Source organism: Falco punctatus (genome assembly GCF_963210335.1).
Source record: "Falco punctatus genome assembly, chromosome: 2".
Taxonomy (NCBI): domain Eukaryota; kingdom Metazoa; phylum Chordata; class Aves; order Falconiformes; family Falconidae; genus Falco; species Falco punctatus.
This window is the reverse complement of record NC_137581.1, coordinates 73,888,575-74,095,042: the sequence shown is the minus strand read 5'-3', so window position 1 is coordinate 74,095,042 and position 206,468 is coordinate 73,888,575. Positions and strand designations below refer to the sequence as shown.

Here is a 206,468-nt window from a genome sequence, read left to right as displayed (position 1 = left end):
TTTTTGCCTATTTAATGGCCCCTTTACACTGCCTGAGAAAATTCAGAGAGACCCACTCATGTGGGGTTCATACCCTGAAATAGAAATAACAGCAAGGGGAAGTCACTTTTAAAGTCTGACTGAGTATCGGGATTATCAAACTGAAATCTGCCTAGTAGGGGTTAGTCAGACCAGAAATCAGTCAGCAAACACGCAGTTTTCTAAACGATTTCAAAAGCAGTTATTAGTTTTCTCAAAGATGAGCCAATTCAACCTAAGGCTGTAGACACTTTGCGCTGTGCAGGTGGTTTCATTCAGAGTGAGCTTTGTACTGCTGCACTTCACTGCTGTCTGCAACAGAGGCAGTGATCAAAACTGCTATGACAGGGTGGTCAAAACCTTAAAACCCCTGTCATACTGAGGATTTGGGATAAAAATTTCAATGAATCGACTCATCAGTTAATCAAGAAATCTGTATGTTATTTTGTGCTGATGAGAAGTTTATTTTCAGCCCAAATACATCTTTTCATTTAGGATTTTTTTTTTCCCTACGAATGTCAGGGCTATATTCAGAAGGATGCTATGAGGTGGCAGCCACAGACCTGGAAGCAGAGCTCTGGTGCTTCACAAAGTGGGGCTGTAGTTTCAGCTGCAGGAAACTGAGGCACTTCTTGGTTCTTGATCCAAGCATCACCTCCCTTGCAGAAACAGTCACCAGTCCCCAGACAGCAGATTCGTTCAGAGTACTTCAATATTTTATACAACACAGAAGATGAAAGACAAATTCTTCATCTGGTCTTGCACTTTGATGCATGCCACAGCGCACCTGGCAAACCTGGCTATTCCTGATGCACCAGCTGTGCCCCCTGCCTACTCCTACCTAAGGGCTCTTTCCCCTTTTCCCTGCTCCCCCTGCTTCTCCCTCCTGCTTGTACATCACACAGTATTCACTCCCCTCTGCTATCTGTTGTCAATCTCCCTCTGCTTTTTTGCCAGACTTTCTCACATCTCTTGCTTGTAATAAGGTCTCACTCACCTGTTCCCCCTTTGCCTCCACACAGCACAGGAACCCTTGCTCAGACTACAAGAAAAGCACACATCAGAAGTCTCATTCAGTGAACGCCTCCAGTTTTGCACAGAAACCAAGGGGCATGGGTGAGTGCGTTTGGAGTGGGAGATGTTGTGAGTCTCAAAGTCTTGAGACAGTTTGGTTCTGAGGTGTAACCAGGACACTCACCTCAATGTAAAAAGTAGGAAGTTTCCCTGGATGTGAAAGAACAGATCTGGTTGGGGATATCCTGACCCCAAACTATGCTGCAGTCCAGTGACTGAGATGCTTCCCCAGGACATGGAAGGCCTGTTTCAAGCAAAGCCAAGATCCATATCATGTACGACTACCATTGCCATTGCATTAGACAGCACTCATTTCCTATGACAGAAATTCCCCATGCTGAAACGAAAATATGTCAGTGTGAAAACACTGACATGAATCTTTGGCTTTCAGTTTTTTCCCTTCATTTTCTCTTGTACAAAACTACACAAACCTGCAGGTTTGGGGATGACTATGAGTTGAAATGGCTCGACCCTATGAAGGCTGTGCTGTTGGACAAAGAAGCAGGTCACACATCCTTGAGCAAGAAAAAACTGGTAGGTAAGTTTTCTTTCTCACCATACCACCCCTTCATGGGCCTGAGACATCTGGATACTGAATCTAACTTTAGAAGTAATTGGCCAAGATCATCCACTTATTCCCTGGAGAGTCAAGAGGAATGTCTTCTTTCTGGAGAGATCCACAAGTGGTTGTGTATTAGCACTGAAATGGACAACCAGTCATAACTGAGGTCTGGAGTTTCATGAGATGTGTAATGGCATCACAGCACAGCCAGCTCAACAGCATGGGCAAAAATGAGCTTTGCCACCTAGTCAATGAGTGACAAAGTAATGTATTCTGTCTGTCCTTGTCATTCTTGACATCACAACTCAGTTCTGAGCTCTGAGGCCTGCCCAAGACCTCCTGATGCTGGTTGACAGAGAAGCAGAAGTCTCCCAGAATACTCTTCTCCTTTCCTTCCCCTCTGCTATGGTACAGGATGGACATCATCAGACCCTCTTTCATTCCCTCAGTCCTTCTTGCCCTCCTTCCACAGTTCTGGAACTTGTCCTCTCAGCCCTCCCTTGCTCCTACCACCTCCTCCAGCCCTCCCAGCTCCTCCTTCTTTCCATACAGATTTACCCTTCCATCTTCTCACTCCCAAAGCACAGGACTTCTTTCCTGAGGTTGCCCACCCTCCACCATGCTATTCACACGGCCTTATCACTGTACTTATGGAACTCTCCACCACAACCACCACCACCACCACCACCTGTGCAAGCTCTCTCTGCCTCCCAATGCACCTCAAGCTGAGATGAAGAAACCTTTAGGAAGACTGCAATGACAGCTTGCCTCTCTTGCTTGTTTTCATGTCACAGCACACACATGGTGCCATGCCCTCTGAAGCAGGCCCCGTATTTAGTCTGAAATTGTGCATAACCCCAGACCCTCCTCAGCTGCAGAAGACAAGCTAGTATTTGCTTCTCTGGGGATAATATTGCTGTTAAAAAATAACCACATTTAGTCGTACTGCAGCTCCCCAGGACCATTTATTTTTTCTCTATTTTTATGCAGGGGGTATGCCCTGAGGCTGGGGAGCCCTCAGTGCCTTGTGCAAATCAATCTCCACTTTGTATCTTCTTTCTCCGGGCACCAGAAACCAGAGCCACGTTCAGGTCACCCTGAAGATTGGTGCAGACTCACCCTAGAGGAAGTTCTGTGCTCTGGAGAAATACTGAGGAGCTTTCTGACATCACTGGGGGGGGGGGGGGGGGGGGGGCGGGGAAGCCTTAGTTATTACCAGAGTAGTCTAAAATGTCTTACAAAGAAGTCACACCCCAGGAGAACATAGTCAAAGTGCAGATTCTTACCAACAAAAGTGGGCACCCAAGTACTCACAGTGTGCTTGAGACAGCTCCAGGGAGGACTCGCAAGAGGAACTCCTGACCTTACTGCTCTCAGTGGTAAGCTGACTGTGGACTTATAGAAGGCTAGAACTTCACTCAAAGGAACCTGATCTATAAACATTCACAGCATTTCTCATATTCCTTCTGAAAGACGTAATTAGTCCAGAATGATGCTTTCTTAGCACCTAATTGCTTTCTGAGGAAATGTTAATGTGGCCAATTGAGTCCCATCAAATTGATTTCCTTGTAGTAATAAAAATAAGAATTCTTATTAAATAACTCATTATGTTATGTTACAATATACCATAGTATATTGCATAGCAGTATTAATTACTGCTTGTTCTAATTTTATCACGTGATACCATCAAATTTTTTTTTTTTAATACAAGTAAATGCTGATTTTTTTAGTTCTGCAACTTCCTTTCCCCAGGTTTAGAAGGGAAAATTTCTTTTAAAATGGTAGTGAATAAAAGTTGTAAAACTTTAAATGTTTATAGCCTTAAAGATCAAAAAGTGGAAAAAAGCTCTATTTCTATATTTGCTATATTTGAACTGAACAAAGTATGTTGCTAAAAAAATAACATCCTAGGAAGAAAACCAAATCTCATTAGTTTTTAGGAGGTCTGATTCAATATATTTTGCATGCTTTGAGGTTGTGAGACTGAAACTCCTTCCTGTTTACCTGTAGGCTCATGGTGAGAAGTGTCTGGCAGCTGACAAAGACTGACAGTTGATTCAGTTTTTGTATGTGAAAGTGAGCAAGTCAAGGGAAGAAGAACTCAAGCCTCTGTCCTGCAACCACATTTAATGTAAAAGTCTCTGATGCTTCTGCATATGAAGCCACATAATATATAGCCCTAGCTTGAGAAATCACCCATATGTTTTGGTTTCCATTCCAAAAAAGCAATTAAGCACCTGCTTACGCTGAGGTTTTAGAGTATCCCCGTTGTTTTTGTGGTAGACTGTGAAAGGATGAACATCAAGTACAGATCACGCTCCTCAGGAGCATGCCTGGGGAGTCATCGTTACTGGAAATAATCCGTAGTAAGTCAACTGAAGAACTTAACTTCAAGAGAATAAGGATTTTATTTGGTTTTTTTTTTTATATATAAAATCTTCATTGCATAAAAAAAATTATACAAGCAGATAGATAGATAGATAGATAGATAAAAGAACTCTTACTTGGCTGTTGAAACTCCCAGATGGAGAACCTTGCAAAGGTCTGTTTCTCTCCGTTGCCTATACGCAAGAGTGCCTTCAATGACTAGCTCTGGTGTAGACCACTGTAGTGCAAATGCCCAGACCTAGGTGAGACAACCATCACCCCTGTCTCAGATAACCCAAACACAAGGTCTGTCCACAGGCTCAGAAGGCCCACAGGCTGCAAGCTGAGGTACCAGATCTGCTGTCATCTGGGGGAGGAAGGAAGCACCCCATGGTGCCTGCCTGCCCAGAGGAGCCTGAACCCCTTCCAACACGGGTGCAGCAGCACACTCTGCAGAAGGCAGGGCGGCTGTGAGCTGTGCTGTGAAGGTGGTCCTGGCCGTCCTCGGTGCAGTAATCCAGAACACTGGCCCAGGCAGTGGAAAAGCCTTCAGTCTGGACAGGCTCAGGCTCCCTGTTCCCACTTTCTGGGATAATCTCCTAAGCACATGGCTGGGATGCACACCCTTTCCAGTCCTTTTTGTGAAGCTGGACCACGCTGCTGAGAGGAATACAAGATCTGAGTGACAAGGTCTTATAAGCAGCAATAATCAAAACATAAGCCTCTTCCAGAAACCTACCATCCACCAAGAGATGGACAATGCTGAGATGTGGTTCTTACTAAAGTAATTTATGTAGTTCATGCAAAGCCTCTCCCATGGAAAAGTTGGTGGAGCACAGACTTGCTGACACATCAAGTCCTGCTTTGTCAGCTGTGCTTTGCTGGGAAGAATGGACTAGATCCCTACATCCTCTAGCTTCTCTGGATTTTTGACATGCTTTATACCCAAAACACAGGTTTAGCTCTTCTGAAAGAGAACTAAACCCAAACCATCATAGCCAAGTGCTTGAGCTAAGAAACTGTTGTATGAAAGTGCATGTTGGTGACATTTCTATTCTCTCTTCCTCTACCAACATCCCAAATGCAGGGAGTGACACTTCCCTCCCAGCTAAGTTTTTTTAAATAAAACACACACATGCCTAGGCAAAGAGACTTCAGGGCTGTGGAAAGGACATACATACACATATGTCCAGGGTTTGTTTTCTAAATCATAAGAAAGGAGAAGGGTGCAAAACGCACATCTGTTTGCAGTGTTACAGTCCACATTGCTTGAAGCATTTTCTTTCTCAGCCTGCTGTTTTGGTGGGGAGAATCCACTTTGGGGTGCTGAACCCCTCAGCACCCACACACAGAGAGCCCAGTGCCACCTTAGGTTCAGTGTGGAGGTGCCTGCTCCCCAAAGGCAGCCTGTGCTCTTGCATGGAACTGGCCTTTACTAGCCTTCAGGCTAGTGGGTTTATATAGTGCTTAGGCTCAGAAATGCCTTTCAGTGAAACAGTATGTTCAGCCAAGGGAATCAGGGTTTTAGGGGCAGAAAGGTTTTTATGCACATAGGACCTAACTCCTGATGTTTCAGCATGCCTGACTTTCACCTAGAGACCCCCTGTGCATAAAAGTATCATACATCCATACATACATCAAATGCCTGTACAGAATGCAATGTACGCTGCCCCTTTAAATAACTTTTTTTTTCTCTGTTGGGCACCACAAGACTGAAGTAATGTTGAGAATATTGCTCTAAGCGTCTTCTAAAAATGAGAGTTAGGCACTCAAGCCATTGCCCAGTCATTTCTACACTTCATCACATAAGCTTCACTCAACAGTAAAATGTACTTGGTCACAGTTATGCAGAAGACACTGCAAATCCTCTTTTCAATGGAGGTGATCAGCGTCACCTCCTCTGGCCACCTGCATATTCTTAATGTGAAACAGAAATCATGTGCAGGGCATGGCATTAGTTCCCAGACTGCAGTGGAAGGGTAAGATGGATTTTTTTTACTGTACTTGAAAAAGTAAATTAGAAGTGAGGAAGGAGTTAATAGTTGCAAAATACACGGTCATTTCCTGAGCCCTGTGGTTGGATGGTACAAACTTTCAACTATTTCTAATTCTTCTCTGTCACTTAAGAGGCTTTCAAGGTGCATCCCAGACCAGGTAAGAAGTACAGCTTTTCACTTCTTGATTGTTTGTTCAGAATTGTTTTTCAGTGGAGTCAGGCTCAGTCAAGACTGATTTGTTCTCCCTCCTATTATTTACATCTGAAGGGAGAACAAAGTTCATTGCAATCCAAGAAGTGTGTGTCTTTGTGCCAGATGACTGTGAACTGTAGAAATAAAGAACAAACTGTATGGGTTAATAATAGAACGATGACAATGAAGAAGTTATGTTACAGATAGTCAGAAGTCAGAATTATTACAACAAATACTGCAGTAAAAGAGAAAGAAAATTCTTACCACCAGTTTTAAGGAGTTAACTCTGCACAAATCGCTATCAAAATAAAGGGCTCCTAGGTGTACAGTTTGCTTTAGCAAGGAGAGTAGTAAAAATTGTAGCATGTCTTCAAGCGTATTTTTAAAAGGAGGAAGAATGAGCTTCTACCTATTTGGAGAGAAAAAAACCAAAACCAACAGATCATTTTAGACCCGTTTTATTTGTAAATCTGGACCTGATATCTATCTTTAGCTATTGCAGAGTCACGTATTGTAGTCATCCTGAGACTCTTCCTGAGGTTTGCAGCAACGAAACATACACGCAGAAGTGACTGTGGAACCATATCATAAAATGATATAATTTCAGCGGGGTCTTTTGATGCATGAAAACTGAACTCAGACAGACAGGCACCAGAAGGAAGTCTCATAACACAGTGCACTCTTGCATACTGCATTTGTTGTCTCTTAATAGCCAGGGAGAGAGACTATTTGCGTGGAAGTTTTTTAAATAGTTCAGAAAAAACCATAAAAAAGCCATCTGTAGGGCAGTTATTATAATAATGTGCTGACACCAAGTTGCCCTACAGAAAGTGAAATTGTATGTGTTGTGCGGATTCCTGGGTGAAGTCGTACACTGGAGGTTCAGGTTTCTGGCATTTGGGTTTTTTAAGTCTTTGCTTGTATTCAGTTTTAATGTTTAGATGTTGGATGCTTGGCTCTGCTCAGTGTTTGGTATCCACTTTCTGGATTTTATACACAGTGGTTGGCAGAATCTAGCTGGGTTTTCGAAAGCGTTTGATTCAGACACTTACGTCCCATCAGTGTTTGGACTTAATTCCCAAATCACCTCCAGCCTACTTGTGAGATTACCACTACGGTTGCACTTGAACCTCTGTAATGAATTTCACCCTTAAAAGGCTGTGTGAGCCACGGAAGTTTTGTCACTGTCATCTACAGATGGGGAACTTGGATGAATCCCAGTTGATGCCAGACTTGTGCCCTGGTTTTCACAGCTCCCCAGTGCAGGTTATCTGATCAAGAATCCCATGTCTTCCCTTGCAAACAGCTGTATGTCCTTTGTCCATTTAGACACAGCCAGAGAGCACATCACCGTTCTGTTAGGGAAGTCTATGGCATGGGCAGAAGCATTTGCATCAGCCTTAATCTTCTCAGTTTGAGTATTGACACTAAGCAATATGCTGTTCCTTACATCTCTGTACGGCCTTAGCTGCAGCATGTGCTACAGCTTGCAAGATGAAAGCAGGCTGAGGTGTGCCTACCCATCCTGCAGTCACATTTCCCAGTTACTGCATAGGCACAGCTCAAGGGACAGTACTAAGCAGCTTTGTGTGGGAAGAGCAAACTGAACCTGGGCCTCCCCTGTCACCAGCCAGCTGCTTACCCACTGCTCCTGCCTTCACTTTTTAGCATCTCTTCAGGTGCCTTTATTTGAAGTGTTTGCTTGCCTTCTGCCTTTCAGGGCGGGTTTGGGTTCAACTCGGATACATCTGCCTGTGTAGACAATTTTGCTCTCACTGATGGCTGTAAGCACAAAAAAAGGCCAATTTAGGTGATTTAAAACGTTTGCTTTCAGTGCTTTTTCAGCATGAGTATCTTTGGTGTGGGAAAAGGGTGTACTCGGCTCTCTGTCAGGGGGAGGCGCACGTTATATGTAGTGGCATAACAGGACGGAAAAGAAACAAACCCTAGAAAATGTGGTCTCTCACAGTAGCTGCTCTGTTCTGGTCGAGTGGCTAGCGGGGAGAAACCCAGCAGGCCACAATCCAGCCTCAAGAAGTTATCCTGTGGTGGGCTCCCTCTGTCCTGCTCAAAAATGAAGAGACACCAGGACTGTTTCTCCATGTATTTAAAAGATGTGTTGGTGTTTTGCACACGTATTGCCGCCTAACAACTTTACTTCAAATGTGCATAGGTTCCAGATAAAAAGTTGTTTTGAAGCAGAAGTTCAGGGAGCTTCACCGCTGACAACTGATGTTTGTAAAGCCTCCAGATGGACAGAAGGCTGTTTTTCATTCAGGTGTATTTATTGACACCATTCTCATGTTTTTCACAGCATTCAAAAGGAGCTTGAAAGTGGAGCTTTCCTCCAAAAAATGACTTTGTAGAAATGGGAGCATTTGGCCCTTGACTGCTGCCTCAAAAATTCCTGGATGAAATGACCTCATTTTACAAGTAAATGTCTTTGGGACTGTTGTTTGGTCTTGTTTACTCTTACTGCCAGCTCTCAAATAGGAAGGTCAAGTTGGTGTTCCTCCTGGGTTTCCTATTTATCCACAGGAAACCTGAGAGGAGCTTTTAGCCTGAGAATTAGGTTTGATACTTTAAAAGAGGTTCAAAATGCGTAATATAATCCAATTTTTGTCTAAATTTAGGTGCTAAGCAATGAGAAATATCCCACAGGCCTTATTTTCTACATCCTTTTAATTTGGTAATGTCAGTTTGATCTGTCTCTTTTCCATATATTTTTGGTCAGAAGCCTTCCATTGTTACTGAAATTTTCCATTTATAGTCTTATTTTTCAGTGTTGTTGAGTATTTAACTAAAGTTAAATACACAGACAGACAAAGACAGAGAGAGATCTGTACATACATCATGCAACAGCTCAGGTTTTTTAAATGCTGGATTTTAGCTCTGGTTCAGTCATAGAGAGATTCTGCCTTTTTACACACAGACTGATGAGGGGCCAAGAGTTGCTCAGGCTGGGGCAAGGCATCTACAAGCTTGTTCATCAAGAGCTGCACATTTTTGTTGCATTTTCACACTAGTGCATGAGGAAATCAGGCTCAGCAGCTGGTGAATTTAAAATAATTTTACCCTTACATCTGTGTTCTCCCAACTGCTGATTAAGTCTTGAAATAACAACAGAAATTACACACCGGTATGGTCATGATGAGGCAGCTAGGGCTATTTACTACTAGATACACTGCACCTGATTCAGATCGGCAAAACTAAGAAGGGAAAATATCAAATCACCAAAAAGTATGTGCTCTTTTATCTTCTCTTCATCTTCAGATGTGGATATTATGCATCTTTAGTAATCCTGCACAGGTACATTTTACAGCTAGTGAATGGTGCTTTAAAGCTATGAAAGGCAGTGTTAGTGCTTGTCACTGTTCGGCATTATCTTTAGATGTACTCCTTTTAAGAATTATTTTTTTTTTTTAACAGCTGATTCTTAAAATATTTTTTTCTTTTTGGTCCTTTCTGCAGCTTTTACTCAGAGGAAATCTGATCTGCTGCAGCACAGAAACATCAGCAGTGACCACGGCGAGACAAATTCCTTGGGGAGCTGCCTGTAAGTCTGATCAACATTTAAGATGAAAAGTTTTGCATTTTCTTTGGCAGGATGTTACACGCAGAGTTTAGCTGTATGAGGCAGTTGCTGAGGCAATAAGAGAATATTCAGGAACACAAGCCTCTGCTTTGAGTAGGTGAGTAAGCACAAAGAAAGGAATCATCTTGTAAAGACTTTTTATTTGGATTATTTTTTCCGCACAACCCCTCATAAATATGATCGGTCTTCAAGACTCTCTAAATCATGCCCAATTGAAATCCTGTTCTCCCAGGATCCTGGGCAGACTAAGTAGACCCCACTTTTGGGCTACCATGGAAGGCAGGGAGCATAAGCCTTTTGTACTTGTGTTACTTCACTTTGTGACAGTCAAGCAATGCAGGGATCAAGGGGAAATCCTCCTGGAGCACAGATGGTGGCTGAGGGGATAGGAAACTGTGGATAAGCAGGAACAGAAATAATGAGGGACAGGGAGGAAAAAAAAAAAAAAGAGAGAAGAGGAAAACTGGTAGTACAAAATCGAGGTGGGTGAGGACAGAGGGCGGTGTCTGGGCAGCGGTTAACGGCAGAAGGGCAGCCTTTGGGTAACATGCTGCAGATGATGTAAGTGGGTTTGTCGAGGACAGCAAAGCATGACCCTATCAGCTCTTTTCCTCAAATGCTCTGGAGAAAAACCTGAAATATCCAGGTCCCAGTAACCCAAAAATAAATCCTCAAAGACAAAGCAAGTTTGTCTGCTCCCTCTAGTGGTCTAGACAGAAAAGACGTTTTTACCCAGCTAATTTTGCATTACAGGCATTTGCTGACCAGTCATGCCCTGGTCTTTAGCTTATTTGACACATCTGTAATAACTGTTCTCAGCCCCTGAAACATGGAGACTACATCTAAAATCCTTTTTGGGAATGGTCCCTGGTCTATGATAACTCCTAAACTACACAAGGTGGTTGTGTGGGGCCCAGACTTGCTTGTGGCAGCATTAGTTGGTGTGAAACTAAACTGTGCCAGAACAGTCACAGCCCAGGGAACTGACTTTCATAGCCTGAGCCCAGCTCTGACAGCACTTAATTTACTAATATTGACATACCCTTCTTGTAGTAACATCTGCCTTGTGCATGTGGTATAGTCCTCAGTCTCCTAAGTGTAAATATTGCAGAGGAACACTTTGGCACAAAACATCAATCAACAGTCCATTCAGAGGAACACCATTGCCTGTCTCCTTGATCAGCTCTCACCTACTTGCTGCTGGAGGACACATGCTGACTGAGAGGTAGGACAATAGGAAAAGGCAAAGTAGCCTTGTGAGTTTAGTGACTAAGCAATGTCCTGGAAAACAGGATTCTGCCACTGATTCTACCTGAAAAATCTTCTGTGATGCTGAGAAAAGGGCACCTCCATAAGAAAAGGATACGTGAGAAGTGCCTTAAATGGAGCTGGGGTGGAACTTCAGAGCTTCGGCTCCAAGGAGGAACAATTCTCATATACCCTCTGACTACTGGGGAATTATACCCTAGCAGTTGCTTCTCATAACGGAAGATAGCAATATTTAAGATAGCAGTACCTAAGATACTTAAGGACAAGTATAGAGCAGATATTCATTTGCAATTATAGAGCAACTGAATTTCGGCAGGACTGAGAGAACTTGCATAGTGCCATTCGAGAGCATGCTGAAAGCACATCAGTAAGACTATGCTGCTTCTTTAGAAATGCAAGTACTTTCTTTCCAAACACAGTCACAGAGTAGGAAATTGTTAACTCCTCCTCTACAGCACCCTCCTAGGAGAAAGAGCAAGCATGTTCAACACTCTCTTTGAAAAGTAAAGCCTTATCCTTCTCCTTCCTTGCTAGCTAGATGGTATGCTAGCTTCCACAGTCTGGGCCGATTAGCATCTGACCAGTTGAGGCTGGGAGAGCAGGCAGTGGTCATGGGACAAAAGAGGAGCAGGTGCCTGAAATATTGTTCAGCTCAAAGGCAAAAGACCTCATTTCTAGTCTTGTCTTCAAATACACTATTTCACATTAAGTAGCCACCGAATAACCCCAAAGGCCAATCTAAAGAGTAGGTACCAGGCCACGTCCACTCCCTTACAGTGGATGACTGCCCCTGTCACTAGGCTAGAGAATCTCTTGCCCTCTTGCATGGCATTTTCGTCTTTCCCTGGGCTGCCATACTGATAATAATTTTTTGTTGTGCATCTTTGATATGAAACATGAACAGTACCCAACAGCTTTGTGGTTAAAACAATCTTCTGCTGAGATAATAAGTCCCATGGTCAGACTTGGGAGGCAACTCAAGGCATCTATTTCCTGACCTTAACCGCTGCTCTATCATGTAGACGGGGAAGTGTTTCTCTTGTATCAACTGTCTTAAAAGATTGTAGCAAGTCATATTCAGTCTCCAGAAAGAAAAGGCAACAGGGGATTTTCATAAAAGGAACATTCACAAAGAGGTTCAAGGCTCAGGTCTCACACTAGTTTACTTGTGAGACAGAGGATGTTCTGTGAGACTCACGAAGATTTTTATTTCCAAGTTTTCATGTTTCCAAGGCTCATCCATAGTCTTCTCCAGATGACCCATGTGTGTGGCCTGTGAAGGCTGCAGACTTCACACTGTTCCTCACCATTTTACTGGCTATTTCATATCCCATTCTAAGACACCTAAATCTTCATTGGTGCCTTAATCTTTCCACCCACGTGATGCTCATCTTACAGAGTCTGAAATCTTGTTTCAGATCTGGCTTCAAGGGGTTAAGCTTTCAGAAACAGGCACCAAGTGAGTTCCTCATTTTCAAATGCTTACTGAAAGACACCTGGGTCTGACTTGCAGTCAGACCTGCAGAAGCATTGAGTACTCACAGATACAGATCCAGTCAATAGAAATGTGGCTTTGAAACAGTAACATTTTATGCGACATCAAATACCCTTAGAAATCATGTTCTCGGCAGCTCAGGGCCTCCATTCCTCTTTCCTGTTTGTAATATGGGGTTAAATAATCTTCACATTAGAAGAAGGCTGCAAAGAAGAAATGTGCAGGTCTTTTTGAAGCACTTTGATACTATAACAGTGGATGCCACAAAAAAGTCCGCAAAAAGTCATTTCTTTGGTACAGAGGACAAGAGTTTGAGCAGCGTACTGTACATAGGGCATAGTGTCACTCCTTCAACAATGAAAGGAAGAAAGTCTCAATCTTTCTCATGGGGTGTTTTGCATTTGCAAAATCGCTGGGAGGGCATTGGTTCCAACAAAGATCAAATGGAAATGGGCAGGCTTAAGTTTGTCCATTTTCCAGCCGCTGACTGATAAAGTTGCTTCTCATAACGGAAGATAGCAATATTTAAGATAGCAGTACTTAAGATACTTAAGGACAAGTATAGAGCAGATATTCATTTGCAATTATAGAGCAACTGAATTTCGGCAGGACTGAGAGAACTTGCATAGTGCCATTCGAGAGCATGCTGAAAGCACATCAGTAAGACTACGCTGCTTCTTTAGAAATGCAAGTACTTTCTTTCCAAACACAGTCACAGAGTAGGAAATTGTTAACTCCTCCTCTACAGCACCCTCCTAGGAGAAAGAGCAAGCATGTTCAACACATGGAAAACTTTGGAAAATTGCTGGGAGGGCATTGATTTTAACAAAGATCAAATGGAAATGGGCGGTGTTAAGCTTGTCCATTTTCCAGCCACTGACTGATAAAGTTTCTTGGTGGCTGGTTGCGTGGCTCTCTTCAGCTTGTTGGTTTCCAGCTTTTCACTAGTAGGATCATTAAACTGCAAAGCAGGAACCTGCTGATGAAATTCTGGCTGCCAGGGTTTTCAGCAGTTTATTTGTGCAGGCTGTTAGAGCAGAGGCCTTCCTGAGGTGTATGAGCATCGTGAGTATTTTGACAAGGAAGGAAAAGACATGACATTTTCATGAGGGACACTTTCTGCTCCCCTCAATCCCAGGTCTCTGCAAAGCTGATGATCTCAGTTGCACAGTGGTTAAATAATCAATGCACTAATCAAAGCTGTTGTGGTCATTAGAAATAATAATTAGGCAAAAAGTTTGCACCTTATCTATAATTGCAGCTAACAGATGTTGGCTGCTAGTACAAGAATGTGGGATTGACTTAAGCAGGAGCAAGACCAAGGCCTTAAGTTTAACGCAACACTGCTTTGTGTGCACATAGCATCTCTTTATGAGCCCAGTTTGTGACCTACATGTCATGCTTGTCAAAGAAAATATCTGGGACCCTCTCACACATTTCTCCTGTGGTGTGTAAAGATATCATTAACACCTCTAAAAGGCTGAAGAATGACGTTTCCTGCTGGGTGTCTGGTTTTCATGATCTCAGCAATTCTCTGTTGTATAGATACGTAACTTTAAAATCTGGTCTTGGTGGGTAAAATAGCCTCACAAACTCATCACGGAGACATTTCAAGTCCAGCATATGTTACATGTCTGAGATTTTAAATCATATATTCTTCTGAAATTATTTTTTACAGTTTTTAAATGAAAAGTTTTCCATCAACAACACTTCTCAGAGAAACTAACAGGACATGGCATAGTTTTACGTATTATAGTAGGCTGATAGGTTTACTCAACTCACATGTCTGTTCCTGTGAATGTTTGTGGGCTGTCTTACATGAGTACACGATTACCACTACACGAGAGGCAGAAATTGTAACTGATCTGGATATCAATAACATAGACAGCTGGTCTATGCTCAGCTTGAGAATGTTTACACTGAATGGTGTGGATTCTCAGCACTTCACAGTTTTTGCTGCTGCAGTACTGCAGAAAGGAACTTCGAACTCTCTCACAGCAGTGCCTAGGGATCAGTTTGTTATACAGGGAACACCAGCATGTGGAAGGATTATTCCTATGCCAGTTAGCAGTAGGAGGGCAGAGAGACAAGCTGTATTACAGAAATATCAGCTCCCTTGGTTATGCCTACTCTTCTAGCTGCTCTAACTTGTCTTTGGGACTAGCGTAGTCAGGAGTGTAGAAGGAAAAATAGGTGGTCAGAAACATCTTTGCCTGCTTCTAAAGAGCGGGGGGGCACCTGGCAATTTGACTTCCTCATGTTTGAAATAAAATATGTAGTGTTGCAGTCTGTCATTGCCGACAATTTCACGGTTCAGAGTAACATGCTACAGGAGCTGCAAATGCTCCTCTATGCCAACCTGCCTCAGCAAAGAAGAAGTTTTCACCTTCCATAGATCATCAACTTAAACTTTTCTAGTAAATCTGAAAACAGGACATTAATAAGTAGAGGTTTGTTCATAAATGACTGGCCACAATTTCAGAGTGTGCCAGGCATTAGAAATAAAGTCACGCTTCTATAATGAAGATAAGTTTATGTCCAGCTGTGGGCCAAAGAGAGACAAATGCTAAACACTCTTGCTTCCTGTTTCCTCCAATGGAAGACAGACGTATTCACTGGGTCTTGGCTCATTCATAAATTGGATCTGTCATGTGTTGAGTCAAGCAGGATTTCGTGTAGGATTTGCAGACTGGTTTTTATAACTACTTTAAATACTCTGCCACTTATTCCCAGCTACAATTTTACTGCTTCAAACCCAGGCTGAAAAATGGAAGGGTGAGAGGCGTTTTGAGTGGTTAACATGAGACTCACAGTGACACTCTCCCAAAAGGGAGAAGAACACCAACAAGCTCTCCAGTGGCTCTGTGGGCAGTAGAAAACACTAGCCTATTTACTTCCTACAATTCTGTGACTTATGGTGGATTACTACATAGTGAAAATTGTCATCATTGTCGTTGCACATGTCTACAACCTTCTCCAGAGTTATTATGACCATGACACATAGAAAACCATATGCAGTTGCAGAAATCAGGGAAAGGAACTAAAAAACATTAGGTGGAATTATAAATGTCTTAGTCCAAGGCTTTCATCCAATTGGCCATATATTTTAATGCAATGCACAGAAACTTGGTTAATCTTGGGACCTACACCCTCTATCAAATTTGGCTAGAATTAGCTAACACAGTCACATTTATTGTGGGAGAGACGGGAAATACAGACCTGTGAATATAGACCAAAGATCTTTTTCAAATGCAGCTGAACAGCAGCTGGGCTAAGTAGTTGTTTGGGGTTTGTTTATATTCTTGCTTCTAAATTAATGAAAAATGAACAAGTGGAAGTGCTTGATGCCTGCTCTGGCCGGCAGTGACCCAGGGCTCCCACATTCCCCTCTGGATTCTCCCACATCACATCCTTCCCCTATAGATAAGGCCACATGCCTACCCACAAACCTCATTTGTCAGGTAAGAAGATGTACTGAAAAGCCAGAGTCTTTCACTTTTAAGTCTAAGCAGCCTACGTTGTTTCTGTGAACAGTATTTATTGACTGGCTCATAGAAAGCATTGCCTGGCCCAGCCTGTTGGTGCACATTACCCACACTGTGATCAACAGAGTCCTGGTTCTCACCTTCCATTTCTGCAGTCCAGCACCATTCTGCCCTTTTACTTTCTTCTGGGAAGAAGAAAAACATCCAAGCCTCCCCTGAAATAGATTCGGTCTGCACTTTTTTGTGTCAACATTAATGCCTCAATGCTCTCCTCCTCCAGAGGAGGAGAAATGTATTGTAGTGACTGTCTGCTGGGTGCTTATTTCCTTTTTCAAGATCTGAGCCGAAGCTTCATTCTCTTGATGTGTAGCCATCAAAGGCAGTGAAGATAGATAACTCACAGTGCTGCTGGTAAATAAAAATCCTACACACTGTTATGTGCTGTCTTATTGCGTCATGCACCAGTGTTAAATGGGATTACACAGAAGCACAAAGTTAAACTCGCAGCAATTAAACTACTAAATAGTTCTAAGGTCAAAATGAAATATTTTCAATTTTATCTATTTATTTATTTTATAATAATTTTATTCACATTAATTTTACTTACAAAATAAATTAATCCTAATCCATCCCTAATCTAAGTCCTTTTACACGACCACTCACACTGCTGAAACACAGTGCCATAGATTTTGGCAATGCCCTACGTTCAGACAGTTGCAAATGACAGAACATTTTTGAACACACATCTGAAAGATACAGTGACTTTAGTGTTAGAACATTTTTTTTCTGCATTAGGGCTACAAAGATTGCACTGCTGCTGCTGAATCACTACTGTCAATGATGACAAAGGACAAGAGTATTCCCCTTGTGGAGAGAGAGGCAAATACAGCATAATGTTTTAAAAGCCAGCATAGCATTGGAATCACATCAGAATCGTAGAGTACATAGATGTTCTTTGCAAATCACTTTGCATTTGTTTTTTTGACACTGACAATCCGGCTGTCCTTAGTGGCAAACCCCAAGGTAAAGTACGTTACTGCACTTGCTCTGTTTTATATACCCTTGATCTAATAGATCTCAAATTAAATAACTGGGTAGAAAAAAATGGTGCTACCCCACACTGGAAGAGTTTGGAAAACAAACTCTCTTCTCATTATTAGAAATAGTACCTTCACTTCATGTTTCAGTCTGGGTGGGGGAGAAACCTTTGCTTGTTCTTTCGCTAAAAGTGCACAGTTTCCATTTCTGAAGTTCCTATTAGAATTTCCACTAGTTCCGAATGCCCTCACCCCCCAGGAAAAATAAACACCTCGTTTGGGGCTCTTCTGTGTTGTTTATACACTCTGTTTAAAAGGTTATCAAGTCTTTTTAAACTTTTTGTATGCTTAAAAGCAGGTTGTTTCAACCACTACTTCCTTATTTCTCCTCCCTTCCTCTTAACTCTTTAATATACAATCTCATAGATACTCGTGCTTTTCTTCTTTGTTTACAGTCTATGAATTATGCATCTTCCCAACCAACTGGGAGTATGAAAGCCAAGCATATTTTCAGATAGTTTCTCATCAGAAAAGCAGATGAAAACCGTTGCTGTAATATGGTAACCATTTACTTAGAAGATGTTCCATTCTTTTCTAGAATGCCTCAAGAAGTTAGATCTGTTCTGTATCCAGTTTTACAGCAAGTATTCATCCAATTAATTAGTATTAATTTACTGGAATCAGTGGTCTTGTTCTCATGGTTTATAACTATGTTTTTTCCAGACAAAGTCTCAAGATCTCTTACGCTGTAACCTCTGCAAACCTTTCAATGACTTCTTAAACAGTGCAGTACAATTGATGAAATCATTCAAAAGTTATGACAGAAAGCTCTTGAATAAGTGAGGTTTTGTGCCATCTTTTAGAATGTCCAGTTCCAGCCATATTCAGGGGACTGCATTTGTCAAAACCATGTTCAGATAATTTTCTTTTTAGATTGAGCCCTTCCTTGTACCTTAAAGTGTGATACCCAAATAATGAGACTTCCCAAATCAATTATCAACATAGAAAATTATTTCTTTAGTGGTGGTGGGGCTTTTCTGCCCAAATTATAATCATACAACAATATCCCAAGGGGAAGAATCTCCACAAACTGCAAGGTACTATATGATTTTCTGGTCCTCAGAAGACTGAATACCTCATATTACAAAAGACAGTGTAGGACTTTATACACTCGATATCTGATGTCTTGTTCATGTCACTAGTCAAGCTGAAGAAAGCCACAGTTCAGCTAAAAAACAGTTTTAAAAGTTCCTTTAGAAACTGGGTGTAAAAAAAGATTGTGGTTTGTTTTGCTCAATTGCAAAAAAAAAAAAAAAAAAAAAAAAAGACAGAGGCACAGGAAAGCAACAAGTACCTAGAGGCAGTGAATACACCGTGCAAATCCACAGAGAGAGCCTAGAGCGCCCACGATCCACACCTCCCCTACCCCAGGCTGTACATAAATAGCCAAAGGCAGCTGCCTGCCCAGGAGTCTCCATGGCCCAAGCTGAGACGTCCCGTGCCTCACTGGCTCACAAGTAGGCATTTTAGAGTGAGATCCAGAAAACCAGGACGCTGAACAGCAAGCAAGCTATACAACAAGAGATGCCTTGGTCCCCACGAAAACTGCAGCTTTTGGCATTTTGCTGAGGGATTCAAGGAGACCTCTACCTACAACATGTATTTCAACTGATATTTCTGCTGGAGATGCTTATCTCACAAAAAAATGGAAGGATCCAAACAGCAACAACAGTACTGCTTACGTTTCCTAAATATCATTCAATAGGGATGTGGCAGACAGGAATTCATTTCTCTCTTCAGAGTGATGAGATTTGAATCCACACCTCCCACCAAGCAATAAGAGTTTCTATTAGTCACTTCATATAAAACATACAAATTACATTGAAATGGTAACTGCAGTTTGGATGTCTTCTCCTCTCAGGTACTGAACGAAACACTATGGTCTTCTTTTCTCACCCATGGATTTTATATCCCAGTTGCACCATGCACACTGGAACAAATTCAGGTGCAAAAGTAAAAATAAGTTGTAGATTAATAACTTTAACTTGGTGGTTAATGTATTTCTGCAAGAATGGTTGGTTCCAATCAGATTAGGTAAACAGGATTAAAGAGCACATAGCATTGCCACCTTTCTTCTGGCTGTATCGCATGCAGGATCTACTCCAGTAAGTCTCAAATAAGTGCTCTGACTATTTATAGTATACTAGGTCCTCAAAACGATACAGCACAAGGAACAGTCTTTCCACACTCCTCAGCTGTGGATCATTTCAAGCCTTCAGTCTGAATTGTTTATTAGGATATACGTGCTTCTGAGCACTTAGTAACTGGGCTTCGTACTTCTGACATCAGGCACTCTTAGCAAAAGCTGAACAGTTGAAGACATCAGTCCTCAGTTTTAACACAGTGATGAGAGTATTTAGATACCTAAAGCCATTTTTCAATGCTAGCACTAAGGTCAAATATTGGAAGTTCCACCTGGGAAGAAATCTTTTCACTTGTAGTGTGAGTTTGGGGTGAATGCCAACAAATGGGTCAGGCTTATGAACATGATGTTGGGCCTGATGTTGGGTGTATAATGTGAGCCACAAACATACACTTGCCTTGCTCTGCCTTCTGGGATTGTGCCCCTTTTGCAGAAGAATCTCCTTGGTTCGTGCAGTCAAATCATCCCTTGGTGAGCACAGTCCCACCCAGGATGGATTGCCTGCACTGTCTATTGTAAGCCTCAGTGGCAGTCAAGTAAAAGTACTTGCCTTTCTGCTTTTGCAGCAGTCCCGATGGCCTTTCTCTCAGATCAAAAATCCTGGCAGATATTCCATACAGTACTGCCACTCAGTCAGCTAACCAGTCCTCCCAGATCATGGTATGCCCATAGACATTTGAACTTTTCCTCTGCCAGACTCTTTGAGAACAGATATCCTGCCCCAGCAGACTAGGAAAGGCATTCAGAAGAGAAAAGCTGCCTGGCTCAACTCTGTGTTTTTGTAGCATTCTCCCAGACAGATTGCTTCTTCAATGAAATAGAAGCAGGTGCTGTGCTGCCAATTTGAAAAGCCCCTTGTTCTCCTTGTAATACTTGGAGCATCTAATATTTCTTAAACCATCACCAGTGAGGTAACTGAGCAGTGCAAATATATTACTAGTATTAAAAAAAAATGATAAATTAAATCAGAGTAGAAAAATGATATTTTAAAAGGCACTGAGCACATGAAACAGCACTGGAACTGAAGGCAATCTGATTATCAACCCCAAGGACACACCTACAGTCTTGTCATCTCTCAGAAGCATCTCACTTCTTAATCATCTACTGCTTGTTATTGCAAGGAGGCATTTTTACAAAAAGATACAGAGAAGATGATAACATTTTCATCTCCTTATTGACATGGCTTTCTGCAGGAAATATAATGATGAAACTCGTTGTGGGTGTTGTCCTCAGCCTACTTCTTCCCAGCACTTTGGAAGTGCTTTTGGAGTGCCAGAGCCATCCTTTTACACAGGGATGTTCAATAAGGTAGATCCTTACTCTAATCTAGAAAGTCATAGTGTTTTCCTTATTGTGCCATTGCAGAGAGGTCACTGACATACTGATCTGGTCGAAGTATTGTTTCTACTTTTTCATGGACAGTTTTGGCAGCAGGAGACCAGCTTACTTTTGCTTTTGCTTTTGCAGAAAGGTGCATGGAAACCAATCAGGAATGCTGCTACTAAGGACTGACTCCTCCAAAATATTTGGATGTCTGATTCCTTTTGAGTACTTAGGCCAAAATTAGCATCTTCCCCAAATATTGTTTTGCTGCAGCTGCTTAAAGAAACAAGAAAAAATGGTCAGTAACTGCAGGGCAAACAAAAGCCAGACATTTAAGTAAATGTAAACTAGCTAGTTCTCGCTCTTTGCTTCTGTCAGATTATAAATTTGAGTATAGCAAGTAAGAACAAAGCAAGAATGAGGTATGATCCTATTATTCTTGAAGACTGTGAAAGTTATTATTTAATCTATAATTAAAATACAAATGGTAATGGCAAGGAGTTGGCATGTGATGTGACCTAAAAATAGGAGACTGGTATAAACACATGTTCAGCCTAAAAAGTAGTCTGTCTTGTGATTAGTGTGACCATTTCAAAATATTTCCTGTTGTGATTGTATAACCTTCAAAAAAAAAGGATAGGTTTTAGCTGATGAATTGCTAGGTGTCTTCTCTTTTTACTAGTCTTGGTAAAAAAAATGATAGATTCCTTTTACAGGAAAGCAACAGGTAAAGAAAACTAAATAACAAGTCTTGGAGTTTGTGTATGGTAGTTTATAACATGATGTGACAGAACGCTTTAAAAACTATCAGTCTATGCGGTGCAAACACAAGTAATTTTTATATGTAGTTTATAGCATGTCTTAGAGGTAACTTCTATTGAGATGGTGTGGGAGTGGTGAGAGTTTTGAACTGAGGAAACCGCTTTTGAATTTTTTTTTTTGTGTGTGTGTGTAGGTTTTTTTAAAGAGTTTCAGAGAATTGAAAGAGGAACCTACACTTAGCAGCTAGTCCTAACTTGTACAAAACTTTCCCCATATCATGTGATGAAATGTATTTTATCACTGCGCTCTTATCTTTGCTATCTAAGATCTTAGAGCTCTCCAGCTTTGCTCACCTGCATGGCTGGCTGGCTGGTTGTAGAAGGGGTGGTGAGAATCTATTTTGCTTTTCCAGGGTCTTTTATGAAAATATAATACACAACCTTTACTAAATTCCAATCCTCCAGAAAATGGATTTATTTTAAAGCTTAAAATTCTGCTTTCTTTTTCTTCCTCTCCCCTTCTCCATTTATGTGTATGGCAATGCAGCAGAGCAAGAGAAAGAAAAACACACGCAGAAAAGGAAAGGATACTAAAGCTGCTCTCTGGGAATTTGCATTGCCCGTATGTTTTTATAAAAGGCTTGCTGAGACCTTAAAATAAAAAGGACTTGGACCTGTTTCCTTCAGTTCTCTGAATGAGTTTCAAAACACTGGCCTTTTCCATCATTTGCTTGCCAAACCACATTAAACCCACTGTGGGCCGTAATGCTACGTGACTATCACAGGCATCGGCAACTCCATCTTGCAAGCCCCACCAAACCTCTCCAGTGCCGGGCTGGTGCCACACGGAAAGGCAGGCTGGCAGCTGCCTACATGTGCAGAAACTATGCCCCAGCCCCAGGTGACTTCAGCCAGCTGGGGAGATCGCAGGCTTGGCAGGTCTGTGGGAAAACCCTGAGATGGCCCCAAGCCCCTGAACTTCCCATGAGCAAGCACATACCATGGGTTCCAAAACAGAGATGGGAACTAAGCAGTAGCAAAAATTAAATAACCTCCACTATCCTCAGAAAGAGAAGTGAGAAAGTAGTTGGTGCTGATCCTTCATAGCGGGCAAGGGTGCATGTTGTGTTTCCAAAAGCACCGTCCCACCTCTGCTCCTGGGAAGCTGAGGGCATCCTTGGGGTTTCAGAAGAGAAGCTGGCTGCTGTGGGGGCTGCAATCACATTTCAGCCACTGCCAAAGCATCCGGTGCCTGCCAGTGAAGGAGCTACCAGCGGCAATTCTCCTTTGAAATCTATGGCACTAGAAGAGAGTGAAAAAGGGAACCAAAACCTTTTAATAGGGAAGCCGTCATGAGAGCCCCAGTTTCAAGCCTGTCATTTTCTATCAAGTCTCATTTCTCATCAAACATTTTCATGTATTATGCATTTCTTTGGGACCAACAGGTTATATTTTTACCTTACATCGATGCTAATAGATTAGTCAGCTTTAGGGAAGGTTTTTGGCTGCTGGAATGTGCTTCTTTGCACAGTTAGTTCACAAGAAGACCCCCTGATGCAGACTTGGTTTACGTTACCTGACTTCTCCCCACGGGTTCCCAGGAACGGTTCAGCAGCCAGGACCATTGCAGCAGGCAGGCTGCATGCCATCACCCTGCTGAGGAAGCCTGGTAGCGCGGGCAGAGGATGTCTCCAGCCAGCCGGCCTCCCCAGCAGAGAACAGGCACAAGAGCATGTGGGTTATTATTCCCAAGCAACGCTTGGAGTACCATCTGAGGGCCCTCTCTACCTTCAGCCAGAGCATCTGCTTTTCTGGGGATAAGAGAAGATGTTTTTAAGAAGAAAAGGGATTCTTTAGTGATATTAGAATTTCCTTTGGTATTTCTCCAAGACCTAATTCTGTACCTGTGTAGCAAAGGGCCAGGCTAATCAGTAGGCTCCCTTCTCTGCTGGGCTTTGCCGTTATCCACCACTGCTTGTTCCAATGGCCCAAAGCAATGGCCAGGACAACCTGGTGTGTATTTTCCAGCTGAGCATTTTAAGGATCCAGGAAAAAAAGCAAAGTAGAAGCTCTGTCTCCTTAAACATACCCACTAAACACAGGCAGGGTCAAACCTCACACACAGATGTAGACTATATTTGTTTAATTAAGTGGCAGAAATTATAGAAATTTATTTGCAATAGGCTACAGGCCAAAGCTCTTAGGTGCCCTGATGGGGGAGCAGGAGACCCCAGGTCGGTGCCTCTGCTGCTGCCGAGGCTCCGCATGACAAAGGCCTGAGTCAAGAGCTGCTGCTTGCGAGGAGCTCCCCTCTGCATTTTGGACAGGTGGTTTCCACGAGGAGTCACATGCGTCATGCCTGAGCACACATGTCACACCTCCGTGCATTTGCCCAGTTTGTTTAGGGTACTTGAAGAGTTTTGTTATTTCTGTATTGTTTGCTCTTACTGCTGGTTTTCTATCCCAAGCACATCGCTGCCACAGTTACCATCCTCATCATGTGATCGATGATACAGTCCTTCAGCTACAGCCTTCAGCCCGTGGAAATTGGGTCTCATTTGTTGATGAAGCCGAATTGTTTACTGGATGTAACACAAAGCTTCCTGTAATACAATAGTTCCGATCCTTCAGTGACACGGCCTGTTTTGGCAGGGCTGTATCAGCATGTGCCCTGGCCATATAATTTCCAGCAGTTACTTTCTTTCATCAGACTTCTCAGATGCCTAAATTAGGTCAGATTCCAAGCTGAAAACCAGTGCAATCAGCCTCAACATTTTTGCACTTTTTATGTATCTGTAGAGACACAAATATCTGTGGTGGTGGTTTGTTTTTTTTTCTGGCTGACTCGTTTACGGGATCTGCTTCATACACTTCACACATAGAAACTGTGTGTCTGGTTCCTTCCTGGACTTAATACCTTTTCTTGTCCTTTTTTCTAAGAATACAGAGGATTTAATAACATTCCCACCCCTAAGTATGCGTCATCCAGAACTATATGCTTTTCTGTGCCAGCTGGCTTTCTCTAGTCTTTATTTTAAAAACTATAACCTTAACATTTAGTAACAAAAGCCTTGCCCTGTTTTAGTTTAGGTCGAACTACATTTTCCTGAATACATGCCATCTGCACCAAACATGTATTATTAGTACATTTATATAATTTTCCTATGCATCTATTTTCAGGTTACATACTGAAGATGCAGAAGTGCCATAATATTTCAGACTACATCACTTAGATGTTGCTAGGGCTCCTAAGAACCCAAATTCTGCCACCAGAGAGCTGTCTCCTACTGCTCTATTGTTATTAGTGTCTTATCAGAGCATAATTCTTTACTGTGACAGTGATGAGACACTGCAACAAATTCCTCAGAGTAGCTGTGGATGCCCCATCCCTGGACATGTTCAAGGCGAGGCTGGATGGGGCTTTGAGCAACCTGGTCAAGTGGAAGGTGCCCCTGCCCATGGTGGGGTGTGTGTGTGGAATTAGATGATCTTTAAGGTCCCTTCCAACCCAACTCATTCTGTGGTTCTATGATAATCGTATCAGTCTTCAAAACTACCTCAGAGTCTGTCTTTAGGTATTCCATGACTTTCACAGTCTTTATCTACAACAAGCAGTTTTCAGACAGACCAAAATACCTGTAAAGCCCTTAACCAGCTCCCCGCGGGCTGGAATTTCTCTTTTTTACCAGGTGACATTTTAATCTGTGCCACTAAAGGACCACCGTCTGTAGGAGCTTGTTTTCCAGCTTGCCATTCTCTGTCAGTAAGTGTCTGTTCTCCTCAGAAAGTCAGGGACTACTCGTCCGTGGTGGGACTGCTTCTTTATGGTGTGCTTGCATTCTTATGTTCTTTAGCGTATTTCTTTCCTGCCAGATTATTGTATTCGTTTTACTGTGTTGGTAGGTTTTAGTGGAACAGGACGGTTTTAATTTCCTATTCCTTTTAAACTATTTGGGTGAAGGGAATAGTGTTTTGTGATTTTCAAGTGCCAGAGGGTAAGCACGTTGTGGGGGTTTTTCCCCACACCTGAATTTTTACCACAGTCAAGTTCGGATTTGTCCTGTAGACTCAGTTTGAGAGCTCAGTTTGAGAGCGACCCCCTCCTTTCTCTGACAGGGCCATATGTTTTGCTTGAGGTTAGACCCCCAGCCTCAGCTAGACCTCAGCTGAAACTCAATAGTTTGATCCACAGCTGGGAGAAGAGTAATTTAGGGCAATCAATCAGCTGCCACAGTGTGTGGCACCTCACTTGGAGACTGAGTCACACCAAACCTTGTGAATATAGCTATATTTGGAATCACCTAAAGCTTGCATTTAAATTATGTGGATTTGTTTTATGATAAAACTTTAAAAGTTCTAAGTTCTCCAGTCTTGGAGTTAAGCTAAGCAAATTTTTAAAAAACTAATGCATTTTTGTGTAATTGTCCTTGTCGCTGCATTTCACAGGCTTAGTCTATTTTTCCAGGTGGTTGAATTTTAGGTGTTAACCTTAAAAGGAAATTCTCTTTAAGACTGGATGAGCTCTGGAGCCCATGTTTTTTTTCTATAGTGTTTTGGGCCTAGTGAAACTCAAACTTTAAAGTTAGTCTGATCACTTTTTACATTAGGACTTGGAGGTCCTCTACTGTAGGATTCTTTCCTTTCATTTAAAGGTTTATCTTACTAACACTTAATAGCTAAACAGCTGAAATTTCACTTGTAGTCATGAAAAAAGTTTGAAACCAGAAGAATGTTATCAATTGTAGATATAATATGAAACAAGAAAATAATTTCATATATTACTATATATGATTATACAATATAATACTGTAAGATATATAATATTGTGCACATATATAGGCACACATACATATATATATATATATGATGAATCAGTAACACAGGCTGAAATATCATCTGATAAAAAAGAACAAAATTCTAGAACCTGGGGGGTTGATTATGGGGTTTATAGGTATTTCCTGAAGTGCTGCCTGCATCAGAATCACACTAAGGCCACTTTCACCCCATACTGGCCTGTGCTGCTTGCATGTGGTCACTATTTAAAATATCTCAGCTGTGTTTATTTACCTTAAGCATGTGGGCAAGCAGGCAATTCATGGCAGAGACAAAGTGGTTGGTAGTATATTGGCTGTAGTGTAGTATGTCCTGTGGTATGGTAATGAATGCACTTTTCCACATGGTAACTTGGAGCCGTTTTGCAAAACTTTATCCCAGAGGGGTAAACAGTGTCCTTCCACTGTATGGGTGAGATCAAATACATAAAGTGGCTAATGAAACACAGATTCACACCTTTGATTATGTTGCAAGAATGTGTTTGCTTGCCCATATGCTTAAAAATAGCAGAATACCTCTGTAGGTAGTAGAAGAGATTGTGAGATACAGACCGTTTACAAATGGAGCACCCAGAATTAGCTCTATTAAGTTGGAGCTAAATGCCAAGGTCATAAAAATTATAGTTAAACACTAATTTTAGTGTACAGGTCAATAAATAACATTCTTTAAAGCACAGATTTTTCATTAGTTTTTCTCAAGATAGCAAGATGCCAGTAATGATTTGCAGAGCAGTGGTGATCCAGGTATCTCAGGGCCTTCTGATAGCAATAAAGAGGAATTCAAGTAAAGCAAATAAGCTATTGCAATGCATTGTGGGCTCCTAAGAGCAGAGACTGGCTCCTCCAACAAAACCAGATGCAGAATATGTTTGATTTCTGCCTGTGATTATTTCACAGGTAGCATTCATATGAAAATATATCAACATATATCTTGACTATAATTAGGGCTCTTAAATACATCTCAATGCAGAAAGACTATGTTAGACATGGATAGAATCCCATTTTTGTCTTATTTATGCATTTAAGTTAACTAACCACAGTAAGGACTTGAAAGGAAGACCAGTGCCTGAACATGAGGGCATTTGCAGTGTGGTTCAGCTGGAGACCTGCTGCCTCACCTGCACTCAGGGACCTTCAGCCGAATGAAACAACAGCAGATGTGGTTTCAGGGTGCTATTCCTGTTGTATCTCTTTGTAGTAGTGTGATAGCTTAAGTAGTCACAAAGAAACTGAACAAGAGGTGAAACTTTTGTTAGAAACCTTTTTCTTTTTTTCCCATTTTAAAATCTTCATTTCTTGTATGTTACCAGTCATAGCTGTAGCTGGTATCAAATTGCCAAACTGAAGAGAAGTCAGGAAAAAACTTAACTGATAAGTTGGGGAAGGGGGGGGGGGGGGGAATTAATTGTTGCCTCTTTCTTTTTCCTTTGTGTGCATATATAACTCTGTTTTTAAAACTAGGTCATACAGTGTATCTGCTCCTGTAGTTAGCTACCGCAGCTGCAGTTATCAATGCCCAACATAAGCCATGAGCTTTTGCAGAGAAGCCAGCTTTCAGTTCTTTCAGCATGTGAACAAGTGAGTTTGCGTGAGCTTGGACTGGGTGAGCTGGCTTCTATCTCCTGAGAAAAGAGCTCTGAGGTGCTGTGGGCACAGTACACACCTGCCTCAGGCTTCACTGAGAGTTGCATGAACACCAGACCTGCAGGACTGATCCCAAGATAAGTGAATCCTGGTCATACCATCTGGGCCTCATGGTGGTACTGCATGTGCCCTAAGTTGCTCCTCTCAAGACATATGCAGGAGACACATGGCTGTCCTAGTGACACATGGCCTGATCATATTACTATAATTAAAAGGCAGAATCATCCAGGGTTCCCTGTGATTGTAGCTTTGAATACTATTGACTGCTGGTGACAATGTTGAAAACATGAAGAAACTTTCTCTAGCAGAGAATCACAACCACTTGTAAGACCATATACACAGGCAACTGAACATCACTCAGGAAAAATACAGTGATACACAGGTCAGTAGTACAGATACAATTCAGGGTTCGCACTCTGAGCTGTGACAATAAGCAGTAAGAGAAGCTGTGCAAAGGTAGGAGTTGTGACAGCGCAAGAATTCTCACGGAGGTCACCCAAGGTGAGCCCCAACCAGTCTTTCCTTCAGGCGAGGCTGGAAAGCATTGTCCATAGTGCTAGGGAACAAAGAGACAAGCACAGAGCTCACATGTTTCCCTCTGCCATGGATTGCATACATTGCTGCCTACTGGTCCTTTGGCAGCCCAGGCACAGAACTCCTGATGAAATACATGTTGTCACCTATTTTCAGCAAGTATTGACAAGGGGTCCAGGGGAATGAGTGGACACAACATCAGTTCCAGCCATACAAAAAAGCTTCCAGCAGCTCATTTGTTGTATCAAATACTTCCAGTAAGAGGCACGGTTTGACAGGAAGCAAGGCTCATCCTTTCTGTACATCTAGCTCTTCTTGCCCTTTCAGGAGTGGAGAATCAGATAGGCAAGAAAGCTGCCGAGTGCACATCAGTTTAGCTCCTACAGAGCCCCTGGGCTCATGTATTCTTCAGCCAAGACTGTTCACTAGTATTGATGTGGGAATCACTTCTATCTGATGCGTAAACCCGAGAATGCCCAGTCTGCCAGGAGTTTGCCACCAGTACATTGAAGGCATCTGGGGAGAAAGCAGAGCCGTTGGTCCTGTAGGTGGGCCATCAGTAAAGGCTAAATGATACACAAGCGCAGCGGCAGGACCAGCAGAAGGCAAAACCATTTTTATTCTGAATCCCAGCTGTGGCATCTTTGCTACACAGTTTTATGACCTGCAGTAAAACTGACTGTAGGTTTTGACAAACAGCTGGAAGAAGATGAGTACAGGTAAAATCATGCAATTGGTCCTATTCTGTGCCAATTCATTTTCATGTGGGAGCTGGTCATTTTAAAGGGGCAGCTGAGTGGTGCAAGTGTGAAAGGGGACAATGACGTTTTAGTGGACTAGTTCAGATTTTGACAGAATCCAAGCAATTACAGGCCTCCAGGAAACCAGGATCTGAATCAACAGGATGTTTAAATTGAGCTGGATTCATCTTCAAACACCTGCACTTACAATGGAAGTGACTACGTATGAGCTTGTTACAGTCACTGGAGATCTGCCCAGTACAGCCAGTGGCATCTACACTTTCCAGCTCACCCTAATATAGACAGATTTCTATGGATGCTGAATCCATGGCTGTAGCAAAAAACAGGCAAGAAAGGTGCCAGCTATACCCAAATCCTGCTGTTCAATGCTACTGCTCTGGAAGAAGTGTTGCATATTCATATAGATCTTACTTTACAAGAGGAACAATAATTCATCCTGTATTTACAAGTCACTAGTTATTACAGATCCAACACAGATGTTTTGGAATGTGTTTATTTCTCTAGGAGGTAGTAAGAGGGTTTGTACATACTGAGACCAGCTAGTGGAGGTTGTGGAAGAAGGCCTACATGCGCAGCCACGTTCTTTGATTCACCCCTAACAATACCGTTTCCAATTTCTGGCCCCAGTACATTACATGACTGTTAGAATTCCCCTACGCTTGTTGCTCAAAATATTTCCCAAATACCATGCCAAATTATCCTTTCAGCGACCTGCAGAACTTGGTGGACTGTCCTGTTTATGGACTCCACCATATGTTAAATCAATCAACAGCTACAGACTGTCATATTCATAGCACAAGTGCAAAAAAAAAAGCAATGTGTGAGATATTTTTTTTTCTTCTTCTTTTTAATCTCTAAAGATAATCTTCAAAAACATGCATGCAGCTCTACCTCAATTCCTTTGTGGACTGAACAGGAGAGGAAACATTCAAAAAGAGTTTCACAGATAAGAGAAATTAAAAGATAGAAAGTACAGATTTCAAATAGAATACATATATATACACACACATGCGTATGTTGTTTATGTGTGTGTGTGTATATATATATTTGCTGTAAAATGCCAGTCAGACCATACAGATTCAGTACAAGACCATCAAGTTTTCTGAAGATTGAGAGATTCTGTTTTGGGCATCTGTCATATTGCCTACCACAAAGACCTTGCGCCAACAAACTGCTACTTCTTTTCCTGGCATATGAGGTCAGAAGGGAAATGATGGACAACTCTTTTTCCTCTGACTTTCACAACAGCTATGTGAGGCAATTACTTGTAGCAGGAAGTAATTGTGTGCTGGGCACCATTGTCTGTCAATCCTGGACATAGGCAACATTAGAAAGATTTAAAGTTATAAAGGAAATCACTTTGTGTGTATTTAAATTTAGACTTGGTCTGGCACTTTCTGTGGTCAAAGTTCTGTAAAACCATAAATCTTCACCATCTTGCCATAACTCAAGGACAAGCCACCTGCAAGAGGGCCCCCTGGTGCAGGACAACTCCACACTACTCAGGATGTCTGCCAGAGTGGTTAAAAGGAGCTTTTGAAGTTGGTTGTCCATGGCCAGACACCATATGACAAAAACTGTGGTCTAATGAAATCAAGGTTCCCTGCCAGGCACGAGTAATATTTCAGTAATTGCTTGCATGCATGCTTTTATTTCACCAAGAGGTAAGTTACCTTATGCTGTTGGGAAATACAAACATTCACATGGGCAGTGACCACAGAGCAGCCTAGAGTCCTGTAGAGTGAATTCCTGACCTGTTATGTTGAATTTTTAAAAGGGGTTGCCTTAGCTTTGCTAATCCTTTTAAAAATATCAGGCTTGAAAAAATTAAACTTATAAACCCTGTGTATGTAGGAAAGACCAACATATATACTATATTCTAGCTACTAGCTCATAAACTGGAACCTCTTTAAATCCAGTTTAGGATGCTTACTCTGACTGAAATTTAAACCAGCCTAGAAAATCTATCATCGGAGTTACACAAGCTGGGCTTCCATTGACTTCAGGTTTTGCTCACAGAATTTTAAAAAGCTGACTGCCTTGCACACCAATAAAGAAAATGGCAGGCTGCTTCATTTTGTAGTGCAACTAGCACTTAAAGTCATAGAATCACACTTCAGATGCTGGGGGTTTTTTTTTCAATACTGGCCCACAGCCTTATTATTTCCATAGACCTGAATACTGCAGAAATTAACTTTTTAAAGACTACATTGACTAGTTTCACTCTGAACTGGGTTATTGACACAGATGATTGTGGCTGTGTTTATGCAAACCTTATCCAAATTAGGGTGAACATCGCTAACACCAGCACATAATCCTGACTTCGCTAATTTACGGTTAACAAAGGTGAAGGTTCAAGTGAACTACAATTCAACTGTCAGCAAAACTGCATAGTCTGGGACACACACAGGAAATGTAATGGTAGCTATGTAAAGTTAATTTTACTACTCAGTTAGTTCTGAAGAATTGGTATAGCACTTTCTTGCGATTTTTCTTTGCCTTTCACCTATATATTCAGATTTTACACTTAGTAAGGCTTCTTTGGTTGAATCTTGGCAACTGCAGTCCCTCAAGATGGAGAAGAGAAGCACTCTATTAGGCAGAAATTATAGGGTTAGTTTTCTTCACCTTTGAATACAGCTGCTTTCATCTAGGTTGATATAGCTAACTAGCTCAACAGTCATGTACCCCTCCGCTACACTACAGCTGGTAATGCTTCTATATTTTATTTATGAAAAAATAGAGGGTTTTTTTACCTTTCAATGTGAAATCCTTGTGGAGAAAAGTCACTCTTGTTTTACCTTACCCTAACTATTTGAGGTCAGAGCTATAACCACCATAGGGTTTACTTTGACTTGGTGTACTAAGATAAAGACTGAATTTCGTCTCCACAAGAGTTTTTCCCTAATATAGTGATTATAATGTAATTCTTTCATTGTAAGAAAAATATGCCACCTTTTGCAGTTTAGGCATACACATGGTTTACTTACATCCTTTATCTGAATAATCTTTGTTGAAAAATTAGAAATAAAGAACAGTTGGGTTTTTTTTCAAAAGCTAAATGACATAGAAGATCGGGAATATTGCAGCTAGTTAGATGTTTTCAGTTTTGTTCGTTTGCTCAGAAATACTTGTACACATGAGTGCACAGAGGGTAGAAGTCTCATTTCCCAAATATATTTAATCTAAAAAGAAGGTAAGCTAAAGCCTAGTGCAAAATAATGTCTTTGTGATAAGTTTCTGATCTTTGCAGTCATAGTACTCAAAACAAAACAGAAAGAGAAGGAAAAAAAAAAAAGAAATTAGCAGGAACAGGGAAGGCCCAATAACAAAGAAGTTTCTTAGAAGACTTAGGTTCAGATCTTGACTGAGTGAACCAAACCCTTGGCTTTTTGAGATGTAAGCCTAGAAGATAAAATTTGCATGAAAGTTTGTTGCGACGATGAGAAAGAACCATCCAGACAAAACCTGCACCCTCTTTCAGTAAAGCCCATGTTCGCTTTAAGGAACATGCAATCGGACATGCACTCATTTACATGCCTCAGTTTGGCGAACTTGAACATTTGCAGAAGTGTTTCTCTGAAACACTCAAATGATGCTTTAGGAACAATAACTGAGATGTGTTACAAAGGGCACTTTTTCTTCTTGTTCCTCATATTAAAACCCCTTACTCAACTTGAATATCAAAGTGTTTGCCACTTTTTCCACAACTCAAGATGACTGGTTCCCGGCTCCTTGCCCTCCTGGCTCCTTGTTCTCCTCATAGTCAGTTTACAATAGAGATTAAGTTTCTGTTTTCTGTGCTTGTCTGATATATTTTTATCTTACTAGCAATTCAGACAGTGCAGGAGGGATTGGGTCCCCAGCAGGAACACTGCACACTAAGGATCCCTAAGTTTTCACCAATTTTAGCTACATTTAGAGAGATAAACTATCCTGATCCTTTATCTCTGGTTATTACTTTGTAATAGTATTAAACTGAGCAAGTGAAAAACAAACAAATTTTCAAAAAATGCATCTTTTGAGAAAAAAACAAATCACATTCTTCAGTCACATTTGCGTTGATTCAAAACTGTTAATATTATTTTGCTAAGTGCTTACAATAAAATCTATATTTTCATTTTGCTTCATTCTCAGTATGTTTGCAATTGAGTTGAAATTGCATTTTAGTTTGTTTTTCCTGTAATCTGAAACACGCCATCCTACATTCTTCATCTGGAAGGGTGTCTTCCCAAAAGTGTAATACTATCAAAGAATTTATGAAATAAGACCTTTTTGTTCCACAAAATAGTGCATTGACAGGTAGTGAACCAAAAATTATGAAACAGAATAGGTTTTGTAAGGCTTTCTGCTGCATGATATGTTTTGAGATTTATTTTTCTATCTCAAATCACAAGTGACAAATCCTTTTATAAAAGGGTAATTCTGGGTTTCATTTGGCTTTTCAGTCTTTTTCACAGGTGCACTTGACATTGACAAGAGAAATAGAATAGATGCAAGAGAGGAAACACATCAGTTTTTACTTAGCAGTCCCCTAAAATGAAAGTAGACACATCTCTACTGCTATTTTTCCATGGCAAAGAAATAACACAGTTGTCTTCTGATGGCTTACTGTTTGTTTTTTACTATACCCTTTAATGTTTAATTTGTCATCTTCTGTCAATTGAAGGGACAGGAACCACCATTACTGTCAAAAAGACACTAAGCAGCTGTCACCTTTGTTTACAGTTACAGCTCGGATGAAAACCTGGTGTTACTGAGTTTCCAGGTGAGCTTTCCATACAGAGTGCCATGAGCCAGTGAGTACAAAGGGAAGCAAAAAATCCTACCCGGATTTAATGAAAGTTATTCCAGAGGCTGTAGGTGCTCTTACTTCCTAATATAAAACTAAAATACATCCATCCACTAAATGTTTTAAAAATGAGACAAGCAGATAAGTTTAACATTTTTCTTTCTATATCAGAATCGTGAGGACTGATGTAAAAGGCAATGAAACTGGATCTTCTCACTTGAAGCATCCTTACTGCATTTTTGTTTCAGTCTACCTGTATATCCATTTGTCTCTTGTAGTTTAAATACATCTCTCCCCAAAATAAAAGCAAAACAATGTCTTTCTAATGGGGATATTTATGTAACAGAACTGTATTTTTACAAATCATGCATATGAAACCTTAGCTGAGGGTTGACATTTTAAAATTATCCTGCAGCAAAGTTTCTCTTGCAGAGAATCCATGCAAGCCCCACTGATTTGAATTGTGTTGAAAACCTGAAAGGAAACAACTCATAAAATGTAAGTGTAATGTAATTTTAATCCTCATAAAGATTACTTTCTTACTTGAATTATGACCTTTTCAAGTTAAACCACAAATGACAGATGGAGACTGTGGTTGCAGTAGAGGAAGGACATAAAGTTACCCTGAACAAGATGAAAATATGAATAGACTGTTAACTAAACCCAAATAGATGCAATACAGGGAGAGGTAAAGTATGCTGAAAAGCTACATCGTGGTTCCAGCAGCTTAATCTGGGCATTAAAAGGCAAAGCTTCACAAGTAAGGGTGACTCAGAAGAAGGATTCAGGAAAAGAGACCCAGAAGGGTTTGTTAAAAGGAAAGTCAAAGCTAGAAGGAGGATTTTCTGTACTCCACATTTCTCCAAGAGGCTATTTCTCCTCAAAAATGACTTGCAACAACAGTGCTTTTCATGCCCCCTCCCTCCCCTGCAGAAGACACTAGGGAGCCACAGCCTCATTCTTCTTTTGCTTCTTGTGATGAACATCTTCCTTGCTGAAAACTGTGCCAAGGGGACCTGTCCTTTTTGGAGAGCTCTTGTAGGCATCTTAACCACGAAGTCTGGTGCCTTTCAACCCCTGTTCAGGAGTTGCCTATGTTTGGGAGGCATTTGTGTTTTACTGATGGTAGTGTTCCACAAGTGCATAAAACTGGCCTTTAGCCAGGCCATGAATCCTGACACTGCTTTGCGTACTGCAGCATCTATGTGTGCATTTTTTCATCTCCTTCTTATCAGGATGTGCTCTCAGGAAAAGCAAGTTTAGAAGAAGATATGTTTGTGATTAGCCCCAACACAAAACTGAATGTCAGAGGTACTCAACAGCTTTATGACCAGTGTGACAGATTTAATGGGAATTTTCACCTATACTCCTACCTCCCAAGTACATACAATTTCTGTAGGAATAGTGTCTAGGGCTAAGTTCCCTTACCCTGTGACAGCAAATAACTTCCACTTGCAAAGGCTCATTATTAGAGCTCTGTAGATACTTCCATATAAATAAAAAATTTATATTTGGGGAAGTTTAGGGTTATTGGGCACAAAGGGGTGCGTGTCACTTGAGCAGGCTTATTGAGGCAATAGAGTTCATGAATAGGTATTTACTATGGTAAGTCATAAATACATAGCATTAAGGTGTTTTTTTTCCAAGAGCTTTGTGTCAGTACGTGCTTTTTCAAATTCCCCTGAAAACTAAAAAGTGTGTTTCATTCTTGATATAGCTTCATTAACAAGAAAAGACATTTACCTGCAATAGATTTGCTTAAGGGTTTTTTTGCAGTTTTGATCATGCCATGTGCTCATTACTTGGAACACGTTTGCTCTGTGTCATGTGTGGGATAAGTTTATTAGGAACATATCTCTGACTTCTTTGCAATTCCTATTTTCTTGTGCCTTTTTCTGGGCTTCCAACAGCCCAGCTAGAAGCTCCTGAAAGACTGGCAACATCCGTTAACATTACTTGTTCAATACTGACTCTACCGATTTCTGAATATTTTAGCTGTTATTTGAAGCACTATGTCAAATCAATCAGATCAAGAAACAACAGAAACAAGCCTTCACTGAACTTCTTGCTGGTGTAGCTGTGCTTTTTCTGGATCTGCACTCAATTTATTTTCAGAGTTGAGTATCTATCTACTCCTTCAGTAAAGACTTCACTTTTGCCAGGTCTCAGGAACCACCGACAGTTATTTTTGTGAAGTTATTATATATAGCAAGTTATTCGGTAAGAGCCTCTGTCAGAAATCACATTTTTCATCATAATGGTTATTTTCAGCTAGAGTTATCCAGCACCAAGGGCTGACGTCTCTGAGGGATTCACCTGTTATATTGCTCATAGGCTATGACCACACAGTTAAATTAAAGGTCTTATTTAACTGGATCTGAGGTTAAGTGACACCAGCTGAATGGCACCTACGTTTTGTAATCTAACCTGCTACAGCAGATGTGTCTTTCAAAAAGATGCTTGGATTAAACAGTGCAGATGATCAGAGTCCACAAGTAGGAGTGGGCCTGAACTCCCTTTTATTAAACAGCATAGATGTGCCCACAGTATCGACTGCTTCACCTGGCGCCCTTTTCAAGCCTCTACTACCACTCTTCACAGAACTCAGCTGCTCTGTCCTCAGCCTTTCTTGTCATCCATTGCCATTTCTTCATTTTTACAACCCTGTACTTGCAGCTTAATGGAAGTAAGCACGCATGCATTGAGGCATGAGTTCTTGCTTGCAGCTGCTAGCTGCTGCTGCACTGTATAAAACATCAAGGTAAATCATAAGCTATTGTATCTGCATAGAAAGATCTCTATAGGCCAGACAGTGAAAGCATGGGTTTGCTTTGCAGACTGAAAAACTGAAACTAATTTTGCAGAATACAAGTGTCGTGGTTTAACCCCAGACAGCAATCAAAGCACCACACAGCTGCTTGCTCACTCCCCCTCACCCAGAGAGGTAGGGAGGAGAATTGGAAAGGAATGTAAAACTCAAGGGTTGAGATAAGAACAATTTAATAATTTAAACAGAATAAAAAGGTAAGAACAATAATAATGGCAATAATAATAATAATTATTATTATTATAATGGAAAGGTGGGGGGAAAGGATAAAATCCAAAGGAAAAGGAGAAAGAAAAACAAGTGGTGCACAGCACAGCTGCTCACCACCCGCTGACCGATGCCCAGCCAGTCCCAGAGCAACAACCCCCCTGCCCCAGCTAACCTGCCAGGTTTATATACCAAGCAGGACGTCCCATGGTGTGGGTATCTCTTTGGCTGGTTCAGGTCAGCTGTCCTGGCTGTGTCCCCTCCCAGTCTCTTGTGCCCCTCCAGCCCTCTGGCTGGCAGGGTCTGAGAAACCTAAAAATCCTTGAGTTAGTATAAACATTACTCAGCAACAACTAAAAACATCAGTGCCTTATCAATATTGTTCTCACATCAGAGCCAAAACACAGCACTGTACTAAGAAGAACGTTAACTCCATCCCAGCTGAAACCAGGACAACAAGTGATGCTAAAAAGACAGTTGCAAACAGAACTTTTTTTAATAACTTACATCTGGCAGAAATTGAAACTCAATATTTTTTATTTTTTGTTGTTGTTGTTGTTAGAAGAAGGCTTGCTACTTCTTTAGTCTGGTCTCTTCAGCCTGTAAACCAGTTCAAGCAACTGCAATCTGTCCCTGGTTGTCAATTACACATGGAGTTTTCCTTATATCCTGTTTATATCATGAATATACCAAGAACAATTGATTGTATGTTCTCATTTCCTCAGTTGAAAAAAAAAAAAAATTAAAAATTCGGCCCTTACTTGCAATGGATCACTGTATAGTTGGGAGAAGGCGGGGTGAGTCAGAAAAGACTGGATTACAAGAAGCAAGGTCATGGCATCTAGAGTAGACAGAATGGATTTAGCTTATGGGTGTCCTATGGAATAGTGTTTTCACACAGACAACAATTTAATTTCAATTTCTGATATGTGATTTTCTTTATGTTACAATAACATAGGAGGTGTGATAACATATAGACTGCAAAAAATACCAGAAAGCCATTCAGCAGGGAAAAAGTAGCTGTTCAAAGCTAGGAAGAAGTGACATCAGTAAAACGCTACCATGATTCGGAGGGAGGAGAAGAATTTTCAGGAGAATTTTAATGGATTCAGTTCATTCAGAGATAATCTATCAAACTACATAGGGTTTTTTCTTAGTTTGTTTAATAGAATTATATTCTTAATTTCTGTTTTGACATACTGCTTTTCTGTCTTGACATTTGTCTTCCAGGTTTTTAAGCCAAGTGTCCATGATATGATCCAGCTGGCTTGTAGGAATCAACAACCCCCTTGTGAATAATGGGTAAAAACGGATCCCACCTGGATGCTGAAACACTGGCAATGCTCCAGAATAAAGCTATCTCCATCACCCTCCCAGTTGTGTATACACTGGTGGCTATGATCAGTATCCCTGGCAACTTGTTCTCCCTTTGGGTGCTCTGCTGGCACATCAAGCCCAAAACACCTTCTGTTATCTTCATGATCAACCTGAGCATCACGGATCTCATGCTGGCCAGCTGCTTTCCCTTCCAGATTTCTTATCACATCCAAAGCAATCACTGGAGCTTTGGCAAGACTCTTTGCAGCCTTGTGACTGTGATGTTCTACTCCAACATGTATTCTTCCATACTGACCATGACCTGTATCAGCATTGAGCGGTACATGGGTGTGGTACATCCCATGAAATTGATCAAGTGGAGAAGAAAAAGGTATGCCCTGGCTGCCTGCCTAGGTATGTGGATTTTCTTGCTACTAGCTTTCTACCCGCTAGAAAGCACAGATCTGACCTACGAAGTGAAAGAATTGGGGATTATAACCTGTTTTGACGTCCTCAAATGGGAAATGCTGCCCAACTTCGCAGCCTGGGTAGCCTTTCTCCTCACGCTATTTGTTGTGCTCTTCCTGATCCCTTTTGTTTTAACAGTCGGATGCTATATTGGCACCATTCGGAAGCTTATTCAGACATCAAACAGATACGGTAACAGGCAGAAGACTAGATCCATATACCTGGCGATGATAGTCCTTCTGGTGTTCATCACTTGCTTTGCTCCCAATAACTTTATACTACTTGTGCATATGATCATCCGCCTCTTTTACGGCAGGAGTTTGTACCCTGCCTACAAGCTCACCTTGTGCCTCAGTTGCCTCAACAACTGCATAGATCCCTTCATTTATTATTTTGCATCCAAAGAATTTTACCAGAAATTCATGCAAGTGTTTCGCCCTAAGGTGCTGCTCAGTGACAGTTTGGAAACCAGAAGGGAAAGTTTATTCTCTGGCAGGACCATGTCAGCCAGGTCGATGTCAAGTGGACCGATGGATGGGTTAGAGGGAGTAAAGGTCTATTTGCAACGGCAGGAAAGCGTTTTTTAGCCTTTGATATCCCCAGAAGAAAGGCACCTCTGAGATCTGTGAGTAGACACAGAAAAAAATTATTTTTGAATGGCTTCCCTCAAAATACATTGCTCCAGTGACAGAACTTGAGCCATACTTATATTGTGCATCCTGCTTCAGTATTTTCTGGTAAGAAATGGAAGTATTAAAAGAAACGAGTTTACTCAAGAAGGCACTGAAGCAAACCCAACACTGAGAATCAGGGGATGGCCTGAAATTAGTCCTACTGTGTAAAACCAAGGGATAAATTTTAAACAAAAATTACTTTCCAGTTGTATGATCTCTGTGTTTAACCAAAGGCTTGTGATTCTCAGTGAATGTGAAATATTACTGCAGGTGAATTAGACCGTACACTGAAATTTGATGTGGGGTAGGGGAGTTATTTTTCTAAGCAATGTGCTGGGGTTTGTGTTTGCGGGTTTTTTTTAATGTATTGCTTTCTCTCTTGTATTTCTATAAAAGAATGCGTAAAAATAGCTTGTCCATTTACCATTAATGCATAAAGCGTAGCCACTGTGAATTCACCACAACACTTACCCGACTGTTTATCAGAACCAAACCACACTAACCTTTGAAAAGGTTAGGTTGACTCATGTTATTTATTTCAATTTTATACAGCAAAATATCTCATACAATGAAAGGAAAGACGGAACTAACAATGTTTGAGGCTACTTCAGCTGCTGAGTGGATTATGTTTTCATTTCTTGAAGTTATTAATTTCTCAGGAAAGGGGGGGAGCGGTTGATTTAAGGAAACAGGTTTTCTCATATTGACCTACTACAGTAACAATGCTGCTGCTTGTACATGGTTGGTATCAACAAGCTATTTCCACCAATTCACTATGGGCTATACGCAGAAGCACCATCCCTCTTAGAAGATAATTTAGCTTTATATAGTGCATGGACAGTGAGTTTATCTTCCTTACAGTGATGGTGTGGATTATTAATGAGATTTTCAGCTGGATAGATAAGAATTCAGCCACAGCCTGGAGTGCTTCTGTGCCAGCAGAAACCAGCTGAAAACACGTCCCTATGGCCAGATGTCAGAAACGTAACTTTTTTTCAAGAGGCAAACAGAAAGAAGAAGAAAAAAATGAAAGCAAAGCTTGAGAATGGAAGATGTACCAAATACCTTGGAAACAGGCAGGTCGAATGGGCAGTCCTGTGTTTGGGACTCATGTCTGAAATCTCCTTCTCCAGCTTGTTTGCGTATACTGGGGTCACATTTTAATTCTTCTCAGATCTCAACAACTGCTTGCATGCTTGGAAAGACAACTGCTACAGAATATGTGTTGGGGACAGACAAAGGCAAAGTTTTTCCTGTAGTTTTTATAGCTTTTTACCTACCTTTGGCCCTCATTGACAGCGAAGAGCCGAAACCCACCTGGCAGTGCCAGACAAGTTTCCCCTCACAAGCAAGACAAAGCTATAGGGGATCCTTTTGCTGGGCTGCAACTCCATCCAGCTCTGAGTAGGAGGCTGTCTTCAGCTGGTTCCGATTCCACCTGCTAGATTTATACTGATTTCTGAGCTCCTGTGCCTAAGGAAAAGGCAACATCCGGGGCCCTTAAAATCTGCCTTTTTTTCCCTGTGTATGACATGATTAAACCACAATTTTCCACCACTAATAACCACAAATTTCTTCACAACAGAGGCTGGATAACCACAAAATCAGCTGTGAGATATCCCTATGTCTTATCTTCTGCTAATGTATCGTCAGTTATTGGAGCAGGATAAACATCAGTGGACCTGGTACTACCTTTCAAAAGACATCTGAAGTGTCTTGTGGCATTTCACAGTGTTAGTGTTAATTGATCTGCACATTTCTTGCCCACAAGGCCAACCTCAGTGACAGATATATAACTGGTCCAAACCTTCCCAGCAATTTGCCTGGAAGCTTCCCAGCACTACCAGTCTGTGTGCTGGATGTATAAGGGCAGCGAGATGGGCCTCCTACTTTAAATCGCCTCATGTGTGCTGGAAGAGAGAAGCCCACTGAATATGTTCCTGTATGACTCCGAGGCTCTGAGCTCCTGCGTGAGCTCTAGCACATGCTCCAAAATGCCTGCTTGTGCCAGGACCTCCAAAGAAAGAGCAATGGCTCTTCCTAAACTGTCCCACATCTGTCAGGCAGCAATTGGGTTACTTATGTTTTGCAAACTTGTGTATTAATTTAGCAGTGCATGGTTTCACCTTGCTGTTCAAGTCCCTTCACCATCCACTTTCACAGAATGCCAGCCAGCTTTCTCACTGTCAAAACTGCTTGCAGCATCTTGCTGGGGCAGAAATTTTTTCAGAGGTTATACTGTAATCCCTTTCCTTTTAATATTTTTTTTTTTAAACATGCAAGTATTTTTATAATGAAGACCATTACTTCTCCCAGTTCTAATGCAGATTTTCCCTCTGCTTTATTTTGAACATGATCTTCAAGCACTTAGTGCCTCCAAAAAGGTGGTTGCAATATGTCTGAACTGTAACTGACACCAAATAGAGTCAAAAGGGCAGAAACCTTGCACTTTGGACATCAACTGTTCTGTTTTGAAAAATACTGATTTCCTCCTTTTGCAAGAGAGAAAAGATGCTCACAACTGACTGAAAATGTTCTTCTCTCCCACCTCACACAGCTCTTCATAGCCCTCCATCCCTCTTCTGACATTGTCGAAAGAGGAACAGGAAGGATACCTCATTCAGGTACCTCTTCATGCCATTTTACTCACTAGCCTCTAGTTAGCTCAGATTAGGCAAAATTCCCATTTGGGTCAGTGGGATTGTTCCCTGAGAAAGGAATATAAAAATGAACCCAAACCCAGCACTCTTCGGAGTGCAATGGTGTATACTGTTAAGTTTTGGAGGTTTATTTTAGAGAGGAGGAGAATAAATTATTTTTAAAAGTGGTCCAACATACTGTTCTTTGACACTGGAAATGTGTCCTTCTGGGGCATGGTAAGGTAGCAAGACTTCTACCCTCCTTGGTCAGTGGGTGTAAGTTGACATACATGTACATATGTATAAATATATACACATAAATATAGATTGCCATTTGAAAGATTTCTGAGTTCATACCTATATTGCCTTTGGTTCAGGAAATACGGGCTCTGGGCAACATGCTTACTTGATGGCCTCTGTTAATTCAATTTTACTGAGAAGACATGAATGTATAGGCTTCTTTTTGGTTTGGGGCTTTTGGTTTTTTTGTGTTTTGTGGGAGTTTTTTAATTATTTTTTAGCAATTTAATCTATAAATGTGCTTGGACTTCCTTGTATATATAATAATAATTAAAAAAACATAAAAAGGACATGATTTAAGATTCCTTTCTTTGTTTGCACCTGCCACATCTGAGAAACTTCCAAGCTTAGAAGACAGCAGGGAAAACAAGTAATGAAATAAAATGAATTAATTTCCCATGGTTATTGTGCTTTTTTATATTTCTGTAATGTTTTAAGTCTCTTATTTTTCCCATACATTCTGAAGATTGATTTTTTTTTGCTTTGCATACCTGTTCATTTTTCCTAGTTTTATATGTATCTTAGAAGCTGGTATTGGCATACCCCCATCGCACAAATTTTAGAAGCAGCAATACTTGAATGGGATGTTGGCTAACTTGGAACCCTTCTCCTTGCCCAATAGGTGCACCAAATACATATTTTTTTAAATTTCAATGCATTTCTGAAGGGGGCTGGCAATGAGGCCCCATGCCACCCCCAGCCAGGACCAGCCAGGGACATCAGGACAGCCCCAGCCCTGGGCATTGGGCACCTCCCTGGGGATGGGTCATGGGCATCACAGGTGGGCCCAGCTTGGCAGAGCCCACGGCAGCAGGGCTGTGGGGAGCTGGAGACCAGCCCTGCCGTGGCACTGCTGGGGCAGGGGCTGGCTAGCTCTGACATGAGGTCTTGGGCTGTGGGCAGGGGAGGGGAGCAGGGACAGTCTTCCTTGATAAACATTCCCCAGATGGACTGTGATCCGTTTGGGGTTCAGTGTCTGTTTGGCTACATCTGTGCTGATACATGAGAGGGAAAGAGATCATCCTGAAGCCACTCAACCATCTTTTGTCATTTTTTCCAGTTCAAAGAGTTTAAAATAACGTAAGGTCTACACTGATACTCATCAGAGTGGTGTCTCCTTAAGGAGATGTTGTTATATATAAGAATATGTCAGTATATAAGGGTATATACTACATATGCAAAGGTGTGCGGGAAAACATGAATGTTTGAGGGTGAAATTCAGCACTGGAAAGTGTGAGGTAATACACATGGGGAAATCCAGTCATAGCTTTGTGTACCAAATGATGTTGCTCAGCAGTGACCACTTTGAATCATAATACATAATGCCATGCATCATCTCGGTATTGTAGAAATCCATGGTTCACCCACACCTTGTTTACTTAGTGCACTTCTGGTCTCTTCATCACAGACAGGACCTACAAGAATTAGAAAAGGTCAAGAGAAGGGCATGTGGGATGAATTTAAAACTTTACAAGTTAAATAGTTTAGGAGTCTTCAGCTGAGGAGAGACAATGTAAGGTAGGTAGGAAAGAGGTCCACAAAACCCTCATTGAAGTGCAGAAGCTGGCTGGGATGAGTTTCACTGCCTTTGCCCGAGCAAGAACTAGGGAATAACATATTAAGAGAATGAAATCCGTGCTTAAAGTGAGGAAAAGTTAGTATCTCTTCTCATAACACATAGTATAACTGGGGAACACCTTGCCAAGGTTGTTGTGGATGTACATATAACGTGGGTCCACAGAGAGACTGGAAAAGCACCTGAAAAAGAAATCTGTTCTAGGTTACTAAATAGGCTATCACGACAGACTCAGGAAAACCCCCAAGATTAAAATGGTCAGAGGTTGGAGGAGGGGAAGTGACACTGCGATGGCCCTGTTCTTCCTTCTCTTGAAATGCCAGTGCTTGAGGCAGAACACCGTAAGGTAGGCAGCCCCTTGGCCCCGCTCTAGTCAGTCTCGCGCCCCTGTTTAAGTCCTGCCAGAGCTGCCTGGAGCATGGCCTCTCCTACCCTGCCCGCTGGGGTGCCGCCAGTGGGGGTTCAGCAGGGAGCTTTGCCTACTGCTCTCTTGGAAGAGCCTATCCCAGAGCCAGGGAGGGGGCTGGGAGCCCCTGTCACTGAGCGCTATTGACAAGTCACAGTATCACAGGATGGCTGAGGTTGGAAGAGACCTCTGGAGGTCACCTTGTCCAGCCACCCCTGATCAAGCAGTTCCTCATGTTCACTAAAGATGAACTTGGGTGTCACCCTTCAACAAACCCCTCCAGCTGCTGGTAACAGCTAACACATTTTGCTTCACAGTATAACATTATTAATTCAATCTCTAACATCTTTTCTCACCTCTGCTCTCATTTTTTCCATCACTCGACTCTCTTGAAAGCTGCTGCTGTTGGAGCTGACTAGCAGCAGACCTCGCTGTCCTCTTGGGGCAGGGCCATTTGCAGTTGCTGGCTTTCTTTCAACTTCTCAGGCAGCAGCCCAGTCTACTCTTAAAAGCTGTCATAGCTACATTAGTGAAGAATATGATTCCCTGGAGTGCATTGTCACAAATACACCAGCAAATACCCTCTAGCACCCCTTTGCTGAAAGAGTACGTAATAAAGTCTTTTTCAATAACCTGACAAGTTCCTCTAGAGAAGCCGATTTAAGATTCTGACAGGATCTTGTCCTGGCAATGCCATGAGGAGAATCTTTATATCGGCAAAATTTTTTAGACGTATCTAAAGCTGCAGTTCTTTTAAGTACCCAAAATGAAAATTCTAATATAAAACAACTCTCACAAGAACAATTAGAATATAAGCCATGGCTATTGTACTTAATAACTAAATCCATCCTGAAAAAAAAAGAGGAACTTGTTATTGGAATTAATCTTGTGCTGTCTTTCCTCATTTACGCTGCAGTTCATAGTATTAAAAGGATTTATTGAGAGCAAAATTTCAATCAGACTATTAGTCTTGATATATTTGGAGTAATTTCATTCTGGATTAAATTTCTGCAAGTAGGTGTTCCCTTGTCAAATCTATAAAACGTAATTATAGAGTGCATAACAAAATAGAACGTAATGCTTGGTTGAGATACTTTTTTTAAAGCTTGGGGGTTTTATTTGACAAAAAAACACTGCCTGCCTAAAGTCTGGACTCCTACTGAAGTCATGATCTTTCACTACTTCATTGTAAGTCTTACAACTTGTAGTATTTTTCCTTAAAAGTCTAAACAGCTGGAATATGTTATCAAATGAGGAGACTCTCAGGCGTCTTTATAAAACAAGAAGTTCAGAGCTGCCAGACAGAATACCTTTCTAGCTTTTAGCATAAATAAATACCTCACCCCCCTGTTTGACTGTCTTGACTCATGACGGTGTCTGCAGTCAGTCTTCTCCTTCTGCAGAAATTTTACGGCACTGGGACACTGAGCTTCTCCTCCTCCAGTTTCTGCGGCACTGCCCACATGACCTGGCTCTGGCATGTCACAGTTACTCACGTGCAGAAATTAAAACGTGCATGTTGTCCTGCTGGGAGCTACCAAGGCTAATAGTCCTTTGAAGCTTTTCCCAGCATGTTCCACACCCTTAACTGGTGTTGTTGGATACAGTGAGGTACCAGAAAAATAGGGAAGCATTTTGTCGACTGCCTTAAATCTGAGGAAAAGTAAAGGTTTGGCTCCTCTACTGTATACCTGAGCAGCCTTGTCAAAGGAGAAAGGACAACAGACTTAAGGGAGATATAAACAGATTCAAGCTAGATATGGGAGAGGGTTTGAAGAAGTAACCTCTGTGGCAGCTGTGGGGAGAAATACAGTGCAAGTTTCAGAAAAGATCCAGAAAGTTAATCTCTGCAGGAGGCCATCTGTGTTTAAGAGAATGTCTGTAAATAGTTTTCTTCATAAACAGACAGTTTCATTTTAGAAACATGGAGCCCTCTCAGCATGAAAGCTGGAAGCAGTCGCAAATCTGCAGATCTCTGCTGTAAGGAAAGGAATGTGATTAACAGACAAGTAAACCGCTACCTAGATACAGAGCAAACATCTCACAGAGGGACTCAGATCTCTGGAAATGGGGGCTCACCAGGCACAAAAGCTGCAACTTATCTGATCAAAAGTAGATCGCAAGTGTTGCTTTTATTGCTTGGCAGCATTCATGTTAAATGCCTTCACTGTTCCCAAACCCTATGTGATAGCTGCTTTGTCTATCGGTTGCATTCAGACATCCAGATGTTTGTAGACTTCCATGTTACTACGGACCCACACTACAAAAGCAATGCTGGTATCACAGGACTGTTACCACCTTCTTCTTAACAACTCTCATTAGATTTTGCCATCTTCATGCTTGTAACAGCAGTTCGTTCATCTGATGTAGGCTCATGACCTAGGAAACAATATCCCTGGGGACCTCAGCAAACATTTAAATAAGCTGCAGGTCTTTCTCACCTCCCCAAACCCATATGACTCCAGAAAATAAAGGAAAATATTTAAGTTGAATGACTGGAAGCCTCTTCCCATCATTTTCCTCTACGAAGAATCTCTCCACATTCCCAATTAGAAACTCTTTATGGAGGTGCAATGGCTTTTTCTCCTTCAAAAAGTTTCAGCACTCCAACACTGATGGTTCATTTTCCCTGGTTCCTCATTATTGTCCATAGGCTGACGTTTTTCTTTTCCCTATTTCACCTTGAAATCCATAGTATATGTAGAATTCATCAGTATCTCACCCCATTCTGATGACTAATGCAAACTACTCTGTATAGTCTCACCTAAAATATGCATATATTACAGCTTTTTTAACGAGGTAACTATTCCCACCTATTTCTGGTAAAAAGAAACCTTTAAAGGAGTACAAAAATAAGATAAAATACAACTGATAGATTTTCTTCAATTGATAAATCTGATCAGATTGAGAAGATAGAAGGCAAAAATAAAACCTTTAATCTGACAGTATTTCAGTTTTTATTTCGTATTCAGCAAAAGTTTTTTAGGTCACAGAGTGGAATTATTCCTGTTCTTACAACCATGCAGACTTACTGGATAGGCCTCAAGCTCTGTTACAAACATATGCTGTCACCTATTAACGTGCTTATGAAGTCTCTTTATAGCCTTAATCTCTATGCAACTCTTTCCAAATATTGCTAGGCCTATTGACATTAATATTGGCTCTGATTGCCCCACATGTACACACACGCATGCATATCCTGTTACACTAAGTAATCCTTATACTTAAAATCAGTACTTCGAGTGCTTGTGGTGAGTGTGGTCTTTAGTCCTTAAAAGTTGCAGCTCTCTACAGTTATTTGAGTCAGCGAGCGTTCAAGTAGAAAAATTATGGGATGCACTGCCCTCTTGTGGAGATTTCGATAATGAACATATTCTTAACAGCTCCACAAACGTTCTTGACCTTGGAGCATCGAGAGTCATTTTCTGGAAGAACTGGGATTCCAGCTGAGCCAATAAACCTTCCTTTCTCTGCATCTTATCTTCATTTTCCCTAATTTTATACCGTTGTCTTTGCAGTAATCATTATACTGTATCAGTAGAAGGAAGACTTGTTTTTCATATTTAGGCAAGTATGTATTTGTATCTTACACCATGTATGTGTACATGTGTTTTATATGAATATGCACACATATATAGCATATGCATGTTGTGTATGTAAGATATACATTATGTACACACACACATTTTCTGAAAATATTTTATGAACTTGCTCATGTGTTTTTCAAATACAAACAGTTCAGAAACAGTAGTCTTTATAGTCTGATACACTATTTTTCTCTAGAGGTTATGTAGGTGTTAGCAGGAGTGAGACAGGGGCAATGCTGACATGAGAGGTGGAACTACCCATGCAGCACAAACCAGCCGTGTGACTTCCAGAGAGGCTTGGAGACTTGATATAATCCACTGCCCCTCAAACACGCAGATAACTAGGGGTGTTGTCAGCAGACACTTAGCCTCTTGTCCCAGCGATTACAAGGTTGTTAGGCATTGCCCTGTCTTCTCCTCTGAGGATGGTCGTTGGCCTCAAGCTAACAGCACAGAGAAAGCGAACTGCAGAGCAGAAGTTGCTTTCAGTAACAGACACTGGGCTGTGGCAACAGCTGGGAAAGACATCGCTGGAAGCGTATGTTACTGTGATGCTGCTTCTGCATCATGTAAATTGGGTTGTGCTCGGAGCACACCACTTCATCCAGGAAAAGGCTATAGCACACATTTGATATCAGGTGGAAACTAGCAGGAAGGAAGCGTTCTTTTCTTTCCTCTGCCCTGTGCTGCTGCTGTGGACCTGGCAGCTCATCCTCTCAGACAACACAGGGACAAAACCTGGCACTCCATGCTCCTCTCACTAGGATTTAGTTCTCTTCACAGTGAGATCTTTTTTCAAGACTCTATGCTTCTCCATTTTGCAATACCTTCTGTGTGGCAGAGGCCAAAAGCAAAGCAGCTAGTCTGAACCCCTGACATCCTTTCTTTAATTGCTCTTGGAGGGAAGCTCTTTACACTATTTAAATATGCTGGCCAGAGATGCTTCACTGGGGCTTGGATAACGATCTCTGTTTTGCTAAAAGATGCTTTGTGAATGGCCACATTCTCCTCCTGGGCATTGCTACACCCCTGTTGGCTGTAGCTGCTGCTTCTTGTCCCATGAGATAGACATGGAGCTTCCTGAGAGACGGGCTGGCATTCCTCTGGTACTAGTTATACTGCACTCCCTCAGCAGTTGTGATGTTTCCTCCCAAGCAAGGCATAATGTCATTTGATAGCTGTGTGGGATAAACATATGCAAAAACATTTACAGGGATATTACACACCATACAGCTCATGTATTTAACTTAAAATCTTATTTATACTGACTTCCTGTGGTTTCCCCAAAATACTTCTGTAGGCTTGTAATACCACTCTACTTCAAATAGAAAGGAAATTCTGGGATGTGATCATGTAGACACACTGAGCTATTGCAGGCCTTCCAAGCTGGATAGAAGAGGAGGAGGGAGCATTTAGACCAGAGCTGAAGAAAACTGAATTGGTAAGGGTTCTTAAAAATGCATTATAGAACACAGAGCTAAACAATCAGAGGGGTGAAAGAAAACTAGGGTACCTGCTCTGAAAGCACTCCTCGAGTCTGTAAAAGTGGCTCTTGAAAGTCTTATGAGTTTCCAGTAAAACTTCAGCAGTACTCTGCAGGAAGCAATGACAAAATAATTTGAGGGTAAACAAGTACTTCTGTTTTATACACCTTGCAAGGATCTGAATTTACTAAAAAAATGTAGAATATCTCTTCATAACCCACAAATACAGAGAAACATGCAAAACAATCTTAAAAGATCAAGGAGATAGAGTGTAACATGAAGCAGGTAATTCTTTGCTCAGCAGACTGATAGCTAAATACCAGTTGTACATAGGAAGATAAAAATAAAACATAGCACAGGTGATGTTAAATGACACAATGACGTTTTTAAAGAGAGGAGAGCTCTTGATGATTAGCTGGTGAAATAGAATCCATCTGTAAACCACTAATATTCTTTTCCCTATAGTAAAAGAAACAAGAGATATTAATTACTACATGAACTGTGCAGACACATTGAACAATGGCAAGGATTTCAATGGCAGAAAAAGGCTCCTTGAAAAATGTTAAGTCTGAGCTCTTGGAGTTAATGTGGTTATCCTAGAAAAGCCCAGCTGCCTTGTGAAAGGTTAAACGTTCATCCTTTTCATAGCAGCATCCCTAGGATTCACTCCTCATAATGGAAACGCATTGCTCCTCAAACAAGCTGATCTTGTACTTGCACAGGTGAGTGCAAATAATACATCCAAGCTGAAACATGTACACTCATTGTGATATGCCTAAAAGTAGGTACAAGAATTTGATTAATCACAGGGTTCTTTACATGTTTGAAGGTATTACTGTGATGGCCATAGCGTAAATGCATAGTCAAAAAAGCAGAGAAGTCCAGAAAAAAGTATTGAGGAAAAATCTCTGCAGTTCAGAGATCTAACTGCTATTTTGCTTTTGTCCAAAACACCTCAGATATTTGAAAATGTCAACAGTTTCATAACTAACCTTGGACAAGCTAATCTTTGACTAGCACAGCCAGCCCAGACAGACACTTTTCTGATAACTGCTGGTGTCATTGATCTTCACCTCGGTCAGCTCGGTGCAGCCTCACACTTGTTCTGCCTGACTCCTGCAAGGCTGCTGTGGAGCAGTTAATAATGATTACTTGTCCAGCCTCTTCCAACTGTGGTAGCTTATGTGATGTGGTTTAGCTTTTCTCACAGGGTTCTTTAGTTTGACATTTTAGACCAGCACGGATAAGATAAATGTAAACGAAAGCAAGTATTTCAACAGCTTCATGGTTTTGTCTTTTAAATAAACTAAATCACTCTTGTCACCTTAGTTTATCAGAATAGCAAACTTAGTAATTACCACTCCTTAAAAAATAATAATCAAAAAGCCACATCACATTTTCTTCACATAAAAATATCCTTTTGTGATCTCCATTTTTGGACATTGTCTGAATTTTCATTGAAAAGAATCTATAGAGTTTCTATATATTTCTTTACTTATTTATTGTACCTTCAAAAAGTCTGTTGCACAAAGCAGAGGAGGACTATACAAGCAGTATTCAAAGGAGGCAAGTCATGCTTGTCTTACTCTTAATGGGATGCTGCATGTAAGAAAAATGAGTTATGTTGCACACATCTCTAGAGGATCTACAGATAACTAGAGACAGATCCGTGTTCCTTTATTGCCTATCAAAACAAGCTGGCAGGAACAGAAGGTGTTCTGCCTCATCAAGCCTGTTCTTATATGTACAGATGCATTGGGTTGGAGTCAACTTCATTGCTTTGTTTCTGTGCCAGTGGAACTATACTGTAAGACTGAATAAAATGAGAAAAAAGAAGAAAATTAGGCCCATTGGTTTGAGATGGAAGACTTTGCATTACCATCTTACTCCTCTGGAGTGTCTGAAACTAGTTTATCGGGCTTGCTTCTATCCCAGACAAAGCAAGGCATAGTATAGAAAGATTACTCTTAATCAGAAGATTAAGAAGCATCCATACAATTGCAATTTCCTTTTCTTTGGTTAGTATTGCAGTCACATCGATGATGTACACATATTAGGATTTACAATTATGCTAAATTTGCAGGCATCAGAGGTAGAGATGTAATATTTTTCCAAGTGGAGTAATTCCACACCTTTGTCCTATGTGTGCCAGGAAACATAGGCTGCTCTTTCTTGATGAGATCCTTGTCCTTTTATTCAGTTGAAAATTGTATTAGTACCGTATGAAAGATGCTCTGGTTTCCATCTCTGTAGTATCTTTCAAACCTCCTTGTTTGCCAGTAGAAGTGCCACAGCTCACAGCCCTGAAAAAAAGAGCAGTGAGTTTGTTCTGACAAGCTCTGTGACAAGCACAATTCTTCTCTTGGTTTTACACAGCCTCTTCTTTCCTAGTAGGCTCTCCAGCTATCTCAGAACTGTTTTCAGTGTTACGGATTTACAGAGGACAGCTGTCTACATTCACAGTTGTATTTAATCTAAGCATTCTAGTTCCATTTTCAATTCAGTATAATTTCTCTAGGTTCTTAGTATTTTTTAACTATTTGGGCAAAAATGAGCCTAAAGATAAATTTTCAGTTCTGCTCGCAACCTGCTGCCACACATAAAAAAATCTGATTTAAAAATATTAATGTGGATACTTTGGATGATGTATAACCAGTGAGGTTATGGTAACAAAAGGCTGATCTCCATGCACCATGACAGGAGCAGGAGGTTCAGCCCAAGCAGCCCCGCAGGGGCAACAGAGCCCCCTACCCCAGCCCCTCCCGGTGCCACAGGAGCCTCACCTAAGGTCTGCTACCGGAGGGGTCAACACTGCGTGTGTACCTATGGATGGATGGGTGGGTGGATGGATGGATGGATGGGTGGGTGGATGGATGGATGGATGTGTGTGTATTTCCCACTGACAGATTGTCACCCCAACCAGCCAGCAAGGGCAAAGGGAAGAGACCTTTGCTGCTGCTGTTTGTGTGAGCGCTGAGCGTGCCTGCCCGCATTGCTCTGTGCGGCTTGCCGTGCATCAACGTATATGCATGCGGCTGCCTTGCTCCCTTGGGCTGCCAGGTTCGGCAGCCCCTGACACCATCCATGAGACATATGGTCCTGGAGATGGATGACAAGAGACTCAGTTATTCAATGCATAGTACAATTTCAATGAATGAGTGATGTTTTTAATGGTAGAGTACATATTTTACTTTCTTACTAGCCAACTGAGAAAACACACGGCATCGTGCTATTTTCAAGTCATTGGGAATAAATCTTGAGGTTTTACACTGAACTTTTTCTGTTGGCTTAAAAGGCTAAATGGGGTACAGCTAGGATTTTCAAATGAAGGTAATAAAAATCAGATTATGTTAATAGTACCTCTGACGGAAAAAAAGGCACGATATCGCGCAACACTTCATTCAGCAATCCCGCGAGCGGGGCAGGCGGGTGCTACCCACGGCTCCCAGGGCTGACCCGCCCGGGCCGCCTCGCTGCCTTCGTCGCGGCCGGCCGCAGGTACCGCACAGCCCGGTAACCACCGCGGGGACCGCAGCTCCGAGCCGAGCCGAGCCACCCCACCCGCACGGCCGGCCGCGCCACCCTCCCGCCCGCCGGGCCCGCGGCCGCCGAGGCAGAGCCCCGGGGGCGGACGGACCGGCCGGCCCAACCCCGCTCTCCCCGCGGGGCCTGCGCAGCTCCCGGGGTGGGCCCGGGGTGGGCCCGCCCCGGCCCCGCCCCGGCCCCGCCCCGGCCCCGCCCCGCTGCCGTATAAGGCTGCCGCCGCCATTACCGGGCCTTGGTGTGCGCGGAGTGGGGTGGGGGGAGGCGGCGGCTGCCACCATGGTGTTGAACCCGGTGCTGGGGAAGCTGGTCAGCAAGCGGGTGGTGCTGGCCAGCGCCTCGCCGCGCCGGCAGGAGATCCTCACCAACGTGGTGAGTGCGGGCCGGCCGCCTCGCCGGGGCGGGCGGTGCTGCCCTCGGGCCCCCGCCGGGCCGGGCCTGCGGGGCACGCCGCCTGGCGGCCCCGGGACTGCGGGCACCAGCCCCGGCCGTGCCTCCCGCCGCGGCGGGGCTTGTTATGCTTGAGGCGATGGCGGCGGCGCGGCAGGGCTTCCCCACGGCCCTGCCCGCCTGGGCAGCGGCGTTCGGGGCCGCCGAGCGGCGGGGGCGGCGCTGCCCCCCGAGCTGCGCCCCGGCTCACGCCTCGGGGTTTCGGGCCCAGTTCTCGGTCCGGTGCCCTCCGTGAGCCAGTGCGTGTGCGCCGGCTCTGTGTGCGGTCAGGTTAGCGTGAGAGCGGCCCGAAGTGCTCTGCTGAGGGGCGGTGGTGTAAGCAAGCAAGTGAAAGACTTGGTTAGGCTGGAAAGTGCTGGCATAATTACTTCTGGCATGTAATAGAGAAGTTTGAAAGCCCTTACAATAGGCTGAAGTAATTAAAAATGTATTTCTGTTGCCTTTACTACTGATACTTACTACTGAAACCTCTGAAAATTTGGCTTGGGCTTCTGGAACTTAAGAAAACTTCCCGGGATCGGTATTATAAACAGGGGGGGAGGGAATGAAGCGGCTGTCCCCTTTCTGTAGGGCGCCTGGGGGGGGCAAGGGCGGCTGTAGCCCGTCACTCCCACCGCCCAGCCCTGGGAGCAACATGCCAATCTCACTGGGCTGGCAGCAGCAAGGCTGCTGAATGGCACTCCAGTATTATAATGCATCTAATTTGGGTTGCTTAGTATTATTCTTCATGGGAGAAGCTGAACTTAAGTGGGAAGAAGTATATTCCTTTCAAAATACTGGTATGTGGAGAAGAACCAATGTTCAAGCATGCACTAAGTTACTAGAAACATGGTGTTCCCACTGGGTGTAGTGAAGTTACGGGTATAACCTGGAGTCAAGAGGCAGGAAGAATAGGGGTTTTCTTGACAAAACTGTACAGGAACTGGCTTTTCTTGTGTGCTATTTATCACATGTATAATGACAAAGTGTGGGTAGTAAAGCTCCTGTAAGAATGTGTGGAAGAATCTGTGGTACTAGTGTGCAAGTAAAGTGCTGTGGATGGATTCAATAATAAAAAAAAAATCCAGTAGGGAATAGTCTGTTTATGAAGTGCGTTAATTTCATACTGTTAGATTCTTATAGAAGAATGGTGAAATTACTAATGCGATTAGGTTCTAATAAATAAGGGTAAAATCAAGGAAGCACACCAGTTTAAAAGTTATTTCTGACTGGGGTTTTTGTTTTGAACTGCTTGCAAATGATAGGTATGCACCAAACACTGTAATAGAAGCACTGTTGTTTTCCCCTATGTGTTTGGGGGGAGGGGTATAGAAGTGGAAAGAGCAAAAATCGTATTTGTCATTTCCTTGATATGTCTTGGGAGCCACCTTTAATAATGAGATCAGATTGGCTGCATTGTTTTCCTTTCTTACAGGGCTTGCGGTTTGAGGTGGTTCCATCCTGGTTTAAGGAGACACTTGAAAAGTCATCTTTTGCAGCCCCTTATGAGTATGCTGTGGAAACAGCAAAACAGAAAGCTCTTGAAGTAGCAAACAGAATGCATGTAGTAAGTTACCAGCTATTTCAGCAATGTGTCGTGTGAGTTACTGTGACTTAATTTGCATGTACTTCTTAGGTGGTCTCTGAGTGCATTTTCCCACTGAAGGCAAATGGATGTTTTTCTGCCATGTGTGAAAGAGCTTCCCAAAATTAACTCACCTAATCAAAAGAAGTTCATGTGCCTGCAGTTCAGGTTTTCCACAAATAGAAGTGCCCTGCATCTCTTGACAGAAGAATACCTGCTCTCACTTGGGATATATACTTGGTAGCTCCTTTTAGCAGTCGAGTGTGTGGCTGAACAGCTCTTTATTCCAGGTATTTGTTGGCTGTGGAGAGAGACTGTATGGAAGAACACATGATGTGCATCCAGTATTTTGCTATAGCTTTCACTGAACAGTTGTGACAAGAGAATAGTTCAGAATTTGTGAGTATAGGGGTGCAGGAGGAAAGGACAAAGAAGACAAAGTCTGTTTTAAAGCATTCTGGACAAAGAAACAGGCAATTTCATTTGAAGAAGGGAGAAGGTGATGTCAAGGCATCTGTTTTGTATCCCAGATATTATCAAAATCAGTGATACAACTTACACTCTGTGGCATATTTGACTTCTGCCTTTGGCTGCGATCACTGTGTTTGAGCATGTAAGGCTGTTCTCTACCAGAATCTATTTCGATGTCTAGCTGATTAGATCCCACAAAATGTACCATAATAATTCCTTAATAATATAGCTCTGAAAGAGAGGAGTGTGTTTGTTGAATCTGTACTGCTGACAAAAGGAATGTTGAACACTAAACGAGCAATGTTGCCAGATGTCACTGTTCTTCAAAGCAAATATTGCATGATCTCCAATGTAAATCGTTATCCAGGTTTCTGTCATCTTCTTTTCAGAGAGTGGTAGAACATTGGGAGAGTGGATTTTAAACGCAGCCTTGCTAACTGACTTAGATTAGGCTTTCCTTCCAAAACACTATACTGGCAATAATGCTACTTATGTGGATTTCAAAATGCTTCTTCATACAGGAATTTTTTTAATGATGTCTGGCATTAGTTTTACTATTTAAAGCACATCAGCAGCCTTTCTACAGAAGAATCACCTCCCTACAAACTTTTTATTATAATGATCACAGTTACAGACAAGTTTCCAGCCTTGCTGTGTTAAATAATAACTTATGTACCTTACAACATGCAAGTAAATCAAAACTCAGCTGTGAAGACAGATACTTAGTTTAAAGCTAAGAAAAGGCTACAAGGAATCTTTATATACCCATACTTCTCAATCCCCCAAAATGGGCTGTATGTGTTCCCTTTTGAGAGAGATAAGCAAAGTATAGGTAAAGAAAGGTGTGTGTTTTCAGCAAAACTTGGCTTGAAAAAATGATCCTAGAGGGCTGTGTTCCCTGGCTTTCATACACTGGGTGCTTCCTTTAAAGGAATTTTGTCTGCCACCTTGAAGACCGCGTTTACTTTTGAGAAATCAGTTCTTTCCTGGATGTATTTGTTAATCAGAAACATGGGAAAATTGTGACCTGAGAATGGTCTGCCCAGGCTTCCTGTTTTCTTTTTATGAGGATATAAATAATTACTATTTTGTACCCAGTGCAAAAGGAGCAGCACTGCCTTGTTTTCAGGTCCGTGTAGAAACCTGGCTGTAAACCAGTGAACTTACATTTTCTTACTTTAAGTTTTAAAAGGTTTTGTTCTTTCTACCTCTTTTGAGAAATACCTTTTTTTTGTTATGCCTTTACAGAAACACCTGCGAACACCTGATGTTGTCATAGGAGCAGACACTATTGTGGTAAGAAGGCTTCTCTGGTTTAGCATTGTTTTAGTTTATGGCAAGTGTAGAAAATACTTGAATCTTTAGGTTAAAGTTACAGTTTGAAAGCTGTCTTCACTGAGAAGTTATATCTGCAATATGATGTGCCTTTTGGGATTTATAGGTGTGGGTTGTAGGGGTTTTTTCCCCAACAAGGCAATTTTTGGTATCTTGAGTGCTAGAAGCCTTGCTGGTTTTGTGGAGATGCTAGTATTGAGTAAGTATTGCTTTGGATTCTCTAGTATGTAATGGAAATGCTGTTCTCGGGCAACTGTTGATTGGCAGGAACTCCATATCATGTGAACCACTCAATGTTGTGCCTTGTAGTCGGCGTAACTTTATACCTGTCGCCTCCGCAGAGACAGTGAACAGTTAAGGACAGAAGCAGAATTACACTTTTGTTTGAGAGTTGCAGCCACTGGAGGGTGGAGTGTTGCACTTGCGTGCTTTACACAAAATTACCTGTTCTACTAAAGTATCTGTGCTTCTTGTTCTACTCTGTAGACTCATGTTTGAAGCCCTGGCTGAAATCATGGGTTAAATGTCATGTCTGACCTCTGTTTCTGAAAAGTAACAGAAAGCAGCACACTCACTCTGTCTTTCTGCTTTAGACTGTGGATGAGCAGATCCTAGAGAAACCAGTTGATAAGCAAGATGCATATAGGATGCTGTCAAGGTCTGTATTTTTAAGTAAGATTCCAAATGTGTGTATTAAGCTGTTTTAAAAGGAGCCTAAAAACCAGATTCCTTTACATGTTGTGTCCACAGAGTTCTTCATACTTTTTCAATCCATTTTAAATAGTGTAAGCTAGTTCTGCCACTGAAGGAGTTAAACCTGCTTTTATGTTACCCACAGCTGCTTGCTCCTGCCCAGTCACCTTAGGAAGCTGATGAGGGACATAACGGACCATTTTGTTTTCACTTGGATTAGTTTTCAGAGTAATTTATCACAAGGCTGTATGTATGCTTCAGTGGGTACAGGATGGGGAGATACGGAGAGAAACCGTGATAGGAAAGAGGACAGAACCATCATAGAAGTGGTTTGAGGCTTGACATTTAATTGAAGAATATTGCATTTGCAAGAAAGTACACTGTGATATGTGTCCATGGACAATTGCTTTAAATTCCATAGTTTAACTGAGGAGGAAAAATCTACTTCCATCAGTGTTCTCCATGGATGGTAGGCTGGTGTTTTTTGAGGCATCTGGGTTTTTCCTAAAGGATAATTTTTCCTACAGTGTTATCTTGTGGCAATTTTTTTTTTAAGAAACACCAACTAAATAACTCTAGTCACCTCCTTTCTGAAGAATGAGCTGTGGTGAATCCTGTAGTCGCCCTTCTGTTTTATGGGCGGAATACAGAAAAGGTGCACTGCTTGTTTCACCAGTTTGTTGTAACTCAGGCATCTCCTAAAGAGAGAATACAAGTGGCTTGGTAGTTTTTGGAGTTTTGCTCTGTAAGTCTATTTTAGATAATTTAATTTTTTTAATTTATGACTTAGGCTGAATTTTTGATCCTTTGTGGCATGTTACTAACTTAAAATTAGTAGTCTTAAAAAATAAAAAGAAAAAAAGAATTGATAGCTGCCTATGTTAGTAGGAGATTCCCAAAGAAGTGAGCCTGGCAAGAGCTTTCTCATAACTGTTTACTTGAAATCATGCCAAGTTCAGGTAGTTCAAAAATAGTCCTATAAAAAAAGCTTAGTCTACTTCTCACACATGCAAATGTTTTGGGGTTTGTTTTTTGTTTAAGTTCAGTCTCTTAGTCATAGATATGAGATGCACTAAAAATTTAGTTTTAAGACTCCTCTTAATTTTGCTCTATATGAGCAGGAAAGAAATGCAGACAAGATATTTATTTGCCTATGTATCCAAGGTGTCAGATTAAAATTTTCATTCACTGTTTCATCTTACAATTAATTATGTGGAATCTTGTGGGGGATAGTAAGAGTGTGAGATGCTTCTGATCACATCAAATAATAGCCTGGCTAATCTTAAGGAGTCTAGTCCTTAATTAGTCTCTTCATACGTTCAAGTTTTCATATTATTTATTGCACTTTGTCATATACACGTTGAATTACTAACTTTAAAGCCCTCAAATTTAATCGGCCACAGTGTGGCGGTCTGGAGCCAGTAGACGAGGGAGCACATGGGTCTGGGGTAAGAGGATTAGAGGCGCTCTTCCTCTGTTCTGCATCTGTTACCTTACCCTGGCTTGCCGTGGGATCCCTGGGGGCCAGTCTGGATGAAATGAGTATGTAACCTTTAGCTGCCTATGACTCGTTTAGTTAACTCGTTAAGTTGCATCACTGAGCTATTTATTGCCAGCTTTCAGTGAAGATGCCTGTAATGGTAGCGTTTATGCCATTTGTTTTTTCCTTATGCATTTGAAACAGTCACTTCTCCCTATGTACAGTAAAGAAGCTGATACCATGGACTGCTTTTTCAGATTGTGGACACTGGTACAAATGGGACTTTTGGAGACTTGATTGAATTTCTTGATAATGTTTGTTTGTTTTGCCAATGTCTTTTCATCTATTTTGAAATAAAAAATTAAAATAAAATGTATTTATTTAGGATACGTGTCAGAGCCATCAAGTGATGTATTAATATAATGGTCTGTTTCTCAGGCTGTAGTAACATAATCACGTAGAACATTTTTGCACATCACAGATTTCATAAAACTGTAGCTTAATGCACCTTTTCCCTGACAGGTTGAATGGGAAAGAGCACAGCGTTTTCACAGGAGTGGCTATTATACATTGCAGCAGTAAAGGTATATGTATCTTTTTATTAAAACTCAGTGTTTGCATTTAAAATTGTGCTCAATAAGGACTAGTGCAAGTGAAGAAACAGGATGGAATTGTTTCATATACAGTCTCAGTTGGCTTCCTACTCAAGATGAGGATTACCTTGTCAATATATAAATTAAAAACTCCCCACAAAAGTCAACCTTCTTACTGTGTTCATTTGTCACACAGGAAGGAGGATGACAAAATACAACAGACTTTAGAAATACTGTCTCAAAGCTACAGGACTAATTAAAAGACCTGTGTAAAGTGTGGGAATAGTTTAAATGACATCCAAGTAAGGCACTGCAAACTGGGACTGAGCAGAATCTGATCCGTATTAACTTTATTTCTGTGTTCTTTTTACACTAGCTGATGAATATAATCAGTTACTTATCTGTAGTTGCTTTGTTTTTCAGTAAGTAAGGGAAGCTTTAGAGCCCATTTCTAGGGGGTGAGTAAAGTAATGGCTTAATGCCTCAGGCTGTTAACAAACTGTAGGGAGCAACACATCAATTTCTTTATTAGATAATTTATGTAGTAAACAAGTGATTTTTATGAGAACTGTACTAATGTAATTTGAAGAGTTTGGTTTGAGTGACTGCCTTTGATAATTATGCCAATATTCTTTTAGTGAAACTTTTGCAAGGATCATTTCTCTGAAATTTCACTGGACATAGTCTTTGTGTATTTACAGCTTTTAATCTTTGCTGGAATGATTGCTTGTAACAGAAATAGTCAAATGATCCAGTACCCTTACTCATATGCTACTACAGTAGAAAGACCTGCTGCAAAAGAAATAAAACATGTCATCAAGGGGTTCCTGTGAACAATATAGCAAGAATAATTATGTCTTTAACTGTTTAGGAAGAAAGTGAAAGTACACATAACTGTAGTACCGATGCTATGACAGCACATCTCACTTGAAGCTTACATATTTAAGCCACATCATATTCAGATGGACAAGAATACCATAAGCCTGCATATTCCCCAAGAGTTTTCTAGAATACATTTTTAGTTTTAGTTTATAATTATAATGCTGCTGCTAAGTACAGCATGTATGTTACAGATGGAATTTTCATCTTCAGTTGATTGGTTTTTTATCAATACTGAAAGACATAGAAATCTGTCTTTATTTTAATATTTTTTTTTTACATCTGGGATGTTAAATGTTTTTTCAATACTAACACCATTAACAATTGGTTAGTCTTCTTCCTTTGGTCTCTACTGTGGATCCTTCTTAGTCCTCCTCAAGAATTTCCACTGCTGTCAGAACAGCAGTAACAGGAGATGGATATTTATAGAAAAGAATAGAGAGAACAAATACTTAGCGATGTGCACACTCACTTTTGCAAGGCAGCTTCCTTTTGAATGTGTTTTGGAAAAGTCTCTGTATACAATGATACCAGATTCACAGCTGTCTACATGCAGCAGGGTCCAGGCAGTGTAGCACTACATTGCACCTCTGGCCTTCACTCAACCACTTCTAGATACGGAAGCCTGAAATCTTATTTCTTTAAAGATCTATGAAAATGACACTGATGATTACTGATAGGACTGCTGGATGCCTGAGTCTGCGGTGCAGATGCAGCTGTACATTCACAGTCAAGCATGTAATAGCTATGTGTTGTACTATGATGTATTAAGAGTTCTTTGACAACAGTTATAAAGTCAGAAGTATGTTTGTAGCTTTCTTTGTACTCAGTGCTGGATGTGTATGCTAACAGCCCATAAATAGGGGTGCATAAGCATCATTAATGTAAGAGTGCATCCCACACAGGGAGAGCAATCTGTTGGCCCCAAAAGAGGACTGCAGAGGTTGACAATGCAAGCTTTTACTTTTCTGGGGAAGTTCTGAGTCCACTATCCCTAAAGAGCTTTGTTAGTAGTTTCATACATCTGTGTAGTATCTTTAATTTTTTGTGCAAAAATGTCAATTGAGTATGAAATAAAACGATGTTATGCTCTCTAAACTACAACTTCTGTTTCTAATAAGTTTTCTTCCTTTCTGTAGATAATCAGCTAGAGACAGAAGTCACTGACTTCTATGAAGAGACTAAAGTAAAATTTTCTGACCTATCTGAAGAGCTCTTATGGGAGTACATCCATAGCGGGGAGCCAATGTGAGTAAGACCCTGAAGCATCACGCAGTATTTGAGAATAGGCCTTAGGGTATGTTATTAGCCACCAGCATAGGACATTTTGTCCTGTGTTCTGTGAAATTTTGCTGTGTATATATGATAAATGATAGCACGGGTGATGCAAGGTGAGTATTCTGTTCTTATTGTCTGGAGGTATCATTCCTCCAGGGAAAGTAAGTTACGGTTTTAGCATGCTTGCAGATTTGAAAAGTGAAGACTGTTGAAATACTCTGGATTAGAGCAAGCACTCATGCAATATACAATTACCTCTCTGTTAACAAAAGCATTCAGGGAGCTTGGATACCTGGACAATGGATAGTTCTCATTTTAAAACAGGTGAACAGAGCTAGTATTCGATAATAAGGGTGTTGGAGAACTTTATTGAAAGAAGCTAGAACTTGGTTTATTTAGTTTATCAAAATAGCACTGCTGTGATGCAGGAAACACCAACATATTCACTTATTCTTGTGGCCAGTTTATGTGTTCCCGTACCATAATTGCCTCTTAGCTTGTGTGTTTCTGCTGCCTTTGCAGTGTACTAGTTGCTTAGACAACATTGATTCCACAGAAGAAATAGGATGAGAACAGAATACCTAACTATTGCTGAGATAAAGCTGACTAGATTGTCTAAAAAAGGAAAAAAAAATTACTTATTTGGAGACCAGGGAATGTTTGTGACTGTACAGAATTTGCCTTTCCTTTGTGTTAGCTGAAGCTTGATGAGGGCAAATAAGGCCATAGTTAGCACTATGGACTGCCTGTCTGGTGATTTGAGGTGAACTTTTCTGTAACTTCAATTCAGGCTGTGTAAGAATATCAGTTGTGTTCTTTAAACTCATTTGTGCTATAAAACAATACAGTCATGTTTTACTGGGAAAAGAGGAATCAGAGTGGACTTTGTATTTAAGTGTTTATGTGTAAATGAGTCATACTTTCTGAATATGTAAGGTTCCCAGCCTATTGAAGAGATTGAAGCAAAATTGAATTTTGCAGGGAAGAATGTTTTGGCAAGACTATAGTTTGTAACAGAAATTCCTAGTTAGTTTTTTGGAAGGTGATCTTTAGTATGTAGCTGATCATAAAGTTGCATTTTGAAGGAGAAATGACCATGAGTTTTCAGGAAGAGTCACAGGCTGAAAAAATATTTTTAAATATTCTGATTATTTCCTCTGGAAGAAAATATGCTTTAGCAGTGCTGCAGCAAAATGGCTTATGAGCAGTGCTGAGTAATTCTGTTCATTTTGCTAAACAGTGTGTGACAGCAAGGGTGTCTCAGGGACTAAAGGTTCAGAGAATGTATTTCATTACTCTCTGGAGCAGAAATCAATCAACATTCATGTAATCAAGAGGGTAGGAAGCATTTGCACTAGCCTTGCAAAGGAACTACTAAATATGTTGTCCTATAAATTCTGCAAAACAGTAAGGAAAACTCTGATGGGTTTGGGTTTTGGTTGGTTGTTCATTTGTCCTCTCCTCCGTGGCCACTCATACTGGTTACACATTTTTGTGCATACAGATTTTTCTAAACACTACTGCAGTTCAAGTGACCATTTGGGGTTTTTTGATGGCAACTTAATTTTGTGAAATCATATGGGACTTAGTCATCACATGAAAAATTAACAAAAAATTGACTGTCTTGAGGATTGGATTGAGCTATTTTTATAGCAAGGACAAAATTGGCATATGGTATTTTAAAAGTCAGGCACTGGTGACACGGGGACTAATTCTAAAACTATATAGGTGACTTAAAGTATGAATGAGGGAAGAGGGAAAAGCACTATCTCAAGGTAGGCTGTGATAAGGTATTATAAAAACCCTCAAAAAATTCTGGCTGTGGAAAGATGGCCTTCTCCTTTCTGTTTTACTCTTGTCCCTTCTTCCAACCAGGGGTTTTCTGCCTGCTGGCAGGGTCTCTTTCTTCTTTTCTGGCCCTCTGTAGAAAGAGGGCTGGACCACAGCAATCTTAAGTGTTTGGGGCTTGCGTAATGAGTAGATGTAATTTCTGCAAGCCTCTTTGACCCAGCTTTTTATTTTGCAATCTCCCTTGTGAACAACTTCATCTGTCCCAGCTCACAACTTCCAGTCTGAAGATCCTCTGTGGTTTTTGTTTCATTGCCACCATTCAGAGCAAGGCTAACCAAAGGACCCTACTGCACTCTGGGAAAGAGGTGATTACAGAGGCTGGAGCTCTACAGTTTCAGACTTAACTATGAAGTAATAAAATGTAGAACGTAAACATCTGTCTTCCCTTGTATGATTTCTTTTAGGAGTTACTTACAGTTGCTATAGCTTTGAAGGCTCTTTCAGATTTTGTGAATAATTATTCTCACAGCACAAATTAGCTCAGGGATATGCTTGAGGTTATCAGCTCTTCAAGATTAAGAGCAAAAAATCTTGCAAATGCAAGATTACAAAAGTAAGGGGAGCTGTACTGTTCTTTTACTAGATTTAACTTTGAATCTTTTTTTTAATCTATCATGTTGCTACAGTTAACTCTTCTGTATGAAAAGATTGTTCTGCACTCTCCAGAACTTACTAGCAAATCTTTTTGTTGTACGTGCCTACCTCTGCTCCCTTGCAAATGGAAATGCATCTCTGACTGGTTCCATGATGTATGTAGGCTGACTGGGCATCTACTGTAGCCTCTCCCAGAGACAGGCAACCAGATTCTGCTTCTCCTTACCTCTGTCATGCCAGTGTCTCTGCCCTACAAAACCACTAACTTCATATTTAAAGGAACTAGAGGTGGGTTGTCTTTAATTTGTAGACATGTGAAGACAACTAAGTTTTGGTATCCAATCAACTAACTAATAATGCAATAAATTAGTGTACAACTTCTAATGTATTTTAAATATTTGCTTGAGTAAAGATGAATTTTGTCAGTGATGTACCTTTAACCTTCAGACTGTAAGTGAAGTCCAGTCACTAGCTCAGATGTATTCTGTCTAATGTGGCTGAAATTTCTTTGTATTTCTACTGTATGGGCCAAGACACAAGTTTCACTGTCATACATGCATTCTTGCCTTTGGAAACCCACCTAAAATCCAACCAAGTATCTCCTTTCATCTGTAGGAGCAGTAGTACCTGTTAGCACAGCGGGGATTTATTTGATCATTGGCTGTCTGTTAGACAATACAAATATCGTATACATGGATGTACTATTTTGTGGCATGACTAAAGTTAAAATCCTAAAGCTAATAAAGGAAATGTGCTTTGATGTTGCATTTTCAAGTTACCTCTAGTTTACCCCTTTCTTAACATTTTCCCCTGATTGTATCGTGTGTGGGTTTGTTGTTTGAGGGGAGGGGTGTGTTGGGGGGGGGGAGGGTGTTAGAAAAAAAATCAGTGGATGTTGCACACATTCCTGCTGAAATTGTTGTCCTCTGCAACAGTTGGTTACTGAAAAATGTTTTAGTTGCAGCAGTGATCTTGCTGCCTGTGAGAAGGTCTTTAAAGTGAGTTATATTTTTATTATAATGCAAATTAACTCGTGCTGTGCATAGTTTTATAAATGAAGCCTTAAAGTTAGTGCTATGCTAATAAAAGTATCCAGTTACAGAAGCCAGTCAGATTAACCAGAGCTAGTTATGAAAGCTGTATAAATACTGATACATTCTGGGTTTTAGCATGGAAGAGGCTTGCTGAAAAATCAATGGAACTGTTACTGACTCCATAGCCTCATGCTTTTGGACTAGAAGCTGTATCTGTAGTAGAGAATCCTACTCGGGATCCAATGCCAGCATATAAAGTTCTATATAAAGATTAACGAGATGTGGCCAATTGTGTTAACATCCTTGTTGTGGGTCTGGTACAACTGCTTGTGATGGTCACCATGTTTTTTTGCTGCCTTGTCAGCGTATACCAGAATGATTTCATCCTACTGGACTGCAACTTCATTTAAAAATGAAAAGACTTTTTAGTCATTAGAGTATTCTGAATTTAGATGATGTAAGTCTTAAGTATGGTGTAAAAGAAGGAATAATTTAAACAATGATGAAACTATTCAGTGATGCTTAAACACGAGATTAAAGGAAAAAACCCATTCCCTAGTTTATAGATTTAAAAAATCCCATTTGCAGGGGTACTGATTCCTCTCTTAGGGGGTTGTCGGAAAGGGGATCCAGAAATAATTTCTAGATGTTTTAAGAGCTGGTTCTGATAAAAACTAAGATGAAAAATCTACAGTCATCTTTGTGTAGTAATATTCTCTTACAAGTAGTTTGCATAATTCCATACTATTTTAAGTTAATAGAGCTGAGACTGACTGACATTTGGTTTCAAAGTTTGTTGACTTAGGCTTTCAGATTCTGCTGTTACCATGTGGTAAGCGTACTTCTTGCTGCTTTGTTCCTTAAATGTGAACCGTAAAACTGTTGGCTGTATTGCAGCCTATCTGCCTGTATGCATTTCCATTCCACACAGCGGAATTTGCACAATTGCACCTAAAGACAAATTGGATTTCCAAGGTTACTTTCTGTGAAAACACATTCCTGTGCCAAATTACAAGTACTACTGTGACATCTCAGAGCACGGTGTTGTAAAAGATACCTGAGGGTTACACAAGAATTGAGTAAGGCTGAATGGGACAGTAGTGGATTTTGTATTGGAATAGGCTGCTGGTTCCCAAAAAAAGTCCTGTCTTCCTGGTCTTCATTTTAAATATTCCTATGACAGATCAGCAAGACTCATAAAACAATCATTTCAGTTCTAAGATGTCTTCTTCAATGTGAGCTCCTTTTGGAGCTAATGTATTCCTAAAGGCCCTTCAGCCTCTTGTGGAATAGTGAGGGTCAGTATGCAGCTGGGTGACCTGGTGATGCTTGCAGTTACCCTTTTGGTAGCCAGGACTTGGAGAATGTTGGGTGACCTATGGCAACACAATCTGACTGCAGTCGGCAGATGTTCCTCCTGCTTAGGTGACTATGGAATTTGGACTGTGTGAAGTGTAAACACCTTAGGCTGTTCACCTCTAGTAAAAATACTGATCCTTATTTATCCTGTGATTTATAAATTGAAGTGTTGAGCCTAACTAGTAGATTTAATCTGTCTTTAACTTGAGTATGCTAGTCTTTCTTCCAGACTCAGCAGTACTGGTGGATTGTGTTCTGTACTACCTTTACTCTTAATGAGATACATGTAGATGTATGTTGGTTTTGCCTTCTTTTCCCCAGGGACAAGGCTGGTGGATATGGAATCCAGGCCCTTGGTGGAATGTTAGTCGAGTATGTCCATGGAGACTTCTTGAATGTGGTGGGATTTCCTCTGAATCACTTCTGCAAAAAGCTAGCAGAATTGTACTATCCGCCCCCTAAACATAATGTACAACATAAAAAGTATGACTCTATCCCTTCTGTGGACACTTTTGAGAATCTAAGTGATGGAGAAAGTGAATCTTCAGATTTCACAGAACATAAAGGTGCCAGTAAGTTGGACAGCAGTGGGATGTGTTCCTCAGGAGCTATTTGCAATTCAGAAAACAGTTCTAGCGTCAAAACTGGTTTTACGGTACCTTTGGAAAATCAGAATGGAGTGTCGGAAAGTGCAGCAAAACTTCCATCTAAAATTCTGGAGCTGATGGATGGTTTTAGAGCTTCAAAGGTAAGGGAAAAAGAAAACTGATCATTACATTGCTGACTGATACGATTGTTTCATTGGACTTTGGTATATAACAGGTAATGTTAAATACTTGAGCTGGGGTAAGAATGTATTAATAATTAGTAGCAAAGGACCATTGAGGTGCAAGAGAATCTAAGAGAGCTGAAACTTCTGGTGCAGTGCAAACATTGTTTTTTGGTATTTGCTTTTATGTGTTCTGTGACATTTCAGTTACCCATTTGATAAAAAAGTTCTCTCTTGAGAGGGGAAAAAAGTTCTAGTATGTGGGGGTTTTGTGGTGGTTTTTTTTTTTTTACTGATGATGAGCACAATTAAGCAGAAAGTTACCTTTATATACTCTGTGAAGAAACCATTTAATATGGTTAGCTTATCTGGCTTAAAACTGTGACAAGAGTTGTACATGTTATATTTTATTTCTAACTTTCAATGCTTAGCGTTAGAATTCTGTGGAAGATCTTAATTTTTTTTATTAATTGTTGAGGACGTTAGTTTTTTTTTATACCCTGTTCCATGTTCCAGGTATGTTTCCCTGGTAATACCCATGCAGTAGCTGATGGAGACGTACATGTAATAGCTTACAAACAGAAGCTCACATGTTCTGTGTAGCAGCCAAATGTGTGTGATGAGGAATCAGTAGCTGGACATTTTAATCACTGCCAGGTTTTCTACTCATAATTTCAGTGTAGCGAAGGACAGTGATGAAGGTGAATGAGAAATGAACACCAATCATTCTAACAGATCACCGATTTCCATCAAGTCATTCATGTTTTAGGAAGAGGTGAAAAAACTGCTAAAGTAGCAGGGAAATGACAAACCTGGAACTAAAGATGTAATAAATTTGAGGGGGAGTGGAAGGAAACATGCCAGACAGTGGACAATGGTTTTGCTGAAACAGCAGAAGGTTGTACTTGGATGTGAAGGAAAACTATATTGTGGTCACTGTCAATCTGCGGGCATGCTGATTGCAGGCATACAAAGCAATATCAAGAAATGTGGAATAAAGCAGCCTTGAGATTGCTGTTTGTGAACTTACTTGTCTATCTATAGGGAGTGAGTTTTGATGTATTTGAATGGGTGAGATGATGCTTAGCATTTCTTCAACTTAAGTAAAAAGAATATAGAGAATCATCACAATTTTGTTGTGCATTATGTATACTGTTCACAGTGATGTGATGCCAAATTTGGTTTTGTGCAGTGAAAGACTGGAGGCTGGAAGCAGAAGCTTTCCTTTCCTACTAGCCCAATGTAAAGTCATTGTATGAAGTGCTGAGTTTCATGTTGAACTAGTAGGAATTCTTTTTTCCTCAGGGCTTAGATCTTAGTAAAATTAATTATAAGTTGCAGTGAATGCTTCCTGTGATCTGACAAAACTCATCATCCCTCCACTTGTAGAAAAGGGATAAGAGCACAAAAGCTTTTAGTTTCACAAAAGCTCTTCTTGAGTTCAGTTTCATTTTGGTTCTTGAGTGTTGTTTCAAGGGCTTCATAAAGCAGAGTGAAATCCCCTGTAGCCAAAGATGTTGCTGCCTATTTTACTCTGAACAGCTGCTGTTGCAGAACAGGAGGGGATCAAGGTTAAATCGTACTTTCTCAAACTTAATATGTTCTGAATTTGCATAATTTGATCTGTACTCAGACCTTTTAGGGTTTTTTCTTCAATTTCCACCTCCCCCCTGCCCTGAAACTGAGAATTACAGAATGGTCAAAAGAGTGATTTGGATCAGTCAAGTTTTGGACCCTATCTTCTCACCTTCTTTTTCCTTTTCTTACAGTTTCTGAGTGGTATCAGTCTGAAGATTGGGTGGGTCTTGGAAGCCAAGTGGTTGCAGGCTAGATGCAATTGGCATGTGAAAGCCTGGGTTATAATAAAACCCAGTTATACGTTCTTACTAGAATAAGAGGAAACTGTAAAAAGAGGATGAAGATGATAAAATATATAGACACACAGTAGCAGACCTTCCTCACAAAGTTAAATCTTTTTCTCCACTTGATTTTTATTAAACAGAACGTCAATCCAATTTTTCCTTGACTTCATTTGATCTTTAAGTACATTATAATTGCCTGCAGTTGCAAAGAAATGGATTCTGTGATTGCTGTATGTGCTTCTGCTCTCGTGCTCTACATAAGTTCCTTGAGTTTAGCTTGTTTTAACTATTTCAGAATACTGAAATTGCAGAATTGCAAATTAATTTCAAATAGAGAGGTATATATTATCACATATCATTAACTTTCCTCTCTGGTTTGATTAGCATATCTCTACAAGTTCAGTTAAGTTTTTCAACTTAGGCAGCTGTATTGCCCATGGGTTTTTCTTCACCATTGGACACTAGCTGTTTTCTCTTCCCCATTCCATGTGTACATGTGCTTTTAAGGGGTGTGTGTGTGTAGTACAGTTGTGCCCTGATGTTTTATTCTCTTTTATTTTTTTCCTTAACATTTATTAAACTAAGACCAATATTACAGGAACTGAAGCTGCTACACTGCCTAAGTGGAGCTTTCCAGTTCCTTATGTCCTGAGTAAATAAAATTTTATCTTTTGGTATTGGTTCAGGTGCTTAAGAATGCTTGATCTTATGAAAGGATCTTATAGATCGGGATATGCTAAATATCTGAATAAAGAGGTGGTCTTCATACAAAATCTGTAGGCTGCGTTCCAGAACACTGAGTTCCTTTCTCTCCCAAACACCTCTGTTCAAAATTCTGTTACTTGGCTAAGATAGTGAAACTCTCTGAAAGGGATGGAAATGTATCGAGCCATTTTTAGGAGTTTTTTTAAACTGTGTTGTGCTTCTTAAAGATCAGTAGTTGTGTAGAATAATTCTAGTTCTTTTGTTTCTTGATTGCAGTCTTTTAAATACAACATGCTATTTATTTTTTTTTCCTCTATGGAGGCTATGTTTGTAGCATCTAAGTTGAAGATGTTTGATCATCTGAAAGATAAAGGCCCACTGAAGGCTGTGGATATTGCAAATGAGGTTGGAACCTCTGTGTGCGGAACAGAAAGACTCCTTGATGCGTGTGCTGCTCTTGGATTACTGGAGAAAACACCACAAGGTGAGTAGTTTCTCTTTCCCCCAACTGCATAGTACGTACTGAAAGCCATGCAGGACTGGAAGAGATGGTTTGAAGGTCACAGAATCTGACTTGATGTTGTGGGTAACTTGGATTTGAGGGAAAGGGGAATGGATTGTTGCTTCTTTGCTTCCATTATTAGTAGCTAGATTTTTTCATTTGGGGGCAAGCTTTATTTTATGAACACATTAAGGTGTTATTTGAGGAACCCTTAGATTGGTTTTGCTCTCTGGACATAGTACTGACCAAATCTCTTAAGAAAAAGTTGTGTGGGCAGTCCCAGGGAGCAGCATAATGACTCAGATGTGTAACCTGCACTTTGACCATAACATCCCCACGCAGCACTACAGGGCTGGGGAAGAGTGGCTGGAAAGCTGCCTGGCGGAAAGGTACCTGGGGGTGCTGGTTGATGGCCAGCTGAAGCAGAGCCAGCAGCATACCCAAGTCAGCAAGGCAGCCAACAGCGCCCTGGCTTGTATGAGAAATAATGTAGCCAGCAGGACTAGGGAAGTGATTGTCCCCCGTACTTGACACTGGTGAGGCTGCACCACAAGACACTGAGGTGCTGGAGCGTGTCCAGGGCAATGCAGCTGGTGAAGGGTCTGGAGCAGGAGTCTTGTGAGGAGCAGCGGAGGGAACTGGGGTTGTTTAACCTGAAGAATAGGAGACTTAGGAGGGACCTTATTGCTCTCTAGAAGTACCTGAAAGGAAGGTGTTAGTGAGGTGGGTGTGAGTCTCTTCTCCCAGTTAAGTGGTAAGATGAGAGGAAATGGCCTCAAGCTGCACTGAGATATTTAGATTAGATACTAGGAATTTTTTTTTCACTAAAAGGTTTGTCAGACATTGGAAAATGCTGCCCGAGGGAAGTGCTTGAGTCACCATCCCTGGAGGCATTTAAAAGAGGTAGATGTGGCACTTGGGATGTAGTTGACTGGTGGACTTGGCAGTGCTAGGTTAACAGTTGTACTCAATGATCTTAAAGGCCTTTTCCAACCTCAGTGATTCTTTTTCTATCTAAAATAAGGACAAAATTCCATTTGCTGCTGCAGCAATGCAGTGTCACAATCTTCAGCAGAGAAACAGGGTTCCACTGAGGAAAGCTCTGGAATATGGCCTCTCTTTATAGACAACAGCTTAAATTTTAGCACCCCTAACTGGAAAAGTGCTTGACTGTGTATGTAGGTGAGGGAGCCAGTGTTAGGACTAATTTTCAGTCCGCACTGTCGTTACAGGTTTCCATATGCATCACTTACTATGTAAGACCTGAAATGGTCAAGTGCCAATAAAAGGAAATAAAGGAGGCTTTCAACTCTATTAGAGGACAAGACCAAGGCGAAAGCCCTAAAGGCAAAACATACTGGAGAAAGTTGGAATTTAAGGGAAGGAGAAACCATAATCTAAAGAAAAATGTGGTCAAGAATGAGAAACTTCCAATACTCTGAATATTAGGTATCTAACTGAGGTACTTTGGCTTAAAAAAGTAATAATAAATTGGTGCCTATCTATATCTTCCATCATAAATTATTTTTGGAAACAAAGTACCTGCTCCTTAAGAATGAGAAGACTTAGAATTTTTTCGTGGAAGTCTTTGCAGAAGAAGATCAGGTTTTGCTAGCTATTTAACAGCTACGCCAGAAAATGCGCCTTCAGATTTTAAATGACAGTTTTAAAGTACTGAAACAAAGCTGGTTACAGTTGTTTTCTTCCCTTAAGGTTATAGTAATACAGATTCAGCAAACACCTACCTGACTTCAGATGGTGAATGCTCACTTCATGGCTACATTATCCACTCAAATGACCACATTTGGCCTCTCTTCACAAACTTGGAGTCTGCTGTCAAGGAAGGCAGCAGGCAGAATCATCGAGCCTTTGGAAAGAAAGCAGAGGATTTATTTAAGGTAATGTAAACTCTTACTGGTATCAAAACTAGCTGGGAGGCGCCCAGAACTGATCTAGTGGCAGATGGAGACTGAGCAGTCTAAGAAATTTGGTTAATATTAGGAATGGTAAAAACACAGTGCAACTCACTAGCCCCAGACTTCTGTTCCCTTCAACTTTAGGCTCAAGTGCTGGAGCAATCCCAGAGTGTACTGGGTAATTCAAGTGCTGATGAAAATTCTCTGGTTAAGGTGTTGCCTATCCAGCTAACACACTCTGAGAACAACCTCTGGGTCTGTTTAATTTAAATTTAATGTGTCCTTTCTTATAACACCAGATAGTACCTTATCACACGTGCACTCTCTCAGTATTGGGTGCCAATCACTTGATACTGATGTGCATCTACCTCAGTCTGTGCTGACTGTGATGGAAGCTGTTTTCAAAGTCACTTTGTGTTGATGTAGTGCAGGAGGGATCTCATCTCCTCAATGAAGGTTTGTAGCTTTGTATATGCTTCAAGCTGGTACATACTGCTGGTAAGAATTGTAATCCTTTCTTCCATGTGTTTCCATCTCTGTAGTACTTTTCCAGTGCTAGCCCAGGTGGATGTGTTCAGAATGGAGAATGACTTAGGGTTATAACTGGCCTAACTTGTCAGTTATCCACCTGGTGAAGCAAGTTGAGGGGCGTAAATTTGTGCCTGTTTAAGGAGAGGGCTAGCAGAGCGGGTAGGAGAATACATCGGGACATCATCTCTGACAACAGTGCTGGCTTAAAGGGTACTTCACCCCGCATCCCAAGGTTCTTAATTTATACTTAACTTCCAGATGCTGAAAAAGCTGTCTACATCCCTCATATACAGTTGATGGAAGGAAATAAGGACTTTGGAGACTTAAGAAGGTCCTGTTAGCCTAATGTTAGTACTAGATTACTGGTGGACAGAACCTCCTTTAGGAATCACAGAATGGATCACACAATCACAGAACGGTTGGGGTTGGAAGGACTTCTGGAGATCATAGAATGGTTTGGGTTGGAAAGGACCTTGAGGATCATCTAGTTCCAACCCCCCTGCCATGGGCAGGGGCACCTGCCACTAGACCAGGTTGCTCGAAGCCCCATCCAGCCTGGCCTTGAACGCTCCCAGAGATGGGGCATTCACAGCTTCTCTGGGCAATCCGTTCCAGTGCCTCACCACCCTTGCAGTAAAGAATTTCTTCCTAATACCTATTCTGCATTTGCCCTCTTTTAGTTGAAAACAATTACACCTTGTCCTGTCGCTATAGGCTCTACTAAAATGTCTTATCTCCATCTTGTAAGCCCCCTTTAAGTATTGAAGGGCTACTCTAAAGTCTGCCTGGAGCCTTCTCTTCTCCAGGCTGAACAGCTTCAACTCTTCCAGCCTGTCTTCACAGGAGAGATGCTCCAGCCCTCTGATCATCTTCATGGCCCTCCTCTGGATCCACTCCAACAGGTCTACATCCTTTGTGTGTTGGGGGCCCAGAACCAAATGCAGTACTCCAGGAGATCACCTAGTCCAACTTCCCTGCTAAAGCAGGAATCTAAATCCTTCAAAGGCTCTTTTAAAGGGAGTTTAGATACTTTGCTTTAGGATAGGTGCTGCAGTAGATGCTTAAATTCACATACAAATTAATTGTTTTAACATAGGCAAACTGGATCTCATCCTTTGTTAAACATTTGGATTACCAACTTGAGTATGCTTGGGTGATGCATGTGGCAGAAGTCACTGCCAGTTCAGGCATGGGCTCTATATGTTTACAGGATGGTATGTCTAAGCAGAATGTATGGGCTGCCTATGGCACTGTGCATATTCACATCCTGGAGATACTTCCACTTCATGGTAGCTGTGAAGCCAGGCATAACTGATGAAATCTGTATGAAAGTGAGACATAACGGGATTCATGCTTCTGTATCATTTCAAAGGTAAAGGCATGAGTTTCTGGTACTGAAGGCTTGCTTCTCCTGTAATCAAAAAATGCAGTATGAGCTGTAATGTTTCTCATTTAAGTTATGATCCAACCATCTGGTTATTTCCTCATCAAGGGAGAATAAATGTCAGATTTACATGGAAGCAATTTGTGACTATATCAAGAAGGAGGAACGCTTTAGGAGACTGGAAAAAATACCTCAATCATGTCCTTACAAACAGTCTGAAATCTGGAGACATTTTGCTGTGGACCAAGTATGTTAGAAATACTGGGCCTTTGATACACATTTACTTTAGAAAGCACTTTTCACTTCTTCCTACTATATTGCCTGAGCTTCAGTGGGCAGAAGTGTTGAATTTAACAGCCCTTGGGATGTCAGGAAGATCAAGTTCAAACCAGCCAAGTGTATGTCCTTTGAGATGTACTGCAGAAGATGCCTGTGTGATCAGAATTTTTGAGAGGATGCAGAGATCTGCTGATCACTACAGTAGATGAGCAACTAGTCAATGGCAATTTTAACTGACCTTTTAATTTTAGAATTCTAATGGTAATGGTGTGCACCACCTGCCTCGGTTGTACATAGTTTTAGTTAAGTAATGAAAATAAGCTTCTATTACTATGCTTTTTTTACCCCTTTTTAGGACTATTATCACAGCCAGGAGGTGAAGCAGCGTTTTATGGCTGCTATGCACAGCATTGCCCAACTGACAGCAAGAGACGTGGCTACAGCGTTTGATCTTTCACGGTTTAAATCTGCTTGTGATCTAGGAGGTATTGCCTGTAATTGAATTTGTATACAAATCAAAGGGAAAAGCTTGATTTCAGTTCCGTATTTTATTACTTAAGATCTATGTGTATTTTTTACTAGAACTGGAGTAATACTATCTACTGTTATTTTTCTGGCATTGTAATGTCAGATGAATGCAGTTAACTGAAAGCATTGTTACTGAAATGGTATTTGAATAGTTTAAAATAAGTGAATGTTTCTCACAATCTATTCGATACTGACACAGCTCAGCATAGAAAACAAGATGGTTTTTGGCTCAGCTGATAAAATACTGGGCTGTGAGCCCCATTGTCAGCTGTACTGTTGCTGTCCTTTAGCACATCCAAGATTTTCAAAAGTAGCGAAGGATTTATTTCTGAGTCCTTCTGTGTTGGGGTGTCAGACTTGAAACACAGCACTGCTAGAACAAAAAGTTGTGATTCTTTTAGAATTGGTTTGTTTTGTGTGTTGCTTTAATTCTTAATGACCTTAATGATTCTTAAAATGACCACAAAAATGTTTTAGACCAATGATACATCTGAAGAAACTCTTCTTGTTAGTGTCCTTTTTTGCCCTGTGCTTGGAGTTACACAGAGGGAGTGTTATTACACAGTATATTACACAGGGAAAGATCCACTGAGGAAAGAACACTTTACTTTGCCTGGGGAGGTGGACGGCATGTCAGAGGAATTAACACAATACTGGTGCAACCTTTGCCACCTGTGCAGAGACTTCAAGACTTTACCATCCCTATCTGTCACAATGCTGGAGAGTATTTACCAAACTTCATATATCAGTGCTTTGTAAATGGTAAATAGTTCTAGTGCTCTTAATCCACAAATTACAAGTCCTTGCCTTTCATTAATGTTCTTCTGCTCCCCAAACCACCCTGAGGTACTGGTATCAAAGGTCATATTAGCAATTCCATGACAGTAGAGATTCATGTCTGCATTCTCCAAGCTTTAATGCATTGCTGTATCCACCAGCAAGTGCTGTTGCCCATGCTCATTGTGGAGCTGACTGTCTACTTCAATTCTGATTTACTGCCTATTTTAATTTTATGTACAGCCTTGTCTTTAAAAATGTCTGCAAGTGCTGGGAGAAAAGACCTGATTTGACTTTTTTAAACTGTCAACAGGTTGCACAGGAGCTCTGGCTCATGAATTAGGACAAATATACCCAAATCTCAAGGTCACAGTATTTGACCTTCCAGAAGTCATTGCAAACACCTCTTACTTTCAGCCTCCAGGACAAAACACAGCTCCAGTGACATTCATATCAGGTAAGTGTAACACATGATCTTTTGTCTTATATCTGTTATCCTGGAGCACAGAGCAGGCTCTTCTGCTGTAGAGAGTGGTGTGCTACCCTGCTCCAACCCCGAATGTGTCTTAGTACAAAGCAATGTAGGCTCACCCATGCTAAATGAGGGTATTGCATTTCTCAAGCCTATGGGTATTAAAACAAACTGGCTATGGCTGAAGAATGTGGATAAACAAGGAAGTAAGAATTATTTGGGTTTGAGTACCACTGGGAGTAGAGGCTGCACATTCCTGTCTCAGACTTTCCCTTTCTAGGTGAGATCAACATGATGGCTACAAAGGACTTTGTCTCCTTCATTGCTTTAGGCTTTCTCTCCATTTTCACACATTACAGAATTCTTACCTGTGATCTGCTCTTCTATTAATGCTTTCCTTATGTGCAAATCAGTGCACACCTGTACCTGTTCATTCTTGTTTGTTTCTTTACTTCTGCTGAAGCTCCTGGTTCCTACACAATATCTTAATCTCATTTTGTAGTAATGTACTCTGTGATTTCTGTAGGAATGTACAAACTCTGCTTTCCAACAGGTGACTTCTTCAAGGATGATCTTCCAGAAGCAGACCTTTACATCCTTTCACGCATTCTTCATGACTGGCCTGATGAAAAGATACATGTGTTATTAAGCAAGATATCAGCTGTTTGCAAACCAGGTAAGTATTTTTAATCTTGTGGGCTTAAAGGTGCATGTTAATGCATAAACATAATGAGCAATCATAATGTCATATTTAAAAAGTATATTTTTCTGTCCAATCATAGTAGCCTTTGCTTGAGTGTCTGTGCTTGCATTATTTGTAATACTTATTAAGAAAAAAAGGAAACAAAACTGCTAATAAAACTATATGGAAATAAGCCCTTAGTATAGTTGTAGGCTTCACATGTAACTGTCATCTCCTCTCTCTCTGCCATGCCCAGTCTTTTGTAATAAGCCCTGTACCATCAAATGATGAAGCATGTGCTTGTATGTATAGAAATAAGTAGCCTAACTAAAGTTCCTTTTTAGTTATTCAGAAGCAGTTCGTTTTGCTATTCCAGAAGTAGTAGTTTGGTTTGCTGTGTTGGTAGTGCCTAGAATATGGTAAACCAGAGTTCAGCACTACTTTTGGCACAGGTATCATGAGAAATAACTAGGTGCTTCTGCTTTGTCCTACATTTGAATCATAGAATATCTCAGGTTGGAAGGGACCCATAAGGATCACAGAGTCCCAACTCTGTGTTCCTCAAAGTACTACCAAAACTAAACCGTGTGACTAAGAGTGTTGTCCAGATGCCCCTTGAACCATGAGAGGTTTGGTGCCCTGACCACTTCCCTGGAAAAGCCTGTTCCACTGACTGGCCATCCTGTCAGTGAAGAACCTTTTCCTAATGTCCAATCTGAACTTCCCCAGGTTTCTCTTCATTCAATTTCCTCATGTCCTATCACTGGTCACCAGAGAGGAGGTCAGCACATTCTCCTCTGCTACCCCTCTTGAGGAAGTTGTAGACTGCAGTGAGGGTATCCCTCAACCTTCTCTTCTCCAAGCTGAACAAACCAAGTGACCTCAGCCACTCCTCAGAAGTCTTGCCTTTAAGGCCTTTCACAATCTTGGTCACCCTCCTCTGGACAGACTGAGGTGTATCCTCCTCCTTCTGTTGAGGGGCCCAAAACCACACAGTGCTGGAGGTGGGGATGCGCCGGTGCAATGTAGATTGGGACAGTCACCTCCCTCAGCTGACTAGCTATGCTGTGCTTGGTGCACTCCAGGACATGGTTGGCCCTTTTGTCTGCCAGGGCACGCTAACTCATATTTGGACAGCATTAAAGATCAAAGGAGAAGACAAAAAACAGAAAAGCCTGACTGCCAAGATCAAGTGATTCCTTAATTCAACAGGATTAACTGTAGCTATGAAGTTTGTTTCATAGGAGAGTGCATTCAAAATTAGATCTAGGCCGTAATTCATAATACTGCTTATAAGTTATGAAAGAAAATCATGGGTGACTGTCTTAATCTTATGCAAGATTAGGGTATGAGCAACTTAGAGGAGTTGCTTGGCTCAAATGGAAATGAGTTTAAGAGCATAATCAGGAAGTGATCTGAACTTCATTGAAGTGGAGACAGTGCTGTAAACGCCCCCTTCCTTTTAACAGTTGAACAATTGCTTCCAGGAAGAGTGTACTGGAAGTAAAGTTCTGTCACAAATTTCCACTGAAAGCCATTAAAACATTAGTCTTAAGGACTTCAGTAACTGTCTCTGAACAAAATGCTAATAACTTGAAGCTAGAAATACTTTACTGAACCACTTTTGGTTGTTTTGGAAATGCAGGAAGTGCCTTGCTAGTGGCAGAAATTGTGCTTGACGAGCAGAAGACGCACCCTCCTAGAGCTGTACTACAGTCCCTCAGTATGACTGAAGGCAAGCAAAGAAGTGGCTCAGAATATAAACAGCTACTGGAGAAATATGGATTCACAAATGTACAAATTAAGATCACAGGAAACTTATTAGATGCTGTTTTATGCTTCAAGAAGAATCTGTCACCATAGTGTGCCCAGAAGCAAACTGGGATGCTGAGTTTTTACAACCCTTGTGCAACACATCCATCATCAAACAGCACATACTGTCAGTTCAGGATCATTTTGACCATTTATCTGAAGCATAGTTGTTGCAGGCCCCGAATAAAAGTTGGACTGCAGCTCTTGCAGGAGTGAGTTCTATGTGTTTAAGTGTCTGGGGCAGGCTGAAACTTCTATGTGTTAAATACCTCCATGTGCAGTTCTTTTGGCTAGTTTGCAGACCATATTAAGCTTAGACTTGACATAGCTGTATAGCATGGCAAGTTAAAACTGCAAGCTTTTATGAGCCACATTAATACTTCAGTTTTCTTGGACTTTAAAGACAGTTCTGCTTCTGCGGTGAACTTAGTGCTTACTGGTTATTTTTATCAGAAATGAAAAACTGAAAGTGAATACTCTAGCATCTGACTGAATTTGGGGATGCTGGTCCTCTTTTTCACTTTTCTGTGGGGCTTTACTCAAAAACATTTCAAAGATACCCTTTTTTAAGCACTTTTTCCACAGGCAAAAGTGAAAGTAGGACAAAGCACAAACACGTTCCTCCAGCAGCTATAAAGTCACAGAGTAACTTCAGCAGCCTGCAGCCACAGTATGTACCCACACAGGCTGCGGTTGAGGGCTGTTCCTATCAATGTCAGGTTTTTCTGAATATGGTTAAATGACCATATATGCTTTCCATCTCATTACTTGGTATGAGTGTTAGACTTTTGTATAAACTCTCTTACAAAATATAAAAATAGAAGTTTTTTCGTGTTCCAGTCTAATTGGAGAAGTATACTATATCCCATCTCAAGTAGTTTGTCACTAATGTCGCCTCTCCTAATGTCTATTTTTTCCTGATACTTCACTGATACTTATTTTTTTCTATTTAAAATGTACTTTGTAGTGGAAGCCTTCCTGGAGATTAAAACTGTACTTTCAAACTAGCTTTCTTTTATCAGTTGTGAGTTTCTTGCCTGTCACACTTGTACAGTGATAATCCCATAAACCAATATGAAGGAGGCTGTGCCTATGCTGAATCACCAACCTCAGCAAATTAAAGAGAGCTGATGAGCAAGGTCAAGAGTTGTATCTGCCTGGTAGACTCTGTCTTATGTTACTTAATCAGAAGTTGCTGTACTCCTTGAGCACCGAGTAAAGCAAAAGCACCACAGTGATTCAATTTACCATAAGAAATATGCTTACTACAGCGCATTTCAGTTGCACGAGATCAGGGAAATGTCAGACTTTTACCACTTTGGTGTCTTTAGTTTTCAGCAGGTTTTTATGAATGGAAATTTGACTGATCTCGTCTGTACTGATATTTAATAAGGCAAAAAATATTCAACAACTGAACACATTGAAAATGTTTCTTTTCCATGTTGACATGAAGCTTGCCATTATGCTTAATGGTTTTGTATTTTGAGAGACTCATTCCAGCAATCACATGTTTCTCACCACATAATTATTCATAAAGTTCATAATGCTGTTCTTTAAGCTGCTATAAGCTGTTTCAATCCTAAAGTTGGCAAACCTCTAACTGTCACAGACTTTAAAATTGTGCCTTTAAGTACTATGTATCAGACTGTAAAATTTTAATAGAATGTGCTTGGCTGCCACACAACCTCAGTGTACTCTGTGATTAAAGTACAGTGCTCTATACACACTAAGTGTTAGTCCCTTGGGCAAGGTGTCTGTGGTAACACACCACAGCTTTGTGCTCTCAGGATAATTAAGCATTGGAGCAGGTTGCCCAGAGAGGTGGTGGAATCTCTGTCCTTGGGGGTTTCAAGATCTGAGAACAAAGCCCTGAACGAGCTGAGCTGACTGTAGAGCTGCCCTGCTTCAAGCAGGCGGTTGGACTAGGCATCTCCTGTGGTCTCTTTCAGCCTGAGCTGTTCTGTGATTTGATGTAGCCCAGTAACCTGAGAAATTATAAACTTGTCTTTTTCTTGTTAATACCCAAGTAGAGTTAGTTCAGTTGCTCTGGAGGAGGGTGGTTATCTTTTGCTGACTGGTAAAAGGGGTGGATTTAATGGTGGTACACTGAAAAGACTTCCTAAGCAACGGGCATAACTGAGGAAAATTTGGGAGCTTGTTTACTGATAAAGGCATGAAGTAATGAGGGAGCTGAGTTTTAAAATCCGAATGAACTTCTGCCAATAAAACCTGTAGGTTTCATGTTGCTCCTTGGGAAGTGACACAGCTATGCCTTCTTGAAGATGCTTTTTCCCACATTCTGCCTTAACAGCAGTTTAGAGGAAACGTGATGCACAGAAAACAATTTTTTGAGGTAAAGCATTGTGAAGGTTAATAGAATGATAGGTGGATAATAGAAATAAGAACTTCAGCACTTGCTCGCTGGACACTGAGGTAAGAATCCCTTAGGAAGACAGAAGAGAAGTTTGTTAGAAAGGCAAGACACAACTTGGTTGGCTGTCCTACCTCAATCATTTTTGTATCAATTTTTGACCGTGTTACAACTATTAACAGTACTTGTGCCTGGAAAAGTAACAGGACAGAAAGGAAGAGTAGTATGTCATTTGAGCCACAAAAGCTTAGGAAGAACTACTTAATGGCTAAGCCTGTTAGAGAGTGAGCTCTCAGTTCAGTTTTGGATGTGTTAGCGTACTCCTGGGTAGTGTAAGTATTTGGTGTGGGGTTTGGTTTTGTTTTTAAAAAAATTTTTGAAGGGCCGGCACTTTACTTTCCCCTCCTCCATCTTTTTGCTGGAAATGATGCCCTTGCTAAAGAACGATAATCTGGATTAAATTATTTTCTAATACAGAAAAAGACTGTTACAACCATTCATTTTTATCTCCTATAAAACTTGCCAAAATTTCTTCATCATCAGAGTATGCTTCCTGAAAGGGTTGAAAGTTAGCTCTGTTTAAGTCCCTCTCATGAAGAAATTTCAATCGCATTTTACCTCTAGAGAGAAATTTTAATTTACTGTGACTTATTTTTGAAGGTGTTCTTCCCACATTGGTTGTACTTTCTTGGTACATTTTTCTACATTACTTTGATGTTGTCAACTTTCTGCGGGAAATTATAATGACCATTCTATTTGTGTCCTCCTTTCAGAGAGTACAAAATTTGGACATAATCTTCCAGAGCTGTAATATAATGGTGACTTAGAAATGATAGTCCTGCATTATTCTACCTGGCAATGCTTGCTGTGTAACCAGGAACGGCAGTTCCCAGGTCTTTCTGAAGGCACATGTGAAGGGGGGAACAGAATAGAAACCACTGAATCATAACAAATAAGCCTTGTCACCCTAACTTCAGATGCCTAAATATTAGGTATTCAAATCTAGTCACCTTGAGTTCTCCAATCAGTGGAAATCCAGGTATTTTCAGAGGATGATTCGTCTCGCCTATCGGTGAAAGGGACTTTCCTGTTTTTTCAAAGAAAAAAGATTATATATTTCATAGTGAATAGAGCGTATTTACGGGGCTAGCCAAACTACAGCTATCTAATCTATGGATGACTGAATTAGGGTGGAAGGGTCCCACTGGATAGGTTCAGGCTCACCTCAGACTTTGACATGCTTAGCTAATTCTTTGTCTTTGTGAAGCAAACCTGTGTCTTTACAGAGTAGGCTTGAACTTGGATTTAGTAAGGTAGCTGATGGTACAGGACAGAAACAGGGAATTGATTAATAAGCTGTCAGAAGGACTTTCATGACTCCTGATAGTTAACACCAAGGTCTCGGCCAGAAATTTTATGTGCAGATCTCAGTCTCTTCTCTAAGAAACTGCAGTGTTATGTTTAATTTACTTCTTAGCAATCGTTAAATGTCTGAGGTATACATGTAGGAATGGCTCTGAGGAGATTGTCTTAAAGGTCAGAAAGATACGAATGTTATGCAGCATTTAGTAGTACTAAAATCACTATAAAATGCTGCTATTTTGATCTGAATTGGTGGCGTCCTATCCCTACTGTGCCAAGAGAAACCACTACATAAGATGCAAAGCCAAAAGACAATGAGTAAAACTATGCTCATTTTGTCAGTAGCCCTCTCTTGTCTTCCCTTTCCCCTTATGGGTCTGAAGATGGAGGAAGAGGCTGTGTGTAAACAGGATCATTTAAGCTCTGCCCACATCCCTAGGTGAGTCCCACCACAAAGACCTCAGTTCCTACAGAAATAACGTACAACATTGACAACTTGACTGTTTTTTTTAATGGCTCACCATCCACTGTTTTGTCTGCTTGGCACTTTTAATATGGATGTGAAGTACCAATATATCCTGAAGACATGTAACTGCTATCCCTGTCTTACTGTGTTCTGTAACCTTCATGCCAAGTCTACAGAAGTCATCCCCTCTTCCCCTGAAAGCAGAGAGGTGACTTGGAATTGTGAGCATTTGAGCCCTCCGTAGCATGGAAGGGATTTTTTCTGGGTTTTGTGAGAGGAGTGGATCATACGTTTAATAGCAGAGAAAATCCATAAATGATAAATGAATCACCTGTGTCTTGTAGTTTGCACCCTTATATATGGTAGCATAAAGTTCTCTTGCCTGATAATGGATTAGTACTGTTGCATGCATTTGTTCTTAAATTAGGTTGTGAGATTTTGCTGGCTGAAATGGTATTGGATGATGAGAAGAAGAACAGGAGCACAGCTCTGCTGCAGTCCTTGAACATGCTTGTGCAGACAGAGGGAAAGGAAAGAAGTGGCTCTGAATATCGAGCATTACTGGAACAACATGGATTTGCAAATGTCAAAATCAGATTGACAGGAAATTTGTTAGATGTCATTCTCTGTGTTAAGGCCTAGGAAAAAAATGGATTTAGTAGTAAAATCTGGATGATTCTAGTCATGTTTGATGTTTTGTAATTATGCAAATACATTCTCAATTTCCCATCAGATCATAAAAAAGAGATGTTAAGTCAGCGTTCTGAAGTTACTTTAAAAAGGGGGACAGATAGATTGCATTTGTTTGGAACCTGAGTGAAACGATGCCAGAAGATTCTGGCATCATTTGATGGCAGTGATGCTGTGGCTGCACAACATCTGTAGTACCCTCAGAAACAAGTCTCCATCTACAAATGGTGTCAGCAGCCCTACGGCACTATTCACGTTGCTGAGGAATCAGTTTCTTCATACTTGGTACAGTTGGGATTGTCCAGTTTTTGAACTAGCACACATTGCTTTGTTTCTGTTTCAAGAGGTTAATGCAGGTACCATTTCAATAATCCATTACCATTCATTTTAATACCATTTTATGTTATGCTCTCTACTGCAAATAAAGAAACATTCTCTAATGGAGTCTGGGAATTGCTACTGCAGTGGTGTAGTCAAGATTGGAAACAAGAACTGGAGCAGCAGCTTCTTGAGAGAGTGAAGACAGCCTTCCCTGCCTTCTGTGAGGTTTCTGGAAAAGGCAGTTGTATGAAAGCACAACTTTCATCTGTGATTAAAATTGAAGATGAAATGTGGGGGCACTGCATTTGGTTCAAGAACATCCTCCTCCTCCTTTTTAGCCCTACTTAATTTGTGAGCTCTTATGAAACTGGGTAGCAGAATATGAGATTAGATAAAGAACTGAAGGGGGGGAGCAGGGGGAAAGGTGCAGAAACAAGAAAAAGCATGGTGCTAAAGAGAAGAGAATTTCCCCAGTCAGATGCACCTGAGCTCCCAGGGTGAACAGAACAGGACAACTACTGACTGAACAGTTTCCAATCACAAAAACATTATGTGTGTTTTACCTTCATTTTTCAAATGGACTATGATTCAGGGTTCCAGGTATGAAGGGTTTTTTTAATCAATAGAAAAATTTCATGGGGAAAAAAAATCCCAGCCTTGCACACAGTGTATCTTGTGAGTATTAACATGCTGTTCCAAACTTTTTTTAAAAAATACTATGCTAAGCTGTGTGTGCCTGCCTCAGAATACGCACCACAGCCTTTCATTAATTACATCAAAAATACGGTCCTGTAACACTGTGAGCACCTAACCCTGTGTGGGCACAGGAGTCTCTGCATTATATCTGTATTATGATTTAGAATATAAAATACCACACAATATACTTTGTATCTTTTGTTATGCTAAAAAAATGTATAGAAATGTATAAAACACAGTATATCATACTACAGCAGAGATGAAGGCCATGCCTGGCACGTCCTGTTCCCACAACATGCCCTCTTGAGCAAGACGCTCATTTTGAAATCCTGCGAAGTATGTACGCGTAAGCAGTGGTTTCAGACACCTCAGCTAGTACAACTTTGTGGTTCACCAGTCATCTATTAAAAAAAAAAAATGTTTGGCTTTACTTTTGTAGGAAACATCCATTAAAAGTGAAAGCAGTAATGAAAGGTGCGGGTGAACTAACACCTTCCGGCTACAACAATTTCAAGGCTTGCTTTTAGAAAGAAGAGGTATAATTTCAGACAGAAGTTTAGCCATGAGATGTAACATTTCATTTCGCAGCGTGCGATGAAATGAGCAGAGATGCCTGAGGGGAGGCCGGGCCCGCCGCGGCGGGGCAGGGACTCGGACCCGGGCCCTGAGCGCCCGCTCGGGCGGCCTGCGGAGCTGCTCACGGCATCGAACTCCGAGCACCACAACAAGGAGTCTGGACCCCGCGTCCCACCGCCCCTGGAGCACACCGCGGGGAAGTTCTTTGCTATTTCATTGTCTCGGCTCAGCTGAGTGACAGACGGCGACGCGACCTCCGCCCGCAGCGCTGAGGAGGCGCCGAGGGGAGCAGCACCTGCAAGCGGGGCGCTGCCTTGCGCCAGCATCGCCCGGAGCGGCCAGCGCGGGGCGAGCTCCGCGGGAGCCGGGGGGCCCAGCCCGCTGCCCCCACCTGACCGCCGGCTTCCCGCAGCCGCCGCCGAGGCCGCCCCGCTCGTTGCCCGCCCGGGCTGACGAACGCGGGCCCCAGGTGCGGTGCCGCCGCGTTCTGTGGGATGTGACCTGTCGGGTGGCACAGGCTCCCGCAAGCCCTGCCGGGAGCGGGACAACGCGGCCGGAGGCGGCGCTTCCGAAAGCGACTGTTGCGGGGGGGGGGGGGGGGGGAAGGGGGAGAGGCGAAATTTGTGTGAGTGACGGTGATACCCGCACTTCGCTGCTAGGGCGGCCCTGCCGCGCCGCGCCGCACCGTCCCGCACCGCGGGGGCCGGGCTCGGGCGCGGCCTCTCGCCCTTCACAGGTGGTGGTGGTGGCGGCGGCGGCACCACCCAGCAGGCCCGGCCGCGCTGTGCGACGCGGCGCTGCACCACTGGCGCCGCAGGGGCGGGGGGAGGCTGGAGCCGCGCCCCGCCGCCCGCTGTAACCACCGCCCTGAGGGCGACCCGGTCCCGTGCCTTTGGGCGGCGAGGCCACGCCCCCAGGGCGGTGCGGCCAATGGAGCGCCGGGGGGCGGGGCCGGCAGGGCCCGGCATTTAGCTCATGCGCGGCAACAACCCCGCCCTTTCGGCGTGAGCGGCAGCGGCGTCTCTTCCCCGGCGGCTCCGGTGCGAACATGGCGGACCAGGCCATCTCCTTCCTCAAGGACTTTCTGGCGGGCGGTGTCGCAGCAGCCATCAGCAAGACTGCGGTGGCGCCTATCGAGCGGGTCAAGCTCTTGCTTCAGGTTAGCGGCGCGGCCGAGCCTGGTGGGAGCGGGGAGTGGGGGCTGCCCGTCGCCCTCCGCCGCCGGGGCCCGCGCGGGCTGAGCCGGGCGGGGGGAAGGGCGGGGGGCAGGCACGCGGGCGCCGCCGCGGAACAAAGGGCGCGCGCGAAGCGGCGGCTGGCGGGGAGGTCACGTGGGTGGCGGGCCCCCGCGGCAGCGGCGGGGAAGCCGGTTCCGCTATGCGGGGCGCTGCGTTGCGGGGGGGGGGCGGGCCGCGGGGGGGTGGGTGGGAGGGAGGGGCGAGGGGGCGGCCCCCGGTGTCACTTCCTGCCGTCCCGCTCCTGGCGCCGAGCGCGCAGAGGGCGAGGGGGGGAGGGCGGCAGCGCGCCGCCATCTTGGTGACCTTCACGTGATGCCGCGGCCGGGCAGCGCATTGGCCCACCGGCGGGGCGGGGCCGGGGCCGCGACCGGCGCGCGGTGCCCTGTGTGACCCCTGCGCGCGGGCCATGGGGCGGCCCGGCGCCCCAAGGTGACTCGCGTGACCTTCGCGGCGGCCCCGGCCCCGCCCTGGGCGCGGCGGCAGGCGCCGGGCTGGCGGCCGTCTCGCGCCGCTCCCCCGCCGGTCCCCTGGGCGCGACGCGGCTCGGCCGCCCCCCCTCCACCCCGCCGCTGCCCGCAGGGGCCGCCGGCTCCGTGCGGCACCACAGCTGTGGTCGCCTTCGCTCCCCACGGCTGGCCCTTGCCCGTCCGGCGAGTCCTGCGTTCGGGGGAGGCCGGGACACAACTTGAAGCCTTTTTTGCCGTTCTAGTGTTGTACGAGACCTCCCGTGTCTATGGCTGCTTCACGTACACACGCTCTCAGTTTGTGGGCCTTTAGTTCTTCAGAGCTAACTCAATCCTCGCGTTCTTCAGTCCCCACTGAATACGAGTAAATGACTGTTTTTCCCAGTCTTAAGATCTAGGGTGACACCTGGGAGCTTTTCCTTGGAGGCTGGCTGTTGCAGCCCATTTATTGCAGTTAACAGAGGCTTGATCTCCATGCCTGACTGCCATCAGGCTTTCAGGCTGAACAGCTCTCTGCTTTACAGAAGTGGACTTGCAGTGCAGACCTGTCAAGGCATACGGCCAAAATGCGTGTTTTTATTTGCAGGTACAACATGCAAGTAAACAAATAGCTGCTGATAAGCAGTACAAGGGTATCATCGATTGTGTAGTGCGTATTCCAAAGGAACAAGGAGTGCTGTCTTTCTGGAGAGGAAACTTGGCAAATGTCATCAGATACTTCCCAACTCAAGCTCTCAACTTTGCCTTCAAGGATAAGTATAAGCAGGTGTTCTTGGGAGGTGTAGACAAGCACACTCAATTCTGGAGGTATTTTGCTGGTAACCTGGCTTCTGGTGGTGCAGCTGGAGCCACTTCCCTCTGCTTTGTCTACCCCTTGGATTTTGCAAGAACCCGTTTGGCTGCTGATGTCGGAAAAGCTGGCGCAGACAGAGAATTCTCAGGTCTAGGGGACTGTCTAGTCAAAATTACCAAGTCTGACGGTCTGCGTGGCTTATATCAAGGGTTCAATGTCTCTGTCCAAGGCATCATCATCTATCGAGCTGCCTACTTTGGGATCTATGATACAGCAAAAGGTAACATTTCAGAGGGGACCTTGTAAACCTGTTTCCTGAATTCTGTTTTGGTTTATGTTCATTCTTGGATTTTATGGTGTCTGTCTATAGCAAGTGGAGGTGGAGAGGGGATAACAATGCTGCGGTGATGCTGCAGTGTTCAAGGCAACACAGGCATGTGTTGATGGCAGGTGGCTACTTTCAAGTACTCCTGCTTTTGTACTTAAAGGAGCTTGCCCTAATGGCAGCAGAGCGTGTTGTATGCAATTCTAGTAAGTTCTTTTTTGTTCAGTGTGTTACTGGAGTTACATTGGACCAATTCAGGTGTGTTGCAGAGTGGTGCTTTTACAAAGCACTTTTTTAAGCTTGACATTTGGGCATAGAGATCATTAATACTAGCTTACAGTTTAATGTACTTCACAGGCACAATGACTTTAGTGACACTCTTTTCAAAAAGAGTAGGGAGTAGTTACATTGTTACAGCATGTCTGAAGTTTATCCTAAATCTTGTTGCGATTTCAAAGTATGGCTTTACAATGTTTTGTAATAGTTCATCTAGTAAAGTAGCTGTCACGCAGCAAGTGAAGTGGAAGAGGATGTACAAGATAAAAAGCTAATTACTTTCTTTATTGCAGGCATGCTCCCAGATCCCAGAAATACTCATATTGTTATCAGTTGGATGATTGCCCAGACGGTGACTGCTGTGGCTGGTGTGGTCTCCTATCCTTTTGATACAGTGCGGCGTAGGATGATGATGCAGTCAGGGCGCAAAGGAGGTAGGCTGTTAATTTGTGCAGTTCTTTAAGCAGCGTTAACAACATGGAGTTCTTTTTCCCTAATAGTTATCCCTCCCCACTTACTGTCCCTTGTTCCATAAATCTGATTTAAGTTATATTACATTTCAGTGATACAAGGAAATGCAGTAGGGCCCAATGTTTGTCACTAATTAATGCTGAGGACTTTATAGAATACGAAATGGACAGACTGCCTGTTGCAATGACAAATTAAATGAAGGCAATTGGGGAACAGTGTAATTGCCAGAAAGAAGGCTTGACATTTTTATTTTGTGATTTAGCCTTTAGTAACTCGGCAAGCAGATAAAATTTTCTATTGCCTGAACTACGTACTGTGTTGCAGTCTAAAAATGTGGTTTGGGACTTCACAAAAAGTAGCTAGAGGCAAATCAGGGCAGTTGTTAAAAACATCTTGGGTACAATTGTAGGAGTTAAAAATTGCTTTCTGCTTTTTCTACAGCTGATATCATGTACTCTGGAACAATTGACTGCTGGCGGAAGATTGCAAGGGATGAGGGAGGAAAGGCGTTCTTCAAGGGTGCATGGTCTAATGTTCTCAGAGGCATGGGGGGTGCTTTTGTGCTTGTGCTGTACGATGAATTCAAGAAAGTCATTTAAACAGCCTAACTAGAATTGGGAATCAAGTTGAGCAGATCATGTAGAATAACTACCATTATGGACCATTGACCTTCAAGAAATTCCTGTGAGTCTTATTTATCGGAGCCAGATGATATTTGTAGATGGGGCTCGAAACTGACATAGAGGACTGATCCATTTCTCTGTAACGTGCATGAAGACACTGAATCTGGCAATTCAGTGTGATTATTTTTTTTTCCCAACAATAAGGAGCAAGTGGCGTTTTGTGCTGGGTCCAAAGTGGCTGGGTCCAAAATTGTTTGCCTGTGGATCAGTCCCTGGTTTCAAGTCCTATCTTCTAGGACCATAAAATTGTATTTGAAAGTATTTGCTAACAAATCATGTTCTTTTCCACTTGTACTGAAGCACTATGTACCATTTTGCACAGCTGAACATCTAGCAATTTTGTTCTTAAATTGGGGCATTCTGCTGTAAAACAATAAACATACTTACTCTATCTGTGTTGAAATTATTACATAAAAGCTTTGGGGAAACCTTTTGTTTGAAAACTTGTTTCAGATAATAGTTCTCTGATACACTTACACTGCACTCTGTAACAGAATAAGCTTGATTATTATTTTTTTTTAAGAAAAAAATTACTGAATGTCAGAACTTTGGGGGGGGGGAAGCATGGGTTATACTAATAGAAACCACTCCCATTTTTTGTGCCTGGTAGTGTACGATGGGCTGCTGCAAGTGGCTTTTTGCATGATTCTTAGAAATGGATTGCAACTTTTCATATGATTTAAAATGGGGGGTGGGGTGTCTGTTATAGTGCTAGAAAAATCCAAAGTCCCAAGGACAGTCAAAAAGTAACACTCTTGCCCTTGGTAAAACAGCTTAAAATGAAATAATGCTTTTTAAAATCAATATAGAAAGCAACATGGCATTCATGCAAAAACCCAGGAACCTAGTAAATGCCTTCAAATTCTGAGTAACTGATGTATTGTTGCTGCTATTTGAAAATGCTGATTGTGCCATTCAGGATTCTGTTTGGCCTGATCTGTAGCAGTGGTCAGTACCTGTGTGGAAGTTGAATTTAATCTGAAATGAGGCTCATTTTAAGAGGTGAACTTGATGGGGTATGTGAGCAGGAGTATGTATGTGTGCTTCTGTATAGCTGTAAAATAATAGGTCAAAGTAGGTCAGCCTTCAATATTTACCTGATTGATGTCTAGTTGATGGGATTGTCAGGAGACCAAAACCAGACCAAATAATTTCTCATACTGCTATTTGAGATAATGTAATACCTATGTGCCATCCTATGTATGCAATCTTACTTCTGTACTTCGTAATCTGCAAAGACTTGGTCAAGAGAGAAGTAAAGGAAAACAAGGTGTTAATCTTCCAGTCATGTTTTTAACTTTCCTTGTATCTTGAGAAAGAAAAGGTATGTCATTGTGTGAGTCATTGAAGGCTGAGCTGTCTTGAGTTCTTTTGTGTGCCTTCTGAGGTTGCTATTCAAGAAGAAGTATTTAAATTAACTACTTGGCTTTGGCTGATTATTACCTTCCTTTCAAACATAATTACCTTTTTCCTTTCACTGTTGGACTAGCATTACACTCAACATCTGCTTGTGAATGTATGTTACACAGCTACTTTGTACACAGGCTAATTGCAAACTTAATGTAGCTACTGCAAGTGGAAGTGGTTAAGTTTTTATCCTGTTTGGTAATGGTAGCTCCCTTCTGGTGCAGGCAGGTCATTTACCAGGTCATTTGATGTTGATCTTGCCAATCAAATTGCTGTTTCGGTTGTAATTTTATTGACTGAGGCGGGGGTGTGGGGGGGTGTTAGTGCACACAGGGGAAGGGGTTTTGTCTATATAAATACATTGTTTAGATTTTATTTTCTGTATCGGTGATTTGAAAGCTAGTGGTGATGATGGGATGAGTAACCTCACTGTGAGTGTATGGTAGTCCATGCTTAGTGAGGAAAAATTAAACATGACAATTATTTGAGCAGCCGCTGAAAGGGTGAGGATATTTTTAAACCTCCCTCCCCTCCAGAACTAGGTTTTAACCAGAAGAAATGAGAAAATAAATCGATGCAAGTGTAGGTGGTTTAAGTGGAACTGCAATTTGCCTATGCTGTGCATTCAGCATGTACTACTTGGTGGTCTTTTGGGTTGGTTTTTTTGTTGGTTTGTTTTTTTTTTTTTTAGAATATGGCTTCTCTTAGTCATGCAGCAGCAGTTTTCAGTGTGTGATTATGCCGTGTGGGAACATAAGAGGCAAACAATAAATGAGACTTTTAAAAAAAGCATTTTGTTTTCTGCCTTATTGAAACACCTTGTGAAATTGTGTTTTATTTTGAAAACTATTTTTAACGGGAAAATACCTGGAATTTGTAAAAGAAAATACTGGCATTCAAAGTCTTTATTTTTAAAAGGCATTGGGAATAGGGCTTGCATGCTTTGAAGGGAATAAACAAATGCATTGGTTGGTGTTAGGAAATAATTACATTTAAAATGCAGCTATTACTGCAGATTTTACTCAGTTTTCACAACTGTTACACTGGGGTTTTTTTAAGAATTAAATACTATCTGTGAGTTAAGTCCATATTGATATTGCAGAGGTTCATATTTGCACTGTAAGTACTGAGCTCATGAAATGGCTGACTGGCAGCCCAGTATTAACAGCTAACTTTTGACGAGGCTAATTTTATTTCACCACTTACCTTGTCTTGCATGAAGTTTTAATATACCGTGATAGTTTGGTGTTGCCACTTGGAAGGCTGAAGGGCAATTCTAAACACATTTTGAACAGCTAGTTTCTGCCTCAGAAAATACTCTGTGTGTATAAAACTGACAAGCTGGTAAAACTAACTACTGTGGCGTTCTTAAGCAGTCCTGTCATTCTATAGCAGTTTGTATCCAGAGGAAAGAAGCATTGCAGCAATGAAGACAGTGACAGGTGGTGGAAGACAACGTGGATGAGAGGCCTTGTCTCTGCACCATGAAGGAAACGTCAGTAAGGTTTGAGCAGGTCTTCGTAGCAGGCATTCGCAGAAAAGCTTACCTCCTAGGCATTTTGTTTTTAAACAAAGGGAAAAGAACAAATTTTATTGATTTTTCTCCACTTTTTTCCCTGCTCTATTTGAGGTGGATTATTATGGGACAAATCGTTTTAGAGGTAATATTAATTTCTATTCTGGTTCAAAGTCCTCTATTGTCAGAAGGATCCATTATTTTCATTCAATGTGGAAATCCAAGTGTGTTTTCTTTTTGGAAAGTTAGATCAACTCTTCAACCACAGTTACTACCTCGGTACAACTGTTTGTTTTGTGGACTTGCATACTCTGTCTAAAGAGAAAGAAAATAAGTTACAGTCAATGTTGGTGATCAGAGAATGTTTCTGAGTGTTGGGTACATCAATACCGAAGGCACCTTCTTTTGCTATTTTAATACTTAAGAGATGCTTGCAAAGCAGGAGGAGACTGTTGGGGGTTGTTTGACTTTCAACATGTATGTTTGGCACTAGCTATTCGTCAGTGGTAGGAAGAAGAAGAAAAGTTGATTGAAATGCTGGACAACCTTAACTGAGACAACAGAAGACATTTATTTCAGTGAGTATTGCCTAATTCTTCTACATGTGGGCATGAACTAGACAGAGAAAATTCTATGGTTGCCATCATACAGTTTTACATTGGTTAACCTGGAGTTCTGCAAGAGAAGTTGCTAAGTGAGGTCATAATACCGATACAGAGCTTAAAATATTGAGGGGTGATAAATTTGATTTTTAAAAAAATAGAAGGGATAGTACTGGAATAAAAAAAAAAATAAGGGAAGCTTGCTGGAATACTGAGGATATATTAGAAAATATCAAACCAGGTTGTCCTGGGGGAATTTTTGTGGGAAATCTGGGGTTGAGAAGCACTGCTGGGCTTCATGGTCATTGCGTTTTGTGCTACTTGGCCATTCTTTGAGGAAAACAATGCATCGGCACACAGTGTCTCTCTCGCAAATTCTTGGACTATTTAATTTTTGAAAAGATGAAAACAAAAGTATTAACATATAGTTCTGAGTGAGGGTGAGGAAAGTATTTGGGGAAAGAATGACCAAAAAGCAAAGGAAGATGAGTAAAATAAAATGGATTAGAGGAATGCAAGGTGTCTGATGCACTGAGTGAATTGGTTGGGTCTTAACCACAGTAAATAGGTAAAAGTTCTTCTACATGAGTGTTAAGGATACAGGTGCAAGCTTGGTGCAGAAAGGTTAGGGTTGTAAATCATGAGGCTTTTCAGTGGTCTGAGGAAAAGTTGTATCGTGAAACAAGACAATGAGCAAATGTGAAAGGTCGTTGAGTAAGAAGGGACAAAATGAGGAAATGCAAGCTTTAAAAAGGTGTGTTTAGCAAAGGATGTTACAGGTTTCAAAATAACTCATAAATGTATTAGCACTAAATGCCAGGAAGAGAGAGTCCTTGTATTTGGTGAAAAGGAGAGCTCTTGGAGACAACCTATTTGTGCTTTATGATCTGCTTTGAAGAATTACAGCATTCAATCAGTGTTAAAGATACCAGAGTGTAGAGAGAAGAGGTAAAATGTAAGTAGAGTTCAAGACTAGATTAAAATAAGCAAAGAGGAGTCTGGAAACTGTTCAGACATGTCAGAGACTTAACGAATTATCTTCACGGTGCCTGTTGGCAGGTACGAGGCAACCTGAGCTGAGGGCTTCACTCGTGCTCCACAATTACTACTGATAAGTTGCTGCCTGCATAGAAGTGCCTGCACCACCATTTACGAAACCACATCCACAAAGGCTACTGGATTGTAGTGGGGTGTTCTGAATCATTCTGATAGTACCTGCACAGGAATTTGGAAGCCCCTCAAGTTTAATAAAAACAAGCGATCCAGGGAGTTGGCGATTTTTGAAGGACAGCTTGCTACTTTACTAGCAATTACTATTTAATAATATGATGGACTATGGATTGCTGCAGCTCTGTAGCCTTAGTGCTGGCAGCCTGATAGGAAGTGAGATATCAGGTGTTTATGACTTCAGGTGTGTGAGGAAACTCATCCAAGTTACATCGCTGCCTACCTTCTATTAAAGCCGAAGATGGCAGGGCCAAAGTCAAGTAAGTTAGGACAATGTGCTGGAATGTAGTTAGCAAAGCTAGGGAGTTTTAGTAGTAATAGCTTTGAGGATTCTTTGTAAAGGACTGAAGGAAAATTTCTGTGTCACTTCTGAAAGCCTCATTGGAAAGGGTGGTGGTGCCCACTGGAATGCTGTAGGCAATAAAGACCTAGCCTTATTTGTTGATTTAAAGTACATCTTCACTTTAGCCAGCTGGTAAATAGCATTACCCTCACTATTCAGACACCATAGAAACCACTGTTCAAATGGACAAATTAGAAGAAAATAATGAAAGTTTTGAAGCCTGGTTGTCATGATGAATGAAGAAGACTGGAAGAACCAGTTGCTTTTGATAGCGTGCAAGTGTGTAAGATACTGTAAACAGAAAGGGAATAAGGATAAATAATGGATTTTAAGTGCAGTATAAACAGGCTATTAAAAAAGCTCTTTAACGATAATTAAACATTATAATAGACTGTATAAGGATACTACAGAATATCGGTTGAATATATTTTGCACAGAACATTGGAACTGTCATAGCTAATCCTGTGCTGAAGCAGAGAGGAGGGCTAGTAAGCTGTTGAGACTTTCCAGCCCTGCTGATCTTCATGATTCGGTGTAATTGGATTTTTACATAGGTGTAGGTCAGGCTTATAAAATATGTATTCACACTGTATTATGATCATTGATATTTGAAAATTATAATGGAAAATGCTTTCTCACTTTAGGTTATTTTCAAAGTATGAACAACAACCTAGCAAAACTGGTGTGTGCAGAAATTATCAGTCTCAGTAAAAGTGGTAACTTCTGGTCTTAAAATACAGCTAGAAATGCATACAGGATTATCTCTAGTCTCAGCACTGGCATAGAGCATTTCTAGTTTCAAAACAGCATACTTTGCATGAGAGAAAATTAGTTTTTAATGGACCAAATTTAATGCTTATCTTTATATGCCAATTCTAGTCCTTGGCCTGTTGTGGTTTATAGTTTGCAAATTTGATTCAATTGAAAAGCAGGCGTACCTGGCTATTTTCATCAGTTGATATGTTAAATTTGTCTCTTGGTTGTGGTATGGGAGGAAATATGCTCTTGAAACTGCAGTACCTATGGGTAGAAAATGAGATTGTAAAGATTCTGGGGTTGTATGAGAGTGAACATTTATTGTAGTATCATAAGAATATTTTTTCTTTCAAGATTGAATAGATGCTGCTCTACAAATCACTAAATTAGAAGTAAAATATTTTGCATGTAAACTAGTGGGTAACTATTACTACGCTTATCACTTGGGTAACTAAATTCCATTTTGTGATGAGAGTCCCAGTAAGTACTTTATCAAACAATGACTTTCAATAACTCACATGACATAACTTTCTTCCACCCCTAAGTGAGAAGTTTTATCAAAATCATAACGTGTTCATTGGTTCTGATTCCCTCTTGTCTGGTAGTGTATGAAGCCAATGGCTTCAAAGTGATGTGGATACTAAATGCTTAGAAGAACAGAAATGTTTTTGCAGGGTCTGGTGGAGTCAATTGCTTGCTAACTTTGACATCCTTTCCCCCTTTTTCACTTGTAGTGATTTTGCATGACAAAGTGCCATCTGTAACAATACTGGTAATTACACTTTGTAACATTGATAAATAGATTATTTAAGATTGTAGGTAGGAAGGTAGGAGTGATAGGTAAGGTTGATTTACCTTTTGAAAAGACAATACTGGAGCAGTGTCACTGAGATTGTTCCAAGTGCTATCAGAAATAAAACCACAAAAATAAAGTAATCTTTCCCTTGACCTGAAACATCCAAGAGAGAGAAATACCTTAGCATGCCAAAAAGATACCTTCGTGACTGTCAGTGATGAATGCAAATTTCACCTATTTTTTTTTAATAATCTGAAGGACTTCAATTTGACTTCTCACAGAACCTTGTCAAAAAGTTCAGGTACACTTGATGCATTTGAAACCATTTCAAACATTTAAACTGTAGAGAAATAATTACGGGGCGGGGGGGGGGGGGGGGGGGGCGGGAATCCAAAGAAGAAACAGAGTCACAGAACGAATAACAGAACAAAAGTTGTCAAACTGTAAAAAAAGAATTGGAAAAGGGTGAGAAGGAAGATGTGGAAGGAAGGGAGTGATATTCATGGCAAAAATTTAGAGAACTAAAAGGTAGCCTCAGCTCTTCAGACCTAAGACAAGACTGGATCTCTCTCAGCCTCTTCCTGGAGCCCTAGCATCTAAGTAACTGCTGCCCTCACAATCCCAACTAATCAAAGGCTGGTGTCAGCCTCCATTGCCACAGTGCTGGAGCTTCTCCTCCACATTATAATTTCCACTTGGTTCCTTCCATGTCATTGGGTGAAAATTAAGATTTTATTCGTATCTGTGATTGTGAGGGAAAAGGGAAGGCAAACATGGTAATAGCGAAAAAAATTATATTAAAATAGTATTTCACAGTCTTACCAAACTCGATGGGTTCAGTCCATTCCCCCCAGTTTGAGCTTATGAGACAACTTCTTCCACGTGCTCTCATTTTCAGAATGTATTTTTTTTTCTCATTGTAATTTTGAAATTCGTATCTGTTGCTCCTTACCTAAAATCAAAGCAATCAGACTGTGCATTTCACCTGATAGGCAAATGTTAATAAAATTTGTGGTTTAATTTCCTTTTGCAGTTTCTATAAAAAAAACAATTTGTATGATTTTTTAGAGATGTACTAGTATAAATGTTCTTCTTCCCACCTTTAAAATTGTGATGAATGAATTCATCCTGCTACTGAATCTTTATGGGTTTTGAGCTTTAAAGTTGAACTTTGAAGTTTATTGGATCTTTAATCTATTTTATTGTGCTTTAAGGACATTTTTTTCTCTTGTCCTTGTTTGTGAATCCTAACAATACCAAGACAGAAAGCTGAAACTGGAGAAGTACTCTGTAAATTCACCTTGCAACCTTTACAGGAATTAATCATGCAAATATTCCCTGGATGGTGTCTGTCTTTGCTAAACAGACAGTATTTCTGAGGCAATCCAGTAACAGATATGCTACCATCTGGCCTCGTGATACTTTATACAAGGTCTGGAATCTGCCAAGCCTAAGATGCTTCCACAGCTGAGAAGACCACTCATTTGTCAGCGGAAGACTGACTGTGTGTTACCTTCCACCGGTTTTGAAGATTTCTGCATTCCCTCTGCCTCGCTGTCCTGAACTATGGTGGTATTTTTGCACCAACAGATATGAGAAAAAGAATATTTCCGATTTTTATTAAGCAAAATGTCACCTGTCTTGAGCAAAATCTATTTGTGCAATAAATGGAAAGTATGAAGTTTTGTGAAATGCATGGAAAATTCTATCTAGTGTAAGCTACCCCATCCAAAAGGGGTGTATTAAGTTTACATATGAAGATACCACAGGAACGTATTTTCCTGAATTTTCATTGCCATATTGATACAAAACCTATAGTTCTAGAAGTAAGTATATTTTATATAATGGTACTTATAAAAATTTGTGCCCACTTAAACATATATGAGAATGCTTACTCTTACAGGAGGATCCTTTTCCTCTTCTTTGGGCTCATCCTGCAAACCAAAGACAAATCTTCATTTTTATTATTTTCTTGTCAAATAGTCAAATATTTCTCCCTATTTTGTTCTTATTTTCTTGCTTCTAAAGATCATAAGTAGTTTTAAACTGAAAAATAAATTGGATATTCTGCTCCAGTAATACCCCAGTATGTAGCACTCGGAATTTTGGCTTCTTCCATTTCATTTTAGAGAAGAAAAGCCATATATTTTATTTATTCGTGGTTTGAGAAGCTGTATTTGCTTCTTAAGATCCTGTTTACATTGTGCGTTCTCATCCAGCAAATGTATATCCAGATTACGCAAGCAAATAATCCTCCAAATGCAGCAGATCTGGAAGCTGTGAATTCACAATAGTTTGATAACATGGGGCAGCAAATTAACGTGAAGAGCAAATTTACCTGCTTCCAGTCAAAGTCTCTGTTAGACATCTGAGTGATCCATACATGGGGGCTTTTCCCAAAATACTGCAACAAGCTACCTACACCTCCCATACAATCAATATTTAATTAAGTAGAATCAAACATTGACCTGGATCAAAGAATCTGTCTATTTTGAAGAAAGGATAGGTTCAAAAATGAGTGAATGAAATCAACAGCAGTGGTTTAAAAAAGCTGAGGTCCTTGAAACATCTATTGCATGTAATGTCAGAAGGATAGCTGGCATTATGGAAAAGTCAGACATCCCTGGAAGGAATGCCTTATTTCAGAAAACACACCCACCGTGTACGTTGTGTTATAAAGTTGACTAGTATTTCCCCATTACTCACTGTCAGCTGAGCTCTTTCAGCTTAGGACATGACGGAAGTCATCAGCCTGTGCTGTGAATGGGGAGGGTGCAAATAAGTTACTTAAATTTTAGGTGTTCGGTACCATTTTAGCTGCCTCACACCTGATGGCCCCTCCTGAATGGTGTGAGTGATATCTGCCATCTCCATGTAGGTACCTCTGGTACCTTCAGTACCTATAGCACTTTAAGAGGAATGAGGCACCTACTGCTCAGCTGCATGGGGCCTTAGACATGCATTGACTGTTATGGGATATCTGTGCTCCTTTGCAGACACCTGCATTAAGGTGTCTGTGAGGTGAATTTCACACTCAAATGTAGGAATCTCCTGAACACCACCCATTCTGACTGCAGCATGAGAAAGAAGAGGTAACATGTATTTGTTTGAAAGAAACGTTTTGATAATATTGCTTTAGTCATATGTTACAACCTATATCTTTATGTAAAACATTCTAAGTATTTCACAGAGGACCTTGCTGTCAAATTATACCAGCCAGCTGGAAAGCTACATGTGCTGCAATTGCTCCTTGAAATAGCTACCAAGGTAGATACTATTAATGCACGCAAGATACAAAATCCAGACAATCCAAACAGTTTGCAAGCTGCAGGCCTTGTTTTGAATGAACTACTGAGTTTTAAGGATTTATTGCAGTTGCATATTTATGTTTAACTCTTAGCTGATCTTTCCTGTAAGGGTTTTGAGTTATAAATGCTTGAGAAATTGCCACTACGGTAAGCTTCTGAGCTGTGGCTGGGAAATGGGGTAGGTAGAGAGTACTAATTTGTCAAGCACAGACATCATCCACATGTGGAAATCATCTAATGGTAAAAGAGGTATCCCAGGGACGGGGAGGAAAAGCGCCATTTCTTGCCTCCTTGTCAAACTCCTGGGCTCAAAGAATTTTTCTGCGCTTTGTCCTCCGGGGTGTTGAAATCGGGTCCTTTAGGCACTGAGATTTCTGAAGGAGGATTTGACACCCCAGCTTCTCTGCTCCATTGTATGTGGTGGAAACCAGACATACCATAGCTATGGTACAGTACACTCTGTGCTGTCCTGCACTTTTCCCATGGTCACTATGGTTAAGTTGGCAGTGCTCTACCTATAGCGTAGGAGAAATCCCAGCTCATTTCTGGTGCATACATGTTTACTCTAAGATAGCCATTTTAGGTTCCTCTCTTATAGCCAATGGAAAGAAAGAAGCGCTTTAGGGGCACAGTTTTTCTGTCATCTGCCTTGGAAGGAGAACGGTAATACCACACCTGACTACACAGAGAGTGGAGGGTAAGACACTGAAAAGCAAACTCATCTATTGTGGACGTCTACCCTGGGCCTGTGTGAACTTTCCCCTGTGTTGCTGGTATCTCATTTTTCAGAAGAGTGGCTTCTGAAAAATGTTTCCAAACGGAGGTTTTGGTGGACACTGTGTAGACAGACAGGCAGGGGCCAGGCTGGCTCAGCCAGGCTCCAGGGCAAGGATGGTGTCTGAGGGAAGGCTGCCAAAGGATGACGGACATTGGGAGAGGTGGTGGAGAAGAGAGATGGAGGCTGAGTGGGGCAAAACAGTCCCACGTGTTGAAATTGAGGGGCAGCTGTGAGCTTTCCAGCATCTGCAAAATGCAATCAGGGTGGCTGAAGCCCGGGGAAGCAGGGCAAGCATGAGGGGCCCGGCCCGGGCTGGAGGCTGCTACCAGGGCAGTGCCCTCATTGCAGATCCCGGGCTGTCATGGCATGATCATCTCCTGCGAGATTTGGTCATGCAGGAAAGCATCTCAGGTGCTCTCCCAGCCTTTGGACAGAGACCTCTCATAACATTCCCCTGCTCTCCTATGCTTTTCTGCTTTGCATCTCTGATGACTTTGAAATAAGGTCACAAGCGGTGGGATGTGAGATCAGCAGAGCTGGCACAGGAAAACACCACAGATTGTGAGGGAGAAGTTATTAAATAAAGGAAACAGAAGTTTGCACATTATGGATATGCATGTACGTAGGTATGGTGCCAAATACAAACCAGTAATTTTTTTTACCTTAGTTTGTATGTGAATTTCATACTGAAAACACTTTACATTTTCCACATGACTTGTAAGGGGTGGTTGCCATGTAATTATGCAACCCACTGAATCTGTAGTACAATTGGCAGTGACGTTTAATGGAGGAGTGAGTATTTCTGAAAAGAAATGAAATAAATAATGTAGACATGGTCATTAATCAGCTACAATTCATGCGTTCATAGCAAAATACATATGCAGTTGAGGCAACTGACATACAGCTGTGTGCTACTGATGTTAACAAATGTTATCTGGTAAATAGGAATAAAATACAGTAGCAAAACTTGGGAACATATCACTTCAGTTGTTAGACATCTGAAGTAACTGAAGTTCATGTAAAAAAAGCATGAAGGATTTGGTGTAACTCGGTAGGACCATCAGCACAGTGCCATTTTCTTCTATGACTAAATTTCACATTGACAGTGCAAGCCGCCGTAGGAAAACAGATGGAAGTTTTGTGCGTGTGGTGTTATTCATGTAGAAAATCGAGTCATCTGAATTTGAGTGCATACAGTATAGTTGACGAGGTGTGACCTAAGTGTCTAACAATTGTGGTCAGTGGAGACCTCATCAGTGGTGCCCATGATGTCTGCAAAGCTGTTTGGTGCACCATGGAGCAGGGGTGCTTGTCTGAATAGCTCTGGGCTTTACAGCCTGCATCAGGTGCAGGCAGAAGTCAGTCTCATGTTGTACATTTCAGGCCACACAGGACACCCAGGAGGACCCTGGCCTCTCACAGGTCCTGGGCCACATCTGCAAGCCTTGTGGACACCTCAAGTGTCTGAGGGTGTCTCAAATGGCACTAGAGGCATCTTTTTAGGCAACTGAATCTTGTTTCAGATCTCTACTGGAGCTTAAACACCTAGCTCACACATAGAGATCCACATATTTAATTAACACAGTCTTAATTTGCAAGTTGAACCCTCCCTCTGGTTTTAGGAGACGTAGCTATTGTGGCTCTCAGAGAGACAAGGAGTTAAGTGATGGCAAAATAAGCCCATCAGAAAGGTGGCCTTGGAAGTCTAACCATTGCATTTCATCACTTGGATTCCATGGAAATATTCACACCACTTCTCAGCAATTACTGCAGGCTGCCTCTGCCTTTGCTTGCTTTAGATAATTTTTGGAACTACATTGTGTCAGCTCTCAGGAGCAAAGTCGGTCCTGCAGTGCAGGATCCTGCAGTGGCTACAGACTTTGTTTTATTCTTCTTGTCTCTTCAGAGAATAATTCCACACTTCCTTGTTTTATAAAACCATGATAAAATAAGGAAGTGTTCACTTACCGATTTTATATAGTCGGATGTACTCATCATAGAACTGGATCAGGGAGTCCTTGCTAGACCCGTTCACCAGGAAATAAGCTTTATTAACATCTATCCTCACATTTTGGAATCTACATCCCGTGTTTCTGCCATTTTCATCTGTAATGTAAAGCTCACATTCCATTGCATCATCATACCTGTAGACAGCAAGGCATTTTAGTTAGACATGGGCAGCGTGACATGTTGAATGAGAACTCAGACTTCCCTAGCTCAAGCAGATCTACTTACCTCGAGTTCTGCCAGTAGAGGAAGTACTGAGTGTCTTCTGGAGCATCCCTGCCTGCCTGCCACGTGCAGTTCATGAGGGAAACGTTATAAATCACACAGGAGAAGTTTTCAATGGCTGACCCATTTATGCCTGCAAACACAGGAATGTCCGTGATGAGGAAAAATCATGTGACTCGATCCAGGCTGGAGGGTCTTGGTACATGCTTAGATATGTTAGACACCTGTGACTGCAGCTGGTTATTGCTTGGGTTAGTGTGGTGGTTTGACCCTGGCTGGATGCCAAGTGCCCACCAAAGCCACTCTATCGCTCCCCTCCTCAACCAGACAGGGGAGAGAATATATGATGAAAGGCTTGTGGGTCAAGATAAGGACAGGAAGATCACTCAGCAGTTACCATCACAGGAAAAACAGACTCAGCTTTGGAAAAATTGGTTTACATTATTACCATTCAAATCAGAAAATCACCTTCTCCCCACCCATCCCTTCTTCCAAGGCTTAATTCCTGATTTCTTTACCTTCTCCCCCTTGGCATTGCAGGGGGACAGGGGTGGCAGTCAGTTCATCACATGCTCTTTCTGCCGCTTCTCCCTCCTCACACTTTTCTCCTGCTCCAGCCTGGGGTCCCTCCCACAAGAGACAGGTTTCCATGAACTTCTCCAATGTAAGTCCTTCCTATTGGCTGCGGTTCTTCACAAACTGCTCTAGCGTGGGTCCCTTCCACAGGGGTCGCACGTGCTGCCAGCAAACCTGCTGCAACACAGGCTTCCCACGGGGTCACAGCTTCCTTCGGGGGCATCCCCGCATCCCCTTGCTCCAGCATGGGGTTCTCCATGGGCTACAGGTGGGTATTCGCTCCACCATTAACCTCCATGGGCTGCAGGGGAATCTCTGCTCCGGTGCCTGGAGTACCTCCCCCCTCCTTCACTGGCCTCGGTGTCTGCAGGGTTGTTGCTCTCACACAGCCTCACTCATCTTTTCTGCTGGTGCAGATTTTTCCCCCCTCCCTTTCTAATATGCTATCCCAGAGGTGCTACCACTGTCATTGATGGCTCAGCTTTGGCCAGCGGCAGGTCTCTCTTAGAGCCGGCTGGCATTGGCTCAGTTGGACACGAGGGAAGCTTCTGGCAGCTTCTTACAGAAGCCACCCCTGTAACCCCACCACTATCAAAACCTTGCCATGCAAACCCACTACAGTTAGGCATGACAGCTGAGGGAATGCTGGACTCTCACCCTTTTTTGACTGCTTCTGAACTGTGAAACCTGGGAGCAGAGCATTCGCACAGGTAAAGGGAGGCACACTGCCTTTTAACACCATCCTTGGTGCTACAGAGAAAAGTTTTTCTCATTTTGCAATTAATGCCCAGAAATCCACTCCTGAAGTGTTTACAAAAAGTATTTTAAAAGCGGGGACTTCTAAACTAAGGTTGGGCTTTTTTTCTCCCTCCAATCAAATAGCCTCCTAGCTAGATCTTTCCACCCTGATGTGGGCAACAGCAATTTGATCTCTTCCTTTTCTGGAGCACATTGAAACGGGAATCTTGTTTCTTTGGAAGCTCCTTCATGGCTGGGCTGTGCAGGCATGCTCAGCCTTCCTCTTTCTCCTTCAGCCAATTTTCTGCTTTTTTTCTGTGGTGTGAAGTGAAGGGGTGCAAACTTCCTCCAGCCCCCTCCAGCACCTGGTATAGAGGGCACACTTGTGGAAGCAGGGGGAATCTCGTGGGGAACCTGCATGCTTAGAAGCTAGGGCCAGTTGAGAGGAACACCAAAAGTTAGAGGTTTTAAGAGGCGGTGTGTCCTGGCTTACATTTTTGAGGGTCACCCTAAGAGTGTTTCCTCTGTCAGGTTCCCAGGAAGACATGAGTAGGAAGTATTTTCTCTGCTCAGATATGAGCAAGCTGCTAATCTCATCACCTCTGTCGAGCCTGAAGTACTCCAGTTAGACACAGCTGCAGGAGCACTGGTGACTGGGCAATTTTAGTGGAGAACTCTGAATTCAGAAGGAAGGGGAAAACAGGCTGTAAAATCTTCAGGTTTGGAATTACGAACGTAGGATCTACCTAAATTCCACTTTGTTTAACTCTTACATGGGGCAGGCTCAGAATATCTTTCTAAACAGTTGCTCAATGGGTGCACGGCAGCTGAGGGAACCCATGCGTGCGTGTGTCTGTGCATGTGCATGCCAGGACCAGATCAGGAGATTGCTACATTCACATTGCCCCAGCTGCTTATCACCAGCATTTCCTTTCCTCTCCTCCTCCCGTGTTATGGGTTTCACTGATCTCCAGACTCTGCCTTTAGCTAGCTCTGTGGTCTGGCTCCTGACAAACCCACCAACAGCCCAGCAGGAAAACATTTAATCAGGAAATGGGTGCTAATATCTTTATTTGTAACAGCCTGAACAGTTATTTGAATCCACACTTAAACCACTGTAATTTAGTGCCATTTAGGAGCCCTAATATGAAAGCGAATAACGCAATTACTGATGCATTTGTAGTAATGCATCTCTTGCAGAACTGTAGATATGTTCATTACCAAGCAAATAATTTTAGCAGACCTACCAAAAATCATTTTAATAGAAAATAAAGCAGTTACATGCTGTGTAAGGAATTGTTTTCTAAGGCAATATTTACCTTTAAAAGACTGCAAATGGAGAAAACCTTACCCAGACCTTAGGCATTACCTCCAGGGCTAAAGGTGCAGTGTTTTGAGATGTTTGTGTTTGGTACTTCAATGATTAAAAATACTCCTTCATGCAGAGGCATGTATAGTTCCCCTGGAAACCTGCATTTTGTACTGTTCACCTGAAAGAGAACATGTTGGTGTTTCAATTCTTTTGGTGATAGACGATGCCAACTGTAGAATTTAATCAAAGGATTAAGCAAAATAGAAGTCCTTGTCTGACCTCCCCAGGGGTCAGAAAGATGTCTATGGCATTATATTGATAATATTCTGTAAAGATGTGATGTGGTTTTGTAATGTATTTCTCATTAAGGCACCTGCTTTGCTAGGCTAAATAAGCCGTCTTTGTCTTTCTATCAAGCTTCCTACTTTTCCTTTTGAATAATGTGGGTTTATAACATAACCTGTGCTACAGGCATGACCCAATTTACTGGGAAACAAGTGAAGAACTCGAGATAATGAAAATCCATGACAGTGTTTGGGGAATTATTTTTTTATTTGAAGAGTCTCTTACTCTGTCTCTAAAATTCTCTAGGAGTCTCACTTAGTCTCACAGCCCCCTTTTTTTCAGCAGCTACATCCCTATTTGTGATTCAGCATAGGTGCAGTTCAGGCTATTGCTTCCTTTCCAATTTGGTGCCAGGGCTTCAGTTCTGTGGTATGGATGGGGTTCTCTTCCTGCAGAAAATGCACCCTGGTGTTGGTGATGGCTTCCTATAGCCCCTGCCAGATCAAGCTGCAGACTGCAAACAATCACTGATCAGATTTTACCTGCAACCGATTCATTTTTTCAAACTAAGAGAGGTTGATAAAAGGTAAAGAAAAAGGTGCAATTATTTATCTCAACGAATAGCCAATTTACCTCTGGTGGTGTACCTTCCATATCCCTGTTCCTGATGGTACATTTGTACTTAGAGAAATTCTTGCTGCTTTCCCAGGACAGTTCCATTTTACTCCAGTCCATTTTCACGTTTGTGATAGGTGATTCTTGTGCCTCTGCTGAAAGTATTACAGAGTAAGTGCAGTAAGGATATGCCATTGCTTTTGTTGAATGCAGAGGATAGTATCTGTCAGGCTTAAGATGACAATTGCCAAATTACTTGCAAATATCTCTGATAAATGAAGAATTAAACCCTGCTTCTCAGATTATATCTGTAAAAACATACTTACGCCCCATACAGTGGATGTCAGCATGCAAGTAATGAAATAGCATCATATACCACCAAATCATGCAGATGAGTTCAAGAGTATCAAACATCTTTTCTTCTCTGGAAAGAGGCTATGAAACCTTCAGGGAAAAAGAAGAAAAAAAAATTATGCCAGTGTACTTTTATTTCTGCAAAGCTTCATTTTTTTTTCATGGGAAGAGTCAAATATGATGTCTAATTCACCCCTAGAAAATATTCTTTAGAAAACACAAGCAGAGGTGTGCTTCAGCATGTCTGGCAGGCACCTCCTCTGTGAAAGAACTGAAAAGGCTCACTGTTGTCTGTTACAACACAGCGGTTTGAGAGAGAGAGGCCACAGACCCTCATTGTGATCCATTCACTGTATTTGGTGCAGAGACCATGACTTAGGCTTACTGGTTTTCCACATATCCTATCCTAACCATATCATCAGAAAGTCAGACTTTCTTGTTTCCTGATCCTGTGAATATCATGGCAGATTTTCCTACGCAGTGCTCCAGTTTCTGCTGCAAAGTGAGCATTTAGACTGACTTTCAACCATTTGCTGAAGGCACCTTCTGGGAAGTGGATGGTTTGGCTTTTGGTTGTGTCAGGGTGTGGATGACTCATTTCTCCATGAGTGCTCTCGCAAAGCCAGCATCACCACCAGGCATGTTCAGAGCCTGTACCTGCTCCTGCCAGTATGTCTTAGGAGTGCATGGAAAACACGCATGAAATCTGAACTGTCCAAACAAAGCTGGAAGAGAAAGGTCTCAATCTCCATCAGGTCTTAGCAGGAATTATATGTTGATTTGCTTACCTTTTTTTGACTCTGGCCAATCTATAGTCTTGGATCAAAGTCTTTTGGGGCTGATTTCAATTTTTCATGTAATAAGTCTTTAATAACCCTTAAAATACTGTTCAGAGCAATGCTCTGAATCGCTTCTCATTCTTTTCCTGGATGCAAAGGGTCAAAGCTGACTGTGTGACTGTTGGTTTTGTATACATTATCAATTTGAGTGCTATTTTCTATCCTCTTTTCTTCTTTTCTTTTCTGACCTCAGGTGAACTAAGAACAACTTTCCATTCAGAAAAGTACCTTAGGAGCTGGAATTTTGATAGGCCTTTCCAAAGGCCATTTGGCACTGAATAGCCCTGGATTCAGCTGCTTTTCCATTATCCTGCATATCCCAAATAGCAGCACTTACCATAAACTTGCTGACACTTCTGTCAGTTCCTGACAAACCTGAATAAATTGTAATTTTTATATGTGATCCATCACTTTTCACCTCTTTTCATGGAAAACTGAATATGCTAAAGAATTCCAGATGTTAGGTGTAGTTTACTGTATCCCACTATTAAATAAGACACTTTTTTCTACACTTTCTTAGTTATTATTTGTTTTGAGTCCAGAAATAGTTGAATCTTGCTGTGGAAATTATTAAACTTTGAGGATGTCTGATTTGTAATCAAAATATGATGCTAGCTCATAGAACTATGTCCATCATAATTTTAAACTAATATAACTACAGTGATACACAATTGAACATGGGCTATAAAGTATACTTGAGAGGCTAGGAAAAAATGCTGAACCTGCTTAGAGCTATTTTTGAGAAGGTGATTCTCGAATCTTCATGCCCAGTTCATTTGAACAGAGATTCACTTAACTACAGTCTACACCTCCATTCTTGGTATTTCTGGTCCTCTGCACCAACAACTTTTTTTTTTTTCTTCTGTAAGTTGTCAGCATTTTCTAGAAACTAATTCTGGTTTTGTGTGTTTTTCAGTCCAGTTTCCTGAAATAAGATGGTATATGCTAATGGTCCTTTTCATTGAGGAATGAGGAATGCTACAAAAGACAATATATCTTTCAATGTTATATTCGCTTGTTGACTGGCCTCTGTTTTGTCTTGATAATGAAACAGACCTGTGGACAGCCTGTGTGGGATGAGTTTTGGCATTAAGACATCTGAAAATATCTATATTTACATAAGCACAAGTTGTTTAAGCTCCTGTTATGGTCAATGGAAAGCTGGCTGAATTTCATTCGCTGCTTCTGGTACATAAATGATTTCTCACTACTTGTGTTAAAGTCTTTGACTATTCCTATATAGAAATCTTATTAATCTTCTTAGTATCTTCCTAATGTTTATATATTTGATTTTTTGTTTCCCTTTGTTGAGTTTCTTTGATTTGGAAGTCTTTGTCCTAAAGGCACTTTTTTAAAGCAGCAACTAAATCTTACACCTGGTCAGGTTTCTTTTGTCTACTTTTTTCTTTTCTTGTCTCACAGAGTGTGTAGCTATCTCATCTGTTGAAGCGGTGTCTAGACCATGTGAAGGAGGCTATGCCTCCCTCCCCAGGCTGTGTGAGTGTAGGAAAGGGGTGGCACTGCTGCCTGGTTCAACAAGGCAGCTCATGGCTGTGCTGTAGCTTAAGAAACACTGCATTCTGGCTGGGCGGGGGTTAACTTTCCCCAGAGCAGCCCATATAGTGCTGTGCTTTGTATTTATAGTTAGAATAGTGTTGATAACACACCAGCATTTTAGCTATTGCTGAGCAGTGCTCGCCCAGCATCAAAGGCTGTCTTTCCAATCCCCCATGCAAAGACCAGTAGGATGAAGGTGGGCAGAGCTGGGGCGGCTGACACAAACTGACCAAAGGGATGTTGCGTGACCCAAACTGACCAAAGGGATGCTCCAGACCATATGAGGTCATGCTCAGCAATGCAAGCTGAATGCAATAAAAGCTAGGACCTCGAGAGAACCTTGAGACATGCAGAAAGATTACAGTTGCCAGCCAGGGGAGCGAATTGCTGCCTGGCTCCTCCAATGCCGGGATAGTGGGCCAACAGTCAGGAATTAGAAGATAGGGAAGCCTAAAACTAGTTAAATGGGGTGTTTTTTTCTTTTGGTATTACCTAGTAGTGTAACTTCCTAGTAGCAATTTTCTTGATTGCAGGTATCACTAAGGTTAATTCTGAGACTGTGAGATAAAATCTTACTAACTTACTAAAAACTCAGGAAAAAGAGAAACATGGTAATATTTTGTTACTTTTCTGTCCTTCTATACTAATTTTTATGGTCATTAACAGTGCTGATTTCAGACTGACTCCACTTGTGAAAGCAAAAACCAAGTCAGACTCTCTAAGCAAGCTGCAGTCTTGAATATTTCCAGGAGGCACCTCACATCTCATGGAAATTGGCTTGATGTGACCCATCTGTAATGGTCTCCAGGAATCAAGCCAGGATGGGACACCATGTTGGGACTGCAACGGAGGCAGACTCTTCACTGTAGTCTGATTCTTCTCTGCTTATCTTTTGTAACATCAATCTTTTCTTTGTAAATCATCATGCTACAGTAAGGATGTGGCCACAGCTGCTGGGAAGTGATACTGAAGAATCTTAAGTACAAACAGTATGGAGAACAGGCTGTGAAATGTTATGTGAGATACTGGTCTCAGCAGTTATTTCCACTTCCCATGATCTCAGAAATCTCCCCAGTAATGCACATAGGAACTTTGAGACTTGTCCTTCTAGCCTGCCCTTTTTCATACAAGCATATTTTCTCCATTTAGTGCCATCTGTTCAGTCACTCTTAACCTTTTCTCCTTCCTTTCCTCATCCTATATTCCCTTTTTAGGCATCTGTTTTCCTATCCTCTGGCAACTGTCTGCTCACCTTTCCTTTATAGTCTTTGCTTTATTCTTCTTGTCATCTCTGACTGTCTGCTCTCACAACTCTGCTTTCAAAATCTCCCTCAGGTTTTCTACACAGGACAGCAGCCCCACATTGCAAGGACTCTCCACGTTTTCTCATGGAAATGCTTGTCTAGAGCACCACTGAAGGAGCCATCTGCAGCCCTGCCTGCCCAGAGGAGAGCTTCACCACCATCGCCCCCAGGCTCTGGATATGTCATTGGGCTTGCAGTGGCATAGCTTAAGGCAAGGCTTGTAAGCATTCACTTTCCTCAGAAGAAATGACCCTTTCCATCGGCCACAGCACTAAGGGGGCTTGCTTCCCAAAGGATTTGTGTTTCACAGTTGACTCACTTTTAACACAAATTACACGAGAAAGGATTGGTGTTGTTTTGTGCTTATGTTCTCTGCATCCCCCCAGCTGAATGTACCAACACATAGCCAGGTCCCCTGGCTTTTCTCTGGCCTGCAGGCAATGTAAAAGATATAGGAGCTGTGGTGAGCCTTAAGCCATTTACCTGACTGATTCATACCTTCTGCCTGGTGGCCAAGCAAATGGCACCAGTGCCACATCTGTAGGAGCTTTTTGCGTCCAGGACCTTCACCCTCTCCCAGACTGGTCTTTTGCAGGCAGGTGTGGTAAAAATCCCTCTGCTCAGAATAGACTTAAGTATTGAAGGTGTCAGAAGGAACACATACTTATGTCAAACCAGTTGGGAGTGTTATTTGGAGGATCAGACCAGAAGAAACATATTTATTCTTCTGTAAGTGGTGTTTCCTCATATTTCATTACTATGGGAGGTAATACAGAATCTGTTAGGATGAAAACCCCCATCCTTAACTCTAGGCTTGTTTCTGCTTTGCTTCTTTCCTTTTTCTCCCTTGGCCACCCTCATAAGTGTCTTGACCTCTCAGTGTGAGTGTCTACCCAGCTATGTAGGGGAAGGGCCCAGAGAGGACTCAAGGAACAAGTGGTTTCCCCACTTCTCAGTTCTTAGCTCACTCCCTAGCTCTCTCCACAGGTTCGCTATAAACCTAATCTACTCACCTAAGCTATGTGAGTACGAGCCTGCCAGTGGTACTTGGCCTTGCAGCTTTCTTTTATTTAGAGGTATGTGTTTAATTTTTTCACTAGCAAAATCTTATGAAGGAAAACATTGCTAAACTTATTGCCTAATGTTACCAGATGTATAATGTGTCTTGCTTAGCAATAGTGATCCTATGCCTGGTAAGTTGGAGGTTAGCAAACATGAGTCCTTTTGGTCTTTTGTAGCAAGGCATTGTTAAACTCGATCTGCTCTAGAATGATTTCAGTATCGATGTGTCAGAAGGAAAATACAGTCACATTTAAAAGCTGTGATATGTCTGTAATAGTTTTCACAGAAAGCATCTATTACTGATTTAAGCACTTCCAGTTCTTACCCTTTTGCCTGTACAGTCTATTGTCTTCACTCTGGCTGTGAGCACAGGAGATGCTGGTAGAAAATGTCATCTGAGGTTAAGGCTCCTTGGTTCTAATCCCCATCTTTGCTAGTGACTTTTTTCTCTTGGGGAGTCTGGGAGAGTTACTGCTGCACGACACACTTCCAGAAATGAAAATTTGAATTTTGCTCATAGGGTGATGTAAGGATAAACTGATGCCTATACATTGCAGACAACCTGATGCTTATACATTGTGGATGTGTGGAGAGTGCCATACACTTCATAAGCATATCAAGGAGGCATAGAAAAAAGGAATAAAAGCCTTACAATGCATACCAGGCAATGAAATATTACTTTCAAATTGCTGCCTAAATGCAACTTTCCTAGAATTAGTTCAGTGTTTGGATCAGTATTTTGATTTCTGTAGATGATACAAAACTGAGAGAAGTGGTTGATATACCAGTATTTCACTTTAGAGGGTCCTGGACAGGCTGGAGAAATGAGCTGACAAGAATGTCATGAAATTCAGCAAAGGGAAGTGCTGACTGCTGCACCTGGGGAGGATCTATGCCCGACACCAGCACGGGCTGAGGAAGCCCTGCTGGAAAGCAGCTTTGCAGAGAAGGCCCTGAGGATCGTGGTGGACAACAAACTGACCATGAGCCAGCAATGTGCCCTTGCAGAAAAGAACACCAAAGGCACGCAGGGCTGCATTAGGCAGAGGGTTCCAGCAGGTCAAGGGAGGTGATCCTGGAGTGCTGGTTCCAGCTCTGGGATCCTCAGTACAAGAAAGACAGAGCTACTGAAGAGAGTCTAGTAAAGAACCACAAAGATGATTAAGGGCTCTGACATAGGAGGCTGAGAAAGCTGGGACTTTTCAGCCTGGAGAGATGAAGGCCTGGGGACGTCTTATCCATGTGTATAAATACCCTGCCGTGGGGAGTAAGGAAGATGGAGCCACTCTGCTCAAACATGCCCAGCGACTGCACAAGAAACAATGGGCAAATCCTGAGTTAATGGCAATTCAATTTAAACACAAGAAAACACTTTTTACTCTAAGGATGGTCATCTGCTGGAACAGGTTTTCCAGGGATGTTGTGAAGTCTCCAGCATTGGAGTTATAGACTGGACAAAGCCCTGAGCAACCTGCTGTAGCTGACGCTGCTCTAAATCTCCAGAAGTGCCTTCCAGCCTCAACCATTCCAAGATGTTGGGATTTTTTCAATAGAAATCCACATGTTTCTGTTTAGATTCATTTATAGAAAGGGTGCAGAAAATAGCATTTCTTTCAGTTACTGCAAAAGAGCTGTCAGATAACAAAAGTCAAATAGCACAACAGATATCATAGCTATTTCAGAATCTTCCTTGAATCTTGGAAAACTCTTTAAAAAGTTTTCTATATACACAGATATGGATTTTTAATCAAATAGGCTAAAGTGTCATCAACATTTTGTCTAGACTTTCTTAAGCAGGAGGCTAATCCAGATTTTGTATGTACGCTCGTATAACTGTACCTAGCTTAATCCTTGGCAAGCATTTGTATTCTGCACAAGATTTTCTGTGGCACAAGAAAATCAATAGACAACATAGAGGGACATACCTCCTTGTGAAAAAAATCTCCTCTTCTATCTTGTTTGATTTTGGATCACAGCAGCAAGGGCACTTTAACCTTGTAGTTGTGGTTATGCAGGCATCAATAAGTCTTTTGCTCTGCCAGGCAACATTTTTTACTGCATGCTGGTATTAAATAGCAAATGCTGCAGTCAGAAAGCCACTCAGTTTAACATTTCCCTTACTGCTTTTAAAGTTCCTTAAATTTCCTAATTTGCAGATGTTGATGATTTCACATGAACTGATCACGCAACTAGCTCTTCCTTCCTGTTATATTAGAACTGAGCATTAATAGCCACAATATGCACACTCATTATACAAAAAGACAAAAATAGTCAGTAGTCACACTACATGAATACACTCACAGAAATACCTCTCTACAAATAAACACATTTTCCTAAACAGTATGTTCTGGAAACAACAGCAGTATTGTGTGGCTAGTCCATGTCTGAAGTGCTTACAACATGGCCACTTATTTCTGTCAGGACCTGACTGGCTTTATACATCGTTTATGACCCCTGCACCAGCCCAGGTTCTCTTTTGAGGAAGACCAGTCCTTAGCATGTATTTGCAAACTGTCTGGCGTATTAGTAAGCAAAGACATGACAAGGAAAATGTCAGATCCAAATTTCTGAACTTTCTCACTGCCCAGTTTGGTTCATCTTAGGCTACAATATCATGGATTAGGTGCAGAAATGTCAGAAAATTAAAATTAAAGGACATATCCAAAGCATTTACTAAATTCACTAATGTCGAGTTTGCAAAAGACTTTGCAGTCATATAAATATGAGAGTCTAAGCCACAAAGTTTGCTTTAACTTCCAGCAGCTTTAGATGTGGCTCTGGGTCATGCTGAGCATTAGCCACTTCCCAGTTTGTTTTACATGATATCTGTCATGCAGATATGTAATCTTCATGTAAGAGATTCTTTTTATTTCTTGTTTTCAAACGCTTGTAGCAAGGGTGATTTGAATTACCCCCTACTTTCTACTCCCAACACACGCACGCTAGCAGGATGGTGAGGAATCCCTGAATCCCTTAAGCTTCTTACCTGTGAGGCAGGATCCTTAGCAGTTAGTCTGTTAGCGGAAGAACTATTTTTAAGTCTGCTTTCCCTGAACCAAAATTGGGTGGGTTTTTTTTGGGGTTTGGTTTGTTGGTTTTTAGTTTTGCTAGTGTAGGTACTCAGATTCACCAACAGCAAATCACTTCACAGACATTGCAAATTTTAGATGCCTTTGATTTTCAGTCCACACTGCTCAGTCTTGCCCACCCTTACTTGGTGATTTCTGCCAGAAAAGCATGTTAATAATATATTTTCCATTTAAAAACCTTGAGGTTATGGATAAAAAGTCTATATAGGTGAGTCATACTGAAGACAAAGCATACGTGAGGCAGCAGCTCAGCTGCAGAATTTGGTGTCTGGAACGACCTACCTAGCACTGACTCAGTTCTTGCCAGCTTTTTTGGTACCTTGGGAACAGGACTGGCATGTCTCAAATCTTCCACTCACTAAAGGATTTGATTTGCTTACTTTACGTAGCCTAAAAAGAGCACAGTGATTACATATGTCAGTGTGGTTTTAAATTGCCTATTCATCAAATATGCTCTACTTGTGTACCTCCAGCCACCACAGTGACTGCTACCAGCTTGCGTAACTTCTCCACGGCTCCATCCTCCTGTGCCACACGTACTTATGATACAAAATGTGTGTCAGTATGCCTGATTAATTTTGATGAAGGGATTTGCACCTTGTTGTGATGGCATGTTTGGTAAGGTTCTGGATGACCTGATGGTGATCTTACAGTGTCATCTGACCAGTACCTTCAAGCTACCCAAACAGTGGCTGAAGTAGTTTTAACTGATCCATTTTAAACTCTAGTCTGGATTAATTCATCAAGGCTCTGTGTGCACCAGCTGATGCAGCCACTCTTCCCCTTTTCTCGGGGTCTGGCTGCTTGTGTTCCCTTGCTGGGTGATGTGGATGGTGCTGGCTGGGCAGGTTGGTCCTGCTGGCCCCACGACTGCCCTCAGGTCCTGGGGACCAGCTTCCTTCAGGACATACGAAAACTTTTGTGTTTCCCTTCAAAAAGCCCCACCTTCTTCTGGGAGCAGGCATCTCAACAGCTTGTGAACTGCCACAGTCTACAGCCTGGTGTTTATGATAAGTCAGCAATGATTTCGGTTTTGTTTAATATGCTGTTCTGTGGTTTATTCCAGTTCGGTAGTGGCAATATGAGTGGCTGAGACTCCCCCTGGAGCAGTCAGGAGTGGGCAGAGACCTCTCCAGTTGTCCAAAACAGCCCCTTCCAGCACCAGACCTCTTGGTCCTCAGGTGTTGTGTGGTCTGCTGGGATCTGTTGCAGGTGGTGTTCCACACCATTGATGTCAATATCATTAGGCAATCCATGAATAGTTTGTCATAAATGAAGGACAGAAAATTCACTCTACGCGGTCTGAAAAATCTGTCTCAGTTTAGCATAAACATTTGCAGCATTAGGAGGAGGTCTTAGAAAAAACACCGGGCTGACAAAAGCTTCAGAAATGTTACCAACCTTTCATAAAAAGCAGTAGATTGGAACGATTGTGTTCACATCCTTCAAGAAGCTGTCAAATGTTGAATGAAGCTGTTTTGTAACAGACTAACAAGGGCTGCTGTAATGCTCAAGAGTTCTGGGAAATGCATAATACTATTTTTCAAAACACTGTTTTTGAAAAAGCTATTTTAAAAATGTTATATTTTTTACCTTTTCCTCTTCTGGGAAATGCAAGTTCAAGTGAATAGTGGAGGATTTCAGGGTTCCTTTCAGACTATTCCTTCAGCCTGTCTGGGTTCCTATGGATGTCATCTCTTCACCCCAATTTGGTGTTGCCTGCAAACATGATGACAATGCACTCTTATCACTTCCTCCAGGTCATCGATAAAGAAGTTAAACCTGATAGGTCCCAGGATAGACCCCTGTGGTAGCCCACTTTTCACAGGCATTTACCCTTGGTAAAGTTATACCAACTGTTCCCAGTGACCTTCTTCTCCTTAATGTGCCCAGAAATGTGGTCCAAGAGGACTCATGCCATGAGTTTTGCACGTTGATAGTCCTGCATTTCTCTGGGTGGAACTTCTGGTGTGTTTTTCATGAGTGTAACACTTTTCCTGAAAAAGTTGAGTACATGATCCCTTTCCAGGAGAAAACAGGAAACAAATGAGTTTGTTTAGCTTCTATTTAACAAGACCATAATGCCGTCTCTGGAGTGTCTCGATAATATCTTTGATACACTTTCCTATTTCCTTCCTTACAGAGATCCAATGGTTGGTTCATAGCTCATGGCAAGGTTTTGGTGGATTAAAGCCAAACTGCTTTGCTCTGGCAATTTTGCCCAAGAGGAAAGATATTGTGAAAGGTTGTATAAAATAGTGTAATCTCGTATAACTCCATCAGATAGTGAGCATTTCAACTCTGGCCACTTCTTCATACTGAGAGAAATACAAAGACAGTTTACATGTGTGTCCAGCATGAACTCAGCCTCATTAAGAAGTTGGCCTTGTTCTGATCTGCTGTAAAAACCTTCTCAGGTAAGTCTTTGACCAAAAGACAATCATTAACTTTCCAAAGGCAGTAGGTATGCCAAGAGCAGCTTGCATGCAGCTACAGTAGAAGCTGGACAGTGTGGGGGATGGCTCCTGGCTGCACTGGTCACTGGAAGACCTCCCAGTGCTGGAACATGTCCAGGAACGACTATTCCCAGCATTGGTTTGGCCAGGATTTGCAAGCAATGTCCTGAACAACTCCTGGATATAGTCCAGGGGTTAGCCCAACTCAGGGCTAGTTTCTAAAGTCAGTTTGCATGTGTCCACCTTGTTTAGAGGTTTCATAAAGTGCATCTGGACTTTTACATGGCAATTTGCTTCAGTGCAAGAAAATAGTTCTGGGAGTATTTAGTCTAATAATCAGATGTCTAATACCATTATAAAACTAGTCTAACAATCAAATAGCTATGTTCAAATGTCTGAGCCTTTTGAGTTCTCAAGCAAAAAGCCTTTTTACATCAATGCATAAACCTGATACGAGAGTGATTCCTCACCCAATTATGAAAAACAATGTCAGACCCCCCAAAATCTGAATCTCAGAGACTAAAACGGGCAGCAAGGTATATGACTTATTAAAATCAATGGGTCTGCTCAGAGGATAAAGTTCTTTCTCTTGGGAATTAAAAGTGCTCAAAGGCTAATTCTGTTAATGGAGGAAATTGCTGAGCTTTTTCTCTTTGAGTTTTAAGAAGTCATGGTAAGCATCCAGCACTACATTATCAGGAAAGAACAAATAGATGCCTCACCAGCCAATCATCCAAACTGGGGAGTCAGTTGATAAGACTCTTTTGGTATCACTCCAGGTCAAGGCTGAGCCTTGTATGGAATTAGACTTCAACCAAAGACAGAAGTTTTGTCTGTGCTCTGCTATTACCTGCTCAAATTCTGACCTCCTTACTGGAATACGCCTCTTTCCCAAAGAGAGGAGCCCAGAAATCAAATTATACCAGTAAAATAGAGTTTGTTGCTGTGCTGGTCAAGGGTACCCGGAGCCACCCCAGGAGGTGAGGGTATTTGCCTTTAGTCTTCTGTGCTGACCTCATAGTCTCTACTGACTACTGAGCTCTTACAAGGGTTGGTGTTGCCTGCCCATTGCTACACTTCATAGGGGATGCAGAAATTCATTTTTTGCTAAGTGCTGATAAATATTACCTAATTTTCTTCTGTAAAGATCTTTCTGCAAAAATATTACCCAATATTCCTTGCTTCTGCAAATGCAGTGATATGAACCCCGAGCATCGCATGTGGAGCCACTGTTGCAGTATATGATCAGGGCAGGACTATGCCTGCTCCAGTATCTCCCCACACAGTTAAATCAAATGTTGAAATGTATTCTTTGGGCCTCATTCATAATACAAACAGAACAAATAGTAGGGGTTTTAGCCTCTGTAAAAAGAAAAATCTCCCTGATTCTGGCTTAGCAAAGTAAAAACATGAGGGAGGCTGTACAAAATAAGAAGGCATTTCTCAAGATGTTGTTGGAGCCCTATCCAAAGAAGGAAAACAGAAAAGCATGTGAATTCTGACAGGATAAATACAAAAGCACAGTAAGTAAGTTAAAAAAGTTTTTTGTGGAACAACCTGCAAAAGGAATAACCAAAATCTAATAATACATCATTTCCCAAAAAAGGGAGGTTTTAAGAAACCACTGAGAAAATACATGATTGAGGTACAGTAAAAGATTTGTTAAAGAATGTAAGGGGACAACAGAAAGTATCAGTAAGCATTTGGTACTACAGGTGACCTCAAGAATGTTGTCATACTGGGACTTTACTTCAAGAGGAGTACTGTGGAGAATTGGTTAGCTGAACAAGGGCACTTTAACATCGGAATGTTGAGTCATCAAGATCTTAAGAAGTATCGAAGACAGCTTACGTGAAGACTAATGGTTCACAAAGACACTCTATTCTTGTTATCTTTGGTGAAAGTAAGAACAAGGATCTTATGGTTAAAGAAATGAGAACTATGCCCAGAAACAAAGAGTGCTGACGAAGGTTGACCTTTTAGGTGGCCAGCCAATGAGGAGCTTAACTTTTGCAATATGTATGACCTAATTATAACTGCTATAAAATATGTAACCGTAGCTTAATAAATGAAGTATGCTGATCTCTCATATTGAGCGACTGCTTCTTCCCTCCGTTCCGGCAAATGGCAACAGAGTACGAGGGAAGATCACACTCAAAATGAAGTGCCAGTCAAAGAGGTTAAAGAAAAAAATCTGCATTGCATTGTTAGACCAGGAGAAAAGTCTAAGTTGCCCTGAGATAAGAGGAGGATCCTCCCATGGATATATAGTTACAAGCAGTTTGAGATAACAGAAACGAAAGATGACTATGAGGAAGTTCAATAACCTGATAAAAGAAAATGACTGAATGACAAATTGGCAGATGAAATATCAATTTCATGTACAATGTACAAAAATGTAAATTTGCACACATGATGAAGGAAAATCTTAACATGCTGAAGCCCTGGATTGTGTGGCTGGACATCTTATTCTGATATGGTATGACCTTTATGCCACTGTATATTGCTGTTGGTATATAATACATTTCCGAATATTTTTCTGTCTGATCTAAAAATGCTTGACTTGGGAGGTTCCATCTTCTGAGCATTACAGAACTCCACCTGTCCTCTGGAACAAAGAAGACACCACCAGCAGGACAGAATCTCTTCTGAAACCATTTATGCTGATAAATCACATCAACAGTTCAGTGTAGGGAACCAGCAAAGCAAGAATGTAAAGAAACCCAGCAATCTAGCATTGGAACGAGTAACCACTTTTGAGTTATTAGAAGAACTGGCCCAGTGTTATTATGAAGAGAGGAGAATATTAAGGGCTGAAATGACAACAGTTTTCTAAGGTTTACTTAGAGAGATTGGCTGCCATGGTCAGCTAAATCTAACATTCAGCAGCAAAACCTCCCAAGCCTGACCCATTTAGATACTACCGCTCTAAGCAGAGAAAACAGGCAATAGGGCTTTTACAGTACCCTCCCCAACAACGCTAATGCCAGGCCTCTCCTGCAGAACACAATCTCAAATTTGAAATATGTCACAGTAAACCTTCGGTCTCCCGTACTTCTAGGAAAATGGCCTAACAGAGCCTCCATCAAGAACAATATCCCAGAAGAGAGGCCTATTCACATCTCTTTAGAAATTGTTCCCTTATGTTCATCACTTATCTGAAAAGGCTGTTGCTAGTCCTTTCAAAAGTGCTCCATCCATACAAATGATTTTATGGCAAAGTAAGGCCATGTCAGACACCCATGACAAACTGAAATAGAAATATTTTAATGAAAACTTTGGATGGAGCTTTATAAGTTTTCTAGGAGAGAACCTGTAAGAACAGAGTTTGGGTATATACTTCCCATAGAAAATGAAACAGGAGGAAAAAGTTGGTCCAAATCTAATGTACTCGTCCTCCAAGATGAACCGTTGCTATGTGCTCACGGGCCTGATCTTTCTCAAACAGAAATGTAAGTCTGTGTTTGTCTCAAAGTCTCAGCATTAAGGTAGCACTTTCCAGAGAACCCATGTAATTGTTTGTGCAGATATGATATTTATTTGTAAGTCTGAGAACCCTCAGTTCAGAAGAATCTAGGCCTCCTCAGACTGCTTTCTCCAGATGTCTCGTACTGGGAACTGTAAAAGCTATTGGAAATATCCGGAACCTAAAAAGGACAAAAGTTCTCACCAGACCAGTCCCTTTGCCTTCTGATAATGATCTGCATAATTCTTGGTCTACAGTATCGTTGGTTCAGAAGGTGAGAAACATGTTCCTATATCTATATAAAATGAGCATATTATCAAAATGGGTTATATTCCTCTACAATAAGAATACCTAAGCACCCTCTTTTGCTACTACACCTCAGTTCTTTTTCCTTTGTACAAGAATCATAATTTATGATGCTTTCTGACCTTTTTTACCTCTCTTAAGGTCATTGAGTCCAACCTTCCACTTAAAGCAGAGCTAGCTTCTGTGTCAGATCCAGTTGCTTGTCCAACTGTGTTTTGAATATATCCAAGGATGGATATATTCAAGGATTCAAGGATTTGAATATATCAAGGATGGATACAGCCTCTCTGGACACCCATTCAACCACTCTTACCTGTAAATCATTCTTTTTCCTTATATCAAATTGGCATTTCTCTTGCTGCAACTTGTGACTGTTCTTTCTCATCCTCACACTGTTAAACTTCCAGATGAGTTTGTTCTGTCTTCTCTACATACATTGGAAGACAGCAATAGATCCCCTTAGCTTTCATTCTCCAGGCTGAAAAATTCCAGTTCCTTCAGACCCCCATAATCATCTTGCTGCCCTGCTTCTGAACTTACCCAGTTTGTCAATGTCTTTCTTGGACTAGGAGGCAGAAATCTGGACATGGGACTGCACGTGCAGACTCATGAGTGCTGAGGAGAGGGAATAATCACTGCCCTTGACCTGCTGGTCCACTCCTTCCAGTATAGCCTAGTATGTGGATAGTTTCTATAAGGAAGCATGTCTGATTTGTGTTAGTTTGTTTCCCACCAGGACCTCAGAGCCTTTTCTACAGACCTGTCAGTCAGTCATTCCCTAGAATACATGTAATTAGTTTTTCCCATGTAATTGGCTTTGCATTTGCTTCAGGAGGTTCCTATCAACCCATTTCTTCAGCCTGTCAAAAGCCCTCTGAATAGCAGGGCTCCCCTCCTGTAACATTAGGCAGTGCCCTCGGTTTGCTGTCACCCAGAGTCCTGCTAAGGCTGCCTTTCGTCCCACTGACCGTTACTGTTATCACTAAACACTCTGAGTCTCAGCATTGATCCCTGAGGAGTGTCGCTCATGACCAGTCACTGCATTCAACAACAGCCTGGCCTGTTTTTCTAGTACCTTGTCCTAACCCTGTGGCTCTGAAAACTTAGTGCTCAGCTCGATAGTAAAGACCTCTACTGGAATGAAAGAATACAGGGATTAAATGAGTCATGCACTCAATATTTTAGAATACTGAAGTGGTAGAAAGGCAAGTAAGCAGCAAGAACATGAAGAGCTAGGTACTAACAGAAGTAAATTCTGGGCTGATATCAAGTTTACGGTGGCTGATCTCTTAACTTACAAGTAATGCACTTAGGCTTTAGGATTAGTTAGGGTTTTAGACATACTCCTGTCCTTTGAGATTCCTGTTGATTACAGGCCATCGCTCGATGTGTCAGCCTGTTTTCAATCCCATTCTCAATTTTTTAGTTGCCCGTGTGTACTTTAAGAGATCTGAGGAAACTTCAGGTGTGAATAGACCCATTCTTGACAGTATAACAATAGCTTTCATACACCATCGATTTTTTTTAAAAAAATTTATTCATCTCAATACATTCATTCTTATTCTTTTTAATGTAAGACAAACCCATTGTTTTTCCTTAAACAAATTAAAATGTACCTAAAACTTCTCAATGGAAATATTTCAATCATATTCACCAAATGGAAGATATCCAATCAGGAAAAGTTACCCAAACAGTTAAAGTTAGCCAAAATTAAAAGAAAATATAACGGCATTTTAAAAAATTACATGTGAGGTATCATTCTTTCTTGGCTGCATTTCTGTTTTTGCCAAGAGGAGGAGGAAAGTGATTCCAGGCTTTCCACAGGAATATAAAGTTGCCTGAGCTACAAAATGCACTTTAAAATTCCTTAGTTTCTTGGTTATTTCACTACATCAGAAACTAATATTATCTCTTCATTTTCAGATGTTATTGTCTGAATTTTGCTCTCCATCAGCTGAAGGGAAAATAAAAACTTCTATTAGTTTTATACATGTTAGGTTAGCATATACTTATGCATAATACTGAGAGTTTTTAAACTTTTGTTACATATTTTATAGAGATATTTTGCTGCTTTTTTTCTTAGCTGATAACCTTTCCTTAGCTGGACATAACAGTGAAATTTCAGCAACTTTGTAATGCTGTCATGGACAGGGAGGACGTGTTTTTCTCCAGTGCACCACACAGGTTACCCCAGATCATCGCAAATGAATTCACTCTCTACAACTACCTGGCAGGAGGTTGTAGCGAGGTGTGTGTGGGTCTCTTCTCCCAGGTAACAAGTGATACGACAAGAGGAAATGGCCTCAAGTTGCACCAGGGGAGGTTTAGATCGGATATTAGGAAAAATTTCTTCACTGAAAGGGTTGTCAAGCATTGGAACAGGCTGCCCAGGGAAGTGGTAGAGTCACCATCCTTGGAGGTACTTAAAAAGGTGTTTAGATGTGGCACTTAGGGACATGGATTAGTGGCGGACTTGGCAGTGCTGGGTTAAAGGTCTTTTCCAACCTAAGCAATTCTATAATTCTATGAATTCATACAAAAGGATTAACTTCACTAAGGTATGAAAGTAGATGAATACACATTGGCCTGAAGTTTAGGTAATTGAACAGACCATGAGAAATTACTGGACGTAACTTGATCAACTGCTGGACAGGAAAAGGGTGCAAGTGAGATGCTGGTCCTTATGCTGGTCTGGTCAAATGCTCTGTGTGACCACTGCAGTATGTCCTGTTACCTTATAAAACCCTATTTTGAACTGTTTTCTGTGTCACCCTGTTTTCTATCCTGTGTGTGTGTCTTGTTAGCAAACTTCCTTGAAGCTGGACTAGTGGATGAGTAGGAGAGGCCTGCACCTGGAGACACCCAAGGTAAGAGATGGTAACCTAGCGGGGAGAACCAGCATATGAACGTAGAGATCAGTTGTGAGGAACTTGCAAATTTATGGTTGTTGTGAATGAAGTGAATGAGTGTGTACACACGTCTCACTGGCAAATTTCAGCCCTGCTCAGCTGGAGGGGAGCAGGAGGACTGGCATGTCTGTGACCCTATTTATGTGACTGCTGCTGGTGTTGAAGTGGTATTGGTAAAGGCACCTGTGGTGGCATTTGTAGCTGGTTGCATTAGTGTCCTCTGTGTGTGTTGTACATGTGTGTGCCTCATGTTGGGAAAATGCACAGCCTTTGCTGCTGTCTGGACCTACCAATGGGAGCATCAGTCCCTGCACCTGTGAGACCGGGATGGGAGAAACTCCCTGGTTCTGGAAGAGCACTACATTTACTTCCCTTAAAGAACTTGCCTGCTGATTTTTCTCTTGTTATTCCTCAAAATATGGCAGAGTTATCCTCTGTGTTAAGTTCCTTATAATTTAAAAAATACCTGCAGTAGAGTCTTACATACTTTTCACATAACGAATGTAAAATAGGAAGAGAACATACCTCTGGATTTGTATCAGGCAGTCCATTAAATGCATTTTTTGGCCCTGGGATTTGTGGAAATGCTGCTTCCCAACAGCTAGTCCTGGAGATCAAGAGGGATGAAATAGAAAAGAAGAATTAAGTAAGCGTCATGTGTCAAAACAATTGCACCCTTGAACCAGCTCTTGTCTTCCACTGCCAGCATAGAAAAGAAATGAAAAATATGCATGATCTCAACACAGAATGAACACATATCAAGAAAACAATAAGAATTTGGATGGTAATAGTTTCATTTTTGGTTAAGGATTCACTAGTTGTTATTTTCTTCTTTGAAAGGAAAAGGAATTTGTCCTGCTCTTTAAGTCACTACAACCAGTGACAAGTGGGTATAAAATTTTTAACAAGTTGGAGGAACAGTATCTTCTCTGAATTACTGTCTATTTCTATACAAAGTGCGTGAAACGGCAGAATATCCATTTTCTTTCTGTTTTGCTTACATGTTTTATTTCAAGAAGCAAGCTGCTTAGCTTATGTGCTTTCAGATACTTTCATTTTGCTAGAACTATTCTAGTAAACGTTGCAAAATCTTTATAGGTAAGTACAGTCAACCTGAGTGTTTGCAATAAATTCAGCAGTTCAAGAAATCGGAAAACCTATTGCATAGACAGTCTAGATGGCAAATATTCTGAGCAGCTGTACTGTTAATATAAGTAATAGCATGTAATTGCTTTCCTTGCCATGTTGACAGAAGGGACCCTTGAAAAAGTTGTGTGGATCAGCCAGGGAGGCACTTTGGGCATCAAGATTATAGTACTTGCCTCAGGATCACTCATTTGGATTGATTTCTACTACAGTGTGAGTGAAAACATTTTATACAGAGACACCTCTACTTTATTTAAGAACTGCAGATATATTTCACACAACCACAAAAAATAAAATAAATGCATAAATTAAATTTACCTTTTGCAGAACAAAATTGTGATGATTGCCATTAAGAGTGTCACAGCTGCTACCACAAGTAAAATCCATACTGAAGAAGAAATAATTTCTTCATTTCCTGAAAGAGAAAAGTCATAAAGTATTATTGTTAATGAAGATGAATAGATGCACAGCTGTGTCAAACGTCTGCGCTGGTGACTGACTGATGAATGTCAGTCTGAAAGGTTTCACTTGGTATAAAAATCAACTCTTTAGCACCTTAGCTGCAATGTCTACTGGAATGGACTAGCACTGAGCCTGTTTGTCCATCCCCTGCAGTAAGCAGGTGTCACTTCAGCTGCAAATGTAACTTTTTGTATTTATTTCCAGTGTTGGAGTGTAAAGACATTTATTAAGTCTCTTCTTCCTCTTTGTAGTGTGGAGTAAAACAAAATGTTAGCCAATCCTTTATATATCTGTGTGTCCATCGGTATGCAGCAGTGTGTGAGGTAGACTGGACATCGCTGTGGGGAGAGCAGCCCGAGGCATGGATTTGTTCTTACCAAACTCAACGGGCACACTCCACTCCCCCCAGGTTGGGCTCACGAGGCAGGTACTGCCAGCTGCTCTCATTTTCAAGTGGTGCTTCTTTCTTGCATTGGATCTATGCAATGTGTGACTACTTCCCCCTTCCTAAAAACAAAGCAAAGCTGAGTTGTTTTTCTTTGTTATATGTCTAGGTGTTGATAATATTCAAGTGTCGTTTACCAGTGAAACTTCTACGAGGCTATGGGAGCATTGCTTGTAAAAGTAGGCTGCTGTTCCAGAGCAAAAAATAAACATATTCATGTTCTTTATGTATAAAAACGTATGCATCTGTGTATCTAAAAAAACCCCGTCAGTAAACTTTTTAAATTTAGAAGTTTTTAGTCTTTTACATCATATCTTGTAACTTCTTATTATATAGTTTGATTTACTGACAATTTCCCTCAGCACACTGACAGACACAGAAAAATATCTTGAATTGTCTCATTTCATTACTGCTAGGATTGAGTGATTTGAGGAGTAAACTGTATGCACCTCACCTTCCTCAGTGTTTGCATTACGACTTTTCAGGAATAGCATAACTATCCAGCCAAATCTGAAAAATAAGTAGAGGACTGCAATACTTAGCGTTACTAGAATTTGCTGAAATGTATTTGCTCTTGGAGACTTTCAGGATAGAGGTGGGATGTGCAAGCTGCACAGGTTAGAAGGAGGTGCAGCATACCTGGAGGGCAGCCTCCATCCCAAAGGGATTTTGTAGTCTTTGTTTTTCATAAACAAAATTATATTCCTAGAAGATGATTCCTCTTTGTCTCTTTTCTCTGCTGTCAGTGATGTGTAACTTCAAATTCTGTTCCAAATAGTTGAGGGGGAGAGTGGACAATATAATAAAAAAACGGAAGGTTTTTCAAAATACTTGCAAAATAGTAATAGAGTTCTGCCCTTGAATGTATAATAAATAACATGTCATGATAATTTAGCAATTTGACCCGTTAATGGAATTTCTAAATAAGGATCTCATAAAGCATAGGGCATTGAACGCATACTGATTTAAAGGCATTGGCATACTATTTACTTTTCACAAATGACTATGAAAATAACATGTATTGCTGATTAACAGGACAAGCAGACTTACTTGTATAGAAGCGTATATGGGTTTTCCCTCAGGATTATCCTGTAAATTGAGAAAACAAACATGATTCTTTTGGTTGCTTGTTTTGTGTTAACATAATAAGTCATTTTTATTTACTGTCCCCTTTTCTGCATTACTCTTTCTTATCTACTTAACAGTTTGTTCAGAAGAACTGGTAGTTTATCTACCGTTTAGTATCTAATATATAGTTAATCTCAAAGGCCAAGTTTACATAGTGACTAATTCTTCTAAGGAAAAGTATTTGTTTTCCTTACCACCAGAGTTGAGAAATAAATTTTATTCCAGATTGGTGATAAAACTGAAGTACAAGGAAACCAGACCTGAATGAAAACTGTAACTTTATTCTTACAGACACTAAGAAAAAAACTAATCTGTGAAATAAACTTTTTTAGTTTACATCTACTGTTTATATTTTACAATAGATGTCTCTATATTTAATTGCAAATTCTGTGTTAATATTGTTTCCTTTTTCCTCAGATGAAAATATTCAGGACTGACATGGATTCACAGATATTTTAAGCTGCTCTCCAGCTAAATACAGTAAAGTTCACTCATGTCTTCTGAATAGCCTTAATGACTGCAATGTAATGCAGTGACCACACACAACTAATGACTGTGGACTGTATCAACTCCATTAGCCTGCCAGAGTTATGCAATTTTTTAATTATTTTGAATTTTGTATTACTCAATTTTAAACCAAAAAGAACTTTATCCAAACTTGTTTTATGAAACAACTGCATGCATGCTCATGTGGCACCTGAACCTGAATTTGCAAAGCATGTTGTTGTACAGGACAGCTTCTAGAATCTGTAAACAAGCTAGGTTAAGCACAGGAATCCATCTAGGAGGAAGTGCAACAATATAGTCTCCCTTTTTTTGTGTTTATGCTGAAATAATACATGAGAAATCAAAACAACGAGTCATGAATGACTTCAGAAAGTGGATTCCAGAAGGACAGGTGGTCTTTTGCAAATTCTGGAGGAACACATGTGTGAAAAGGCACTGCGTTTCAAAAAAAATGAAGGAGACAGTGTGTGTGATAATTAAAAAGAGACTCCCTGCTGCAGGGGATGGTGGCACCAATCTTCTCACCTGACCTGAAGGAGGAGGTCTGCTGCTTGCCTGGGGCCAGGACCCCAGATGCTGCAGGACTGCCAGACTTGTCTGGCCATTGAGCTATTGACCCTTCCTGCTCTCCTGTGTGGGCACCAATGATATGGCTGGGGTAACCAGGATGGTCTTGAGGGTGGTTGCAGAGAGCTGGGAGGATGGTGAAGGGCAGGAAGCCCAGATGGTGTCTCCTCAGGCCTTTCAGTGAGAGGGAAAGGCTTGAGCAGAACTGCAGTCATCCAGCAGGTCAACTCCTGTCTGAGAGGCTGGTGTCATAGCCAGGGCTTTGGCTTCTATGACCTTGGGACCCTTTTTGAGAAACAGGGACTACTGAGCAGGAGTGGGATGCATCTCACCAAGTGTAGGAATGTAGGAATGGAGTCAGGAAAGACAAAGCTCAGCTGGAGTTAAGGCTGGTGAGGGAGGTGAACCCAAGAAAGGTTTTTATGAGTGCACTGGCAGCAAAAGGGAGGTTAAGGAGAATGCAGGCCTGTTGGGACACTGGAAAGGCTGAAGTATTTGGTTCCTATTTAGCTCAGTTTTCACTGTTAAGGTTTGTCCTCGGGTTTCCCAGACATCCTGATCTATAAAGCCTTAACTTAAAACATCACTGGAGGAGAAACCAAGAGCCTCAACAAATTTAATTTATTGGTGTCAGACATGAAAAAATGTGATTGAAATTATGTTACTCATGGTATTACCTTTTTGTTTTTGTTTGCTCCCAATCCAAGTAATTTCCAATTGTGAAAATAAAGTTTAAAGGCTGACTAATACAATATATGTTGGTCATAGTATATTAGTAAAACAATACAAGTTTATACCTGGCAATAGTAATGCAATAAATTTTACAACACTGTAGTTGCTGGATCTTGACGTGAAAATTGCTAATAATTATTACAAAAATTCTAGGCAATTCAGGCTGTATGTGAATTGAATATTCTTTGTAAACTGAATATTAGTTGTATTAGAAGACATTAAGAAGTATGTATTACTTTACTGCGATGCACTTTGATTCCAATGTCACACAGAGCTTTCTAGAAGCTTTCTTTGCTGCAACGGCCAAGGGATTCAGGGAAGTAATGCAGTTTTGTATCAGTTAGGTGGGCTTGCAAGAAAACTTATCCATGAAATAGCGAGCCCGACCTAGACTACGCTCCCGATAGCAGCAATCTAGGGAGTGCCCTCAGTCAGCCACTAGGCGGCCAAGTCTGGTTGTAAAACAGGCAGCTTTTTCCTTTGTAGTCACTGTCTGCCACCTTGTGGTCATTGGACGCAATTCTGCCAGAGGGCGAGCGGAGCACAGCAATCTCACCTCTTTCCTATGGCTGCAAAAAGACTTGTAAAGCCAAGGTCCGAATTGGACTTTCAGTCGTTTAAATAGTTCTTTCAGCAATCTGTGATTACTCTGCCTTTCTGCTGTCTCTCACATTTATTTCCCTTTTATTGAACATTATACAGCTTCAATTTTTGGACCAACAGGTGTGTTGCTTATATAAGATGTCTGGATGAGCTATTTACATTTCATATATAGCAAAATTTCATTCACGTTGATCAACTCATACTTGCTAAGTGGATGCACATTTCTCCATTGGGTATTTACAGCCCAGCTCTGCCCTTTCACAGAGCAGCAGTCGCTGGAAGGTCACTTAATCCTGGACAGATCTAACAGGTCTTAGTGAAAGAAGGGCCTTTTCTGAGTTTTGCCACAGCCAAAGCTGTGATATGTTGAAATCCTGATTAACCACACTTCTCCCCTTAGTTCCACACAGTCACAGTAACCGTCATCCAGTGTATCTCCAGCAATACCTCACCCGGGGAACAAGGATAAAAAAAATATGGTGCAATATGGCATAACAGGGTGCTTGAAAGGCACAGCCACAAAGGAGTATGGTGCTATCTTATGAAGAAGGGTAACCATACAAGAGAGCCTGATTTTTATCTTTAATCATGCATATTGGTAAATGCAAACACATGTACTAATGTTAAATGTAGGTGAAGAAATACCTCTTACCTTATACTTTATGTTGATTTCATATTTAAAACACTTGTCTTGGTTAGAGTGATTTATTTGGGGTCGTTGCCACTGGATTATGCAATCATTTTTAATTTCATCACAATTGACAGTGATATTTGATGGAGGCATGAGATTTTCTGAAATTATATAACCAAGAATTCAAATAATTTAAATCACTTGATCTCTTTTTGCTTTGATAAAAGAGAGTGCAATTGCAAGTAACATCTCTATGAAGAAAGATATTATTTTGTATCTATTTTTCTTAGCAACTCTGTTAGAAATAATCAAAAGACCAAAGTTCTTTAAATCTTTTCCTCGGGATCAGAAAAATACAGGGACTAAGCCAGGGAAGGTGACTTAGGAGCATACAAAGATACAAGTTCCATCCATTTACTAGACTAAGAAGGTAGAGTCCTGTCTTCTTTTGTAAGGCTGCTTCTACTGCAGAAGAACAAGCTGATTTTCACCCTAATGTAAGAAATCCAAAGATCATTTATTTCTTCAGGCCTCCTCACATGATGCTTTTGTGACATGAAAGTGTTGCTTGCTTGGTGTTGTGAACTATGCACTTTATTCCCTCTTTCCACAAAATTATCCATACACTTATGAGAAAGATGCTTCAGCTTTAAGAATCTAGCCAACTCCTTCACGTATCTTCCCTCATTTCATAGATGTGAGCAAAAAGATGAGGACCTTTACATTTTCATCATTGCCAAGGACTTGATTATTGTAACAGCAGAGGATAGTTACTTATGACAGAAAGGGTGATAAAAGATTGATGGGAAAGCTTAGTTTCATCTATACTATTTTACATCAATCTTTAGAGACAGGCATGGCTTATTTCTGATGGGCTATTTAGTCAAAGAACAGTCTTGTTTCCCCTTGAGTTGACGCTCGGTAGAGTTGATGCTCAAGAAGGAAGCTTAATTCCTCCTTATAGAAAGAATGAAGCCTTGTTTGACCATCTTTTTGGAGACAATACCAAAATCAGTGGGACTTTGCCAAAAAGGCTTTGCTACAGTAGAAGTAATTGCACAGGATGCTTCCAAGCAGAGCGCCGCATGTGAAAGAGCACAGGAAAAAATGGGGTATTTTGTACGTATATTGATTTCGTTAATGAAGGGTATGGTCTTGGCATATGCTGTCCCCACTGGCAATGAGAAGCAATCATGCTCAGATGAACTTTTGAAAAGTCTCCTCTGTTGAAAGGTCTTTGGCCCTTATTGGAAGGCTAGCAGGGGGAAGTACAATTTCTTAAGTCCTGGGGACCTTTCTGGCGGAAAACCTAAAACCAATAAGGGTAGTTTGCTAAATAATATAAGGAAAGCTGTAGCTGTGGAGCTTTCTTGTTTAATTTCCCTCATTGCCCTTTTGCTTGGGGAATAGATTTTCTTGAAGAGGCCACAGTCTTATTTTGTCTACTGAGACAGGGCACTTAGTTCCTTCTCAAGGATAAATGCTCTACTACCCTCATAAAATAATGAAAATAAAGCAGAAAGAAATTTTTACTTACCAATTTTATACAATTGAATGTACTCATCATAGAACTGGATCAGGGAGTCCTTGCTAGACCCATTCACCAGGAAATAAGCTTTATTAACATCTATCCTCACATTTTGGAATCTACATCCCGTGTTTCTGCCATTTTCATCTGTAATGTAAAGCTCACATTCCATTGCATCATCATACCTGTAGACAGCAAGGCATTTTAGTTAGACATGGGCAGCGTGACATGTTGAATGAGAACTCAGACTTCCCTAGCTCAAGCAGATCTACTTACCTCGAGTTCTGCCAGTAGAGGAAGTACTGAGTGTCTTCTGGAGCATCCCTGCCTGCCTGCCACGTGCAGTTCATGAGGGAAACGTTATAAATCACACAGGAGAAGTTTTCAATGGCTGACCCATTTATGCCTGCAAACACAGGAATGTCCGTGATGAGGAAAAATCATGTGACTGGATCCAGGCTGGAGGGTCTTGGTACATGCTTAGATATGTTAGACACCTGTGACTGCAGCTGGTTATTGCTTGGGTTAGGAATTACTTGCTTCATTTTAGGGAGTAACATTGGAAGATATTTTCACTGACAGATTCAATGAGTAATTTGTCATGGATAAATCCTCCAAAGATATGATAGCTGCATCTGATAAAGTAAGTCTCAGGGGAGCCTACACTGCTCTAGTACAGGCTGACAGCTGAAGTGCATACCCCTGTGCTTTCAATTGTTCCTGTTCAAAAGGAGACTGGTGCCACGATGCCACAAAGCAAAACAGTCACCTATCATCCTTCTGTACCCTGCCATAGCATTTCTATTTGAGGGATGTTCTTCAGTGCCCTGTCAAATGAGTGGATAGCATGAGGAGGGTCCCTGTGGACTCCAAAGAAGGACAGAAAGGGAAGTGCAGAGTTGTGAACTTTTTCAAGACCTCAGGGAGGTGTAAATGTAAACTTGTGAGGTGTTTGTACTCTGCAGTGATACCTTCTTCCACCTGGGATTGACATGAGGAATCTTCTGATCACAAACATTTCAATTTACTTCTTAACGCCCAGCCTCAAGAAAACCCAATAAGGAAACTAAACATACACTTTAAAAGGAAGGATGATTTATCCATCCTTTTATAAAGAATTATCAAGTATTTTGAGCTTGATGATGCAGGAAGCTGTGCTGTTTAGTACATGCCAACTCCATGTTGCTTAAATGAGCAGATCTTGTACTTCATTCTCTTAACAGTCTTATATATATTACCCCCCTCATACAAAGAGGAGTAAATGTTCTCAGACCTTCCATTGTTGTGGATGGGACACTGCAAAGGCTTGGGCATTACATCATGAGATATGCGGTGACAAAATTCAAGATGTCACAGATTTCTCAATGAAGAATTTCAAAACTACAGCCACAAATGTGTTTCACTTGAATTTTTAAAGACATTCAAATGCAGTCAATAAAATATTAGCATGAACAGTTAAAAGAGAATTAGTAATTAAAAAGATGGCACCAAGTAAGGTGGCAACTGCAGACTGAAAAATTGCTGAGCTAGTTGTAGGAAACTCCTTTTCTTATCATAAGGCTGTGAACGAGAAACTGTTCATCCTAGAGGAAACAAATAAATTAAGGGATGAATGGTTTCAGTTTTTCTTTTACCCCCAGGCCATTGGAAGTAGGCAAATCCTTTCCCAAAGTCTAGCATATTACCTTGAGGAATATATCTGCATACGGTTGAGTATGTGCCATTCATGTTCACAGCTGTGACAGAAAAGCTTGCTCCATTGTGCAGAGGAGGTGCTGTATTTCCAAATGTGCACTTCATGTCCTCTGCCTGAAAAATGTCATGCAGAAGGTTTACTTTTTAGTTTTTCATCTATTGGTTTACGCAGTGCTGCTCCCTGTAGAAACTGCTTTAGCTTGTGCTTGATTTGTAACAGTGGGACTACTGTGAAGTGAGTAATGTAGATACTGATGTCTTCTCAGGTTTGAGAACTCTTTTCCCAGAAGCTTTGGGTAATGAACTTCCACCACTGTAAGGTGAAGAGTTCAGTGCTTCCCTCCAGAAAATCTCATGGAAGTGTTAGGAATAGCAGTTCCTCCCCTCCTTCTACCCATAGTCCACCAAATCAGTTGAACTGCCTCAAAATAGAGCATATGTGGTTTCATAAGGGTCAACAGATGGCTGTAATATGCTTTGTACTCCTTTGAAAGACAAAGTGAGATACCTCACAAATGAATGCCTAGGCAAGGAGCTGGCTTGAGATTCATCTCCATGAACATCAGTTTTCTAAAAACTAGCATCTAAGTCATGTAGGTGCCTTGTCTATGCAGTGATGAATGAAGGCACCAACAGTGGAATGTAAGATGCATGGGATACACTGCCTTCAGAGCTTAGAGGACTATAACTTCCATGCTTAGATAGTTGAAATGAGGATGACGTGAATCTACTCAATTCTGTGATTACTTGAACAGGTGGTATAAATGCATGAAGTTATCACAGGAGTCCCCACATGTCAGAATTTTCTAGATACTGCCTACAGAAGTTTACCATAGATGTAGTATACATCTTGCTTGACACAGTAGTGTAGTGTAAAATGCTCGCTTGCTCTCTATTTATGCGAAATAGAGCGCCAAAACCAATACCTTCCTTTTACAGTTCCTGCTCCTGAAACAACTTCATTTTGGACAGAACCTACCCAGTCAGATGCACAAGAAATATTTGGCAAATGGGTGGAGACAACTTTGAACTCTACAGGAAGAAAATTTAGCTAAGGCAGAAGTGATACATGTACAGGGATAATCCCAAGAGGACAGCTTCATGACTTGCTTCAAACTATCTGTGCAGTTTGTAAAGGCCAGTGAAAAAGAAAACTATTTTGGTTAAAAAACATAGTAGCTGCAAAACAGGAAATGCTTAGCTTGCTGTCTTCTCTTCATAGGTATGGAAACCAGACTAAATCAGAAGCAGAATTTGTCTTTTCATAAAGTTATGACATTTCTCAAGTAATCCATTTACACAAGATCTGAGTTCTAGATCTCCTGTCTGTAATCAAAAGTTTGGATCTGAATTGGTGCTGAAGTTTAGGTCTGGAATTTGTCAAGGAATGTGAAAAATAGTAATAAGAGCTTCTACTGGTGCATTGGTCAGAAAAGAAAGATTAAAGAAAGTGTACTGTCCCTCATAAATGAGACAGGAGGACTAGTGACAACTGACATGGAGAAGGCTGAGGAACTCCATAAATTTTTGCCTTAGTGTTCACTGGCAACCACTCTTCCCACATGTCTCAAGTCCCCGAATCTCAAGGCAGGGACTGGGGGAATGAAGTTCTTTCCATCATAAGAAAGATCATGTTTGAGACCACCTGAAGAACCTGAACATACAGAAGTCCATGGGATCCAACAAGATGCTTCCTACAGTCCTGAGAGAATTAGCTGATGTAGTTGTCAAGTCACTCCATCATATTTAAAGAGTCATGGCAGTCAGATGAAGTACCAGTGGCTGGAGAAAAGTGAATATCACACCCATTTTTACAAATGGTCATAAGGAAGATCCTGGGAACTACTGACCAGTCAGCTTCACCTCCATGCCTGGTAGTCATGCAACAGATCCTCCATGAGGTTATGTTGAAGCATACAGAGAACAGGGAGGTGATCAGAGACAGCGAACATGGCATCACTAAGGTCAAGTTCTGCCTGAGTAAGCTAATTCTTCTCTTCAATGGAGGACTGCATTAGGGTAAGAGCAACATATATCATCTACCTGGATTTCTGTAAGATCTTTGGCATGGTCCCACACAGCATCCTTGCCTCTGAAATGGACAGGTATGGGTTTGACAATCAGGCTGCTAGATGATAAGGAACTGGCTGGATATGCACATCCAAAGATTTACAGTTGTCAATGGCCTGCTGTCCACGTGGAAACCGGTAACAAGTGGTGTCCCTCAGGGGTCTGTAATGGGACCAGTACTATTTGACATCTTCATCAATGGCATAGACAGTGGGATAGAGTGCGCCCTCAGCACGTTTGTAGATGGCACCAAGCTGAGTGGGGCAGCTGATTTGCTGGAGGGAAGGGACGCCATCCAGAGGGACCCTGACAGGCTGGAGGAACAGGCCCATGCAAACCTCATGAAATTCGACCAGGCCAAGTGCAACGTCCTGCACGTGGGTTGGGGCAGTCCCCTGAACCAATACAGGCTGGGGGATGAACGGGTTGAGAGCAGCTCTGCAGCGAGGAACTTAAGGATACTGGCAGGCAAAAAATTGGACATGAGCCGGCAACGTGCACTCACAGCCCAGAAATCCAGTCACCTCCTGGGCTGCATAAGCACAAGTGTGGCCAGCAGGTCGCGGAAGGTGATTCTCCCCCTCTACCCTACTCTCATGAGACCCCACGTGAGGTACTGCGTCCAGCTCTGGGGTTCCCAGTACAAGACAGACCAAGACCTGTTTGAGGGGTTCCAGAGGAGGGCCACAAGAGTGGTCAGAAGGCTGGAACCTCTCTCCTCTGAAGGGAGGCTGAGAGAGTTAGGGTGGTTCAGCCTGGAGACGAGCAGGCTCTGAGGAGACTTTGTTGTGGCCTTTCAATGCATAAAGGGAGCTTCTAAGGAAGACCGAGAGACACTTCTTACCAGGGTCTGTAGTGACAGGGCAAAGGGCACTGGTTTTAAACTGAAAGAGAGTCGATTTAGATTGGACATAAGGAAGACATTTTTTATGATGAAGGTGGTGGGGCACTGGCACAGGTTGGCCAGAGAAGTTGTGTGTGCCCCATCATTAGAAGTGTTCAAGGTCAGGTTGGATGTGTCTTTGAGCAACTTGATCAACTGAAAGATGTCCCTGTTCATGGCAAGGGGGTTGAACTAGATCTTTCATTTCTTTTACCACCCAAACCATTTTATGACTGCATGAACCTGCCTGCCCCTCAGAAACCACTCCAGAAATATTTTGTCTTTACAGGCTTCTGTGTCCTAGCAGTCAGCCCTGAACAAGCATATCATTGCATCTCCAATGCCCCTGAATGCTTATGTCTTGTTTTTAGGTAAGTCAGTAAGGACCCATGTATCTAATTAAATCTGTCCTTTGTACTTAAAAAATTCTTTTCTGAACAGCTATACATGCCTCTCACAAAAGTTCCTCTGAAACTAGGAAAAGAGGCAATTTTACACTTCAGTCTCATCAAGGCACTGATTCCACAAAGACCTCTGAAGGTGAGTTTCACAAGAACAGCCAGAGTGGTTGGGTATGCCTCAGTACCATGATAGGTCTCAACAAATCTAGAAAACACTGCTAAAACACAATCTTGTTCTTAACATGGATACTTTTTTCAGTTACTGGAGGATATGAAAGAAAAAGAAGAAAGTGTAATGATGTGTCTTTTAAAACTTTACATAGCAAATTTACCATTACAGTCATGGAAAAATCTCCTGCAGTCACTGAACACCAGTCCTCAGTGAAATTCATGCTGCTCATCCAATTCAGTTCCATTTTCCACTGATCCAGCATCAAATTTCTGATAGGTGAGTCTGGCATTTCCACTGCAAGTGTCACATAACAGGATCAGTAAGGTGCAGGACTGATTCCCAGATTTTTGGGTGCAGAGGTTACTACCTAGCACATCTAAGACAAGGAAAATTAAGCACAGCAACCCCTAATGAGAAGCACATTACACTTCACTTCAGAGGATTGCCCTATGGAAGTGTTCTACTCACAGTCTGTGCAGTGCCAGCCAGCACACAACTGGGTGATCAGCAACATCCACTGGGTCGTGGAGATGAGTGCACGAGGAGCCACCATCTCTTCCTTCTTGGAGAGAGAGAACAGTGAAACTTGCTCAAGGTGAAGGATGCCAGTGTGAACCACTCTACCCTGAATTTGTGTAGTTTGACTTGCTCGTATGTCTGCTTCTACACCATCTGGCCATGTTTCTGTTTTTATGGGAGGCAAGATTAGACAGGCTTCTCAAGCAGTCACAAAAATGTTCAAATAAACAGTAACAAAGTAAAAGAAGTTGCCCTTTTCTGTAACGAAAAAATTTGTGTGATGATTTGTAAAGCTCGTGATCTCAAGGGCACTTCATAAAACTTACATACATGCGTTTGGCAACTGCTACTTTAAGGTCTAAAGTTTATTTATCTGTCTGCTATATACAAAAGTTAGGATGAATAGACTTCAAGGGGGTGGGTAAACCGCTGCAAATAGAAAATATCAAAATGGGTCACAGCGTTATCAATCAGTCCAAGTTACCCAATGGTGAATATAGTAAGTTTGGTGAAGGTATTAGTTTATGTACTTTCAAGAAAGTTTTTGAGTACGTACTTGTGGATCTAGGAGTGGTGTCCAACTTACAAATCCAGTACCAAACCCAGTAAGAAAATCAAAACTGTGACTAGGACCTTTCTTAGCAGACAGTAGGTACTTCATCTGCAAAAAACTTCTTTCAACTTAGCACCATTTATTGCTCTGACAGCTTTTTAGGTTTTGCCTGGGACATCACCCCTCCAGCTCTGGACTTTCTAGAGTCTCAGTGAATACCTCAGCAAACAAAATAGTTGGAAAGATAAAGATGGACCTACCTTCATTTTCAGAATGTCTTTATCTGGTTTACCTTTCTATCATAGACTTCAGGCTCAGAGGAGATAGGAAGACTCAGATTTTAAGTGATAGCATGCCTATAAATAGGGCTGTCTCCCTTGCAGACTGTGTTTTGGGAACTGTCGTGCCATCGGAAGTGTTGCAAGATATGATGTTCATCACTTCCCTCCTGATTCTTACCAAATTAGAGTAATTGCACAGCTCTTGATTTCATAGAACAGGAACAAGCCGTTAGCCGGTTAAATTTTCCTTTCTGCTGTAGAGAGTCCACTGGTGCTTGAGAATCCAGCGAGTGCATAAAAAACTTTTATTTTACAGGTATTTCTCTCTAGATCTAAATAATACTGAGCAGTACAAAGTATCTCTCAATACAAACCATCTCTGGGGGTTGGGAGCTGTGGGGGCTCCCCGTGGTGGGTCAGGGTGGGATCTGGCAGCCAGGGCCCATCCCACCCCCAGCCAGGAGCAGCCAGGGGCACCAGGGGTGCTGACATGGGGTCCTGGGCCCTGGGCAGGGTGGGTGAGCCTTGGAGGGCTGGGCAGGGATGCTCTGTGGGGGCACTCAGGAAGATGACAATGCAAATTGTGAAAGTTCCTTAAGCCTGTGGATAAAGATGACTTCAAATCTTGGATATGAAGTCTTCAAATAAGATATATCACTCTAGGGCCTGCTGCTGAGCATTTGATACCTTCTCTGGTCACAGCTGTGCATTTTCTGAAGGAAAGTGTTCTTCTCAATAGTACATCAAAAGCTCCCTTATACCCTGAAAGGCTTTTCTTCATGGAATACAATGTAATTTACTTAATATGCAGATCTATAATCCTTGTGAAGTAATTTCATTTCTTCACATGTTGAAATTGAATCATCCTTAGAAAACATGACATTTTTCAAACAGCAAGATATGTCAACATTTTCCTCTTGAAAACAGACAGATCTGTTCTGCTGGAATTAAAAACTTGTAGGAAAGAGAACCACCCATGTGATTCTCTACCACTGCCAGCCCACTATATTTGGAAAAAGTCATCTGCTGCCCAACATGCTTCCAGGATGCTCCCTGATTCACCTTCATCAAAATCCCAAGGTCATTCCTACCCTTCTGCTTCTTTATTGACATATGGAGCGATATAACCATATCAGGAGTAATACATATACCAGCTATTCACACATAAAAAAGATATATAGTTATGTCAAAAAGGGAAAGTGAAAGATAATGCCACGCCAACTGTCTTCAGGGACAAAGAGGACTCACTTTCTAGAGACCCAGAAATGCCTAGGATCACGAGTATTTCTGCTTCCTAGATTCCTGCTAGAGTGTGAGATTGATGACTGATGGGCTATAAATGGACCATAATTTCCCACATTTATTCTCTTCTGTTGATTGTAAACGTGAATGATGTAAACTGAGTTGTTACTGAGACCAGGCAACACTCCAAAGTGGATCTCTGACCTGCTTTCTTCTCCGCAACTCATACAATATAAAGAGAACAGGTGTAGCACAGCAAGTCTACTTATTGTATATTGTAACTTTCTGCCTGCAAAAGTATTTTCTACAAAAATAAAAACTGAACCAGCTTCATTTCTGCTTACATGCAGTACTACAAGCACAGAGCAAGACATGAACTGAAAAACAATGTATTGATGCACTGTGGCTGTGTTTATGCATTTTATCGAGTCTGTTAGTAACTTGGTATTGGTTGAGGAGATGAACAACTCACCTTGAGCATCCAGAACTTAAAAAGCTCGCCATTCCTAGAAACAGTAATCAAGAGAGAATCAACAGTCTGGTCTGGTCTTTTGTACTTTCAGAGGGAAAGGTCTAAGGCAATGGTAGCTTTATCATGACCAGTTAATTGGAGTTCACTTTCTTCATATGGTAGGAGAGAATAAAAATATGACAAAGTTTTTCTGAAGCATAGTTATGAAGCAAATAGTGGGAATGAGGAGCAAATAAGAAAAGGTGGATATTCTACTAAAAAGCAAATTTAGTTCTAGAAAAACTATTTGATAAGAATCACTATGACTACTCCTATCACATTAAAGATGTCAACAGACAAAGCAACTGAAAGTTTACACTTCAGGTCTGGGCTCATGGTAGTCATTTAGAGGAAATGTCCATTCTCAGGTTTCATTGTACTTCCAAATTAAAGAAATTCCACACTTACCCATGTAGGTATTTTCTGAACACTTGCTGTGCTGTAAAGGTGGAAGAAAGGACTTCAGACTACAAAGAATGAACCCCTCTACACTTCATTATGTCTTCATCTTTGGAAGAAAGCACTCATTTTTGTGGTGGTAATGGGCTACATTTCATGGAGAAGGGATGGGGGGAGGGAGTGCTCAGGGTAATAAAATCAGAGCCACAGGAAATGTCGCAGACAATCAAACAGGGTTCTGGAAAAAGAAGGAAGACAGAGTTTTTGTGCGTCTGTCTTTCTCCTTTCCCCCAGCCTCTCAGCTCCCTTGGTTTGAATCCTCCAGTAGGTGAGTTCCCAGAGCATTAAGCAGTCTCCCCCACTACAGCAGCAGCCAGAAACTAGGAGCTCTGCTCACCCACTGGTGCCTCACGCTGCAGGAGTGAAGAAGGGAGGGAGCTGAGGTGAGCCATGCAGCCCAGAGATCTGGCTGGGGCAAGGAAGGCTGGGATCAGTTGCACCCAAGTTGCATTTACTGGTCTTGCGCTGCTTTAGGGATAGTGTTTAAGGGCAGCTTTGCTGTGAGGGGGCTGTAGTTCCACAGTTACATTGAGATTTCTTGGCACAAGCAGTTGGACCACAAGGCTTTGCCCCCCTGACAGCTGTGGCTGCATTGCTGGGCAGCGTCTGTATCTGAGACACTCTTTCATCACACTGTTTAGTGTTGATGCAGTAGGATGTTGACTGACCTGACCAATTGGGCTTTTTCTCTGCCTAAATCTGATCCTGGGAAATGATGTCAACTTCCAGCTTTTGAGTCATCCCAATCATGCATCTTACAGTGAGTGGACAAGGGCAAACACATCTGTCCAGTGCTGGGTTCTCTTTCTCCACTTGAAGTCTCACAACTTTGTGGCTACTTGTGCACCACCCAGGCAATGCCTCACTCTAAACAACTTCTGAGCCTGTAGAGCAGGCAGCAGAGAAGTGTGCTTTCTGGTGCTCTCTCAGATTGTACACCTCTAACGCAAAGAGGAAGTCTCGGGTTTGAGGTTTTGGGGTTTGGGTAGTTTTTGTTTTTAAACTGGAATATACTGCAGGAGAACAGTCTAAACAGCCCACAAGGGCAGTGGAGTCACCACAGACAAAGGAACCATCCTACCAGGGGATTTCTTTACTTATCTATATTTAGGGAAAGTCCTCACTTGAGGCTTTCAAAATTGCAAACAAAACAAACAAACAAACAAACAAACAAATAAATAAAAAGTGAAACTGGTGCTATTAATGGTGTTACCAAAGGCTGTTTTCTTTTAGAGGTCAGAAAACTAGTGCTGAGTGTCCTTGCTATGATCCAGGAACTGGAAGAGAAATGAGGAGAAAGAGAGAGAGAACAGAAAGCCAGAGGCACTGGGCTGTTTACAAACTTTTGGCTCTACAGGGAGTAAAGTCATTGCAGGAACAGGATTAAAACCAACCTTTCTTAAAAGCCACAAAAGCCTGGAGAATAATTTACCATTCCAACAATAATAGGAGGGCTCACTGCTTGGGTATTTTGCTATGCCGGTGTGTTACAGCTTTTGTGTAGACTGCAAAAATATAAATGGGAGACATGACCCTCTTTTTGGTCCTTGCAGCAAGAACTTCCTAGTTTTTAACAAATCTCTTTCTCCACAGAACAGAGGAACAGCCAAGGAGACCAGGCTAAAGGACTTCTGTCTGTATGAACATCCAAGCCACACAGTTAGAAGGTTATATAGCCTGACCATCCTTGCACATTGAGTGTTATCTCGAGTCTTTGCCCAGGCATGGGAAAGGAATACCTTAAACACCCTGATACACCCACCTCCACTGTTTCATGGATAGGATTTCTGGTGTTCTCATCAGGGTGCTGGTAGTGAACAAGTTCTCTGAATGGCTTTGCAGTTTCACCAGTTTTCATCGTGAAAGCAATGGGGGTGTAAGTGCACGAATGGCCATGATCAACTGTGAATGAAGCGGGATGGAGAGGCCCATAAGCAGACCTTGTCTGTTTAGTTCCCCTTAGATTAAAGTTAGCTTTGGCTTTAGTTGGCCACTTCTGATGCACATGCTCTTATCTTTAGCCAGTTATAACTTAAACAGAAGGCTCCTGCTCTGGTTGTTTTAAAAAGCTATTAAAAATAAATTGTTGATTAAAACTTATTTAGAAACACAGAATCATAGAAAGATTGGGTTTCAAAGGTGGCTTCTTGGAGGTAATCTGTTCTAGTGGAATTTTATGACCCTGAGAGAACTTTATCTACCATGAGAGGTTTTCAGCCATCTGAGATGACTTTAACCATCCTGAGATCTGCTGGAAGGGCAAAATAGCAGGGTACAAGCCAGTCAGGAGAATTACAAGAGGTTGCTGGCAAAAATATTTTGATACAGATGCTGGACAAGATGACTGCAGGAGGTACTCAGCCAGATCTGCAACTCCTCAAAGAAGAACTGATCACAGATGTGACAGTCATTGACAGTCTTGACTGCAAGCATCTTGAAGAGGTGGACTTTAAGGTCCTAAGAGAAAGAAGGAAGGCAAATAGCATGCTATATACATTGGATATCATGAGAGCAGACTTCAGCTTGCTCAGGGCAGTATAGGATCTGAGATCTAGTGCTCTGACCATTTCTCAGCTCTTAACTGAGACACCGGCAGTAATTCAGAGACTTCCACTATGGATGTCCTGAACTCCCACCAACAGCTTGGGTTTTGCTTCCAGCACCTCTTTCCTGTTCTTTCCTGTGTCTTGGATACCATGATGCATACCACAGGTCATCCCTTGCAGTACCAAGTAACCTCTCTAAATGGCTCATGATGTCTTCCACCTTTGCTTTGAAATGCAATCTACTATGCCAGAGGTGTTCTCACATGCCTCATAGACCCAGGTGTCTGTGCCCTTTGCCATCGCTTCCTGCCTCTTGACCTTGTAGATCTGGCTGAAGGGCAGACCTCAAAGGGTTATAGTGAATGGGGCTACATCTGGTTGGCAACCAGTCACCAGCAGGGCTCCTCAGGGCTCAATGCTAGAGTCAGTTCAGTTCAAATATTTATAAACAATTAGGATGCAGGAGTTGAATGCACCATTAGCAAGTTTGCTGATGATACCAGACTGGGAGGTGCTGTTGACGTTTGCAAAGGGATCTAGATAGATTGGAACATTGGGCAATGATTAATGGGATGAAATTTAACAAGTCCAAATGCCAGATTCTGCACCTAGGATGGAATAACATCAGACACAAGTATAAACTGGGAGAGGAGTGGCTGGAGAGCAGCCCTGCAGAAAGGGATCTGGGGGTGCTGTTGCCAGCAGGATCACTAGGAGCCAGTAGTGCCCTGGCAGCCAAGAGGGCAAACCGCACCCTGGGGTGCATCAAACACAGCATAACCAGCCGAAAGAAGCAGTTACCCCGCTGTATTCAGCATTGGTGTGGCCTCACCTTGAATATTGTGGGCAGTTCTGGGCCCCACAGTTTAAGAAGGGTGTGAAAGCCCTTGAATGCATCCGTAGGAGGACAACAAAGCCGATGAAAAGGCTGGGAGGCATGTCCTGTTAGGAGTGGCTAAGAACTTTGGGCTTGCCTAGTTTGGAGACAAGAAGGCTGAGGGGTGACCTCGTTGCTCTCTACAGCTTCCTGAGGAGGGGACATGGAGAGGGAGATGCTGAGCCCTTCTCCCTGGGAACCAGTGATAGGATAGGTGGGAATGGTTCAAAGCTGTCAGGGGTGATTTAGGCTGGACATTATGAAGCATTTCTTTACCAAGAGGGTGGTCAAACACTGGAACAGGCTTCCTGGAGAGGTGGTCAATACCCCAAGTCTGTCAGTGTTTAAAAGGCATTTAGACAATGCCCTTAACTATGTGCTTTAACTTTTGGTCAGCCCTGAAGTGGTCAGGCAGTTGGACTAGGTGGTAGTTGCAGGTCCCTTCCAACTGTAATTATTCTATTCTAGTCTATTCTAGTCTAGTCTAGTCTAGTCTAGTCTAGTCTAGTCTTTCTAGTCTAGTCTAGTCTGGTCTGGTCTGGTCTGGTCTGGTCTGATCTGGTCTGGTCTATATTTCCTCTGCTGCAGGACGTCCCTTGGTGCCTCTCTGCTGGAGCTCAGTTCACAGTATGGGCTGGCTCAAAGCATGTTTCCCTCCAGCCAGGGCTCTGCTCCAGACTAAACTGAAATTCCCACAGGAAACTCTGGTTTAATAATAACTAACTCTGGCTTCTCAGTTTAGGGGCCACCATACTGAGTTTTTTCACCTAGCACAGTCTTTTCTTAACCTCAGCAGCACCTCTTCTGTCTTGCAGGAATTCAGTTTGCCAGAACATGCAAATCACTTGAGACATTCCCCTATGCAACAGTCTGTCCTATTTTTCTTCTTTTCTGGCAGAAGTGCAGAAACAAAGATCAAACCAATTTCAGAAGTTGTTTTAGCAGCCTCATGTAAAGCTTTGGAAAAGGTCTTCAGGAATAGAGTTGCCTAGTAGGCACAGGTGAACTTTGTATATTCTGTAGAGACACTCTTCAAATAAGGCCGATGTGTAGAAAAAACAGATCATTTGTAACAGCAGTATTAGAGAACTCAGCTGTTGTGACCATGTAGCCCTGTAATATGGTATTGCCATTGCTAGCACCAGGCCGTAAGCTTTGTAATAAGTTTGTAAGGCCTCAGGGCTGGAGTTTGTTAGGCTTGTTCTGCTTGAACTTTTCTTGGCCTGTTTGTAGTTTCGTTTGACCAGGTGTCCATGGCTAACTTGTTTTACTTTTGCTTCTGTTTATATGGTACCACCAAAGTTCTACAACTCTAATGCATTGATACAATGTAGGTCTGGATGACAGTAGAGGCCTTAGAAATAGAGACACTGGATCAGGCATAGAAGAGGTGTAGAGGCATGGGGCTGGATAAGAGATGGGACACAGGCATGGCACTGGGCACTTCATGGCTCTAAATGGCCTCTAAACCCAGGTTTGCCCAATCTAAATAATCCATCCACAGAAGCACAATGTGTGATTAGCCTCCAAATTGATGGTTTTGTCTCATACCTCCTTACTAATTGAAGGATCCAGGGTGTGCTGCTTCTGTTTTGTCCAGATGTTACAAAGCCCTACAACCAGCCTGTTCCATTTGCAGCTAGCAAGTGTCAGGCTTCTGCTGGAGAGCTCAAAAGCTCAATTTCCAACATTTCCCACCCACCCCCATATACACATAATTATATCTGGTACCTGTTAGTGATCATATTTTAAGCTACTTTTTCATCTACCACAGATATGAAGTGGTGAAAAGCGGGAGGAAATGTTTGGTTTTATAAATGGCTGTGAGCAATGTCTAGGGCATGCTGTGCTAGAGTGGGCAGCAGCATAGTTTGTAGGCAACAAAAAGACTTATGAGAAAATTGTCTCCTGAACACTTTAATATTTTAATTTTAATATATTTTAATATATTTTTAATAATAATAATAATATATGCTCATACAAATGATTTTGTATGAGCAAATGATAATTTCTAAAAGGTTTAATCTTGGCTGGTGTTCAGTGGATTTTCATAGAGATGAAAAATTTTTATTCCTGATCACAATCTTGAAATGACTATACCTTTTCTAAGGCACTGGACTACTCAAGATCCTGAATAACCCCCTTAAGTTTGGTTGTTCTTATTTTACTCTTTTGCTTGGTGTTGAAAAGTCGTGTATTAACTTCCAAAGCACTACTGAAGTGTTTTAGCTGAAACATTGCATGAATACTTCTGATAAGAAGAAACAAAAATAATCCAAAGAAATTATTTATTGAAAATGCAATCAAATACAAAGAGGCTTTTAAAGATAAGCTCTTGGGGCATGGTCTTTACAGACAATGCTATTTTCTCTGCTTGCGAGAGGGGGAAAAAAGCCTGTAAATTACTGCATACAAGATACATATATTTGAAAAAATTCAAGCTATTTGTTTCACTTGCATGCTTCACTTCACATGCATGAAGAAATTCACTTCATTTCTTCAATAATTGTTATTATTTCTCCAGTTTCATGTTTTATATATTGATTCTTATATTCTCTCTATTAAAGGAAGAATAAAACATTTTATTAGTGTTTCGTGCATGAGATTACTCACGATTTTACAATTTATGAATCTCCTGTCATTCAGAGTGTTGTTATTTATTATATAGAAGCTGTATTAGGAATCTCTCAATGAGAGGACTGAAGTAGACATATCTAAGTCTTCCCTCCATAAGGAGGAATGAAAGACTTTTCAACTCAAAAGCCAGAAACCCCATCTTTTTAAACATGGGAAAATTAACATGACAAAGGAACAGAAAGTAAAAGAATTTATAAATCACACCAGTGGTCCAGTGTGTCCTTGCAGACATGTTCTTGTTTCCAGACCTCGTTGTAGCCAATTTAAAGACTGCAAATTGCAGCAAACTTTGCAACATGCTCGTCAGATGGGCAGATCCTGCAATGTCTGTCTGCCAGTTCCTTCTTCTTATGAGTCTCTCCAGATTTCCTCATAAGCTAAACCTCCCAGCTCTCTGCTATACATTTTTGCTTACCACACCCTAGAAACTTTTCTTCTTGCAGTATCATTGCCAAATACTAACATGGGTCTCAACATCTACTATGACACAACTGTTTTTGGCCAGCAGTAGATTTACTTTGTCCCTTCTCTCCCCACAGTTGACCAACAGTCTGATTCTGTGTTATTATTTTGCTGAGAAGCTTAGGCTCAGCACTATTGTAGTGATAGCATATGGCTTATAGGGAGAACAGGGAGAAATTGTGTATATTTTCCAATGCTCCAGGTAGATGGATGACAACTATTTCAGAATGGAAAAGGCAAAACCAGAATTCTTTGCATGTGGACCTTCTCTTTCAATACCCCAAGAGCAAGAAAAAGAAAGAAAATTTATCCTTGCTTCTGGGCATCTCTCTGATGCTTAAGTCATATCTTTATGACTGCAGTGGATTGTTATTTGCAACAAATTTCAGGCAAACACATAGAAAACATACCTGGAAATCTTCTGGAGAGAGCTCAGGGAATGGGTATTTTGGCTGTGGTATTGTAGGAGAAGTTTTTTTCAAATAAATTCTTCTACAGTGACAAAAAAGGTTGGCAAAGATTTAATATGCAAACATATGAATAGGTACTATATATGCTTCTGAGGTACTATTTTGTTCCTCTAAGACAAAAGCAGTGAAAGAGTAACTAAAAATTACATAGGCTGAATATAATGGTATCATTTCATTGTTCAGAATTTTGATGATAATAATTTATTTTATGAATTATTAAAGAATCATAGAAGTTGGTTTTTTAAGTATCTGAAAGGGAAATATTCTCAAAACAAGGAAACAATTTAATGTACCACCCATCTACATTGCAGGGTCTGATGGCAGGAAAGTGGCACGGACATAAGGGCTTGTCCCAGTTTTGGAAAGTGTTGTTTTATATTGATCAAGTGAATAAGAAGACTGGGAATCAGAAATGCATAGCCTACTTGAGGGACATCCAACAGGTCATGATTTCTGCTATAGTACAGTGTGGATTTTCCCTTTCCTTCCTCTCCTTTAAAAAGAGGCCAGAAATTTTCTGTTGGGGAAAGAGGTGTTATTTCACTACAGAATAAAATTTTTGCACAAGAAATAAGGCTTACACTGTGCAGAGAGAAAGTATGAGACTTGCTGCCAGTACTGGAATCAGAAATAGCATATATGATGTAGATGTGGGTTCTTCTCCTGAAAGACAAGCAGTATTCAATGTGTTAGTATCACAGAATAGTAATGATTGCACAGGTTTGTGCAACCTGCTTTGCATGATCATATCAAGGACCAGTATGAAGTGGCTGCTTCTTTAGCACCTCAGTGCCCTGTAACATGTGAAGGAGTGGGATGTCCAGCAGTGGTGGACTGTCTATGGCAACCTGAGACCTTACCAAGCATTTTGTGAGGAACTGAGGCCTACAGAGAACTTCAAAATCCAAGGTGGCAGAGAGTAACAGGGGAAAAGAGCACTTTATAAAGCCAAAAGTAGAAATAGAAGAAGGAAAAGTGCTGGCAACAGACCTCAAAAAGGTTTGCTTTATTCATTATCTCCTTGCAAGAAGCACCCACTGTCACACCAGAATGCTTGAAGACCTCCCTCATATTCAGCGATATGCACTTCTTTGCTCCTTCTCATCCTAGCAAACTAATCTGCAAATATTGTGTTCCCATCTCTAAGGGATCTTAAGTGAGGCAGACGAGTAACAACTGAGGAAAAACTAGGTCAAGGAAGCGATTTTCATTCTTACCAAACTCTACGGGTGTACTCCACTCTCCCCAGCTTGAGCTCACCAAGCAGCCGTTGTCAGTTGCTCTGATTTTGACGCTGTACCTTTTTTCCGTGCTGAAGGTCCCAAATATATAGGAGTTTCCTGTGATGTTTCTTGCCTAAATAAGAAACAACTAGACTGAGAGATTTTTATTCACCAGATGTATAGATGTTATTAATGCATCAGGTTCATTTAATGATGCAAAGAATCACAAAAGAAAATTTTACATATACTTCTGTGAACAGACGAGTAAAAATTGAATAGAAAATCATCACTTAAGAAATTAACTTGTTCCATCCTAATTCTTTTTGTCTGAATATTTTTTAATTGGTGATATTGGAAAAAAAATTAATAGTTTATTTTCAGTCTGTAAATTATTTATTTTACTGGAAAGTAATTCTTCAAAAATCTGGAATTCCCTTACCGTGGATGCTTTCAAAACTGGAGTGTAACAGCCAGATTATACAGAAGGGACTATTTTGACATATGTTGAAATTCTTCTCAGAAGAATATTGAGCTTTCTTGAAAACTTGTGGGTTATTTTCTTCCTTTTTTATACTTGGCTTAATCTTTTAGGTGATATTTTCTTGCCTCCTCCATCTCAATCCCTTCCAGACACCATTAATAAAGAAAAGATTCTCCACATTTTATGTCTTTTAAGTGTAATGTGGATTTATGATCCATATTTCTACATATATATAAATTTAGTAGGAAGTATAAAAGACTGTAAAATGGAAGGTTTTGTGACTTGCATAGAAGTAATGTAAAGTTCCACATGTGCAGGTGAGGTTTTTTTACCATGTTTTATAAATAACTGTTTAAACCTTTGAGTTTAGGTAACTTGTGACTAAAAAGCAAACATAGTATACTGAAACTGGTAGTGTGAAACCGGAACAACTTGGTTGGAGGATGCTCTGATGTAGATGAAATTTCAACCCAGCATAAATGTTAGATTAATATGGTAATAAAGACTTACTGTTTTCGATGTGGTTTTGATGGTTTTTTTGGGATCAGCCTAGCAACAAGAGAAAGTTTTAATTTTTATGATTATTTTTTTGTTACTGTATAATAAAGGGTCCTGTCTAATGAACGTTTGAGTTTCAAGGAAAAAACCAAACACATCTAATATTATAAATGCCTTCTTTTAAAGACTGTGAAGTTAAGCTGTTCTTCCACAGAAAGGGTTTTCCTCACCACTGGTGCTCTGAAATACTGTAGCCTTTAAATTTGACTGCAGAACTGAGTATCAAAGAACTAAACAAAAAAAGGCTCAGGTTACCCACCAACTAAAATTTTACTTTTACCTGTACAAAAAAAAAAATCTAAAAAACCTAGTAAACTCAGACAATATTTTTTTCCATTAAAAATTTTGTCTACATAGCTAATACATGCTTAAATATTTAATTTAGCTACGTTATGTCTCCACTTTATTTTTTTTTTTACTGTTGGAACAGCAAACAAATATTTCTGCAAATACTTCAGGCTTTGGTTTTGATGGATGCAAAACTGCTTTCCATATTCATCCAAGTCTTCAAAATACTTGTAGTTACTGAGATGTTTAATAACAACCATATACAATTAAGACCTGGAAAACCTGGATATTCTGTTCCAATAACCTGACAGAATATTTCTTTTTATTCAAAGGCATGGATAGCTCTTTCCACTTTAAGTTAAAAAGAAAGGACACAGAACTTAATGAAAGCCAAAATGAACAAATACTGTGTTAGTGCCCCTTACACCTGATAGTGACAGCTGTAGTGCAACCATCTTCATTGTGCATGCTGCAGACCTAGTTTAGATAAACCTAAACTCCAAAACTCCTTCAGCAACAGCATGGCAGTGTCAGCAAATGGGGCAATAGAAGAAGGAAGCAAGGCTGGATACACAAAGGGCGGGGATGTAAAGTATGGGGTTCCAGGTTGAGATACCCAAGGGCTCTTGCAGCACATCTTAACTTACAGGTGCGCCTTCGTAACAATGCATGTGTTACTTCTTTGGACTTACTTTAGTAAGAAATAAAACCTGACTGGGCAGTAATGATGACTACGAGAAATGTGAACAAATGCAAAGTGAGTTTGTGAAAAACTTGATAAAAAGTGACTGATGGGACAGGAGACTGCAGATAGGAACACCACAGAACAGAAGGTCCTGACCTAATTTCATCAGAAAGCCGTGGTAGGACTCCAAGACTACACTTGGACCCACACTGCCTTACAGGGACACAAAATTGGTTGTATTAAATTTAACAGTAGCTTTGCTTTTTTGTACTGTATTTAGAGTTCATGTGATGTATGCTATAACTTCATAATAAACTTGTCAGATAATATGGTCCATGCCTCCATATGTGCTAGAATAGCTATTCACCCACAGTATGGGATTCCTTTGCCCAGCTTCTTTAAGGACGGGCTATACAATGGACTGAAAACATTCCCCCAGTTTGCTGCCTCTATTTGTCAGTGACAGCAGCCCTAAGCTCATGTGCAAGAGGGGCACTACATGTCAAAAAGGAGAGATTATTGAAGTAGGGAAAGAAAAAAGGGTATTGGTTTATGGTAGTATATGTGGAAATACAAGCATAGAAAATACTATTAAATTATAATTATTCTTACCTTGTTTTCTATGACAATTTCATATTTGAAACAAGCATGTCTTTTTGTGTGGCTTGTGCGAGGTGGTTGCCACCTAATTTCACAACCATGAGAAGCTTCTGTACAGTTCACAGTGACATTTAATGGAGGGGTGAGTTTTTCTACAATAATATAATCAGAAATACTATTGATTAATAATTAGCTCTTCTCACTCTGACTTTTTACAGTATAGGTAGGTGTTCAAGTAACTGGTCTAAAAAGATGTAATGCAGCTTTACCAGAATTACTATATTCATACCATATTCTGAAGCAGGACTCCCACACTCCAGAATAGGAGACTAGAGTATCAGCAGCAACAGGAGGTAAAATTAAAAAACGCAAACCATTTGATAGATTGACTTCAGTGTATAATCTGTGCAGGGTTTTGTTTCTTGTGTTTTGGTTTTTTTTTCTGTGTTCAGATTAAAAAGAAGTAATTTCTTTTTCTAATTTTTTTAATGATTAGCAACATTCATTCATTAGGAAAAAAATGAGATTTTTCTCACAGTGTTAAGATAATTTGTTCTTTTATATTATGTGGATGAACAGAATTACAAGACAACGGTATAAGACTGACATCTAGATAGCCCCACTCAGGCATTTTTAGGTAGTTAATTCCAAAAGATGACACCTTTCTTTCAGAGAAAAAATATTTGACTGAAATGTTCACAGTTCTCCAACCTATGATTTCAGATTGTCTCTGCATTCATTTGTTTTTGTTCATTCTTTTGACTTTTCATCCATCAAGGTTGGGGAAAAGGGAAACCCCCCCAAATTTCTGAGGAGCAGTATTTTAAAATATATATGCTTTTTTTTCCCAGGGATAAACTCTTCATTCTCTTAGCATAAACCTGGAAATACAAATAGAAAAAGTTCTTACCAATTCTGTACAGAAAAATCTTCTTCTTATATGACAGAATGTTTTGTCCACTTCTTGACCCGTTTACCAGGAAATCAGCAATCTTGTCTTTTATTGTCACATTTTGGAAACTACATCCTATGTTCCTTCCATAATTATCTGTGATGTAATTCTGGCATCCTGTGAAATCTTTGTTCCTTTACAATGACATATTGCATTAGATATTGATAGGTTACATGTCAGACCAGAAATCAAAATTCCCTAGATTCAAGCAGACCTACTTACACTGAAGTCTTCCAGTAAAGGAAATATTGTGTGTCTCTTGAAGCAGTCCTGCCCACATGCCAAGTGCAGTTCATGAAGGAAACATTGAAAATAACACAGACAAAATTTTCAATGGCTGTCCCATTCATGCCTGCAAACACAGGAAGAATATCCCATGTCCACTCTGCCAAAAGACTGTACAACTGCTCAAATCATGCATATTTCTGCAAGATCATTTAGTAATTTCTACCCAACTGATTAGGAAATCCAACTGCATATTTGGGTCTTGCAGTTACGGGCTTACTTGAAGATAGCAATGTTTTTATTTGTGTTGAGCCATGAGGACTGTCTACCACTGTTGCAGATGCTGAAGATGTGACTAAGATTTAATCAACTCTTTAATCAACTTGGACACAGTGATGTAGTGGAAGCTAATAACAAAGACAGTTGCTGTTGTGTCCTTTGTTTAGATCCCCTGTTTATCTAAAAGATCCCCTGTTTATCTAAAGTCCAGTCTACAGTGGACTATAAATTCAACAACCATGAGCAAGGCAAGTTCTCTCTCCCGTGTGTGTCTTAAGTGCTCTGACCCTTGGCTGACTTATAAAGGACTAAGGGTTTAAAATAAGCTGTACACCACTTTCTTCTGTGTAACAGCTGGGTGATTACAACCGAACCCTGAGACTGCTTCCTGAAGCTAGGCCAAGCAGAAGTGCCATGATTTTGAAGGGAGGATAACATATTTTTCAATCTTGAATTGAAAACAGTTGCTAATCTGTTCTGGCATTTTGGATTCAAGTTATGGGGAATTTTGTTTGCGCTGAATTTGATAGAAGCAGGCCTGAATATCCCTGTCATTAGTGCAAAACCAAGACAAAATCAAAGTGGAAGTTGATAGCTTGCTCAAGTTAAAAGACTATTCAAATTGTTTATTCACATGCGGAATGATTTCATTGCCTGTTTCTTCCCTATCAGAAGGTGAGATCTCCAACAGGAAATAATAATCATGCCGTACGTCTTTTCAACTGCTGTCAACATGAATTGAAGGACTGGGTCACAGCTTTCCAAGGCAGTGATTCATTAAACTTAACCACCACATGTACCACCTTTAAATGTACCTCCTTAGTTAGCCTTAAAGCTCCCTATGTGTCTATTTTGACACCAAGTGACTGTCCACTGTTCAAGATTCACTGCAGTCCAGGCTGGAAACCTCTTTTCCTTATGTTCCCACAAGCATCTGATCATGTAGCTGACAGCACGGATTTAAAAAGAAATGCTGTTATTGAGCAGACCAAAACTTCTGACATCAGTGGATGCTTAGGGAGAAAGGCATAATGAGAGTGAAAGCACCAAGCAGGCCTTTGCCTACATGCTCTCTCATCTACCAGCAAGCAATGCCTTATGGACTTGCAAAGTTAAAGACTACCTCACAGATCACTGTGCTTAGCAGTCCAAGAAAGCCTGATCCCCCATTAATTTCCTTTGACTCTTTTGAATCCCCCCCCCCCCCCCTTTTTTTTTTTTTTTTCTTTTTCTTTCCTCTACCACATCCCTTGCCATAGGGTAAGCAATAGGAGAATTCAAAAGGTCTGTTTTCCTTCTGGCTCCTTTCCTCTGTTCAGCTGTAATGTGAGAAAAAGCAATTATTTTCTAGAAAAGAAGAAGCTCAAACACACTCTTGCACATAATTTATTTTCATGGATTGCTCCAGGCAGCTACTGTGCTGTATGGAGGGTTTTGCAACTACTCTACAGAATGAAGTTTCTTTCATTTGGGTGTACTACAAGTGTAGGCACATAGTAAAGGTGGCTAGGATCACAGTTTCCAGAGGCAAAGGCTGTTATCTAGGAGATCTGACCTAGTATGATTTTGTGTAGCTTGGCTACAAATAGAGTTAGATGAATTAAACTCCATGTCTCAGAGCTCCTTGGTGGAAGTGTTCATTTCATGCTCATCACACTGGGAATCACCATGTACTAGGAGAAATGTTGCTCAGGGACAGGACCTTGCAAAGGAGTCCTAAAAGTAGCAACCATTTCATTCTGACACCTTTGAAAGTAATAACAAATTGTTCAAGGGGCAACAAAGTTGTCAAAGTACTCCTGGATTTCTTGAAAACTTCCTCTCTTCCATGAGGAAGGTTGAAACTATTTCAAGAGCTTGGTTTAGCAGTGTTTTTTTCAACAGCAATGTTGGCCTAAGCATCCCCTGTCCTTCCCCATCCTCCATGGCTCCTTCCCAATTCCATCCTGCCTCCCTGGTTTACTAGTGACATTCCTTGTGGGGCCTCATGGTGAGTAGTTTTGAAGAAGTGATCACCACTAAAAATAATAATGCTCCTTCCACTCCAGAATTTTTTTGTTTCTTCTTGTTTTTCAATCTGGCTTAACATCCTTTACCACAAACAGTGAAGCTCATCTTACACTTGCTAAGTGTAGGTTAGTAAGAAAAACCCAGAGTGGAGCTTTCCAAGCTATTTCTGCTGCTGCAAGAAGTGTTGACCCCTATTTAGTCACTAGAGGCATCTAAGCTCTCAGGATACAGTTGCTTATACCCAGCTTATGTATAAGTTTACATATATAGGTATAACCAACCAGTCCTGAGAGTCCAGTGATTCTGGTACTGTACTGAGGTGATGGAAAGCTTTGCCCAATTCTCTGGTCTGCAACAGATTCACTTTATAGCCCAGGATCAATCAAAACTGTGTACTTCTTCATTTACAGAAGAAATGAAGATGTTTCCTTCCTTCCATCCTTAGAGGGATGGGACAGCCTTTGGCAATGTTGCAAATCAAAAGAAAAAAGGGTTATTCTGATTTCAAATCAGATCACAACTTGGTTAATGTGTAGCCCAACAAGCAGTTGAGTTGTCTGGCAACAAAGGAAATAAGGTGAAAGGAACTCTTAAAATAGCATTGTGGTCAAGGAAAAAGCAAATGAAACCACATCCTTGGCTTTTTCAGTTACGGCCTCAGTTCTTTATATCCAAGAGAAGCATAGAGATACTCAGACGTTGTTTAATTGGCCTAAGTTCCACAGTCAGAACATCCCTCTGCCTACAAAACAGACATAATCAAGCTGCACGGTGTCACACTCATACCCACATCATGCACGTGCTGGGAAGATCGCTCAGATATGTACGAGTCACTCTATTCCCTTTGCTGACAGGACTTTTTTCCCAGGTTTTGAGTGGATATATTTTTCATTTTTTCTTTATTCACCTTTCTGTGGATATGCCGAAGAAAATCCAGCAGAGTGGACAACTATGACTACCCTTCCTTTAAGGTTTATTTTTGAGCCTACTGTATTTACCCACTGTGTTTTACAGTTTTATTTTTAGCAACACCTGGAATGAAGCTAAGTCTTCATGAGACAATTCTCCCATTATTTCAATAAGATAGTGATTTTTTTCTCTTTAGAATTTATACTTGAGGATTAGCTAGTTCTAGTGGCTTCTTGTTTAACCACTCCTCTTCTAACCCCCTATTTGTCACTTACTGTTATTTTCTTAAAAAAAGAGATAGGACCACACTCTTATGATCCTTTTCTGTGAGCTGTGATGCAAAGAACAGTTAAATTTCTCTGTAGTGCACTCTTTCTTCATCTCCTGGGCAGATGTTAGAAAGGGTGTAGGAGTAGTAGCTTCAGAAAAATATCAGAGAAAAGAAAATATGGCTCTGCAGTTCTTTGAGGTAATCAGTATTGTTAACAGGAAAGGACAGGGTCTCACCTCTGGGCCTTGGGCCCAAGAGGATTTTTACTTTTATTCAGTAGTTCTTGAATAGAAAACGCATAATCTGCTCTTGACTCTAGGTCACAAAAGGTCAGATAATTTCTAAAGGACTGTAAACAAACTTGCTATTGGAAATGCATAAAAGGAAATTACATTGCTTTAATCTTTTAACTTAACTCTGAATGTGCTGTCAGTTGTGGGGTGGAGTTTGTCTTCCTAAATTTACCCAAGTGCTGTAAAGATATGCCCACAGGGGAACCAGTAATTCTGTACTGCCTTAACAGTGTTTGGAAAGAAACAGTTTATTCAACCTAGTCTAGGACAAGACAAATGAAGCCTTCACTATATTTATTTCCTGCAAGTCACTGAAAGCATAGCCCAGGGTGAATGGTCCAGAAGGATCCCTCTAAGACTAAGGTATCCACCTTGGTCAGGTGAATCCAGGAGGATTCATTCCTTTCCCCTCTTACATCATCTGGAATCCACATGTAAGTACTAGACATGTTGCCACTATTCTTACTGAAAACTGCAAATTTATTTTTGAAAATGCCTTTTCCTCCTCTTTATTATATCTATGCTAGTATCACATGCTGCTTCTCTTTAGAAAAAGTTACAGTAGTAGAACAGTACTATTTTTCCCAGAGGTGGTCCAGATTTCTTTCACATCTCAAATAATTCCTGTGCAAATTGTTGATCAAAATCTTAAGGAAGCTTAAAGTATTTCTGTGTGAAGTTGTTTCCTTTCTGGACTGTAGTTTATAAACCTTTTATGAAAATTGGTTACTGCTAGACTCTGATAGAGCACAAGTTGCTCTCAGAGAATGCCAAATCCTGACACATGTCCACAAGAGATGGTCATGATAGGAATTTGGAAATATCAGTGAGGTTGTGGTCCTGCTGGAGTGGCTATTCTTGTCCAGGTTGATTAGAGAGTTGATTAGATGAGAATAAAAATTGCCCAATAGCCTGCTGATTTTAAGTAACATATAACCATGCCATGTATCTTACCATGTCTCAATACTGCTATGATTTTTATAACCAAAGAAAAGTAAAGTTTGCAGTTAAAAAAACCCCAAAACTTTACACTTTGTTTTTATATCACTATTTTTCATTAAGGAAAATATCTTATTTGTGCTGGGTGTTGTACTTAAGACTAGACCTCTGAGTTTTAATTCACAGCTTTGCCTCTGAAACACTTTGAAAGTTATTTTTGTTGGGGAATATACAAAATGGAACTACTGCTTACATATTGGATGGGCTATGAGGGTAAAATTATGCCTACATTCCTATGACATTTTCAGAGAACTGTGCATAAGTGAAATCTTCTACTTCAGTATTAAAATTGTAATAAAAGACACTGACATGCTTCCATCCTACTGGTGCCTAAATGCAGTACTCCTAAAAGGGATTCACTCTGCAAAATGGTGTAAAGAGCTAAAATCTGAACATTTCCACTTTGATTGCGTTTTCAAGAGAAATTTACATAGGCACTCTTCAGTGCTGTAACACAGGTTTCAACTTCACAAGCAAAATACTTCTCTGTGGATGAGGCCAGTAACACTGGAAACTCTGGTAATGTAAAAATATTTTTATATAATTATTTTCAGACTGTGGAAAAAATACACCATAAAAATTTTGGCTAAGACATTCATCGGACAAAAGCATGCACTTACAGGCAGTGTCTATCCACCCCTCACAGTTATTTTAACAACATTGAAACTAGCACAAATAACAAAACACAGTATTTGTTTGCCCAGCTTCTTTGGAGTAACAGAAAAGAAAATAAAGAAACCCAGACAAAAACAAAAGTAAACCTACCTCCTCCTTGAAAACTGGTTTCCCTGTGGCAATTACAGTAATGGGGCACAAAAAAGATGGAAGCTGTGAATTTGCCTTGGTGGCGTGTTTTTGTGTGCTTTGACAATGTGATTTCATTACTAAGATCTTCTGAACTGCTCATGTAACAGGGTGTAAAAGTCCCGCCTACCTCTTGCTCATTTCCCTTATCCCGTACTTCTGTAATGTAATGGGGAAAACCACAGTTACAGCCATTATTTTTCTACAGGGAGACAAATAGGTCAGAATAAAAGGACACCCTCTTTATCACTTCATTCACATTCACTCATTTCTGTCACACATTCTTCATACAGGAGTTTGTACAGGGCACAGTCTCAAATGTAGGTGAATATATGCCCCCCTCTGGCTCAGATATAGGTCAGGCACCATTGTTTCAAGCCATGCCACCATTTTCTGCTTATTGCTTAAGGTCACCACCCTTCTCCATGCAAGAAAAGAAGCCTAGAGTTCTGTGGACTCCCGAACAGCTGTTACCAGCTTTGCATTAGCCAGCCTCATTGCCTGTAGATGAGTAACAAACCATTGTCACCAGCCTCCACAACTTTTCCACTTCACATGTGCACACATTTTTCGGGGCTAGGTGAATTTTATTCACAGACCAGGAAAAGTGTGTGCAAATGCCCTGAGTGCACCAAATCAATCCTACATCACTCGCCTGTGCTTGTGCCCTGGCCCCAGGAAGGTCTTGCCTCCTGGCTGTAGAGTGCGAACATCCCCTTTCCAACTGTGCTCACCAATGTGAGCACACACACAGCATGGTGCTAACACAGTTGGTTGTGCACTGCCCAGGCACAGACATCCAAGCTGCCTTTGTTAGCAGGCTCCGAAAGGAGTAAGCCCAAGTCTTTCCCACTATCTTGATGGCTTTTGACACTGAAGAGTGTGCCCGGGTCCTGAAAGATGTTTGTCCAGCAAAGCAACTTTCTGTGACCCGAGAAACAGCACCTGCCTTCTTATGTACCCCACAGCACAGTCTGATTACACAGCCCTCTGCCTTTTTCACCTTTAAAAAATACGAACAGAAAATGAAGTTATTAGAGCACAGCATTTAAATCTGATTATTCATAATGTTCACTGAGTGTACTAGTCTTACTACACATATCTGTGTTATCTCACTGGAGGAGAGGTAAATAAGGTCAAATCTGTCCTGGTTCTGTCTATCTGTATTTTGTACAGCTTCATTCCCATCAGCCTTTTTTCTTGTTGCTTCTTCTGGGCAGAGTGGGAATCGGGGGGTGGGGTGGGGGTGGGGGTGGGGTTCTTGAGTTGTTTCCTTTTCTTCAGGTCTTAATTCCTCAATTTTATTAATAGAGTAGACAACCTAGCGCTTTCTCTGCTAAGACTTCATTTTAATATCTGCAGAAGTAAGGGCCTTAGTTCTCTTTCTCATTTTCTGTTGTAGACACTTCTACAAAATTGGAGTGAATTATGGGTTTGGGATAGATTTGGATCAGTGAACCTGAAACCTCATTTTCTATAAGATGACGATAATGCTATGTAGGTTTGAAGATAAACAGCTGATTCTTATATGCATCCAGAAGTTGTACAGAATGAAACAGGTCTTCCGTGGAAGGGATGTTAAGTATGTAATCGCACTGACATCAGAGCTTGTCAGTATGGCAGGAAATACCAGTTGTTGTGTAGTGGATACAATCTGCAACCCTGTTATTACTGTTTTCTATTTTAATAAATGGGAATTTCCCAGAATATTTAACATTGTTAAAGGGATGAATTATCCAAGAAAACTGTAATAGTCCAGTCATTTCTTGGATTTCTATGGTTATGTTCTTTAGTCCATTGGCAGGATTGTTGCTTTCCAAAGTGTCAGTTCTATAGTCACTTTTAACGAACCATTGAGAAAGCACATTGCCACCATATCCTTGAACCTGTTAAGGGATAAGGAATAAGATTGCCTAGGGAAAAAAAGGAAGTTAAATAAATAGGATTTAGAAAAGCCAGAGCAGAACAGTCCACATCCCATCAGTGGTACATACAATCGGACACTTGATAAGCACTCTCTGCATGCCAATCACGATAAAAAATATGGGACCCGATCCAGAACCATAGGCATTACTAGTGGTCTATCACTGAACACATGAACCTTTGGGTGAAGCCACTCATGAAAAGAGCAGAGTGGGATCACACAGGATAAAACTAGGGATGTTTTAATTGTCAGCAGTGACAGATGAAGAACTTGTCCTTGCAAGTCAGGTTCAGACCTTACTATTTAATTTAACTCCAAGATGTGGTAACCGGTGAACTTGCATGTAAGTTGCGCTCACTACTTCTTTCCTGAAACAATATATGAATTGTTTGCAATTAAACCCCAAAAGTCGTGACCTAACCTCAGGAAATAAGTGAAACTGCCAAATAGAAACAAGAGGGACTTCATGATGAGAGTTCTAAGTAAGGTACAAACGTCTTTCTGACCAAATGGCAGGTCTCAAGGAAACCAAGATTTTCAGCACTGTTTCATTGTTCTATGGTGCACAGAAAGGTAACCATCAAGTTGTGAGGTGTGTTTTATATTAATATGTTCAGGTAGAACAAAAGATAATTAGTGACCTTGGGACTAGTGTGCATTCTCCATTTGGCCACCGAGGAAATCTCATTACATATGACATCTTGCAATGACTAGACAAAATTCAGTCAAACCACCTCTGCACCCCTACCACCTGTGGCAAGATGCCAAGCCGGCACCAGATGAGCTGTAACACTTTGTAAGACAAGTGTTCTCATGACAATCCAGCCTGCAACTTACTCATGATTTGTTTACTGATGAGATAAAGAAAAAACCCAAGCATCAAGTGGTAGTCTGCTGCTGCAAGGAAAAGCACCAGTTTTATTACCTTTCTCTTTTGCATCAGCTTTTCTGCAGCCTGATCATGTGTGTGGGAAGGGGATGCTTTGGGAAGTACGTACCTGGTATGGCTCTCTGCAAGGGTCCACAGAACAACATTCTTTCTTAATGGATGCAGCTACTACAGGTGTTTCATGTTATTAGTGTTTCTCCCACAAGCTGAGGAAAGGTTTAGGACAGACTCACCTGTGATTTCTACCTTGAGCTCAGACCGTAGAATTGGTGGTGTCTGTCTGTATTGCAGAGAACTTCCGTGAATGCTGGGCTATTTGCTTACTTCAGGAAAGAACTCGTTTTCAGGCCCTGTTTAGGCTTCCAATTAATTTCCAAATGAAATGGTAGAAATCTCTCCTTGGCAAGGCCTCAAGGAGAGAAGAGTTTTAAAATGTGCTCTTCCACCACCCATTGATTGTGAAGTTTCCCTGGCTAGGATGCTTTCCCTGCAATAATGAATGGCTAAAAGGTGAAAGTTCACTGTAAAGCTGCACTTTAAAGGGGTAGCTTGGCTGGCAAAACAGGTCAAAAGGTTTAGAGTAGAAACAGAGAGAAATAAAGGAAACAGAGCAAATTATATAATCAGTAGCTACTCTAATGCAGTTACAGAGGAATGAGACTTGACTGAAATTGTAATTATTTTCCTTTTTTTCCTGATTTCTGTTTCTTGTACAACAAACAGAAAACACAGGTAGATGGATGATGGTCATGCATGTATTGTGGTATAACAGCAGATGAAGTAATGCAGTATGTAAGTGAGGGCAGTCATCACTTTCTTCTGAGTTAAGAGAAAGTATCACACTTTTTTTATTCCCTTCCTTCTAAAGAGTACCAGTTTGCATAAAAGACTCTGCAGGGGGATTTTTCATTGGAAGCTTGTGGGAACATGCCAGAAGATATGCACAATCATCATGACAATATAGCAATGGAAAGAATCCAATGACAAAAGAAAAGAAATGCTCCACTCACTTTCAGAGGTGTGAATCATTCAGCAAACTGCTTTCTGTGAGACTTAATGTGAACTCCTCCAAAAAACCTGGCACTGCAAGTGTGTTTGTCTTCCAGTAAAAAGCTTCCCCTGAAAAACAAATGTTACATTGCCAGTGGTGAGGTTGATATCGGGAGGGTTTTATGGTTTAGGTTTTGTTTCGCTTTCAGTGACGGCTACCTGTTAGAACTGAGAGTGATTGCATAAAACATTTCACAAGATAACCAAGGAAGGTTAATGCTGTGATTTCAAATAGAAATCAAGAAAGCTTCTTTGAGCCTAGTAGGATGAGAAAACTGCTGAGAAAGCCAAGGGATGTCAGCAAGAAGAAAGAATTTGTTTAGTCTTTCAAAGCTGATGCTGCTTCTTGCTGAAGTCCCTTCAGCAAGAGAAAACACCTTCCTGAAACAAGTGAGGGGCTGATGCACACGCATGCCAAAGCATGTGGAACGATAGTGCCCCTGGTCTGAGAATAGCTATATTATATGGCTGTTTATAGATCTTAAAAGAATACTTGCATCAAGGATGCCAATAAACAGCAGGTAAATACAAGAGGTCTCCACAATTGCACCAAAAGTTTGACAAATTGCATTATGGCAATGTCTGGAAGGTTGAGAGACCTTGTGAATTATCGGCCAGTGCATTTATTCAGTACAAGTATTGTCTTCATAAAACAGGAAATGGGACAGAAGAAAAGCTTAGTTATCTTGATTGCTGCTCTGTAGAGGAATTGAGAGTCCTGCTAGAGGATAAATATAGTGCTGACACTATTGTGTTTACTCAGCTTCTGTACGTCTTGAATCTGCAGATTCTCAGAACAGAATTATTCTTGGAACCCGTAGTCCCAGTACTGGAGAAGCTGGGTCATGATGTGTTACAGTGAATTAGGATACAGGAAACTGCACTGGTATAAAAGCCTTAATTTATTGTCAAGTGAATTTCCTTAATTATGAACATTTTTCATACAGATTGAAAAAGTTAAAACCTTCAATATTTATAGAGTAAAGAAAATCTTATCAGTTTCAGTAAAGGTAATTTAACTAAATCTATGGAATGTATGACTTCATAAAAATTTACAAAATGCCTAAGATTGCCTCTGCAGAGGATTTGGGGTACTACATTTGTATCCCAGTCTTGTCAATCAGTCTCATAATGAGTGTTTGACCTAGACATGCATGTTTTCACCAAACCAATCAATTTGACGATGATGTTCCCCTTAGCTGCTGCGCACTCCGAGGGATAATTTGGTTTGTTTAATGAAAGGGAGGGGACTTGGATGACAGAGTAGTCTAAAAGCATCCTTTACTAGACCAGCACATATTACCACAGCCTTTTTGGGTCAATCTGTATTCTTCTTAAAACCAGACTAATTGTAAAGCTTTATATGACTAGCTTTGTAACCTTCAATTTAAAACATAAAGATTCAAAGATTTGCATTTAGTCTTCTTCATAGCTAATGCTAAGAAGGAACATTGCTATTATAGCCAAGAAGAATTTGATAATCCAAAGTGTATAATTCATTTTTATTTTTCTTTCTCTGGCTTAATTGTTTTAAAATTTATCATCTTTTATGTGAGGTATCAGAAGTGGAAAACAAGTGATATTAGCAACTTGGGTACAGCTTAGAACTGGTTTTTGCTTTTGGGTTTTGCTTTTATTTTTTTATTTTAAATTTTTTTAATTCCACCAACAAATATACATGTCCGTGTAGTAGAATTGCCTGAACCCCAAGCTTGCTTCAGGACCAATGATCCTTTCTGTAGAACACAGACACAGTTATCACTTTTTTGCATAACCAAGCTATGCTTCAAATCTTACAAGCAGAGTTTATACCCTTCCAAGAAACAGGGCTAAAAGTCCATTGGCTGAATTTGGTTCAAATCTGCAAGTACCACTAGGTGTCCTCAGACTATAGAATCAGCTGATTTTGTCCAAAACCCTGCGTTTCCTTTGATTGTGGCATATAGTAAAAGCTATTTGTTTTCCTAATTAATAAGACACTTTGAGATTGTAGCAAGGGGATTTGTTTAAGACTTTTACTCCTATTGTGGCCTTTAGAATAAAAGGGGAAATGGCAGGCAACTGCACCTGATGATATGGTGACCTCACGTGGTAAGGAAAGTATAAGCAGAAGTTTGCAAGGCATAGATTTGCCCATAACACGGCAGAGCTCCAAACATCTATTATTATCTCGATATATAGGGCTATCTAGTAGGTACACTAGACAGCTCTGTCATGTATATTACACTGCCTGGAAGCCGAAATATAGCTCAGCCATTCACTGTGTGGCTGGAACATCTCATTGGTCCTGAAGTTTGCTTTGATTTCAGCTTCCAAGAAGTAATTTTTCACCCTGTTTCCTTTACTTTCCTGATTAAGCTTGCTTGTCTGTGATCCTAGGCTACCATCATGTGGCCACTTCGAGAATCTTCCCAAATAACAGAAACAAAGACCGATGAATTGGCCCAGAAAGCAGCAAGGTACTACCTGTGTACAAAATGAAGGCCGCATTAGCTTTCAGAGGGCTTAATTTCGCTTGATTCGCTTACACAGATGTTATGCCTTTTCATTTGTGCTTGTTTTGTTCTTCTTTAATACTTCTCCCTCCAAATACTGACAAAACATATCATAATTTCAGAAAAAAAAGGTGTACTTTTTTCTCTAAGTAGCAGCATTGGGCCACTCAATGCATTAAACTCAAAGATACAGGTTTAACTATGCTGGGCATTTCTGCCCACACATTCCAAATAGAGTTTCAAATCATTCCTATATAAAACCCTTTTATAAGGCCCTTGATATCATCCCCCACAATATTCTTGCCTCTTGACTGAACAGATACTGAAAGAGAGAGAGCATTGGACAGATGGACTGCTAGATGATAAGGAACTGGCTGGATATGCACATCCAAAGATTTACAGTTGTCAATGGCCTGCTGTCCACGTGAAAACCGGTAACAAGTGGTGGTGTCCCTCAGGGGTCTGTAATGGGACCAGTACTATTTGACATCTTCATCAATGGCATAGACAGTGGGATAGAGTGCGCCCTCAGCATGTTTGTAGATGGCACCAAGCTGAGTGGGGCAGCTGATTTGCTGGAGGGAAGGGACGCCATCCAGAGGGACCCTGACAGGCTGGAGGAACAGGCCCATGCAAACCTCATGAAATTCGACCAGGCCAAGTGCAACGTCCTGCACGTGGGTTGGGGCAGTCCCCTGAACCAATACAGGCTGGGGGATGAACGGGTTGAGAGCAGCCCTGCAGGGAGGAACTTAAGGATACTGGCAGGCAAAAAATTGGACATGAGCCGGCAACGTGCACTCACAGCCCAGAAATCCAGTCACCTCCTGGGCTGCATAAGCACAAGTGTGGCCAGCAGGTTGCGGAAGGTGATTCTCCCCCTCTACCTTACTCTCATGAGACCCCACGTGAGGTACTGCGTCCAGCTCTGGGGTTCCCAGTACAAGACAGACCAAGACCTGTTTGAGGGGTTCCAGAGGAGGGCCACAAGAGTGGTCAGAAGGCTGGAACCTCTCTCCTCTGAAGGGAGGCTGAGAGAATTAGGGTGGTTCAGCCTGGAGACGAGCAGGCTCTGAGAAGACTTTGTTGTGGCCTTTCAATGCATAAAGGGAGCTTCTAAGGAAGACCTAGAGACACTTCTTACCAGGGTCTGTAGTGACAGGGCAAAGGGCACTGGTTTTAAACTGAAAGAGAGTCGATTTAGATTGGACATAAGGAAGACATTTTTTATGATGAAGGTGGTGGGGCACTGGCACAGGTTGGCCAGAGAAGTTGTGTGTGCCCCATCATTAGAAGTGTTCAAGGTCAGGTTGGATGTGTCTTTGAGCAACCTGCTCTACTGAAAGATGTCCCTGCTCGGGGCAAGGGGGTTGAACGAGTTGATCTTTAATTTCCCTTACCACCCAAACCATTCTATTATTCTGTGATTCTATAAAACATGATTTTATTAAACACTCTCCAGAGCTCATGCTCCTGAGCTATTTGTTTCAGCCTGTGAATCAAAGCAGAGAAATATGGAAACATCTGGTGCTATAGATTTGCAGCTGTCAGGGTAAGAACAAAGGTCTCCAGATCAAACTATAATGTTGAGCAAAACTTTGTACCATATAAAGGCTCTTGTGCTGAACTAATTTTTCTCAGGTAGTAATGGAAATAGTATTTAAAAAGAAACATCTTTAATGTATTCATTGCAGAATGGATTGGGATTTTTGGTTGGAGCTCTTCATCAGGAAATAATCTATGTTGGAGTCTATCACAATTTGAAATATAAATCCAGTCTCCAACCAAATAGAATGCTTATTGTGGTGTTAACATTTCACCTTACTCTTTTTCTCCACATACAACAAGTTGTTTAAAAAGTGGGAAAACTGAGATAGTTTAAATAAAGAAAGATTTTTAGCTACAGACATTGTTAAGTCCTGGTTCTACCTATTTTATTTTATTTTGTTTTGTTTTGTTTTGTTTTATTTTTGCCAGAATTAAAACTCTTAAACCTTTTTAATGAAACATAATTTCTGTTAACATTTATATACTGTCAAAGAGCACATCAATGCTGAATTTGCAGGCAGGCTGATTGACCAGGCTAAATCATGCTTTTGCTTACAGTCATCTTACACATTATAGCTCTGTACTGTGAATGTTAAACAAGACTTCAAGGATGGGATTAATTTCTGAAATGCAGCTTAAACCTGCATATTGTAGTCATCTATACTTTAGTTACTTGACTCTGTGCTCCCTTCAGTCTCTGTGAAGAGAAATGGATATTTTCTGGGTGAAAATGAACAGGGCGAGAGGAATTTTGTTTTGTCAGAGTGTATTTCTTTTCATTGACAATAATGATAGCTGAATCTGATTTGTACACATATAAATATCTCCACTTAAAAGACATTTCTTCATTCCAGAAGTCCTTTGCCTTTTAAGTTGCAATGACAATCATCTGATTATTCCCAGAAAGGTAATATGCATCAGTCTGAAATTGTAGTTTTACAGCAGTAACATAAGCACTTTAATGTCTTTCCCATACAATCACTGTTACACTCTGACTTGCAGAGAATTGTGCTCAGGTTCTTCAGTCATTAGGTTACGCTGAATATTGTGTAAGAAAATATTAAGGAAGTAAATTAATGGTGTTCTTCCTGTATCTTTCTGTATTTCTTGGTAAACTTGGACTTATCATGTTCTAATCATTGCTTTCTAGTGAGGTTTTGCGTTATAGCGATTTTCTTCTTAGAAGTACCTTACTCATTGCTCTGTTGTTCCAGTTTGTGAGATATACTATCCTAGCTAGTTTTGCTTTTCTTTTTTCTTTAAAGTCTTCTTAGCAACTGTTTACCCTCTGTTTTTCAAGTTGGTGTAGTTTTTCCTTTGAGATATTCAGAAAAGATACAGTATTTTTAAAACACTAAATATTGAATAGTTATTAGTACCCCTTTCCACCCATATGGAGGTAGTCTCTCTGTGACAGCAACTCTGTTTTTAGCTGTAAAGCAGCACACCCTGAGCTGTTGACCTTGTGAGACTGCCTCAGCCTCTCTGATACCCACTCTGCTGTATCAGCAGTGGGATTTTATTCCAAAAAGACATAAATGGGTACAGTGCAGGTAGTAAGTTCTTGAAGGAGACCTTGTTTCTTTCAATGGCACTTAAATTCAGGGAGCCGTTAGGACCTCTTCTGGTAGCCTAGTGTATGAGGAACACCTGGTGATGGTGCTCAGCAGTGGCAAGATAGCCGTGGTGCTCTTCAAAACATAATTGCTTGGTGACTCTCCTGTGCTTCAAACTCTGACAGTCCCCTCTTACCACAAAGCCTTTGTTTTAGTGATAACACTTACTCAGTCCAAATCACATGCAAAGAAAAACTAAAAAGGCCTTGACAGTCTTTGAGAAACTCAGGCACCCTGAACACTTCTGGCAGTAGCCTCTACAGGAGGCATGCCTGAATGTAGTCCTTGTATAGCAAAGTTGAATGGGTTGGCAGTTGTCATGTGACAAATGAAGACAACAAATTTCCTCCAGAGATTAGGTTACAACCTTACAACAATAATGTGTTCTGCATTATCATTACTACATCCATAAAGCCCCCCATAATTACTTACAGCATTAAACATTCCCAAACTATTTTTTAACAGAAAAAATCCCAAGCCTAGCTGCAGTACATCTTCATCACACTGACACGTTTTTCTCAGGTTTAGTGGCTTTCTCTACCGACCTGTTGATCACAGTTTTTTCTGTTCAAACAGGACATGTCAGATACCTAGACGGTTGGTCATAGGTCTGATCTAACAGGAGACGATCAATGTCAGTCTTTCATCCAGCAGAATGACTAGGTTTGGAAAAAAGCACCTCTTCAGCAATTTCTCCTGCGGGTACCGGTAACTCTAGGTGAGATAAGGTAAAAGTATGCATGCCAGATGCAAACGTCATTTGCTTCTGTAGCAGTATATGGTCTAAATCCCTTAAAAGCCATATTTTGGGGCAATACTGTGGTGGGTTAGCATTGGCTAACAGGCAAAATCCCACTCGGTTGCTCACTCCACCTCCTTAGTAGGACAGGGGGAGAAAATTGGAAAAAAAAAAAAAAAGGAATTGGAGCTCATAGGCTGAAAAAAGAACAGAAAGATTGCTTGCCAGTTGCCACTGTGGGCAAAACACACTTAACACAGGGAAAATTAACTTTCATTTATTGCCAATTAAAATAGATACTGGTAGTGAGAAATAAAAAGACCAATATTTAAACACCTGCCTCCTCGCTCCCCTTTATACCCCTCTACATCCCCAAGTGGTATGGGGGCATGGGGACTGGGGGGCTATGGTCAATACAAAAACGGTTCATCTCCACTGCTCCTTCCTCCTCACGCTTATTCTGTGTGCCAGCATGGGTCCTTCCAGGGCTGGAGTGAATCTCTGCTCCATGATGAAGCATCTCCAACTCCTCCTCCTCTAACTTTGGTGTTCCCTCTGATTTTTCTCACTTTTTTTCCTCCCTCCTCCTCTCTCTATCCAGCATTCCTCCCCCTTTCTTAAATATTTTTTTCCAGAGGTATGACCTTTTTGGCTGCTGGGCTCAGCTGTGTCCTGCCGTGGGTCTCTGAGCTGGCTGGAATAGGATACAGGACAGTCATTGGAATCTTCTCACAAGCACCACTCCTGCAGTCCTGGCCAGACCTGTCACCACATCAGGCCACCTACACCCAATGCATGTTAAAATAAGTTTGAGGCACTTTGCTTTTTCTTCCTAAAATAAACAGAAGTGTGAATTAAAATTGAGCTAGAGCTTAACACTTGCTCTGGGATGTCACCTGCAAATAGGCATTCTCACCAGCAAAATAGTTACAGGTCAGAGTAAGCAGGGACACTTCTTGCTCCTTAACTTAAATACTATGCTTATCAGAAATAATGACCTAGCTAAGACAGATTACTAGCAATTTCAGGAGATGATGTGTTGAATACTCTTCATGTAATGTACCCAAAAGAGGCTTTGGTTTAAGCACGGAGCTATTTTCCCAAAGCTATCCTAATTAAGATATCTACAGGTCAGTTGTTACTGGAAAAGTAATTCCAAAGCACAGAGTGGGATTCATCTGTAATGTTAACCATCTAAAAATCTTATCCAAGTCTGATCCAGAGTCTCATTCAAAAGGGCGAGACTCTGAATTATGTAGGGCATAATTCATTTGTTCTGCCTTATGGAATGAGATCAAACCTTTAATAGGCAACATGACAAGTTCATTAATCCTTGTTCTCTGTGAAGGGAACCCAAGGTTATGAGCCCAAACTTAAGGATCTTTGACAGATACCTAAGTAATGACAGATAAATCTTATCCTCCTGATGCAGAGATAGAACTTTGCACAGTGCCACAAATGTCTCGTCCGCTGATACCTGGTACCGGTAGTTTCAGTGGTGAGGTTACCTACTACAAATTAGCTAGCTCTATCATGTTTGCAGTGTTTATCATTCCCTTAGGTTTTTCCAGCTATTGGAACACTAACGGTGATTCTTCAGAAATAAACCTGTTTTAACCTAAGGAACAACTGCTTAAAAGGAGGAAAAATATTTAGCCACACACACACCTCAGATAAAATGAAACAGATGAGGCTAAACTAGTGACTCAGCTTAACGCAGGGAGCACAGTCATGACAACCCTAACTCAGCTGGGTAAACTTTGAGTTCTCTTGCGTCAAGAGAGATGCTACTTCTGCATGATCAAGCACACTATTAAGGGTTGGAAAAGGAAGTAGTGTCTGGGCCTGAACATGATCTGACTGATTTACTGGTCAGCTGAACTGGTTGCACACAGGGAGGTGAGTAAGCTGATCTGTGGGGCAAGTAACATTGGACTGAGTGCAGATTTGGAAATGTTACATACGCTTGACCCACAGTGAAAGCTACAGCTTTAAGTAATGACCTCTGAACGAGAAACATGTCTCACTGGGACTCTCCAGCATGCTAAATGGGGAATTACCTAAGCTTCACAGTTAGAAATTGCACTGTAGAGGGCTGTATCTTCTCATCTTCTCTGTCAGAAGCGTGTGTCCCTCTTGTGGGACTGAAGGAGTGAATCATGGATGGATTGCAACAGTTGTGAACCTCTGCCAAAGGTAGGTCCTAACAGCATTCCTGTTTTAAACTTTGGGCAAGGTTAATTCCCTTCTCTCACATTCTTCCCAGAGGCAAACACTGTCACCTCGTCCTCTGCCAAGGAAGCCAGGGCTGTGTTAGAGCTGCCCTCCTCTGACTGACAGACTTTAACCGCTTCTCCTCCACTTTATTTTCTATCCAGTAATTCTCAAGAGAAAAATTTATAGTTTAGTCAGAAAAATCAAGAACCCTTCACTGAGAAAATGCAAAATAACCCCTACTTGAACTCTCAAATTATTTTTAGGCAAAGTTGTAGATTTCAGAAGGCTCTTCTTACAAAACTTTCTAAAATTTAGAATAAATCAATTTGTTAAATGTCCAACATTTTAAGATTTTATCAAAGTATTTGCTGAGGTTTTTTTACTGATGTAGATAGGTCAGTCTTTTGGTTGAGAACAGAGAGGCTTCAAGAGGCATGTGTAATGTGTAGTGGTTGCTCCAAGCTGAGCTATGGCAATGCCTCAGCCGTGTCATGACAGACACTGCTCGCTGCCCTTCAGTGTGATTTCTTGCTCAGTGTATTCTTGCTGACAGGAGTCTGAGAGGCCAAAAGAACACAATAGAAGAATTTTTGTTGCTGAGGTCCAGATTAGTAATAAGGAAATAGAAGTCTGAACAGGCACAACTATCAAAATTGACCAATATTTAAGAGTGCTGAGCTCCCTGAAATGTATACTTCTCTAATACAGAATAAATATTTGAAAATCTCTCTAGGTGAAGTGGCCAATGACAATGATTTTGTTGGATGGTTCAATTGTAAAGAGGTTGACACGTTTTGGAACTGTGATTAGCAAAAGCTATTTCACAAACAAGTCATATATTTACTTGCACTTGGCAGATGGATAGACATTTTCCTTCTGCCTGGCTTTGGGGAACTTTATATCAGAATGTTTGGTGATGAGTAAATTTTCTTTCAGCTGTGTGGTAAATGCTGCTCTTCACTATTGTGCTCTTGGGCAACCAGAATTTCGTAGGGGAGGAGTGTCATGAAGGTGGATAGATTTTTTTCCCCTCTAGATTTGGCTTATTAAAGGATACCAATTTAGTTGCCTGCACTAAAATGTCATCTGCACCTATTGTCTTTCTTGGTTAGGCAATGGGTGCCACATGGTAAAACTAGAAGACTTGCAGAATCACAGAATCACAGAAAGGTCAGGGTTGAAGGGACCTCTGGAAATCATCTAGTCTAACCCCCTGCTAAAGCACGTTCACCCAAAGTAAGCTGCACAGAATCGCATCCAAGCAGGTTTTGAATCTGTCCAGAGGAGACTCCACACCCTCTCTGGGCAGCCTGTTCCACTGTTCTGCCAAGGTAAAGAAGTTTTTCCTCATATTCAGATAGAACTGCCTGTCCTGCAGTTTGTGCTCATTGCCCCTTGTTCTGTCACTGGGCACTGGTGAAAAGTGTCTGGTTTCATCCTCTTGACACTCACCCTTAAGATATTTGTATGCATTGATAAGATCCCCTCTCAGTCTTCTCCAGGCTAAAGAGGCCCAGCTCTCCCAGCCTTTCTTCAGAAGGGAGATGCCCCCAGTCCCCTAAGCATCTCCATAACCCTCCGCTGGACCCTCCCCAGTAGCTCCCAGTCTTTCTTGAACTGAAGAGCCCAGAACTGGACACAGCACTCCAGATGTGGCCTCACCAGGACAGAAAAGAGTGGGAGGATTGCCTCCCTCCACCCGCTGGCCACAGTCCTAATGCCCCCCAGGATCCCATTGGCCTTCTTGGCCACCAGGGCACACTGCTGGCTCATGGTTCGCTTGCTGTCCACCAGGACTCCCAGGTCTTTCTCTGCAGAGCTGCCTTCCAGCAGGTCAGCCCCAGCCTGTGCTGGTGCATGGGGCTGTCCCTCCCCAGGTGCAGGATCTCACACTTGCCTTTATTGAACTTCATCAGGTTCCTCTCTGCCCAACTCTCCAGCCTGTCCAGGTCTCGCTGAATGGCAGCGCAGCCTTCTGGTGTGTCAGCTGCTCCTCCCAGTTCTGTATCATCAGCAAACTTGCTGAGGGTACACTCGGTCCCTTCATCCAGGTAATTGATGAATAAGTTGAACAGGACTGGACCCAGCACTGACCCCTGAGGAACATGGCTAGCTATAGGCTTCCAACAAGACTCTGCACCACTGACCACAACCCTCTGAGCTCTGCCCTTCAGCCATTTCTCAATCCACCCCACTGTCCACTCATCTAACACACACTACCTGAGCTTACCTATGAGGGTGTTATAGGAGACAGTGTCAAATTCTTGCTAGGTCAGGACAGACAACATCCACCTCTCTCCCCTCACCTACCCAGCCAGTCATTCCATCATAGAAGGCTGTTAGGTTGGTCAAGCATGATTTCCTCCTGGTGAATCCATGTTGACTACTGACGACCTCCTTTTCCTCCACATGCTTAGAGATGATACTCAGGATGACTTGTTCGCCTTTCCAGGGACAGATGTGAGGCTGACGAGCCTGTAGTTTCGTGGGTCCTCCTTCTTGCCCTTTTTGAATACTGGAAAGACATTGGCTTTCCTCCAGTCCTCAGCACCTGTCCTGTCCTCCATGATCTTTCAAAGATGATGAAGAGTGGCTTAGCAATAATATCTGCCAGCCCCCTCAGCACTCAGGGGTGCGTCCCATTGGAGCCCATGGATTTGTGGGTGTCAAGACTCCTTATCGAATACCAGTTTGCGAGTTGAAAAAATCAGATGGAGGATGTAGAAGGCAGCACTTTACAATATCTTTGGAAATCTAAATAGGAAACAGTCTTTTAATAACCATTTGTGAATCAACAGAAGCTTTGCCAGTTCCAGTCCCAGGTCTTAATGGTGGAAGAATGCAAATTAAGACTTGAAGTTTAAAGATGTTACAAGGATTTTTGAGCACCTGAAATTTCTTCTGCGTACCAACTGGGAAGGAAAATAGAATGAAGCATTCTGAAGGGCATTTGTAAATGAATTGTATAGAGGAAGCACGGAGAGAAATTAACAGTGCTTCATTAAAGAAATTGAATGAAAAAATGTCTCTTGTTTAGAGCCCATTTCTTTTTTCAATCTGCCTGGTTTAAAAGGTTTTATCTAAACAGGGGGAGCAGACACAGCCTTTGTAACAGTTTTAGGGATCTGAAATTCAATTGTAATCAACAGAGATCTAATCAAAGCAGTTTACAGTATGATTTATCAGATTTATTGTATGGGTCTACCTGAAGGTGACATGAGTCTCTTCCTTCATTCTTTCAAGCCTTAGTCTCTTAGACTGCTTGTCATCACAATTATTGCGATTCATCACTGATCTGACCATCACCCCAGAAGGAATTTGTGTGTATAACGAGGTACTAGCTCCTGATCTGTGTTCTGGATTTTTCTATGTAGTTCACAAAGTTTAAAATGGAAATTTCAGAATTGTAACAATTCCTAGCTATCTCAGCTATTTCTGGTGTGATTTGGAAATTTTGTATCATACCTCTCTGCCTCAGTACCTCTCTCAGAAAAGATTAGGGGTCTGTTTCCCCGCCCCCCCTTTCCCTCCCATTTCTCTCCCCCCTTAAAAGTGGTGCATATCCTAAGGTAGGTGTTAAATGGGTCTGTTTAGTCTAATGGATTTGTAATTACAATACTATCAGCAATACCTTTACAATTCAAACCTTTTACTGATTCCTCCTGATTAGCTGAGAAGAAGCATGCCTATACAGCATTGCACTCCTTTATAGGGCTCTTTCCCACCCTGATGCAAAGCCAGCGTACCCCATAGTGTACCCTAGACCTCCACACCACTGTCTCATAAATCTCTGCATGTAGAATTTGACTGTAATTGATATTAACCTTTACAGATGTAAAAAAGCAGAGAAACTAGAACAGAAGCATTGTATCTGAAGTTTACTTTCACTGTCAACAGATGGCAATTTGCTGTAGCTGGTAATTTTTGGATAGCAGAGAGACATCTTCTCCAAGAAATTGCTTTCTCTGGCAAGCCTTGTATTGATGATATATGTACATATGCATTTATCTAGTTTGAAAAGTGTTACAAAAGTAATCCACAACTAAAGAAACCTTACATTTTGAGACTGCAGATACATTTGAGACTGTAGAAGGCCACATGGACAGCTGCCATCCCTATTATGTGAAACTGAAACATGAAAACAGCTTCCAAACAGGATTAAGAGACCCAAATGGTGGTAATTTAGTCACTGCAGTAAAAAACTGTGATGTCAAAATTCCCATTTGTTAACTAACTCATATAAATTTCAGGACACTCCCTTTACCTTGCTGATTTCCTTCAAGCTTGCTTCACTACCCTTTTGCAATGAAACACTTCATTTTCAACAGCCCAAATCTCTGAAATTTCATTTTCATATCAGTGCAAAGCAAAAGAAGAGATTTTCCACTCTTCCTTTCTTGATGCAAACCGAGGTGGAACTAAAGAGCACCCCAAATGCCCCCAGCACATGATTACAAACAGTAGTCATGCTAACATAACAAACCAGACTTCGAGGAAATCTGAGAAGGGAAACCCCGTGTCCTTTAATCACAGGCATGGGACTTCGCTGGAACTAGCTCAACACAGGGTTCAGATGACTACAAAAGAAATGGCTGCTAAGTACTAAGAGCACTGGCTTTACAGATTGTTAGCAGTCATTACTTTCTACAGGCAGATAATGCTGGGCAAAGTACTGCATAGTGCATTATCCTTATGGATATTTTTAATTATATGACATGCATTTTTGATCCATATATGTTTCCAATGCATCACTTTAATGAACTGTAACTATTATTGAATTCAGTGTGAGAGTCTATAAGGATGGAAGAAAGTATTGATACCTACCATTCTAGCTTTTCTTGGTAAATTAACTGTCTGTGGGGAAAATAAGTAAATAAGTAAATAAATAAATCTTTGAGGTGTAGCTTTCTTCCTTTTTATCCTTCATTATTTAAAATTCTAAGAAAACTCTAGAAAACATACCACCAGGTAATGAATGGCTTTTCTCTGAAGTCAGCAATGGTACGTATTATGCTATTTATGCTATTGGTATCAGAAAACAGGAAGAAACATGTGCTGTCATCAATTCAATGTAGAAACTACACACAATGTAGAAACAGATAAAATTTACATTTTTTGCTAATAAGCAGGAGACACTATAGGGAAATAAGTTTTCTACATTTTAAAAATTAAGTACTGAGCTTGTGGTCAGGTTTAATACTGTTAACACTGGATTTGAAATTCTAAGTCACACTCTTCTCATTTAAATACAACATACTTCTAAATATAGTCAAAGTTTTCAGGAAGCACTTACCTCCCTTTATTTAGTTCATTGTTAGAAAAGTAGGTTTTTTGTACATCCTCACCTTCAACTCATGTATGTTAAACTCTAGAACAAGGGAACAATTGGATTCAAGGCATTAGAAGTAAAGGCTGTTGCTTTGGCCTTTTATTGTGTAATTGCATTATCTAATGTTAACAATAAAATAACATATGGACCTAAATACATTCCTTTCTAATCTAAAGCCAAGATTAAATTATTGAATCTATGTATAAGGGAAACCTGGATATAAAACAGTCACAGTAGTCACATGTAAAAAATATGTTATTAAAAAAAAGAAACACATGGTATACACCCAAGACACAATGCAACAGTTTTTAAGGCTTTAATAGTAGGAAGTTGAAATGTTCCATCGGGCTTTTGTATTTCTTTTGTTGGGGTCTTTTTCTGTTTGTTTGGATATTTTTAAACATGTATTTTTAACATACATACTGAAAGAATAAAAATATTTCCATACTTCACTATAACGAGGTCTGCCTGGGGTGAGGATGAAGATCTTTAGGTCTCTACCACTTCACTTAAGCCATCAGAGCAAGGGGGGCGCATGGGTTCCTTCCTTTGCCAGCATTTCTCTGCTGTGTGCCAGGTAGCTAAGGATGGGGAAAAGCAAGGCAGAAGAAACAGTGTCTATGCTCTGGAAGGGATCGCACCAGTTGGTAAATGAAAGAAAATGTATTCCTTGATCTCTTCAGACTTTTGTAGCAGTGCTTGTGAAATAAGACTTTTGAAAAATAGGTTGTCCAAATTTGGCAATTTTTTAAAGGGCAGTAAAAAATGTGTTCTTGATACCTTAGGTTCATTTTTGCACCTAAACCTGTGGTCAGATTCTTAGTGAATAAACTTTTTAATGTGAACAAAGAGGCATATCTGTTCCAAACCATATTCCCAGAAAAAACCCAAACAGTTATTTCCATTATTCCCTCTCTAAACTCAGCTTAAGGTAGAAAGCTGGAATGGAAAATATCAGTTAATATGAATAAAGTGGCAAGTTGATTTCAAACCCACTTATTATCAAGGTAGTCAAATCTCCCAGAATACCACTCATAACATGCTGCTATGGCTTGCAATTGCCTGTGTAGTAACTGCAAACTAAGCTCACTTACAAAGTAAACCAGGTAAAAGTAGGACAATTTCAGAAGCTAGGCTGGCAAAGCTTCAGATATGAAGAGTAAACAAGACAGTCATACCTGTTCAAAATGTAAGCTTGATTTGTTTGGTTTTTTTCCTCTGTTAGTTCTGTGACTTTTCGTTACCTGTTTAGTTTGTATTTGTTTTGTTTTGTTTTTAATTTGGCGTGCAATGAAAAATGTTTATTAGCCACTGAAGAACCAGGAAAAAAATGGCAATAAGGGTATGATCTTTTGGGGATTTTAGTTTCATAACCAACACTTGCACTGTGTGATTGAATTTCTTCTATAATCTGACTTTTTCTTAAAAAGTAAAAGCTCTTTACAACATGTAAAAAGTTTTGAAAACTTACTCTTCCATATGCAGAGAAAATAAAAAAAAAAAAAAAAGAGAAAAAACAGTAACAGATCTGACCACTGAGTTAGTCATCCAGAGGTGTGCCGCTTTCATGGTGTTTTGAAGAATTTGCGTAAAGTTCCAGCTAATGTTTGTTTATTCAGAGGGGTGCTTCAGTCCCATGATGGGAAGCAGCGCTGGGAATGGGCTTTTCTGAGGGGGTGGGTCCTGCAAAAAGGGAAGTCTTTTGAATCAATTTTTCATTACCGTCCTAAATCAAGACATTCTCCAGTGCTGATCCATCCTACTTCTCAGCCTGAATGATGCATAGGTTATCCAGGATTTAACAAGCATTGAAATGAAGGTAAGTTTGGAAAAAATAATGTAGATGGTACTGCTGTTTTGACTCTTCAGCTACCCAGTCCTTTAAAATTTATTTTACCCATATGGTTTATTTTGTCATTCCTTAATACATTTCTGCATTGTTTACTATCAAATATGGGGGCTTTGAAAAACATGCATCAACAGCCTTAAAGCATAAGTTTTAGGTAATCTTAATCAGACAAACAGTCCTAGTGATTCCTCTTAGATAAGACTGTGCGTTAGAGCCAGGAATGAAAGATTTCATTGCTTAATGATTGAATTTACCCTCTAAATAAGGCTGAAAATATTTCTCAGAGCACTTGAAATTGTCTTTTTACAATTTTACTATTTTTTTCAAAGACAATATTAAAAAAGACTGTTTCTTAAAAAGTTAACTTTTGTATAATCAGCCCCACGAACTTTCAAAAAATTACTTTATTCAAACACATGGACAGTGAACAGATCTATACTACAGGAAGCTTTCAGGTCCTCTGGATTTTTAAAATGAAACGGTTCATATTCCCTGCAATACAAGTAACAGCTCTTAAGTTTCTTGAAGATTGGTTTTGCTACTTTCATTTTATTTGCCCTGACTGTCTACTTCCCAAATTCACCAGGTGGGTTTCGCACAAGCCGTTACGATCTCTGCAGCTGCAGTGGTGTATGGGCTGGCAGCTCCCCTTACGTTACCTCCCCTTTCTCTCACATCAGCGACCCACCATTTTAAACCAGCCACGGCTGGGCAGCAACCAACAGGCATTGGTGTAGTTGAAGCTCAGCAATGAAAGCAAGGGGATAAATGAAAGACAAAAAAGATGTAAAATATGAATGTAGTACTGTTTTAAATATTAAGAATATTCTCCTAGTTTTTTTAAAAAAGTATTTTTTTCACAGTGCACTGTTTGGAAAGTAATATTATTTTTTTCTTTACAGTTATTTTTTAGTTTATTTAAATTTCTATCCCATTAGATTAACTGGACTGTCTCTATGTGTATTTGGCTAGTGTGCATTTCTCCAGAGACTAAAGGGTCAGAGAGGCATTTAAAAAAAAAAAAAATTGTCAGGCGGCAAATTTTATTTTGCACTCCTGACTGAATTTCAGCACCATATGCTAACATAAAGCTTTTTGTAGCATAGGATTAGAAACACACAGTCATGTTTGCATATGTCTGAGAAGAGACGCTCTGTTTTTTCTGCCCATCTAAGCTGGCATAAATAGAAATACATATTCTTTGACAAGTTGTGAATCTAAGGACCTTTTCTTTTCCTGTTTCATGTCCCCTTTTGACTTGTGTTTTCCACAAAAGTTAATTTTACTATTAGCTCCAAATATTTTAACTTACTTAGTGTTTTCCATCTTCATTTTTCCTTTTCTGCTAATCTAAATAAAGTACATACATATTGCTAGATCTGATTTTGATTGCTTCATCTCATGGGAATGGATGAACCCCTTAAAACTGCTACATGTTGAATTATAAACCCTTGAAAGCTCTTTGTTTTCATTTTATATTTTCTCTGACTTTTTCTCTTGCCACACACCATACTATTCCAGGGGCATAGTTAAAGGCAAAGCTCACCCCTTTCCTCTCCTAGCAATTAGAATTGGCTTCTTTCCCAGGCACACCAAGCAGGAGAATTCTCTCACTCATTTTGTTGGCTGTGTGCGTGTTGTGGCACACATACTAAAGCTGCTGCGGTTGCTGCTACAGCTGAGATCAAAACCAGAACAAATGAGGTGGGGAAATTGCTGCCTTAAAGCATTTTGTTATGATTTTTCATAACACTTCATACACAATGACAACATTCATTAAATGACCTTTTGTTCACTGCATTGTGCCAAAATAGCATTATAAATGAATCTATACGTATATGTATTTGTATATGTGTATGGGTTGTTTTTTTCCAGGTAACCTCATTGAAGATATTTTGGATGTGCTGAACATTCACACATTTCCCTTTACATGACCAGTACTGCTTGTTAATCAATGTATTGTGAACATTTTGATATGGCTCCAGATGTCCTTTTGCTGATCCCTGGATAGCATACATAGAGTGTGTGTGAGCATTTAGTATTGAAAGCAATCAGAGCCAAGATAAATCAGCTTGTTTGTAAGTGAAAGACCCCAAACACAGAGGAGTATTAATTCTGTGGAGGACTTGGAAGGTCTCAGAAGTTGTTTTACATTAAAGCAACCTTAGAATGAATACTTAGCCACCACAGAAACAGCAATTATGTCTTTCTAAAACCAACTTTCATGTGTGGAATGTATTTGCTCACTGTATCCTGAATTTAGCAAACACCTGGTATACTCTTGCTGATACTAGCTTTTCTGAATGGCAAAATTAATCTCTCCTCAGATAGTTATGGTTCATATTCTCCTAAAGCAGATACCTAAACCAGGTAACATGAATCACAACCTAGAAGAGGCACTTTCTCTACTGACACTAGAAGCTAGATACCTCATAGAGATACACTGTCAGTTTTATACCTAAACAAAGTTATATCAGGCAGCTCCTACCCAAACCGTGTGTTTCCAGTGTCAGTTGTGTCATTTCTGTGGTCTTGCATTCAGTATCAGTAGTGTCATATCTGGTCTTGCCTTGCAATCTAAGCAGTACTGCCATTCAAACCCAGCTCAGTATGGCACACATTCTCTTCAGCCCTGGCACCCAGTTAAAGAGTGGGCTTAAATACAAACATCCTGGGAATAGAAGGTACTGCTGAACAAGACCAGTTTAACATGTGTCATTTCATATTTACTTCTTATACTTTGGACACCATTTAAGCAGTTAAGTGACTGTTTCATATTATTTCACAGGTGCAAAATGAAAACTGCTTTTTGAACATAACTTGGAACTAAAGGGTCTCAGTTTCTGCAGACCTGTGGCCCAAAGCATTTGCTATGGCACGTGTTAGAGTCATTCCTGTCATGCTGATATTAAGTTTTTTCCAGTGTAAGACACTGTTTTCCACCAGCCTGGCAAGTGGACAACGAGATGTAGCGGGTAAGTAATGTATTAATTACTTACAGTTCATCCTACAATAGCCATTCCAGATGTCTAATCTGAACTTCTTTTCAAGGCACTTTCTACAACCCATAGAGAGAATCAGACACCTGTGCTAGGACAGGTGTCCAAGACCGGTAAAAGTAAGTGTATCGCCTAACATTTTGAGAGGCGCTCATAGGTAAACATGAATCTCACTGCTGAAGTCAGCCATACTCAACAGAGCTCAGAAACCCCCTGCTCCATGTAAGAACAGAGCTCCTGGGAGAGCTAGTGGGTATGCAAGCATTGCTAAGAGCCAAATGCTTTGTGTACACAGCGGTGGGTCCCTCTTTCACTATGTAATATAATTTTAATTGCAGATGCACTTGTGTTACATAACATTCTAGGGATTACCAAGCACGAGTCAAGAGTCATTCTGTCCTGGAATAATAACCTGACAAAAGAAGAAACTGAGAAGTATACTGTGAAGTATATTTTGAGTTATAAATTCTTCAATACCACTCATGAAAGGAAAGTAAGTCGCTCAATGGTTACACATACAGATTTAATTTCAAGTGAAATCATGTAGTACTTCATTCAGTAGATGAATTTGCATTATTTCCCTTTCAATACTTAGTAACATCTACATTCATGCAATGCCTGCTTCCTCCTCTTAGGAAAGACTGCAGGAGAAGAAAAAGATAATACGTCTTGAGTTACATTCTGGTTTTCATGCTAAAGTTAAAACACAGCTTTTTGCAAAAGACACAGAAGATATAATTAAGGAGAGTGGCTGGACAGAGTTTACTTACAAGGCACCTCCAGGTCAGCTATTTCCTACATGTTGTTAAGGCATACAAGCGTTTATGATAACGTTCTGTCTTACTTGGAGACATAATTTCTAAAAGCTCATTATTATCATGTGCTACATTTTTGGTACGGATTTGTTAAGATGACGACACATAACACCTTGGAATACTGCAAGATTATTTCATTTATTAGACATGTCCGGATTCAGGAAACTCCAGCTCTGCTTAGCAAGATGTCAGAACAACCCATCCACTCTCTCTGTTTTCCCTAGTAGGCCATGTCTCTTGAAGATTGCCTTCTATATCACCTAGTTTCAGGAAATCTTAAAAACCCAGAGCTTTTCAGCTACTACTCTGGATATTTTTTTTTTCTTTGGGTGGGTTAGTAAGGCTTTTGGCAGCAGTAGCAGATGTGCTTCTCTGCTGTCACTGTCCAAAAAGCCCAAAGACACATTTGTTTTCACATACTACTTATTCATGCTTCTAGAAATAAGACTATATAGCACATTTGTAAAAGCAACAGTCATGTTGTTATTAGAAAATCCATGTCAAATAAACAACACTCTTCCTTTTTTCCCCTTCCTTTGTTGCAGTATATATTCAGAATCTTTCATGCATCATATATAACATTTCTTTTTTCAATTGCACCTGGCATATTAAAACAGAAGCTCCTGAAGACATCCAAATGTTTTGTTCATTAAGGTAAGGATCTTGTGCAAAATGAGTATGAAACCATGCTTTTGTACCTAGAGTCCTTGATTTACAAAACTCATATTTCCTTCTCACAGACACGTAGGAAAAGATTTTGAATGCCAGCAATATATAAAAAATGCAAGGAAGAAAAATATTGGATGCCTTATGAAAGAAATATCTTTTCAACCATCAAGAAAAATCAATTTAAACTTAACTGTAAGAGATCTGAGAAATGGTTCAGAAGGAGTGTCTTACTACAAAGCTTTTACACCTCAGACAATAGGTAAGTATTGTCTATTATTACCCATTACGAAATGGTTATTTCATTGGTCTGGAAAGAAAAGAAAAGAAAGAGGGAAGTGTGACAATGTCAGAATATTAAGCCTAAAATGTATTAGGGCTCAAAGGTTTTTATTTTTTCCTCTGATGCAGTATCATTGCTGATCAACAATTAGCATTTTAAAAAATTGCTAGGGTAGTGTGAAAAAACCGCAATTTGAAAAGCTTTATGACCTTCTTTTCTCCAGTTTTTCTCTTTCCTATCATGTTTTTTAGTGCTGAAGCAAATGCAATTAAAGAAAGGAACACAAATAGACACAAATCTAATCCATAACTGAATTTAAGAATATGAATGTTCTCAAACATTAGTAACATTTCTATTTATTTATGATGCCATTTTTCAGTTTAAAATATTTTGACAGTTATTTTTAATTACCAGCAGTTTTGAATGATTATATAAAATTATTTTTCTTTACTTCCCTGGCACATTTGAATTAATCTCATGGGTAAGGAATTCACTTGAGTTTCAGCACAGACTGCAGATTCAAATATCTTTTAAATTATGAACATGTTGATCATGTTCCAGACCTGTGACGCAGGAATCAGTCAGAACTCAAGGGACAGAGAAAACCTAATTCATAACTATCAACATTTATTCTGAGTTGGTTCTCATTTATTCTGTTCTTATACATTAGAATGATTTGCTTTACCTAAAAATTTACATTGCAGTCAGAGCCAGCTATAAGCAAGATGTTCTGCTTTAGCAAAAAAACCCTACTTTCAAAAAAATCAGATTTTCCTGAAAAAAAACCAAACAAAAGACCTGGGTGGTGGTGGAACTAATCTGCAGGAAGACCGTGTTAGGTGTTTTCATATCTGACTGGGAAGATGTTCACTTCCATACTGGCTGCCTGGGTCTGATCCCACCTGCAGACTCCAGCTCAGAGAGCTGCCACGTCACATCCAGTCCTAGATCAGGCGATCCACACAGCAACACAAGCTTTCAGGTGATGTTCAGAGGTGATACCTGAACTGCTCTAATTTGCCTGACAACCTCCTGAGGGCTCACCTAGACCCACCTTAGCAGTTTCATGCCTTCTTCCACCCCTCTGCTACTCCTGGGGTAGCCTTCCCACCCAGAGCCTCCCCGGGGAGCCGAAGGCTGGGTAGGCAGGAGCAGGCAGGTTGGTAAGTAGGAGGGAGGAGGTGGCTGTCCCTTCCCTGCTTCTCTCTCTATCCACTCCATCTCCTTCCCCCTGCTCAAAGTGGCCACCTCCTCCTCTTTGCAGAGGCCAGACTGCCAGCCTTTCCTCCCTGCCCTTCTTCGCCCTTAGCCATCTTTAGCTGCCATCAGGGGTGCATGCCAGCCACAGCTGGTTCAGCCAGCAGCTTCCCCTCCTGTCTCAGTGCCAGGCACGAACCCTCTTACCTTGCCTTCCCTCTCCAGCCCACTGCCAAGCTTTGGTAGGGCACCGCAAAATCTGAGCATGCCTGCAGGGGATGTATTTCACATTGCAAGTAGTGTGGTTACTCTCACAAGGCTCCAGCATGGCAAGCCAGGGCTGTCTGCTCCCTCCTGAGAAGGTACCCTTCAGGTCACACACATGAAAAAGGGTCATTTGTAGCCGAGCTCCCCTTCTTAAATGGGAAAGCCTTCAGCTAGGTACAGCCCTAGCCTTTGCACAGTCCTGGAGGTCCGCTGTCCTGCTGCGAGTTACCAGCCCCTGCAGTCCAAGCTTCCCTCCAGTAACATCACAGGTGGTCTGACAAAACAGGACTCGTGCATGTCCTGGCTTCAGAGCAGGGGGGCTGAAGAAGTGTCCAGATGACAGAAAAGCCCAAAAGGTAAATATTCCCTACTCTTGGTATACACTCTGAAGGGAGAGATGCTCTGAGAATAGTATTTCAGTGACTACAAAAAAATCCAAAACCCTTACTGCTTACTCACCTTACCTTACGTGGCTCACGGTGTGTCTCTACCCTCAAAGGCAGGTGTTAGTCACTGCCAACAGCTTTGGGGATGGGCAGAAGTGAACAGTTTCACAAGTCTGAGGTAGCCCTAATCATATTCTTTTTCTGACTTTATGGGACCATTGCTCAAAGAGAGGAGACTTCTCAAAGAGAGGAAGGAAAAAGAAAAGCCAAAAAGTAAACCCCAGTGTGACATACACACCTGCGGAGAGACACAGGGTCATGCAGCTGCTAGAGGAATCACAACAGCTTCATGGACTTGCAATGCTGCCACTCACCCTCTCTGTCTCTTCTGTTTTTTCTCTCCAACACCATGTTGCAGCCATGTCAGCCCCAGGTGCTGCTGACTCTGATCACAGAGAAATCTCCTGAGCACATCTTTCTTCCTTTGTAGCATGTGCTTGCCTGCTCATTTATGGGAGAAACAGATTTCTGAAGCATCTGTAGCAAACTTCATATATTGAATAAAACCTGCCAGGAGCTAGCACCCCTTCAGCAACTCCTCAGTGAGGGATAAAATTCCACTTTTTTCAAAGTTCTATTCCCAGGCTTATGGGTGTCATAGCACTCTCCAAACTAGCCAACTGCAACAAAGTCTTTTACCATCTCATACCATCATACTCTTCACACCAGTCCCTCTGCTGTCTTTTCCCAGTCTCTCCTCATACCAGAGGACATTCTCTCTCTTCTCCCTGCTTCTTCCTCCCCTCTCTTTCTCGGCTGCTCGGTCTTCATTAGCTGCGCAACCACTTAACAGAACCAGCCACAGCTGCACCTTATCTACACCAGCCAACCCACCACCCCTGAAGCCAGCCCACAGCTGTATATTATCAATGCTAATTAACCCAGCTTCATTCCTCTACATATGGGCAGACTTGGGATACCCTACAAGGCACATATCCTACATGGTAGGGAGCCTGTAGCAACTTAGAGGTTTCCTCAACACCCAAACAGACTCTGGAGAGTCAACTCAAAGGACCTGCTCACCCTTGCTACCTTCCCTAGAAAGATACATGAGGATAAAAACAGACTTTTTTTTTTTTTTTTTTTTTTTTTAAGACAGCAATGGATGCCACTCAGTGAACAGCACTTTCAAAGAAAGTGTGTCACTCACTGTATGATTTCTTTGGGTGTGATAAACTTCAGAAGAGTCAGCTGTGTATTTTAAGGACTAATGCACTGTGTTTGTTTTGCATCAGCATAAATATGAGAAAGAACATGAGGTACAAAAGGTGTTTCTGTACTTTTTTTTTTTTTTTTTCAGAGAAACTGAACCCGCCTATCAATGTCTCAGTTTCCCTTGAAAACAGAAGTATTAAAATTCACTGGAAACCCCCACCTACTATTGGTTCTGCAAGTAGCAAGTGCTTTTTGTATCAAGTGAAAATAACAGATTGTAAGGTAATCAGGTTTTTGGTAATACACTTAAGCTGTATAACACAACTTCCATAAAAAACTAAGCATCCCTTAAATTTAACAGAATTAAAGCTCAAACATATTTTAAAGAAATCCCAAGGTCTTTTATGAATAATCCAACTTTTCCCATCTTATAAAAAATGGAAAATCAACATGTTTTATGGAGTCTTTCAGAGTCATGCTTGCATTGAAGTGGATCAGTTGTCTTTTTTCTTGTCTTCTTGAATTTGAAGTGTACATTAGTATTACATAGATTATTGACTCTTTGTTATAGGAAAAGGAGTATTGATAAAAAGAAAAGTTTAGCAGCTACTTTGATAATGTCTTTAAGAAAAAAAACCCACACATTATTGTGGTTATTTCTACATACATCACTAAGAGAATCACCCCTGTAGTTTGCATGCATAATATATATTTAAAAATCTTTCATGGTGTATCAGCAGCTTCTCTTAGCCTTACCAGCAAGAAATAGAACAGTGTTGTAGTTTAGGTTATGCAGTACAGTAACTAAATACCACCTGGCATTGGGGCATTTTAAAATTACCTGGAAATAAAAGCTGAAAAGTTTTCATGCAGATTCTTATTTGAACTCCCAAAGAGTAGTAAGCTAAGCACTGAATTCAAAATATGCTAAGTATGAAATTCAGATGTGTATTGGAATGTGAGTTTTCTGATTCTTTGGTATTTTCATTCATGCTGTCTTTGAAACTGTGTTTTTGTCTAAGTAACTAAATCTGAGCTAACACACACCTCAGTCAGTGCACAGTATTTTAAAAATAAAAGGCTTATCTAAGCTGGTTGCAAACATTTAAAAGACAATTAAACCCCAAAAGAACATATAACTAAATTGATATGTATCCAGTCTTTGTTAGACACAGTAGAGAAAAGTGCAATGAGGTAGACATGTTATTAATCACCTGAAATTTTCTTCATAAATTAAAGCAGGGTTTATTAATTCAGACACAGTGCTAATCCTGCTAGGCAGCTTCCAGAACAGGCTGGCTCTTCCCACATTCCCTTGTTACATCATGTGGAAAAGGAGCTCAGGTCTGTATAAGTGCTGGCCAAAGCTTCCCAGTCCTCTCTGGGTTTTTTCCAGCAGACAGACAGGTAGCCTCTTTCTAGACCACCTCTGCCAATAATTATCATTCCCTAAAGCATTTCCAAGTCTAATACTTCAAAGCCCCTGCTAGAGACATGCAGGAGCTTGTGCCTGTCCATTCACAAAGCTCCTAATTACTAAAGGCAGTGAGCAGATGGAGCAAGGGAGGTTCATGCTGGATCCTTCGCACCCTGTTCAACAATGTGCTGGAGCCGTTCGGATGGCTTCCTGCCCATGCACACACGTTTCCTTCCTGATGCAAGACTCAGAGCAAGGCAGGTGGAAACGGAGAGGGCCAGGAGTAAGGGGTCCCCTCCCACTGCATCGCTGGGCTGTGCCCAAGGTGAACAGGGCGTCCTACAGTCCACAGTGTTCATATGGCAACTGCAGCCTCTGTTTCTAGCTTCCTAATACCTTCCACTCTCTGGAAAGAAATGTCAAATACATAAGAGAGTACAGCATCCTCACTTAAAGGGAATAAACCTCTTTTATTTTCCTTGTCTTATAAGGCTGCTACTCTGCTTTGTGTGCATCTGCAGGACATAAATGCAGGAGAGGAAAGCAAAGAAAAATCATTGGGGCACAGAAGTGAGTAAACACCTACAGCAGTGGAAAAACATGTTTGTTTGTTTTTTTTTTTCCCACAGATGGAATGGTTTGGGAAGGCAGGAGAGAGGCAGCTGCAGCAACAACAAAAATGGTGTACAAGGGCACCAGCTAAATAAGGAGAGTTTTAAGGTAGATTTGAGGAGAATCAGCATCAAAGCCAGTAATGATTAAAATGGTACTTACCTAGCCGAGAAGCACAAAATGGGGGATAGGAGTGTGTATGAGCGGCAACAAGGAAGAAAACTGCAGCAGTATTATGGGAGACACAGAAGGGAGAATAACAGTGCAAGCTGACATTCTGTTTCCTGATCAAAGCAAGGTCTTAATCACTGTCACAGACACTTAATGAGTTGAAGTATTAGCATATCGGTAAGCAGGCTTGTAGATAGTTGTTGAAGAACAAGTAAGAGTGTAATGATTAAAATATACAAGTCTATATTTGTTTATTCTGAGTACCCAAAGAGATGAATTACTGAATATTTACTCACACAAATAAAAATGCTGTGATCCAGGTTGATAAAGCTTAAAAATAGGCAGTTAAGTCTGCAGGTGACTGGAATCTGGGAAGGGTTGCCAAGTACCATGGGAAACGAGTTTAGAATGTTGGGTAAGTTTGAAATCAACAAGCCAAAATTCAGTAGTAAGGAAAATCCCATGATTGCACAGTATAGGTCAAATGTGCAAACACAAAATAAGGAATTAACATTTAGGCGGCAATGCAGAAGAAACTAGGTCTGTGGATTACAGTGAATCATAAACTGAGTCAATCACTCCATGTTCTTCTATAAAGGTCAAATATTATTCGAGTATGTTTGACAGGCCCATCACATGTAAGATGTAGGCTGTGACTAATTCATCCTTCTGGCTGCTGAATTTCATCTAAGTTTCAAATTGTGCTTTGGCCACTACTGCAAAATATAAATATGCTGGAAAAATGTTCAGAGAACACTGAGAGTTGTCAAAAAGAGCATAAGCTTTGAAAACGTACTGTAGGAGTGGAAAACTGAAGGACATGGTCTGGAGGAAAGGAACGTAACTTGTATTAACAATCTTCTGGTAGGTAAAAAAGCATAGGGATTCAACTTGTGCATAGGATAAAAAGTGACTGGCTAGACTGAAAGCAAGGAAAATGTAGGGTAACAGTTAGGAAAGGTGTCCTAATTCCAAGGAAAGCCTAGCACAGGAAAAGGTCCCTGAGACTGCTTGGGAATGGCTATGTATAGTTACCAACAACAGATTAGACATCCTCCACGAATGCTTTGGGTAGATGACTGAAAGTTGCTGCACACCATGACTGCCAGAACGTCACCTACATAATTTTATAAGAAATCTTTCAGTTCTGAACTTCAGAAATTTCCTATGATGACATAAGCTTATTATTCACCCCTTAGGAAGAAATTTTCAGGTGCAGCGCTTGGTTAGAACTTAACCCATGTATTCGTTTGCAGTTTGCTTTAGAAAGACCAAGAACTTTCCCCCATTTTTACTTACTTTTGAAAAACTTATCATATGAATTTTGAAGCCTATTTTTAGCACCCAACCTGGAAAGGTCTTCAAGAATGTGAATGAAGAAAAATAAATGACATGGTACACAGGGTTAAATCCACATCACAGCAGTCAGCATGAGGAGAGCAGATCACCTTTTTTGAAAGTTGGCCTTATAGTACTGCCTCGCTGTGCTTTCCTAACACCAAAGAAGCAAAGATTCTGGGCTCCTCTGTGTCTGAGATGCATCCTTTCTACTTCTTTGCAACTTCCTAACATTTTTAATTTTATAAGCAGGAGTTTCCTCTCCTGCTTTCTTTTTTGTTTCTTTTTAAATTCTTAGCACTGCTGTTTAATGCTTACTGAAATTCTTTATGTTGTTTTCCTGTTTACTAATTCCCATTATTTCCTTAGCATTTAAAGAGGTTGCATTCAGTTCTCAAAAGTGGTGAGTGATTTAGAGATCGCTCTGTTTTAAACTCTGGCACTCTTTGTGTGCGCTTGATCTTCTAAAGTGATGTGCTTGGTACATTTCAAGATAACCACAAAAACAGTGGGCATCCCTCCACACCAGCTAGATGAAAAATGCCAGATTTTATTCTACCAGACAAGCAAGTATAGCATGCTACCCACACCAAAACCTTGAAACCTGCAGTTTCATAGTAACTGTGCTAGTCCTACATTGGGTGTGATAAGAAATGAAAGCAGAATCAGTGTTTTCTAATTCTTACTGTCCTACTACAGCTGATACCTCCTGCCATCTTATCAGTTCCAGGCTGTCCTTCATTTTCAGTTCTGAGCTTTAACACATGCCAGGTAACAGTCAGATTGTGTCTGGACATAACCACTTGTTCTAAAAATCATTTCCTACTAGATTAGAGATGTAAATAATAGTGTTAGACATCCCTAGATTTATATCTCTTTGAACTGCAATATGAAATCACCTAAAATAACCCCTTAAACCTATCTTGATAGATTGTAGATGTCACTTCAGAGAAGTATAAGTATCCTTTTCATAAGTCAGCAAACAAATGTGCAGCACAAGTGAGGGTGAAGAAAGAGATATGCATGAGAAACAAGATTTGGAGTGAATGGAGTGAACCCGTGTTTATTCATGATGGTAAGTTATCATGTATTTGCTTTTAATAATGCTTATTGTTAGATATTTTATTACCTTTCAATTAATTTTCTTCATTATTGCATCTATTTTCTCCTTGCTGTATTATTGTACCTCACAGTACCTGGAAGTCCATGGCACGCACCAGGCTCACACAGCTCTAGGTGCTGGAGGGAAAGGCGGTCCTTACTCTAATGAGTTGTACTCCCTTGCTCCTAAGGCAGCCCACCACAGGGCTGTTCTCCTGAGGTAAATTACATCTGGCTTTTGCCAGCCTTTGGAAAACAGTAACAGTCAGCAGCTGAAAAACTCACAACACCCCTCTGACTGCCTTGGACAGCCCAAGCATAAAAGCATAAATGCTTTCAACTGGAGTTAGTAAGCCAAGAAATCCACGAAAGTCATAACATTAATCAAATCACATAGTCCTTAAGGACCGAATCTACCATTTCTTTTACTATGTCAGGGGAATAATTTCTTATCTAACAGAGGTAGGAAATGGTTTAGCTGTCATTTGAACATACATGATCTGGTACCTACAGCTCACTTCAGAACAAATTAAACAAGAGCCTTGTAATACTTTCCCTTCACCTCCTATAACTAGATTTTAACATTCATGTGCTAACAAGGGAAACTTGTGCTTTCCATGATGAGAAAAATGCCTCCACGTGCAGCAGCTTCCTGATGTCAGGTTAGGTGAAGGGGGATGAAGTAGTATAATGAAGTGACGCTATATTATAGAGAGAAACTGGTGCATAGACTTGTCTCTGTACGTTGAAATGTAAAAAAAAAATAAATACAATACTATTGGTAGTAAACCAAAACAAGGTAAATATCTTTATTTAACGGAACAGACTGTGTCTTTTGGAATATATCTTTTTGATCTGCTGAGCTTTGATCATATTTATTTATATGAAGACACAGGAAATTCAAGGCCAGACATTATTATTTTTGCAACGGATTGAATTCAGTTGTTGGGTTTATAGGATGTTGGCTGCCTACTTTATCAGATGCCTCACCACATCCCACTGGTCTGCTGGCATCTCTCAGCTGTCACCTTGGTTGGCCCAGATCCATTCATTTAATTTCAAAAGCATTTCACTTGTGAAATGTTTGGAGAAAGAAACCTAGCTGCTGCACACATTCACCATGGTGACAGAGGGAACATGCTTCAGGTCATCAGAGACTTGAACTGCCCTTTGGAGATGCTTCTCTCTTCTCACTGAAGACAAAGAGCACCTAGGACAGGAACATGCCCAGCAGAGGAGTCTGCCTGGTGTCAGGCCAGACACATCTGTTGTTTGGGCAGTGGAGGGAGGGGAAATTGGAAGGGCTTTTCCTGGTGGAGGAATGTAGGTTTACTCACTCCCAGCCAGCCTCACACCAGCAGAAGATAGTAGAGTGGAACAGTCACCCATCCTGGTCCCAGCCTACCAAACCTTGCTCTTAGCAGCTGCGACTCTCCCTCGACTGTTTAATTACAGAATGTTTCCTCTGCTTCAGAAAAGTTTACAGTGGACAAGACTGCCATTGCCTGTAAGCTGTAATACCTGCACGTGTTCAGTGCAGCATGGTGATTTACCCCTGGGCGTACTGCACACATACACAAGTCCATATGATGCAAAAATTGCCCTTCTTCCTTCCTGCAGTCAGAAAGGGATGGTGGCTTTTATAAAATGAATCTATGAGTACATTACCTCAAGAGGTCACATGCTCAGGTAAACTTCTTTAAAAATCTCCTTTGATGCTTAGAGAAAATTTTCTGGCACTTTTATTTTGTAGTCCATTGAAATTATTTTTGTCTGCTTCTAATTGGGAACATGTATAAGTGGACATTATGAGGTACATTTTAATACTGCATAGACTAAAAAACCCTCTGGTATTAGTAGTATCATTCATGGTGACTCCATGAAAGTCACGTACTTAATTTCAGAAACACTGTGAATTGAAGGAATTGAATCTTTCTGTGGAGTAACCTGAAAGCAAAAACATCCATTTGGTATTTTTGTTTTGGAAAATGTCAATTTTTCTGCTGGAAGTCTTGAAGGAACATGCAATGACCTGCTTTTTGTTTGCTTCTACATGGTATTCCAATGTTTCCTTTAGGAAATGTACTACATTTCTATATGAATGCATTTTAAGAGATGTTTCAGCATCCATTTAAAAAAGCTGAAACATCAAAACGAAATAACATAATTCAAAACATAACTAAAATATTTGTTCTGAAATGTTCCTTTGACATGAAAAGAATTTGTTGATTTTCTCTTGGGAAACATATTAATTCTCCATTGGAATTAGCATATGACCTTGAAAAAAAAAGCAATTTAAAATGAACTGCGCTGTTTAGTACAGAAACTTTCTGCTAGAAAAGAAATGTTTAATCAGCTTTATTCATAAATAGAAACTTGAAATAATTGGTGTCATTTTTAGAGCTGCTGAGCATTCATAGATCACTTTGAAGTTAATAGTAATTCAGAAGTGTTCTGCGTTTTTGCAAACCAAGCCACTAGTTTTGTTTTCAAACTGCTGTTATCTGTGACTAAGTTTAAGCGTTTGCATCTGAAAAAAAACCCACCATAAAATGGTCTGTCTAAAAGGATATATGTGCTTCTTTTCCTTCCTCCTTTCCAAAATGCAAGAAGTAAGAAATCAAGAGAAGCAAACCTCTCTGTGGTTCGGCTGATGCAAAGACCACTGCTTCCTCTTCTCCCGGGTGTGTACGTGATACAGAGTTAGCAGAATGATGCAGAACAATTACCTCAAACAAAAGAATTTCTACAACACAATCCAGACACAATATTGTTCAGAATATGTTTTCTGAGCCTTTGCCTCAAAAGACAAGAAGGGGAAAACTCCCTTTTCATCTTGAAGTGAATAAAGAATAGTTTTGTAGTTTAGCAGAATATAAAGCATATTCTTATACGCAGTTCTGCCCAGAAGTTTGTGAGTTTTTTTCTGGCTTTCATATCAAATTTGTGGAAATTCATAATGTCCTCGGTTTAAACTGCAGATGGGTTCAAACTAGGAACTTTTGTTCAACTCTTTTGGTCTTTGAATTTGGTCTAGATTGATCCTAAACCCACTGTTTAACTGGCCTTGGACTATTAACATTTTAAGAGCTGTTCCTGCCTGTTTTTCTTCAAAGTACTTCAAAGCCATGCACACTACTTGTGGTTCCAAAGCTAGGTATTAAACAAAAGATAAAACTTGTCAGAAGTATCTGAGTTAGCCAAAGACATTGGTAGTTTGGTATTTCAGGTATTTTGGAGGAGGGAATGCAAGGTACACAGCAGTAGTATTTGTTGAACGGTATAAATACGTATTGCTGGCATTTCTTTAGGACTACGCCTAGCAGGGTAAAAAAATGGTAAATATAATGAAAACCAAATGTTGCTTCTCGAGGCAGAGGGAATATTTTGACAAAAAGCTTTTGTTTTCATTTTACCTTAAACCAGTTACAGCTGTGAAGGGGTGAGGAAGTAGCCGTGGGGGCCTCATGGTGTGTGGAGATGGGAGGTGGCAACACCAGGAATCCAGAAACAGCTGGGGCAGCAGCAGGAGTGTCAATAGCAGATGGGCAGAGGGTTTGATATCTAGAAGAGTCAAGGTTGGATGGAAGCATCCAGTGGCAGGATGGGCCATGCCCAGTATATGAGAGCCAAAAGCTGGGGAAAAGAGGGAACGGAGTCTACTGGAACAGACAAAGCAACAGGAAGTGCTGTATTGAGGCAGCAGCAAAACTGAGCGCTAAAATGAGGAGGAAGGAACAGTGCTGATGTCAGAAGCCCCTGTTTCCCCTAAAGAAGCTCCAGAAAACGTTTCTTTAAATTTGTGGCAGTTCAGGAATAGTGCAATATTTATGAGTCAATATATAATTCATCCATTTATGAGCTATCTTTTCCCACATTATTAACATTACCTTTCCCTCTTCTTTTTAAGAAAACACGGTGGACGTCATGGTGCTAAGCCTCACATTGTTTTGTGTCCTGATTTTCCTTGGAGGTTTGCTGATATGTGCATGTAGAAGGTAGTGTATGTTTCTGGAAGGTAGTATAAATTTCTGGCAGAAGAGAAGTCAGGGTGAGGGTAAAGAAACCATAAAATTGAGTAAAGTCAAACACAGATCTCAGACAAATCATGTTTACAAGAAGCAGTTAATTGTGCATTTCTGAGTATTGTTCTAACAAAGGAGTGCTGTAGGTTAAGACCTAGTGTAAGATACTAAACCCTATCTATCACTGTCATCTCACAGCTCCCATCACAGTCCCTGGAGCTCCAGTCCCACACTCTAATTTATGACATAATTTCATCTTACTCTGACTGCTGCCTCTCTACTACCTTCAGTGTGACTTTACCCCATGCTTTTGCAGGCTCTGCATTCAGGGCTACCAATGTTAATCATGCCAAAGATGAACTGCATTTGCCATGTTGCCCAATTTAATTTCATAATCCATGGGTATTACTGAAAGCAGTCTTTTACTCTAAAATGGATTATTTACAAGAAATAAGTAAGTAAAAAAGGAAATTCAGGCAGATGGAGGGAATTTGTTCCCCTGAACTATTAGTACTATTAGTAAAGGAAAGTAACAGTGGTGGTCCTACACCCACGAACAATTAATGCAGCCAGCTGCATCCATGCCACTACTTTTCTGCTTGGCTACATAGCTTTCCTATTGACATGGCAGAGAAGGTTTTCTTCAGCTGCAAAACGAACTTGTTCAAGACAGGATGATAACTCAAGGTGTCTTGATATTTGGAAGGTGCAGTATGTAAATAGAACTTCTGCTAAAAGTAAATCAATTATTTAATTAATGATTAAATATTATTCCTGAGTATGATAAAATAAGTTATCATGAGCTCTATCTTTCAGTAAACAAATACTCAAGGAATGATAGATATGAGAGAGCTAATATAAAAAAACAGAATACAAAATTTCCCCTGGGAAAACAAAACATGTAATTGAAAGCCATCTGCATCTAAACATAAAACAATATTCTGGACAAATAATGAGGAGTGACTCTGGCCTCAAGAGAGCCATTCAGCTGGTATATCTTTTCAGTGGAAATTTTACACAGTACTCAAAACTAACAGATAATCCTTTGTGATGAAACAAAATGTTTTTATGGTTCTGTGCAGACACCACTCACTCTCAAACCTGAATTCTGTTAGACCTCAGCAAATGAGTTAAAAGATGTTTCCAGTGCTATGCCTGCTCCCTGCCATCTGATGTTTCTTTGATTATCAGACTTTATATGTAGTATTTTCAATTATGAAAGGCACATATAGGAGTCATTTTTTTATCTGTAGGCACACTAGTATGCCACAGACTCTCACTTTGCTTGGAAATTACATCTGTGCATAGCCATACAGTACTTTTAAATCTCTAGCAGGCTAAAAGCCAGTCAGGCTGAAGAAAAGCTGAGAAAAATGTCTGCATTGAAACAAAAAAGGGTAGAATGGCTTCAGAAATGGTAGATGACTCTAACTGGCATATCTGTTACAAAGTGTTTTTGACTGATCTGTTCCTGTAGACATTTAATACTTGTATGTATCACTGTCTTGTAGGTATAGGTGCCTGGAAGTTATAACCATGCCTGTTCCGCATCCTTCAGATAATATCAAAACTTGGTTAGCTGCAGATGAGACTCACCACCAGGTAGCACGACTGCCTTTTTTCTCTCACTACAATGATATGTATGATATTACTTGCAATCAAAATGGTACAACATTACATTTGGAGCAGCAGGCCATTTTTAAGAAAAACTAGGAAAAAGGTATGCACAATGTTTGTAGTGAAACCAGAAGAGAACAGAAAGCTTGTGGAGGACAATGATGTCGGTAGACAGGATGCGAAAATCCTCAGGGGAGTATAAATCCTGGTGTGTCTCAGTTGTTTAAGAATATCCACACTCAATAAGCCAACATTTTAAGGAGCAATCACCCTGATTCTCTGCAGAGCAGTCAGTTGTGAGATATTACATGTGGGCAGGTTATCAAAGGGAAAGTTTTTGTGGAGATCTGCAAGTCATTGGCTATGTTCTAGTAAATATGCACATTCTTCTAGCAAATAAGAGGAGGCTCCACAATGCATGTAACATAACCTGCCCCAACAGTGCACCTGCTGTGGGATAAAACTGTGTACAGAGGTGTTTGCTTTGGAAGAGGTGATGTGCTGTCAGTTCAGATGCTAGCTTCTCTCACAGCAGATTCCAAGTCTTTAGTCAACTGAGCAAAACAGAAAAGAAATAATTGCAATATTTAGCTATCATTAATCAATCTCCTTGGCTGTCATATTCAATGCTTCTTATTGCCATCTGTCATTGTGTGAGTTAGAGGTAAAAATGCTCTGGTCAGGTAGTGGTCTAGATCCCTATAACTCATGAGAAGATGCACAGTGATCTGTGCTTCAGGAGGCATGGTCAAATTGCCTCTCACCTGGTTCCTCTGCAACACATGATGAGAAGGTAAAGTGCAGGTGTGCCCAAACTGTGTTTTTTTTTTTTCAGGGGGAACATCACTGAAATATAAAACTTTAATGAAGATTTTCTCCATCCTATGTACTCCAAATATTTTTTTCAGAAATCCTCTGCAGCATTTCTATTAATTTTACTCTATATTACTTTATTATTGTACTTATACTGCAATATCAAAATGTCTTCTAGTAGTGCATTCAGCAATGTGACCAGCAACTGCCAGTGTAAGCTGTTATGTCATCTTCTCTCCCAGGGGAAAGATGTATGCCTTCAAATATTGTGTTTTGGGTTTTGTATAAATATACTTACATGACTGCAAACTCTGTCAGCAACCATGGACCATCTCAATTCATGAATCACAATTTGAATTGTGAGGCAAGAGGCATGGGTTGTTTTGTTTTGCTTCATTTTACTTTCTCAGAGCAAATTTATGGAAAAACTGATGTGCATATGCTATATAAACACATTAAAAATGACAAGATTGAAGTGTTTTGAATTTGCACCTGAAGTTCATTCCACAAGCCTTGGGCTGGCTCCCAAGAGCGGTCTGTGTTCCTCTTCTTCTTTACAGTCATCTTCCCAGAAAACAAACACTTAAAAGCTCCAGAATGGGACTGAAGAAAAGTCTGTTATTCTCAAGATTCAAAGTAATTTCTGTGACACTATTTGCTAAAATAATTTGACTGAATTTGACCCAAAAGGTGCCAAATTTACTACCTTTTCTGTGCAAAAATCCTTTGGTGCCTTTTTCATCCATAATGGTGCACAAATTATCTACTAATACCCCTTATGATCATCATATATGGACTGGCAGAATGTGAAGATAAAATCAACACCATCAAACTTATATTCTGCATCTCCTTCCATCCTAGAACTGTATGCATGGCTCTTTAGAGGTCTTTGTATTCAATAATAAATAAAAAATCACAGCAATCAATGAGCACCACAAAAATATATTTAATATCACTAACAGAGACAGAAGAGATTTCTGTCGTCAAACAGTTACAAACACTTAATACAACTTTGACAGCAAGACCTCAGCATAGCTGTGTAATTACTGTCTAGGTGATTACAAGTGGCTGAGGTGACTGTTGATGGCACTTCTAGGAAAGATAAATTGAATAAAACATGTGGAACATATCAGTATCTCAAATACTGCTGACACCTGAAACAGCAAAGACATTGGCTTTGGACATACTGTAAAACTGAAGAAGACCATGGAGGATGGTGCTGAGATAATCTGTTTTATCCAACAAATAAATATAACCCCTGAAAGACAGACTCTGACTTTGAAACAAACTTTAGGTACATGGTCATATCAACCTGGAGGGTGACAAGCAATGAAATTAGGGCTCAGAACAACTAAGCAAATTTGCCTGTACACAACTTTTAGGTTGAGAGATTAACTCATATGATCTCTGTATTCCAGTTCATGACAGAATAAGTAATCTGTACCAATCCCAGATACACAATAAAAGGCAGCGTGCTTGTAACAATATTAAGAATTTGTAATACCATTGAATGCAGATGTTGCTCATAATGTAATTTTTATCCAACAGAAACAAATGTCAATGCAAATGGAGATGAACTCAGAGGTAACTATGGGAATATCAGATGAAAATGTTCAACAGCAGAAATGTTTGAAGAAATCTGGATTAGAAGACCTGTAGGGACTATACGCTGTTTTTATCTGCATGCAAGTTACCTTTCTGTGAGTTGAACAATGTTCTGACAGATTTCAGAAGAGGTGATACTGGAGTTTGTTTGAGCTCAGTAATGTGAAGCATTATGCAACTGCTTATCTGACATTATGCAACTCTTAAAATGAGCTTTGGATCACAAAGACAAAGCAGTATCTTGTAGTTTGTCTCTATTACTGATCTTCAGCCCAGTAAAATTACAGCATCTCAGACAGTATATATGGTCCACTTGGGTTAAAATGGAGTTAGAGTTAGTGTTTCATAATGCTGCAGCTTCCAAGTACTGTCTGGTAGATCAATGCCTTTGAAGAATCTCACATTAGCTATTCAACATCTGATGAAAGTGGCCATGAGAAATAGTGGAAGTAATGAATGTTTCTGGAAATAGCAGCAGAAGCTTACAAGTTTTCTCTAAAGCTCCAAAAAAAATCACTTTCTTGAGGCACTGTGTTGTGTAAACAGACATCAACCAGAAAGTCATGTGTGAAGACGTAAGGTCTTTTAATGTGATGGACTTAGTCCTTTGCAGTTAGTTAAATAAGAAAACCAGACAAGGTAAAGAAAACAAAGGTTTTGGCTGCATTGTGATTGTTTAGGTATAACTCAGAGAAGTTAAAGTTCAGAACTGACCAACTATTGCTATTTATTTTCCCCTCTCCTTTTAAAGAAATCTTTCTTGCTATTTCTATGAGGTGATAAGCCACGCCAGTTCATTCTGAGGTACACAACCAAGGCAGACTATTTTAACTCTTAGTTGAGACAGTATTTATTTGACTACAAGAGAAGGAATATAGGGCCTTGATTTTGCAAGGAAGATGTTTCTGTAGATTTCTTTTGTAGGCAGGAAATAAAAATAGATGATGGACCTAACTTTCTGGAAGGTTTGGAAGCTACCTAAAAAGCTCTTGCTTTCATTACTGGTAAAGTTTGTCCACGTTCAAATTAATACCAGTTGAAGAAAATATTTGATTACACTTGAATTACATGTTTTGTATTACTGTAGAGGACAATATAAAACTTTTTTGCTTTTGAAACATTCAGTTTATAAGACACACTTCTGTGCAGAGTTTTGATTCACTTGAATGTGCTTTTTCTGGTAAAATGTCTCCCTCACCACAGTGAGGAAGACTTCACTCTTTCTCCTTTAATACTAAGAATGGCTGGTAACATCTCAAAAGCCCAAGCTGGAAATTCCTGAACAACAAAAGGACTATCACTGACTTCTGTTTGCCATTAAATCAAGTTTATGACCTCAGGAAAAACCAGTCAACTTTACTACGTAGTGTTACCTAGTTGCATTGTATTTTTTACAGAAGGTAAGTGTGGCCTTACCTTCGAACATTAGTGCTCTTCCCTCCACACACGCCAGTCTAATGCCTACAGAAATCACCAGGGAGAAGGTAAATGATAGATATCAAGTACTGAATCAAGTTTCAGTAATGACAAATCCTGCGATGTCTCCTCCTCTGTCTTGAGTGCAGATGGGAAAACCCGCAATGAACGTACTCATTTTCCTCTTGGATGGTCAAACACTATCTCTGTGGGCAGACAAGGCAGTTCATCCCATCAGCCATGGTCCAGACATGTTTTCTCAAGAAATGGGGGAAGAATTACTACTTCAGTTAAAATCCATTGCATCACGAACTTACAGATCCCTTTCTTGTTGAGGATATAGAACTGATATAATGAAACAATCAGAACATATGTGAGCTAACTGAGGTAGAGAAGTACCACACATTGGCCAAACACATCTGGAATCCAGACTTCATACAGTGAAATCAGGCCACGGTGAATATTATACCGTTCCTTAAAATATATTTGATATAACTGTATTTTATATAGTTTTGCCTTGCAGCACTTAAAGTCCAAAAGCAGTGCCAGGTTTTAAAACCAGAGAACCTATAGATTAAAGTAATTTTATTAGTTTACCTGAAAATAGAATAATTCTTTTAGATTAAAACTGCTTTGCTTACAAGAGGCCTCAGTTTTGGTCAATACACTAGAGACATACCACATAAAATGAAAAATTATAGTACCAGTTGTATGGAAAATTAATCCTGAAGTGCAAAATTGATAATAAAAAAATTAGTATCTGACCTCTTCTGATAAAAAATTGATCAATTTTTTTATAAAGTGGAATATTTTTTCCTTTAAAATAAGAATATTGTTCTAAATCTGTTCTAGATCTGTCCTTCAATAGTGGATTAATGTGCAATATATACATGAATAAATAAAATTATCTGAAAGCAAAATTGTACGGTACTTAGTATGGCAATAAACACTTAAGTATATATAAAATACTTAGCAAGTCTACAGATGACACTGAGCTGAGTGGTGGGGCTGACACTCCCGAGGGAAGGGACGCCATCCAGAGGGACTTGGACAAGCTTGAGAAGTGAGCCCACGTGAACCTCATGAGGTTCAACAAGGCCAAGTGTGAGGTCCTGCACCTGCGTCGAGGCAATCCTCAGTATCAGTCCAGGCTGGGTGATGAAGGGATTGAGAGCAGCCCTGAGGAGAAGGACTTGGAGGTACTGATAGATGAAAAGGGGGACATGAGCTGGTAATGTGCGTTCACAGCCCAGAAAGCCAACCGCATCCTGGGGTGCATCAAAAGCAGTGTGGCCAACAGGTCAATTCTCCCACTCTACTTTGCTCTCGTGAGACCCCGCCTGGAGTACTGCGTCCACCTCTGGGTTCCTCAGCACAGGAAGGACATGGACCTGTTGGAGCGGGTCCAGAGGGGTGCCAGGAAGATATCAGGGGGTTGGAGCACCTCTCCTCTGAGGAAAAGCTGAGAAACTTGGGGGTTTTCAGCCTGTAGAAGAGAAGGAGACCTTATTGTGGCCTTTCAGTATTTAAAGAGGGCTTATAAGAAAGATGAGGACTAAAGTTTTAATAGGACCTGTTGCAATAGGACAAGGGGTAATGGTTTTAAACTAAAAGAAGGTAGATTTATACTAGATATGAGGAAGGAATTTTTTACAATGAGGGTGGTGAAACACTGGAACAGGTTGCCCCGAGAGAGAGTAAATACCCCATCCCTAGAAACCTCCAGGGTCAGGCTGGACAGGGCTCTGAGCAACCTGATCTAATTTAAAATGTCCCTATTCCCCTATTCATTACAGCGGGCTTGGACTAGAACTTTAAAGACCCCTTCCAACCCAAAATATTCTATGGCTTGCTCCTGTGAATAAAGCCCTCACCTTCACTTTACCTGTGAATGAAGCTCCTGTGTATAGTATTTCACCGACTGGTATTAAAGTGGCACAACCTGGTGAGACACTGGGCAGTGTGTTACACATAGAAAGACTGCTCTTTCTCTCCACTTACGCATGTGCAGAGGGCTTTGGAGTCAAAATCCCTTTGCCTGGATCACAAGCTCTGTGGTATGATAAGACTATCTACTTTGGTGCTTTCAACTCCAAGTTCCCACTTCTGCCAAACACGTATAGCACAGAGGGACTTGGGCTAGGAGTATTATTCAAGGTTTGTGTTTCTTCCCGAACATCATGAGTATGTAGATACCAGGCGTACCTCACTGTGGCTTCTGAGGGCACAGCAGCTTCTTTTTTCTTTGAAAGGAGGGTAATTGCAAGAGAATGAGGGGAATCGGTAAAGCACCCCTCAGCTCGGGACTCTGCATGGAGGCTGCTCAGGTTGACCATTGCTGCCACCTATCGTACAACCAACCTACTTTAATGAGAAACATTCCGTAAGTTTTCAAACTGGTTTAACTTGGGGCAGGTCTGCTGCTTTAACTGCACTGATATAATTAAAAAAGTTCATCCCGTCTATATTGAAGACCTGGGCTTTGTCAGGATTCATGTCCCCTAATTTTAGCTTCACAAGGTTGGGTATCTAATCAGAGCTGGCCAAGGCCCATGAATATTGAGAAAATACCTCCAGCTAACATGTCACTTCAGCTTAGAACAGGTGTCTAAGCCAGCATGACTCTTCCCTCTGGAATGCTCGTCTTTTTCTTGTTAGATCCTAGAGGATTAGACTCAAATTAAATGCCCACATTGGAAAAACACGCTTTTCTTGACCTACTCATTCTGCCTCTCCCTGCCCAGAAGACATGAGATACTTTGACCAAAGTACAGCTTAGCTGGTGTAGCCTTTGTGTTTGGGATTTTTTCCAGCACAGTTAAAGAAGTCACGGTTCATATCTCATCAAGTTTATGACCAATAGTATAAAGCCAGCAACATCAGTTTTGGTCAGAAACAGCCTTGATCAAGAGCAAGGGCAGAGAATCTCTGGCTGCATTATTTAGGCTGAAGGCTGAATTCACAGTTTTATTCTTCTCACTACCAACTGGAGAGGCTGGAGGATGCAAGCATCTAACTTACACGTAATTGTATACCATTATGTTTCACCAAAGTGAAATGTATCAAACAGATGAAGAAAGAGTGTGTGAGTGTGGACTCTGTGTGTATGCATGTGGAAGGAACATGGTCAAGGACACACTGTCTGTATGGAAAAGAGCACCAATATTCCTCAAAGCCAAGTGTATGGTGCATGTTGTGTTCTCAGCATACTGCCTGTAATTCTCCATTACAGCTGCATGCATTATCTGCTGGCATTTAAATAGCCAATGCTAGCTGACTGGTACAACTTGATCTACTTATATCTAAAGGAACCAGATGGCTCCTACAAATGAACTCTAAAGATAAAGATGACATTGAGAAGATAAAAATGTTTTGGTGTCTGGTGCAGTAGTGGGTTGCACTAAGAGCTGTGTTACTGCAACTTATCAGAATATACACATCTCTGTATTTTTTGGTAATCTCGGAAAAAAATCCAGGTCACAGTTTTGAATGCTAATTGTGTATAAAGCCTGTCACCATGCCTCTGGTTGTCCTGAAACCTTGCAGGTGATAAAATCCTAACCACTAGAAAAATAATTAGAGAATATGATTTTGGTGTTTAGTTTAGGAAAACATTTGGAGTGACACAGACCCAGTAAAGCAGTCAACACTTCTAAGTCAAAACTTCCATAGCTTTACTCAGCTTTCCTATTATCACCCTCTAATTTTATAAAAGCTTCTGAAAAACCCACAGTCATACTTACCTAGCTGCAGTAAATCCAAAACAGCTAAGCATAAATAAATACATGTATAATACATAGGCAAAGCAAGACATTAACAAAGAAGGAAAGAAGAGATGGAAGTGATGGAAAAGAATGAAAAGAATTAGTATTCCAGACCATGCAACTTTATTATTATGTTTTCATTACCTCACAAAATTAGTTTGGATCCAGCAGGCTGCCACTTTGCATTCATACGTATGAAAAATAATTGTATTTTAAAGGTTGTTTTGGCTTCTGGCTGTCATTTGTTTTTCTGACCAATGGAGAAAATGAGAAATGCCGTGATTATGTAAATATTCTAGACCACAATAGCTAACAGATGCTCATTTCATCCCTCATTTTGTGCAAGAGTCTACTATGTGGGGAAATCTTTTCCCAAGTTTTAAACTATAGAGCTGCTTGCCACAATATGTTGAAAATGTACATGGGTTCAAAAGGAAACTGAACAAAACCATGAAAAAATACCTGTCAAAGACTTGCTAGATAGAGTCAACTCTTCTCGCTTACATGGTCTTCCACTCATAAATTGCAGGACACAGGGAGAATGCATCTGCCCTCTTCTTACTTTCTCCCCTGGGCACCTGCTACTGGCACTACTAGAGAGAAAATGGACCACTGGTCTAGGCCAGCCACTGACCTTCAGCTGACAAACTACACCCACATTTTTAAAGCAGCTGGAGGAACCGCTGAGGCATCGTACATGTTTTCCAGCCGAGGGGTTAATAAGTTTACTGCTAATGTTTAAACCAAGTGACCTCTCTCTTCAGGTGAACAGCAAGACACACTGTTCAGCTAACATCTAAACCCAGAAAATCTCAGAACTGGATGGCTTCATAAAGTCACCCAGTTCATCTTAACTGTGTTAATGTGGGGAAACTTTTCATCTGGACTCCAGTGATAGTACGGTGAGGGGATTTAACCACCTACATAATTTCAGTAACATCTTGAATCACAGGGTGGTTTTCATAGAACAAAATGTTTTGAAACACACACGATGGGGAAGCTTTATCCCTGACCTATTTTGGACATTTAATAAAAAGAAATAGTGATGCATATACCATGGACTGTTCAAACATCTGGCAATGACAGAAAGAGGTGGACACAAGCAAAATTGCACCCACTTTCAGCAGGCTAAGGAGAATTTACAGTAACATATATTCATTATATTGTGAATGTACTCAGCTTTGATGCATTGTAAACCTGCCCTAGTTGACTGAAGTCTGTGAAGTATACGGCATTCAGGGTTATATAAAAATTGTAAATCATGTGCATCCTTACATCTCTCAATTTGTTTCTTCATGAAAACCAATAAAGAATAAAGTAACAGAATATCTGTCCCATATGTGGCGTGTATTTTGCATTCCTTTAGCTTGAAGACAGTGTATGCTAAAGAGAAAGGCTGTGCCTGGTGGGAAGGTTAGTCCTGGTAATTTGAAATTAAGAGGCTTCAGGAAAACCTGTTTGGGGTATTTTTGTTGTTAATCTCCTGCCATATTGCTAGCACAGGGACTTGTAGTACAAGTGGGGATGAAACCACTTTCCCAGCAGCAGAAAGAGGGGCACTGCTGGGCTTTGTGGGAGCACAGAGGTACCAGGGCCACCCCACTGGTGAGTGACAGGTCACTTCCCTCTCAGCTCTAGAGCCATGGGTTAGTTGTATTGGTACAGGAAGGTCTGGGGTAGAGGCAGCATACTTCAGATGATGAAGTTAGTGGAAACATGGTGATTATCAGGCCATGGTGATTATTGATTTAGTAACCCAGCATATCCTGTGATCTCTTTAAATGCTGTTTTCTAGGACACCTGAGCCCTTGACTTGGAGCATTACTGATGGAGTGGTACTTTGAAAAATCTGGAAGTTCTCCTCACTTAAAATAACCCTTTTTGGTTATTTATTTATTTATTATGTGAGTAGATTTTAAACACTAGGTGTCAGTCAGTCACCTCACAAAAGCAAACTCTCAAGCCATAGCACATTTGTCTTTGGCAGCAAAAACTTTTAAGAAGAGCATGTACAATAACGTACACACTGAAAAATAACAGCAGTAACGCCAAAGCCAGGTGAGGCAATTATTCCACAGGGCTGTTTAGCAGCCACAGAGAGCCCAGAACCAGGGGATGCCGAGAAAATCCTTTTGTAGCAAGATCCTGGCACACACTGTGGTGATTATTCACACTGTCTGTAAAAACCTTGTTAATCTGTTGTCTAATAGTACAGTTGACTGGTAAATTCCTCTGGTAAACCACCCATGCTACTCCAGCTTCTGGAGCATTTGTAAAAAGCTTACATTTCAAAAGAAAGGACACCTATCAGCTACATTCAAAAACAGGAGCTCAAGCAGCACTCTTTTCTTCTGCATGTCCTCCTAGCTAAATTAGGACACTCGGCAAAGGGTTATGCTAATGCATTTCAAGCAGATATGGGCTCCTTTTTTTTTCTGACCTTTGGAGGTTGCTTCCCACAGGGCATCATTGGCATACAGAAACTTATGCCTGCAGCCAAGCTGTTGTGACAGCTGAGGGCTGTTTAAGAAAATATTTGTGCTGACAATCGTTTTGAGTATTGCTCTTGTTTACTAGCTCTCCCGAGAAGAGGCCAGTGGCCTAATGGTAAACAGCAGCAAGAGCTGCTGGACTTCATGGGTCAGGCCCCTCAGGCAGCTCTGCACTGGGAATCTTCAGTTTTGTGGATCTGGCTTTTAGTGATCTGGTACCACAAGAGGTGCAGATACCCAAGTCTCCGTAGAACAATGATATACAAGAGGAGCTGTCTGCTTAAGCGTTGCTGCGTGACTACAGACATACTGCCTGAGGACCCAAACTAATACATCCTCACTGAGGTCCCAGCATGGATATGCAGGGTGGCACTCCACTGCCACTGCCTCTCCGCTGTATGACTTGGGCACCCAGCTTTCCCTTCCAGCTGCATCATGGATCTGTCTCAAATGCTCACAGCTCCACTAGATGTCAGGGCACATACATCCTCAGGGTCATCTAAGCAGTGTCTGAAATTTGGCTTTGTAGTTACAGGTTTTTATTATTGTCTTCAGCCAGATTTTGATTCAGAAATCTCAATAACCCTCCAAAAATCTGTTACCTATTCTTGAAATATGTTCAGACTATCTTTATTTCCTGGAACCATACATGTGCATCGTTTCAAACACTCAAATACCTTTAAGGCAATGCCACTGTTAGCTCGAATGCAAACTTACTGTAAAGTGTATGAAGAAATGCATTTTACAATTCTGATGGCTATTCTTTTACACATACATTTAAAATTACTGCATCTCTGCTGTGAGACTGAGGAGAAATGTCTTTTATGACATGCTGACCCCACAATATACAATTTTTTTCATCTAGCCTGTGAGATCCCAGGATGCTAGACTTTCAACTACCTGACCCTGGGGTACCAAAAGGTTGGGTTAGTGCAACTACTTCTATGTGTCAGTCCGCAGAATGAAGGACCACTGAGAACATGTCATCAGAGGAGGCATGTAACAGCTTTTGGGCTGTTTTTTTCACTGCTCTGTACTTTGTGAGGCAGAATACAGCCATGTGCAGGGCTACCCATGAGAGCAGTTGCATTTCCACCCCCTCTTCACTCATCCTGCCTGAGCATAGGTCACTGCAGAAGGTGAGGGGACTGGAAAATCAGTCCCTTTGATGTCTA

The 206,468-nt window shown here is 41.0% G+C and overlaps 8 protein-coding genes and 2 long non-coding RNA genes across 35 annotated transcripts; 5 read left to right on the top strand and 5 right to left on the bottom strand.

Moving 5' to 3' along the window:
• Positions 1-1,037: 1,037 nt before the first annotated feature.
• LOC308058882 lies at positions 1,038-4,076 on the top strand. The gene is made up of 2 exons (XR_013926022.1): positions 1,038-1,134; positions 1,530-4,076. It is a non-coding gene; the product is annotated as an uncharacterized lncRNA (long non-coding RNA).
• Positions 4,077-5,795: 1,719 nt separating this feature from the next.
• P2RY8 (P2Y receptor family member 8) lies at positions 5,796-41,703 on the top strand. Of its 11 annotated transcripts, none has more exons than XR_013926007.1 (5): positions 5,796-6,182; positions 8,525-8,643; positions 9,682-9,766; positions 10,859-11,030; positions 21,926-32,451. XR_013926007.1 is itself a non-coding variant. In XM_080375362.1 (5 exons), exon 5 carries the CDS (start codon positions 38,274-38,276, stop codon positions 39,345-39,347), a length of 1,074 nt encoding a protein of 357 aa, XP_080231488.1. In that variant the 5' UTR covers positions 5,893-6,182; positions 8,525-8,643; positions 9,682-9,766; positions 34,374-34,439; positions 38,206-38,273; the 3' UTR covers positions 39,348-41,703. The 11 variants fall into 11 exon arrangements, 10 of the variants coding, with proteins under 10 accessions (XP_080231488.1, XP_080231490.1, XP_080231487.1 ...); XM_080375362.1 differs by lacking the exons at positions 10,859-11,030; positions 21,926-32,451 and adding exons at positions 34,374-34,439; positions 38,206-41,703 and having other exon boundaries at positions 5,893-6,182; XM_080375361.1 differs by lacking the exon at positions 21,926-32,451 and adding an exon at positions 38,206-41,703 and having other exon boundaries at positions 5,894-6,182; positions 10,917-11,030.
• A 342-nt stretch (positions 41,704-42,045) lies between these two features.
• LOC308058881 lies at positions 42,046-53,120 on the bottom strand. Of its 2 annotated transcripts, none has more exons than XR_013926020.1 (2): positions 52,210-53,120; positions 42,046-51,729 (listed from the first exon to the last, which is right to left on the bottom strand). It is a non-coding gene; the product is annotated as an uncharacterized lncRNA (long non-coding RNA). The 2 variants fall into 2 exon arrangements; XR_013926021.1 differs by having other exon boundaries at positions 52,787-53,120.
• Positions 53,121-53,178: 58 nt separating this feature from the next.
• ASMTL (acetylserotonin O-methyltransferase like) lies at positions 53,179-84,599 on the top strand. Of its 2 annotated transcripts, none has more exons than XM_080375324.1 (13): positions 53,179-53,341; positions 54,834-54,965; positions 56,703-56,750; positions 57,383-57,447; positions 59,485-59,546; positions 61,574-61,682; positions 66,872-67,298; positions 70,208-70,370; positions 72,102-72,286; positions 74,854-74,983; positions 76,117-76,260; positions 76,829-76,951; positions 83,396-84,599. In XM_080375324.1, the coding sequence occupies exons 1-13, from the start codon at positions 53,249-53,251 to the stop codon at positions 83,608-83,610; spliced, it is 1,896 nt and encodes a 631-aa protein (XP_080231450.1). In that variant the 5' UTR covers positions 53,179-53,248; the 3' UTR covers positions 83,611-84,599. The 2 variants fall into 2 exon arrangements, with proteins under 2 accessions (XP_080231450.1, XP_080231449.1); XM_080375323.1 differs by lacking the exon at positions 83,396-84,599 and adding an exon at positions 78,603-79,776.
• Positions 84,600-84,937: 338 nt separating this feature from the next.
• On the bottom strand, positions 84,938-86,219 carry LOC308058871 (uncharacterized protein; the record flags this gene model as incomplete). The annotated part of the gene is made up of 2 exons (XM_080375365.1): positions 84,938-85,076; positions 85,197-86,219. 2 exons carry the CDS (start codon positions 86,217-86,219, stop codon positions 85,044-85,046), a joined length of 1,056 nt encoding a protein of 351 aa, XP_080231491.1. The 3' UTR covers positions 84,938-85,043.
• A 16-nt stretch (positions 86,220-86,235) lies between these two features.
• SLC25A6 (solute carrier family 25 member 6) lies at positions 86,236-89,892 on the top strand. The gene is made up of 4 exons (XM_080375372.1): positions 86,236-86,410; positions 87,540-88,026; positions 88,641-88,781; positions 89,260-89,892. The coding sequence occupies exons 1-4, from the start codon at positions 86,300-86,302 to the stop codon at positions 89,415-89,417; spliced, it is 897 nt and encodes a 298-aa protein (XP_080231498.1). The 5' UTR covers positions 86,236-86,299; the 3' UTR covers positions 89,418-89,892.
• Positions 89,336-113,686, bottom strand: LOC308058866 (granulocyte-macrophage colony-stimulating factor receptor subunit alpha-like). Of its 3 annotated transcripts, none has more exons than XM_080375348.1 (12): positions 113,034-113,686; positions 106,319-106,436; positions 106,011-106,223; positions 105,150-105,270; positions 102,470-102,599; positions 102,203-102,378; positions 100,897-101,036; positions 98,044-98,082; positions 96,971-97,100; positions 96,208-96,301; positions 95,535-95,616; positions 89,336-92,739 (listed from the first exon to the last, which is right to left on the bottom strand). In XM_080375348.1, the coding sequence occupies exons 2-12, from the start codon at positions 106,340-106,342 to the stop codon at positions 92,683-92,685; spliced, it is 1,206 nt and encodes a 401-aa protein (XP_080231474.1). In that variant the 5' UTR covers positions 106,343-106,436; positions 113,034-113,686; the 3' UTR covers positions 89,336-92,682. The 3 variants fall into 3 exon arrangements, with proteins under 3 accessions (XP_080231474.1, XP_080231476.1, XP_080231475.1); XM_080375350.1 differs by having other exon boundaries at positions 106,011-106,144; positions 113,034-113,685; XM_080375349.1 differs by having other exon boundaries at positions 106,011-106,147; positions 113,034-113,683.
• An 8,255-nt stretch (positions 113,687-121,941) lies between these two features.
• Positions 121,942-143,708, bottom strand: LOC308058865 (granulocyte-macrophage colony-stimulating factor receptor subunit alpha-like). 5 transcript variants are annotated; one of them, XM_080375344.1, is made up of 13 exons: positions 141,302-143,708; positions 137,637-140,047; positions 136,773-136,866; positions 136,465-136,598; positions 132,769-132,892; positions 131,360-131,489; positions 131,093-131,268; positions 129,577-129,716; positions 126,438-126,476; positions 125,320-125,449; positions 124,799-124,895; positions 123,860-123,941; positions 121,942-122,379 (listed from the first exon to the last, which is right to left on the bottom strand). In XM_080375344.1, exons 2-13 carry the CDS (start codon positions 137,640-137,642, stop codon positions 122,305-122,307), a joined length of 1,227 nt encoding a protein of 408 aa, XP_080231470.1. In that variant the 5' UTR covers positions 137,643-140,047; positions 141,302-143,708; the 3' UTR covers positions 121,942-122,304. The 5 variants fall into 5 exon arrangements, with proteins under 5 accessions (XP_080231470.1, XP_080231471.1, XP_080231469.1 ...); XM_080375345.1 differs by having other exon boundaries at positions 136,773-136,988; positions 137,637-143,708; XM_080375343.1 differs by having other exon boundaries at positions 137,637-143,708.
• Positions 143,709-145,563: 1,855 nt separating this feature from the next.
• On the bottom strand, positions 145,564-157,914 carry LOC308058873 (granulocyte-macrophage colony-stimulating factor receptor subunit alpha-like). Of its 2 annotated transcripts, XM_080375368.1 has the most exons (9): positions 157,400-157,675; positions 151,871-152,000; positions 151,607-151,782; positions 150,709-150,848; positions 149,076-149,114; positions 148,079-148,217; positions 147,443-147,524; positions 146,802-146,883; positions 145,564-145,850 (listed from the first exon to the last, which is right to left on the bottom strand). In XM_080375368.1, the coding sequence occupies exons 1-9, from the start codon at positions 157,539-157,541 to the stop codon at positions 145,779-145,781; spliced, it is 1,002 nt and encodes a 333-aa protein (XP_080231494.1). In that variant the 5' UTR covers positions 157,542-157,675; the 3' UTR covers positions 145,564-145,778. The 2 variants fall into 2 exon arrangements, with proteins under 2 accessions (XP_080231494.1, XP_080231495.1); XM_080375369.1 differs by lacking the exon at positions 149,076-149,114 and having other exon boundaries at positions 157,400-157,914.
• Positions 154,609-197,860, top strand: LOC308058864 (interleukin-5 receptor subunit alpha-like). Of its 7 annotated transcripts, none has more exons than XM_080375338.1 (12): positions 154,609-156,069; positions 176,982-177,064; positions 179,883-180,069; positions 180,432-180,586; positions 180,729-180,876; positions 181,454-181,562; positions 181,649-181,836; positions 185,068-185,204; positions 189,391-189,535; positions 193,472-193,559; positions 195,098-195,188; positions 197,565-197,860. In XM_080375338.1, the coding sequence occupies exons 3-12, from the start codon at positions 179,967-179,969 to the stop codon at positions 197,673-197,675; spliced, it is 1,275 nt and encodes a 424-aa protein (XP_080231464.1). In that variant the 5' UTR covers positions 154,609-156,069; positions 176,982-177,064; positions 179,883-179,966; the 3' UTR covers positions 197,676-197,860. The 7 variants fall into 7 exon arrangements, with proteins under 7 accessions (XP_080231464.1, XP_080231463.1, XP_080231466.1 ...); XM_080375337.1 differs by lacking the exon at positions 154,609-156,069 and adding an exon at positions 164,314-169,895; XM_080375340.1 differs by lacking the exon at positions 154,609-156,069 and having other exon boundaries at positions 169,917-177,064; positions 181,526-181,562.
• The last annotated feature ends 8,608 nt before the right edge of the window (positions 197,861-206,468 follow it).

Excerpts from the sequence above, each read along its gene's own strand:
- LOC308058873 (XM_080375368.1), bottom strand. The coding sequence starts at position 157,541 with ATGAGCAGTTCAGAAGATCTTAGTAATGAAATCACATTGTCAAAGCAC. Across the intron at positions 150,849-151,606 it reads GATTTTTCTGTACAGAATTG|AAAAACTCACCCCTCCATTA; the intron begins GTAAGAACTTTT and ends ATATTATTGTAG. Across the intron at positions 145,851-146,801 it reads TCTCTCCAGAAGATTTCCAG|AGAGAATATAAGAATCAATA; the intron begins GTATGTTTTCTA and ends TTCCTTTAATAG.
- P2RY8 (XM_080375364.1), top strand. The coding sequence starts at position 38,274 with ATGGGTAAAAACGGATCCCACCTGGATGCTGAAACACTGGCAATGCTC.
- LOC308058864 (XM_080375338.1), top strand. The coding sequence starts at position 179,967 with ATGGCACGTGTTAGAGTCATTCCTGTCATGCTGATATTAAGTTTTTTC. Across the intron at positions 185,205-189,390 it reads TGAAAATAACAGATTGTAAG|ATTGTAGATGTCACTTCAGA; the intron begins GTAATCAGGTTT and ends CTATCTTGATAG. Across the intron at positions 193,560-195,097 it reads CTGATATGTGCATGTAGAAG|GTATAGGTGCCTGGAAGTTA; the intron begins GTAGTGTATGTT and ends ACTGTCTTGTAG.
- LOC308058866 (XM_080375348.1), bottom strand. The coding sequence starts at position 106,342 with ATGCTGACATCCACTGTATGGGGC. Across the intron at positions 106,224-106,318 it reads TGACATCCACTGTATGGGGC|CCTGACAGATACTATCCTCT; the intron begins GTAAGTATGTTT and ends TGTCATCTTAAG. Across the intron at positions 92,740-95,534 it reads CAACTGATGAAAATAGCCAG|ACAGAGTATGCAAGTCCACA; the intron begins GTACGCCTGCTT and ends CTTTCTCTTTAG.
- LOC308058865 (XM_080375343.1), bottom strand. Across the intron at positions 132,893-136,464 it reads ATTTTTCCATGACTGTAATG|GCAGAGGACATGAAGTGCAC; the intron begins GTAAATTTGCTA and ends GACATTTTTCAG. Across the intron at positions 125,450-126,437 it reads CCATATACGCTTCTATACAA|GAAGGGGGAAGTAGTCACAC; the intron begins GTAAGTCTGCTT and ends CTTTGTTTTTAG.
- ASMTL (XM_080375323.1), top strand. The coding sequence starts at position 53,249 with ATGGTGTTGAACCCGGTGCTGGGGAAGCTGGTCAGCAAGCGGGTGGTG. Across the intron at positions 74,984-76,116 it reads ATCTGCTTGTGATCTAGGAG|GTTGCACAGGAGCTCTGGCT; the intron begins GTATTGCCTGTA and ends AACTGTCAACAG. Across the intron at positions 76,261-76,828 it reads TCCAGTGACATTCATATCAG|GTGACTTCTTCAAGGATGAT; the intron begins GTAAGTGTAACA and ends GCTTTCCAACAG.
- SLC25A6 (XM_080375372.1), top strand. The coding sequence starts at position 86,300 with ATGGCGGACCAGGCCATCTCCTTCCTCAAGGACTTTCTGGCGGGCGGT. Across the intron at positions 86,411-87,539 it reads GGGTCAAGCTCTTGCTTCAG|GTACAACATGCAAGTAAACA; the intron begins GTTAGCGGCGCG and ends TTTTATTTGCAG. Across the intron at positions 88,782-89,259 it reads GCAGTCAGGGCGCAAAGGAG|CTGATATCATGTACTCTGGA; the intron begins GTAGGCTGTTAA and ends CTTTTTCTACAG.